Source organism: Thermobia domestica, chromosome 7, assembly GCF_964235325.1.
Source record: "Thermobia domestica chromosome 7, izTheDome1.hap1.1, whole genome shotgun sequence".
NCBI classification, from domain to species: Eukaryota; Metazoa; Arthropoda; class Insecta; order Zygentoma; family Lepismatidae; genus Thermobia; species Thermobia domestica.
In genome coordinates this window covers 6756452-7044809 of record NC_137460.1, presented here as the reverse complement: position 1 = coordinate 7044809, position 288358 = coordinate 6756452, and the positions used below count along the sequence as shown (strand labels likewise).

Below are 288358 nucleotides of genomic sequence, written 5' to 3'. Positions count from 1 at the left end.
TCCTCTTTTGCAGTGGTATAATTGAGTATGTAAAGAAAAAAACGCATTAGACCAGATTAGGAACAGGGGTTGGAAATTAGCTCTATTAAGTAATTTCTTAAAAGCAGCATTTAGAAATATGTATAATTATAGTCATGCTTACAACAACAATAAAAGTATATTATAGTAGCCTTCGCTTAGGTGGGATTTCGCTCCCAGACCCCCAATTTGTTCGGAATACGGATTCGCACAATATAGCAAATGCTTCTACGTGGTACTGTGACACAATATTTCGCGTTCTCCCTTTTGTGTCTTTCATATAGAATTGGATTGAGCTAAAACGCTGTCACGAAATTCAAACACCTCACAAACATTTTAGTGAACCCTCACCTCTGTTTTTGCCCTTCTACGTTAAGTGGCAAAAAATGCTCAAATCCATGTTTCATCATTTTAAATGAATAATCAAACTAGCAACTTTCATATATCTAGCCGTAAGTGATCCCGAGATATAGGCATCTTATAATAATAATAATAAGAAGAAGAATACAAAAACGCTGAAATATGTATTGAATTGTTTTAAGTGAGAACTCCGTATACCAAATTCTAATCTTCGAAGATTCTTAGATATTATAATTATTGCAATGTTAGTTGTGTAAATATCGTACCACAGAAACCAAACTCCTTTGTGTGGTGTACACGTGATACTGCTACTTGTTTTTGAACCATTTTCTTTACCTTATGGATAAACGTGTCCTCTATTTTTTAAACCATAAAATAAGTCAAACTCGATGTCATACGTAAACTAGTTGCTAGTAGAGCACAAATTATTTATTAGTCTGCCCATTCAGCACAGTTCAAGACTAAGCCAAACCGAGTAGGGCGTCTGAACAAGGGATTGTGAGTTATGGAAACTAATATATAAAATTATTTGCATGAAGTTAAATCTACTTTAGATGTGTAATAAGGGATAAGAAGGGGTTTGTAATAAGGGATTATTTGGTTAATACAATTACAGTTAAGAAATAGATAAGAGGCCTAAGATAGATTGGGTTAGAGCCAGGGACGTGTAGTGCATATTACCGCTGTTACCAGAGGTAACGGTAAAAATATGACAGTTTTTCCTTGTTTTCATATGTCTCTAAATTGCATCATATTTTCCTTTTTTTTTTTTTTTTTTTTTTTTTTTTTTTTTTTTTTTTTTTTTTTTTAAAGTTCGGACGACCTATGCCGCATTTACACTGCCAGCGCCAAATAGGAATATATTGTTATTGATACCATAGATTTCAGAGGTAACACGAACCTCGATAGCGGTCATTCACTTCAGAAGCACCTTTCAGCCTGCCAGCCAGGGCGAGAAGCATCCAGCGCGCTCGTATTTGGACGTTCGGAATGGCCCTTATGTTACCGTTCGGCTGAGTGGAACAGGAAAAAATAGGAACGTTCCCTGTCAAAACAAGGAGAATCTAGAATATCATCAGCATGTTTATTCTACTCGCTCTCCTCTCGCTATAGGGGATCGAGCTGGCAGTGTGATTCAACTATACTGTTTCGTTTGCTTCCTAATCCAAGTATGGAAACTTGGCTGTAATTTCCGTATTCGTAAAGTTATATCATTGTCTTGACAGTATACAACAGCGTTTCCCAACCTTTTTCAACTTGCGGCACACTACGGGTCTTACTTGGATTCTCGCGGCACAGGCATTATTATTTGTAAATATAAAACACAGTGGTATTTTTTCTGTGATTATTGATCTCCTTACATAGAAAAAAAAGCTATCAATTTTCAAGTTACGAAATAGTCTGCAACAATAAAGAAGCAATAATGGTCATTACAATTATAACAAATACTTTTTTCAACATTAGAAATGTACACTCATGTCCAAAATTATTGTCGCATATCTATAACTGTCTTCTTGTGAGAATATAATTTGATAATGATTTTGCAGGGAATTTTTAATACTGATACTATGTATAGAATCGGGAAATGTATATGTGTGGTAAATTTCATAGGAAAAGAATTATAAATACGAAAATTACAATGAATAAAATAAAATGTTGATAAATGGAAAAGAAAATTTTATTTTCGTTTTATTGTTCTTATTTACTTCTCTTTTGACTTGAAATTTGCCACATTCATGTCTTTACCGATTATACACATACTAACATTTTAAGAAATACCGGACGAATTCGTTATCAAATTATATTCCTAAAACAACATATTTATAGACATGCGACAATAATTTTGGACATGAGTGTACATAACAGTAACCCGGTATCAAACTTAAAGTTGTAGATTCATAGTGGAGGTTCATAGTAAAGTGAAATACAAATATACATTTTCCCCTAAGTTTTGCAATTTGATTGTTATAAAATTAATAATTTTGTTTTGATTCCTCGCGGCACCCCAGGGGCCCATTCACGGCACACCGGTTGGGAAACGCTGGTATACAATTTCATAGTAATGATAATTAGAGAGAAGTAGAGATGTTTCCCGGCGCTCCTTCTAATTCGTATATTCATTATTATTTAAGATTTATGCTCATTAAGTTGAAAATATTTTGTTTTTAATTTAGTATAGAATACCTACTTTCGATTCAGCAAATTTCCAGCCCTAGCCTCTAGCCTACTAGTTGAATTTGCACTTTGATGCAGTTTGATGTGTTGAAAAAGAACTGTGCAATCGTCTTCACTATACCGTAGTTTGACTGTCCCGCATTGTGTTTGACAGTCTGACTAGTTTTCAATACGGAAAACTTGTTGCTCAAACATACGATGGAGCTTCGGTAATGGTTGGTGAGGTAGGAAGCAGCAGCCTCTTGTTAAACAAAGATATACAGAAGTCTATTTTTTCATTGTCATGCACATAGGCTTCATTTAGTGTTAGGAAAGTCCGTTGACTGTACAAAACGGTGTAAGTTTTTTCTAAAAATATGTCGTGACTTGCTTCTTTATTCCCGAAGTCTTCAAAAAAAACAAATGCTTTGGACTCTGTAGACATAGGCCGGTATCCAGGGGGGTTTAGGGGGCCGGGTCCCCCTAAATTTTTGCTGCCGCCATAAGATTTTCACAGTAGGCTTGCAAATGAACTATAATATTGTGATGAAGTATAATAAGGTTGGATCGGGCCCCCTTAACTTCAGCCGCCCCCCTACATATTTGGGCTGGCTACCGGCCTGTGTAGTCAACAAAAGTATCCCAACAGCCTCAAACACAAGGTGGAACTATACAAGTAGAATGAATGATGTGCTGTATAGCTTTAAAGATGAACTGTTAGGACTCTTTAAATCCATGACGAAAATATCGACGAATGAGATTCTCAAACCAGAGTTCGTGCAGCAAAATTCTACCAAACCCTTCAAAGTTTTGACTTCATTTTTTTACTTGAACTGTTTTATGTTATAGGATCAAGATAAGAAATCTTGTTCACTATCTTACAGAAGGAAATTCATGATGTATGTTTTTGCAGAAAAAGATAAATGACTTTGAAGAATATCTAAGTTCATTGGGAGATGGTTTCGATTATATTTAGTAAAAATGGAAGAACCTGAAAAGCCACACTTTTCAAAAGATCAAGGTAAATGAAGTGAGATTTGACTCCCCCCTGAAAAATCGTTGCCAATGCCTATAGTTTAAAATGATTGATACGCTAAAAGGAAAAAAGGACTAGATTTTCTGATATTGAAAAACTAGAGATACTTGTAAAAACAACAACCGGTAACAACTGTGAAAGTGTCACGCAACGCCACTGGTTAGAGCTAAGTTAGGATAAAGCTAGTAGTATAAAACCTTCCATTATGCTATTCTATGACAACCAATTAGGTTACATAATCTTCAATAAAATTCGTAAGCGCTTACACATTTTTGTAATGAAAGTCTTGATTCTGAGCGAAAAGAGCTAATTGACCTTTGACCTCGAGTTGGACGGGTTTGCGGTTATTAATAAAATATTTATTTAACAAAGTTTTCTGGGTCGTGATTTTTAGAAAATCGAAACTTATTTCCAAGAGTAAACTACCCGTGGATTCTTTATAGGACAAATGAGTTACACTATACTGTCAGGTTACAAACAGAATGGCCTGGGTCTTTTTTTTTTTATCGTCAGAAAAGAACTCAGCCCAAGACTGAAATACTTCTTGTTTTTTTTTTTTTTTAACATAACAGTATAGGGTTGTAAATACAATATTGATGTACGAAACATAAACAAAATCCGTTGGAGACGTTTCCGAGAAAATCTCCTCTCCCCTAACTTTTACCCTTCAGGAAACTACTCTTATTTTTAGAGGTACAAGCAGTGGTTCTTTCAGAAAAAATGTTCCCGGGGGCGCTTTTGATACTATTTTATTTATTATTATATTATAGACGTATTATTTTGGTCTCGTCCGGGGGCACTCTCAGTCCTCCGGGGGGCAGTGAAACATATCTGGAAGAAACACTGGGTACAAGAACATGCAACTCCTTTCCTGGAGAATCCTGGAAAACTGACACACTTCCTATATCCACTAGAATCAAGGCTGAAAATAATCACTTATCCAACATTTCGCTCTCTAGTTATTTCTTTTTTATATCATTACAACCAACTTTCTGCGGATTATATCTTTGAAATAACGCATTTGTGCACCAAGATTGGTCTATAGGCTTTTTCACGTTTACGTGTGAGGATTCACTTCCCAAAATTATTTCGTAACACCATGTGTATATATTAGGCTTCTTTTACATCCGGCGATTTGCCGGATCCGTTTCCGACAGTTTGCCGGATGAAAAGTGTATCCTTTCATATTATCCGGCGCTTTGCCGTGGATGAAAAATATGCGAGCAGGGTTGCTGTGCAACTGAAGAAACAAAACCTTGTGACTCTTGTCGTATTGTGGTTGTTGCAATTGACATAGGCAAAAAGTGTCTTCTACTCGTCTTGTTAAGAACTACAGAAAAAAAAAGTCAGAGACACATATGGGTTCACCTTTTTTTTTTTTTTAGAAGTGGTAACTTGAAGGAGATTTTTCTATATTGTTTTCACAATCGATAGACTTGAGCAAAATAGCGGCCAGGTTCTTGATATTTAAAATACGATCCCGGTATTTGCCTGTTGTGACTGGGGAAACCAGGATAAAGTCCTTTCAGGAAAGTCGGTGGTTGAGATCTATCCCACTGGATTCTGAGATAGATCTGAGGGGGGGGGGGGCTACCAGATCCCAGACTATGAGAAATATATCATGAGTTTACTGTAAAGTTTCAAAAATATATAAATAATAGCTTAAATTATTTTCGTCACCCTGAAAACTGGTGGCAGCAGGCGAGTGCTTTCTCCTGAACTTGCCTTGTGAGGTACAGCCAGCCGTGCTTTTTTGATGGAACTTTCAAGAGCTGCTCGAAACAATTTACACAGCTGTACACAGTTCATGTTGACATAGGGAGTTCAAGTGAGAATACATAAATCGTACCAATTTTGTACACCGCTCCCTGACAAAACTGAAAGTACACTTATGTCCAAAATTATTGTCGCATATCTATAACTATCTTCTTGTAAGAATATAATTTGATAATTTTGCAGAATACTTTTAATACTTATATTATGTGTATAATCAGAAAATGTATATTTGAGATAAATTTCATAGGAAAAGAATTATAAATACGAAAATCATAATGAGTAAAATAAAATGTAACTAAATGAACAAGAAAATTTTATTTTCGTTTCATTGTTTTTATTTACTGCTCTTTTGAAATGAAATTTACCACATACTTGTCTTGGCCGATTATTATACACATACTAACATTATAAGAAATACCGGGCGAATTCGTTATCAAATTATATTACTAGAACAACATATTTATAATCATGTGACAATAATTTTGGTCATGAGTGTACATACAGAGACCTGTTTACCTTTGTTAGGTGTTGGTCTGAACAACACGATTCTAAGGATCATCTAGTTTCTTTCATGCTTCTTGGCGTCCGGTAATGTTACGTCTAGCAACTTTCTCTCAGGCTCGTGGCAGTCAGCACGCCATCGTGGCAGTCAGCACCTTGATATTGGCAATCAGCGCCAGTCGTGGCAATCAGCACCAATAATTGGCTGTGGCAGTCAGCACCCGTGGCAGTCAGCACCCCACCATACAGGACACGTAAGTTTTGCTCTCCACTGTACAACACGTGTTGCGGTTGCCGATTGTTTTTTTGCTTTCAATGTGTCATGTGCACCTTTCTCTTCCGTCAGCAGTAACCAGTTCACCTGTGAGTGTCGGTGTGAAAGTGGTGCGGTAAAATGGGAGACCTGACAGATTTCCAAAGAGGCATGATCGTTGGTGCCCGTCTGGTTGGGCTTCAGTGCCAACAGTGGCGAACATTGTGAGGGTGTCAAAAGGCACTGTGTCCAATGTCACGAGGGCATACAAAATTCATGGGCAAGCCACGTCTGCAAAGCAATACAATCCTGTCAAATAGGGACCGGAGGGCATTAAAATGGATTGTCAGCTGAAAAGACCACTCCAATGAAAATTACGTCTGAACTCAATTCCGGCCTACAGAACCCGGTTTCATCGAAAACAGTGAGACGGAAACTTCATAAAATGAAAATTTATTCCAGGGCCGCTATCGCCAAACGACTGGTCACAGCAGTAAATGCGAAGAGGCGTATCCAGTGGTGCAAGGACCACAAGGCGTGGACTCATGAGTAGTGAGGATGGGGATGGTTCTGTTACAGTATGGGCAGTGATATCGTGGTTTTCTGCAGGTCCCATCATAGCCCTGCATGGAATGATAAATGCTAAGGCGTATGAGGCCATTTTGGGGGACCAGGTTCTACCCATGGCTCAAATATTGTTCCCTGATGGTGATGGCATCTACCAAGATGATTTGGCACCCTGTCACGCTGCAAAAACGGTGAAATCATGGTTTGATGAGCATGACCAGGAGCTATCACACCTCCTCTGGGTCTCACAATCACCAAATCTAAACATCATTGAGCCATTGTGGTCTGAGTTAGAGAGGCGTGTTCGGTCTCATTACCCTCCACCAGCATCCCTTAAGGAACTGGAGCATGTTTTGGAGGAACAATGATACAAAATTCCATACACCACGATGCAGGAGCTGTATACGTCCATTCCACGCCGGATCCAAGCTGTTTTGGACGCAATACGAGGCCCTAGAGCATCCTAGGTATGATTTTCACATTTTTGCAAACTTTTTAGATGTTTTGTCCAACCGCGATATCTATCTATCTATCTATCTATCTATCTATATATATATATATATATATATATATATATATATATATATATATATATATATATATATATATATATATATATATATATATATATGTGTGTGTGTGTGTGTGTGTGTGTTTGTGTGTGTGTTTTGTGTATTTGTTGAATTATTTATTCTTGATTGTTAGAATAAATTGTTATTCAATAAAAAGGCAACTTTCTATCCATTTCCTGGTTGGTGCAATACGATTCTACTCATATCACCCAGTCTAACTACTATAACTCTCGTGCTGCATGTATTTATGAGAGTTCGTCTCAACACTCGTCAAACTGTCATGCTAATCTAACTCCTTGAACGTGTCTTGCAAATAAAACACAACTTCAAATCATGCATAGAATGAAGCTCTGTGAGGGAGCAAGTGTTAGGTCTCAACCTCTTTCACTGATTCTTGTTTACATAGTAGATGGGTAGAGAGTAACAAAGGGGTGAGATATGCAGATTCCCCTGAAACCAAATTATTATGAGAAATGAATGAAATGGTGGAATGAAGAAAAAATCAGGAATTCACAAAAATTCCAGAGTCCGATCCTCGATCGCAATTTGTCTGGAATTATGAAAACATGAAATTGATGTAGTTACGATTTTGCATTGGACATTAACATACTGCATACAAATACGGAATCCGAGAATATTTTTGAATTCTGGAATTTTTTTCCGGAAACCTGATTTTCTCTGAATTCCGAAATTTAGAAAACGCGAAGGAGAAATCAGATGATTCGGACCCAAAAGTTGAAGACCCCGGTATTCGGGGAAGGAGCTTTTATTTTTTTTTTTCGGAATTACAAATCAGTGAAGACTGGGGGTTACATTCGTAAGTCCTAAACGTAGTAAGATCTAAATATATAGGCACTAGACGTAAATGTTAGGTCTTGTGCCGTTTAGGACTTATAAATGTTGGACTAAGGGTAAAATGGAAACTGAAAAAAAAATAAATAAAAATAAAAGCTCATTCCTCCGGAATTACAAATCAGTGAAGACTGGGGGTTACATTCGTAAGTTCTAAACGTAGTAAGACCAGGGGTGTAGCCATGGGGGGCCCATCGGGGCCAGCCCCCCAAACGACTTCCCGGCCCCCTCAAATGACCAGGTTTTAGAACATAATCCTAAGATTACCTCGTTTCAGTCATTTAAAAATAACAAAGTTTACATATAATTAATAATTCACGGTAAAATAGTATAGAAATATAAAATTTTACCATATCGATCGAAAAATAGTATCATATTTCTACCTTATACTGATCGGAAAATAGCATGGAGTAGTAATTGCCCCACTTGGTCTCACTTTGGACTTTGACCCCGACTTTTATGACGTCATAGTTCAAAGGTCAATGACCTTGGCCCGGGGTCAATGACCGAGGGGTACCTAGGACCACCCCCTCTAAATTTTGGCAGGGGTACCTTGGCCCACCCCTTAAATTTTGGCAGGGGTACATAGGACCACCCCCCTTAAATTTTGGAAATTGCCAAATCTAAAAAATTTGGTATGGTAGCCTAGGACCATAGTATGCCTCTATCAGTATTGGGGGTCTATGTCGTTCCCTTTCATGGGTAAAAAATTGCCAAATATTCAAATTTCGGGGGTTTTTGACCTAATTTATACCCTTTGATGAGGTGTTATTACCCTATATGGTTATATGGACGTATACAGGGGTCCATTACCTTTCATAAGACATGGGTATATTAATGCACCCCTTGAAAAATTTGGGAGGAGTACCTTGGCCCACCACTTAAATTTTGAAAATTGACCAATTTAAACATTGGGTATTATAGTACAGGACCCTAATATGTATTATAATAAATTTGGGTGGTCCACCTCATTTCCTTCTAGGGGTATAAAATTGCCAAAAATATAAACATAAGCAATACGTTATACCACGTGTTTGGTTTTTGGTCGATTTTATCCCCTTTGATGAGGTGTTATTATCCTATATAGTTATATGGTCATGTATAGGGGTCCATTCCCTTTCATAAAATATGGGTATATTTGTGCACCCCGGGAGGGGTACCTTGGCCCACCCCCTTAAATTTTAGAAATTGCCCAATTTCAACATTTGGTATTATAGTGCTTGACCCTAACATGTATTATGATAAATTTGGGTGGTCCACCTCGTTCCCTTTTAGGGGTACAAAATTGCCAAAATTTTAGTACAACCACGTGTTTGGTATTTGGTACATTTTATCCCCCTTTGATGAGGTCCTATTACCTTATATGGTTATATGGTCATGTATAGGGGTCCATTATCTATCATAAGACATGGGTACATTGGTGCACCCCGGGAGGGGTACCTTGGCCCACCCCTTAAATTTTGGAAAATGTTCAATTTAAACATTTGGTATTATAGTACAAGACCTCAATATGTATCATTATAAATTTGGATGGTCCACATCGTTCCCTTTTAGGGGTACAAAATTGCCGAAATATAAACGTAAGAAATATGTTGTACCACGTGTTTGGTTTTTGGTCCATTTTATCCCCTTTGAGGAGATTCTATTACCTTATATGATTACAGGGGTCCATTTCCTATCATAAGACATGGGTATATTGTTGCACCCTTCTTAAATTTTGGTAATGGGGTCCCACTGAAATTGTCCAATTTAAGCATAGTACAGGACCTCAATATGTTTCGGTGGTCCTATTGTCAAAATTTTAAGTACAACCACGTGTTCGGTTACTGACTCAATTTATCCTATTTGATAAGGTTATAAGCAGAGCCCGGATGTTGTTGACCTAAAATTTTCTAAAAAGTGACCTATAAAATTACACTAAAATTCCTGTAAAATGACCCTAAAAGTCACAAAAATTGACCTTAAAACTTGCGTTTCCTTAAACGTTTATTTCGTTAAACATTTACATTTTTTAATATCCCTTGGATTTTTAATTAACATTTCTCACTCATATTCAAAAAGTATTGTTTCACTTAGTTGCAGTCCATTGATCAGTCCACTGTACGGCATTGTAAGTATTGAAAGCGTCAATTCACTCCCGAGTTGAAGCTAGGAAGCACTCTTAAAAGTTCGCAAGTGTAGACTACATGAAAATAATAGATAGAGACCTGTTTAAAATCCTTGTACGCCTTCTAATCCATTTTTAGTTATTCACGTAATCACATCCTTTGTGGTCAACAACTCAAAAAATATCTGTTTGGCCACCTACCAACCCCCACCTTTCGTTAACCCGCTACAGCTTAGTTTTCATTAGCTTGTTAAGAATACAGTTTTTCCACCCCAATAGTCAGGAAGCAAGAAAAGAGATTATTCAACTTCGTCTTTTCCACATTCGTAAACCGTGTTCATTTAAAGATTTCCTTATGTAGAAGAAAAAGAATAAAAAGACCATAAATGACCTAAAAGTTATCTTAATATATTAAAAAATGACCTGAAATTTCAAAACGGCAAAAAGTGACCAAAAGTTGACCCTAAAAAACTATATTTTTAGAACCTAGAGTTGATGAATAACGTTTTTATTTGAACTTGCCTTGTCCCATGCGTAATAGAAAAAAGTTGACTTGTCAACAAGATCCGGGCCCTGGTTATAAGGTATGGACGGGTATCCCCTTACAATTTGGTAGGACCCTTCGGGTGTAGTACAGTCACGTGATCGATGATTTGGTTTTGATGCGCGACGAGGTCCCTGGTCAATGTTCTCTAGGAATTAGGTGGAAACTTCGCCCAGGGTTCTCGTCTTATATCGCACAGTTCTTTAGGAGAATCTGATAACGTTGTATGTATCATATTGATGGAATGGACAATAAAAAGACATAAATAAGCATAAATTGTATTTTATTCATTTTTCTGGTTTCTTCTTTTTCTTTCTTATTGACAATGTTTGTATATTGAGCTGGGTTTCTTCATTAGACCGCCTCCTCTTCTTGATTGCGATGATTTGTTTCCATGTTTTGCAGCATAGCACCCGTTTGCAAAGCTTCGTATTGTGAATTCTGTAAAAAAGAACGAGGAAAAAGATGATTAGTATAGAAATAGATGATGATAAAACAAATACACTTACAATGATAAATATGATAAAATTACCTGGAAGGTATATTGCAGCAATCTACGATCATTAACCGTGGGTACTGTTGTGAACAAATATTGAATTTCACGCAGAGATGTTCCTTGGGCTTTACAGCACAAATAAAAATAAGCATAATAGCCACATACAGATGAACCAAGACTTTGCATTTGGCTATTATTATATTTGTAGTACATACAATGGAGTTTTAAGAATGCAACATGTTGTGGTACATAAGGAGGAAGGCCATAGCTGTCAAAATATTCTCCAACACCGCGATTATCAATATAAATTGCAATCCAATGGCTTCCTAGTTTTGTAGATGGATCTGTATTTACAATGATTGCCAGAGGAAGAGAAATCCGTGAGGGCAACTCATCGCTTGCAAATACCCCGGTAAAATGATTTCTGAACAATGAACTACCGTTTAAAGCACTAGCTAATTGTAATGTATTCAACATCGTGAATGGAAATGATACATAACGTATACGTACCTTGTAATTTAAAAGTCCAGGATAATGTTGCGCTGGTGGTCGATCTCTAGGAGTGAGGAAAACTCCCCATACACAATACAGTTTGCAGGTGCTGCTAATTTCTCTTGGAAATGAACTTCCAATCGGATGGCTCCATGTCGTTGTAAATTCCAATAGTGACAATCTCCAGCAGAAGAATCGGGAGTTAGGTCAAATACAAACAGTGTATATCCATTCTTGTAGTCGGCTCTTGAAATTGTATTTCCAGTATTGGTAAAATGTATGCCAGAGCCTGAGAACAATGTGTGGTACGATGAAATGTAGAGATTTTCTTCAAAGTTGGGTTGCAATGGTTTTGAAGGTACAGCTTTTCCATCCACGTACAATGTAAATAAATTAATGTTTAGATGTTGAAATTCAAATGGATTGGTGGTAATAGTTCCACTGGATGCTTCATTCGATGTAAATCCTACAATAATACGATTTGGCAATGTTCCCATAAACAGGTTATCAATAGTTTTGGATTGTATATCCTTCGGGATGGTAAATGATTTCATTTGAACCCTTGTCAGAGGATACTTTGCCGGTGTAGATTGTAAAATTTTATTGTGTGCTAATTTGACACTAGGGCTGATGCTGACTTTTTTCACCTGCAACGATGCATCTAGAATATTGATTTTTGCATTGACACCACTTTCACCGGCCATGAGACAAAAGTTTGGCTTTGCAGGAATAAGTTTCACACGTAATTCCACTCCATGAATTAAAAATTTATCTTGATTAAAAATGTCACAATGAAGATGTCCAATCATATCGAATTTCATACTTTGTTTTGTCAGTTCATAGCGTTGTTGAAATCCTTTGTTCTCCCTGGTGGTTGCGTTCATATGACCAGCCGTATCTTGAAACCACATTGCTGTTTGTAAATGTGTATTTTTAGCTCCATCACTATAATTGAGCAGTTTTTCCAGGTACGAACGATATGGATGATTATGTGACGGAAATGAAATCAGTTTATTGTTCAAGTAGATTTGTACTTCACTAAACATAGCATTTAGAAAATCATTGACAGGTGCAATTGCTTTATCCGTATTGATGAAGGGGGAACCATCTGGTTTCACAATTTGTGCTTGGATGTATAATAAGGTTTGTGGCAAATCAATATATTCATCACTGCTACCACTCACTACAAATTCTATTGGTGAATTTTCAGCTATTGAACTAATTGGTTTGTAGCCAATAATACGATTGTCCAGAACACTGGTTTGCGTGGGTAATGTTGAAAAAAATGTCCAATTCACTTTTTACACATTCACAGGATTGATGATGTAAGAAAGCCATCGTTGAATTAATCAAAAATATCTGGTGACGATGCCAATGATCTCTTCTTCTTCTTATGTGATAATTTACGTCCTTTATAGGATTGATGATGTTGTTGATCGTTGGAAGGTCAACCTCAAACTGAGAGCAGTCATCCCATTTTCGTTTATGATATCCCCTTCCCAGCATAGTTTTCAACTTATTTTTAGCTTTTTCTTGTAAATTTGTTTTTGCCTCTTGCATACGTTGATGAAACGATTCTTCCACCGGTTGATTCGAGATCACAACATCATTAATCATATTGGCACCTGATTTTAATAATTCTTTTCCCACAGTTTTAGCTCCTTGCTTCACAAGTGGTAACACTGAATGAAATAAGCCACCAAGGAAACTTCCAATGCCATGTCCTGCTTGATAGGGACTTCCCACATAGACGTTGCCGATACCGGATAACGCTTGTTTTTGGTAGTATTGCAAATACGGATCAGTCATGACGACGACGACGGAAATGTAGTTTTGTACACACCGTTCCAAACGTGAATGGCATACGATGACCTGTGCTATCCCTTATATCGATTTGTATTTGCTCAAAATTCATTTTTTCCACCGGAACATAATGTGCAGAATTAAAGATTTGTACTGCATGACTTCCAAAAGTATGATTCACAGGATCCATGTTGACAATTCGTAGCAAGGGTACCATTGTATCTCCAACAATGACAGATTCAATAATGTCACAATAGACGTACATTTGTGATGGTAAGCCTAATCGTACATCCGGTGTATATTGTCCCTTTTCCATATCTTTTAAATCACTTTTCGGTTCAAATCCAAGCATTAAACTAACACTTGGTGAGATTTGTACAGAAGTATGGATTTCCTTTCTAGGATGTCTTATGAGGCATATATTATTAGTTGCGTCATGAGATATAAATAAATTGGTTTCTTTATTATGTATATTAATTGCATGAATAAGATCCCGTATATTGTTATAATAGCGTACAGGGATCGTTACAACCTTCGACGGTTCTTGATCATTACTACTTGATGATTTGTAATATATTTTATTGTTTTTACTGTTAATGTTCAGCAAAGAATGTGGATAATGAATCTCTACAATTGCCACATCCCATTTCTGGCGAAACTCTACACGTCGTTGTAATTTCGTAATATATGAAGTCAATGTATTTTCTGGAAAATAATCCATGGAACTATTACTGGGAAGTGTAACGTAAAAATCTTGATCAGGTTCCATTCTTCTTTTTCTTCTTCTTCAATGAAGTTGCAGGGATCCACGAATTGAATGAGGAAGGATATCCTTTCCACTGGACGAGATACTCCTTTCTGCGACCTTTTGTTCTTGTACGTAATATTTTATCGATGAGGAACGTCGAAGGGAGCGGTACTGGTTGTAATTCTTCTCTGTAGAAAACACCATCGATGAGTTGATGATTTAAATCCTCTAGTCGATACACTGGTGGGTTTCTTGGTACAATGGCTTTTACTCTAAATATTTCCCAAGTCCAGTTCTCGAGGTAACCCTTGTCAAATATATGTTTTGTTTTACTTATACGAACAGTATCACCAACAGATAAATCCGTATCTTGTTTTGAACGTTGTAGCTTTTTGTCGTATAAGTTATGCCACACCTCCAGTAAATTGTCCTGAGAAACGTTTGCAGGTGCCATTTTAATACTGGAATGCCGACTTTCATTGTATTCTTTTACAAGTAAAGGCAATACTTTGATGTAATTGTATGTTTGATATTTGGTAAAGTATTTCCACATACGATGTTTCAATGTCTGATTAAATCTTTCTGCGATGCTGGCTTTAATATCTGGATCCTTTGTTGTAACATGTTGCACGTTGTGTTTCCTGAGAAACTTTTGTACTGTCTTGTTGATAAATTCAGTTCCTTGGTCACTACGTAGCACAATTGGTTTCCTCTCCTGGAAAATCATTTCAAATGCATTCACTATATCCTCGGCAATTTTTGATTTTAGTGGTACAGCCCACCCGTACCGACTAAACACATCAATCACTGTAAGAATATAGCGGTAATTGTCATTATAGTTTTGAAGTGATTGTAAATCATTTAAATCACATTCCCATTGATCATCAATATTGTTGACAAGATAAACATCTCTACGGAAACGACGACGTACAGGACGATGTAACGTGTAGGTAGGTTGTTTGTTTAACCAAAGTTTTATTTTGGCTAGAGGTATAGATTTTCCTGTGGCTTGCCATAATTTCTTTGCAGTAGAAAACGATGCAGGATGTGCTGGATTGTAATAAATGGATTTCAACTTTTTGTTCATGGTTTGTACGTTGACCATTGTGGAATGATACGTTTTCTTTTTGGTCGGACTTCTAAAACATCATCATTATCTTCTTCTTCTTCTTCTTCTTCTCCGGAAGAAAATAATTCAGGTGCCGGTTTTGGTGGTGCAGATCCTTCAGATGCTGTTGTACTATTATGCTTGACAATATAGTTTAATCTCCGTGGATTACCAATCAATTCTTGAGGTGTGTTTGACGATGCAAGGTAGTTGGAAAACAATTCCCAGCCTTGAGGATTAGAATGTTTCCTCGGTCGAGTCACATCGCACATTAAATCTACAATATTGGATCCATGTAGTTTATTATCGTTGATGTACACTGTTCCTTTATGATCCCACGTAATTGCGTCATCTTGTTTTAAACGACGGAATAGTAGTTCGGCTTTCTTACGATACATTTGTGGTATTGCGGCTAAAATTTCTTGTTTCGTGCTATCGTCAACATTCGGGACGTCACCATTAGGTTTCATTGATGTAATTGTAAGTGGTATTGGTTCTTCTTGTTTACGTATCACATAAAGATATTTCTGTAATATTCTATTGTACTGATTCCATTTTTCTTCATCACTTGGATACGATGTATTCAATATAGATTGCATTTCACGATCGAGATTAGATTCTCGATTTTCACTCACACGGGATGATGATGCATGCATTCGTTGAAGCATTTCTGGTGGCACTAAAACCATCTTCTTGCTATGTTCCATGATGTTTATTGTTTAAACAAAATACTGGATAACACACTTCCTACAATAGGTGCAAGTAATGCAGGTAAGAATCCTCCTTGTTGTACGGCTAAATGTTTCTTCTTTCTATCCAATGATTTTGTATTGTCTACGAGATAGCGGAGCGTGTTCTTATAACGCTTTAATTTTGACTTCTGCGCACTTGTCAGTGGAACATTGCCTTTTAAGACATTATAACAACATTCACAAATACTATGAATTAATGAAGCGTCTGCATTGGCAATAATAGCTTTACGCAATCTTGGTTTAGCTTTGTGCAGAGCACGTAGCAGATCAGCGTGTTTCACTGTAGGAGACATCGTGACAGACTAAGTCATTCTTTTCACATGCACAATAATTTAAACAGGTTTTGTTGGTACGTAAACATAATGATGCAAATCGTCGGGAAAAATATTTGTACGAAATCGCACTTCATCGGGTGTATCTTGTTTAAGATCCATCAGTAAATAACCATGTGGATTTCTTGTTGCGTCTGCATAACTTTCTTGTAGAAACAGTGGATGGTCAGGCATGATTTGATAACTCATATGCTTGATTTGTGACTTGTCACGTGGGTTTTTAAACAACACCAAATACGAACAATTTAAACTCATATTTCTATTTGCTTTACTTTGATGAAATACATTTTGTGTTATAAAAATCACACTAATATTTCGATGATGTGATCCTTTCGTGAACATATCAACAATATCACTATTCACTTCTCGCATATGGTCATCAATAATAATCAAATGTGGTCCATCTTGAGGCTGAAAATCTTTCATTCGTGGAAGTCCTTCGTGAAATTCTACTGGAACCGGCATTGTTGCGTACACGTCTTGCCATTCTGCATAATACCAATATATCTTACGAAATTTTGCATTGATCATGGTTGGAAGATGTGACAGTAATCGCTTCACAAAATACGTTTTTCCACACCCACTAGGCCCTGCGAGAATACAGGTAAATGGATGTTTCCACTGTGTATCCATGATGAACACCAACACCTTGTTTCAAAAATTATGTTTATTTAAAGCGAGTACAAAAGTTTTTTTTGTTTTAGTTTGTAAATTCTTGCACTCACTGTGAAAAGGAAAAAACCGTTCATCTGTTTATCGTATACTTGAAAACCGTTTATTTGTTAATCGAATAGTTGAAAACAGTTTATTTGTTAATGGAATAGTTAAAAACCGGATAAAGTTTAACGGTTAACCGTGAAAGCTGATCACTGTTTGATTTAAATTCTATTTGAAAAATTTTTCGTTTCAAATTTGTTTTGAAATTTTTGTGTAAAAAATTTTGTTTGAAATTTTTTTTCATTTTTTTTCAAATTTTTTTGTTTGAAATTTTTGTTTGTAAATTTATTGTTTCAAAATTTTTTGTTTCAAATTTTTTGTTGAAAATTTTTGGTTTCAAAATTTTTGAAATTTTTTCGTTTCAAAATTTTTCGTTTCAATTTTTTGTATTGAAAATTTTTTAGTTTCAAGATTTTTGTTTAAAATTTTTCGTTTCAATTTTTGGTTTGATTTTTTTTAGTTTGAAAGTTGAAAAAAGTTTTAAATGCCATGAATCTTGTTCAAAGTTTCCACCTAATTCCTAGAGAACATTGACCAGGGACCTCCTCGCGCATCAAAACAAAATCATCGATCACGTGACCGTACTACACCCGAAGGGTCCTACCAAATTGAAAGGGGATACCCGTTCATACCTTATAACCTTATCAAAGAGGATAAATTGAGTCAATAACCGAACACGTGGTTGTACTAAATAATTGGCAATAGGATCACCGGAATATATTGGGGTCCTGTGCTATGCTTAAATTGGACAATTTCAGTGGACCTCCTTGCCAAAATTTAAGAAGAGTGCAACAATATACCCATGTCTTATGATAGGAAATGGACCCCTGTAATCATATAAGGTAATAGAATCTCATCAAAGGGGATAAAATGGACCAAAAACCAAACACGTGGAACAACATATTTCTTACGTTTATATATTGGCAATTTTGTACCCCTAAAAGGGAACGAGGTGGACCACCCAAATTTATCATAATACATGTTAGGGTCAAGTACTATAATACCAAATGTTGAAATTGGGCAATTTCTAAAATTTAAGGGGATGGGCCAAGGTACCCCTCCCGGGGTACACAAATATACCCATATCTTATGAAAGGGAATGGAGCCCTATACATGACCATATAACTATATAGGATAATAACACCTCATCAAAGGGGATAAAATCGACCAAAAACCAAACACGTGGTATAACGTATTGCTTATGTTTATATTTTTGGCAATTTTATACCCCTAGAAGGAAATGAGGTGGACCACCCAAATTTATTATAATACATATTAGGGTCCTGTACTATAATACCCAATGTTTAAATTGGTCAATTTTCAAAATTTAAGTGGTGGGCCAAGGTACCCCTCCCAAATTTTTCAAGGGGTGCATTAATATACCCATGTCTTATGAAAGGTAATGGACCCCTGTATACGTCCATATAACCATATAGGGTAATAACACCTCATCAAAGGGTATAAATTAGGTCAAAAACCCCGAAATTTGAATATTTGGCAATTTTTTACCCATGAAAGGGAACGACATAGACCCCCAATGCTGATAGAGGTACATACTATGGTCCTAGGCTACCATACCAAATTTTTAGATTTGGCAATTTCCAAAATTTAAGGGGGGTGGTCCTATGTACCCCTGCCAAAATTTAAGGGGTGGGCCAAGGTACCCCTGCCAAAATTTAGAGGGGGTGGTCCTAGGTATCCCTCGGTCATTGACCCCGGGCCAAGGTCATTGACCTTTGAACTATGACGTCATAAAAGTCGGGGTCAAAGTCCAAAGTGAGACCAAGTGGGGCAATTACTACTCATGGTAGACTTTTTGTGACAGCAGATTACACAATTTACTGCGATTTATATTTGACAGTTTGAAGACAAAGAATGTACTATAAATAATAACATAAACAATGCTACTAAACTAATTTGTAAGTACATTACTTTTTTATATGCTGTAACGAGTGCTTTTTTTAACATTTTTATCAGATGGAAAAACTGATGAAAAACAACGTTCTTATTCAATTTTTCAGTTTGGATTTCTTTCGCTTTTTTCTACTTGGTGTAAAACAGGAAGTGAGATATAGCTGTTATTAAAATAATTGTTTTCTTAGTCACGAATAATTAATAGTTTTGTCATGAAATCTTAAAGAAATTAAGTGCAATTTCAAAGAAAATGAATCATGTAAATAGGTTGTGCACAAGGGCTTAAACTGAAATAGTTATGCACAAAGGTGTAACGTATGGTCCGGGACAGTAGTTCTGGGTTAACCCTCGAAATGACAAGCTTATTTCATAACAAGTAAGCTTGCGATATTTTACGGTATAATGACAAGGAGAGGCTATGAGGTTTGTATGTATTTTCATTTACTATGCACGCAGATACCCACAGGTAAATGTTTCTGTTTTATTATAATTGTGCGTACGTACTTGTTAATAACTCTATTCCTGATTACAACTGTTATAAATAGTGTTTACTCGTTTCTTTGATTAAACTTCACTTTTCATGGTAAATTATAAAAGTTAGCAATTCGTTACATAAAATAATGCATAATGTTTTGATAGTATACATGTTTTTGGTACATATAGTTTAGAAGAACCTAAAGTTAATCACTCACACAGAGCGGTTCACTTCTTCTGTCAACGTACACAAATTCTACTCATCTTGCTGAGCTGTTTACAGACATTTTTCTTAGATATATCGAATGTTTGTTGATGCATTCTTGATTTTTTTTCGGATCACACACATGACAGCTTCTATGCTTCCCTACCTCCGCTTGATTGTGACTTATCTGGGCACTCCTGTAAATTACCACAGAGTTCCATAGCCAATTTTGCATCATTATGTAAGCTAATGTACTACGTCAATTGATCTGTTTTATCAATATTTCTGCTACTGAAATCAAAAACAGACACCTTTAGTCGGTGGTAGTTACATTCAGTTTGGGTGGTTGTTAGTCCAAATCATGTATGCTGCCACTCCAAAAACATCCAGAAGATTCATAAAATAAGCAAAATGATATCTATACGTTTTCCCCCTGCATGTATAGTTGTGAACTATATAATTGAAGGAATCAACCAACCTTTTTGTTTCGTTGTAATATACAGGGTGTTTGAAAACAACACTAACAACGTTCAGGAAATGATTCCTGACACCAAGATAAGACGAAAAGTAAAGACCAACCTGGGTGCATAAATGCTTCCTTTCGGAGTTATTGGCTGCCGGAAACATGAAAAAAATGAACTTTAAAAGTTTATAGCTCCAATACTATTTGACCTACCGTAGTCGGGTCAAGATTTCATTTAGGAACTACTATGTGCCCTATCCAGATATCCATGTTTCAGAATCCTGCGTTATTTCCGCAGCAATTCTTGTAGAGGTAGTTGGTAAGTGCTTCAAATTATATGCCCGTAGCCAAACTGCCTCTATAAAAATTGTTGCGTGAGTACCTCAAGATTTTGAAACATGTATTTCTGGATATCACACATATTAATTCCTAAGTGAAGTCTTGACCCGACTACGGTAGGTCCCATAGTTTTGGAGTTATGAACCTTTAAACTTCTTCTTTTTTTTCATATTTTCGGCAACCTGTAACTCCGAAAGGAAGCACGCAGATTGGTCTGTGCTTTCTTCTTATCTTGGTGTCAGAAATCACCTCCCGAACCTTGTCGGTATTGCTTTGAAACACCGGGAAAAAAATTAAGAATAATAATATCTGGCTTATTATTCTTGTGTGGATGAAATTTATTGTCGTGACATTCTGGATAAAGGTACACTGAAGAGATTTCCTTCGAAGCACAAGATACAAGTGTGAAATTGTCTTTATTACACATCAGATTTTTATGCACTTAAATTCATGAAATATGCAAGCAGCTATGCTGCTATATACGTTGAAATATGCACACTTCTAGAATGTGCGATATATGTTCTTAAGCACTAATATATGCTCTAAGCTTTGAAATATGCATTTATATGCATTATAAAAGTTCAATTTCGAGCTGTATTATTGTTGTTAGAAAGTCCTACCAAGTTTAACAGAAATGCATATATGCAAACAAAATATGCATTTGCATAAAAATCCGAAGTCCAGTCATTATACACGAATAAAAATGTGTGAGGCTCTCTCCATTGCATAAAATATAGTCACAATCCCTTAGGCGAGAAAAAATATACTGAACAATAAACTAGTGAGGAATAACCTGAATTTCAAATAACCTGCACATAAAATATGCATTCACTGCAATAAGTTCATCTGCCAGTGCTACCATCTAGTGACCACTGAATATTGTAATAATGAAGAATTTAAAAGAAAAGTACTGACCTTTCATTTTAGCTTCAGAAGCTCACTTTGTCATGATTAAGTATGAAAAACAAAAATCTGAAACAAGTAATTAAAATATCATTCAAGCTGAATGAGGCAATCACGAATGAATATACAGAAGGTGCTGTGAGAATTCATAAAATATTAAAAATCTTTAACTTTCATTAAGCAGGTTTTTAATAAAAATGGTGGTCATGAGGCTGAAAGATCACCTTGTCATTTCTAGGGTTAAACATTTTAAAAACTATCTGGAATATAATTTATGGAGAAAAAGTAAAATAAATAAATAAATAAATAATAATAAGAAGAAAAGCTAAAAAACGGAAGGAACACAAAATTTTCATGGTTTTCAGACCTCAAAAACACTTTTAAGTTACTTTCCACATAGGGTCGTTTTCTTATTGCCCATACGTGCCATGTGTTTTTGGAAGGGAATAAATTTGTGTTTTGGGCAAACCTATTCAAAATTAGTAACCTTCAATAGGCAATGTTTAATTTTCCACTTTGCGCGGCGTTAAGCGGGAATTGTACAACAGTAAGGATTTAACAAATCTAACCTTTCGGTTGTTATACTATTAATACTACTACTAATAATAATAATACACTACTACTACTAATGCTGCAACTATTACTACTACTACTACTACTACTTATGTCGAGAACAGAATGCATCCAAACGCGCAAACCGAAATTAGGGCATCAGCAAATCCGCGAGAAATTCAAGATGCGAAAAAAATGTACATTGACTCCGAAGAATATCAAAAGTTATAAGCTGAAACGCATGCGAATATTTTATAATAAATTGTATGGTAAACATAGTGGTAGCAAACGCAAATGCAAGAAGAAATCCGTGAAACGCACTCAGAGGCATCACAAATCCGATCGTCGTAAACGAAGATGTGTAATTGCGTGGAAGTTTAGGAAATGCGCTGTAGAAAGGAGAAATATTCCGCGAATCAGGAGAAATAATTGGAAAAGTACACGTAAACGCGTCAAACAGCGAGCATACAAGTGTAGTCGTCACAGATGGAAAATTAAAATTTCAGCGCAACCGAAGTTAGAATTTCACCCGAACTTGGACTAAAGCCCGGAAGAGACGAGAAACTAAAAATACTGAATCTGACTTTTAGGCTTTTAATGAGAATGAAAAAGGGATCATTATTCATGTATTTGATCATTGCCCCCGAATTTCGAAAGTTAGGATTTTGCATTTCAGCTTTAAAGTGTGTGCACATCGCCACCAACGCGCCAGTCCGAAGGACCATCACTGTTCATTCATAAATCAGGTATGTCAATTTAAATTCCATGTTTTATGATTTCTTTGCAGCTTTTGGTGATGATAGTTGAATGTGGAAGGCTGAGGAAGGGCAGCATTGAAATTTTAAACAGGTAATTGATTTAGAACGCGAATTCGGACTTTGAAATTTTAATAATACCCCACCACTTTTGAAAAGTATAGCTATTCCGTTTTGGATATGGAATTTCCATATGGAATCCCTGTCACGATGTTTATATTTTGTATGATTTGCTTCTTTTCAGCTGTTTTTAGCTCCGAGGCAAGATTTCATAATAAAACTTTATTATTTAATCTCATTTTGAGTTTCATTCATTTTTCTTTATATATGTTTGAACATTTAGCTGTCCCCATACAATTATATATTTAAAGAAATATTAGACAATTAAAGATATTCATGAACTTAATTAGAGAAGTACTAGTAACTACTACAATTGATTACCGAACTTGAATTTTGGGTAATTTAAAAAAAATTGTGTTCCTCGGTTAATGAATTCTTTCATCTGATGTCATTAAATAACGGTAGAACATGCTAAATTTGTAATGTAAGATTAATTCCGCGTTGAAATATTGTAAAATTAAACATAATTTAGTATAATATTGAAAGTAATTGATAATTAATGTTCGGTTTAGCAAAGTTATTTGTGAATTTGTTTACACGTGGTGCCCACTATGAAAAGTCAACATAAATTCGTTCTGATCATAATGAGACTTGAAGTTTGATCGAGTTAAGAAATAATGATATTATAAGTTAAGAAGAGTTAAAAGCTAAAATATAATTCATCCCATAGGAACATCACTACTTTCTTTACTAAATTAAAGTGATGAAACCAGAGTAGCGTCTGGTTGGGTTCCAGCTAATGTGTAGATTCGGCAAGTAACTACACATTTCAAAATTCTGTTTCTATCTTTAATATTTGGCATATTTTAAGAAAAGTATGGTAACAAAATTAATGTTTGGAAGTACTTAAATTATTGTTAACTAATATATTATTAATCAAGTTTTTCGCATTGTAGGAACGAGAATGTTGAATAATTCTCGTTGTTTGTTTGTTTGAATCAGAAAACTATTTTAATCTAATGAAACGTTTTGGCAATCAACTTTCGTTCCAATGTCGCGAATAGTAAATTTAAATAGTAATATTACTAATTTGTTTAGGCTCCAAATAAAACACTGCTATATGTTTGTAGTTAACATTAACCTTGTTCAGTTTGATATGCTTTTGAAAAAAAAATTAGTTCATATAGTGGCAATAAAGAATTGAGATATGCAAGGCCAAAACCCAGTGGTAATTTAAGGGCTATGATTGTGCAAGAATGGATTGAAAGCGACTAGTAAGACTTACCTGTGTTATTGGGTAATGCCGGTGTCAAAAGGCTAATTGAAAAGTTGCACCGATGGTGAATTTCAGGGTTTCAGGGATATATACGCATACAGGGCGATCATAGCGTATAAGGCCCATAGAGAGGCAAACGCTTGTACTAAGACCCATGAATTATATATTGCGAAGCTTGCACGATGCAAAGGGCAATGGGAAGGCCGCATCTGTGTTACTTGAGGTTGATTTTTCCCTTATTGTTTTTAAGTTCCCAGCGAAGGGTGCTGGAGGAGGCAAGAAGCCTATATTTTTGTGTATTCATGCTATTAAGCAACAATGATCCATGCGGTCGATATGTTTATCCCTCATGTATGGAAAAAGGCAGTGAGATAACGCTCATGTTTCGAGGTGAGTTTATCCCTCTTTTACGTTGTGTAAACTGTCTTTTTAAAGACACCCTCAATATGAACCACTTTAGCCCAGTTTTATAAGCACCCGTAATCCAATTAATTGCCATTAAATGTCCATTACCAAAGTGTTGTTGACAAACTGCTGTAGTCATGTTGAAAGATAAATTTATAATGTTAAGTTGGAACGTTAATTAGGCAATACGTTGTAATGGCCAGAGTTTTATTGAATTAAAGTTATGTTTTGAGAATATATTAATTTCGCTATATATGGACAGGCCCCAAATTATTATTAATGTCCAATGAATACATTCGCTATTGTTTTGAATTTCATTAATGTTATATTGGTTTTGGTTTTGAAGGGAAGTAGACAAGTATTGTTTTTAAAGTATTGCTCACTTCGTGCCTGATTTGGGGATGTAAGATTGAATTGAGCTGAGCGCCTTCCACTCACCATCTAGAATGAGTGGGCAAGTTCTCAAGTTCATATGCGAGAGGTCTATAAGTTTTACACATACCAATTGGGGATTGAGTTCGAGTAATAAAACATTGAATTCAATGACTAGATAACAACTGTATTTCTATTTAGTAAAATGTGATGAATGTAGATGTTGTGAATTAGATTACGGATATTCGGAAACTTTTGCCAGACGAGTATCGCTTATCGAGCATTGAGCATTTGAATCCTGAATAGGAGAAACACATACCTTTCAGTTCTCTTCCAGATGACGTTCGCTGATGACCTCGGTGTTGACGAGTTGAATCCAGTATCGCCAAGTTGATACTTCTTATGGACAAGCGTTGTTGCTTAGCATTGAGTCTGGGCTCACTCCCAATGCTCTAGATGAATCGTAGAATCGTTAATAAAATACTGGAGCTTCTCGAAAAGCTGAAGCTTCCATCCGGATCGCAATGACTTCTCCTTCAATATAACTTTCTTTCAATAGACTCTCTATCGAACTCCCGGTTCTCTGTCTCGAACTCTTGGTACTCTGTCTCTCTGTCGAATCCTCGGTTCTCTGTCTCCCTCGAAGACCTTCTGTCTCTTGGTTTTGTTCAACTCCTTCGTTCTGGAATTCTCTGGCGTCGTCTGCTGTTCGGCACGTGTGACCTCCTTTCATTTGGAAAAACAAATTCTTTCCTCGTGTCAAGACTCAAAAACTGCAACACTCGACACACTCCGATTTCCCGATTCTAGGCAATTTCCTCATATCCGTGAATGTGTGAAATGTTCACAAACAGATTACAATTTCTTTTCGTGATTTACAGAATGTCGTTTATGTAGGAGTTAACGCATTACATACATTGTCTTCCTGCATTCGCAGACTCTCCATTGTGCATTTTTGTTTACTGAATCTTGCTGACAATTAAATAATACATTTGCATCAACTTGCGTTAATCTCGATTCTTAAGAGTTGTTTACCTTCACCTCATTATTTTATAAAACCCGATATCCATAAACTAACTAAAATTGATCAATAAAATAAAATTATTATACATGAAATTCTGATTAAATTCGGGTACTGCCACACTTTTGAAATAATAACTCTTCTTATGTAGAAAATGTATGTCAAATTTGTCAAAAGTGGAATTAATTAAGTGATGAATCCATTATACTCTGAATATGACTGGTATTCCCAAATGTGACACATACTCCCGGATGTGACTTTGTGTTGAAAACGATAAGTGCAATTGCTTGTTAAGCCGCACATACATTGGCCAGTGCCCTTTAGAAAGATTATAGTTGTAAACCTACTAATTTTGTAGGTGTAAGGCAGGCCTTAAATAATATTAATGATGATTGATGAATTGAAATGCGGGGCTGTAGCATTAAATCTCCTCCCAGGGTATATTTCTTATCGTCCTTTTCATAATATTTATTTTCTTAAAACGCCTCCTAAAGGCCTGAATATTGACAACCCAATTGGGGTTGGGAAATTTACTTGGATGTCTCATAGCTGGAATGCGTAAAGTATTCAGCTTGGGTGGTATATACAGGTTTTAGTGTAGAAGCGATTCATTTGAATCGTCAGGGAATTTAGCAACCCGGCACGCTTCAGCTGTAAACGAATGTAAGTCAGCGCCGGTTGGTCTTCGGGATCAATTCACTAACATATTTTCTTTATGAATGACCTACAAGCTGTGCTGTCAATTAGTGACACACAGAATGGCGCTTCGTAAATCTTAACCGCCGTTTAACTCATTTATATGTATTAATATGTTGAAATGTTTATAATGCAAGTATATAGATAGATACATTAATTATTTTGTGTGTAGTGATATGATATGTAGGAATGCTAAATAGTACCTACGTAGATTTTACTCAATTTTGAATTTTTCCAATTTCTTAATAAATTTTGCATATTTAGTGATGAAAATATAATTGGTATCTAAGTTTTGCTCGTACGTTATATATACATATACACATTTACATGTCATGTTATCTAAAACGAAGATAGTAATTTTAGTGCGGAAAGTATATTTTTAAAAAAGTTTCGTTTTCATAATTTTTCATGAGTTTATTGCTCAGCCACTCATACAAAGGAGAAAATACCTAATCTTGTTTCGTTTTGTTTTAAATATTCATATAGGTGGAAACATTTGGTAAATTCACTTTACTAAAGTTTTTATTCACTTCAATACAAATGAAGCAATAGTTGAAACTTTCGCTATATGATTCACATGAATAAAATAGTTGTAACTAACGAATTACTTTGGTGCTTAACTGATTGTTTTTATGTTCATTAGTTTAAAAGGGAAAAAATATTGTTTTAAACTAGCACTTGTCAATAAACTCATACAATAGCAATACTATGTAACGACATTTCAATTGAATTTGGGAATTTTCATATTTTAAAAAGAGAGGAAAAAGACGTATTTTTTTGATTCGTTGTGTAATCTAGTAACGGGTAGGTCCCATTGCTCACGGTACGTTGAGGGAATCAGGCATAAATTAATTAGGCTAGTGGAGATTGATAATGTTCATCAAACGAACAAAATGATTGCGTATAAAGTATTTTTGGACTGTATACTTCTGAGTGCAACCGAATTGCAATTTAGCATTATAAATGATTTAGGGCTATTTTTTAAGATGCCAAAAGGCTGTTGTAGAGCGGCATCCTTACATATATTTACTGTTATGATGCATGTGTATTTTAACGTGATGCCAAAGGCCATAAGAGGGCGGCTCACTTTCGGAGATAGTTACTCCATGTTACTTTTCGAATGCCTAGCTTGCGAATGCTAGATGAGTCGAAAGTGTTTATTGTAATTGTTTAATACTTTTAGAGGTGGATAGCATATCTCTCTTATGATGTATATTTGCGATTAATGCCCACGAATGTGTTAGTAAAGTTTTACTTTGCCGTTGCCAATGAGAAGTTTTATTGAAGATAAGTAAAGATTGTATCAGCCAAAGATCGTGTGTTCGCTAATATTGCAAAGATCCATACACTAGTGTTCATGCCTATGTACCTGTTTTAGTTGATATTGCCGATTTGGTAAGAATGTAAATTCATGTTTGTGAGTATCACTAATAATTTTTTTTAAAAAAAAGTTTCTGATATATTGGTAACAGCAAGTTGAGAGAGATTATTTTGAGAGTTGACATGTAATTCCACATTTATTTGAAATGCTTTCACGTATCTTTTATTTTGTCGTTTGAGCAATATGATCATTGATACTTTAGAGTATTTTTCTGATATTTTGCAAATTACAACGTAGTATTTCGAATAATCAATATATGATTAACGTAATTATTTTACGAAATGTTTGAAAATTGTTTTACTTTCATTTTGTGTGTGAACATATATATATGCTATTTTATATAGTTATTTTGTGTGTTCATTTAGATGTTTGTATTTAGTAGTCATCTATTAGTTAAATACTCTGTATATGAAAAAAGGGTTGTTTTATTGATTAAATTTTGTTGTAAAAAGTGCATACACACACACCACACCACATTAGATACACATATTAGGAATCTCGATTTTCTTATTTAAACCGTTGTTAGGCAGCACATTATTAGGCGATAATCCCGAAATTAACATATTTGGAATCATATTTTTTTACTAAATTTTGGAAATTGCCAAACCTAAAAATTGGGTATGGTAGATTAGGACCAGAGTATGTACCTCTAGTAGTATTGGGGGGTCCACCTCGTTCCCTTTCATGGGTAATAAATTGCCAAAAAGTCAAATTTCTCCCTTTGATGAGGTGTTATTACCTTATATAGTTATATGGGCGTATACAGGGGTCCATTCCCTTTTATAAGACATGGGTATATTGGTGCACCTCTTTAAAAATTTGGGAGGGGTACCTTGGCCCACCCCTTAAATTTTGGAAATTGCCCAATTCCAAAATATAAACGTAAGCAATACGTTGTACCACGGGTTTGGTTTTGACCTATTTTATCCCCTTGGATGAGGTTTAATTACGTTATAGGTTATATGGTCATGTATAGGGGTCCATTCCCTTGATGCATGACATAGGTACATTGATGCACCCCTTTAAATTTCGGGGGAGGGGTACCTTGACCCACCCATTTACTTTTGGAAATTCTCCAATTTAAGCATTTGGTATCATAGTACAGGACCTCAATATGTATCATGATAAATTTGGATGGTCCAACTCGTTCTCTTTCATAGGAACAAATTGCCAAATTTTAGTATCATGTGTAAAGAACTACCAAAAATCAAATTTCGGAGGTTATTGGTCCCCCCTTTGATTAGGTCTTATTACCTTATATGATTATATGGACATGTATAGGAGTCTGTTCTATTTTTTAAGATATAGATACATTAGTGCATCCGTTGAAAAAAATTGGAGTGCAATGGCTCGCCACCTTAAATTTTGGAGATTGCCAAATGTAAACATTTAATATAGTAGTATAGGACCCTAATATGTATTAGTATAAATTTGGGTGGTCCATTTAGTTCCCTTTTATGGATATAAAATGTTAAAAATTCAAATTTCGGAGGTTATTGACCCCCTTTGATGTGGTTTTATTACCTTATATGAATATATGAATGTGTTTAGGGGTCTATTTTCTTTTATAAGGCATGACAACATCAATGCTTCCATTTTAAAATTTGGCAGAGGTACATTGGCTCACCCTTAAAGTTAGGAAATTGTCCAATTTGGTATAATAATATAGGTCCTTATAAATCTGGTTTCCTTTCATGGGTAAAAAAATTGTCAAAAATGTAAATGAGCACTTTGATAAGGATGAATGAGTACAGAAGTTTATTACCTTTATATTTTTATATTCCCTTTTAAATTTTGTTGGGATACATAGAATCATTTCTTAAATTTGGGAATTATCAAATAACAAGTAGGTATCCCTCTTATGGACAAATATTCAAATTTTAAAGGTTATTGACCTATTTTATCATTCTTGATTCGGCTTTATTATTGAATGAGTACATGATTTATTACTTTTTTCATAAGACACAGATGTATTTGTGTAATAATCTTAAATTTTGGGAGGGTTACATTTCTTATTGTTAAATCAATAATTGGTAATTGTTCTTAAAATTGGATAATATCTCATTATTTGGGTAAATCATTGTCAAATATTAGTATGATCACGTGGTCAGTTATTGACCTATGATGGGATTAGGAGTCCAGGACATTGGTACATTGAAATTTTGTAGGATAATTTGAGAATTGTCAAAATAAAATTATGTCATTAGTTTTGATTATTCCCGTCAAGTATAAACGTAAGCAATATGATGTACCACGTGATTGACCTTGATGAGGTAGTGTACAGGGATTCATTTCCTTTGTTGAAGCTCCTCCGTGGCTAAGCGGTTAGCGTACGCGCCTATGGCGTGGGAGACCCGGGTTCGATTCCCGTCGGGAGCTCATGTGGTTCGGATTCCACGTTAATCAGTAGGCCCACGTCTCATATAGCCTCGCTGCTGAACGGGACGTTAAACTCAAAATCAACTCAACTCATTTCCTTTGTTGTTGGTACTTCTTAAGTTTGAGTACACACTTGTAGAAAACAGTTGGTTCTACTAAGGTAAACAATTGACGGACATTATTGACCTTATTGAACCTATAATGATATGGTTAATTTTAAGACAGGTATATCAAGAGAAGTATTCTTTAAATTTGGGAATTGTGATAAACAGAATTTTAACATAAGGCGCAAAATTTGAAACAATACTTTGAAATTTAATCACAGCTCATAGTCTAAGATGATTGGTGTTGGTTGATTTGACCTTGAGCTTTAGAAATCTGATGACTAACCTTATTGCACCTTATGACTCATAGTCTAAAGGCAATACATGCTACAATACTGAAATTTAGTCACAAGGTGATGTAATCTGACACTGGCAAAGTTATTGTTGATGCAATTTGATTGGATGATCACTATCTTTCGTGCAATCTGATTGGTTGATGCATTTCAAATCTTTGCTGTATTCAGTTTTAAGTTTTGTTTAACATTTAAAATTTTGGTTTCGTTCAACATTTTGCACTCATTGATAAATATGATCAAAACCGTTTATTTGTTAATCGAATAGTTAAAAACCAGATAAAGTTTTACGGTCAACCGTGAAACGTGAAATTATTTTAGTTGAAATTTTTGGTTTGAAAAATTGTTTGAAAATTGTTTGAAATTTTTTTGTAAATTTTTTTCAAATTTTTGTTTGAAATTTTTTGTTTGAATTTTTTTAAATTTTTGTTTGAAAATTTGGTTTGAAATTTTATCGTATGAAACTTTTTTTGAAAATTTTTTGCTTGAAAATTTTGTTTGAAATTTTTCGTTTCAAAAACTTTTTCAAAATTTTTTGTTTGAAATTTTTGTTTGTAAACTTTTTGTTTGAAATTTTCGTTTGGAAAATTTTGGTTTGACATTTTTTAAGTTTGTGCACTCATTAAGAACCGGAACTGTTTATAACAAACATCTGGCAGCACTCTGTATCATGATGCAATAGTACGTAAGAACATGGTAATGCAAATATATATATGTTTTGCATAATATATAAGTATCGTTCGAGTTAGTATTCATGATAACGTCATTATGGCTACTAGTCTGCAGTTTCTAAACTCACGTGATGTGATGAAATCATTTACCAAGATTACTGATTTTCAACAGAATGTACCTTATGGAATCTTAGCTAGCCAAATAATCCCTACAAAGTTTGGATTAAGAATCGTAGTGAAGCTTGAAAATGATAATCTAATTTTACCAGCAAGATATTAACACATGGAAGCATCAAAACAAGGAGAACTGTTACGTTTCTTAAATACTGGATCTGTATCTTTATGTTACAATGGATTCTTGGGTCGAAGTCATCAATTTGAATTTAGTGCACAGCCGGATCAGTGAGCTTGGTTTCGTCAGCAATTGTAATGAAATCATGAATTCAAACGTCAGGACATTCCTTTTCAATGATGTCAGCAATAACTATGTGAAATCAGCAAAAAAGTACATTCCTGAAAAAGTACTATTTTCAGAAATGTGTCATGCATATGGTACATGTATTTGGATATTGTGATGGTTGTCAATATCGTTCGTGGGTGCATACTTGTATTGATAAACAGTTTATATGTGATCAAATGGACATTCAGTTTCCACCAATTGACGTTGCAATAGAACTTAAAAGACTTCAGTTGGGATTAAAATTATACGCTAAAGACAAACTAGTGCAAGAAGTTCCAAATACATTGTATCGACAATATCCAGATCCTTTATCTGCTATGGATGTATGTGCAGTGTAATAAAATGATCCATTTCAATGATTTCTGTTCTTTCATTTCAAGTACAACCCTATATCCTGACGTGTACTATTGCATCATGATAAATAATGTTGCCAGATGTTTTAGTTCTAAACAGTTCCGGTTCTTTATCAATGAGTGCACGAACTTAAAAAATGTCAAACCAAAATTTTCCAAAGAAAAATTTCAAACAAAAAGTTTACAAACAAAAATTTCAAACAAAATTTTGAAACAAAATTTTGAAAAAAATTTTGAAACAAAATATTTGGAAACGAAAAATTTCAAAAAAAATTCAAACAAAAATTTTACAAAAAATTTCAAAAAATTTTCAAGCAAAATTTTGAAACGATAAAATTTTTCAAACAAAATTTTGAAAAAAATTTCAAAAAATTTTGAAAAAAAATTGAAAAAAATTTTAAACGAAAAATTTCAAACCAAATTTTCAAACAAAACTTTTCAAAAAATTTTTTCATACAAAAAATTTTAAACCAAATTTTTAAACAAAAATTTTCAAAAAAATTTCAAAACAATTTGAAAAAAGTACAAAAAATTTTCAAAAAATTTTTCAAACCAAAAATTTCAACTAAAATAATTTCACGTTTCACGGTTAACCATCAAACTTTATCCGGTTTTTAATTATTCGATTAACAAATAAACGGTTTTGATCATATTTATCAATGGGTGCAAAATGTTAAACAAAACTTAAAACTGAATGCAGCAAAGATTTGAAATTCATCAACCAACCAAATTTCAAAGTATTGTTTCAAATTTTGCCCCTTATGTTAAAATTCTGTTTATCACAATTCCCAAATTTACCTCTCGATATACCTGTCATAAAATTAACCATATCAATATATGTTTAATAAGGTCAATAATGTTTGTCAATTGTTTACCTTAGTAGAACCAACTGTTTTCTACAAGTGTGTACTCAAACTTAAGAAGTACCAACAACAAAGGAAATGAATCCCTGTACACTACCTCATCAAGGTCAATCACGTGGTACATCATATTGCTTACGTTTATATTTGACGGGAATAATCAAAACTAATGACGTAATTTTATTTTGACAATTCTCAAATTATCCTACAAAATTTCAATGTACCAATGTCCTGGACTCCTAATCCCATCATAGGTCAATAACTGACCACGTGATCATACTAATATTTGACAATGATTTACCCAAATAATGAGATATTATCCAATTTTAAGAACAATTACCAATTATTGATTTAACAATAAGAAATGTAACCCTCCCAAAATTTAAGATTATTACACAAATACATCTGTGTCTTATGAAAAAGGTAATAAATCATGTACTCATTCATTAATAAAGCCGAATCAAGAATGATAAAATAGGTCAATAACCTTTAAAATTTGAATATTTGTCCATAAGAGGGACACCTACTTGTTATTTGATAATTCCCAAATTTAAGAAATGATTCTATGTACCCCAACAAAATTTAAAAGGGAATATAAAAATATAGAGGTAATAAACCTCTGTACTCATTCATTCTTATCAAAGGGCTCATTTACATTTTTGACAATTTTTTACCCATGAAAGGAAACCAGATTTATAAGAACCTATATTATTATACCAAATTGGACAATTTCCTAACTTTAAGGGTGAGCCAATGTACCTCTGCCAAATTTTAAAATGGAAGCATCGATGTTGTCATGTCTTATAAAAGAAAATAGACCCCTGAACACATTCATATATTCATATAAGGTAATAAAACCACATCAAAGGGGGTCAATAACCTCCGAAATTTGAATTTTTAACATTTTATATCCATAAAAGGGAACAAAATGGACCACCCAAATTTATATTAATACATATTAGGGTCCTATACTACTATATTAAATGTTTACATTTGGCAATCTCCAAAATTTAAGGTGGCGGGCCATTGTACTCCTTCAATTTTTTTCAACGGATGCACCAATGTATCTATATCTTAAAAAATAGAATAGACTCCTTTACATGTCCATATAATCATATAAGGTAATAAGACCTAATCAAAGGGGGGCCAATAACCTCCGAAATTTGATTTTTGGTAGTTCTTTACACATGATACTAAAATTTGGCAATTTGTACCTATGAAAGGGAACGAGTTGGACCATCCAAATTTATCATGATACATATTGAGGTCCTGTACTATGATACCAAATGCTTAAATTGGAGAACTTTCAAAAGTAAATGGGTGGGTCAAGGTACCCCTCCTCGGAAATTTAAAGCGGTGCATCAATGTACCTATGTTATGTATCAAGGTAATGGACTCCTATACATGAGCATATAACCATATAAGGTAATAGGACCTCATCAAAGGGGATAAAATGGACGAAAAGCAAAACACGTGGTACAACGTATTGCTTACGTTTATATTTTTGCAATTTTGCACCTCTAAAAGGGAACGAGGTCGACCACCCAAATTTATCATGATACATATTAGGGTTCTATACTATAAATCCAAATGTTTAGATTGGGCAATTGCCAAAATTAAATGGGTGGGTCAAGGTACCCCTCCCCCGAAATTTAAAGGGGTGCATCAATGTACCTATGTCATGCATCAAGGGAATGGACCCCTATACATGACCATATAACCATATAACGTAATTAAACCTCATCCAAGGGCATAAATTAGGTCAAAAACCAAACACGTGGTACAACGTATTGCTTACGTTTATATTTTTGGCAATTTTGTACCCCTAAAAGGAAACGAGGTGGACCACCCAAATTTATAGTGATCTATATTAAGGTCCTATACTATGATACCAAGTGTTTAAATTGGGCAATTTCCAAAATTTAAGGGGTGGGCCAAGGTACCCCTCCCAACTTTTTGAAGAGGTGCACCAATATACCCTTGTCTTATAAAAGGGAATTGACCCCCGTATACGCCCATATAACTATATAAGGCAATAACATCTCATCAAAGCGGAGAAATTAGGTCAAAAAACCCGAAATTTGACTTTTTTGCAATTTTTTACCCATGAAAGGGAACGAGGTAGACCCCCCAATACTCCTAGAGGTACATATTCTGGTCCTAATCTACCATACCCAATTTTTAGATTTGGCAATTTCCAAAATTTAAGGGGGTGGTCCTATGTACCCCTGCCAAAATTTAGGGGGTGGGCCAAGGTACTCCTGCCAAAATCTAGAGGGGTGGTCCTAAGTACCCCTAGGTCATTGACCCCGATCCAAGAGCATTGACCTTTGACCTATGACGTCACTAAAATTTTTGCTGACTCGGCGCAATATAGAGCTACCACTACTACTCCTATGTATCAGGGTTTGAGTGGGACCAGATTGTGATGGCCAAACGGGTAGGAGCAAGCTGAGAGAAACAGCGCGGTATCTCAAGTGTTAAGGAGCTGTCGTGGCGAGTAAGAAAGATGGGTTAAAGACGATGAAACCAGCACAAAATAACAAAGCGCGCATTCATTAAAGATGTCGGACGTTGTACACTCTCCGGGTAAAACAGGTTAGGACGCATACTATAGCACAATTAATAATAGACTTTGACAGTGGACAAAACATAATTGCACATAGGTACATTGTTAGATAAGGTCTCCATGGCCGACGTCTCACACGACATCGTCGAATACGACTGGAGTAGACTTGTGTTCATAGTCATTGGACCTCCGAGGAATAGCACAGCGGTGTATGTCCAATGAATTAATAAATTGTCTTCAAAAACGGGTCTGTCAGAATCATTCATCCTCCAGGGAAACAGATGAACAGTATAGTACAGTAGAATCGGCAGGGCAATGGTGGCTTCATCATAATTGGGGGAACCTTCACATGGTCATTCATGGGTTCGATAGTGCATCTGAAGGGCACCATGACGACTTGCATGGTCATTGATGATCATGTACACCAATTTATATGGGCCATATTTCCAGCTGGTAATGGCATTCTTCAGCAGGACAGTGCTCCTTGTCAAAGGAACATCGTTGTGCTGCAGTACTTCGATAAGCATAGTAGAGCATTTCAATTCCTGTAATGGCTCCCAATTTCACCCGATCTTAATCCAATTCAACATCTTTCGGATATGATTGAATGTCAGATTCGAGCTCATGGACCTCTTCCGCGGAATTTACAGGAATTAAGTGACATTTATGCAGATAATAGCGCCCTGTGCCTCTAGTTACCTATCAAGGTCTCATTGCTTCCATGCTAAACCGCATTTTTGCCGTCATGTGAGCCAGATATTAGGTAGATGGCCAGAATGTTTTGGCTGGTAAGTGTAGATCTCATGACTAACTACCGAAGTGGAAAATGCCCAGAAAGTGACACCATGTTTTGCTATCCTCGTATCGATTTACTCTCAACCTCGTCCCCTAGCACACTTGGTAGATCCACATAGGCTAATCGTCATTGTTAATTGCAAGCATACTGGTCCAATGTTAATATGTATGTTGGCCAGCCAACAGTTTACTTCATTTATCCAATAATTCTGACCTCGTTCTCCCAGTCACAATTTATTTATTGATTTTGTTGAGGTGTTGACAATTGATTTAGGTTGGCAAAACAGTCAATTACAAAGTAGGCTCAACGTTGGCAATCGGCTAGCAAGGTTGACAAAGCAACCAATCTGAACGTTGGCAATCGGCTAGCCACGTTGGCAAAGCAGCCAATCTGAACGTTGGCAATCGGCTAGCCACGTTGGCAAAGCAGCCAATTACAACGTAGGGCTATGCAACGTTGGCAGTTGGTTAGCCTACCGTTTCCTACTGTTCAGTTATCATCTGTGGTGCTAAGGTCCAGGTTGCACATCATATTCCCCTCCCGTTTGGTACAAACTAGCTAAAAATAAAAATTCCCTTTCTTAAAATCTTTAAATTAAGATTTATTCCATAGTGCAGAAATATTAGTATTTATTTACATCACAACAGCATAGGAAATGACTCAAACAGTTAATATTGAAAAAGCAAAATATTTGTGAATATTATTTACATTGTCGTGACAAAATATCAAAAGAACATATTAATATGAGCATTAATAATACCCTTTACGCCTAACTGATATTTATTTGCCATAACTATATAAAAATATATATTTACAATATATATGTACACACAGACATGTTTTGAACCGCAGAATTCATGCTTTTATAAGTAACAGCATTGAATTGTCTAGTTGAAGCAATAATATGTAGGCCCACATGATTGTATTAACCAGAAGCGCTTACATCTAAGACATAAGCTTTATTGACATCGAGATAATTTGTAAGATTGTTAGAAGTTGCAGTACATTAATTATTTACTCTCCAGAATAATCGAAATTAGGAAATATTTCTTCCCCTTCTTCAATATTATGATGAAGGTATATCGTCATATGTATGATAAGAGAAGGTATACGAGACACACACATACATACTAGGTACATAGGCTGGTGTCTCAGAAGCTCATTTTTTTAAATATTAGATTTTATTTGGATAATATTAGTGCAGTTTTGCTTTTTCGTATAAGATCCGATAGCATGTTTTTCTGTTTGTTAGGTACTTTTGAGATCCGTATTTTGAGCACTGATTATTTTTACTATTATTTGAAAATATTTCCGATAATACGTTTGACATGACACGTACGTTTCACACACATTGCGTGAATAGTTGGTGTAAACTCAGTCGATCTCAATTTTCACTTAAAGCTTTACCCATGTTACGACTTATCCAATAGTCTCATGAAACAGGAGAAATATTGTGATGGTATCTTCTAAAGATATATTATTTTAGGAATTTTTTGAAGTTATTTCGTCAATGCGTAACTGTTTTTTTAAGCATTCGGTAGAAAAATCCACACATACGAATCCACAAATGAAATATCATTTTTTTAGTCTTGCTGCTTACATCTCTTCGTCATAAAGCACAATTTTGCTCAAATTTCTCTTCGTATTAAAATCGAGACCTCGCAAATTTCTCTTCGTATTATTTTTAAACATGTATTAATAAAACTGACCAAAGTGCTAAATATACTAACACTTGTGTAACAATTTTAACAATGTAACATTGAATTCATCAGACACTTTTTCAGATAAAGATGTTACATTGCTGGAACTACGAGTATAATATATTTAATTTTGTTTTACTGTATACGAGTATAATATATTTAATTTTGTTTTACTGTATCAATACATGTTGAATATTTCAAAAGCTACAGTCTTTTCACATATGTCCAAAACTATAGCAATATACAATTTTTGAAGAACGTTTTACATTGAAAAAGGAAAAGTAATTAAGAATACGAAATAGTCACTATTTAAACTTGAAATTTGACAAAGGACATAAGTTTACTTCTAAAATATTCCATCTTTAGAAAAAGACTGAATTTTCTGTTCTCTTGTGGATTGTAGTGCTCTCAATTCACCGTCGAAAGTATAAATTTACAGTAAGAAAAATGAACGGAGAAAAAATGTATGGATTTAAGAATGTCTTAGAGGAAATATTTTTTTAAAGTGAGTAGCTGAGTTAATGTTCTTGCTTATCTGGTTTCTTGTAATCAGTTTTTACTTTCTAAAACAATTTATTACATAAGATTCATTATTACCGTCAAAATAATGGATAATATATATTTTTTCCTCTTCAACAAAACAATACTTTTCTATATTTGGTTCTATATCTACAAACATATTCTTTACATCACACATCTTTAAATTCCTGGTGTTCAAACCGTACTTAAAAACAAAATGATGTTGCTATTTTACGTTTTTAAGTTAGAATGAAGTCGGAGAATTTATCACTTTAAACTAGATCATTGACGCTGGAACTAAGTATATCAGCACCTTAATATTTAACATTTAATTTTAATATGTATAGACAATATGTAACATATGGGAATTTGAGAGGTAGTTGCTTAGCAGATAAAAGCTAGAAAATATTTTTATTTTTATTCGGATAATAGCAACCCTGTTTCATGGACTTGAAGTTCGAGCGTTGTATTCTTTCAGTCTAATATAATAGTTACAAGGAAATCACACGACAAAATGTCTAATTTATATTTTCTTATTATTTTATTTTTAGTACTCTACTAACTAGAAAGATTTTTAACGTAGTAACACCAGATTTAAGGGACATCAAGTTTAATTGGAAACCGTATTTGGCTAGTTTGCCAACATAAAACTCACTAAAACGAGGTTCACAACGGTTTTCGTAGTTGTTATTGGTAAATACAATGCGTAATGTCAGCAACTTTTCTCAGTTCTGACAATATTGGTTGAGAGTTAGAATTTTTCAATCACACCGATTATATTTCTGTTGGAAATATGTTATTTGGTTCTATAGAAGCTACTTAATAAGGTTTCATCTAGGAAGTATATTGGGTATCAAATTACAACTGAAATACTTAAAACATTTTTCTATCATATCATCTTTGGGTTTTAACCCATTTTTCTTCTTGAAGTAGTATTTGTTACTCACGAAATAGAAGGGAAACTTTAAGTTTGAACTATTTACGTGTTTTGTCAATAGAATAGTGCCATCATATAGTCCAGCTGTGTTTTTCAGCTAGCAACTGCCCGCTCCCCTATGATAATAATTTACAGAAAGAAGTTTGTCCCTTTGTATCGACAAGTCATGACTTGGAAATGCAACTTAAGGTAAAGCGAGATACAAAAGTGATTGTACGCAGTAATTTCTTTTACTCTCGATTAGAGAAGCACATTTCAGTTTTATAGGTTTATGAAATGTTGCAATGTTATGATATCATTGCATTTAATAATTTACGGAATTATCAATTGCTAAAATAAAAATTTAAATTTCATTTTAGAAGTGCAACAAGGTAGTTCACTGACATACGTAGAGAAGTTTCTTAAATTTACAACTTGTGTAGAAATAACTAACTGCAATCAGAATATAAATAAATTACTTTCAATTCAAATGAATATTATTTTATCTTCCATAAGAAATCAATTGAGATGAATGCAAGAAATAAAGAAATAAATAAATGCTAAAGATGTTCCATTATTGAACTGAACCCATAAAAGATTTGGTATTGTACACCGTTAAATATAATAATTACTACTCTTTATTTCTTGTATATTTTTGGTACTCTAAAACCAAAATCAAATCAAATTTACGCACAAAAGTTATGATGTATCTGTAGACATGTTTTTTTAAATATACTAATTCAATTTAAATTCAAAGAGCGGTCGGGAAATATCACGATTTTAAATTTAATATTAGTGAGGATTTGAGTATTTCAATTATTCGATCAATCAAAGAAAGAAAAAATCAAGTACAAGGTAGCATTAGAATTTTCACAAGATTTCCTGTCAACTCCATCTCAATTTTTCTTTCATGTTCGATTTCATAAGAATTTCTATAAAACGACTTGACTGCTATATACTACATAAGCTTCCTGAGCGCCATATTTGTAATAAACGTAAAGAGGATATACGTATATAAAGATTAAGACATGCTTTATGTTTATGTGAATTGTGAAATGATTTAAAGATTTTCTTGAACACAATGCGTGCTCTCTTGTTAAATTACTTTCTAAAGACTTCAGTGAGAACGGAAATTATTTATATAATTATCATACATAATTGGAATTATTCAGATTACAAGCTTATCATCTTATATGTAAGGCTCAATTTTACAGATCTGTGCTTGCAGCATTTGGTTCGACAACATTTGAACAACTAACTTCAACAAATATCAGAATTCATGTTTACAGTACAAAACATATCAATAACATAAAAATAAAATGTTATTTGAGTGTAGAAACTTACTTAAGAACATTCGTTAACGACATTAAACTATTTTCAGGTTTCATATAAATAACAACGAAAATGTCCGTTTCAACATTTCAGAAGGTCACATAAATTATGAAGTTTGGGATTAAAGAAACATAATTATTTTTATTGCTAATATGAAATATTATATTTAATAACAATAAGCAAAAGCATCATGTCTCGATGCCCTACCAACGCAATTCTTAAAAGATATCTTAAAAATAAAATAGTACTATCAAAAAAATACTCTTCCAGTTATGATAGTATTTCATTAGTAATCCCCTGACCCTGTGTTTCATATTAGTAACTAATAGTAGCAATACATTTAGTAAATGTTTAGCAAACGGTGTCCAGAAGTACATGAAAAATTTACCAGAGAAATGGAAGATACATGTACTTAGATCCAACATAACCTAACCAAATCTAACCTAGACTGAACTAAACTAACTAACCTAAACTAACTTAATATTAATAGAAATTTGCGAAATTCTATTATTTTTTCAAAAATTATGCCGGACTCCTACACTAATAACCTAACCTAACCGAAACTAGCCTAGCCTAACCTAAACTAACCTGAACTAACCTAATGTAAACAGAAACTGCCGAAATTGTGATATTTTTTTTTAGAAAAAATAGCTGGACCTCTTCTGCTAAACATTGTCTATACATTATTACTCTTTTGATAGTTAATACTGATATGAAAAGCAAACTAACATGAAATACTAGAAAACGTATTTGAGAGTAACATATGACAGAAAGATAAAATGTTCTAAAGAATATTATTGCATGCACAATCATCAATCAAACAAAAATGACACATCTTTCATATTCAGACTTTATATAAAATACGATGTTTTCTTTTATGGTACACTGAACTGCTTAAACAATGTATAGCATATAATGATTTTGATCTAAAATACTTGTATACGGTTATAACATTTCAGTCATGTTTTAATTTCAGTTAGGTTTCTTGTGAACTCTACATCAATACAGAGGGCGTAACAAGTCATATTCAGTCTAACACCGGTAAATGTTTCTGTTATTTAAAATATTCGCCAACATTATTTACAACTAATTGTTACGGAAAATATTAAAATGTTGTATTTCATATTCCATTTTTAGTATTATATCCTGCTATTCTAAGTAATAACGAACAGTGTTAGATTTTTCTGATCATTGACAGTTATTCACAATTGATTGTTCATTTTGTATAAAATTATTTAGACCTCACAATGCCAGGAACCAGGGCACATAATGCGGAAAGTACCTGTACGGTTTCAAGAATTTACAACATAAAACTAGTCAAAACGAATCTACGTGTGAATAGTTGATGATATTGTGATCTTGATTAGCAAGAGTATAAATTGAGACATTTTTGTCTACCTATTTTACGTAACATGATTCATGCAATACAGTAGAATTGCAAGGAAACGATTATTTAACACAGAATTGAAGTTTTTTCCCTAATAATGAAACAAAGAATATTTTCCACCATATGTTACTTTGAAACATATGCGTTCAAAATGTCTATCAAATGTTCACTTGGAAGAAAATGGCGCAACGTCATAGCAGGAGTGTTTAATTGCGTGTTTAGTTTTTGAGTGTTTACAATTTTCTTCATGTTTACGAGTTTACCCAACGGAAAGTTTAACAATTTACAGTGCACTATCAAAAATGTATTAACATATTAATGTTACAATTTATGCACGAATATAGTGCAATACTGTATTATAATGTAACACAAATTAGTCAATGATTATTTAAAGATGTTAGTTTTACTGTTTATCATTAAACGAAGTTATATCAGTTCTAGAAAAAAACAATAATAAAAATACTGAACATAATTACACGATTTATAATAAAAGTGCAATAATTACTTAATACACTAAATGTTATAAACAATACATTGTTTACCATGGACTCGATTTATAAAGATTGTAAACCACAATTCTTCATGTTTTCAATGTTGTGTTTACAAGTTTGCATTGTGTTATGAACGACTTTAACAGACTATTTTACATATATCGTTAAATTCTTTGCTAAAATATGAATCGTAACTAAAACAATTATTTATCAATGGCAATACAAATGTAAATCTGCGCCATTTTAAAAATCTCATGTGACACATGTCTGGTAGTGATTATTTAATTAATGTACACACATATACTGCTTTCCTTAAAATTTGAAGAGCAATTTATGACATTTTAATAATTTAGTCATATTTCTAAAATTTAGAGGAAAACCGCTCATTATCACATTGTATGTCACTTAATGTAATATTTTACAAAAAATCTTTCGTTCATTGTTTATTAATAAGAACACAGTTGAACGCAGTTTTCTCCTCAAAGTAATGCTGGGTCATACAGCTATTAAGTACCGTCGCCATCATAGTTTCTCAGCCATTGGTTTTTATGAAAAGTATTCTTTTTTCTTACTTTGAAATGAACAATGATTTAATAATTTGGTTGCACTGATTTCTTCCTTAAGTACATCTAAATGTATCATTGGCGAATGTTTAGCAGCAGGGATCCAGCGTTTTTTCTAAAAAATGTTACAATTTCGGTAATTTCTGTTCACATTATGTTAGTTTAGTTTAGTTTAGGTTAGGTTAGTTTATGTTAAATTTTGTTAGTGTAGGGTCCATCATAGTTTTCGAAAAAAATGACAGAATTTCGCTAATTTCTATTGATTTGTTAGGTTAGTTTATCTTAATTCAGGTTAGTTAAGGTTAGGTTTGGATATGTTAGCTCTAAGCACAGTTGAATTTTCCATTTATCCTGTAAATTTTGTACCATATTTTTACGTACTTCTGGACCCCTTCTGCTAAGTATTCTCCATATCTTTCTTTGTAGAATATAATTTGTATCATATTGTTAGTATTTAAATTTGATTTTTAAAATTTTAAAATTATAATTATTTTACCAAAATGATAATTATTCGAGATAATATAATAATATCTTTCTTGATTTGTAAAAATTGAAATTTTCAGAAAGTAAGACAGTTATTTTAACAGGTTTCAAGAAGGAACCAGTACAGTGTATTACAATCACCGTCCATGGAAAAAAGTAAATATTTTCGCATGTAAATTAATGAGCTGAGAAACTAATATGGTGTAGATTAATGATTAACGAATAATATTAGTTATTCGAATAAATGTTCGATTAATTATTCAAAAGCTCCATGAAATCGAATCTATAAGTTGTAATAACACGATTACAAGCCCAGGAATAATTTAATGTAAATATCATATTATGTTATTTAAGAATTTTTAAATTTAGAGGGAGAAGCTAGTATTGAACATGTTGAATAAGGAGAGGTCTATCTTACGGTTTGATTGTCTAGCCATCAGATTTATGGCAAGAAAAATACATTTATTGCTGAATAAAGGTTCTATTTTATAAGAATTTACTCCAATTTTCAAATGTTGACTTCACCCCAAATACATTTTCACAAGAGATGAATAAGAGAAGAGAAACTTGGTATCAATAATCATAGAGAGCTGAGGTATATTTATACAATTCGGATTGAGAGATGATTGTCAACTTTCTTCGTATGTGATTGTGACCTTTATTGTTCTCTTGAGTCAAATACATGTGTGGGCAAGTAGATACATGTCTTTCAAATGTAAGGAACTGAAAATTTTCATTATAACTTTTCTATTTTCTGGATTGTACCTCACTTCAATGTCCATTTACAATAGTTGTATGCAGGAGCGGATTAAGGGCGGAGCCAATGGAGTCCAGGCTCCGGGTTCGCCAAGCTCAGAGGGCCCCTTAAAATCCCTGTCAACTTATTATATTATAGGCTTCAGACCCATGCTAAATTTTTTTCCGCTCGTTCCGCTCACGGTATCGCTAGATTTAAGTCTTTCCGTCACCAGCATTTAACTGTTAATAATGAATGTACCTAAACTAAGTATTGTAAACTTGGAGCACATTAAAATATTACAGCATAGTTCTCGGTGGTTCGATAAGCCTATGAAGCTGTGGAAGGTAGCAAAGAAAATTTACGCGCTGGAACTATTCGTAACATAGAGCCCCCCTTGAAATAGTCTGCTCCAGGGCCCCAAAAGCCTTAATCCGCCCCTGGCTGTATGTAGTCACTGGTTCTTTGAATCATAATGCAATAATTCATTCATCTTAACGAGTTTTAAATTTTCGAACGAATAATTGAATTATATAACCATTAAGTATATTTAATGAATAAAGCCACAATTAAATGTTTTATGTTATGAATCAGGTATGACAGTCTGATAGTCAAGCGAGCACAAACGACTGTTCATCTGGTAAACATCCATTTGATCTTAGGATGTTATTTATTAATAAAGCTTTCACATATACCCTGCAAGACCGTTTTAAATTACAATCAACAATAGTAACATTGTAAAGGGAAATACGCCAGAGCCTGTATTAACAGGAACCATCCCGGCATTCGCCAGGTCGAGCTGAGGAAACACCCTCACATGTCAGTCAAGTTGGCTGGCTACCTGATTCAAACCGAAATCTTCTTTGTGTAAGTCAAGAACTCTCAACACTAGTCTCTTGCATTTGAAAATTATTTAGGTTAGGGTCTAAGAGACAATATTCTTTTTACATTAGATTGAATATATGGTTGAATATTGTAGATTGCATCTCTTTAATTCTGCAGCTGAACAGCTCAGTTTATGCAGCAGACTTCTTCCAGGAAAACTTTATTATCATTATGTTGTGTATCCATTTGTTTACCACGTAGAAGAGAAAACTGTTGTGTACATTTTCTAACAACTGTACACAGGAAACATTTTCGTAATTACATTTTTTTTTTTTTTTTGTAAAATATCTTTGTGACTGACATAATTTTAGATTTATGGACATCTGGCCTTATTTGAAAGATATTTTAGTTTCTCGTATCCATCATTGCTTGATGTGTATTATTATTTGAATAGATATCTTTTTTTAAAAAAAAAACAGATAGACACCACTATAGTAATATAGCGGATGTGACTTCACAAATCTAATACAGTTGCTAATGTAGTTGCATTATATTACACAAAGATATCGATATTTCCATTGAGTAAAAAAAATTGAAACCAGAGTCTGGACAACAGAAAAACAAAAAATATAGTTAGCCTATAAACATTTAATAACACCTATAATAATAGCAAAAATATTTAGAAAGTGCTTCTTCAGAAGACTCCATTGATCTACATATACCTAGGTATATGAACTAGATCACTTTGCTATGTCTATAGATTTTATGCGCATCCCTATGTGATTGCGCGCCTGTAGATCCTTATAGAAATATGTGAGCAAGGATAAACTAAACACTTAACTCGATTGAGTCTTTTATGTTTTTCCTCCTTATGCAGGAACGAGGCCATGAAGGATGAGACATTTATTAATTAAAATGGCCTCTGAACCGCGATCAGGAATTGAATCTGGTCTCTGCATTTGACTGATGCACAGACTGACCTTCCTCACAAAATAGGCCGTTTCCGGCTTCACTATCTCGCCTCCAAGGTGGGTTACAGGACCATTCCACCACCCCACCTAATATAAGGTGTTTCCCAAAATATCCGAGAATTTTCTTTTTACTGGGCAAACCAATAGCAGTACGACATTCCGCCGTTAGATATCTCGAGGTGCATGTATTAGCTACTGCACCACAAAGTTGTGTTATCTTTGGCGCATTTACTTGTGAGTTGTAGTTCTGCGTGTCAGGGCGTGTTTCAGTGCTTCTGCGACGTTAAGGGGCAACGGATTTGCATCAAGTTCTGAGTCAAGTTGAAGAAAACTGCAGCCGAAACCCACTGCATGTTAAAAGAGGCATTTGGTGAGAGTCCACTGTGCCAAGCAAAAACATTTAAGTGGTTCAAGCGTTTCAAAGAAGGCTCCGAATCTGCGGAAGATGATAAACATTCTGGTCGACCGTCAACATATATAACACTGGAAATGATCATGAATGTGCATGATGTGATTCACGTAGACAGAAGGCAGACAATTCACGACGTTTGTAACAGGTTTTGCAGATACTGAGGTAAGATGTTAGGCGCAAACGGCCAGAGCTGTGGCAAAAGAAAGATCGATTGCTACATCATGACAACGCGCCCGCGCACACCTCGCTCGTTCTAAGGGAATTTCTGACCAAAAACAATATAGCAACGACCTCCCGCTCTCCCTACTCCCCTGACCTAGCCCCGTACGATTTCTACCTGTTCCCGAAGATGAAACTCGCTTTGAAAGGGCGACGTTTTGACTCCATTGAAGACACCCAAGCGGAATCGCAACGGGTCCTGAACACTTTTCACTCTGCGGACTTTCAAAAGTGGGAACAAAGCTCTGAGATCGTTGCATGCATGCCGGAGGGGACTACTTTGAAGATGACGGAGGACATTAGGGCGTAGATATAATTTTCAGATTTTTACAATGACATTCTCGGATATTTTGGGTAGCACCTCTTAATTCGTGATTAGATAAATTTCATAATTGAAATCTGAATAGCAGCAAATTTACTTATATATTATACACCTTTCATCTATAAATTTCCTGTTACTCATACATGAGCAAAACTTTTCCATTAATATTAATATTAATGCATAATAAAAAGCTCGTTGAGTCAGATATGTGTCAGAGAAGGAGATTCATGTTTTTTTTTTTTTTCCTTTACGACATTACACTGTGTTGCTGGAGAAAGCAAAAGTTAGTATATTTTTACCTTGACAGATATACACAAAGTATTAGCGATGGAATTTTCTAACTGATTAATTTGTTTATTACCTGGCGTGAGTGCAGCACATGATTACCTTTCCAACATTGCAACACTGTTAAGATCCTTGCACTATTCTCTGTACTTGACAAAACCGTAGAATACAATGAAATCATAGGCCTATACCTGTCACCACTTGCTACACAACAACCCATTATCTGCTCGATAATATTGACGATCACGTGATACCAACGTTACCACTATTTTCTATATCCGGTAAGTTCATTTCACTATTGATATTAATCTATTTCGTTAATTTTTAACGGAAGTAATGATTGCTTCGTTAAATGTTCAACAAAGAGAGTGGCGAAGAACATGAAAGTTCCTGGGGTTGAAGTGTTAATTGACAAGATTCATATGATAATAGCTATAGCACAGAATAGTTTTGTTTATAATCTGACAAAAGAATAACACAAATATACACAGATTTATCACAGCATAATTAAGCTACAATAGGATAACATCACAGGGCTTCTTCCAGAGAAATATGTTTTTGAATAGCGAATAGTAGAATTCAAGATTTGATAGAATCCTTGTATAGATGGATTATTGCAAAAGCAGATATATTATAATGATTAATGACTTTCAGGCATTTTGGTGGTGTGACGTGAAAAATATCTTCAATACCATACTCTAAATCAGTGGTCACCATCACCAAACATATGAAGCTTCTAAACTACTAGCAAATATCTAATATACACACGAAAAACATTCCCCACGCGTATCCAAGCAACTGTGAGATGAGGAAGACAAAGGCAGTTGCGCGGGAGAAACAAGCAGTTGTTGTTGTCAGCGCCCCCTGTCGTAGCGTCAGCTCAGTAGAAGAATCATGGTTAGTCAATCGCAGTGTTAATAACACGATCTACTGAAAATGTCCCCGCATGCTACTAGTAGCTCGCGAACGACAGGTTTGGCGATCAATGCTCTAAACTAATAATAAATAAAAATAAACCAGTAAATTGAAGTATCTTTTTTTTCCTACGTCAGTATAATGCAGTGACAACGCTAGAGAAGAAGGCAAGAGGGTTGAGCACCTTTACGGAGGTTACTTCTCGCCCCGACTGCTCCCTGATACAAGTTCTATTGTAATTGAAGTAATATAAAACTATTCTTTTTAATATACAATGGGGGGCCCGGTGGCTCAGTGGTAGAGCGTTCACTTCCGGTGCTTGGGGTCCCTGGTTCGATTCCAGCTCGCGCCGTGTGGACTTTGTGGTAGACAAACACCGTGTTCGTGGGTTTTCTCGGGGTTCTCCCGTTTCCTCCCACTTTCTTCATTCCACCATTTCATTCATTTCTCATTATCACCGTCTCCTTTAGCATAACCGGCATAACCGTGGGACGTAAAACAAAGATTTCATTTCATTTTTTTAATAATTGCCTTCCCCCCCCCCAAAAAAATCTCTGATCCTCTGTTTACACCTTCAAAAGATTAAAGTGACTTCGTCATTAGTATAGTGCCTTCCTAAATGATACTTTTGGGTGTAGAAAATGTCAGAATAAGAAATACAGATGAAGAAATAAAACAAAAATAAACACAATTATTATTTCTATATGTATACATTTTATCTTTCAGTTCTTTTTTTTTTATTTCTAATTCCTTCTCTTTCTTGTTGGTTTAAATTCTTTCTTTCCAACTCGTTTGCATTGTATCTTCATTTGTAGAAGTTTCGCACCGAAATTTCCGACTCCAGATGGTTGACAATACTTTCCAATAAAAGACGTGCCGTATTTTATGCAGTTCTTGAATAGTAGTTTTCTTAACATTGTTGAATATCTACGAAATCGACATCTTTTTAGTCCATTGATTTTTATTGGAAATAATAATTAGCGGCAATAGAAGGATTATGTTGTAATTATAAGAGAAGAATCAGTTGTATGTATCCTTCAGAAAACTGAAAAATTTCTACTCATCTGTCACTGTTCACTTTAAGAAACAGTTCTTCTATTCTGGGAGAACCCAGAGAAACCCACGCACACGGTGTTTATCAAGCACAAGGGTCACTTGGCGAACCACGGACCCCATGCACAAGAGGTAAACGTTCTACCACTGAGCCACCGCGGCACCCTCGGGTAAGATAATTCACCCGATGAGGTGAAATAAATAAATAAATAAATAAATAAAGATAGGTTACTAATTGTCTTTGTAATCAACCGTGCCTAAATCAGGGTACCTTCAGCTGCAAATTAATTAGTCACATGTGATTGACTTAGTCGACTACTATATGCTAATCAGGGATTCTGAATATTCTTCTGACAACCATGCGTTAGTCAAACCTTTAGTATGGCGCTAATATATACGTCAAAACTTTGCATAAGGCCCATAATATTATTAGATTTAAATTTGATTATTAAATATCAAAACGAAAATTTTATAACAACAAAATTTCATTTTCACCAAGAAAGGATCTTTTAAACAGATCTGAATAAGAAATCAGGTAAAATCAAATCATTAAAACCCCAGTTCACTTCGAAAAAAAAACATAAATAGAATTTTTTCATAGAAATCAACAGCGTTAAAACAAGGATGGAACAGGTGTTCAACATAAAAATTACTATTTCAAATAATGTAATTACTTTTTTCCCTTGTATTTATTGTAACCGTGAAGTTGTCTCGAAATCAAAGATATTTCTCACATCGACACAGAGCACCAAAATGTCTGATTGTCATTTGTTTGTTATTCTGGAGTTATTGCCACTGCCATCTGTTGGATTCTCCCATAAAAAAAATTACCTGAATTCTACGTTTCACCAATCAAACGTTGTATCTCTTCATTTTCTATGACAATTACATACACACTTTGGAAGAATATCAGCACAGTTTTTTATACATGGAAAGAGCGTTTTATAGCACCTATGAATTTTCTTTTGGCCATCCTTTATCCAAGTCTTTTCATAACATCTAAATAACACCAAAGCTGGACTATTTTTTTTCACATACATGATATACTGTATATACATATATTTACATAACATATGCATGTATATTTAGTAAGCACACACATGTTTGATAACAACATTGTGAAAATACTCATGGATGGAGGAAAAATGGTGTTAACGTTCTGGACCGAAATACTTGAGAAAAAATATTTCGTATTTATTATTACAAATTTCATTATTCACTTTCTGAGTCTTTGAAGTGATTACACAACATCCTTACGCCATTTTTAAATTCAAGGTTTTACGCTTTTTTTAATATGAAATATTGAGGACATTACTTCATACCATGTTACATAATACTGTTGTCTTTTTCCATTGTAATGTGGTGAGAATTAGTACGATACCCAAACCGATAAAGCTATATCTCATTCCAGTAGGTTTCCATAATAACAATTACGTGTTGTGTCCAATTCACATATGAGCAAAATATAAAATCCGCCAAGACCCTCAGCAACACAGTTGGTGGGCCCAACAGTCGGCACAGTTGGTAATTTGCAAGAATAAAGTTGAAAATGCATTGGCGCAATGAAGTTTAAAGTGTGTTGGCCTACCAACAGTTTGGTTTCAATCTTACTCAACCATAAGTTTATTTTTCGTACAGTTTACGTTAGTTGGCGAAATGGTTAACAAAGTAGCCAATTAAATTACAACACAGCCCAATGTTGGCAGTTCAAATGGTTGGCAAATGGTCGCAAAAGCGACTAACTATAATACAGGACCAACATTGGTAATTGAGTTCGTTATCAAATGATCGGCAAAAGCGACGAATTACAACGTAGGGCTAACGTTGGCAGTTGAGTTGGTTAGAAAATGGTAGGCAAAAGCGACTAATTATAATACAGGGCCAACATTGATAATTGAGTTCGTTGGCAAATGATCGACAAAAGCGACGAATTACAACGAAGGACCAATGTTACAGTTGAGTTGGTTGGCAAATGACCGGCCAAAGCGACCAATTACAACGTAGGATCAACGTTGATAGTTGAGTTGGTTGTGAAATGGTCGGCAAAAGCGACGAATTACAACGTAGGGCCAACGGTGGCAGTTGAGTTCGTTGACAAATGGTTGGCAAAAGCGACTAACTATAATACAGGACCAACATTGGTAACTGAGTTCGTTATCAAATGATCGGCAAAAGCGACTAACTATAATACAGGACCAACATTGGTAACTGAGTTCGTTATCAAATGATCGGCAAAAGCGACTAACTATAATACAGGACCAACATTGGTAACTGAGTTCGTTATCAAATGATCGGCAAAAGCGACGAATTATACGTAGGGCTAACGTTGGCAGTTGAGTTGGTTAGGAAATGGTAGGCAAAAGCGACTAATTATAATACAGGGTCAACGTTGATAATTGAGTTCGTTGGGAAATGATCGACAAAAGCGACGAATTACAACGTAGGGCTAACGTTTGTAATTGACGTGGTTGGGAAATTTTCGGGAAAAGCGACAAATTACAACGTAGAGCCAACGTTGGGAGTTGAGTTGATAAGCAAATGGTGGGCACGAGCGATAAATTACAACGTAGGACCAACGTTGACAGTTAAATTGGTTGGCAAATGGTCGGCAAAAGCAACCAATTACAACGTAGAGCCAAAGTTTGCAGTTGGCTAACCTACAATTTCCCATTGTTGGACCTACTGACTGTGCTGCTAAGATCAATATAATTCACTTTATAATTTGTATTTCTAATGTCTTAAACCTTAAGCAAACTTCAGTAGACTGTAGACTAACAGCTGTAAATAAATATAGTAAGTACATAAGTAAATAAATATTTCTTTAGTTTACTATCCATGATTATGCCTTATAGACTAATGCAATACAAGTGAGAATCAATCCTGAAAATGCGTATTCTCAGTGGCATACACAAAATGACATTTCTTAATTAATGTTTGTATGTTTTATGCATTATTACAACCGCAAAATGACAGTTAAGAATGCATAAAATTCTTATGTTACCTGCTTTAGCTTTGCAAATACAATGTAGTATTTCGTGGATAGGAAACGTAGGTGATTCATTATGGCATAATCTGCTCCGCAGTTCAATTTGAAACTGAAAGATGGTGTGCTAGTTCATTATCCATACTATATATTTTTTTATCACTGTTTTATCTATATCAACATTGTGGTGAAAGAAAATAAACCTTTTATTTTGTTAGAAATAACTTGCTTTTGTTAACGAATACTAAAATTTAGACAAAAATATTGAAAAGTATGTTATTATAATTGTTTCTCGCATAGTTTTTTTAAATGCTTTTCAAAACCATTGAAAAGAAACACCAACCAACGTTAGATAGTAGTAAATGACATAAACTTGGAAATTACAAATATTATATTTAATGTTTTTCAGAACTGTTAAATTTGCTAATTGTGTCTTATAGAATTAAAGTGGTTTAACTTCGGAAAGAAATTTGCTAATTGTGTCTTATAGAATTAGAGTGGTTTAACTTCGGAAAGAAATTTGCTAATTGTGTCTTATAGAATTAAAGTGGTTTAACTTCGGAAAGAAATTTGTTAATTGTTTCTTATAGAATTAAAGTGGTTTAACTTGGGAAAGAAATTTGTTAATTGTTTCTTATAGAATTAAAGTGGTTTAACTTGGGAAAGAAATTTGCTAATTGTGTCTTATAGAATTAAAGTGGTTTAACTTCGGAAAGAAATTTGCTAATTGTGTCTTATAGAATTAAAGTGGTTTAACTTCGGAAAGAAATTTGCTAATTGTGTCTTATAGAATTAAAGTGGTTTAACTTCGGAAAGAAATTTGCTAATTGTGTCTTATAGAATTAAAGTGGTTTAACTTCGGAAAGAACTTGTAACATTTTGGATTCAACTCATTTTCAACTTTGAAAAATTTTCCAAGCAAACTTATTTTTCTTCATAACACACATATCAAAACTAAACCTATAATGTTCCTATCCATAAAATAATTATAACATGTAATATAAATGTTTATTCAAAACAACTCAAGCGGCATTCTCAAGAAACAGCAAATTGGAGGTTTAAAAATGACAACTTCATTCTTTGCTTTAAGGACGTGGTATTCCTAGTAGATGGGTGAATAATTACTTCATTACAGCATCATATTGAAATGTCTGTTTTCATGTCATGTAACGATGATTTAAGATGCCAATTTTATGAAACACCCTTGTTTTCATGCTTTGTAACAAATGAATTGAGATGCCGATATAATTTGATGCTATTGCTTTGTATGATCTGTAACGAATAATTAAGATGTCAATTTTACGTTGGATTTCATGTTCTTCTTATTGTGATTTGTAACAACGGGTTAAAAGTGTTGATTTTATTGAATATCTTTGTTTTTGTATACTGTAATACTAAATTGAGATGTCAGTTTGAGGTATCTTTATTTCTGTGCTTTGTAATGATGAACGGAGGATATAAACTTTATTTAACTTCACTGTAATGTACTATCACGTACTAAGTATCTTCTGTGTGATGTTTTTAACATAACCGACTATGGTTACCAGTTATTCTGTAATATTTGTATTATCTTTAAAGTTTAATACCACCTGCAAATATTTACGCAGTCATAATCCGCTGCTTTAAAGTTATTTTTAATTATAGATTCTCGAAAAAAATACCGAATCTCTTGAAAGGTGTTAACATTTTCGGAGTCTTTTATTTTGCCTTAATTGTAGATCTGTTTGTCTATTCTTTGCATGTGTGTGCTCTATAACGATGAATAAAGATGGCAATTTTATTTAATATCTTTGTTTTCATGCCATGTAAGGATGCATTAAGATACAAATTTTATTTAATGTCTTTGTTTTCATGCCATGTAACGATGAATTAAGATACAGATTTTATTTAATGTCTTTGTTTTCATGCCATATAACGATGAATTAAGAAACAAATTTTATTTAATGTCTTTGTTTTCATGCCATGTAACGATAATTTAAGATGCCAACTTTATTTAATGTCTTTGTTTTCATGATCTGTAACGATACATTAAAATGCCAGCTTTATTTAATGGTTTAATTTTTATGCCCGATAACGAGAAATTAAAATGTTAATTTCACACAATGTTTTTGTTCTTGTACTCCGTAACGACGCGTTAAGGTATTGATTTTATTTAGTACCCTTGATTTTATGTTTTGTAACGATAAATTGAGATGTCAATTTTATGTAATATCTTTGTATTGGTGCTTTGTCATGATGAATTAAGATGTAAACTTTATTTAATATTACTGTTTCAGTGCCAATAGTCTTAATCTAATGGAACTGAAGAAATCGTAAATTTACGTTAAATTACTTGCATTATTATTATTTTTTTAAACAATACATTATACACACTTCTCAGTCTTACGTAAATTTGATGTTTTTACTAGGCCTCCATGAAATATTTTGGGTCACTTATTTGCTAACGATTTTTTTAAACAATATAAGTTAACAAAGCTTATTTACTGCAATCTCCTGGAATTTTTTTTTAACGTGGCAAACTAATAAAACCTATCGGACTTTACCATGTAAAGTTCATGATTGAAACTTAAGGCACTCCCCACGCAAAAAAAAAAAAAAGTGTTGAAGCTACAATATTGATATTGAAGGAAATTACAAACGGCTACATTTGTGGTTGGATGTCATCTGTACAACAATAGCAGTCAGAAAAGTGGACAATATATTTAGCGACCAATTAGTCGAAATTAAATACCAGACCACGCAATGTACTTAGCGGCGAGTCGATCAAATTCGAAAATCCCATTATGTGTAATATAATCCATAGACCAATGAATATCAGACTAAGATTGGTCATCAATGCTAAATAACAGGAAACTGTAATTAACTAGTTATTAGCTAGCAATACCCTGTGAAAACGACATTCAAATAAAACTAAATCTACTACTATTGTTATTAGTTGGTGTTCCTTTTATCACATATCTATTTATAAATCATTTATGATTTAAATACTAGGTTTAATAACTATCTATATTTTCTATGTTAAGAATTCTATTAATTAAAATATATTAGGCACAAATTAGGTTAGAATAGCTTTTGTGCATGAAGTAACAACATTATCTTAATTCTAAAGCAGTAGGCTATATTTTTTTTTAAAAAGTACATACACAAAAAAGGTTAAAATTATTTGAGCATATTATATATAAATGAGGTTATATATAAACCAATAATTATTAATATATTAATCATTCTTATATATTACTTTTCAATGTGATATTTTTAAGCAAACAAATCGTTAGAGTTAAATGTATGAATTGTATTACATATAGAGAGAAACGAGTAAAGAAATAAATTTGAATCTTATAATTAGTAATTAAATTATATTTGCAAAGAATTTCCAGTAAGTCTTTTTATCATGGATCTTATCATCATTATCATTAATGTTTTGAAATTTTCCAGTTTAACGTCCCACGATTATGCCTGTTAGGCTAATGGAGACGATTGTAAAAACAAGTGAATGATGATGGAAGAATTGGTGGAATGAGAAAGTCGGAGGAAACGGAAGTACCGCGAGAAAATCCACGAGCACGATGTTGTCCATCACAAACTTACTTGTCCGAGGATCGAATCTGGGACCCCATGCACCAGAGGCGACATAAATGTTTTTTCAGGTAACTTGCTACAAACTGCACAAACTGGGATTCCATTCACTTTGGTCCTTTCATAGTGTCTTCTTCTTGCTTTCCTTCATTTTCTTTCCATCGTGCTTTTTATCACTTTCCTCAGAACATAGTTCCTCTCAGAAAGTGTTCTAATCAATATGTTTTCTTGTTTTGATCATATCTAATATTTTCATTTTGTTCCTTACAATTCTTAACAATTTCTTATTGATTTTCCGTACCATTCAGCTTATTTTCTCTGTCGTTTTCCTTAACCACTAATTTTCGGATGCTTTCTGTTCGTTTTTCTCAGTAGTTCATACTGGACACTTTCTGCTTTCTATACCGGTGGTGCGTGAGGATATTTAGGCTGCCTTCACACTAGGATCTTGTGAGCCACTCATGTGAACCTGTACTGTGAACATGAAATATATGTACTTCTCTCCATTCCATTTGAGTTCACGTTCACGTGTGAAGGGCTCTCATAAGACTGCGTGTTATTTCCTTCCCCGCCAGCAGACAGCTCGAGCCAGCTACTGGCAGGGTGATCTTCATAGCAGCTCAGAGCCGCGGCTCACTTGCACCGAAGCACATGTGTGAAGGCGTACATTTAAGACAATGTAAAACTAGTAGCTCCAGCTCAGGCAAGCGGCTCGCAGGATCCTAGTGTGAAGGCTACCTTAAGATTTTAGACATTATACGAGGATATAGCTTTGTCATTTTATGACATATTATGCATATCTGTATCACATTACTCGTAAGTATTAATAACAAAATGTGGTGCAATAGAAGAAGTAAGGTAAAGAGAACTCAAACCTTGTAAAAACCGCTTTTCAATTGTTATAATCGTTTTTGCATTTAACCCATTTAAGTCCAATGTTATATTTATGAAATAGTAACAAATATTGCGAACTTACTACACTGAGCGAATAGTCTATACATGCTTGGTGAGACTTCCTGTTTCTTAAGCATGTAAAAAAGACAATAATTCTTACAGTTCAAATATCACTGGAGTAAATTTACAATTGCCTCTTTCTTACAAACAAAAAAAAAGTTAGTGTTAAGTTAACAAGGATTAAACGTTACATTTTTATGACTTTCTGGAAACTCTTTGTACTTTTTATATTAAAAACTATTTTAGTAACAAATTAGCTTATTTAATTTAAAAACAGTTAGAAGACAGTAATACAATAAAATCACAAAGTAGAATCGAAACAATAGATTAATAAAAAAGAATTAAAAATCGTAAAAATTGGAAGAACTTGCAGTAGAAAAAGAAATCGGAGATTCATGATTGAATAAAGTAACTTTTTGATTTGTACTTTAATTTCGTGAATTTGTTCGCGTTCACAGCCATTCCTTTGATCAACGTGCGTAAGGATGTGAGAAACTTGGTTGCCAGCGTATTCTATACTCCGTACTCAGTACTTCGTGAAGTCGATTCGCCACGAGAAGAGCCGCCCATGCTATCACTAACACTGTCACATCCACTAGTCATCTCTTCGTCTTCTCTTAAGCAGACAGGGGGTAGCACATTCTCCTGGAACATTCCTGTGATATTCCCAACTGGACGATAATTAGCTACAACCAGCACCTTTCCACCACGACTTCTGGCTTTCCCCACACCAAATTCTCGCGTGCCAATCCACACCATTTGAGTGAAATGCCCTGCAAAGACAAAGACATTAATTTGTGTGTACACTACAAGAAATTAGTATAATATAAGGTCTACAAAGATTAAAATCTTTCAGTTTTACGTCCCACGATTTATGCCGTGTAGGCTAAAGAAGACAGTGACTATGAAAATAAATGAAATGGTGGAATGAATAAAATGGGAGGAAACGTGAGAACTGCGAGAAAATCCACCTACGAAGTGTTTGTCCACCACAAAACCCACTTGTCCTAAGCTGGGATCGAACCAGGCAAGGGCATCATTTAGCAAGGGCAGGAGGGGGCAATTTCCTCCCCAAGGGTTTGAGAAATACATATTATTTAATAGATTCTCTATGAATACAAATATACTAGTACAAAACGTGACAATTTTATGTCAGTGGTGCTCTTGCCCCCCTCAAGCGAAGTACGAAATGACGCCCCTGGAATCAGGGACCTCATGCACCAGATTGCTCTACAAAAAGGTCTACAATATTACTCGTAAGTTCGTAAAAAAAAAAAAAAAAAAAAAAAACTTTTAAGTTTCGTTGCAACTTATAAAATTCAATTGTGAAGCTGGATTTACGCAATAATTTCGGTTTCAAGAGGGAAAAAAGGTCGGGTATATGGGCTACCTATTTTTGGTAGTTGAATTTATAAAAAAAAAAAAAAAAAAAAAAAAAAAAAAAACATTTCTTGCTATCTCACTTTCTTTAGTTATGAATTCTTGCTAGCAAGAACGCATGGCGCTAACTTGTAAGTGCTATCTAACGCACTTGTACTGTACAACAATGCTATGAAACATTTGTAGCTTGTACAATTCCTGTTGAAATTTCAGTTTTTCACTTGGGTCGTTTATGCTGATGATTAAATAATAATAATTAATACAAAAATAATGATCACTAGTAACAATGGCGTACACAAAGAAGTTTCCGGGTTTTTAACCTGTTTCTGCAAGATATGCATAAATAAAGTTTCTACCAAATTAAAATATGAATACAAGAATTCAAGGGCGCCAATGTTGTGGTTTCCAAGGGGGGTCAAGTACAAGCGACGTTTCAAATATAGTTTCAAATTCTGCTGTAACTAATGTAAAAATTCTATTGGGTTTTCGATATTCTCAAGTACAATTTCCTCTTAGGGGGAGCAAGCGCCCCACCTTGCCCCCGTTATGGGCGCCCTTGCAAGAATTCTGCGCGTCCTGAAACGATATGTACTTTTCTGTGTACGCCACTGACTGTTAATAATAATCAGTGCTCATTAGGATAATTCAAATCGGACTTATATGATTGTTCTATTAATATTTCCGTCTATCCGTTACTCCACTCGGTAAATTTTGAATGAAAGCAATTTTCTAAATTTCTAGAGCGATTATCTCGGCCGAGTTCGATAACGGAGTCAATCCACTAACATTTTAACGGGTAACGGTAGGTAGCTATATCCCGTATATGTAAGTTACGCGAGATCCTCTTTATTGTCTTTTGGAAAGTTTATTGTGATAATATTCTTATTTCTAGTTTTGCATATCGATGTAATTATACACCGATAAAGTAGCGAAGCGTTTGCCAATACTTTCTTCTAATTTTAGAGGAAATATGTAGTAAGCTATATAGTCGCTGTTTGAAGACGAAATTTAATTCTTGATTTCTCCATTTCCATAAAAGTGGAGATAATCCTCTGTGGTTCTCAGTTTTACAAATATAATTGCATTTTAATATTTATCGTTAAAAGGTATGAAATAATTTATACTTTTATGGAAAAAATAAAATGTGATTTCTTTCAAAGCGAGCTCTTGTGTTGCAAACTTTATCAAAATAAATTCTGTCTTGTTATTAAACTCACTACTTCTTATACCTTATTCGTAATTTATCGTGTTTCTTCTCTTACCTGCATTGACATTCGCATGAAGAACGTCAGGTTCCTTGAGATAGTTGTACTGTCTGACAGCACTGTACCAGTAAGATACTGCTTCTTGCCCTGGAAGACGAAATAAAAGAATTTTGTTTAGATATATAGGTAACACGAAAATATATGTTTCAACTCAAAATTGAGCAGTTTTCAGTATAATTAGAAGGTACGAATACTATATATTAGGTACGTAGCGTACGCAGGAATTTATTTCGGGAGGGGTCCAAACTCGATATGAGGGTTTTTATATTAAAATTCCTGAAATTGCCCCTACAATTCGGCTAAATTTACAAAAATAGTCGAATTTCCGGGGGTCCGGACCCCCAGGACCCACCCCCTGCGTACGTCTCTGATTAAGTAATAAGCCCAACTCAAGAATTTCTGCCGCGTCGCTGAAAGCATATTTTGCTTCATTGCACGGCCTTGTACAAACTTCTGTGTTCACGCATCCCTCTCATCGATCATTGGCATGCGACTTGGCTGGCATTCTAGAGAAACTTTAACCAGGCCGATAGCCAGCCCAAAAATGTAGGGGGGCGGTAGAAGTTAGGGGGGCCGATCCAACCATATTATAGTTCATCACCATATTATAGTTCATTTGCAAGCCTACCGTGAAACTTTTAAGGGGGGCAGTGAAAATTTAGGGGGGGCGGTCCACCATAGCCCCCCGTGGATACGGGCCTGACCTTAACTCTAACATCATAGGTGTAGCTTTGCTGAGCATTGTTTCCTTTCCTGGACGTGGCACCTTGGATGATGTACTGCTCTTCTATACAACAATGTATTCGGCAGCTATCACCTAGTGAGCACATTATTGAACTCGTTCTAGAGAAGCCTTAATTTAAACACCATAGATGTAGCTTTGCTGAACATCGTTCCCTCTTTTGCATATGGCATCCTTGGATAATGTACTGATCTTTCCTCCATACAACTTTGTTATTCGGTGGTTACCACTTACTGATGACAACACTAGCTAAAAGCACTATTTTAACTACAGAAAGATGAGAGAGAAACCCAGTTCACTGTTACTAGGCGTTTCACAATAACAATATTTAACGAAAGACAAGTTTTAAATTCCGAATGCCTCTAAATACTATACATTTGCATTGTAGTGTACTGTAGTGAGGTTTAATATATTCCATTGACAACACTTTCGGCCGCTCGTTCACATTTCGGCGCATAGATTCATGTGCAGAGCTCAGCAAATCATACTGACCTATTACACTGTTCAACAACGAAAATCTAAATTGAACAAAATCAGCTAATTCTTATTGATTTTGTGGTGCTGATCACAAATTTGAAAGTTATTTTCGAATATTAGCTCTACTTTTCGTTTTACAGGCATATCTCATAATAACGCTTTAAAAATAAATATATTCGCTTCGTTTGGGGTAAAATGTTACACTGATCCGGCAACACTGGAGAAACTATATGAACGCTTGGTTCCATTGTGTTCCTTATCTCAGTAGTGTTCTGCTATTGTTAGAAAAGACAGGCTTAGTGCAGTTATCAGCGTTTTGGGTGTGACGTTTGTGTAGTGCAGGACATAAAAATACAACTACAAGTACGCAAAAATACTGGTATTTCGAATGTATATTTTTAAATAGTTGTCGGAACTATTTCAAGTGACATTTTGAGGATTTCAATAAACAAAAATGCCGCGAAATTGTGTAAACAGTGCGGATAGCTTCTGCTACGTGTGTGGGGAAGTGACATTTTCCTCACAAAAGCAGACTATAACACCACTAATAAGAAAAGCCTATCAATATTACTTTGGTTGTAAAATTGGAGACCAAGATAAATCTTGGGCACCCCACATTGTGTGCAACACTTGTGCCAGCAATCTAAGAAATTGGATTAATGGGAAGGGGCGCTCAATGCCTTTTGCAGTGCCCATGATTTGGAGGGAGCCAAGCGACCACATCAGAGACTGTTATTTTTATATGGTTCCTTCCGTCAAGAAGGGAATTTCCACGAAGAAGAAGCGGGCCTTGATCTATCCTAACATTCCTTCTGCAATGCGCCCTGTTCCACATGGAGAAGAACTACCTGTTCCTGACTCACCTAAAGAATACGATCTTTTTTCTGATGATCAAGAAGTTGAAGCTCCTGAATCAAGTACTTCGAAGGATCCTACGTTTGTTGTAGAAGAACCTACATGTGAACCACATAGACTTACTCAAGAGGAACTAAGTGATCTAATCAGAGACTTGGACCTCTCGAAAAGCAAAGCCGAAATTTTAGCGTCACGCTTAAAGCAATGGAATTTATTGCAGGAAAAAGTAAATATTTCAGTGTATCGGAATAGGGAGAAGAGGTTCACTTCATTTTTTACTATGGAAGACACACTTGTGGCATGTGGCATGTGGCATGTAAATGGTCTCATGAGGGCACGTAAAATTAATTACGAACCTACGGAGTGGAGGCTCTTTATAGATTCGTCCAAGGTGAGTTTAAAGGCAGTGCTTTTACATATTGGAAATGAACTTCCTTCAATTCCTGTAGGTTACGCAGTTCATATGAAAGAATCTTATGAAAACTTGAAACGTTTACTTCAAGCCATTAAATATTACGATTTTCAGTGGCTCATTTGTGGTGACCTTAAAGTAATAGCACTGCTGCTAGGTATGCAGTTAGGGTATACAAAGTATTGTTGCTTTATATGTGAATGGGACAGTAGAGATCGTGGATCTCATTACCGCAAAAGTGATTGGAGTACCAGAGAAACTCTTCAGCCGGGAGTGAAAAATGTGCAGCATGAACCACTGTAGATCGTAACCGAATTTTGCTTCCCCCTCTACATATTAAAAGTCTTATGAAAAGTTTTGTTAAGAGCATGAACCAAAAAGATGAGGCCTATAAGTACCTAAGAGGACAATTCCCTCGATTAAGTGATGCCAAAGTTAAAGAGGGTGTTTTCATAGCGCCACAGATTAGGCAACTATTCAAAGATCACAAGTTCGACGAAATTCTCCAAGGTGAGGAGAAAGCTGCGTGGGAAAGCTTGAAGAGTGTTCACAGTTCTTGGGAAGACACCGAGCAACAAATTACAAACAACTGGTAGCAAAGTTGTTATTGTGCTGCGAAAATCTTGGTTGCAATATGTCTCTGAAACTCCACTTTCTTCATTCACATCTAGACTTCTTTCCCGAAGATTGTGGAGCAGTAAGTGTTTCCATCAAGATATTGCAGCCATGGAGAAGAGATATGAGGGAAAGTGGAGTTCTAACATATTGGCCGACTACTGTTGGACTATTGCAAGGGATGCTTCAGATGTAACCTACAAAAGGCAAGCCAAGCGAAGACGCTCAAAATAAAATAAACATAATCCTGTACAAGGGATCACTTGAAACTTTTGTCTACATTGCAGTATAGTTCTTGCACAAAAAGGTATTTGTACATATTTTTCATGTTTTGATGTTAATACTGATTTTTATTACGGAATTGTTAATGTTTAACTTGACCACGGTTACTTTATTTTCTGTATCGCTGTGAAACTGGTATTTGCGCAATTTTGAAAAAGGAAGTACAAGGGTATAGAAAGCTATAGGTTAGGGTACTTCTTAACTCCCCAGCCTATCACATCACAGTGAAATAGATAAAATAAAGTGAAATGTAGGTTTTTACAAGGATTTTGCTTAAATGTTCTATAAATATTAATACATTTGTATATATACAGCTACTGTTGTACGAGGGCGTTTTTTTTTTTCACAACCTGAGCTAAGAAAATTCTTCTATTATCATTTCCTTTCATATTATGCTTAAATGAATGTAAAAATCGCAATTTCAAAGACTTTACATACTTTCGATCAAAATTTGTTGAACAGTGTTACCTGAATGTGTTCATAGTTTATATACATAGTTCATAGTTTTTTCTATCCAAATTATAGAAGGTCTTGAAAAGAACCAGACAAAACTATCACGCATAGACTTACCTCTGTATGCCTTTATTGTGTTCAAAAGGTTAATCCGTCCATGTGTGCCCGATTTTAAGTCTTCACCCCTGCTCACAGAATAGACCAATCCGAATAATTCAAAAAGCAGGAATGAACCAAAGACATCTAGTATTGCGCCAAGTTCGCGTGCATATGATGTGTGTATCACGGCTCCCAAAGTGAACAGGTTTTGGAAAGGCTATGTCGTCACACTTTTCCACTCCAAGTTTTCACAGTGTAGAGAAAATAAATGTGTATTGGGATCAACGAACGTCAAAAACATAATTAATTGTCATGACGTTCCAGCACTTTATTCACCCTGTAAAGGGAGTAGATAGTGAGCACGTACTGTTGTGAATCCATCTGTAAATCAAAAGTTGCGCGGAGTGGCCTTGCAGGAAAACCTTCCTACACAACGTATGATGGCATGGCGATTGCACGTGATACAGTCAACTGTGAACCGCAACCTATGTGGCAAATTAAAGCTTCGGATGGTATTTAAAAGTCGTGGACATGTCCTTACTGTGGCCCATCGGAGGTAGGAAAAGGCCACTGCAGGCGCCTCTACGAACGCAATCTATCCGAGGAAAAGTGGAAGTTTGTTGCCATGGGGCATGGATGTACTTATCAGATTGTGGCAAAATTCGAGCCTTAAAGTACACTCCACGCAAAAAACCCATCCTGACTTCACCTGTCAGTGCAAAGCAAGTTTCTCGAAGTGATTTCTGGTTCTCGCGGGATACTACTATGAAAACAAGACTCGGCAGGAGCCTAAAAACTGCAAAATCAACTTTGCATCTTATCAGCAACATATCCTCACACCAATTTATACAGATAATCTGCCGCGTTTGTATGAAAATGCAATAAATCAAGACTGTGTATGAATATGGATAAGGCCTCATCACATACATCCCGTTCTTTATCGAGATTTCTGCAAAAAGCGGCGGCACATATCGGCCCCTTTCAGAACATATCAGTGGAGTCACCTGATGCCAGTCCCATGGATTTTGAGGGTTTAGCCTATTGATAAGAGCACTTGCATCACGCCATGTTATAACTGTTCGTGGCCTCTGGAAAGGGTGGCAGAAAGAGTGGCATAATATTTCTGCTCCTGTACTTCAACAGAGCCTCCTACAACGGAAGTTAACGTGTAGGGCTATTGCTAATACGCATAGTGTTCACATCGAAGGCAACCGATGGTGGTCCCATTTTTTCCTAAGGTAAGTGAGACATCAAAATCGGATACATAGAGAAGGATCAACCTTCTATACATCTTAACTATATATAAAACTACATAAACTGACATAAATTAAAGAGGTACTTTCGGTTAATGTGAAAGTTGAAATTTGACATGATTGTATCTTTCCAGGACTAATCTACAGGAAAATTGCCAAAAGTGAATATTTTTAATTTTTAAGGGGTCTAAAACGGATGATGAAATCCCCATGTTATTTAAATAGGTGTTTTCTTGGGATACAAAATCTTAACTTTTAGATAGTTGAAATAGGAAAAGAAATTTGAAATTCTGTAGAACTGTAGATTTAAGAGGTGCGAGATAAGCCGAGCAAAGGCGAGGGTGTGCGGGCAAAGCTTCCAGCTGGGTAAATTAAGAAAATATGAAGAACAAATGCACGAAATTTACTGTTGAAGTAAAGGCTGATACGTAAGAGATGCGAGGCCGTAGGCCGAGCAAAGACGGGGGCCGGGGAGCGGAGGCCCCAGCTAGCCAAGGGCTAGTTAGTTTATATAAGACCAGAACGAATTTGAGGACTATTAATTATTGTATTTTAGTAGAAAACTGGATCCGCTTGGTCAGCTACCATTTTTAACATTCTTCTAAGACGTCCAACATGTTATTTTTTATCACTTTTTCCAACCGAGGAGCTTTTTAAGTTTTGTCCTCTCCGACAATTTTAGAATTCTCTCATGTTTTAAAATGTTCTATTACGTGAGATTGAGATCTGCTGATCGTGCCAATTCCCCATTATCCTCTCTCTCTCAATTCCCCTTTATCCTATCTCTCCCAATTCCCCATTATCCTATCTCTCCCAATTCAACCGCAATGTCACCAAAACAAATTTTTGCAATTAGCTTCATATAAATCCTATACAAGTGAGCAACTCTAAATTTCTCTTATTTTATGGTCTTCAAGGTCTTGCTGACTGATTTTCAAACGTTTACCATTTTCGATTAAGGAAAGGTTAAATTCAACATTGGCATCTATTTCCATTTCTCGAATGAAAATCATTTGAATAACATAGGTTTTTTTTTGTTACTTTATCTATAACAGAGGTTTTGTCTCCAAGGATCTCGATTTAATTAAACTGTACAAAGAATGAAACTGTTTGAATACAAAAATATTTACAACATCCGGTGGACACAAGAAAATATTTTTCTTTCATTTCAAAGCAACATTGAGCGTCAACGAACATGCAACTCTTGTTACAACGGTATTGTGTTCTAATTACCACGAATTGTTTATGCAGGTTAATTACACAGGGGATGAAAAGTAGTGCTGCAAATATACTGGTGATCATGGAACACGATCAGAGATATGGCTCCGGGGGGAATATATACTAGTACCTCCAAGGCTACCCCTAAATTATCAATGCTAACAAATATGGCAATATCACATTAGCAGCTGGATGTATTTGACAGGGTTCAGGAGCAGAGAGTTGTAGAATATGATTATAAGGTATAGGGTCCAGTGGCGTAACTAAAGACTCGGGGACCCTCCCGCAGACACTGTGGAGTGGGGCTTCTTCTCTACGTCTCACTTCACGATTTGGAGGTCCCCTGATGACTTGGGGCCCGCCGCAATGCAGGGTCTGCGGGGCCCTTATTTACGCCCCTTATAGGATCTTGAAAGCTTCTGATATGCCTGTTAGGGATACGCACAAGGATCTTATAGAGGATATGCCCTTACAACAAAATCTTGAAGCCATACGTCACAGTTTTGCCACCCCTACTCTGCTCACTCCGTCCAATAGGACCGCAATGTTTTGAGCCAACAATCATGGCGGAAACGAGAGTAGCCAATCAGACGTGCCGATGCTCGGTTGTTTTTGGCTTCATCGGTTTAATAGGATGAAAATGCATATGGGCAGATCCTCTATTTATAACATCCTTGGCTACGCAGCACATTGACTATGTGTTGCTCGCTAGGCTGGACATAGTTCACCCGGTTGCTAGCAGATGGCGTTGGAGCGGCTCAGGCCCATAAGAACTTTCATGCCAGTCTGTGATTGGTTTAGTATTTAATTAGAAGGTATCTTAGGTTGTTAGTACTAAAATGGTAACGATGTTCAGTTTTGGCTTTGCGAACCTTCATCATTTGAATAAAACACCTAATATTTTCTAGATTACAACGGTTAGCCAACATGAACTTTACTAAGAGTCAACTTAGTATAAATCTTTAGTCCCTGCTACTTTCACTGTTCACTAAGTATCACTCAGCTTCTTCCTGTTTATTCAAATCACATTTATCATCAACGGAAAAAAAATGAAATGAAATCTTTGAGTTTTACGTCCCACGATTATGCCGGCTAGGCTAAAGGAGACGGTGATGATGAGTAATGAATGAAATGGTGGAATGAAGAAAGTGGGAGGAAACGGGAGAACCCCGAGAAAACCCACGCACACGGTGTTTGTCCACCACAAAGTTCACTTGGCGGGGGCTGGGATCGAACCCGGGACCCCAAGCACCAGAGGTGAACGCTCTACCATTGAGCCACTGCGGCCCTATCATCAACGGAATATCATAGGAATCTTATACAGTGTATCAGAAAGAACCTTTGAAAACAACTTCGAAAACTCATATTTATTTATTTATTTAGCTTACAGACATTGTTTTGGTGTTATTTTGTAGCAAAATAGATCAAGCTTTTTACCTTATACCTAAAGGGATTCAATGTATTTGCAATTGGTGATGCGGTACATATTACATCTGTAGTCGATTTCTTGAAAAACCCGCTGCAGCAAATCAGGTGTGTCTTTTAATTCTTGCATCATTTGTAATTTGTATGGTTTGAGATGCAACCGTTTTCTCAACACACGCCAAATTGTCATGAGTGGGACGACAAGCTGTCGAGAAGCACGCTGGATTGATTTTGTAGGTAGGTCTCTTCACAAAACATTATCTCACTTGCTCTACAACGTCTTCACACGTGGTACAGGGACGACCTGAAGATTTGTTCTGTCTTACCAACATTCGAACATCCAGTTTCAATAAAACACTTATGCCACTGGCAAATAGTACGAATACTGCGAGGATTTTTACCATACTTTGTACGAAATTTACGTTTCACAGTTGTCACAGACAAGGATTCTTCAAACCAAAACGCACAGCTAGCATGCTTGGGACACTAAAGGCAATCATCTTTGCTGCAACTGCTGCTAACGCTTGCGGTGACTTGTTTCTGAACTAGTGTACTACGTGAGTCAAAACTTGATGTATTTTACTACAAATTGACACCAAAACAACGGCTGTAAAATAAATGAAAAAATCAATATGGGTTTTCGAAGTTGTAAACTCCTTTTTGATTCTTTCCTATTAAGCTACATAACGTATATTTTGCCACTATCAAGCACCTACACAAACATCGACAACTTGAACTTACAACTTATATCACAACGTGGTTTATCTGTTGAAAATAACAACAACGAACACCATGTTCGACTAATTAAAGTATCTTAATTTTACAAAACATTATTCCTAAATATCCCAACAAGAATAATACGGATTGTCTCCTCTTTTCATCCGAAAATGATTGATTCATAAATAAGTTAACTTTACTTAAAAAAAATTATCTTAAATTCTTACCTGAAACATCAGTCTGTATGGAGTTTACAGGCCGGCAGAAAAGATTCTGTCCAACTTCCCTGTCATTCCGATAGTAGAAAGTATTGGTATGAGCTAAGTGGTTTGCCCAAGCTTGTGCATATGAACACAGCTGAAAAAATAAATAAATAAATAAGAAGAAAGTCAATTTATTGCATTGAAGGAAACAAGATTCAAATGAGTATTCACCTGGAAGCTCTGGAATCTTTCACTATAATTATCTACAACTAAGTATATAGAGTATTTCACCCTTTCTTAGTCTCTGATTTTTCACCTTGATAAAATCTAGTGGTTAGAATGCAGTAACATTTGACACGGATTTGACTCCGTGTATTAGAGATGAATAGTTATATAACAAGAATTTTAGGAATTATTCCAAAAAGTGGATCAAAAGATTGCGATCTTGGCCAAGAATTTAAGCAATGATCCAAAAAGAATGCATCAAGAGATTGTCATATTTGCCAACTAGATTGTCATGTTAGTTTTTGGATCAGAGGCCACAAAATTTTTGAACGGCCCCTAAAACGAGATTTCTTTTTCTTTTCTTTCTTTTCTCTTTTTTTATTTTTTCTTTTTGTTACGGAATAAGCACATCATACTGAGTTAAGTGATAGTTTGTGTTTGGCTGCACTATTTGAAGTTCTCCAGATATAAGGCGTACAAGAAAATTTTTGCCTAAAATATATTGGTTCTTTTGTCCAAAAAAATTATATAGGTGTTCGTTTTAACGAATAAATACCCTGGATATACAGTCAAGTATTACCCAAAATCAGTATTTTAGTAGATTTTTATGACTCTAACGATAATAATTATTTTTCTTTTCCATTGCAAGTATTCTTATTTGTAGCACCAGCATCCATTCACAACCACACACACACACACACACACACAATAAAAGTTTAAAAGTTCCGTGCACTGAAGCCCAGCGTATGTATTCGATGTATTTTGTTAGGCAGAATCCAAATTTCGAAACCCCAATACAATCAACCTTTTCAATTTTGTTTTATGGTCGAAAAACGCACCTACTGTCTTACGTATCAAAATTCGCTAAAGTTTTTTCACCCATAAAAAAAGAATTAGCGGCGCGGTTGATCGTTTTGGAGTTTTGAAATTTGGAATCTGTGTACCAAAATACATCAAACCCATACCCTGGGGTGTGGTTGTGCAATGAATAACTTACCACACAAAGATTTTTTTCATCACTAATTGTCACTTGCAAGTAGAAATTTAGGTTTTGAATTTCAAATCCAAAAATTTAGGCACTTTTCTAAACAAAAGGTAGAACTTCCTTTCAATGAAGATATAAGCCAAAAATTCAATCAGGTTGATTTACCAAGTGTAAAAAAAAAAAAAAAAAAATAACTCTTAATGCATTTGTTAGTATTATTAAATCTATTCACATGTTCAAATTACCTTGTATAAATAATTTCCCAGTTTAGATAAACTTTTAAAAAAAAGTTTTAAAAAGCGAAATCAAATTACATATCTCAACATGAAAACATTAAACGTCAGTCTCTGCAAGAAATCACTTCAAAGCAATTTTGTTTAACAAATCAAATACAGTAAGTAGGAGATTCACATAACTATTCTATCAGGCCTTGTTTCCATTTTGTACTAAAACACAACAATGCACTGAGCAAGGTTATGTGATAATATGTAACAAAACACACAATCACGTAACAGTTTCGACACAATAACTGTGTCTTCATCAGACTACCACTCCTTTTGGTTGTTTGGGAGTTGGTCACCCCTTATACTCTCTGGAGATCAACATTTAATTAGGCTCCGCCCCTTCATTACAAGCAACACTTGTGTGGTTTTCACTTTCACTTTTTAGCTGCACATGTGTCCAATTAAAATTTTACTTTTTTCCTCCCTGGATACATTCTGCCTTTAATTATCCATATTTTCTTATTAGTTTTTCTCTTTCTTTCTTCTTCCTTTTCATTTCTTTTTCTTTAAGCAGAATCTTCTCCCACTCTTTATTTATCGAGAATCCTGCATTCCAATTCATCACCTTGTCTCCTGCCTTAATAAACTCCCTGGCTTCTTTCCATTTTCTCACCAAAGTTCTCTTCTCTACTTCTATGACCTCCTTCCCATTCTATTCTCTGGTTTGTCTCTTTCTGATGTTCATATATAATCTCATTGTTATCCCTTTTCAATCTTACATCATCCTTGTGCTGTTTAAGCCTTTCTTCCATCTTCTTTGTTTCTCCTATGTAAATTTTGTTACACTCTGCGCATCCTACTGTATATATTACCCCCTGTTCGTCTTTGTCTGCTATTGCTTTATTCTTGGTTTTCCTGACCAGTTCAATTATTCTGCTTCCTCCTTTCCTTTACGTTCTTATTCCTGTTTTCCGAAGCATTCCCTTTATCTTCTCTGTTTCTTTGCCTAGGCTTTCTCTTCAAACCATTTTTTGTTCTTGTCTTCTTCCTCTTTCTCCCTCTCTCTTGCTATGTTTCTTATCATCCTATCCTCTTTGTTGTATCCACTTCTCCTTAGTTGTGTCCAGAACTTCTTTAAATCCCTTTTCCTCTGTTCTTCATTTGTGTTTAGGTCTCCTTTTCTTTCCTCCATGCTTTTTATGAAATTCTTCTTTGTACCCTCATCCACATCACTTCGTTTGTGGCAATACACTCCCGCTGCAGAATCTTTTTGGTACTAGGATGTAATAAACTCTGTCAAAAAAGGAGCAGTCTTTCTCCTCCTCTTTCTATCGTCACCTTCTCCCATCGATTCATTATTATATCTGACAGTACTGGACTCAAACAAGATTCTATATTAAGTCCTTCCTTCATTTTAACAACCCTATCTCTGATTATACAGTATCCATTCTCCCACAATACCTCTAATCCTTTTCTTACTTTCTTACTGTCCCAGTTTTCTATTCTCTTTTTTTACCCATTTCCTCTTCTATTATTCTCAAAATTTCTTTTCTCTTAAGGCTCGGGAACATACCCTTAACATCCGAGCTAAATAACAATGTAAGACGATAAAATTTACTATTCTGGTTCTTTATGATTATTATTGAGCCTTAAGAAAATGATAACTCCTCTGCTGCTATTCATCCATTTATTTACCTCATGATTCTGGTCGCCCCTTGACAACAGCATATCCAAAGTCATATTATTTAAAACATACACAAATAAACATATAAACATCTTTCTTTTTATCGATCTTATATAATTATATATAACATATTTCTTTTTCTTTTTCTTCTTCGAATGGCATAATCAGTCTAGTACATATAAAAAATACTCTACGCCCCAAAAATTTACAAGTAGTAAATATACAAAGTATACAACGTATCGTTGTAACTGTGCTCTCCTTTCTACTTCCTAATCTATCTATCACCCTCTTAGCCTCTTGCGTATTCTCTACTCTCCTACTTTCCTGTCCTTCTCTCACTGCCTCGGCTATTCTCTTAAGCTTTTTCTCCAACTAGTTCTAACATATTATTCCTGCAGTTAAGCACTGGCCTCAACTTCACTACTTCTTTGTGGATTTTTGGAAATCCCTTCATCCTAGGGAATTTTCCTTCTTCTCTCATTAACTTCTTGAACCCTTTCTTTTTGCAGTCCTCTATAATCTTTTTCTTTATCTCTTCTTCTTGTTCGTTATCCGTCACATCTTCGTATGTTTCGTCTTTTAGATCTCCAAACTTTTCTTCATACCATACTTTATCCACCACAACTATAGCACACCCTCTGTCTGCCTGTTTCACTATGTCCTTTTTCGTTCTCATCCTTTTCATTCCTATTTTCTCTTTGTCATTCAGATTGCCTCTTTGTCTTCTTGATTTGTTATTTACAATATTTACTAGTTTCCTCCGAATTCTGTTCCTATCTTCTTCATCTTTTACTTCCTGAAGTGCTTCTTCTATCCCATAAACCGCTTTTTCCTTATCCACTTCTTCCTTGGCTACCTGCCTTGCATTATGGGTTTTAAACCATACAGTACTAGTGACCTTTTCCGAGTTACTGTATCTCTTCCAAACTCAATTTCTCCCTTCTGATGATGACAACACTGTTCAGCGGATGCTTCTAGACTTAGAGTCAACGCACACAATTCTTGTCAATATCTGATTTAAGGTATACAAAACGTTAGTACCTCACTCCCTGAGTGCGCCAACACATACTACACGTTATTTCTCGAAAAGTTTGCAACACTGATTTGTCTTTACTATCTCTTTTATCTTTATTTTCATTGCTGCTTCCAATGATGATATTCAATTTAGGTCATTCCATTTCCAAAAACACAACTTTGTCTTCGGTTGGCAACACGGTTCATCCAGAGCATTTTGCCAATACACGAACAGATGTCCCCCTTTGTCTAGTTACATCGTGCAAAGTTTCGTTTTTCTGTCTCTTTTAGTTTCTCCGTTATCACGGTTGGAGATTCTAAATTATATTATAATGTGGAAACGCCATTTCATGACTTTGTCGTCAAGTCGGCACGGATTAACGTTCTCGTAGAGAGCTGTTATTTAACTAATGAACGTTTATGGTCACATAGAATTAGAGATGCGCACGAGTCGAGTCGAGTCGAGATTTAAGCCTGTCTCGACTCGTCTCGAGAAAATGCTGTCTCGACTCGAAAATATGTTTCTGTCTCGACTCGAGTCTCGACTCGACATGTTCTGTCTCGACTCGAATCCGAGTCGAGACGTCTCGAAATTCGAGTCGAGACAAAATATAGGAGTTAAAATATACGCATACATCAACCAGAACATTATGACTATCTACCTAATTGTCAGTATGTCCACTTTTGACAAGGATAACAAAGGCGACTCGTCTTGGCATGCACGCAATGATCCTTGGTAGGTCGCTGGAGAGAATTGGACCACATGTGCACACACAGGTCACCTAATTACCGTAAATTCCGGGGAGGGGATTATGCGCTCTAACGTCACGTTCAATCACATCCCAGATGCGTTCGATTTGGTTCAGATCGGGCGAGTTGGAGGGCCAGCACATCATTTGGAACTCGTCCCTATGTTCCTCGAATCACTCCACTACTCCTGGCCTTGTGACATGGTGCATTATCTTGTCAAAAAATTCCACTACCGTTGGGAAACATGGTCGTCATGAAGGGCTGTACGTAGTTTGCAAGCAGTGTGCGATACCCCTCGGCGTCATGGTGCCTTACTCAAACTCCACTAGACACATGGATGCTCACGTGAATGCTCCCCAGAGCTTAATTAATCCGCCGCCAGCTTGTCTCCGTCCCGCAGTACAGATGTCAAGGCGTTATTCTCTTGCAACACGACGGATTGGTACCCTCCCATCGTCATGATGAAGAAGGTATCGGGATTCATCAGACAATGCAGCGCTCTGCCACTGTGCCAAGATCCAGTGGCGATGGTGACATGTTCATTTCAGTCGTAGTTGCCGATGTCGTTTTGTGAACATTCGCACATAGATGGGTCGTCGGTTGCGGAGGCCCATCGTTGGGAGTGTTCGGTGCACCGTGTGTTCAGATACACTTGTACTTTGCCCAGCTTTAAAAAGTCTGATGTTTGTTCCGCCACAGTTCGCTGTCTGTCCTGTTTTACCAGTCTGCCCAGCCTACGACGTCCGACATCAGTAGAAAGGTGGACGGCGCCCAATGATATTTAATAGTACTTCTTTACCTGTAAAAAGTTTGAACGGCTCGGTAAGTTTGTGTAGGGTAATTAACAAGCACAGAGCAGTACACACCACACGTTTAGGGAAATTTTGATAAATAAAGCATTTCTACAGTCCATACAGGATATTTTGGTGCTTAAGAATGGTACTCTGATTTGAGAAGAGTTTCTTTAAGTTAACTGTCATGAAATAACAGACCAACTTTTCAGTCCGGAGTGAAGTCGCCTACTTAAGCCTTCATAAAACCACTTCTAACCGATTTTCTCTAACGCAGCTAAGTTGTGCTTTAATCATGAAAGAGCAGGACATGTGTTTTCTTACATCAACTCCCTCAACATCTTAAAGACAATTTCATTAATCAGAAAGCTGTCTGGCCTAAAGTCCTAAACATGGAATGGTCTATAAACAGACTTTCCATCAAAAAGGCTAATTTTGTTACTTATAGGATTGAGTTAGTTGAATATAAGAAAATTCCTCTCACCAGAGAAGTGAAGTGCCTTCAGCAGAATCTTCGTTTGAGGTTAAGTTTCTACAAAAACAGTCGTCAAGTTCTCGCACCAAAAACTGAGTCCAGTATTCTTTAAGTTCGCACTCAGTTGAATGCAGTCAGACTGCGGTTAAGAAAAAAGTATTTGAACCTCCTTGCTCAAGTTTCAAATAAGGCTCTCACTCTAAAATCCCTACGACTTCCTCCAATACTATGGAAACCAGGTATTGCTAGCAATCTTAAATAAACGTGGAAATGTCAATATCCATAAACAGACACTGTCACCCGTGAAAATGTTAGATGTACCCTGCTAAGAAACAGGGTGAATTGATTTTAATAAGTCTGATTTAAATCACAATTTAAATCAGTGTGATTTAAGTCACGATTTAAATCAGTGTGATTTAAATCAAGATTTAAATCACTTCATTTAAAAAAAAAAAAATCGTTGATTTAAATCGAATTACGAAATAAATTAATTTAAAGTGAAAATAAGTAAAATCCCGTTTCTGTTCTGTTATTTCGACTATGAAAGTTAATAATCATAATACAATGAGATTCAAATGTACAGTATTATATGAAAACAAGTGTTATGCAGAGGATGATTAGGGAAAATCCCGTTTTGAACAGGTAACGGAGCAATCAATCCTGCTTTATTCTTTTCGTAACATTGGGTTTGGGTTTTAAAATCGTTAACAATTCCAACGGGGAAATCACCATCGACATTTAAGACGAAAAATCTTTTTTGTGCGCATCTGTTTGTTTGTTCCCAGATAATAGGACGTATTTAGAGGGGTCCTATCCCCTTTCCAATTTTTATTTTATTTTATTTTATTTTTTGTTAATTTTATAACTTTAGGCGAAATTTATGTATTTCATGCCGCAAGCTAGTTCTGAGTTTTTAAAAATAGGCCCCTGCCAAATATCAGTAGCTATTGAGAAAGAGTGTCATTTTGATAAACGTTGTTGTACTTTTTCCTTAATGCTTAACCTTTTAAATTATATCACCTAGTTTTAGGTGATAGGGTAGAATCTTCATTATTCGATTTAAAAAAGTAAAAATAAGGCTTTTTACTTCGTTTTTTTAAAGACTGGAGGCATTTTAGAACAGGTTACATATGCTTTCACGCCTTTCTGCGTTGAGGCATAGTGTGTGATATAAATTTAAAAAGATATTTTTTATGCGTATTATTATTATTATTATTATTATTATTATTATTATTATTATTATTATTATTATTATTATTATTATTATTATTATTTAGCGGGCTACATTTTGCATTCAGAAGACTGAAATTTTGGACACTCGTTCAGTGCACCCCTTAATAATTTTCAGATGTATTCAGATCTGTGCGTGGAAACAGCGAGGTCCAGAGGGCAAAAATGTTTAAAAAAGAAAGATATTTTTAACAAAAATAGCTTTCTTCGTGATTTTCCCGCCTCAGATGGAGACATATGAATGGTACCGTTTGAAAGGCTGTTCCATTCTGAAGAAAATGATGTACATACTATGCTTCTAGGATAAATAGGGATGTCTCAGAAAACCGTTGCCTGAGATCCTGTTTTATACGAAAATCTGGGGTATTTGGGGAATATTGTTTTTCGCGGGCTTACTTTTGCACCTACAAGATTGAAATTTTGCACATTTATTCAGTGCACTCCTCAGTATTTTTCAGATTTGTTTCAGATCTCTGCCTTAAGACAGGGGGAGGGGTCCACAGAGGTAAAAATTTAAAAAAAAGGATATTTCTAACAGAAAATTCCTTTTCTTGTGATTTACCCGCCCCAGATACATGATGGAGACATGTGAAGGGTACCGTTTGAAAATTTGTTTTATTCTTATGAGAATAATGCACAAATCATGATCCTACAATAAATAGGGATGTCTGAGGAAATTTTTATATTACATCTGGGTCATCTGGGGTATTGTGGGAATGTTCTTAGCTCATTGTTAAATAGTTTCCTCACCCTTACTACTCAAGATAGAAGCTTGAAATTTCGTAAACACATTTAGTACACCCCTTAGTATTTCCCAGGTGATTTTGAGATCTGTGCATTAACACAGGGGAGTCCAGAGGGGATCAAAATTAAAAAAAAAAAAATTAAAAACTCCGATTACTCTCAAAATTTCCCGCTTCAGGGACATGATAGGGAAATGTGAATATTACCGTTTGAAAAACTATTCTATTCTAAAGAGAGTGATGTATGTACCATGATCCTAGGATAAATAGGGATGATGCTGTAGCTGCTTGACTGGAAGTCTATAATTTACCTTTAAAAAGAGCCATAATTTAAAAGGGTTAAAAACAGTGTATGGGATTGATATAGATTAACGATTGGGGATAATTCAAAATTCAACCCCAATACTTTCACTTAATGGCGTAATTAGCATTAAATACTAATTCCTAATGCTTTTTCTTCAGTTCGCGACTTGTATTATACAAGGAGAAAGATTTGATTTAAGTCAAAAAAATCGATTTAAATAAACATATCAACAAAAATGATTTTTTTTAAAAAATCATGATTTTTTTCCACCCTGCTAAGAAATAACATAAGAGTAATCTATTTCTCTATCTGGGGATTGATTTACCTAGCCTTAACTAGAAACAAGTCGAACTGGTTCAAAATAGTTCTTAATTCCAGTCATACACTCGAAATAACTTATTTCAACAGATATACTGTCATAGAGAATACTGTTCCAACTTGAGACTATATATCTGATATACAACAGAGAATCCATCTTTCTCGAAGCAAAACCTACTTCGGGGTTACTACATTTGAGACAATCAATGATACCAAACACGCGCCTGAATTACGATAGATTTTTCTAAATTATGCCAGATTCTTTACTTATCTTTCCACACTAATTTTAAAGACCAGCCACCACTTACTTTCATTAAGAGGAGCTAACTGTATTCATGTACTTGTATTAAAGAACATGACTCTTACACAAAGATAAAAATGAATTAGTAAATGGCACATCATATGTATACATTCAATTTTAGTTTAAAGATATTTGAATGTGACTTAAATTTATATTTGTAAGTTTTTAGTTTTATATCCGTATCAAACACCCAGTTTATGATGGATCTACTGCATAAAGTAGGATCCCAAAAAAGGTCATTGGAATTTGTACCATCCTTCAGTCGAACCAGGAACTGAAACATAAAGAGTGACATTTTCTTTTTAAAGATACTTTATTAAGCTGAGTATTGTGAAAATTTATGTTAGTACCTAGGTAGAACTACTAACATTATACAAGCGCAATTCCACAACTTTATGTACACAGTACCAAATATTGAACCCTCTTGTGTCCATATTGTTAGCGTACGCGTCTTTGTTGCGGGAGACCCAGTTTTGATTTCCGGTGGGAACTCCTGTGGTTCTGATCCCAGTTAATTTGTAAGTTCACATCTCATATAGCCTCGATGCTAAAACGTATACTAATCTCTAATCGAATACTAAATACAAGTATTTAAAGAAAAATTATGACGCACCAAGATGACGTAAATTTGGCTATCAAATTCATCTTGTGTTTTCAGTTATTTTCCAGTAGTATTTTTTTTTTCCTAGACATCCTTTCAGAAGACAATGATGCAAATTTCGTAACTGCAAATTCCTGTCCGAAGTTATGAAATTTTCCGATTAGACGCAAAATTTCCCACCCAATAAGATAGATACAGTAAATTTACAATATCTAGCAATAAATAAGTTTGAAAAATATCGCTTTAGAGGTGCTATGACGTACAGTTGAATTCATTCTCGGTGTATGAAAGGCATTATATATAATTATACATGATAAGATCACAAACAAAATTTAAAAATATTAGGTGTACTTTCTTTTAACAAACATTATGGTGTGGAAGGGGATATTAAGTTCGGCAAGAAGAAAAAATATTGGCCTTAACACGATTCTTGTGTTGCTGTGCACGCATGTTCCTTGCCACAGAAAAAATGCAGTACATTTTGCAATTCCTTTACATTAGCTTGATGTTTCAAGTCTTTTGTGTGTTTCTGAAGTTCACTTTTACCACAAAAGAGCTCAATGTTAACAGGTCTTACATAGATTTGGTTCGTTTCTCAACACGGACTGCAACTACACGTTAAATTGTAGATCCGAAAGCCACTCTTTGTTAAACCTCGCTTCGCTCATCTTAATAATATATATAAGTTCCAGGGGCGGATCCAGGACCGACTTCTAGGGGGAAGCGATGGGTTGTCATACTGCTACTTTTAAGGGCTCCAAACTTTGGGATGGGTTTTATTTATATATACAAAATAAGAAAGTTTCCTCTTCTGGGGGGGGGGCGATTGCCACGATCGCCCCCCCCTGGATCCGCCCCTGATAAGTTCACCGAGAAGCAAATGTTGCATTTCTCCCTTTCATCCTAGCACGAAACAAAACTAAACACAGCTGTGACACGAAGGAGCTACTTAAAAAATAAGTAATCTATACTTATGTGTAAAACAACTTCATAGAGATGTGCACCAAATGATATGAAGTATTGTTACCACGCGGTACCACGCGGTACCACGCGGAAAATTTGGTCTATTATAATATTTGCCTTCCTCTGTTCGCTCTTTCGTATCATGTGTATCGGATGGTTTTGATATTTCTTCTGATCATTAAAACATAACGATAATGCCTGTGTGCGGGGAAAATACCCAAAAGCACCAGATAACTGTCTTTCCATTTGTTTTGGAAACAACAAACCCATTTCACGTGTGCGAGAGAAAATGAGCAGAGCGAGATCAGGTGTTTAGTCACGGTCAGTTCGCAGCAGGAGTCCATGGTTAAACATTTGGCTCGCTATCTTTTCATATCGATGTGAAAACACTGCACTTCAAAGAAAATTTTAAGACACAGATAGTTCAATTTTCCCTTAGCATCTTTCTTCAGCAAAAGAGTCGGTTCACTGTATTCGAATAAGGGAAGGGGAGAAAGGGTGATGCTTCCGACACTGTATTGAAGCATTTCTTTCAGCGGTATATCACTAGATCTATCTTGACCCTCATCCCACCTCAAGTTGTAAAGTAAAAAGGGACAGAAATATCCAAGATAACTGCGCACTTGAGTTTTAGTTCACAATAATAAAACTAGTGGGCAAGTAAACAGTCTTTTGTAAGCTAAAGAAAACGGTGATGTTGAGAATGAATGAAATGGTGGAATGAAGTAAGTGGAAGGGAACTAAAGAACCACAAGAAAGTCCACGCACACGGTGTTTCTATGCCACAAAGCCCACTTGGTACCAGCTGGGATCGAATCAGAGTCTTCACACACCAAGGGTGAAATCTGTGCCACTGAGTCACAGCGGCCCCGGGGCTAGGTCGAGTCATCTTTACCTTTATAATTTCTTAGTATTTAAAGTAATGAATGTTACGATTATGAAATAGATTTTCCTTAATGAGCTGCATAAAAACAAGAGCCATTGAAATGCATTAAACAATTAGCGCGATTTGATTGTGAACTTAATAGTTTCTGTAAATTTAAAACTGATTACAAAATGAACCCGTAATTAGGTGAATATAAAATATACTCCCAGCACCAAACAAAACTATATGGAACTGTCATGAAAAGAAAGAAAGGAAAAGCAAATAGCGTTGCAAAAAGATTAGTAAGTAAGTGAAATACATTTCGGACGTGAATTTTGGAAAATAAAAATTACTAAACCCATTTCTCCTTCAGCAGTGCGCAGAATCAATGTCTAGCGAATGAACACCTCCATGGTAACAGAGAGAAGTCGGTGTTAAGTCAATAACAAAAGAAAGCTAAATAAATTCATATTAAAAGTTATATCAGTGTGTAAATACAGAGACGCACCAAAGCTCGAAAACTTAATACACTATTACTCCTATGTATCAAGCAATCGCTCAGCTGTCATTTGAGAGGATGGAAATCCCAGGCTCCTGAACAATTATGTTACTAGAGTAAAGTAAGGAGTGTATTTTCTTACAGTGAACTGCTTTGATGCCAAGTGGCCTAACTCCAAAATTGAAATTTTCCAGGAGTGAAAGTTGAAGTTCAATATCTCATGGACAATCCAAGTTTCTTTTATGTTGAGAACCAAAACCGTAACTACTGTATGTAGTTTATTGTTTTATGATTTAGTGTTTACAAAATCCTTTGAAAAAATACCTATCTATAGAAGTGAAAGGTGCCTATCTCTACTAGTTCTTGGCATCCATCCATTTATTGTAATATACCATGTAAAATAGTCTCGTATCATAATATGTGATGTACAACAAATGTTACATTATATATTATGGACATTACGGAAGTCAGAGAAGAAATATTTGGAGAGCTTCGAAATGTGGTGTTGGAGGAAGATGGAGAAGATAAAATAGACAGAGAGAGCAACAAACGGAGACGTTTTAAAACGGATAGGAGAGAAAAGGACACTTCTAGCCACCATTCTTCCTAGAAAGGCCAATTGGATTGGACACATCTTGCGAAGAAATTGTCTTCTTAACACCGCCATAGAAGGAAAGATGGAAAGGAAGCGAGGAATAGGAAGAAGAAGAATACAGCTGATCCAAGATTTGAAAGATAGGAGAAAATATTGAGAGTTAAAAGAGAAAGCTCACGATCGAGAAAAGTGGAAGAAACATTTCCAGTTCAAAATCTAAAATTGAGTTAAAAAAAAATCCTTATTAGTCCCAGGACCTGCCGAAAGGCAGAATACCTAATAATAATAATAATAATAATAATAATAATAATAATAATAATAATAATAATAATAATAATAATAATAATAATAATAATAATAATAATGCGTTCTATAATTTCCTAAAGTAATAAATGCTGCAGTTGGTTTCAAGGCTGTTTCTGAGTGAATACTTTCTTCAAAATAATATTAAAAATTATAGGAAGATTTTCGAGACATTCGAGTCGAGTCGAGATTTTCACGAGCAGTCTCGACTCGACTCGAAAAATCGAGTCGAGAAATACGTTTGTCTCGACTCGTCTCGAATTTTAAACGTGTGTCTCGACTCGAATCTCGACTCGAATTCGAGTCGAGTCGAGTCGAGATTCGAGACATGTCTCGACTCGAGCGCATCCCTACATAGAATACATTTGGGGTGTGTGCGTCGCAACACGAAATTACCCAAAATAAGGGACACCCTAATATATATATATATATATATATTTGGTCTAGGAATTAATTCGTGCGGGTGGACAAGAGATGGCGCAACGAACAGAGCGTCCCACAGTTCCGTGTATCCACACATGTGTTGCAAACCCCTGTCATCGCGTATCGTTCGTAGTATAGGGCAGTGGATTAAAGCGTCAACAACACCAGTTTGTAGTAAGTGAACATGGCGCAATTTGTGCCTGATAAAGTGTTTTTTGCGGGGTGTCCTGCTGCATTACTTTAACATGCAGAAAAGTGCGACTGAAAGTCATCGTATTTTGGTGGAAGTGTATGGTGACCATGCTCTAGCTGAGCGAACGTGTCAGAAGTGGTTTGCACGGTTTAGAAGTGGTGATTTCGGCTTGGCATGGCAAGAGCGAGCTGGACAGCCAAAAACATTTCAAGACGAAGAATTGATAGCATTGCTTGAGCAGGATTCGTGTCAAACGCAGGAACAACTTGCAGCAGCATTAGGCGTTGATCAAACAACAGTCTCCAAACGCTTGAAAGCCATGGGAATGATTCAAAAGATGTCACATATGAATTGAAAGACAGAGACGTTGAAAGACGAAAAACCATTTGCGAATTGCTGCTTCAACGACAGAGCAGAAAGGGGTTTCTGCATCGAATTATTACGGGTGATGAGAAGTGGATCCATTGCGAGAACCCTAAACGAAAAAAGGCCTGGGTGAAACCAGGTGACCCAGGTCCATCACAACCAAAACGAGATATTCACTGTGCAAAGGTTATGCTGTGCATATGGTGGGATATGAAAGGTGTGGTGTACTATGAGCTGCTGCAACCGGGTGAAACTATGAATGCAGAACGTTATCGACGACAATTAATGCGTTTGAAGCAAGCTCTGGCCAGAACACAACCAGAATGGGAGAACAGACATGATAAACTTATTGTTCAACATGATAACGCTCGCCCACATGTAGCAAACCGGTCAAAACCTATTTAGAAAATGTCGGATGGGAAGTTTTACCCCACCCGCCGTATTCACCAGACGTTGCTCCTTCGGACTACTACTTGTTCGATTGCATGAACAACGATTTGATTGGACAGCGGTTTACTTCTTCAGAAGATATCGAAACATGGGTCTCTGACTGGATCGCTTCCAAGGATGAGAACTTCTTTCGCCACGGAATCCGAACATTGCCTGACAGATGGGCGAAAGTGGTGGCTAGCGATGGACAATATTTTTCTTAAGGTATTTATGTATTTTGTGTTTGTACTACAGCTTCAATGTGTGCGTACCAACCGCACGAATTAATTCCTAGACCAAATATATATATATATATATATATATATATATATATATATATATATATATATATATATATATATATATATATCCCCCTCCCCTAGGTTCTACCATCAAGGTGAAATTCTAAAATCTTTCCAGTCTCGAACCTCATCTATGTTGAAAATTTGACCGAGATGGGTCTGGTGTTTCAAAAGTTATTAAGTTTTTATTTTTTATTTTTTCTCTCCCTCTCTTCCTCCTCCCTTATGTTCTACCGTCAAAGTGAATAGCTAAAACCACTCCCAGGCCAGAACCGCATCTACGTGAAAAATTTGATCGAGATCCTTTGGGCGGTTCAAGAGATTAAGAGTCACAAATATAGTCACTTTCAATTTTACAATATAGATTACACAAATGTAAAAATATGTCTAAGATGAAAAAAAGTTTAAAAAAAAAAAGTTTTATGTTTTAGTGTTTGAAAAAAGTCCTTTGATAGAGGATTGCTTCTCCTTTGGCAAAGACGTTTTTATGAAAGGATTAAAAGTAGAGCAGATCGTTCAAAAAATATTTTCAATTTATTACGGAAATTTATTTGTTTTTTGGAATTAAGTCAGATGATTGTGAATCGTATAGTCGAAAGTTTATTCTTCTTGCAAACAATATAATTTGTTTACACACTAAAAAGAAAAGAAAAGAAAGAAAGAGAAAAACGAAAAACAGCAGACTCTTCCTAAGTTTATAGGTCACTTTGGTTTGAACATTGATAAAACTTGAAAATAGCATCAACTTAATACATGGCACAAGCACACAACTTAAAGTACACTATACCATCTGTTCGTTTCGTATTGCACAGTTGGTTAACAAAAACTGCATGTAGAGGTTTGAGCTTAAGAGCATGACATTAAAAGTAATACAAAATTTACAGTGTTTCTTTTGCTAGTTTTTCATAAGTGAAAGGAGATAATGAAATGCAACTTCCCACAATCATAGACAATGTAATTCTACAATAGAAAATATGAATCTGAAGAATTTTGAGTGTTGCCATTCATAGAAATTACAGTGTTGCTAGAGTAACAATTCCCTCAAAATCTAAGTTAAAGCAGCAACTAGAGGGATGAACTCAACTGCATTTGATTACGTATGCATATTTTCGAAATACACTCAGCCCTAGCCAGAAGGCATTAGGTTTGGCAACATCGCACGGAAACGAATGCTCAATTGCATTCTAACCAGTTCCTACTACTATTATTATTATTATTATTATTATTATTATTATTATTATTATTATTATTATTACTACTACTATTATTATTACTACTACTACTACTACTTTTACTATGGATCTGTATAAGTACAAGGGCAAACTTATTTTAAGGAAAGAAGTTTAATGAAAATTTTAAAAAATAATCGTTAAATCACTTTTTCAATATTATTTTAATCTTATTTTAACGAAAGAAGTATTATAAAAAAATTTTTAAAGTAGTAAAAAAAACTTTCCTAAAGCAGGACTTGAATCCACGCCAACAACGATTTTTCTCACTAGTATGTTGCACTAACCCACTGAATATTTATTGTACTCTGTCACTAATATTACATAGCAAAATTACATGGAGACAATATAGGCGTAATCTAGGACCGACCACTGGGAAGAGAGTCCAAGATGTGGATCTGAGCAAACTTACTCCGCTGTACGATGATAATGGTTATGCATAACAAGGAAAATGTCCACAACCACAATTCATGGCCTCCCGGTCTTTCCCGACAGGTGGAACAGAGCTGCTTGCAAAAAACCACTGAAAGATTGTCTTTCGAGATCGACTGAAAAATATTTGCGGCGTTCCCGTTGTAGAAAGTCGAAATATAAGCATTCATCATTCCACGGCATGGAATGATGAACATATAACAATGTGGTACCAACTAACCAGAGTACCCACTCGGCTACCAGGACCGACACCAGCTGGCGTTTACTTTGTGGTATATGTAGGTCATGACTCGTGATCGCGATATAAACGTCATTCATTTTTCCTACATTGTTGCCAAGCGTAACCCCGTTCACAATGCCTTCTGGCTAGAGTTCAGTGTATTTCGAAAATATGCGAGGAGCGAACACAACTGTATTTGATAACGTATCATGTTGGCTTGGTACCCTGTGAACTACTTTTTATATAACATTATTCAGTGTGCGAATTGAAAATTTTTCCCAGGGGGGGGATGAATTTCACCCATATGCGCACCCAGTCCTCCACACACACACACACACACACACACACACACACACACACACACACACACACACACACATATATATATATATATATATATATATATATATATATATATATATATATATATATATATATATAAATTTTCATAAATTTTCACTCAAGTAATATTTAGGTTAGCTACGCAAAGTAAGAATTGTTCCCTTTTTCTATCTTATCTTTATGTCCATTTAAAAATACTCCAGAGGGGGAAAAGTTATCCCTGCCAGGGATAAAATTTTTCTTCTCCAGGGTGGGAAAGATTTTTGTCAGGGGAGGAAATCCCTGGCATCCCCCCCGCCAATTCGCACCCTGACATTATTATTTAATTTTAATAACTGTATATGAAAGCTATTTGGTTTCTTACAAACTAAATGGAGCTAGTATTTAAAAAGTATTTCAAATCACGTAATCAAATACAGTTGTGTTCGCTCCTCTAGTCGCTGCCTTAAATTATATTTTGGGGAAAATGTTATTCTGGCAACACTGAAAATTCTTCAGATTAATATTTTCTGCATAGAATAACATTATTTATGATTGTGGTAAGTTATATTGCATTATTTCCTTTCACTTATGAAAAACAAGCAAAAGAAAATGGTAAATTTTTGTATTATTTTTAGCATGTCAGGATCTTAATTGGTCTTATGTCCGCCATCACGGTGACACAAGGGAGCAACTTCCTCGCTTTGGATTTTCAAAGGTGGTTCAAGTTCTTCGAAATAATGTTAAAATATATTAAATATGCTTACTCACACACTATAGAATATATATCTTAAATAGTATACTGTAGTAATTTACTACAATTAATAAGGTTATGTAATATGTGTAAATAAAAAATGTTTTATATAAACGTGTGCATCAAGGTACAAGTGTATATGCGACTGTGCTTTTGTAGGTTTTTGTCCCCCTCCATTGTTAAAAAAATATGTAGGCATACTTGGTTGATCCTGATACCAACGTAAGAATCAATGTATCATTATAATGTTGGCACGACACTTTCATTTCGTTAAAACTACTGATATTGTACAATTTTACCATAATCGGTAATTAGTATTCATGCTCTTAAAGCTATTTGTCACTATTTAAAACATGCGATTACTTTTCAACTTTCGCTTTCAAATTGAGTTGAGATTCAATGAAAACTATATACAGGGTGTCCATAAAGTTCGTTGCCACTCCGTATATCTGCGAAACGACAGGCGAATATGAGAAAACGCAAAAACACGTTCGTCATTATTGTGACAGGCTTGAATTTTGAGCACTCCAATATAGCGGTACGTAGGATCAACTTGAAAATTTCAAATGGGAAAGGGGATCGAGTAATATATCGTTAGAAAGGTCTTAACAAGAGAAATATTTTGCCGAAAGTTTCAAGTCGCTATGTTGACCCCATCCAAAATGGCGGGGGTTTACATTTCGTGTCTATAAAATCCGTTGCCATCTCCTGTATCTTCGAAACGACTGCGAATGTGAGAAAACACAAAAACACATCTCTCGTTACTTTAAGGGGTGCAATTGTGTGCTATAAAAGTTCCACCCCAGACTCCCAAACAGGGGTACGGGTGTAAACTTCTCTACACTCTGGTAGTACTGAACCCTTTTTCTGATGTCGATATTTTCACAACTCTTTATTCCCACTTTTGACATAGCTAACAGTTTCGTAAAACCTTACTCTCATGGCAGTACAGTATAACAGCAAAATGGGCTCCCGTTACCCAAACTAAGGGCAACATGCACAGAAACAAAGTCTCCACACAATAACTCATCATTTTCTCGTTTTAAAAACGTATTTGCGGTACCTACACCCTGCCTACAAATCACAAACGTGTATAAGGGCCACGTTCACAAGCCATAGATATCTAAAAGTCATCAAAGGCCTTCATTCTGAAATTTGATTTCAACGCCAAATTAGATGTCGGCAACCTAGCAAATTTAGAACTTACACCAAAAGGTCTTAAGATGAGCCTGTTCAAATTATTCGACCTCCTTTCCTATTTGAATGTTCAAGTTTACCCCGTACCCGTATTTGAGGGAGGGGTCTGGGATGGAACTTTTACAACACACAATTGCAACCCTTTAAAACAATGACAGACGTGTTTTTGCGTTTTCTCATATTCACAGTCGTGCCGCACATACACAGGGTGGCAACGGACTTCATGGGCACGAAATATGAACCCTCGTCATTTTGGATGGGGTCAACATAGGGACTTGAAACTTTCGGCAAAATATTTCTCTTGTGAACAGCTTTCCAACGACATATTACTCGACTCCCTTTTGCCATTTGAAATTTTCAAGTTGACCTCTCCTGCCCCTATATGGGGGTGTCTGGGATGGATCTTTTATAGCCCAAAATTCAAGCCCCTCACAATAATGACGTACGTGTTTTTGCGTTTTCTCATATTTGCAGTCGTTTTGAAGATGCACGGGGTGCCAACGGACTTTATGAACATGCTGTGTAGGTATATCGCATATACCATGGTTCTTATTATATATAACCTGCGTAGGTTAAGTTAGTTTAATGAATATGTAGATATGCTAAAGTAATACGGAATAATGAAATGAATTGTGGACATATAAGTAGTGAGAATTAATGGAGTTTTATATATGTATCGTACTACAGAAGTTTATCACGGGGGATTCAAACTTCCAATATTTTCAAATGTTTCTATACATATTAATATCGTAAATATTTAATTTTACATATCTTGCTCAACGAGGTGGTTAAGTAAGCTCCATTGTGGCTAAGCAGGTAGCGTAAGTACTTCCTTTGTTAAGACCTGAGTTCGATTCCCAGCAGGAGCACATGTGCTTGGGATCTTACATTAAGCTCCACGTTTAATATAGCCTCTCTGTTGAAATCGAAATCAAATTAATAGGGGTTAAATCATGAAAACTCTTTGCGTGTGCCACTGATTATATGATGTAATTGTCAATGTGCATTTCCATATGTAATAGCTTTGATGCACGCATCGATCAACACAGAATTTGATTCTGAACTGAGGCAAGTAATCATTCTTCAGTATTCAAATTAGGCTGACATGTGTTCAATACATATGCAATAATTACACCTTAACAGTGAGGAAAATAAATTAACATTTATATGGAAAGGATGATCCTTAGATATAAAATCTACTTTGAAGAGTATGACCTTGGACATTTATATACTTTGATGTAAGAGAGTTTAGAAGTAGGAAATACTATATTTATTATATATTTACAATTAATGAATGACATTGTAATGACATGCTGAGACATCTAGTAGCAAAAGATCTAAGCATGGTAATATCCGCTGATTGAATTATGACCAAATTATTTCTGTTTTCTTGTGATCAGAAAGTCTTTAATAAAACATACTACAACACTATCTATCTGTTCTTATTTCATTATTAAATTGATACTAAAGTGTTATTACTGAGCTTTATTTTTACCTATTATTTTTAAATCGTTCGAACTAGAAGACGCTAGTGGAGCAGGCCCGTATCCAGGGGGGTCTAGGGGGGGCCTAAATTTTCGCTGCCCCCCCCCTAAAATTTTTACGGTAGGCTTGAAATGAACTATAATACGACGATAAACTATAGTATGGTTGGATCGGGCCCCTCTAACTTCAGCCGGCCCCCCCCTACATTTTTGGGCTGGCTACCGGCCTGTAGTGGAGATCTGTAAGAAAGTAACTAATCTTGTATTTAATAAGATCCTTGGAGGTAGCTTACGTTCACGTATTAGCTTTTCTCAACGAAAAATGAAATAAAAATTGTAGCTTTACATCACACAGTTGTGCCCTTTAAGCTAACGTGGACAGATGATTAATAAAAGTTTGAAATTATAAAAGAATTTATGAATTCATAAATAAAGCCCCAGAAAAGATTTAACTTTCATCTTCGGATGGGAATGAAAATGCACTTTTTAAAAAAGGAGGGGGGATTGATAATGTTGAGGGAAACGGGAAAAAACCTACCAATACGATATGGTTCGAACTTGCTTCACATGAGCGTTCTACAACTTTCTTTTTTGGGGAAAAAAATGTGTTTTCGACTCTTATTTTCTGTCTGGTATATTTTTCATGTCTACCAGACTTGAACCCGAGCACACAAACACTGTTTACACTTAAGATTGTCCATTCTCATCAGAGTAACTAGAACCACCAATGGGTTTTGAACTGACGATCATCAACTTAACGTCTCAACTAGCTCGACTATAGAATAGACGTTTATCAATGGACTACTGTGTCCCCAACTCGCCAGCTGTTTTACTTCAAACAACAAGTTGTATTCTGCACCTTTAAGAAATTCATTCGATGTTTATTTGCCCTTATTTCTAGTTTGCTCAGACAGAGCGACAGAAAACTGTTTCACTCCAGGGAGAGGCCTTTTCTATATTACGCATGATCTGGCTTGAATGTGCGGCACAAGGCTTGATTCCATTGTTTACAATTTCCTGCTTCTCGGCTTGAGTAGGCTATCCTGCTTCCAATGGGCGGCAGACTTTATGAAACGACTATGTCCGTCTTAGGCCAGTCAATGAAGGGTCGAATAAGGAAAAAAATGGTGGAAAGCTGGAACAAATTTTATTTTCTTTATATAAGTGTCCGTAACAACATACTAATTTTGCACCACTCTACCACCCCGGATTTGGCCGCCATCTTAGAAAAATGGCGCCAAAAATTAGTTTTTTTTTTGTAAATATCTCGCATGGGAAGCATTTTAGAGCAAAACATGTTATTACAAAAAACAATCTACATTAAATTCTCTACAAGAAATGATCTCTTCATTTTTTCTCTAGGATGCACCGTTTAGATGTTATAGGCGTGGCAAATTACGCATTTTTCTTTCAGCATCGCTTTTTAGCAGAACCTTAACGAAAATTTTCTGATACTATTTTGTTTTAATGATTTTTCCTATATAAAATATAAATTAATATATTTTTCATTCATTGCAGGTGTGACTAAGGATAATTAATCAGGTCTATTACATCATCTATGTTCAAGATGTCAGCTGAAAAATATTTTATCTGGAGAAACTTCTCGGTGATGGTGTAACATGTATAATAAGAGAAAAGGGACTGACAACATTAGTAAACTGCAGTATTAAAGTGAAAAATGGAAACGAATGTCAACTTAACAGACTGACAAGTGTTAACACTTCATGAAAAATGTAAAAAAAGTTTTCACAAAAACAAAAGGTAGCAAAGCGTTGCTATCACAACGTACTTTATCACCTACGCAGATAACCCTTAGTTCAGAAGTACTAAGATTTAATTTTCAAGAAGCCTGTCTATTTTGTAGACATTGTACACTCATGTCCAAAATTATTGTCGCATGTCTATAACTGTCTTCTTGTAAGAATATAATTTGATAATTCTTATGCAGGATACTTTTAGTACTGATACTATGTGTATAATCGGGAAATGTATATTTGTGGTAAATTTCATAGGAAAAGAATTATAAATACGAAAATTAGAATGAGTAAAACAAAATGTTGCTAAGTGGACAAGAAAGTTTTATTTTCGTTTTATTGTTCGTATTTACTGCTCTTTTGACATGAAATTTGCCACATATATATCTTTGCCGATTGTATACATACTAACATTGTAAGAAATACTGGGCGAATTCGTTATCAAATTATATTCCTACAACAACATATTTATAGATATGCGACAATAATTTTGGACATGAGTGTACATCAGATGAATTTTTAAAGAGACGGAGTAAAAAACTTGTGAGCGAGCGTGAGTGTGTACATCGCGTCGAAACCATTCAAGTTAAAGATGCTATTATGGAAGCAACCGACAGAAGAAATTACGACTGGAGCAAAGAAGTTAGTATTAGGATTGTAAATGTTCATGATGAAGCCAGATACCATTCTTCACGAATGAAAAAGTTCTACAAGATTTCTTCTGGAATGAAACGTGGTCGTCCAAAAAATAATGTTGTTTCAGATGCCATGGGTTTTGCTTTCAACTACCTTCAAGCTAACAAGGAAGAGTGACAATTTTCATTCAGTGAAATTTTTCAAGATTAAAATGATACAGGGCTGTGCCGTGGGGGGAGGCGATCGGGGCGACGGTCCCGGGCGCCGAAGTAAGGGGCCGAAAAATTCGGGAGAAAAAAGAAAAAAAAGATAGGAAAAATTGCTTGGAATATATGTATGGGGGCGTATCGTATACTCTCGCCCCGGGCGCTGATTTTCCACGGCACGGCCCTGCACACACACACACACACACACACACACACACACATACAAACATACAAACTGTTACTATTGTATTGGCTTATTTATAAAGAATAAAGAAAAAATCAAGCATTTACATTGGTCAGTCACTCAGCGTGAGAATTTCCCTAAATTTCCACGTTTTATCAAATAATCCCCTTTTTCCCTTTTCCCAAAATTTACCTATGAAATTTCAGTAGTATAGGGAAATTTCCCTTAAACCATGAACACTGATTACTTATTGCTATTATTAGTAGCATTATACTTGTTTCCAAGGGCGCCCATCAGGGGGGCAAGGTGGGGCGCTCGACCCTCCTTTAGAGGAAATTGTGCTTCGGAAGATCGAAAGATTTTAGAATAGTTACCGCAAAATTTGAGACTCCATTTGAAATACCGCTTATACTTGCCCCCCCTTGGAAACCACAACATGGGCGCCCTTGCTTGTTTTTACAATTATTACTTGCATAATGAATATATCATAAAGACGAAAATCAATAATTTTATTCTCTTAGGTTGGCAACTCTGCATGGTGACTCACAAGGAATGTAAAGAATAGTTTCGGCTTGTGTTGTAGCCTAATACAAGAGTCACAGAAGTTGGAGGCGTGAAATTGAGCACACAAACTCTCCATAAATATGACCAAATAAGTGCAAAGTTTTACAATTTAAATTTTACCAACGGAATTTGAAAGAGAGCCTGAATTGGTCTTTCCATAACAGAAAGAAAGAATTAAACGCCAACATAGTTCTGCGGCTTTGCCTGATGTTAGTATTAAATTTGTCAATTTACCTGTGGCGACATTGTTAAAGGCGGTGCTCCATGTCGTTGGCGATAGATGTTGTGCCAATTGAGGCACTCGGTGATAAACTCACTGTCATGCCAATCAGTCACACATTCGTTGCTTCTCGACACTATTGTTAGAGGCCGGTTAGACATAAGCTGAAAAGAAAGAGAGAAAAAATAAATACTTTATCTTTCACAATGCAAAAATTTATATACATACTCCGAATTTCACTAAAATGATTTTTTTAATGTTTAATATTTAAGCAGACTACATAGTCTCGAAAAAAATACATAGGTTACCTCCACCTTATATTCTTTAGTCACTAGAGCACAATTCATAGATTTTTTCCGAGACCCAGGTAAACGGAAATGAATTAAACTGTTTTACTAGCGAAATGCTATAATAATACTTCTAACGAAATAAGTTCTCTCGCTTTTTCACCCACCACCTTCGAACATCAATACGTCACCTAAGACGTATCTGGAATATTAAAAATAGTCCCCATCAGCATCGACAACCTTCTGTCAACGTTCTGAAAGGCCATGGATTCCATTGCGGTAGACCTTGGTGGGCCGTGAAGCGAAGAAGGTATCAAGTGCATTTTGCACTTCTACTAGGGATTTGGATTGGCGTCCTCTAAGGTGATTGTCCGCGGAAGGAAACAGGTGATAATCGGATGGTGCAATGTCCGGGGAGTATAGTAAATGCAATAGTGTTTCCCATGCAAGGCGCAGAGTGGTGTCCCAGGTCATCTTAGCCAGTGGGGCTTAGCGTTGTCCTGTGACAGGAGGACTAATTTGCGGTTCAGAAGTGCTGGCTCCAGAGTTTTGAGTTTTTCTTGAACACAGTTCAACCGCTGACAGTAGACAGTTGCGTTGATGGTATGACCAGCTGGTAGCATTTCCCGTTGCATGATGCCGCAAGTAGTCCATCAAACACACAGGAGGACCTTCTTCTGGTGCAGTGCTGGCTTCGGCTGTTTTGGAACCGGTTCATGGATGTTAATCAATGATGATGGCGCCGTGAAGCTTCGTACAAAACCCGCTTCTCATCATACGTCAACACCCTGTCCAGAAATGACTCCTTCCTCAGACGAGGCAGCAAAGAAACACAGGTGTCTACTTGTGTTGCCTTCTAGCCCGGAGTCAAATCATGTGGGAACCATCGACCCAACTTGTACTGCTTCCCAAGTTGATGGTGGTGCTGCCGAATGGTTCCTCCACTCACACTGAATTGTAGTTCTAGTTTTTCACCTCACATGTCTGGCCATTGTTCGCCTCAGTTGCTGCCTGAAGATCTTCATTTTGTACATGTGTTGGTTTTTCGGCACGTGGTGCGTCTTCGAGTGTTTTGTCACCGTCCTTAAACTTGTTAAACCACCGCTGCATTGTCCGCGTAGGCACGACACCCTCACCAAAGGCCTGTCATATCTTCCACTCCGCTCAGCGACGTTTGACTCCAGTTTGAACTCGTACAGCATACACGTCCTTATGACGCTCTGTAGATGTCTCATGTTCACTTTGTCTTTACGCAAGTTACACCAACAACTGACCTTCGCCTTACTTCCACTCGCATTCAACTCACTGTGCGAGGTTCAATGGAACACAGACTTCCACAAAAAGCGACAGAACTTTCTTGGCTACCTTTATATAATGTATGGTAGATAAGCGGTAGAGCGAGCGGTTTTCTTTTCTACCCTTTTATTATGAAAGTTTCTATACAAGTTTACGTACACTGTACTACAAATAAGTAGATATATTTTAATAATTCTTTCTCTGTAAGCTTCGGCCTGCTGCCCAGACCATCGTTGGTGGTTAGGAATCTCCTTCGCAGAGCAGTGCGGAGTTTGGAAAGGAACTTCTTGCCCGTAGCAGCGTAGAGGTTGGAAATGAACCTCTTGGCCATAGCAGCGCATAGGCGGGTAATATCTCCTGCCCAGTGCAGCGCGGGGATAGAAAAGGTTGGGGAGTCTCTCCCGCCCAGAGCAGCTTGGAGAGAAAGGTAGGAAGTGATCAGCTGGAACTGAAGTCTTCTGCCTCCTGACGTGCTCTTTTATAGCCGATTTTAGAGGCGAGCCTGTGGTGGAGTTGTAGGGGTATCTTCGTGATTCTTCGTGTCCTTCGTATTTCTTCGGAAACGGTATCTGTCGGCTTCTTAGTGATTCTTGGCTGAAACACATGACATTGTTTGTAAATACGACGAGATATTCCAATATAAAAAGAATCAGTACAGCAGTCAGTTCCAACTGGCGAACCTAGGACGTAGAAGTGTTGGCAGTGTACGCATAGTGATTGATTCACGAATTGTATGTCTGCTAAAACCACGGACTAAGCTAACTTCTTTGTCAGCCTTGGTCTTTTTCAGCCCATTTTACCTTCTCATCTCCGTGTGGTTTGCTGAGAATGATTGCAGGGTACTGTGACACCACGGAATATTCAGATGCAAATAACTGCGCTAGAGCATTATGCAAAATGTAAATGTGTACTGCTTAAAGACTATTTAAATAATAATAATAAAGATCTGAGGACTTAAGAAGTTATTTTTCGTTTTCTGTTCTCAGGATTGAGTATATATATATATATATATATATATATATATATATATATATATATATATATATATATATATATATATATATATATATATATATATATATATATATATGTGTGTGTGTGTGTGTGTGTGTGTGTTGAAACACTCCTGGCAGTGAACTGTTTTGCTTCTTCCTCTCCCTTCTGTGATTGACACAATATTTTTAGTTGGCATTGGCAACACTAGGTAGTAGCGACAAAATGACAACGCTTTATGAAATTCATTCAAGGTTGCCATCTGCAGTTCAGTAGAGAGAGAGAGGGAGAGAGGAACTGATGCATAGCAATGGCAAGGAAGTGAATGATCACTATCGGTAAAGGTCGAGGTAAGAATAACGTGAAAGTAGAAATTATTATTATTATTATTATTATTATTATTATTATTATTATTATTATTATTATTATTATTATTATTATTATTATTATTATTATTATTATTATTATTATTTAGACGGCTGCGCGATAAGGCAGAATGTAGTTTCATTGTCGCAGCCGAGATTCTTGTGTTAAGCCATAATTTCGAATACAATTGAACTTTTATATGTGTTTCTTTCAAGCAGAGGGAGAGAGAGAGATCGTAATTCGATATGCGGTACTGTCAAAGTATTCACATTTCTATTACGGACGTTCATATACAGGGTTATCCATAGACATATTTTACGGCTCAGGTTGTACCCATAAGAATATTTGAGGAGAGACAATTTTTCTTTGAAAATGATACAATCAAACTGGAAAATGGTAAATTTGGGGAACTCGCGTCCAAGCGCTTGGGGGTAATGGTGATCCCTCTTCGAATGAATGCTTCCACGGAAATGTGAGGAGGCGTCTTTGACCAGAACACTATTATATATTTTATTTCGAACAGACTACGGCAATGAGGTTGCTATTATATAGTCTGAAACTCAATATATCAATAAACTCTTAAATAAGGAATTATTTGACATGCACAAAGTAGCCAACTATTCTGAAATAATTGTAATAAAAAAACTTATTAAAACACAGAAATGAACAACTCAGAATGTCGTACAATAGTAGTGGAGTAGAGATAACCTGACAAGTCACTGCCTTGGTTTCGTAAGAGTTATTAAACTGAAACATTTGATTTTATTTTATTTCAATTTACAGTTTTTAAACTATGAATTATGTAACATTAAAACCAGGAGGTAAAAGTGAAGCGGAACGCGGCAGGACGTTGTCCTCCCACTTCCAAAAAAAAAATCTATGGCGTCCCCTCACTTCCTAACAATTATAATGGGTAAAGATAGGCACGGGGACGGCGTTACGTCATGCGTCCCCCTACCTTTTCAGAGCCAGTTTTGCCCCTGATTAAGACAGTGTTTGAGACCTACGATTTGGATCAACAAGTCCTCCCCACAAGATTGATGTAATCTCTCGTCTAGTTTTACAGACTAGACGAAAGTTGTTATGTTTTCGTCTCTTTCCAAATTTAAAAATATATTTCTCGCAGTGGCGTATTTAGGGGGTGGCTTCCGGGCTTAAGCCCCCCCCCCCGAAATCTTACTTAGTATAGTAAAGTAAATGATATATCTTGCAGAATTTTCACATTTCCAGGCAAAGCCCCCCTCCGAAAGTTAGCAAAGCCCCTCCCGAAAGAAAATCGTAAATACGCCACTGATTTCTCGTTTTGTCCCTCATCTTCTTTTCAACTTGATTTTGAGTTTAACGTTCTTTTCAGTAACGAGACTATATGAAACATGAACTTACAGTTTAGTATGAGATCCGAATAACACGAGCTTCCGGCGGGAATCAAACTCGGATCTCCCACACCAAAAGGCGCGTACGCTAACAGCTTAGCCGTGAGTGAGCTCAGATTGTTTTTCAAAATAAGACGAGAAATATCTCATTTGCTGGGCAACATTATCCATCGTTACATGTACACTGACAACAATTTTCTACCACCTGCGCCTCCTCCTCCTTTGCTCAAGTGTTTTTTACAGTGATTTCTCTCGATTGTAAAAACGCGATCTTACGTCATCCCTCGGCCAGTTGGAGATAACTGTTCCAAACACTAGTGCCATCTGTACCTCAATTCTATTAACTACTTTAATCATTGTCCAAATAAAACTTGTAGATCTGGGGTTATCTGTGCTGGAAGCCATTTTGTCTCTATCTTCAATTCCTTTTGTCCAGCAAGTGTATCGTTCACTTCCATCACACTTAGCGAGCATTGTATTTGACGGTTGAAAAGCAAAAATAAGGCTTTAGTTATGATTGCTATAAATCTGCTGTGACATTTCATCACGGAGTATTTTCTAGCGTGAAGAGCGAAGCTAGAGCATCAGCAAAAGTTTGGACGACACGCGAGATGGAGTAATTTCACGCTGGATACACAGCATCCACTCAATTTTTGATTGGCTTACAGTTCAAAGTCGTCTCATGTGTGAGCCTTTCATGTGTGATACGTATACACTTTCATTCACAGAAAGTGTATTTGTGTGTATATCTACAGAGTCAACTTATGAATAAATGCATGTATCTCATAGTGGTAATTGCTTACTAGGTGCTTTTTCCTTCTTTCATTTAAACTGACTTAAAAAAAAAAAAAAAAAAAAAAAAAAGACGAGGAGTTTGTTAATTCGACTCATGTACAGTACGTACACTAGAAAATGCCCCTGCCTGTTACTGTGGGCAACATTATGCTTTTTCCTTGTGCATCTTTCATATAGCATTCGTCCAAGGGCGTACCCACGAGGGGTCAACCAAGTCCAGACCCCCTTCCAACGTTTCGAACTCACCATACATTTTAACACTTTCTCAATAAAATTATATTTGTTTAACAGGGAACTGATTTATACAGCATGAAAATTTGATCTTCCACTACATCTGTACTCTTTCTCTTATAAAAACAATTTAATTCTGTCATTTTCCTTGAAAATATAGGTGGAAGTATTTTGCAATTACTTATTGGGTAGAGAATGATGGCCGTTCAATTCTACAAAGACGTAATGGCTTTTAGTATTGGAATATCCCTCCCCCCAAGCTTCAACCCCTCCCAACAAAAAATTATGGATGTGCGCCTGAATTCGTTTGAACTCGGAAGTATCGCGCAAAATTTGAACCTTTCGTATGGCCATGTTACAAAGGCCCCCCACACGCCTTTTTCTTCCATGTTATAGGTCTTTTTTTTTTAATAGAAACTATTAAACACGTATATAATTATTTTAAATGAACGGTTCAAAAAAAAGTTTCATATCGATAATTTAACGGGTATTCCCTTACTAGTTATAATTTAGACTTTAGAGCACTGGTTCATAAACTTTTCAAGCCTAGCGCCCCTTGAGTGAATGCGATTGTTTTGAGTATCCCCGGCCATCTTAACCCAATCTATCCATGCACAAAGCTGAATGAAAGACTTGGATGAGGCAGTCAGTGTTGCCAGATCTGAAGGTTAGAATGTAACGAGATTATGCTCCAAAAATAGCGGATTTGAACTATTTGTAGTCCAAAACATAAAAATGAATTGTTTGGCAACAATACGCTTTTACTAATGATATATGTATACACGAATTCTTATCGATTTAATAGAAGCATGTGGATTTTAAAATACGTGAGATTCTAGTGTACAACGGTCAGGTGGCGACCGCAGCTCCGAGTTGTTAGCGGGAGTGCTAGGTCACAATCCGCACTACGTAAGAGGAAGAACAACAGAGCGCAGTGAACTGTGCAGACCGCGACAGTATAAAGGAGCAACTTTTCTGATTCCCAAATAAATATATGTTTGTCTAAGTCAATTTTGTGGGGTTTTGTTCTCTTTACAAATTTTTCTTCACTGTTACTTTTCACTTCGTCAATTTATTTGCTACATTCTTTGTCTGCAAGTCACGAATTTTGGGAGATTTTATTATACTTTACTCATTATGTTAATATGGGTAATGCAGTAACAATTAAATTTGCAATGTTCATATTCATTCAGCTCCGTTCAACTACTAGGCCTTGGGACAGCAATATGGTCAGTGATGCTGCAACCAGTGTTTCTTTCAGAAACAATATTCCGGGAGGGCACACTTAGCATTCCGGAAGGGGGGGGGCACTGCTCATACTATTCTATTTATTATTATATTAAGGCGGTATTATTTTGGTGTCCTCCGGGGGACATTCTCAGATCTCCGTGGGGCAGTGCCCTCCCAAAATAAAACATGTCTAGAAGAAATACTGGCTCCAACAGCGCAAATTCAACAATTGTCTAGTGTTGTTAGATCTTAAGATTAAAAGGCACTAAAATAAGAATTGAACTAGTATGGAAATGTTAGTTTTAATAAAATTATCTTTCATTGCGAATTTAGTATTCAACAAACAAAATATTTTATTGTATTGTATAAAACAAATAACGTTTTGTGAGTTTATATGTGAAAATAAAAAAAAAAGTTTCGCATTCTTAAGAGTTATAGGTTTTTGGATAATTAGAGTAGCCCCCCAAAAAGTAGCTCAATTTGAAATTTTGGTAGCTAAGGCATTAAAACTACTCCAAATCCGCTACTTGTAGCCCAATCTGACAACACTGGAAGTAGTCTAAGAACCAATAAAATCAGCCTTGAAAAATATTATTTCTATATACATATCCTTTCTCATTTATTTATTTTACCATGTTGGTCTCTTATTTTCCAAAAGAAAGACAGAAACCAGAGTTTATTTGAAATACAATCTAAATGCGAAATATAATCAACCTATTAGTTTATTATTATTATTATTATTATTATTATTATTATTATTTCATTAAAAGATCCTGAACATTTGAATAATTTGTAAAATACATAATGACTTTCGTCCAATAATAACAAAATGGTCTAATAGCTCTGAAATCTCAAATGCGCTGTAGATATTCCAATGCTCCCAACTGCTTCTTTTTGTTTTAGCGCCCCTTTTAGAAACTAGAACGCTCACGTTAAGAAGTAATGGTTTAGAGTTCTTAGATCACCACCTTACCTTAACTCAACTTCTACATTATCTGAGGTTCTCAAGTTATGCATCCAAAATAGACAACATACAAACGGTTAAACACATACACACAGTTATTACAGTTACAACACAAATTTACAAGTCGTCCCCTGTTTTTTTTTTAATTACTTAAGGTATTCCAAGATATAAATACCTTATTAAGTACAATTGCAGGCCCTATGCTTTTTCTTCTTATCTCTTCTCTTCCCTTATATGGCTGAAGGGTAATTAGGGTATTTACAAAGGGTGATCAGAAATTAAGGTTGCAAAGCCTTCATTGAAATGTGTAAATACAACCAGTACAGGAGCGGATCCAGGACGGACCTCTGGGGAGGCAGTGGGTTGTAATATTGATACTTTGAGTTACTTTAAAGAGCTCCGAACTCTGGGATGGGTTTTATTTACATATAAATTAAGAAAGTTTCCTCTTCTGGGGCCAAACGCCCCGATCGCCCCCCCCCCTGGATCCACCTCTGAACCAGTACAGCCAACAGATAGTACATATATTAGGTTATTTATCGACATAGTCTCCATATAGGCTAAGGTACTTGTCACATCGTGGGATGAGTTTGAAGATTTCCCCCTGGTAAAAATCCTGTCAGTGCGTGTTCAGCCACGTTGTCACGAAGTGTTTCACCTCCTCGTCTGAAGAGAAGCGACGGCCTCCTAGTCTCCATATCGGTTGAGGCACTTTTTACATCGTGGGATGAGCTTGAAGATTTCCCCCTGGTAAAAATCCTGTCTTTGCGTGTTCATCCACGTTGTCACGAAGTGTTTCACCTCCTCGTCTGAAGAGAAGCGACGGCCTCCTAGTCTCCATATCGGTTGAGGCACTTTTTACATCGTGGGATGAGTTTGAAGATTTCCCCCTGGTAAAAATCCTGTCAGTGCGTGTTCAGCCACGTTGTCACGAAGTGTTTCACCTCCTCGTCTGAAGAGAAGCGACGGCCTCCTAGTCTCCATATCGGTTGAGGCACTTTTTACATCGTGGGATGAGCTTGAAGATTTCCCCCTGGTAAAAATCCTGTCTTTGCGTGTTCATCCACGTTGTCACGAAGTGTTTCACCTCCTCGTCTGAAGAGAAGCGACGGCCTCCTAGTCTCCATATCGGTTGAGGCACTTTTTACATCGTGGGATGAGTTTGAAGATTTCCCCCTGGTAAAAATCCTGTCAGTGCGTGTTCAGCCACGTTGTCACGAAGTGTTTCACCTCCTCGTCTGAAGAGAAGCGACGGCCTCCTAGTCTCCATATCGGTTGAGGCACTTTTTACATCGTGGGATGAGTTTGAAGATTTCCCCCTGGTAAAAATCCTGTCAGTGCGTGTTCAGCCACGTTGTCACGAAGTGTTTCACCTCCTCGTCTGAAGAGAAGCGACGGCCTCCTAGTCTCCATATCGGTTGAGGCACTTTTTACATCGTGGGATGAGCTTGAAGATTTCCCCCTGGTAAAAATCCTGTCTTTGCGTGTTCATCCACGTTGTCACGAAGTGTTTCACCTCCTCGTCTGAAGAGAAGCGACGGCCTCCTAGTCTCCATATCGGTTGAGGCACTTTTTACATCGTGGGATGAGTTTGAAGATTTCCCCCTGGTAAAAATCCTGTCAGTGCGTGTTCAGCCACGTTGTCACGAAGTGTTTCACCTCCTCGTCTGAAGAGAAGCGACGGCCTCCTAGTCTCCATATCGGTTGAGGCACTTTTTACATCGTGGGATGAGCTTGAAGATTTCCCCCTGGTAAAAATCCTGTCTTTGCGTGTTCAGCCACGTTGTCACGAAGTGTTTCACCTCCTCGTCTGAAGAGAAGCGACGGCCTCCTAGTCTCCATATCGGTTGAGGCACTTTTTACATCGTGGGATGAGCTTGAAGATTTCCCCCTGGTAAAAATCCTGTCTTTGCGTGTTCAGCCACGTTGTCACGAAGTGTTTTACCTCCTCGTCTGAAGAGAAGCGACGGCCTCCTAGTCTCCATATCGGTTGAGGCACTTTTTACATCGTGGGATGAGCTTGAAGATTTCCCCCTGGTAAAAATCCTGTCTTTGCGTGTTCATCCACGTTGTCACGAAGTGTTTCACCTCCTCGTCTGAAGAGAAGCGACGGCCTCCTAGTCTCCATATCGGTTGAGGCACTTTTTACATCGTGGGATGAGTTTGAAGATTTCCCCTGGTAAAAATCCTGTCAGTGCGTGTTCAGCCACGTTGTCACGAAGTGTTTCACCTCCTCGTCTGAAGAGAAGCGACGGCCTCCTAGTCTCCATATCGGTTGAGGCACTTTTTACATCGTGGGATGAGTTTGAAGATTTCCCCCTGGTAAAAATCCTGTCAGTGCGTGTTCAGCCACGTTGTCACGAAGTGTTTCACCTCCTCGTCTGAAGAGAAGCGACGGCCTCCTAGTCTCCATATCGGTTGAGGCACTTTTTACATCGTGGGATGAGTTTGAAGATTTCCCCCTGGTAAAAATCCTGTCAGTGCGTGTTCAGCCACGTTGTCACGAAGTGTTTCACCTCCTCGTCTGAAGAGAAGCGACGGCCTCCTAGTCTCCATATCGGTTGAGGCACTTTTTACATCGTGGGATGAGTTTGAAGATTTCCCCTGGTAAAAATTCTGTCAGTGCGTGTTCAGCCACGTTGTCACGAAGTGTTTTACCTCCTCGTCTGAAGAGAAGCGACGGCCTCCTAGTCTCCATATCGGTTGAGGCACTTTTTACATCGTGGGATGAGTTTGAAGATTTCCCCCTGGTAAAAATCCTGTCAGTGCGTGTTCAGCCACGTTGTCACGAAGTGTTTCACCTCCTCGTCTGAAGAGAAGCGACGGCCTCCTAGTCTCCATATCGGTTGAGGCACTTTTTACATCGTGGGATGAGTTTGAAGATTTCCCCTGGTAAAAATTCTGTCAGTGCGTGTTCAGCCACGTTGTCACGAAGTGTTTTACCTCCTCGTCTGAAGAGAAGCGACGGCCTCCTAGTCTCCATATCGGTTGAGGCACTTTTTACATCGTGGGATGAGTTTGAAGATTTCCCCCTGGTAAAAATCCTGTCAGTGCGTGTTCAGCCACGTTGTCACGAAGTGTTTCACCTCCTCGTCTGAAGAGAAGCGACGGCCTCCTAGTCTCCATATCGGTTGAGGCACTTTTTACATCGTGGGATGAGTTTGAAGATTTCCCCCTGGTAAAAATCCTGTCAGTGCGTGTTCAGCCACGTTGTCACGAAGTGTTTCACCTCCTCGTCTGAAGAGAAGCGACGGCCTCCTAGTCTCCATATCGGTTGAGGCACTTTTTACATCGTGGGATGAGTTTGAAGATTTCCCCTGGTAAAAATCCTGTCAGTGCGTGTTCAGCCACGTTGTCACGAAGTGTTTCTACCTCCTCGTCTGAAGAGAAGCGACGGCCTCCTAGTCTCCATATCGGTTGAGGCACTTTTTACATCGTGGGATGAGTTTGAAGATTTCCCCCTGGTAAAAATCCTGTCAGTGCGTGTTCAGCCACGTTGTCACGAAGTGTTTCACCTCCTCGTCTGAAGAGAAGCGACGGCCTCCTAGTCTCCATATCGGTTGAGGCACTTTTTACATCGTGGGATGAGTTTGAAGATTTCCCCTGGTAAAAATTCTGTCAGTGCGTGTTCAGCCACGTTGTCACGAAGTGTTTTACCTCCTCGTCTGAAGAGAAGCGACGGCCTCCTAGTCTCCATATCGGTTGAGGCACTTTTTACATCGTGGGATGAGTTTGAAGATTTCCCCCTGGTAAAAATCCTGTCAGTGCGTGTTCAGCCACGTTGTCACGAAGTGTTTCACCTCCTCGTCTGAAGAGAAGCGACGGCCTCCTAGTCTCCATATCGGTTGAGGCACTTTTTACATCGTGGGATGAGTTTGAAGATTTCCCCTGGTAAAAATTCTGTCAGTGCGTGTTCAGCCACGTTGTCACGAAGTGTTTACCTCCTCGTCTGAAGAGAAGCGACGGCCTCCTAGTCTCCATATCGGTTGAGGCACTTTTTACATCGTGGGATGAGTTTGAAGATTTCCCCCTGGTAAAAATCCTGTCAGTGCGTGTTCAGCCACGTTGTCACGAAGTGTTTCACCTCCTCGTCTGAAGAGAAGCGACGGCCTCCTAGTCTCCATATCGGTTGAGGCACTTTTTACATCGTGGGATGAGTTTGAAGATTTCCCCCTGGTAAAAATCCTGTCAGTGCGTGTTCAGCCACGTTGTCACGAAGTGTTTCACCTCCTCGTCTGAAGAGAAGCGACGGCCTCCTAGTCTCCATATCGGTTGAGGCACTTTTTACATCGTGGGATGAGTTTGAAGATTTCCCCTGGTAAAAATTCTGTCAGTGCGTGTTCAGCCACGTTGTCACGAAGTGTTTTACCTCCTCGTCTGAAGAGAAGCGACGGCCTCCTAGTCTCCATATCGGTTGAGGCACTTTTTACATCGTGGGATGAGTTTGAAGATTTCCCCCTGGTAAAAATCCTGTCAGTGCGTGTTCAGCCACGTTGTCACGAAGTGTTTCACCTCCTCGTCTGAAGAGAAGCGACGGCCTCCTAGTCTCCATATCGGTTGAGGCACTTTTTACATCGTGGGATGAGTTTGAAGATTTCCCCCTGGTAAAAATCCTGTCAGTGCGTGTTCAGCCACGTTGTCACGAAGTGTTTCACCTCCTCGTCTGAAGAGAAGCGACGGCCTCCTAGTCTCCATATCGGTTGAGGCACTTTTTACATCGTGGGATGAGTTTGAAGATTTCCCCTGGTAAAAATTCTGTCAGTGCGTGTTCAGCCACGTTGTCACGAAGTGTTTTACCTCCTCGTCTGAAGAGAAGCGACGGCCTCCTAGTCTCCATATCGGTTGAGGCACTTTTTACATCGTGGGATGAGTTTGAAGATTTCCCCCTGGTAAAAATCCTGTCAGTGCGTGTTCAGCCACGTTGTCACGAAGTGTTTCACCTCCTCGTCTGAAGAGAAGCGACGGCCTCCTAGTCTCCATATCGGTTGAGGCACTTTTTACATCGTGGGATGAGTTTGAAGATTTCCCCTGGTAAAAATTCTGTCAGTGCGTGTTCAGCCACGTTGTCACGAAGTGTTTCACCTCCTCGTCTGAAGAGAAGCGACGGCCTCCTAGTCTCCATATCGGTTGAGGCACTTTTTACATCGTGGGATGAGTTTGAAGATTTCCCCTGGTAAAAATCCTGTCAGTGCGTGTTCAGCCACGTTGTCACGAAGTGTTTTCACCTCCTCGTCTGAAGAGAAGCGACGGCCTCCTAGTCTCCATATCGGTTGAGGCACTTTTTACATCGTGGGATGAGTTTGAAGATTTCCCCCTGGTAAAAATCCTGTCAGTGCGTGTTCAGCCACGTTGTCACGAAGTGTTTCACCTCCTCGTCTGAAGAGAAGCGACGGCCTCCTAGTCTCCATATCGGTTGAGGCACTTTTTACATCGTGGGATGAGTTTGAAGATTTCCCCCTGGTAAAAATTCTGTCAGTGCGTGTTCAGCCACGTTGTCACGAAGTGTTTTACCTCCTCGTCTGAAGAGAAGCGACGGCCTCCTAGTCTCCATATCGGTTGAGGCACTTTTTACATCGTGGGATGAGTTTGAAGATTTCCCCCTGGTAAAAATTCTGTCAGTGCGTGTTCAGCCACGTTGTCACGAAGTGTTTTCACCTCCTCGTCTGAAGAGAAGCGACGGCCTCCTAGTCTCCATATCGGTTGAGGCACTTTTTACATCGTGGGATGAGTTTGAAGATTTCCCCCTGGTAAAAATCCTGTCAGTGCGTGTTCAGCCACGTTGTCACGAAGTGTTTCACCTCCTCGTCTGAAGAGAAGCGACGGGCCTCCTAGTCTCCATATCGGTTGAGGCACTTTTTACATCGTGGGATGAGTTTGAAGATTTCCCTGGTAAAAATTCTGTCAGTGCGTGTTCAGCCACGTTGTCACGAAGTGTTTTACCTCCTCGTCTGAAGAGAAGCGACGGCCTCCTAGTCTCCATATCGGTTGAGGCACTTTTTACATCGTGGGATGAGTTTGAAGATTTCCCCCTGGTAAAAATCCTGTCAGTGCGTGTTCAGCCACGTTGTCACGAAGTGTTTCACCTCCTCGTCTGAAGAGAAGCGACGGCCTCCTAGTCTCCATATCGGTTGAGGCACTTTTTACATCGTGGGATGAGTTTGAAGATTTCCCCTGGTAAAAATCCTGTCAGTGCGTGTTCAGCCACGTTGTCACGAAGTGTTTCACCTCCTCGTCTGAAGAGAAGCGACGGCCTCCTAGTCTCCATATCGGTTGAGGCACTTTTTACATCGTGGGATGAGTTTGAAGATTTCCCCCTGGTAAAAATCCTGTCAGTGCGTGTTCAGCCACGTTGTCACGAAGTGTTTCACCTCCTCGTCTGAAGAGAAGCGACGGCCTCCTAGTCTCCATATCGGTTGAGGCACTTTTTACATCGTGGGATGAGTTTGAAGATTTCCCCCTGGTAAAAATCCTGTCAGTGCGTGTTCAGCCACGTTGTCACGAAGTGTTTCACCTCCTCGTCTGAAGAGAAGCGACGGCCTCCTAGTCTCCATATCGGTTGAGGCACTTTTTACATCGTGGGATGAGTTTGAAGATTTCCCCCTGGTAAAAATCCTGTCAGTGCGTGTTCAGCCACGTTGTCACGAAGTGTTTCACCTCCTCGTCTGAAGAGAAGCGACGGCCTCCTAGTCTCCATATCGGTTGAGGCACTTTTTACATCGTGGGATGAGTTTGAAGATTTCCCCCTGGTAAAAATCCTGTCAGTGCGTGTTCAGCCACGTTGTCACGAAGTGTTTCACCTCCTCGTCTGAAGAGAAGCGACGGCCTCCTAGTCTCCATATCGGTTGAGGCACTTTTTACATCGTGGGATGAGTTTGAAGATTTCCCCCTGGTAAAAATCCTGTCAGTGCGTGTTCAGCCACGTTGTCACGAAGTGTTTCACCTCCTCGTCTGAAGAGAAGCGACGGCCTCCTAGTCTCCATATCGGTTGAGGCACTTTTTACATCGTGGGATGAGTTTGAAGATTTCCCCCTGGTAAAAATCCTGTCAGTGCGTGTTCAGCCACGTTGTCACGAAGTGTTTCACCTCCTCGTCTGAAGAGAAGCGACGGCCTCCTAGTCTCCATATCGGTTGAGGCACTTTTTACATCGTGGGATGAGTTTGAAGATTTCCCCTGGTAAAAATCCTGTCAGTGCGTGTTCAGCCACGTTGTCACGAAGTGTTTCACCTCCTCGTCTGAAGAGAAGCGACGGCCTCCTAGTCTCCATATCGGTTGAGGCACTTTTTACATCGTGGGATGAGTTTGAAGATTTCCCCCTGGTAAAAATCCTGTCAGTGCGTGTTCAGCCACGTTGTCACGAAGTGTTTCACCTCCTCGTCTGAAGAGAAGCGACGGCCTCCTAGTCTCCATATCGGTTGAGGCACTTTTTACATCGTGGGATGAGTTTGAAGATTTCCCCTGGTAAAAATTCTGTCAGTGCGTGTTCAGCCACGTTGTCACGAAGTGTTTCACCTCCTCGTCTGAAGAGAAGCGACGGCCTCCTAGTCTCCATATCGGTTGAGGCACTTTTTACATCGTGGGATGAGTTTGAAGATTTCCCCCTGGTAAAAATCCTGTCAGTGCGTGTTCAGCCACGTTGTCACGAAGTGTTTCACCTCCTCGTCTGAAGAGAAGCGACGGCCTCCTAGTCTCCATATCGGTTGAGGCACTTTTTACATCGTGGGATGAGTTTGAAGATTTCCCCCTGGTAAAAATCCTGTCAGTGCGTGTTCAGCCACGTTGTCACGAAGTGTTTCACCTCCTCGTCTGAAGAGAAGCGACGGCCTCCTAGTCTCCATATCGGTTGAGGCACTTTTTACATCGTGGGATGAGTTTGAAGATTTCCCCCTGGTAAAAATTCTGTCAGTGCGTGTTCAGCCACGTTGTCACGAAGTGTTTTACCTCCTCGTCTGAAGAGAAGCGACGGCCTCCTAGTCTCCATATCGGTTGAGGCACTTTTTACATCGTGGGATGAGTTTGAAGATTTCCCCCTGGTAAAAATCCTGTCAGTGCGTGTTCAGCCACGTTGTCACGAAGTGTTTCACCTCCTCGTCTGAAGAGAAGCGACGGCCTCCTAGTCTCCATATCGGTTGAGGCACTTTTTACATCGTGGGATGAGTTTGAAGATTTCCCCTGGTAAAAATTCTGTCAGTGCGTGTTCAGCCACGTTGTCACGAAGTGTTTCACCTCCTCGTCTGAAGAGAAGCGACGGCCTCCTAGTCTCCATATCGGTTGAGGCACTTTTTACATCGTGGGATGAGTTTGAAGATTTCCCCTGGTAAAAATCCTGTCAGTGCGTGTTCAGCCACGTTGTCACGAAGTGTTTCACCTCCTCGTCTGAAGAGAAGCGACGGCCTCCTAGTCTCCATATCGGTTGAGGCACTTTTTACATCGTGGGATGAGTTTGAAGATTTCCCCCTGGTAAAAATCCTGTCAGTGCGTGTTCAGCCACGTTGTCACGAAGTGTTTCACCTCCTCGTCTGAAGAGAAGCGACGGCCTCCTAGTCTCCATATCGGTTGAGGCACTTTTTACATCGTGGGATGAGTTTGAAGATTTCCCCTGGTAAAAATTCTGTCAGTGCGTGTTCAGCCACGTTGTCACGAAGTGTTTTACCTCCTCGTCTGAAGAGAAGCGACGGCCTCCTAGTCTCCATATCGGTTGAGGCACTTTTTACATCGTGGGATGAGTTTGAAGATTTCCCCTGGTAAAAATCCTGTCAGTGCGTGTTCAGCCACGTTGTCACGAAGTGTTTCACCTCCTCGTCTGAAGAGAAGCGACGGCCTCCTAGTCTCCATATCGGTTGAGGCACTTTTTACATCGTGGGATGAGTTTGAAGATTTCCCCCTGGTAAAAATCCTGTCAGTGCGTGTTCAGCCACGTTGTCACGAAGTGTTTCACCTCCTCGTCTGAAGAGAAGCGACGGCCTCCTAGTCTCCATATCGGTTGAGGCACTTTTTACATCGTGGGATGAGTTTGAAGATTTCCCCTGGTAAAAATTCTGTCAGTGCGTGTTCAGCCACGTTGTCACGAAGTGTTTTACCTCCTCGTCTGAAGAGAAGCGACGGCCTCCTAGTCTCCATATCGGTTGAGGCACTTTTTACATCGTGGGATGAGTTTGAAGATTTCCCCCTGGTAAAAATCCTGTCAGTGCGTGTTCAGCCACGTTGTCACGAAGTGTTTCACCTCCTCGTCTGAAGAGAAGCGACGGCCTCCTAGTCTCCATATCGGTTGAGGCACTTTTTACATCGTGGGATGAGTTCTGGTAAAAATCTCTGGTCAGTGCGTGTTCAGCCACGTTGTCACGAAGTGTTTCACCTCCTCGGTCTGAAGAGAAGACGCAGAGCGGGCCTCCTAGTCTCCATATCGGTTGAGGCACTTTTTACATCGTGGGATGAGTTTGAAGATTTCCCCCTGGTAAAAATCCTGTCAGTGCGTGTTCAGCACACGTTGTCACGAAGTGTTTTTACCTCCTCGTCTGAAGAGAAGCGACGGCCTCCTAGTCTCCATATCGTTGAGGCACTTTTTACATCGTGGGATGAGTTTGAAGATTTCCCCTGGTAAAAATCCTGTCAGTGCGTGTTCAGCCACGTTGTCACGAAGTGTTTTCACCTCCTCGTCTGAAGAGAAGCGACGGCCTCCTAGTCTCCATATCGGTTGAGGCACTTTTTACATCGTGGGATGAGTTTGAAGATTTCCCCCTGGTAAAAATCCTGTCAGTGCGTGTTCAGCCACGTTGTCACGAAGTGTTTTCACCTCCTCGTCTGAAGAGAAGCGACGGCCTCCTAGTCTCCATATCGGTTTGAGGCACTTTTTACATCGTGGGATGAGTTTGAAGATTTCCCCCTGGTAAAAATCCTGTCAGTGCGTGTTCAGCCACGTTGTCACGAAGTGTTTCACCTCCTCGTCTGAAGAGAAGCGACGGCCTCCTAGTCTCCATATCGGTTGAGGCACTTTTTACATCGTGGGATGAGTTTGAAGATTTCCCCCTGGTAAAAATCCTGTCAGTGCGTGTTCAGCCACGTTGTCACGAAGTGTTTCACCTCCTCGTCTGAAGAGAAGCGACGGCCTCCTAGTCTCCATATCGGTTGAGGCACTTTTTTACATCGTGGGATGAGTTTGAAGATTTCCCCTGGTAAATATTCTGTCAGTGCGTGTTCAGCCACGTTGTCACGAAGTGTTTTACCTCCTCGTCTGAAGAGAAGCGACGGCCTCCTAGTCTCCATATCGGTTGAGGCACTTTTTACATCGTGGGATGAGTTTGAAGATTTCCCCCTGGTAAAAATCCTGTCAGTGCGTGTTCAGCCACGTTGTCACGAAGTGTTTCACCTCCTCGTCTGAAGAGAAGCGACGGCCTCCTAGTCTCCATATCGGTTGAGGCACTTTTTACATCGTGGGATGAGTTTGAAGATTTCCCCCTGGTAAAAATCCTGTCAGTGCGTGTTCAGCCACGTTGTCACGAAGTGTTTCACCTCCTCGTCTGAAGAGAAGCGACGGCCTCCTAGTCTCCATATCGGTTGAGGCACTTTTTACATCTTGGGATGAGTTTGAAGATTTCCCCTGGTAAAAATCCTGTCAGTGCGTGTTCAGCCACGTTGTCACGAAGTGTTTCACCTCCTCGTCTGAAGAGAAGCGACGGCCTCCTAGTCTCCATATCGGTTGAGGCACTTTTTACATCGTGGGATGAGTTTGAAGATTTCCCCCTGGTAAAAATCCTGTCAGTGCGTGTTCAGCCACGTTGTCACGAAGTGTTTCACCTCCTCGTCTGAAGAGAAGCGACGGCCTCCTAGTCTCCATATCGGTTGAGGCACTTTTTACATCGTGGGATGAGTTTGAAGATTTCCCCCTGGTAAAAATCCTGTCAGTGCGTGTTCAGCCACGTTGTCACGAAGTGTTTCACCTCCTCGTCTGAAGAGAAGCGACGGCCTCCTAGTCTCCATATCGGTTGAGGCACTTTTTACATCGTGGGATGAGTTTGAAGATTTCCCCCTGGTAAAAATCCTGTCAGTGCGTGTTCAGCCACGTTGTCACGAAGTGTTTCACCTCCTCGTCTGAAGAGAAGCGACGGCCTCCTAGTCTCCATATCGGTTGAGGCACTTTTTACATCGTGGGATGAGTTTGAAGATTTCCCCTGGTAAAAATTCTGTCAGTGCGTGTTCAGCCACGTTGTCACGAAGTGTTTTACCTCCTCGTCTGAAGAGAAGCGACGGCCTCCTAGTCTCCATATCGGTTGAGGCACTTTTTACATCGTGGGATGAGTTTGAAGATTTCCCCCTGGTAAAAATCCTGTCAGTGCGTGTTCAGCCACGTTGTCACGAAGTGTTTCACCTCCTCGTCTGAAGAGAAGCGACGGCCTCCTAGTCTCCATATCGGTTGAGGCACTTTTTACATCGTGGGATGAGTTTGAAGATTTCCCCCTGGTAAAAATCCTGTCAGTGCGTGTTCAGCCACGTTGTCACGAAGTGTTTCACCTCCTCGTCTGAAGAGAAGCGACGGCCTCCTAGTCTCCATATCGGTTGAGGCACTTTTTACATCGTGGGATGAGTTTGAAGATTTCCCCCTGGTAAAAATCCTGTCAGTGCGTGTTCAGCCACGTTGTCACGAAGTGTTTTACCTCCTCGTCTGAAGAGAAGCGACGGCCTCCTAGTCTCCATATCGGTTGAGGCACTTTTTACATCGTGGGATGAGTTTGAAGATTTCCCCCTGGTAAAAATCCTGTCAGTGCGTGTTCAGCCACGTTGTCACGAAGTGTTTCACCTCCTCGTCTGAAGAGAAGCGACGGCCTCCTAGTCTCCATATCGGTTGAGGCACTTTTTACATCGTGGGATGAGTTTGAAGATTTCCCCTGGTAAAAATTCTGTCAGTGCGTGTTCAGCCACGTTGTCACGAAGTGTTTTACCTCCTCGTCTGAAGAGAAGCGACGGCCTCCTAGTCTCCATATCGGTTGAGGCACTTTTTACATCGTGGGATGAGTTTGAAGATTTCCCCCTGGTAAAAATCCTGTCAGTGCGTGTTCAGCCACGTTGTCACGAAGTGTTTCACCTCCTCGTCTGAAGAGAAGCGACGGCCTCCTAGTCTCCATATCGGTTGAGGCACTTTTTACATCGTGGGATGAGTTTGAAGATTTCCCCCTGGTAAAAATCCTGTCAGTGCGTGTTCAGCCACGTTGTCACGAAGTGTTTCACCTCCTCGTCTGAAGAGAAGCGACGGCCTCCTAGTCTCCATATCGGTTGAGGCACTTTTTACATCGTGGGATGAGTTTGAAGATTTCCCCTGGTAAATATTCTGTCAGTGCGTGTTCAGCCACGTTGTCACGAAGTGTTTTACCTCCTCGTCTGAAGAGAAGCGACGGCCTCCTAGTCTCCATATCGGTTGAGGCACTTTTTACATCGTGGGATGAGTTTGAAGATTTCCCCCTGGTAAAAATCCTGTCAGTGCGTGTTCAGCCACGTTGTCACGAAGTGTTTCACCTCCTCGTCTGAAGAGAAGCGACGGCCTCCTAGTCTCCATATCGGTTGAGGCACTTTTTACATCGTGGGATGAGTTTGAAGATTTCCCCCTGGTAAAAATCCTGTCAGTGCGTGTTCAGCCACGTTGTCACGAAGTGTTTCACCTCCTCGTCTGAAGAGAAGCGACGGCCTCCTAGTCTCCATATCGGTTGAGGCACTTTTTACATCTTGGGATGAGTTTGAAGATTTCCCCTGGTAAAAATCCTGTCAGTGCGTGTTCAGCCACGTTGTCACGAAGTGTTTCACCTCCTCGTCTGAAGAGAAGCGACGGCCTCCTAGTCTCCATATCGGTTGAGGCACTTTTTACATCGTGGGATGAGTTTGAAGATTTCCCCCTGGTAAAAATCCTGTCAGTGCGTGTTCAGCCACGTTGTCACGAAGTGTTTCACCTCCTCGTCTGAAGAGAAGCGACGGCCTCCTAGTCTCCATATCGGTTGAGGCACTTTTTACATCGTGGGATGAGTTTGAAGATTTCCCCTGGTAAAAATCCTGTCAGTGCGTGTTCAGCCACGTTGTCACGAAGTGTTTCACCTCCTCGTCTGAAGAGAAGCGACGGCCTCCTAGTCTCCATATCGGTTGAGGCACTTTTTACATCGTGGGATGAGTTTGAAGATTTCCCCCTGGTAAAAATCCTGTCAGTGCGTGTTCAGCCACGTTGTCACGAAGTGTTTCACCTCCTCATCTGAATAGAAGCGACGGCCTCCTAGTCTCCATATCGGTTGAGGCACTTTTTACATCGTGGGATGAGTTTGAAGATTTCCCCCTGGTAAAAATCCTGTCAGTGCGTGTTCAGCCACGTTGTCACGAAGTGTTTTACCTCCTCGTCTGAAGAGAAGCGACGGCCTCCTAGTCTCCATATCGGTTGAGGCACTTTTTACATCGTGGGATGAGTTTGAAGATTTCCCCCTGGTAAAAATCCTGTCAGTGCGTGTTCAGCCACGTTGTCACGAAGTGTTTCACCTCCTCGTCTGAAGAGAAGCGACGGCCTCCTAGTCTCCATATCGGTTGAGGCACTTTTTACATCGTGGGATGAGTTTGAAGATTTCCCCCTGGTAAAAATCCTGTCAGTGCGTGTTCAGCCACGTTGTCACGAAGTGTTTCACCTCCTCGTCTGAAGAGAAGCGACGGCCTCCTAGTCTCCATATCGGTTGAGGCACTTTTTACATCGTGGGATGAGTTTGAAGATTTCCCCCTGGTAAAAATCCTGTCAGTGCGTGTTCAGCCACGTTGTCACGAAGTGTTTCACCTCCTCGTCTGAAGAGAAGCGACGGCCTCCTAGTCTCCATATCGGTTGAGGCACTTTTTACATCGTGGGATGAGTTTGAAGATTTCCCCCTGGTAAAAATCCTGTCAGTGCGTGTTCAGCCACGTTGTCACGAAGTGTTTCACCTCCTCGTCTGAAGAGAAGCGACGGCCTCCTAGTCTCCATATCGGTTGAGGCACTTTTTACATCGTGGGATGAGTTTGAAGATTTCCCCTGGTAAAAATCCTATCAGTGCGTGTTCAGCCACGTTGTCACAAAGCGTTTCACCTCCTCGTCTGAAGCGAAGAGATGGCCCCCTAGGTGCTCCTTCAAGTGCAGGAACAGGTAAAAGTCGCATAGAGCAAGGTCCGGGCTGTAGGGAATGTGGTCGATAATGATGTCCCAGCGAAGCCATGCTGTTAATCTGTTGATGTCATGGTGGGTTGGCCACTGCACTCCTCGTCGGTGACGTTTTCTCTCCCAGTCGCAAACTTTCGACAACATTCTACGACATACTGGCAAGACATAACAGTCTCTCCGCAAAACCTCTACCAGCTGTCTGTGAATTTCAGCCGCAGTTACATGTTTCGCCCACAGAAATCAAATAACCGAGCGGACTTCTTCACAAGACCAGTTTTCCAAGCTAATCGCCATTTGTGTTTACCTACAACTAGCGCCGTAGGTGGCGGGTGGCTGAAGGTCTGCACAGTTACCAACTCCATGTATTAAAATTACCGCACACTCCTCATTCCTCTATAACAGACGGAACTCCAAAAATATCGGCCTTGTAACCTTAGTTTTTGATCCTCCCTCGTAATTATTTTAAATAAATAGAAGTCTGAATACCAAACTTCATGACTCTAACCTTAAATTATTCCGAAATATGGCTAATTTTTTATAATAATCGTAATTCCACTGCCTTTTTCACATACTCACCTCATTTTCTTTCCTTTTACGTCAAATATCAAAAAGCGCTGAAATAAATACATTATTATTTTAAATAAGAAGTTCAAATAGCATATTTTGTCTCTAACTCTAAAGTCAGGCGCAAAATTTGAACGTCTTGTATGGACATTTTACTGAAGCATTCCATCCGTTTTACTATTATCCTAGATCAAACATCTAAAAACGCACATGTTTAATTTTGGTATACGATATTTGGACAAATTTACAGGTATAATTCAATAATTTGCATGAAAAGATATATTTACAAAGAACAAATTTTTGCACGCAATAGAATTATATACAAAGTAATACACTTGCATTTTAGGTTTACAAGTGTAGTGTTATAAGTGTAAAATCACTGTGAGTGCTTGACGACAGATAAAATAAGTGAGTGCATATGAAAAATGACTGTATTAGACACTATTTTCCAGCAGTGATGTATTTCTGCACAGCTTACAGAAGTTGTATTTTATGTCTACAAATGGAGCGCTACTAGTATGAAACCATGACGAGTGCTGTTCAAGACCCAGTTGTTTTCACTACCCTGCTTACGTGTATACTCACTGTCGCTGATGCTCCTGCTCCCTTCGGAAGCGCTCCCTTGCTATGGTTCGGTTTCACCCTGCCCCCGACTAGTTTAAATAGCATTCGTGCTTTTTAGTAGCCACCTAGCACAGGTTGGTATGCGTTTCTTTGCACTGTAGTTTTTATACCATACGTCCGGACACCGTATTTATACGCAAATCGTAAAAGAAATGTAGTTTTTGAACAATTACTTCCAATGGCTCCAGTGAATTTTATCTATACCGAGTGAGATATTTTCATGTCGAACGCGCAAATCATTTAAGGGACAATAAGAACAAAATTAGTGACAGAATTATAATTTTTCAATAATACGTTTCGAGTGTGTAAAAAGTAAACCTGCACGGTTAATTATTTCAGATAAGTCCAAACACTAAATTTCATATCTCTAATCCAGTGCCGTGCCGTGGAAAATCAGCGTCGAGGGCGAGAGTATAGAACGGCGCCCTCTCAGGGGCGGATCCAGAACCGACTTCTGGGGTGGGCGGTGGGTTGTCATACTGCTACTTTTAAGAGCTCCAAACTTTGGGATGGGTTTTATTTATAGGCCTATATATAAAATAAGAAAGTTTCCTCTTCTGGGGGGGCGATCGCCCCTATCTCCCCCTGGATCCGCCCCTGCGCCCTCGTACATATGAATAAGGTCGATAGATGACCTGTGAAGCGCATCCGGTGCAGTTTTACTATACGGATCCACAGATTGTACAAGGCCCAAAAAATTTAGGGAAGTCTTTTCTAACCCGTTTCTACTCCTACTGCTACCCCTACTTCTACTACTACTTATATTATGGATGCATGTAGTAAAACTGCAAGGCGCCACCATGCTTGGCGCAAAGTGTAAGAAAATTTTCAGAAATAAACCCTGCTTTTCCTTGATTTTGAGAACTTATTATTAGTTTTTCCCTTCCGTGCACATGCACATCCTCCCAAATTATGCGCCCCTTACTTCGGCTCCCGGGACCGTCGCCTCCCATACGGCATGGTACTGCCCTAGTCTTAATAAATTACTTACGTTAGATTAAAACTTTATTTCAAATTCAAACGTGTTTAAGGATCCAAAGTATTATGTTAAAAGGAATTTAACAAATTTTGTTGACAGACGCGCTACCTATATTTCCTCACTTGACACCGATCACAAATAAAAATCAGTTAGTAATTAAAACCCAAAATGGCAGCAAAGATTATTTTAAGTTGCAAACTCTTATACAAAAACTAGTTTAAGTTTACTTCCGCGACCACGTTTAATAATGAGCACAACTGATTAACTAAACCCGATACGAAACTGAATCTCAATTCATTTAAAAATGAGCGAATTGCATGAACTTCCTTTTAACGACAGGAACAACTAAACGATAAATCCATCTAGAAGTTCTCTTAAGATTGCTCTACTTTGTGGTTTCTCGCACGAACACTTTAGCTTTCTGTGTTTTTTATATTTCAATTTTCTAATTACAGTTTCATATGGAAGGGAAATTAGTTAGAAGGGAGTTAGCTAGAACGAAACAGTATCGATTTTTTACAGAAAGTAAAAGGGAAGGAGACTTAAATTACTTACTTGACCTGTCACATACGTTAACCTCATAACGCACAGAGAAACCACAATAAGATGTGTAGATACATATAAAATACATTAAATTTACAAATAAATTGTCGTGCCACTAGGGGAAAGTTGGTTCGATAAGCTTAGGTCAACAAACATGTGACGTTTTAATAAAGATTACTTTTGTTCCAAGAATTTAAATATGTTAAGATCTATTTTGTGAATGATTTATAGAGTTTTGTGTTCCTCGAGTTGTGTTAAATTTTGACACAAGTCTTGGAGTAAAGTGTTAAAATTACAGTCGATAAATCAATTACCTGAAATGATGAGGAGTCATTTTAGTAATAGATCATTCGTGTTGTTTCATGTATACTTTTCAAACAACTACTTTTACAAAAACATTTTTTTTGTATTAAACGGACATGATACTTATGAGGAATAAGAAAGTGTGGTATAAATTGTTTATAAGTTGTACGAGGAACGAACAACAGATAGCAGCATTTCGACTCGTGTAAATGTTGTCAGAAAATGCATATGTTCACAGAACTATTTTCGTGGGAGATTACAGGAAATGTAATGCTTTGTTCATTACTTGATATAAATGTCAGATATACCGCATAAACCTTTGCTCATAACAGAAAATAAAAACGAATACAAACTCTGAATGACGAATTGTTAGATATATATATAGTATCCTTAAAAGGTAATGTGCAGGTTTAAAATTAACGTATAAGTGTATCTATCTGCTACACAGGGTTTTGAGGTGATTGTTATACATTTACTAACTTACTGTTCTTAGCAAATGAATGGTTTCTCTGACCACTTACGGATAATACTGTTATTAATATAGGCTAGTATATTAATAGCCTCCGTTCTACGTTGTTGCTAAGAATGCATGGTGTATTTATAGAAACATCACAGTGGAGCTTTTCTTATTTCCAGGTTCCTTCGATCAAACACCTACTTCTGTAACACTGCCGCGGTGTTATTGCAACATCACTCAACACTGTTCTTATGTCAAATCGTTAACATGAGACTTCTGTTAACAGCAACACCGTTCCCTTGGTGTTTAAATATCATTCTAAAGTAGTAGTCATGCTGGAATCACTGGCTTGTGTTAACCATAGCACTAGACCATTGATGTTGAAATAACACTGTAAAGTGGTAGTTATTCTGGGACGTCTGGCTTGTGTTAATCATAACACTGGACCTTTCATTGTGAAATAACACTCTAAAACGGCAGTTATTCTTTATGATTGACTTGTGTTAACCATAACACAACCTTTGATGTTGAAATAACACCCTAAAGTGGTAATCATGCTGGGTCGATTGGCTTGTATTAACTACAACACTGGACCTTTGATGTTGTAATAACATTCTAAAGTGGTAGTTATTCTGGGACGATTGGTTTGTGTTAACCATAGCACTGAACCTTTGATGTTGAAATAACACCTAAAGTGGTAATCCCGCTGGGACGATTGACTTGTGTTAACCATTACATTGGAATGTTGAAATAACACTCTAAAGTGTTAGCTATGTTGGGACCACTGGCCTGTGTTAACCATAACAATGGACCTTTAATGATGAAATAACACACTACAATGGTAGTCATTCTGTAACGCCTGGCCTGTGTTAACTACAACACCTAAATGTTCGATGTTAAAATACCACGCGAAAGAGACAGTCACGCTGGAACGACTTTCCTGTGTTGAAATTAAATTGTTGTTAACACCACCATATTTGTATTTGCTCCTCTTTTCTGGACGTTTCAAGGCCTTTGTGGTCACTAGACCACTATATAGCACCCAGTGATCCATTTCTACAGAAGAAATAGTATTAATAATTTTACCATTCTTGTACTTGACAGATTATAATCCTAAGCAATTGGAATAATAGGGAAGCTCTATAGGAAGTATGCACCATAATTTTCTACGAAAGTTGTAGAGGAGAAGTATTTTGTTATTATGCCTGTACATGTGCAAACTTTCAACATGGAATTATTTTCTTTACTCTCTTCTTCTTGACAGACGGACTTCACTTTTGGTGCATGAGGGTCCTTGATTCGACCCCAGCTGCACAAAGTGAGCTTTGTGGTGGACAAACACCGTGTACGTGGGTTTTCTCGAGATTTTCCTGTTTTCTCCCACTTTCTTTATTCCACAATTTCCTTCATTTCTCATAATCACCGTCTCCTTTAGCCTGGCCGGCATTTAAAGTTTTCATTTCATTTTTGACAGACGGACAGGTGGATACACATTTTGAGCTGAATGGAAGAAGTTCGCTTGAATTTGCTTTAATAACCCACCTTAGTATTTTTAAAAAATCAAGAAATAATGTGAAATCTTTCAGTTAAGATCCCAAGTTAAAAGAGACCGGTGATTACTGAAAGTAAAGGATGAGGAGAAGCAGTTGGTGGCATAAGAGTGTAACAAGAAAACCAACGGACAAAGGGTTACAACCCGAACACGTCCACTATTTCGGGCCCTCAAACAATTGCAGCTAACGAAGGCCTCTGACAGGTGGGTACACGTGTTGTAAACGAAACGAAAGGGAAGGTGATTCGCCAATAACTGCAATGTTCTCTCACATTGTTTCTAGGCAACCAGGGTCACTGACCGCGCTGTTGCCGTTAATTGAGGGTTGAACCTTCTGTCAAGTAGCTTTCTCTGTTATAATACAGTTGTGTTTTGTCGTAATAGTTATTTTAGTATGTCCTTTTTTAAGTGTTCTTTCTGAATTACTTATAATTGTTGATTGTGAATAGTTTCAGTAGATATAACTACTGAAAATACTGGAACAACGAATAAGACAAGTGATAGACAAGTCTGTCACAGGAACATAGACAAGTCTGTCACAGGAAATTATATATGACGTACCCTTACGGTATTATTTCCAAGACGAAAAAGGAAATAAAAGCTTCCTTTTTTCCCGTAAAACAGGTGATCGCACTTCGAATGTTTAAAAAGTCAGAGGGCAGGGGGGACTTGCCTCTCTGGCTCATGAAAATGTATACGTAATATAGCAAACCACGTATATTAAATGCCTGAAATACCAGATGTAATATAGCAACCATGGAGATGGGTCCCCCTAGAAAATTTTCTTCAGGCGCCCCTGGCTGGTAAAAAAAAGTCAGGAGCAAGTCCAAAATCAACCGTAGATGACTTCACGAAGGATGCAATTCGATGCTATATTTATATATATACTACAAACAAAAGAAGTATCCAATTTCAAATAATCTTTTCGATTCGATATGGAGAGATACTGTCGATTATTTACGGGTACAAATTCAAACTGTCCCGAAGATACTTCAACAGTTAGATTGAGTTTCGATATTAGAAATGATGAAGAATGAAGATTTGATAAGAGAGGGAGGACATCACTTTTTTTGGGGGGGGGGGGGGACATGGTAAATATCGAACCTGAGAGAATAGGATGGTTTGACGAAACATGGGTAAAAGTTAAAATTCCAACAGCAAATGATAGAATGCTGAAAGTCCAATTGACAAAAGACAGAGATTTTTATTACGTTCAGTCAGGGAAGGGTTTGATATCGAACTGTTTCCGTGTGTTTTATATCATATAAAATGAGAAAAACTCCAAATTTTATGTAAAGCAATGCAAAACCAATTTAATTCATCTATTTTTTTAATACTTATCCTGTAGGAACGCATTCTATAGGTTCCATCAATTTACTACAAACACTCCTAAAATAAACATAAAAATAATACATAACTGTTAAATTCTGACTCCATTTTAGAATACATTTTCCTTTCAAGCAAATGGAAATTCATAGTCGTAATTTTTTTCGCCTATTGTCATTCCATGTACGAATATTGCTGCACTTAATTTATATCCATTTGGACTTCATTTTCAGACGCTATCTCTTTCACCATTGTCACTTTTTATCATTCGCTTTTTTGTTTCTTTTTCTAACTGAATTACTGATCTGCGAGATTGGCCATTACGCGAATTGTATGATCATTGATCGCTTGGTCTCGCCGTGTTATAAACTAAGTTCTCAGGTTTTTCATTCAGTAGTCACGTCAGGATGTAAGATAAGAGTTTTAGTTTTTATGATCATCCACTATCAGCAATATCGTCCTTTATATTTGTGGTCTTTTAGTGGTTGGGAGGCTTTCTTTTCGCTTAGTATTTTTTTTTTTTTATTCTCTAGAGCTGGTAGCTTGAAAGATAAGGGTCCGAGTTAATTTTTATACTTTTTACTTATAGAAAAAGAAAAGGAAGTATTATTACGTTCTATCAGTGGAAATAAAGAATTAACTAAGTAGGTCCAAAGTATCACAAAGTAACGATGTCATGAAAACATCTAAAATGGGTCAGAATAAACAGTTACAGCCATTTATGCGCTCTATTTCATCATACATAATTTTTAAAAATCAATTTTCACATTAAAATTACCACATTACAACAATTATTTATTTAAAAAATACTCAGTGATGTAATTGATTGGGTCCTAGATCTACACCTGAAGATATATAACCTCAATTGAGATGTAGAAAGAACTCTTTGGCAAATAGTGGAATGGGTTACACAATTTCGTTTGGTACTGTTAACCGCTGGCATATTTACAGATCCCAAACGTTTCGATGTCTTCCCACTTGCGACAGTCCTATTAACGACAGGAACTGTTAACTGTCCTATGAGCGACCGATTCGATCTGTTAACTGCTCTGTGAGTCACCGATTCGTTCATACTAAGATAATGGAAGAAGATTAAGGTTTTCTCTTCTTTAACTTGTTTCATGCTAATGTGATTTAGAAACTAACAAAATGTACTATGAAAAATTTCGCTCTACCTGAATTTAATAAGTGAGAATGCTTTCATTACATTAACAATCTTTTATACGTTTTTCCTAATATTATATTTTTGAATTAATTTCTATTAATACATTGACTATATCAAGGGGAAAACTAACTAAATACTTAGAGTAGCTCCGCCTTTGTCTATGATTCTAATATAATTAAAAATTTCATGTTAAAATTATACGGAGCATAAGTTTAGATTGAATATGTTTATGGCATAAGAAAGAAATCAGAAAGAGGTAGGGGCGCCCGAAGAAAATTTTCTAGGGAAGGCATCTCCATGATTGCTGTATCACGTCTTGTATATCTGATATTTAATATATGTGGTTTGGTATATTACGTATACATTTCTGTGAGCCAGGGGGCAACCCCTGCCTTCCCATCGGGCGCCCTTGGAAAGAGGGTGTTCATCACTTGAGGATATCAAAGAAATTTAAAAACACGGTGTATTCGAAGAAATTATTACACAAGTTACAAATCTCTCGTAGAACTTAACAGTTCGTCTAGTTATAAGGTACTATTTCAGATTGCTACACGACAAGCTTTTATGTATAAGTCAAAACAAGGAAGGAAGACAAATTAAGCAATTAGTTTACGTTTTAGTAGCTTACAATAGGGAAAAAGGTAGTTTAAAGAGTTTGTTTACCTTTTGGATTGTTTAGAGTGAACTGCATTGTAATTGGTGGGATTGGTTGAGAATAGCCAATCAGATGTAAGAGATCTCAAAAGCTGTCTTTTGTCACTGATTTTTTTTTTATTTTATTCACGGCAAAACTGTTACACGTTTAAGTTTTTCAAAATAAAATATATTACTGGGCTTAGTGAGTAATTAGATTTGAATCAAATAAAGTACAGAAAACAGAGCTTTTGAAGAAAGGGGATATTACAACTGGATTTTCAATAATTACATAGAAATATCCCTGCTGTCTTGTTAAGTTATTTGATATGTTTTATGTCAAATCTAACTCAAAATTAAAATAAGTTTTATTTGCACTCACAGTAGAGGAAAAATATATTTGACGAACAATATCACTGGCAAGTACATATTTCATACCAAGGTTGTTCGGGCGCTAATGACGCCAGAGGCAAACATAGTTTACGAGATGGAATCATATCATCATCCATCATCTCAATGTAAATGAACCGGTCGCTCATAGGACAGATAACAGTTCCTGTCGCTAATAAGACTGTCACTTCTGGGACTAATTCAACGTTTCAGGTATCTTCTGATCTTATTGGCAGATACAGATAGGACACGAAGAACCATGACATAGACTACATATAGCAGAAAGTAAAAACCAAATGCTGCCGGCCCTCTTAGCCGAGCATGCTAGTGGGGGTGCGGTGGCTCAGGACAATCACCGTGCTCGTGGGTTTTCTCGGGATTCTCCCGTTTCCTCCCACTTTTTCATTCCACCATTTCATTCATTACTCATCAGCACCGTCTCCTTTAGTCTAACCGGCATAATCGTGGGACGTAAAACTTAAACATTTCATTTCATTTCTGAGCATGCTAGTGATCAGGTTAGTGATAAAAATCGTTTTTGACGTGGGTTCAAACCCAGCCCAATGCTTTTTATTTTTTTAAATTTTCATAACACTTTTTTCATTAAAATAAGCGTGCAGTTTTACTATACAGATCCATAATAAAAGTAGAAGTAGTAGTAAAAGTAGTAGTAGTAGTAAGAACGGGTTAGAAACCCCGCAGGGGTTGGTTGAGTTCTGTTCTCGACATCAAATGGGCGAATTAGACTTGCCCAAATTATTTTGTACACTACATGACAAATGTAAAACAGCTGGCTAGGGTAGCGCGCGAAAATAATACAGGGTAGCGCGCGAATACTAAAAGGTTTGGGATCGGCAAAAATGCCAACCGCTGGAGGGTATTTGTTGTCATCTAGCGGCGAGATGAGTACCTTCTATTATCTTTGATTTAATAGATAAAAAACACCGTTAGTCGCAAAGGTGTTAACGGATTAATTCTATTAATAAATTCGGTCAAGAAAATCGCTTTAGATATTTATTGTAAAAACAGAATTCAGAGAGGATCCGTACAAAAAGCATTGCATTTCCTCGTCTGTCCGATTTGGGTGATTTTTGGATATGTTGTTACTGAGGAACCCCGGGCAATTGTTGATATGGGCCCAATTCCCTATGGCGAACCCCGTGACCTCCAGGGTTATCAAAAGTCATACCCTTACTTGGACTATCCTCATTTGCCGTAGCCCACTATAAAACACAACTATTTTTTTTTGTACGCCAAGTTCTACTATCATCCGTTGTGTGATTTTTGTGGACCCCTGGAGGGCACAGGGTTGGTCATAGAGAGTTGACCCCACCTATAAACAATTTCCTGGGAAATCCTCAGTTACAACATATCCAAAAATCATTCAAATCGGACAGACGAGGAAATGCAATGCTTTTGTAGTGTGATCTTTGGTGACCTCTGGAGGTCACAGGGTTGATCATAGGAAGTTGGCCGCATATAAACAATTGACCAGGGGGTCCTCAGCTACAACATATCAAAAAATCACCAAAATGGGACAGACGAGGAAATGCAATGATTTTTGTACGGTGTCCTTTACTCTTGTTCAAGAGTTATCGCAAGGTTCAAGAGTTATCGTTTGGAATAACAGACGAATGTGAGTCTCCGTTACACGTCAAGATATTAATCATAACAGACTAACGCCGTTAAACGAATTCGGACGGGAAAATTGCTCTAACTATCTATAGCAAATAATAATAATAAATAAATAAAATCTCTCCTCCGTTCTAGCGTTATCTTGTGTACGGACGATCGTACTAACATTACGTATTACGAGTCCCACTTATATAATCTTAATAAAAAAGCAAAAACTTTTCAAAAAAATCTTTCAGGAAAAATTCACTTATTTTACGATTTCAACTGCTATATTGGAAATTCGGTCTTGTGCGAGTCCCATTAACTGTGTATTTTAAACTCGTGTGTCATTTTATAACAATCTTAGTTATATACCGTATTTTACGGACTATATGAGGCACTTTTTTTCTTCGAAAAATTGCATCCAAAATACAGGTGCTTCTTGTACTCGAAATTAATAATCTTTCAGGAACTGCGGCATAAGTAACGCTCTCGATGACATTGAAGACCAAGAGCGCCGATTTATCTGTAAATTTGAGGGGGCCCATTAAGATGCAGAAGGTATACATATGAGAATTTGAAGACAAATTGCATTCAAATTACGCCAAATATTGTATATTCATAAACACAATAGGGGGCCCACATCAGCTTTGGGGGGCGCCCCTTCCCCGAGGATCGGCGCCCTTGGTGAAGACAATCTTATTATATATAAGAGGATAACAATGACGACGAAGAGAAAGAAGAAGAAGAAGAAACTTCAGATGACAATTTTCAGGGCTTTTAAAGGTCAGTTCGGTTTTATAAAGTAAGAATTGTTTTAGTCTGGCTTTGCGATCTAATAAAAAAATGGTGAAAATGTTATTTTAAAAAAATGCTTAAAAATTAAGGCGCGTCTTAAGGTCCGTAAAATACGGTATTTGATTTAACCATTGTTCGTACTTTATAGCTATATAATGCTGTGAGGCAGGGCGTAACTAGAAGACAATCTTGTGATTTTTACAATTAATAATTTATTTATTTATTTATTTATTTATTTATTTATTTATTTAACAATCACCAGATACAGCTCAGAGGCCATTTTATACTGTATATCTAACAACAACAATAACAATGGAAAGGATTTGGGATGGTATCGGCCAGGTCCTGTTTTAGTAGGTACGATCCCGACATTTTCCTGGTAGGACTGAGGGAATCCCTGGAACACCCCAGTCAGGATGATCGGCAGTGGGGAATCTACCCGCGACCTCCCGAATGCGAAGCCAACACTTTACCACTTGAGCTACTTTGCTCGGTAATTGACATCCTTATAATTTTTTTAATGACTCCATGTCCAACTCTAAATGTAATTTATGTGCAAATATATTCAATTTATTTTTATTTCAAGGTTTTATAGCCTAAATGTAGCCACGCTCCCTCGTGGCTAGGAGAGTAGCGTACGCGCCTTTTGGTGCGAGAATTCCAGGTGGTAGCTCATGTGGTTCGGATCCCACGTTCAGCTATACGCCCATGTCTCATATAGCTTCGCTGGTGAAAGAGATGCTAAACTCAAAATCAAATCAAATCAACTGTAGCACATCTATAATATATTTTGTGCCTTAGCATTCCCTCCTTCTTGTTTTGACTTCGACAAAGAGTCTTATTACTTCTTCGAAGTTCAGCTTCCTAACCAAGCATTGTTTAAAAGGGTTAATTATTTCAATTTTTTTTTGACTCACGATGTTCCTCAAATAATAATAGCAACTATTATTTTAAATTTGGAAAACCAATGCTTCGCACTCGCAGTTGTAACAGGAAAGATCACAAACAATATCAAAGTTATACCGACTTCAGGAGAACTGGATGAAAGGAAGTGATTTTTTGATCAAAAGATCCAAAACATTTCAGGCAAACATTTTCTTGTAGGTCTTATATCTGCAGAACTACATATAGTGAAGCCAAACGCAAACTATCACTTAACTCAATATGATGTGCTTATTCCGCAGAAAATAAGAAAACTCGATTTAGGGGCCGTTCAAAAATGTTGTGGGCCCTGATCCAAAAGCTAACTATTGGCCAAGATCGCAATCTTTTGATGCATTTTTTGATCACTCCTAAAATTTTTGGCGCAGATCGCAATTTTGGATGCATTTTTCGGGGGATCATTCTTAAAAATTTTCTTAACCGACTTTAAAAAAGATAGATTATCAGTTTGACCTGTACGTAGTAGGTAGGTAGATTGGTAAGTAGGTATGTACGTGGTTATATTGAGAAATATGAGTTATATTTCGATGCGGTTTTCACTAACGGAATAAGCTATTTCCAAGCAACGTTCTTATGCATTGAAAAAATCAAATAATTTCTACAATTCCGAATAAATTTGACAACGGCAGATGAAACATTTTATCCTAAAATAAGCGACAACCAGTTAATGAACAAAGTAAAGTGGGTTGCATATTACCGAGGGGTTAAAACTTTTCGTGGTCGTATTTCTCCAAATGGTTAAACATTGGTGACGGATGTTTAGGTGATTTGATATATATATATTGAGCAATTGATCGCGTACTGAGATGAGAGAAGTATCTTTGGCTTCAAAAGTGGGAAAAATTAACAAACTTAAAGAGAAAAATTATCGACTTCAAAAACGCACTAAAAAGCAAATATCACAAAATTGCAAAAACTAGAAAATTTGCCACCAGAAAACTGCCAACAGAAAACACAAATTTGTATCGACGCAAATTAATATGCAATAAGTCAATTTATTACACAGTTCGTTAATTGCAATTAATTCACATATAAAGAGCAAGCGTGAAGTCTGTACACAGGAAACAATAATTAACACAAAACTAATAAGAACATTAATTTTCTAAATAGCTTTGAAAGTGAAAAAGAAAAAAAAAAAACAAGAAATGTTTTAGTTTAACGTTTCATGCCCTTTAGGCTAAAGGAGACGGATGGTGAAAGAAAGTGAATGATTATATAATTTGACCTCTTCGTGCTTTCTGTCCAGGAAATCGAACCCGGGATTACGTGCACCGAAGACACAAGTGCTAGTCATAAGTGTTGCCTACGAGATGAGACGAGATTAGAAATAATGTTTTTCTCGTTTCGCTCTCGAAATTTTTTTACAGGCCTCGTCTCGATTCACAAAGAATTCATTGTCAATTCTCGCCTCGTTTTGAAACCTCATGTACATAATTTATGATTTGATTTTCTTCTAAATTTCACCTGGAAGTTGTCAAAATCCTTCTGCATAACGACAAATCCACGAAGAATGTGATATAACAAGATTTAAAACATATTTGTTCTAATGTCTTGCATATCTCTTAAATGTTGATTTCTTTCTACCATTTCCGGTTTTGACAGAGAGGTAAAGGTGGAGAAGAAACCTGTTCTTTTGCACGGTGACCTACAGGGTGCGTTCACAAAATTTCAAGACTGGTCTCAGATACACATTTTTGTACAGCGAACTAAAATTCTTCGAAATATGACCCTTGAGCATCAACACACCGCTACCAGCGTGTTTTCCATTGTTCATAGACTCCCTGAAAGTCCTTGCGCGCAAGGCTTAAAGAGACATCATCAAAGCCGCCTGGACCGCTTGAATCGTGTGAAATCGCTTCCCCTTCAGGTTTTTCTTGATTCGGAGGAACAAAACAAAGTCACTAGGAGCGAGGTCAGGGCTATAGGGTGGATGCGACAGTGTTGCCAAGACCTAAAAGGGAAGTGATTCGACACGATTCCAGCTGTCCAGGCGGCTTCGACGAGGTCTCTTCACAGTCTTGCGCGCAAAGACTTTTAATGAGCCTATGAACAATGGAAAACACGCAGGCAGCGGTGTGTTGATGCCCAAGGGTCATATTTCGAAGACTTTCAGTTTGCTGTACAAAAATGTGATACCAATCTTGAATAAAAAATGTAAATGCTGTATAAAAATGTAATACATTTGTTATTCTGATACCAATCTTGAAACTTTGTGAACGCGCCCAGTATTTATTTCCGTTTTTTTTTTTCTATTTCCTGATCAACATTGAATCCGGCAGCGGTTCACCACTACCTGTCGAAACAGAGGTATAAGAACTGAATTGTAACCTAATTTTCGGACTCTGAATCAATATTAGGAAACCATTTTTCAGTAGCTTGTATTGCTTTTGCCCTGTTGGCAGACAGACCGACAGACAAATATAACCGTTCTGTAAGACTTCCCATACTTATGCAGGGCAGAGTTTGTAACCTAAGAGTTACAAGCAAATTTTAAGTAGGTAGTTTACTCTTCTCTGTACGTATATAATATATAGGCATATATGAGGTCTTTTCAAGTTATAACATCTCCAATACTTTTTCAGGATTGGTAACAGATAGAAACAGCTGTTTGTTTTAAAATACACGAGGACTCGTTGTCAATGTGTGTAACACCGTATGGCACACATAACTCTAGCGGCAATGGTGAAAGTCATGACTGTTTTTGATATGATACTCGTAAAGTGGTGACGTTTTCATTACAAGCGTGTTTTCATTCGTTTTCTCCATTTGCGTGAAAGTTCCATTTATGCCGTCATCACGCTTCAACATTGCCTGACAAAATGCCACGCACGCAACTTTGTGGTCGTCCGTCCGTCAGCGTTCGACGCATCCACCTGAAGGACACTTTTCATATTTTCATGTCCTTATGCAGCATTGTGTGCACAGACCCCCACGGAAATGCCAATTTTTTTTGGAGGTGATGTGTTCCACTTCATTCGGAGATTCTCCAAAACAGCTTTCTCCACTCGTTCAATCATGTCGTCAGAACAATTTGTGCGAGGCCGAGATTGTCTTGGTTTGTTATCACACGACGTTCTGCCTTCTTTGATCTGTCGCACTCACGAACGCACATTAGACACATCCATGACATCATCATCACACGTCTCATTCAACTGGCGATGAATTTCAAGCTGTCACACCACGCAAATGAAAAAAGAATGATTAAACCAAGGATGTTATAAATAGAGGATCTGCCCATATGTATTTCAAATCCTATTAAATAGATGAACCCAAAAAACAACGGAGCATCGGCACGTCTGATTGGCTAATCTCGTTTATACCATCGTCTGATTGGCTATTTTCGTTTCCGCCATGATTGTTGGCTCAAAACATTGCGATCCTATTGGGCGGAGTGGACAGAGTAGGGGTAGCAAAACTGTGACGTATGGCTTCAAGATTTTGTTGTAAGGGCAGATCCTCTATTTTATAAGATCCTTGGATTAAAGGCTGTTCTCTGTCGCATTTTACGAGTATCGTGTCAAAAATAGTCATCACTCTCACCGATGCCGCCAGAGTTTTGTGTGCCGTACGGTGCTGCCATTTCTGTCACGCATTAACAGCAAGTGCTCGCCAATTTTAAAATAAACAACACGTCTCTATTTCTTAACCTGCCCTGAGAAAAAAAATGGAAATGTTATAAGTTGAATGCACCTCGTATATAGATTTATATCATTTCTTGATTTAATCCATGTTCCTATGTTTATGTCGCCATATAATACGGTTTTAGCGTTATATGCACTGTGTACTAAACTCCAGAGGGAGATAAACAGGAAAATTAATTCCCATCATTCACTTTGCATTGTGATAAAAATTAAAAAAAAACTTGATGTGTCGCTGTTTACGTGCTGAACAACGTACTATCTGGTCGGTTATTGTCTTTGCAGCCATTGGCAATTCAGTGTTACTGATGTTTATAGAAGTATTTTATGGTGCCATTATCACGTCGTGCAAACTGTGTTAACGAGCTCTATAGAGTACGATTCGTGTCTGCTCAACCAGTTACGGCTTGTTATAAGACCAGTTATTTGTTTAGAGTGCACTTTATTTATTTATTTATTTTTAATTTATTGCCGTATAAAACTTATCAAAACAAAATAATGATTGTTATCTGTTTTCAGATTTAGTACATGTTAATGCAGGGAGTTCTCTCTGAAGGAAACTGCATTTCATTTAAGCATCTTTTCCGTTTAAAAAAATCTGGTTAGTATTTTTTTATAACTTAACTTCTCTTAGTTCCTTTTCAGTAAAAAAAAGAAACAGTAATGAGTACAGTTAATAGATTCTTATTTGAAAAAGTAACTTCATTCCGTTAGTATAGACTTTATATATAAAAAAATACATGTTCCACTAATTCCTATCTTTAAAACAAAGCTTCATTCAGGTTGTCTCTTTCACGTTTCGTTTCGTTAGTATCTATATATTAAAATGCTACGTTTTTATGTTTGTGGTCAAGAAAAGTGTATATGTTTGTGGCAAACTCTTTTAATAATGATATCTCGGAAACTACAAGCTCTAGAAAGATGTTTTCACTGATCGATTCCAAATTTTGTGTAGAGTGTTCAGTTCTAATTGAATATTTTTTTAAAAATGGCTGTTATTTCTTTATTACATTTTATATTCTTTATTACATTTCTTTATTATACTAGAAGTATTGAAATTTTAAAAAAAGCATAGCATCATATCCTACGAGTTATACAGTCTAACCTAGCGTTTGTTTCATGGCCAAATGATAATGAAAACGAAGGATAACCATTTCTCCAGTCTATTATTTGGAATGTTTTGTCCGATGAACACCATATACCACTGACATTATAATTAACTGTGTATGTAACGTATTTGCTTATTACATACTGCATGCAAGAAGAAAGAAAACATTCACCATACATGAATTAGAAACTCCAACCGGAAGTAGCTGAAATCTTGCAAACGTTGCGAGATATTGAAAGAATAATTGAAAAAATTATCCCTTTGTGATACTTCTTGCCGATTTTTATCAAGATGTCTTTCACTTGTGTCTGTAAAGGGACATGTACAGACGTTGTGAGGAATGACATAGAAATTCATGCTCATATGTGAATGATGCGCTGTGTAGAGAGCTTAGATTCAGTTAGTTTTCTTTAAAAAGACACTTGATTGTTTGTCATTTTCATGAAAAAGATCGTGTTCTATCAATTATTACTTTCTTTAGAAAAAAGTGATTCTATTTACATTTCTTTCACGTTCTGTATCATTTCTGTTCTGTTAGCAGTTCTTTTTTTCTTCTTAAATGTCTCTCTTCCTTTTCGGTAAAAAAAAAAGTAATGCATTCCATTAGCAGATTCTTATTTGTAGAAGTAACCTATAAACCTATAACCTATATAAATTACATGTTCCGCTAATTTCATTCTTTAAAACGAAGCTTCGTTCAGCTTGTGTTTCTTTCACGTTTCGTTTCGTTACATTACTAGTTTATTTTCTTTAATAAAAAAATTCATTTTCATTTTCTATGAAAAGAAACGTGTTCCTTCAATAATTTCTTTCTTATGAAAGAAATTTTTAATTTTGTTTGTGTTGTTTTCCTGTTCTGTATCATCCCTCTTTCTTAGTTCCTTAAAAAAATAGAAAACTGCTTTCGTTTCTTTTCGATAAAGAGTAATGCGTAACGTCATCAGATTCTTATGTGAATCCATTTCATTTACTTAGCCGTTCTAGAAAAATTGCATGATCCGTTAATTCCGTTCTCTAAAACGAAGTTTCGTTCAGGTTATATTTCTTCCACGTTTCGTTAGTAATTCCTTTTTCTATATAAATAAGATTTGTTGCTTTTCATTTCCATTAAAAAAAAAAACGTGTTTCATCAACAATTTATTTCTCTACATAAGATATTTAAATCTACTTACGTTCTTTTCATGTCCTGTATCAATTTCCTTTCCGTTAATACAAGGTTATTTCCAAAAAGTTTCCTCTTTGACATTAAAATATTGCGCCACTGGTAATATGGCGTTCATGACATATAGTGCCCTCTATGAAAGAAATAATGCATTCGTTTCAACTATCTAGATGTATTGCTTTGCTGAAGGTAGGCATTTTGCCCACAATTCAATATTGTATTCCAAACCACAATATCCTAGAGTGGGTTAGGAAATTTTGAGAAACAGCGTAAGCCTTAAAGAAGAAACCTTCAGGAACCGCGCATCGTGTAGTTCTGTTCTTCAAAGTCCATGGTTGTTTGCGATAATATATGATAGTGTCCTTGGAATTTCTGACTGCTCCGTACGCAGAATATTTTTATTTGGACCTTAACTTCCATCCATTCAAATTTTGTCCTGGGGCGCGGTGGCTCAGTGGTAGAGCGTTCACCTCTGGTGCTTGGGGTCCCTGTTTCGATCCCAGCTCACGCCCTGTGGACTTTGTGGTAGACAAACACCGTGCTCGTGGGTTTTCTCGGGGTTCTCCCGTTTCCTCCCACTTTCTTCATTCCACCATTTCACTCATCTCTCCTCATCACCGTCTCCTTTAGCCTAACCGGCATAATCGTGGGACGTAAAACTTAAAGATTTCATTTCATTTTCATTTCAAATTTTGTACTAAAATTGAGCAACGAGGATAAAAGACATTCAACATTCTTCGTTGCAACGACATTTAAAATATTGTTACTAGGGAAGTCTTTTGAAAAATGCAATTTTCAAAGCCTAGGGCCTGAATGTTGTGAGAAAAGCACTTTGAGCGGTATTCAGAAAAAAATCGTTAATCAAGAGTTAATCATGCGATTAGTTAGTATCATATTAGTCCTGCACTAAACAGGATATAATTTCTGGTATTCAGAATCTGCTTGGAGTTCAGCTAATAAATTGTTTTGGTTATGATTAACTAATATGACCCCAATACCTCGAGTGAGAAAAATTAATGTGGCAACTACGGGAATCTAAACGTGCGCATGAGTGGTCTTTAAAAAATGAAAATATATGAAATACGAAATGTTTTCTTTGTGGTTTGACATCACAACAACTTATAAATAGTTACGAAATCGTAATATAATTAACGTATTCATTTCTGAGGGATGTATTAAGGAAGGAATAAGTAAAGTCAATTAATATTAACGATAATAGAAGGATAATTTATCGATCAATTGTTTGTATCTCTCAGAAAAAAATGGAAATTTTCTACTCATCTCTCATTATTCACTTCAAGAAACAGTGCTGCTGTTGTAGAGGACTTGACTAGATGGCTGCTTCATAGTTAATTCACCCGATGATGTGAAAATTAAGAAAGAATGAAAGACAGTAATGACCTGCATTTGTATTCTCATAATGTAAGTTTATTGTGGATAAACCAGAGTACCATCTGCTCTAAATTAATTAGTCACATTTGATTAATTTAGTCAATTACTGCGTGGTAATCAGAGATTCTGAATACACTTAGGATAACCACGTGTTAATCAAACTCTTAGTATGATGCTAATCATACGTCAAAACGACTCTGCCTAAGGCCCTTTGAATTATAGTTTAATTCGGAAATAAAATATCATTTGTGAAATAATCTATCTAGTCACAATTTTAATTTGAAAACTGCCAGCTTTTCCTACGGGAGTCTGTATACATAGGCGCCGACTTGAAGAAAATATTGAGGGGGCCCAAACAATGAATAAATATATTATCATATTCAGCTGTTTTCTATCAACTGCTTGATGAAGGCCCCCCTTTCCACCCCCATATCTCGGTCCACTGCTCCATTGCATCCGCTCCGCTGCGAAATTCACGACCTAAATCAAATTCGCTTAAAGACATTAAAACAAATTCAAGTTCAAAATTTGGGAACTTCGCTGCAACTTTGCGCACCACATTGATCTTTACTTTTCATTACGGTGCTACCAGAGTTTTGGTTGAAGCTTCAGTGCTCTATTAAAAACACCATTTTGAAAACGGCATTTTCTATCGAATAAGAAGGGTTGAAATAAAGATTACGAAGAAATTATTACTCCTCTTTGTTAATTCTTCCTCGGCTGGATTATATTGGGGGGGGGGAGGCGAGAATCCCACCTTTAAATATTAAGGGACCAGAAGTGTCCTGCCTCCCCAAAGTCGGCGCCTATGTCTGTATAACAAAGATGAAATTTACTGATATATCGAACAGGGCTCAAAACTATTCAACTATCATATTGTACGAGTACGTTGGTAGTTCTAAAAGTTTATAACAGTTTCAACTTCTAAAACTATGCGTTCAAAGTTAGTATTTGAGAAGACATACAAAGAAAAAAATATTTTGTTATTACCTTTCGGATACCCAAGAGGAGGAGACACAAATGTACCCCATGTATATGTTTTACTGTATATTTTAAGTCAGAAATACCCGTTCATTAGTGTTCTTTACATTGTGGGCCGGACTGTAAGGAAACTTATTTCCTCAATAACAATCATGTTGTAAGCTGATCTGCTTACGTATGTGGCTAACTAAAACTGCACTGGCGTATATTTATACTCCCTAGGGTATCTATGTTACCATATTTGTTTCAATAACTTTATTGTTGTATTTTATTATTGTAAAGAGCAAAATAAAAAGCAGGTAATATTAGAGCCTATTGCAATATATCGTTGCAATATTGCATTCGTATTGCAATATTGCAACCTTTCCTGACACAAAAATATTACGAAATTAATACAGTTCTATTACTTATGAACAAATTTTCATTTCACTAACCTAACCTACCTGAACTAACCTACACAACGAAAACCAACATAACGTAACAAAGCACAACCAAACATAAACTAACATGCAAATATTCTCGATGCCACAAATAAGGATGTTTCTAATTGCAAAAATTTGTATTGGGGTACACCTGTACCCCTGTTGGGAATTCGGAGTTAAAAAATATCATGGGTATTCGAGAGTTACAAAATACAGACAAAAGGAAAAGAAAGATAGAAAAGAAAAGAAAAAAAACATCGTCGTTACGTTAAGTTACAGAAGCAGGAAGTAACGATACATCTCTGGTATATGAAGAAAGCTATGAATAATGTATGAATCTTGTATTTTTATTATTCAAACGCAATTTTGTTGTGATTCTATCTTTTCCTTTAGGCACAATGTAGTCGCTACCTGAAAGAAGAAGAAGAGAAAAGGATTTTAAAAAATAATAAAGGTACCAAGGTAAAGTGTGTGTGTGTGTGTGTGTGTGTGTGTATGAGAAAATGGCAGACTTTGCAATCGACAAAAGAAAATTATTTTCCGGGAGTTACGGAACTTCTAGAGTTGTATGAAAGAAGGAAAAAAGAGACAGGAGCAATTTCTTGCTTTATTATAGCTAATTTATCAAAGTTTCTCTCTCTGGGAGACAACTGAAAAAGGGAAGAAGGATATGAGAATCTTAAAGAAGAAATGAAAAAAAGTCTATCTTTCGTTTTAAAAATTTCAATTTCTTTTTTTGTTCTTTGCTCAGGATTGTAGCCAGCAAGTCTCTCATAGCGTATGGGGAGGGGGATAACTTTTATCATTTAATTGTGACGTTTAATATATATATATATATATATATATATATATATATATATATATATATATATATATATATATATATATATATATATATATAACAAAAGCTTGGGATAAAGCATTGTGATCTGAAATCTATATATTAAAATGCTAGGTTTATATATTTGTCTCCAAAGAAAAGTTTATATACTTGTCTCCAATCCTTTCGATAATGAGATCATCGAAAACCGCAAGTGCTAGAAACGTGCCCTTTTTACTTATAGATTACAAATTTTCTGTAGATTGTCCAGTTCTAATCGAATATTTAAAAACAAAAAACATGGACATTATTTCTTTATTACATTTTTAGAGGTACATTGGAAGTGTTGAAATTTTAAAAAAGTAAATCATCATATCCTACGAGTTATACATTTTAACACCACATAGTTGTATATAGGAGTTGTACATCTTTCGGCGTTTGCTTCATGGCCAAATAATGAAAAACGAAGGATTTCTTCAGTTTAACTAGTAACATAAATCTTTATTGTTTGGAATGTTTTGACCAATGAACACCATATATCACTGACATTATAATTAATTATATGTGTAATGTATTTGCTTATTATATTCTGCATGTAAGAAGAAAGAAAACACTGATCATACATGAATTAGTAACTCCAACCGGAAGTAGGCTCAAATCTTGCAAACTCTCCGAGATATCCCTTGCCAATTTTTATCAACACGTCTTTCTCTTGTGTCTGTAAAGGGACACGTACAGACATGGGCGCCCGAAGGTGGGAGCAGGGTCTGGCTCGGGCCCCCCTCTAGCTCACGAAAACAACTTAAATGTCTTAAAATTTTCCTCATACAAATAAGAAATACCAAATGTAATATAGCAATCAGGGAGATGGGCCCCTCCCTAAAAAAATTTCTTCGGGCGCCCATGTGTATAGATGTTGTGAGGAATGACAAGAGATTCATGCTCATATGTAAATGATGCACTGTCTAGAGAGCGCAGGTTCAGCGAGTTTATTTATTATTAATCCGACATGTTTCACTTTTTAAACAAGGTTTGAAAATGCAATTACAAATTGTTTCTTAATAATATATGTTTACATTTTTTAAAACTATTAATTAGATTAGACTGAGAGTATTTTAGAACAAGATCCTGAGACGAATATTCGCACCCAAGAGGAACAGGAATAGGGAATGGCAGAAACTTATAACGAGGAACTACATAATTTATACGGTTTACCAAACATTGTTAGGGTCATCAAGTCTAGGAGGCTCAGGTGAGCAGGTCATGTAGCTAGGATAGAATTAAGTAGGAACACTCTCGAAGTTTTAACTGGAAGTCCAATCGGAAAACGACCATTAGGAAGACCTAAGCGTAGGTGGGAAGATAATATTAAGATGGATCTAGTAGAAATAGGAATAAAAAATAGAAACTGGATCTAGTTGGCTAAGAATAGAAGTCAGTGGAGAGGTTTTGTGAACTCGGCATTGAACCTCCGGGTCCCATAGGCCATTGAGTTAGTTATTTATTAATTAGGTATTTTAACTTGTGGTTTATTTTCCTTGGTTCTTTGGCATAAGTTTCATTTGTATATCTTTTGATTGATTATTGTTTATTGACTGAGTTCGGCTTGTCTTGTGATTGATTTTGGTTTTCCTCCTGATTTATTGATCATTTGATTGATTTTGGTTTCTTTCTTGATTGAATTTGGTTTCTTCTTGATTAATTTTGATTTCTGTTTTGACTATTTTGACTTCTCTCTTGAATGATTTTGGTTGCTCTCTTCATTGAAGATTTAATCCGGTTGGTGCGGGATTTGTACTTTCTCACCACTTGTATTTTTTAAGAATCTTTTGTAATGTATTTAATTGCTTTTTAACTTTATTTCTATTTATACATCGTTATTTGATTCTCACAAGCAGTGCCGTGCCATGGGGGGCGAGCGGAGCGACGACCCCGGGCGCCGAAGTAAGGAGGCGCAAAATTCGGGAGGAAATATAAAAGAAAAAGATAAAGAGAGAGGGAAAATTACTTAGAATGTTTTAGATCAACAGCAGTATTTTTGAATCTAATGTTTAATTTGACCGGGATCAGAATTATACTAGGAAAATGCTTGTGCACATATATAAAATGGAAGGGAAAAGTAACAAAAAGTACTCAAAATCAAGGAAAAGCAGGGTTTATTTTTGAAATAGCTTCGCGCTAACCGTGATGGCGCTTCGCGGCTGGTCTGTCGACTTCAGTCATATGTACTGGGTCGTCGTCGTCAAGGATGTTATAAAATAGAGGATCTACCAATACGTATCTTCATCCTATGAACTCAATGAAGCCAAAAAACAACTGAGCATGGTGTGAGTTGGCACGTCTGATTGGCTACTCTCGTTTTCGCCATGTTTGTTGGCTCGAAATATTGCGATCCTAGTGGCGCGGAGTGGGCAGAGTAGGTGTGGCGAAGCTGTGACGTATGGCTTCACGATTTTGTTCTATGGGCAGATCCTCTATTTTATAACATTCTTGGTTGTCGTATACTCTCGCCCCAGGAGCAGATTTTCCACGGCACGGCACTGCTCACAAGTATATAATGAGGAGAGAACACTATACTTTTTTAACTTTTTTTTAAGAAAAAAAGTTACTCACTTTAAATGTCCAATTACATTCACTAATAATCATGTAAATTTTAACATACATATACCTATATTATTATGTTTTTTTTAAAACGAATCATCATCTTCATGAACTCACACTTCTAGTCATTTCTACTTCCAAACATACACTAGTAGTTCAAACCCATATATTTGAGATTTCCGGAAACGCCTCAGAATGCGGACCTACAGCATTCCAAAGCTTGGGGACCACTCTCATACACTTATCACTTTCACTCTTTTTAATCCATTCCGTCATCCATCCTTTTGTTGCATGTTGATTGGTTGTTAATATGGAAATAACTGAGAGCAGTCGTTCTTTCAGAAAAAAAAATGTTCCGGGGGGAGGCACACTTAGTATTCCGGGGTGCACTGCTGGTACTATTCTATTTATTAATATATTGTAGACGTATTATTTTGCTCTCCTCCGGGGGGCACTCTCAGAGCTCCGGGGGGCAACGCCCCCCCTAAAACAGGTCTGGAAGAAACGCTGACTGGGAGGAGAGCAGACTTTAGTTCTTTCGTTATTTGTGAAAGTATGCTACTCAGAATCTGGAGTCTTTCATAAAATAATAGGGATTAATATCACAAGAATGTTGTAAAATATATAGTTAATAAATTATATTGGCCACCCTAAAGTTTCTCTTCTTCCTTTGGCTCCTAGGAATGCGCGCGAGACAAGATTTGTGGCTGTCTCGTCTCGAAAATGTGCTGTAAAAGTGATGTCTCGACTCTATAACGACTCACCAAGGGTAGTCGTCAACCTGGTCCGTCTAAGTAAGATATACAAATATTGAGTGGTAGTATTAATTTGCATGTAAAAATTATCTTTAATAATTATATAGCATTATTCTCACCTTTTCTATTAGAATGATAACGTCGATGAACGTTGCTAAAATGATTTATTAGCTGATATACTTTATAATATATTTTCCTTCAAACTGTCAAGCACACAAACTTGCTGACTAGGTATCCATAAAACATTTACATAGCAACAACTATCCCATAATAATAATTTACATATATCTTGAAAAACATTCTTCTTTTGTTAATATGAAATTAACATTCTATTAAGTATAGTGCACATGTATGAGCACTTTTTGCCCAAGGTACAGGTAATTATTAATCTATCCAAAGTATTTTGTTATATAAAATGTCGCCCGACAATTGGACTGAATATAAAAGTCATGAACAAGTTTGGCTTTTATCTTCAAGAACCACTGGTCCGTTTACAATAGTGCTCTTACATTACATATGTTCTTTATATTTTGATCACACCTCGTATATATCTTTATTACATTTCATATATATATATATATATATATATATATATATATATATATATTTATAACAAATCGTACACTTCAATAATACTTATTTTTGACAATAAAGTTTCAACACAAATTGATATAATGAAAACAATTTTTGTGCTTAATCAATCATGAATTAAATTATAATCCTTCACGTTAATAAGAAAGAATTCAAATGATTGAAAACTTATCGTTGATTAATGAAAATCAAAGAAAATCTAATTGAACAAAAATCAAAAAAATTAAACAGAACCTACGTTTGAATAACCAAAAAGGAAGAAAATAAGTCTATTTTTACATAAACAGAAAACACCCTTCTGGTATTATATATATATTTTTTTTCAGTCTTCTTCATTCCTATTTATTTGAGCAAGAATGTCAGGCGCAACTAACTCTTTCACTAGATGCATCCATTTTTCCTTTGTATATTGAGTAGGTTTCCACACCTTTAACTCATCTATATTACGAAGTCCAATTGACGTACCCGTTTTAGCGTTCAACAATTCGAAAACTTCAGGATTTATTTCCTTAAAACATAAATAAGGACCTGAGAAAATGTCACAAAATTTATAAATCTTCTTTAACAACATATTACTTTGTGGATGTTGTTTAACAAAAACTAAGTCATTGACCTTGATCCGATATTTTCCTTTTTGCAAAGACTCTACTTGTGAATTACGTTTCAAAAATTTGTTATGTCTTCGGATTTTTACCATATTCACTAAACTGGAAGAATCCATAATTGTCGAATCTTCTAATTTGACATCAAAATGTTGTTCCACAGGGAAAACCAAATCAGAACCATTATGCACATTAGCAGGAGACACACCTAAAGTGTCTGATATAGAATGATTCAAAAGGTACGTAATTTGGTTGACATGCTTAATCCATTCAGCATGTTTATCTTTACAAAAGTGTCGAAACAACATACCAAAATTGCGATGTACATTTTCTACAACAGAGCTACTGGGATGGTACGGAGTTACAAAATGAATTTTAATGTTAGCCTTGTTCATGGCTTTGAGGAACACATCACTTTTGAATTGTGAACCGTTATCGCATAATATATGTTCGATAGGGCCACAATGTGGAATATATACATTCAGAATTTTATTTACGATAGCAGCGGAAGTTGCTCTACGCAAGGGATAGGCTACTACATATCGTGAAAAGATATCCATGGTTGTTAACAAATAAGTTTCTCCAGTAGCTGCTCTTGGTAAAGGTCCATATAAATCGATCGACAGAAATGAATGTGGTCTCTCAGGCGTTATTGAGAGCATTGGTTTTTGTATAGCTTGGTAATTGTGTTTAATTCGCATACACTCAATGCAGTCATTGATATAATTTTTGATTTGAGCTCTCATTCCCTTCCAGTAAAAGGATTTATTAACCAAGGCACATACCTTTACATACCCAAAATGTCCGAAATCATCATGGTAGGCCTTTAATATGCGTGCTGTTAACGTAGGTGGAACGCAAATTTTGTTCCTAGATTTGAATTTAAAATCTTTAATAAGTAAAATTCCATTAGATAATTTAAATCTGAGATTCCATTGTTTGGGACAATTACATCCTTCACCGCATGAAGATAAATGTTCCATGATTTGTTTATATTCATGATACTTCATTTGATGTTCTCGTAAATCTTCTATTGAAATGGTAGCTATTTCATCCTGTAAGATCTTAAATTCGTTAATGGACAAAATATGTTGTTCTTCTCCAGGAAACAGACGTGATAATGTATCTACGGGTCCATTATCTACCCCTTTAATGTGTTGTACTTCGAAATCATAAGCTTGAAGATCTAACGACCAGCGAAGTAATCTGTTATTATATCCCTGTACGCTGTTAAGGTATCGCAATGAATTATGGTCGGTAAGTACTATGAAATGACATCCACTAAGATATGGAGCAAATTTTTGTATTGCAAAACGTACAGCCAAAAGTTCGATCTCTGTTGTGGTGTACCCCTTTTCCGCTTTCTTTAAAGTACGGCTAGCGCAATAAATAACAGCCGGTTCCTGAATAGTTGGGTTAGGTTGCCAGAGTACTGCAGAGATTCCAAGTTGAGAACCGTCACACTGAACATAGAAAGGAACGTCGTATCTGGGGTGGTTCAAATGGATATTTTGCTTCACGCATTCCTTCAACTTATTGAAACTGTGTTCTTGGATCGGACCCCATTGCCATGGTACTCCTTTCTTTATGATCATAAATAAAGGCTGGGCTATCTCAGCGAATCGCGGGATGGCTTTGCGAAACCAATTGAAGAGCCCTAATATTTGTCGTGTCTGTTTCACATTTACTGGAGCAGGCAGATCTTCTATGGCTTGTACTTTAGATTGACTGAATTGTAAACCAGAGGCATCAATTTGGTACCCAAGAAATTCTATAGAATTCTGCAGAAATTTGGATTTCTGTAGATTGATAGTAAGGCCCGAACTTTCCAATCTGTCTAAAACTATATCTAAGTACTTCAAGTATTCATGTGGATTTTTTCCCATGATTAAGATGTCATCAGCATAAGTTATCACGTTGCTACGTAAGTCTTGACCTAGAACTTTGTTCAAGCAGGATGCTAAAGCCGCACTACCATTGATAAGCCCAAAGACTACACGATTGTACTCGTATAAGTGACCTTCAAAACTAAATGCGGTGTACGGTTTCGAATCTTCATGTAATTCGACCTGATTATATGCCATCACTAGATCTAAATTTCCGAATACAGTGTTCCCTTGTAAAGAAGCTAGTATTTCTTCCACTGGAGGATACCTCACTTGTTCCAGATCAATGTGACTATTCGTGCGTCTCAAATCTAATACCACACGTAGAGAACCATTTTTCTTTGGAACAACATGTAATGGATTAAGATGGACGCTTCGTGAAGGCCTAATGATCCCATATCTTAACATATCTGTAATTTGCTGACGTACATTCTCCCTGTATCTATATGGAATTATATAGGGCTTGGTTACTATGGGTTTGTCTGTTTTAACTTTAAAAGAATAAACAAAATCCTTGCAACGCCCAGGACGTTCTGAAAAGACATTTCTATGTTTATATAAGATATCCTTAAAGTTAGCTTTTACTGTATGATCAGTAAAGTCAAGGCTGCTTTCGAGTGATTTAACACGCTCAGAAAACAATACATCGTCCTTTATATCCACCACATTTCGTGTGTCTTCCATTCGTTGATCATTTAATTTACCACTTTCAGCACTAACAGAAGCATTATTCACTACAGGAGAAATATCATTATATTGACAAGCAAGATTATCTAATTTTGGAAGCAGTTTCTGCACGATTTCCTGAGGTATACCCGGTATAGTCAACGTTTGATTTTTAAAATCAAGCATGACACGTAATTGAGATAATAAATCTAAACCCATAATTAATTTCTCGTTAAGTTCCTTTATTACCAGAATAGGAATTGATATTTTAAAATCTTGAATAGTTATTGTCACACGAGTGATTCCAGCTACTCTCTTTTTATGTTTACCGGTAAAATCAACTATAATAAGGTTCTCAGCCTTTTGTAATTTAGGATTCGAATAATTACTAGTAATTGCTTTCCACAATGAATACGATAATAGAGAGGCATTTGCTCCTGTATCTAGTAAAGCTTCGGTGCTTAACCCATTGACTTTAATAGGTATTTTAGCTGTACTATAAGATTTTAAAAATACAAAATTTTCTTCAATATTAAAACCATCATTGACAGTATCATCCTCGAACCAACAACGATTTACAACAGGTATAAATTGGTACTGACATCTATTAATTGCTATTTCTGAATAATTATTTACAGAGACGTCATGTGAAAGATCATTTTCATCATTAACATGAACATATAAATTGGAAGATAAATGTTCATAAGAATTATTGCTTAAATTTTTAGATAAATGTTCAAGAGAATCTACAGCTGATATGGGTTTAACCCCTACCACATCAGCCGTAATTAGTTTAAATTCATACTGGTGTATGGTTCTAATAAAGTACATTGCACAGCACAATCGTGATTATGTCCCGTATTATTGTTCTGTACAGAAATTACTTCAATACCTGGATCTTGATGCGAAGTGCCATCTCTTGTCCTCCCATTACGTCTATCCACGTAGTTCGCTGTATTCCTGGAATTTCTCCATACATTTCGTCTATTTTTAAACCTATTTTGATTATATGGTCTAACATATGGATTGCTACGATTAATTAGGTTAGGCGGATTCCCTACATAACTTTGCCTACTTTGCTCATTTTGTTTGCTAGAGTATACTCGGCTTAGGTTATGTTCCGTATTATTCACACTTCGGATATTTAAATTCCGAACAGGCACCAAATGATCTGAATTATTCTTATTTTTACCCATTCCTGCTTGTTGATTCATAGCATGGTATTGAGTTTCATAGCATTGGACAAGCATTAATAAATGGTTGAAACTCATACACTGTGTGGAAAATAAGATCTGTTGCAATTTAAATGGAAGCAAATTTCGAATCGATGCTATTATTCTCGATTCCGATTGCAATGGATTAACGACCTTTAATTCGTTGTATGTATTTACAACAAACTCTACAATAGATTTATGCAATCGAGGATTGAAGTGTTGATTTCTAATGGTGGCATCTCTATTCGCAAGCAAAAAATCATTTTCATAATTTGCGATCAGTGCCGCTTTGAATTCATCATATGTATTGATGTGATCACGTACTGCTTTAAACCATAATGAACAAGGTGGGAGTAATACATGAGGAATTAATTTCATATATTGTGATCTATCTATACACATAATATTGCATTCGTCCTGGAATTTCTCTAAGAAAGAAGTAGCATTCTCGTTACACTTACTACTGAATTTGCTCATAGCTCGAATTTCACTCATCTTAACACTTAATTTTACCTTCCTTTTATCATTCCGTGTACTTATTGGGTGATAGTTCCTATCCATGACGTGATGTGTCGTTACACCATCTATGTTTCGCCCATCTGTACTCTTCGGATGTATTTCTTCCAATATAATATCATCATCAGACACCGGCGAAGGCGAGTTCATCTCTGGTGAGTGGGGAAACTCCAAGCGATCACTACACATGTTATTACGGTATGTGTTGTCCTTAACCTGTAGCATTCTAATTTCTTCCTGTAACGTAGCTATCGACCGCGTATTTGCTTGTATGTTGTTAGCATTATTGATGACCTGGATCTTTTGTTGTTGAACAGAAGATTCGGTTACTTTTAAATCCTTTTTTATATCACTGATTTCTTGGCTCAGGTGGTTGTGATTACCCTGGCATTCCTCCGATATTCCTTTTAACTTTTCCTCGAATTGCGAGGTAATATCGCTCATCGTCTGAATAATTAATTGTTTCGTTTCATCCGACTTCTGTTCCATCTTCTGTTCTATCGTCTGCTTCAATTCTTCGTATTGCTTGTTAGATTCATCAGACTTCTGTTCTATTCGTCTACTTAATTCTTCAGAATTATGCTTCATCGTCTGCTTTAATTCGGTAGACATCTGACTCAATTGCCGCTGTAAGACTAGCAAGATTCGGTCTTTCGATGTCATTCTTGATGTTACACTAGGTTCACCGTTGTCACTATTGGTGGATTCATTCTCCATTATTTCAGTGTCCATTTTCCTTATGATTATTCTACCACTTCTCAATATGGTCAAATTTGTATTTATTAACTTAATTGTAAAAGTAAATTCACCCTTACTTTGCTTCGGGGTATAGAATTTATGAAAAGTCCCGGGTGAGGTAAACCAAAATTTTTATAACGACTCACCAAGGGTAGTCGTCAACCTGGTCCGTCTAAGTAAGATATACAAATATTGAGTGGTAATATTAATTTGCATGTAAAAATTATCTTTAATAATTATATAGCATTATTCTCACCTTTTCTATTAGAATGATAACGTCGATGAACGTTGCTAAAATGATTTATTAGCTGATATACTTTATAATATATTTTCCTTCAAACTGTCAAGCACACAAACTTGCTGACTAGGTATCCATAAAACATTTACATAGCAACAACTATCCCATAATAATAATTTACATATATCTTGAAAAACATTCTTCTTTTGTTAATATGAAATTAACATTCTATTAAGTATAGTGCACATGTATGAGCACTTTTTGCCCAAGGTACAGGTAATTATTAATCTATCCAAAGTATTTTGTTATAACTCGAAAACTGTATATTTCTCTATTGGAAGAGCCGTGTCTCCACTCGAATTTTGTCAGGAAAATCCTGTCTTGACTCGTCTCGTGCGCATCCCTATTGGCCCCTCTTCTAAAGAAAAAAAAAGTTTGCCTATAGACTATAATGCAAATAATAACTAATGTTTATTGAATTTTCCAAAATAGTTTGTTGTTGTAATTTTGTTGTCTTTAATACTTACATAAAGATAAACGTAGCAGGCTGACAGAAAGAGTAACTCCTTTCTTCTTAGCTTCTGTTTGAGAAAAAGAAAAAGAAATTCTTCGCTTTGTGATGATATTCTGTGTACTTGGTAGTGCCGAGCACGTCTGCAGCGTCACCATTTTCATCATAACATCGGCATCGCTAAATCTGGAAGAATTTTCCTGTTTTCTTTCTTTCTTTTTATTTCTTTTCTAGAGTTTGTACTAAAGGCTCTGTTCTCCGAGAAGAAGAAGAAAAGGGAAGAAGACAGAAATTGATTCGTAAGCACATCATGTGTCTTCTACTTCGGTTGTTTTTGGTTTCTTTTAAAAAAAAAAAAAGTCCTGCTATAAAAATCCGTTGATTCCATTAGAATTTTACAGCAACTTAGATCCATTAGGATCATCTATGTCTATATACGTTTAAAGAAAAAACAAAAGAATTAAAGAAACTAAAGGGGCTCGTCTTTTGTTCCAGTTTTTTTCGTTTTCTTTTATTCTCTTGCCCTTAATTTCTGTCTTTGTTCAAATATAAAGAATTTTGATGATTTCATTTCAAACAGAAATGGTTTAAAATGCAAGAACATAGCATACACAGAAAATCTGAAGGCAAGTCAACAAAGAATGAGAATTGTTCGTTATGAAGTGGTTTAAAAGAGCTATATGAATGGATCGTAATGGAGTACTTAAAACGGGATGTTACATGCATTTGGCAACATTGAACGATTGACTCTGCACCAGCAGAATTATCAATGTAACGATCCTTGCACCAAATCTGGTGGGTTTTGTTATAAAATAAAAATGAAACATTTTCTTTAAGAGTCTTCATCCTGGCGAAATTAAAATACCGCTAATTTTACAGTAATTATGTGATATCTTCAAGTAGATAAAAGATAATTGAAATATGGAACAAGAGCGCCCTAGACAATATTATTTTGCGTGAGGTACCGTTATCACAAGTCACCTAGCGGCTTTCCGTTTTCAGCTGTTTAGAAACGCGAAAATAAATGCTGATTTTCAAAATGGCTCGAAATCGAAAGCAGATAAGTGAGTCGTGATAACGGTTTCTCATGTAAAATAATATTGTCTACGGCGCTCTTGTTCCACATTTCGATGATCTTTTATCTATTTGAAGATATCACATAATTACTGTAAAATTAGCGGTATTTTAATCTCGCCGGGATGAAGACTCTTAACGCCGCACTGCAAGGCCAGCTCTGAATTTGTGTACCGGACAAACAAACAAATACAGTAGACTCCCGAGTAACCAGTCTACTGTGGTGGAAGGGCAGGCCAGATAACAAAAAAGCCGGATAGGCCAGAATTCTGTGAATAGTCTCCTTCATAGTCACTATAACGTTTTTCGTTTATCTCACATTTTCAAATCTTCATTGTAGTACACTTGAAAAATGAACTAAGCGTACCCCAAGAACAATTTACGAATACATTACTGTACGTACTGTACAGTTATAATCAGAAATAGCGGTAATCGTACTGTATTGCGGTCCGTTACACATTGACAAACAGTGTTGTCAACAACCTCTGAAGAAAATAGGGTAGATGGCTTTCAGAAATAAGCTTTTTTACTCAAAAATAGCTAGATTTTGAACTGCTCAACTATAACCCATATTGTATATTTTAAACCCCTTTTTTGTGTGTAGGATTATAAATGAGTTACAGTAAAATTTGAAATGTTGAATTTTATTCGCTGAAGACTAACAAGCAACATACACGACTTTACAATAAAATCTATGAACAACTCATTTTATCAAGTCAACAGCCATATTATCAGCAGCGTTGCCAGTTTGGGGGAAAAGTCGCTAAATCTAGGGGATTCGCCTTCCAGGATAGCGACAAAAAATCATTTTTCCGATTAGCGACTTTTTTGGTGATTTTGGAATGACGATTTGGCGACTTACTTACAAATCTAGCGACTTTTGCGCTGCGAACAACTTGTCCTAAAATAAGGACTATTAACTCGAATCAGTTCAGATATACAGATCTTTTGCTTATTTGAATCAGCGCAGATGTTGATGAGCTGGGAAAGTACGTAATATTTATCTCTATATTCCCGCTTTGATTGTTGTTATCTCATTCCTTCTAATGGGGACGAACTCCGCTTTTAAGTCCTTTAGTTTACAGAGCTTCCGTTTAGAGGCACAAATAATACATTACCGATAGCAAACAGATTATCTGTAGAAGCGTTAGTAGATCTTTTAGACCAAGATTTTTTTCTAGACCTTTAATTTTGCTCGTTTTTCTAAATTCATTTTTGATTTTGTTGAAGCAAAATTAATCATAAAGTTAAAAATATATGAAAGTGAATTTATTGTTAGTTTTATATGTGTTTGAATATTTCACATACGTTCTTGTAGCGTAGATAGTACTATGGCTTGGATTTATCACGTATCTTACACACACACACACACACACACACACACACACACACACACACACATTTTTTTTAGCGACTTTTTCACCCAAAATTGGAGTCATTTCATCTGCAATTAGCGACTTTTCGTATAAACTTTTTGGCAACACTGATTATGAGTTCAATTGAAATAAGTCATCATCGATGACGTAGCAACTAGCCGAGGCGCTGGAACTGGATGCATCATCATTGGATTGTGGATTGGTTGTGTTTATGAAGACTGTTATTGTCCCAATTTTCAGTAGTACTTCTTTTGGCAGGTCATAGTCCTTGCAAACACTTCTTACTTCTCCGTACATTCACATGAATCATCATGATTGCATTGAGAGTTCTCAAGCGAATTAGATATCCTATTGGTTTCCTTTAATAAACAAAAACATATGTGGCTTGAAGAACCGAACAGTTTGCTAAATTTGTATTAGAAAACTTTCATTCTTGCAATGAAAAGCGAAAACTAAAATAATTAATAAAAATAGCAAACGTGGCCGTTACGGAAGCGGCATTAAAATTCTTTCTAAGTTGATAAGTATTGTTAAATAGTGTAAATCTGTGGGTGGAGAGAGAGAAGAATGAAAAACAAACGTTTGTTGTGTAATAAAACATCCTCTGTCTAGAGAAATCAATTAATACAATAATATATAATGACAAATAAGCTAATTTTTAAAAATTACACTTTATTTTCAAAGAAAAAAGTATTTTTAGAATTAATTTAACGGCTAATAAAAAAGCAAAAATGGCCAAAGAGTTTCATAAAATAAGCTATATTTAAGGCTATAATTATTTCGTAGATTTGTATGGCTAAATCCCTTTCCAAATAGGCTAGATTTAGCCAAAAATAGGCTAATTTCGCATCACTACTGACGAAACAATGAACAAAGAGCAGAACGCTGCTCTTTTCCTGTCACAACTTGTATTTTGCACACGACACGTAGAAGGATATTAGCAGACACTCGCTTTCAATGCCCTCGCAATGCTGTCAATGCAACGCCTTACTTTTCTAATTTAATTACGATAAAAGAAAACTAGGCCGGATACTCGAGAGTCTACTGTATACAAACATTCATATTTATTCAATCAAACATTCATTACTGTTCTAGAGGATACTCATTAGCCGATGTGAGTATGATTCGAGGTAAACTAATCATAGCACAAATACCTGTTTCTAGAACTGAAAACTAAGAGATGCATTAAATACGATAGAAAGTTCGTAAAATAAGTTCCGTTTCGATTTTTCTCCGCGGTAGCGCTACGATCGCAGTTCCGCTCATGCGCACTAGTTACTCTGATCTAAGCAGAACGAAATGACGCCATTTTGAGATCGCTCTGTGTTGTTTGTCGTTCATAGAGATTGTTTATGATGGCAACGTTGATCAAAAATCCCACCGCTTGTGAAATTAGATCTATGATTCGTTTTCTGAATGCGAAGAACCTAAAAACCAAATGACATTCACCGACAAATCTGCAAGAATTACGGAGAAAATGCAATGAGTGATTCAATGGTAAGAAGATAAGTCCGACAATTTAAGGAAGGGCGTGATCAAGTGCACGACGAAGAACGATATGGGTGTCCATCTGTGGTTTCTGATGAACTGGTGAGTGCAATCGAAGAAAGGATTAAGAACAACCATAGGTTTACGATTAATATTCTTAGTCTTCAATTTCCACAACTTTCACGAACAGTACTTTACGAAATTGTTACAGAAAAACTAGGTTTTCATAAACTTGACGCACGTTGGGTATCTAAACTTTTTACTGAAGAACACAAGAAACAACGGATGAGCAGCGCACTTGATTTTCTGACACGTTATCATGATGATGCAGAGAACTGTTTATCGCAGATAGACACGGGGGATGAAACTTGGGATGCTTATCATACCCCTGAAACAAAACAGCAATCCATGGAATTGAGGCATACTTTGTCCTCATACAAAGGTTAAACCAAAGCAATTTTTGACACACCGAAAAGTCATGTGCACAGTGTTTTGAGACAGATAAGGCATTTTACTGATTGAATTTGTTACCACGAGGTGCAACAATGAATAAAGGTGTTCATTGCGAGACGCTTAAGAAACTGCGCCGTGCAATACAGAAGAAGCGCAGAGGAATACTCTCCAAAGTTATGGTTTTCATTCACGACAACGCCCGACTACACACTGCAAATGTGACCAAACAACTCCTTGAAAGCTTTGCTTGGGACGTTTTTGATCATCCTCCGTTCAGTCCCGACCTCACTCCTAGCGATTTCCATCTCTTTCTGCATCTGAAGTCTTTCCTTGGTTGTAAGTGCTTCAACAACGTAGAAGATAAAATAACATGTTACCACATGGTTGGCAACATTCTATGACGCAGAAATACATAAACTTATACCATGCTATGAAAAATGTTTGGAAAATTACGGGAGCAATGTGGAAAAGTAGAGTAAGTGTTATTGATTTTTGTGCAATACGTTCCTTTCTTTGTCTGTACAGCTCACAGATGACGAGAAGAACCCTAAAACAGGGGTAACAGGGAAAGGTCAACGACACGGTCAAGTCCATTTTCGGTTTTTGACGTATGATCTATACTTAGATGTCGTCTGCTACTCCGGGTAGTTATATGTGTGCTATTCCGTGGTGTCATTTGAAACACCCGTGCAAAAAGTGGACGAGCCCATAGCTACGTCACACTACGTCTGCTAGGGTTCTTCTCGACATCTGTGAGCTGTACTTGATTTCTTTTTTTTTTTTTTTTTTTTTAATTAGCGAACGGAACTTGCTTTCAGAACGAACTTCGTGTATACGCCCTTGCATTGTCCTTAGAAGCATAACAATGTTTACCTTGCAAGTGTTATCACTTTAAGTAAAATCTTTCTGTAATAAATCCATCATTTTTCCACGTTGACACGAGATTACAATCCGATCTTTATAAAATGACGTTGGCACACTTTAGAACGCGACTTGTAGCTACTGCGCCGTAACTTTTGAGTGATTACGTGTCATGAGATAAATGATTTGCATATATTCATAAAATGTCTGCTTCACGAAGGTGACAAGTGATTCGTATATATAGATATACTGCTGTGTGCGATGTTATTTGAACACTAAAATAGCACTGGAAAGTTCAGGCATTTTTAATAGTTAACAAAATGCTACATCACTTATTTTGTGTGATTCTTTATTTTTAGTTTGTATTCTTTCTGAACTGTTTCCTCCAACGTGGTTTGAGCGGCATTTACTCAATTTTGTAGGAATATACTACCAGTCGTTGTGTACATTGATTTTTTAACCCCTACACTCCGGATTTAATATGTGATGTTGAATATACGAGGGCTGTCTGAAAATGAATGAATAAATGATTATGACTTGATGGGAGCGTCAGCAGTGAGGCTATTTGTTCCCGTCACAAAAAGCCACCGAGGCTGTCTCTAAAATGTCATAGTCTTGAAGAAACAATATTCTCCCCCTTCAAAGCATTTCTCTCCTTTGTCCACACACTTTGTTCAGCGATCCTTCCACTGCTTGAAAGAGGCCTGGAATCAAGGATGTTATAAAATAGAGGACAACAAAATCTTGAAGCCATACGTCACAGTTTCGCCACCCCTACTCTGCGCACTCCGTCCAATAAGATCACAATGTTTTGAGCCAACAATCATGGCAGAAACGAAACTAGCCAATCAGACAATGGCAGAAACGAGAGTAGCCAATCAGACGTGCCGATGCTCGTTGTTTTTTTGGCTTCATTAATTTAATAGGATGAAGATACATATGGGCAGATCCTCTATTTTATAACATCCTTGCTTGGAATATCTCCTCTGGAAATGCTGTTAGGCCAGCGATCTCGTTGTGCTTGATATCTACATGGGTGTGAAAGCGCGTTCCTGTAAGATGCCATTTAATCTACGGATACAGCCAAAAATTACCGAGACGTGAAGTAGAAGACTTAAGAACGTATTGTGCTTAAAACAAAGGAAAAAAATAAAATTTGACATGAGTCATAAGTTGATCCGATTGCAGGTCTGCGAGTTCCAAAAATCATCTGATCTTTCTAGACGAACATCGTCACGTAGACGACGGAGAACATCCAGAATTGTATTTTTGTTTCTGGTCGTATACGTACACTCCCATTTCATCGTCTGTAGCGCGTGTCCCAGGAAACGAAAATCTGTGTTCGCAGTACCAAGCATGTGGAATTCAATTTCAGTTTAACGTCCAACGATTAAGCCCTTAAGACTAAGAGAGATGGATGCTTACGGCAAGCGAATGATAATGGAATAATTGATGGAATGAAATTGTGGAAGGAAACGGAAGTAGCCAAGAAAACCCACGGACATGCTGCTGCTGTCCACCACAAACTTGGTCGGACATCGAACCAGGGACCCCTCGTAAAAGCTCTACCACTGAGCTACCGCGTGCCCCCTAACCAGAATACTTATATTGCTTAATGTTGGTGATTACTAGAAATCGAACCCGAGACCACAGACAAGAAAGACACACATATTAACCATTCAAACCACGAAACCACAAAGACTTCATTTAACTAGAAGAATATGACAAAAATTCAAATCTACGTTTCTTGCTCTCTTTCTTTCTCTCTTTCTAAAGATAAATTAAGATGAAATCAAAGATACCGCCAATTACAATTAGTAAGTTAAAAACAAAATTATACGTTTCTTTGGTAAATTAATGAACAGTAGTAGAACAAAGAATAGAAAAGTTAGGGTAAAGATTTATTGGTTGGTATGCTTTCTCCACAACGAGGTCGTATTTTTTTATTGTACGCTGATGCATTGCGGATTCCATTACGGGGAGTCATGGTTAGATCTCTTCAAGTGATAACGAAGCCTTTTTACCTATAGACTCGCCGCCTAACTGCTTCAATGGAGGGGGAAAAAATCTTAACACGAGATACTTCATGGCCTGTCGTAGCATTTAATCGCGAGATAACGAAACCGGAGGAAGCATGAACGATTAATCGAGTCTTCACAATGTACAACACTCACGCAATCATCAGATTCATCACATCACATCGTCTTGCTCACACATTTCGGAAGCATGGATTTCGCTCTCAGCAGGGCTCGTAAATTTCAAAAAAACATGTATACAGTGTAATACATATATATTCTTAATACGTACTAGCAAGGCTTCTGTATCCGAATTCAGCCATGTTTTCAATAACACCCCAGTGGTGCCAACCAGTATTGTTAGATTTTCTGAGACAGTTTCCCAACAACAACATAAAATTGTCCCTTTTTTAAGTTAAGTCTCCTCTAGTTCGTACATGGTGGTCTTTCTCCTGATTTGTTAAATGATAAGGATTGGAGAAAATGCAATGGCTCATAAAATTAAAATAAACAGGTCATCTATGCAATATTTCTTTCAGAAAAAAATGTTACGGGGGGCACACTTAGTATTTGGAGAGGCACATATTGTTTTCACACGATACTATACTATTTATTATTATATTAGAATAATAAATAAAATAAACTTATTATTTTAGTCTTCGACGGGCATTGCCCTCCCGAAAGAAACACTGATCTCATGGCCGTCTGTAAGGAGGAAACATATTAGATTTGCTTAATATCGTACTATAGCATTTCATATATTTAAAGAAAGTATTAGAGTAGTATAGTATATTTGCAATGTCCCTAATAATTATTCTTTCATATGATATAATATATTACGCGCACGCGTCCATCAAGTTGTGTGTTTATTCGTAACTGTTAATGCCCGTCGGTCTTTTTTCTCTCTTGGAAAAAACATTACGGCAGTCCCTAGACATACTTTACAATATAATTTCATGCATATTGCAATAAAATAATACTAAGGTTCTTACTTAACCTTTCCTCAGCGCATGATGAATATATTGCAAGGATCTGTACACCCACATGTACTATAAACCATTTTTTCTTTACTATAAACACGCGTTTTCGCAGTTTGTAAATAAGTAATGCCAGACGAAAGAAGAAAACTACACTTTCAGGAAGAGGCGAAGAGGACACGAAGAATCGCGAAGAAATCCGACAACCCCTCCACAGGTTCTCCTTCCAAAGGGCGGTTATAAAAGAGGACCTCGGGACTAAGAATTCATCAATACCTTTTACTTGTCATCCATCTACAATACCTACTACCGTAAAGGAAACTACACTTTCAGGAAGAGACTAAGAGAACACGGAGAACCACGAAGAAATCCGACAACCCCTCCACAGGCTCTCCTTCCAAAGGGCGGTTATAAAAGAGGACCTCGGGACTAAGAATTCATCAATACCTTGTACTTGTCATCCATCTACAATACCTACTACCGTAAAGGAAACTACACTTTCAGGAAGAGACTAAGAGGACACGGAGAACCACGAAGAAATCCGACAACCCCTCCACAGGTTCTCCTTCCAAAGGGCGGTTATAAAAGAGGACCTCGGGACTAAGAATTCATCAATACCTTGTACTTGTCATCCATCTACAATACCTACTACCGTAAGGGAAACTACACTTTCAGGAAGAGACTAAGAGGACACGGAGAACCAGGAAGAAATCCGACAACCCCTCCACAGGTTCTCCTTCCAAAGGGCGGTTATAAAAGAGGACCTCGGGACTAAGAATTCATCAATACCTTGTACTTGTCATCCATCTACAATACCTACTACCGTAAAGGAAACTACACTTTCAGGAAGAGACTAAGAGGACACGGAGAACCACGAAGAAATCCGACAACCCCTCCACAGGTTCTCCTTCCAAAGGGCGGTTATAAAAGAGGACCTCGGGACTAAGAATTCATCAATACCTTGTACTTGTCATCCATCTACAATACCTACTACCGTAAAGGAAACTACACTTTCAGGAAGAGACTAAGAGGACACGGAGAACCACGAAGAAATCCGACAACCCCTCCACAGGCTCTCCTTCCAAAGGGCGGTTATAAAAGAGGACCTCGGGACTAAGAATTCATCAATACCTTGTACTTGTCATCCATCTACAATACCTACTACCGTAAAGGAAACTACACTTTCAGGAAGAGACTAAGAGGACACGGAGAACCACGAAGAAATCCGACAACCCCTCCACAGGTTCTCCTTCCAAAGGGCGGTTATAAAAGAGGACCTCGGGACTAAGAATTCATCAATACCTTGTACTTGTCATCCATCTACAATACCTACTACCGTAAAGGAAACTACACTTTCAGGAAGAGACTAAGAGGACACGGAGAACCACGAAGAAATCCGACAACCCCTCCATAGGTTCTCCTTCCAAAGGGCGGTTATAAAAGAGGACCTCGGGACTAAGAATTCATCAATACCTTGTACTTGTCATCCATCTACAATACCTACTACCGTAAAGGAAACTACACTTTCAGGAAGAGACTAAGAGGACACGGAGAACCACGAAGAAATCCGACAACCCCTCCACAGGTTCTCCTTCCAAAGGGCGGTTATAAAAGAGGACCTCGGGACTAAGAATTCATCAATACCTTGTACTTGTCATCCATCTACAATACCTACTACCGTAAAGGAAACTACACTTTCAGGAAGAGACTAAAGGACACGGAGAACCACGAAGAAATCCGACAACCCCTCCACAGGTTCTCCTTCCAAAGGGCGGATATAAAAGAGGACCTCGGGACTAAGAATTCATCAATACCTTGTACTTGTCATCCATCTACAATACCTACTACCGTAAAGGAAACTACACTTTCAGGAAGAGACTAAGAGGACACGGAGAACCACGAAGAAATCCGACAACCCCTCCACAGGTTCTCTTTCCAAAGGGCGGTTATAAAAGAGGACCTCGGGACTAAGAAATCATCAGTGCCTTGTACTGGTCATCCATTTACAATGCCCACTCCTGCAAAGGAAACTTCACTTTCAGGAAGAGACGAAGAGGACACGGGGAACCACGAAGAAATCCGACAACCCCTCCACAGGTTCTCCCTCCAAAGGACGGCTATAAAAGAGGACCTCGGGATTAAGAAATCATCAATGGCTTGTACTGATCATTAACATACAATATGTTTTCCCGAGCTATGGTCTATGGGTTATGGGCTATGGAGACACCTATCCCGTCTGAGGCTGCTTTGCACTAAGACAACATTCTATCTACCCGAGGAAACATCGTATGCCAAATGGAATCATTTATATCGTACACTGAAAACACTTAGTTAGAATGTTTATAAACTTACGAAAAGACTTGTAGGAACTTTCCATTGTATGTATATACAACATTTTAATAATACAAGATTTTTATAATAAAATGACAAGCCAATGTCACACGTTCAAATAATACCAATATTTTAATTATCGTAAAACATTATTTATTTGACTCCGAGGTAGGATGTTGAACAGATAACCGAGGCGTCATGGGCAATACAGAATATTCTTCTAATTTGAATCTTGACCAGGAGATGTTTTTATGTCCTTTTATCTTGTAATTCAGGATAGAGGGGGTTATGAGAAGGAAAGAGAGAAGGAACAACTTATTATATTGGCAATTATTGACAAACTAGTAACAAAACTTGTAATCTGTTAGTGTTAAGAGAGAGCGACTACTATAAAACTTATCACCTGTTGCATAAACTTATTTTTTTTTTCAAACTAGTAACAAAGGTTTTGTAGAACAAGATACACAAACGAATTCTTGTTATCTGGAACAAGGAGGAGTTGTCACAAGTGTGGAAAGATCCGATCACTGTCCAATTCACAAGAAGGGCGACAAATCTGATAATAATAATATTATTATCGAGGCATTTCTCTTCTGTTAACATCCTATCAAATCCTTTCAAACATTTTATTAGCAAGATTGGCCCCATACGCACACGAAATTATTGGAGATTATCAGTGCGGATTTAGACGAAATCGATCAACTATCGATCAGATATTTACCATTCAACAAATACTTAAAAAGAAGTGGGAATACAATACCGCGGTTTGGTTTTAGAAAGTCTTTCGACTCGGTTAGGAGAGAAATATCATACAACATTTGACAGAATCTGGAATACCAATAATGATAATTAGATAAATACGTTTAAATGAATCTCAAAGTAAAATCTGGGTACGAAAATTATTGTCTACGAGCTTTCACGTCGAGAATGGCCTGAAAGAAGGAGGTGCGTTATCACCATTATTACTCAACTTTGTCCAGGAGTACGCTATAAGAAAAATCAAAGATAGCACCAGGGTCTACAGCTAAATGGTATTCATCAGGTTATAGCGTATGGCGATTATGTAAATTTAATAGGGGATGATAGGAGAACAATAGAAAGAAAATCAGAGATCTTATTAAACGCTTGCAGGGACATGGGTTTAGAAGTAAATGCAGAGAAAACTAAATACATGGAAGTGCGTCGGAATAGTAATACGGCAAATTATGGATGCGTTGAAATATCAAATACTATTTTGATAAAGTGAATACTCTCAAATATGAGGATCAATATTAACAGATGAAAATCATATTCACGAAAAAATTAATGTCAACTAAAACTAGGGAATTCGTGTTATTATTCCGTTCAAAATCTCTTGTCGCGAATTCTGTTGGTGAATTTGAAGCTTAAAATACATAAAACGATAATCATGCCTGTTGTTCTGTATGGCTGCAAAACATGGTCGCTTACTCTAAGGGAAGAACATAGACTGAGAGTATTTGAGAACAAGATCCTGAGACGAATATTCGGACCCAAGAGGAACGGGAATGAGGAATGGCGGAAACTTCATAACGAGGAACTGCATAAGTTATACATTTACCAAACATTGTTATGGTCATTAAATCTAGGAGGCTTTGGTGGCCAGATTATGAAGGAACACTTTCAAGGTTTTAACTGTAAGTCCAATCGGAGAACGACCATTAGGAAGATCTCGGTGCACTCAGGAAGACAATATTAAGATGGATCTCGCAGAAACAGGAATACAAAGTAGAAACTGGATCCAGTTGGCTAAGGATAGAAGTCAGTGGAGAGCTTTTGTGAACGCGGCATTGAACGTCCGGGTTCCATGAGAGCGGCTACTATAAGCTGAAACTTGCCTCGAAGCAGAATACTCAAAGATATATACATGCCCTAACAGAGACAAAATTTTAACGAAGCAGACACTCCTATTCATCCGATGCATATCAAAATTACACATGAATACGCAATGAACCTGATTACATGTCATATTCCATTTTTATACCTGACAGACGCTTGTCAGTCCCTGTTTTTAAATTTGTAAATGCATTTTTTTTTTTTCAAAAATATGTTTTTGCTTTCACTGAAATTTAATTAATGTAACGTGGAGATCTCATAGCTATTGTTCAAGATACAAAGGCTCACATTCCTATATGCATAGATACTCTTTCACTCAACAAACAACGATGATGAAACAATATTTAATTACGATAATGGACGGGGCTTCTCCCTCCCACTCACCTACCCCTCTTTGTTTGTCAGTGATACCACCTCTTCAATTTTTTTTTTACACATTCATCTACGTTACGGTATATATAAATGTAACCAAGCCGTCATTTCTCGGAACTGTCAACCTTGTAACATATTTAAAACCAGGTCGGTTGTGATTCAGTTTAGATTGTTAGGACAACGAAAATGGATCAATGTGCATTTTGTTAATCAATTGAAACGTTTTAGCTAAATGAAAAACCTAGATGAATGATATAGAAAAAAACGAAAAATGACAGAGAGACATAGTCGTTTGTATGTCTGAATGATAGCGCCACTGTCATCATTGACTATGCTACAGTATATTGTGGTAAATTTATACATAAATGTAAGATATTATGTAGTTCAGTGTCCATCACCAGTTCTGTCGGCGAAATGGTTTCTCGAATTGGACTTTAGCATCCCTTTCAGCAGCGACACTATATGGGACATCAACCTACAGTTTTTTACAGTGGTTGATCTATCCTGGGGCCGGGGGGCGTAGACCCCTCAGTTTTTGAGCAACAAAAATAATTTAAGATATTATTTACATATATTTGAAAGTTTGTAGTATCATGATATACTCATCATATATGGGTTCTGAATGTCGCCCAGTTTTTACCTTTTAGATGCGTCACTGAGTTTTTAACGTCGAATCTGAACTACGCAGAGGTGCCTTAGAGGGAGTAATAGCACTTTATCACTACTAGTCACAGAAACGAAGCCTAAAATATATCCTAATTGTGGCCATAAAACGTATGGTAATTCCCGTAGATTGTGGCATTAAAATTTCTTAAGACTGTGGCATTAAGAGCCTTCGGGGGGCGCGGTGGCTCAGTGGTAGAGCGTTCACCTCCGGTGCTTGGGGTCTCTAGTTCGATCCCAGCTCGCGTCGTGTGGACTTTGTGGTGGACAAACACCGTGCTTGTGGGTTTTCTCGGGGTTCTCCCGTTTCCTCCCACTGTCTTCATTCCAAGATTTCACTCACCTCTCGTAATCACCGTCTTCTTAAAGCCTAACCGGCATAAGCGTGGGACGTAAAACTTAAAGTTATCATTTCATTTTCATTTCTCAAGAGCCTTCACTACAACCACATGAGCTCCCACCAGGAATCGAACCCACATTTCCTGCTGCAAAGGCACGTACACTAACCATATAGGCATGTGGCAATAAAGCTTAGCTTCGAAAGGAGACAAATTATAAATGCACGCAGCAGCGAGTCGGGCAATATTTCCCTGTAGGTACAGTAAGAGACAAAAGTTCTTTCAGTTTCATAAAATTTATTTTGGAAATAACGGTGGTATGGATAGAACGAACGGAAATTTGCATTCTTTTTAATTTACTAAACTATTTACGAAAACTAATTTCATCAAACGGAAAGAACTTTAGTCGCTGACTGTCCAGCGCTAGTATAGCTGGAACGTATAGAAAATTACATTCTTTTTAATTTACTGAAAACTGTATTCAAATTGTCCTTCCATTCTGAAGTTATTAACGAAACTAATTTCATCAAACGGAAAGAACTTTAGTCGCTGACTGTACAGCGCTAGTATAGCTGGAACGTAGAGAAAATTCTATTCTTTTTAATTTACTGAAAACTGTACTCAAATTGTCCTTCCATTCTGAAGTTATTTACGAAACTAATTTCATCAAACGGAAAGAGCTTTCGTCGTTTACTGTACAAACACCCAACGCCGCTGCAGCGGGGCGGAAGACAACGCGTGGAGACAATTGTGTTTCTTTGCTGTCTCGTCTGAGGAGAGAGCCATTTCTGAACAGGGTGTTGACATGTGATGACAAGTGGGTTCATTACGAAGCTCCAAGGCGCAATCATCATTGGCTAGTATCCATGAACCGGTTCCAAAACAGCCGAAACAGCACTGCATCAGATGGTCTTCCTGTATGTTTGGTGGATTGCTCACGGCATCGTGCATCGGGAACTGCTACCAGCTTGTCAGAGCAACAATGCAATTGTGTACTGTCAGCAGTTGAGCCGTGTTCAAGAAATACTAAAACCTCTGGAACAGGAACTTCTGAACCGCAAAGGGGTCCTCCAGTTACAAGACAACGCTAATTCCCACGTGGCTAAGCCCTGGACACCATTCTACGCCTTGGATGAGAAACACTATTGCATCCGCCATACTCCCTGGATACTGTACCGTCCGATTATCACCTGTTCCATTCCTTGGACAGTAACGTTAGGGAACGCTCGTTCAAATCCCTTGTAGAAGTGCAAAATGCATTTGATACCTTCTTCGTTCACGGCCCACCAAGTTCAACCGCGATGGAATCCATGGCCTTCCAGAATCTTGTCAGAAGGTCGTCAATGATAATGAGGACTATTTTTGATCTTCCAGGTATGTCTTAGGTGACATATCCATGTTCGAAGGTGGTGGGTGAAAAAGTGACAGAACTGTCTTGGTTAGCTTTATAGAAACTGGGTCCAGGTGGCTAAGGACAGAAGTAAATACAGGGCTTTCGCAAACGCGGCTTTAAATCTCTGGGTTGCATAGGCCATAGAGTTAGTCATTATTATTATTATTATTATTATTATTATTATTATTATTATTATTATTATTATTATTATTATTATTATTATTATTATTATTATTATTATGAAAACTTGAGAATTCGAAAAGGTCAGACCAACGAGTTGGAAAAAGAGGGGAAGTGTTACATATGCAGGGTTCATGAAGTGAACTACGACATAAACAAGATTGGAATCCACTAGGCCAAATGAACCCAGTAATGGTTTCAGAAGATTTCCGTGGAAGAATTTCGATATATTGTGTGCGAAAAGTAGTTCTTTGAAAAATACTGAAAATTCAGATTGAAGAGAACAGGAAATATAGCTCCGGAAGGGAGGAAAGAATTTCGTTGCTCCGAAAATCATTACTGAACGGATCTTCATTTTTAATCTAACACGTTTATCTTTTACCTTATATATAAACTAATTAATAGAATCGAAAAATGCTAGGCAATGATCACCTATTTTACACATGCATATTAATTTATTCCAATGAACACGGATTCGATTGTTGCAGACCCGCACCCAAAAATGTTTGGTGGAAGGGTCCGAAGTATTTTGGTGAGAGGACTCCAACATGCCAATGCAATATTGAACCTGTTTTATTCTCAGCGGGAAAATAGATAAGTAATTGTTAAATACTCTCACCTATATTTTTTTAGAAAAAAATGTAGAACTAGATTATTTTTATAAGAAAAGAAAGAGTCCGTGCTACATGAATCATCTTTCTGTTAAACAAGTAGAGTTCTATTAAGAAAGTCTACAAATCTTAGTCCATTTACGATACTTGGAAGGGGAGGGAGTCCGGACTCAGTGAATCCCTTTCCATGAGTGGGCCCCTGGATTATTGTGATATTTTTCATGGTATTGAATGAATTCTCCTTGTAGCCATATGGTTAGCAATTATATGTGAAACTGACCAGAGCTGTTTCGTGGCTAAGCGGTTAGCATGCTTGCCTTTGGCGTGGAAGGCCCAGGTTCGATCCCGGCTGGAGCTCATGTGGTTCGGATTCCACGTTAATCAGTAGGTCCATGTCTCATATAGCCCCGCTGCTGAACGGGACGTTAAACACAACACAACCCAACTCAACTCAAGATAAGGACCATTTACGTATATGTGAAACTGAGGTTTGTATGCCAATGGGAGCTCCCTCACAAGGATAAGCAAATTCTCAATATTTTTCTTACTCAGGTCCTGCGCCCAGAGCTGCAGCTAGAGATTTCAGCGCCCGGGGCGAAGTAGAATTCAATGTCCCCTACACTCATCACCAGGAGTAAAAGTGGATCTGAAAAGGTAGGGGGACGGATGACGTCACGGCCTCCCCATGCTTATTTTTCTCATTGTAATTTTTAGAAAGGGGGACCCAGATATTTTCTAGAAGTTGGGGACGACGTCCCCACGCGTTCCCCTTCTTTTACCCCTGCGTATCACTACAAACTTTTCCTGGAGTATGTCTTTTTCTAACATAGGGGTGTACGAGAAAGCAACTTTTGCTGTTATGCTACGCTGAATTTTTATCAACCTGCTTGCACAGACCATTGTAACAACTAAAAGCGATCATTATGTATTCTTCTACAAATGAAGGCTGTTTCCAAGAGACTTATTTTGGATTTTTTGGTTAAACTTAACAAAACTACTTTTGGTTGGTAAACAGATTCATTGGAGAACAATTATGAAAATTCTTTTAAAGTCTTCGAAATGAGTGACAGCTATTCCAGTAATAATTGTAAACTTTTGTAATTCTATTATGTATGTGACCACACAAATTGCACTTTAATTTACGGTAAAAAATGTTTTGCGAAATGAAAAAAAATTACTGGTAGTTATCAGTCCTTGAAAAAGACGAAATTCGTTGGGTTAAGTTGTGGCCCCTTAAGCTCCTATTCTACAACTGCTTCAAGTTCGAGAATGTTATTACTCTTCTTTTCTACCTTCATGTTTAATATTCCTGTGCATACAGCAGATTCCATTTTCTCTTCACTACTCTCATTTTCATACCTTCATTCTCACCATCGTGGTTAATCCGATTAGGTAGAAAAACTTGATTAACTAAGCAAACTCATCACCATCACAAACGCCGAACAAATATTTCAGACTGACCGTTTCTGATTTTCAAAACGCTCCTGTGTACACTATAAGTTATTACTCGGCAGTTTGTATATCACATCGTCATTAACAAATCGTATATAATAACTTTTTTAAGTAATAAGTGAAAACTTGTTGTGACTCTTACTGAAACGTTTGAGTTGGGAACGGGGCGATAAAGAAAATTTTAAACAAATCTATTTCTTTGCAAACCAACAACAATATTGATTTAATAGGGCGCCAATACTTTTACAGGGCACACTTTTCCAACATTTTTCCTTTCTTCGTGCACATTCAGCGCCCTCTTACTATCAGCGCCCTCTTACTATCAGCGCCCGAGGAGACGGCACCGCTCTTCCCGACCCCGTAGCTACGGTTCTGTCTACGACACACTTGTGCTTTCGACGGTGAAGTATAATTTAGAATTAGCTTGATCGAACCAAACTCTATTATTGAATATTTATCATACGAAGAGGTACATAATAGGAAAGAAGATGAAACGCTATTTTCCTAATAGTCTAACAAGAAAATGAGTTGAAATATTGATCGACCTTCGGAAGCTGAGATGTGCTAATAAATAACATTTACAATAAGGGCGGAGCGTGCTCTTTGGATACCAGACATTCATTACTGTCGAGAGAAACCTTCAACACCACTTCCCCTAATGACAAGGACCGCTTCAATACATCCAATAATTGCGAATCACATCAATCTCTTTTTTATTTTTTTTTCTCGGTTGATTGAAAACCGCAAAGCTTCTGATATCTTCTACGCGTAAAATTACTCCAACATACCCTTCACACGTTGTAATATATTACACGGTGTATGAGAATGTTCGAGGGAGGGGTTTAATTACAAGAAGGATTGGAAAAGAGGTGGGGGAGGAAGTTTTCACGATAAAAATTGACATAGAGTGATTTTAGATAAGGAATGTCCTCCCCAAATTGATTTCATATACAGTGCAACCGCAAACTACGAATATTTCTCTTGTAAATAAACCAAGTTAAAGGGGAAATAATGTTTGAAATATTATAACTTACGAGAGAGTATTCGAGAAATGAGCACGATAAAATTTATGTGATGATCTTAATTTTGAGTCTGTATGTTTGTGTTTATGTGTGTGTGTCTGCATTTTTTACAACGAAAAGTTTATTTTTTCTCATGTACAGTCAGTGACAAAAGTTCTTTTCGTTTGGTAGAACTTATTTTGGGAATAACAGTAGTATGGCTAGAACGTTCTGAAAATAAGATTTTTTTTAATTTACTGAAAACTATACTCAAATTCTTCTCCCATTCTGAAGTCACTTACGAAAATAATTTCATCAAACGGAAAAAACTTGTATCACTGACTGTACATTATTAGCTTACTTTTTTCTTCTTCTCTTTCTACTACTGCCTCACAAATACTTTTAACCCGCAACGGTGTAAACACAATTTCTTTCTTTTAAAGCAAGTCACAGCATCACGTGTACACCACGTGAAGAAGTTTAGTTTGTATGGAGTAACATTTTCTCAAAATAATAATGAAATCGGAAGTACTAGTTAATCTATTTCTACCATTTCCGGTTTTAGTAGAGAGATTAGAGTGAAGATAGAATATACACTTTGGACGCTGATAGCAGGAAGCCATTTCTCCGTATCTACTATCATTTTACTTTATACCCATTAATAGTGTAACCGCGAGACGAGACGGGACGAGGCTTCAGGTTGTCTCGTCTCGTGCAAAGCATGTTTTGTCTCGTGTCTCGTCTCGAATGGTCCTGTCTCGTCTCGTTTACGTGGCAACACTAGAACGGCTGATGCCCACAAAAAAGAGCTGTTTTGCCAAGTGGTTGAAATTACAACTTTTAACAAAGTTTGGTTTGGTTAACAGAGCACAACATACAGCACGACTACAATCTTCCAACAACGACAGTTTAGTTTCGATTGAACTAGTAATTAATTCCTACGACAAGAATATTTATTAATACCGTAGGTACAGTGGAAAGACAAGCCTTCCCCACTCATTCTGAAATCCTTTTATCAGAACCTCTGGCGTCACTTCAACAAATAAAGAGGCCTACGTGACTTCTGGATTTCAATACTGGCTTGGGTTCGAATAACATCATAAAACAATAAAAATCTCCATTTTATTGTCAAACCAGAATCCTTTCAGAACTCAGTACCGAAAAAGGTTGACATGTTTCTGTCTTTGTTCTGAACGAGAAAGACCATGATACAATGGTTAGCTACTGATAAACTTTCCAGTAAGAGAACTGGTACTTCCATAATAGGATTTTTACATATAGATATTTTCACCAGCTACGGATTGAAATCACAAACACTGATCTCGATGAATGCTTTAACATTGTACTTGATTCTGGAACACTGTCACAAAATAATTAAACTTGAATCGATTGAAAAATGGAAATGAAAGCTGTTTGTAAAAATCATTTAAAAAATAACTTTAGGTATTTCCTGTTCTTTGTAGAGTCCTCATTTGAAATAATAAACGATAGTGTACATTTCGAAGGCAAATAATTTATTCCGAGTTGATAAATTTTTAAAGAAATTCAAAAACTGTGTTTGCATTTTCGAGACACGAGACGGGACAGGCAGTCTGTCTCGTCTCGTGTCTCGCCTCAAAGGGTTCTGTCTCGTCTCGTGGCAACACTAGCCATTGAGGTTAAAACAAGAAATAGTTGATTTCTGCTACTTTCTGTTTGAAATTTTTCTCTCAGTTTAACGTCCCACGATTATGTCCTTTAGGCTAACGGAAATGATAATGAATAACAATGGAAGAATTGGTGGAATAACAATGTAGGAGGAAACGGTAGCACTCCGAGAAAACCCACTGACACGATGTTGTCCACCACAAACTTACATGGCCGTTGATCGAACCAGGAACCTCACGTACCAGAGTTAAGTGCTCTACCATTGAATCACCATGCCTCCCTACTTTCAGTTTGAATGGACGGTTAAGGATGAATATAAATTGTATTCTTCGGGACGCTTAATTGACAACAGAAAATCGCTTCTCGCTATCTATTACCGTTTTGCTCCATAGTGATCAACGTTAAAACCGGAAATGGTTGATTTACACCGCTTTTGGTTTCAACATCACCTACATAAACGAATTCGATTCTTAATTTTTTTTTACCTTCTACATCGTGTTGAAAGTTCATAATGATCCATCAAGTAAATTCTTCAGGTTTTTTTTTTTTTTTTTTTTTTTTTTGGTCTCCCAGACCGGACGGACACACGAACAATCAGGATAAATATATAAACATGTTTTGATTGGTATATCAAACTCATTTTAAGAAATGACAACATGCATTGAATGGTCAAAGACTACATTTCATTTTGTGTTTCATTCACATGTTTATTATTATTATTATTATTATTATTATTATTATTATTATTATTATTATTATTATTATTATTATTATTATTATTATTATTATACTCAAGTATCATTGTTATTTGCAAGGAAAAATCACATTGTATGGGCACAACAATATTCAGTTGGACATTTCATTTTCTCACGATTTCAAAAGCTGCCTTTTTTAAAGCTACTCACTGCCAAATGTGGGGGAGGGAGAGTACGGTAGCTCAGTAGTAGAGGTTTACCTTTGGTGCGTGGGGTCCTGGATTCGATTTCTGTCCAAGTAAGTTTCTTGTGGACAACATCGTTTCCGTGGGTTTTCTCGGGGTACTCCCGTTTTCTCCCGCATCCTCATCCCACCAATAATGCATCATTATTTACTTACCTAAATCGTCCGTCTCCCATAGTCATGGGCATAATCATGGGCATAATAATGGGCATAATCATGGGACGTTAAACTGACAGATTTCATTTTTTCTTATAGATAAGCTAATATGTCAATGTTCTAAGTGTACAAAATAATAATTACAGCCCGGATTTATATGCAAAATGCATGTTTATACTAACATGTAGAAAAGTATGGAAAGTATACTTCCAACGGACTTGTAAGGATTCGTTTGAGACACATATGATAGCACATGTAATTGCATATTTTGAGTGAATTTCGTTGTGCATGCATATTTCTTAAACTTTGCAGAATATTAGCATATTTCCGAATTTTGTTCTTGCATACTAGTATACAGGATGGCCCAAAAGTAGGTATACAGCCCTACAAAGTATGACATTTTAGTTTATTAACATAATTAGTTTATTTGCTCCTGTCTGTTCTAAGCTTAAGGTATGAGTGAAAAGAGATTAAGAACAAATAATAAAGAAACTAAGTCGCTACCTGAGTGGATAAAAATAAGAAAATTTTATAAAATGTCATGAGCTGGTCAGTACGGGACTATATACCTATTTTTGGGCCACCCTGTATTTGAGAATATATCACAAGAAAGTAGGTTGTATTTAAAGTAAACTGTATCTCTTTATAAACGTAAATGTAATATAAAATGTTGTATAGAATAAAGTGTTATATCCTAAATTAGTCCACCTGTCTTGTCTTGCACACGCTCTTCATCGAATAGCAGAAACAATCAGATATCAATATCCCGCAGTAGATGCGCTTGAATCAAATGTAAAGAAAGTATTTGTGAAAGCTCCATCACGCGTACCTATCTTTCGCGAAGTTGCAAAAAATGTTTTGCTACATCCGCTACCAGTTTTAACTGAATGGGGCTCGTGGGTAGAAACTGTCATATCATACAAATAACTTAAATCAAGGGAAGATAGTTGTACATTCACTAAATCCTGATGATACAACTCTTATTTATGTGCCGCAAAAATGTTTCTCTACAAGTGGCAATACAATCACTTCTCGAGAATACCTGAAATTACCAAGCAGTTGGAATCACGTAACAATGTTTTGCAGCATTCACTCTACTTGTTGGGCGAATTATCGCAGATTTTGTCCAGTGAAACTCACGATGTTGCGAAAATAGCGTCAGATAAACTTTGTCAAATATTGAGCAAAAATCTCGCATAGAAAACAATCTGTGACATTGAAAATATACTTAATCTTGAAAAGGAGGAATTGGAACAGGATTTTACACACGAAGATATATTTTGTTTTTCACGTGACGTCTTTGCTGTAGAAAGGAACTTTTCGATCTTCAAAACGTTTCTTACTGGTAAACGCAGAGGCTTTAGAGAAGAAAACGTAAGAAAGGTTCATTGCAACATATGTCATTAAGGTAAGATAATTTTATACGAAATTGAGATTTTATTTTCTTCGTGTACATTTCAGAGCATAGGCCTATATTAAATTTTTACTGCATATTTTAGTGCAAGTTTTTGATATATTTTGCGCATATTTGCATGGATATCTCGGGGTTGGTTTGTGCATGGAAATCCGAGCTGTAATAATAATCATTGTTAATGGTTCTTCTTGAGAAGACTATGATCGAGCACTCAGTTCTGGTGCGAAGGGTTCCTGTCTCGCTCGCAGACGATCTGAGTCAGTGGTGGACAACACCGTGTCCATGGGTTTTCTCGGGGTGTTTCCTTTTCTCTCAATACTCTTATTCCATCGATTCTTTCACAATCACTGATTTCCATTACTTAACTCTCTCGATTAGCTTACTGGACGTTAATTGAAGTTTTCTATTTTTTTATTTTTTGTTAATCTAAGCTTTGAGTGTCTTCCTGCAGACAGTTCTCTGCGATATGACGCCTTATCAAGTACTAGTTAAACAGATCTTTCCTTGTACTCACTTTTCCGAGAGAAACTTTTTTTTTTTTTTTTGAAAAAAAGAAAAGAATCGAAAGCGAGGGCCTTTTTTTTTTTTAAAGTGATTTTTTTGTTAATTGTGCTTTGATAGAAATCCGTTGTCTCTGCTCTACCGTGATAAATCGATTTTCATCGAGAAGGTGACAAAAAGAGGATTCTTGGAGACTCAAGATCCGGAAATGAGTTATTCTCTGCGCCAACATTATCGGTCCACCACGGCGTTCTTCAGATGCATTACGTGTCATATTTCTTTTTCATCCTCTTCTCTAAAGAAAGAAAAAAAAAACAAGAACTCTGTGACAAAATGAAAAGAGAGAGAAATGATTCGTTCGTTCGAATCGCGGAACTAGTGTTCCTAAAGATTCACTATTATCCTAATTAGTCTTTATATCGCGCTATCCTTGAGTGTTATACAACCCATTTTAACATATGTAATGCTGGTTGTAGAAATACAAGGGGCACAATGAGAATTCTTTGTAATAAACACACATATCTCTGCTCTTCACACTAATTGCTATTGCTAATAATAAATTAATGCTAATAGATGTCACTACGTGCACTATAACTTGTCTGCCTGACGTCTAATAGGTGTCGCTACCTGCTTGATGGTTGTGTATAATGACGTCCATGAATAATTTCATTAAAAAAAATATCGTATGGAGTTGTGAGTAGTTGATGTGAAAACAAAAAGAAGGAAATTCTAATTAACCTCGATTTTAACCTATAGCGTACCAGCTCGCCTAAGGCTTAGACACAATAAATAGTCTTTATTCATAGAATGAGCTGACGCATTTTTAATGATATTTAAAACAATGTGAGGTCCTATTTAGTTTAATGCGTCTTTGAGAGTTTTTGCGAACAGTTTAAGCCACTTAATTTGTTCTCTTTTTCAATAGATTAAGTCAACGTTCCTCAAACTGTGATCCGCGGACCAAAAGTGGTTTTCAAGATTTATCCTTGTGGTCCACTTAGCTTGAGCGTTAATCCAAAAGTATTAGTAAATAAATCAATCAAATTCAAGTGATTGTGTATCATACACAATAGTTGAGAATCACAAACAGGCACAAATTATGCAAATGACAAGCTGCACAATATCATCATCATCATCATAGCTACTGTGCCATTATTGGCAGGTCACATGCCGCAACTGAGAAGCCTCCAGGATATTCCGCTAATCTCTTCGTCTTCACGTATGACTTTTCTGTTTCGATATATCCCATTAATTGTAGTCTTCCCCTCCCTCTTTTCCTGTCACCATACCCTCCAGCAAGTCTTTCATCATACGGTTTCTTCTTAGCCAATGTCCCAATCAACGCAACCCTTACTCATGTTCATGGAAAATTTGGCTCTGTTCATGTGTTCTGTCTTGGCTTTTTCTAGCATTCACTTACCATCACAGAAGAGTCTTTTAAAAGTCTGGCCTTAGATATAAAATCATACTCTTACCACAACTGAAAAACCTTTAATTTCCTACTTCCTTGCGGAACACAACGGTCGGAATGACGAGGAAACATGGCGAAACTATTTGCGGGCGTATTGAAAGCGTGGTTTTTTCGATCTGGCATTTTTTTGAAGGCACATTAGGTTATTTTTGACTGTTCTGCTGTAATGTGAACAATAATTTACCGTTTGTCAGTGATGCAGGTTGTCTATGTAACTGGCGAAAAAAGTCGACATTTTCAAAATCAGGTTTACAAATACAATCTTGGGTCGTTATGAAAAAAAAAACTTAGAACGTGTGGTAACGTTATTCTTAGATCTATAAAATTGCAGAGAGGATCTTATTATAAACAAGATAAATATGTGTTGAACAGTAACGAAAAACTACATATAAAGAACAATGAAGTTCACCAAAAGTCAGTCTGTGTAAGAAATAGATACAGAAAAGAAACTATCTCGCAACACACATATTTGAAAACAAAACAGTGAGTGCTGTCCAATAAAGTATAATAAAATCACAAAATTCGATTGTGAAATTAATCACTAAACATGAGATTGGCGATGGGTATTTAAAAGTTGTAGCATTTCGTTCAGCATATTGTTATGATTTGTGGCATACTGAGTCTAAGAGATGAAATTATCGGGTCAGACGATGACCAAAAATGTATAGCTAGTCTAGGTTTGTATCTTTCCTAGAGTTTTTCCGACATAATTTCTCGCGATACCTGCTGAAGTCTCGAGACTTCCGAGCTTCCTCATTTAGCATCTCTATTGGGATAGGAGCTACGGATATAGTAAATCCTTCAGGGATTTACCATGTACGCAAAGACTTGTCTGTCTACGTGGCAAGACGACACGACACAATGGGACTAGCAGTCGTCTCTGTCAGCATTGAGTGCGCGCCCAGACCCATTGAAGCTCGCTTCGTTTGCAGGTAATAGCAACTAATTCTAACAAAAAATATTAATTGAGAGACCACAGAAAATATTAAAATGAAAATGAAACCTTGGACTTGCTAAGGAAATTTTAAAAGTCTATAAATACATAGCAAAGCATTGCTTTTGAATATAGTGTTGTAAAAATTCTTCCAGTGCGCATACGAAGTGCTTCAGGGGCCTGTCATTGGCCTTAAAGGATTGCTATTATTCTGGTCAACAATACCAATATTTAACATCTCAAAACTATCAACATACTTAAGAGTAACAGTTCCGTTATACTACCACACACGAAAAGCATTTTTACAAGGACTGTCAATTATTCACTTTCGATAGTTTTTTTTTTTTTTTTTTAATGAACGAATGATGCCAGGATGAAAACCAGATCTGTTCTATATAAACTGTACATTCCCCTACTAAAAGACTATAGACGTTCGTTCCAGTGACAGAGTTCATTTTTGGGGTTTTGTCCAGCTTTTTCGCTATTTCGACCATTGTGCGGCAGGAATCATAATAGAGCCTCTAAGCTATGTTCTGACGCACGCTACACAGGAGAAAGGTGCAATGATTTGTTCTGCTGAATCATGCTGTTTCAAGAGCGAAAGAACTCTGCAGTAGAATCTCGAAATATTATATTTGCTTCAAGATGCTTATAGAAAGTAGAAATTGTTGCGAATCAAAAATTAAATACTTTTTTTTATTCACTTTACAGTTCCGAATTCAATAACAACTGATGTTTATTTAACTATTACAAGCATTTAGGGATCAAACGAGTTCTCTTGATTTACATTTTAAGTTAATTTCAATCTCAAATATTACTCTAAAAGCATATTTCCAAAACGACTGATATCTAAGAGTTACACTTGTCATTGAACAACTAACGTTATCTGGTTCATGTTACACTGCCTTTGTTTAGTAACTTCATAAAATAAATGAAATTTAAAATCTCTGAACAAAGCAAGTTTTAATTTAAAAAGATAATTCTAAAACAGTTTCGCAAACTAAACTTCTTGGCTTCACCAGGTACAATACAATTCTTGGCTTCGTTAGATTGCGTTGTCTCTGATGAAGCCAAGAAAACTTTAGTTAGTTAGCGAAACTGTTATTTTTAATTAAAACTTGCTTTGTTCAGAGATTTTTAATTTTTTTTTTTTTTGTCATTGAAATAAATAATTAAGTAGAGAATAACAAATATGTCGAAGAATAAAATTTCAAAATTTACAAAGAAATGTATAAACATGAATTTTCATTGCTTTTACAAGTGTAAAGGTCAAAGTTATCGTTGATTTGAATCGAGTCATTGAGGGTAGGTTCAAGAGGGGGAGGATAATTAGGGCCAGTTCATTTCAGGCTTTGGAAAGGAATAGAAGACTACCTGTGTCCGTGAAGGGAGAGGGTTCTGTTTCGTAACAATATATGTATTTTTGCCGGAACATACTGAGCAAAGAAAAAAGTATGTGGGGTAGGTAAAAACATAGGTTACATTTGCAAATCCTATAGATTTTGGACTTAACGTACAGCAAACGTATAACTGAAGAAGTATAGTTTATATATACTTTTCGTGTAAATGTTCCGAATAAAACGTACTTTCTTTCCGTACGAACGAAAGAACTGTATATAAGCAGTCAGTATCACACATACAGATGGAAGTAACATATAGCTAACGTACGTAAGAGACGCATACAATGTAATATACGAAAGATTTTTAGATGTTAGATATCCTGCAACGGCATGATGTAATATCTAAGTAGGAAAAAGGGCAGTGCATGTGTAGCATATGGAAAACGTATGCTTCGTACTGATGTCTGTAGTTAATATAAGGATTCCGTATATTTGTACAGTATAACGCTGTCCGGATAATGGATTTTTTCTCAATGGAAAAAATCAGAGGATACGATTAGGATTAGATGTTAGATTTCTGAGCTTTCGCTATCTAGGACTAAGTTAGCCTGTCACGTATTGAGTTAGGACATCCCTTGTCGATCCCACCATCCGAAGAAAGGAATGGGAAAGGAAGGAAGAAACCTGGGACTTTATGTTACGTACCATCTCGGCATTTGTCAGGTGTAAATAAGGAAAAGCCCAGGAAAATCTCATTCAGGATGGCTAACCTAAAAAATAGCTTTTACACTTTTTCCACCGAGTGTTTCCACCAGTATCCAGCCTCGGACTAAAGGGTATAGGGCGTTGGCAGGAACCTCACTTGGAGGGCCTCATCTTTCCTTATTATTATTATTATTATTATTATTATTATTATTATTATTATTATTATTAATAATAATAATAATAATAATAATAATAATAATAATAATAATAATAATAATAATAATAATAATAATAATAATAATAATAATATAAGTTGAACAGAGTCTTGTAAAACCTTTGCGATGGGGAGTGGCTTTTCTTCATAAAGCTGTCAGTTTCATTTAGACTCTACCCGTAGTAATGGGGTCCCAGGGTGGGGACCTGGTCTGTTTCTCTATGGTGTTGCAAAACTTGTCAAACAAATAACAGAGGGTTCCAGCAGGATTTTATAAAAGTCGGTCTCATTTCAGCATTCATGGGTCCCCAGTACACATTTACACAATATGATGCTGGGGCCCTATTTTTCATATTGTTGAAATATATTCTTACTAGGTTCCAAATAAAGGGCCCCAAACAAGACTTTATAATATTGTTAGTTTCATTCCAATAATATGACCCCAAAACTACTTTCAATGTTGGGGGTCACCAAACTCTGGGAACAGAACAAACTACAATATATATTTAGAGAGGGGCCCCGGCAGGGATTTCTGCCCTCCTGTCCTGACCTGTCCAAGCCTGCCAGTATCCGTATAAGAGAGGTGTCTGTTAACGGAAATAATAAAATGAAATCTTAATTTAATATCCCGCGATTAGGCCCTTTAGGCTAAAAGAGACGGATGATTAAGGTAAGTGTCTTCTTATGAATGGTTTGGTGCAGAGATGGCGTGGGTGGATGAAAATTTGACCCATACACACTGACTCACGATCTACTGGACCCACCAAAATCCATCGTCATCAACTCTGACTCATGATCTATGTCGTTCTCTCAATTGAATAAAGAGTTATTACTTGTAATAAAACAAGACTGTGAAACAGTGTTGTCAGATGGCGGGAAATTTCCCGCCAAACGGGAAATTCTTAGCATTGGCGGGAATGCGGGAAATTCTAGTTGAAAATGGGAAATTTTGCCAACTTTTATTCCTTTCCATGTCTCTTTTTACGTGGAATAATACAAGGATTAAAAGCGTTTTTGAAGGTCAAAAAAACCAGTACAGCAAATGAGGTTTACAAACCGACCCAAATGGAATTGATTGTTAATCGCGCCAATATCCATTTTCTACGAGAAGAAAGAAGGGATTGAAGGCTTATGGCCTTTACTTACTATATTTTTTATGGTCAATCGTTCACGGAATTTTAGGGTGAAGTGAAGAGGAGAATATATTTGGAAGTAGCATACATACACAAGCACACAAATATGTATATTTATCTCTATACCAAATAAATACAGATAGAAAATAGAAGGATTGTCCTATAATTGATTTCTCCTCCCGCATGAAAAGATATACTGCTGATTGATTGTTCATAGTTATTTGATTTTAATTTGAAGTTATTAATATAATGATTAATTAATCATTAATGATTAATTAATTAATTAATGAGTTATATTCTTTCTTGACGGGAAATTTTGCAACCGATCGGAAAATTTCAGGGCTTTGAGCGGGAAGTCTGTTATTCTGAATCTGACAACACTGCTGTGAAATTATCACTAATCGGAGTTTGAATTTCTACGGTCAATCACTCAATCAGCACGGCTTTGTTACAATACCGATGGATTTGACCTTTACGATATAAAATAGTAAAGTGTTTGTCATGGGCCAGATTACGATGAATTGCAATTTAATTATCATATATAAATATTTCCTTGTTGAATTACACATACTTTTCAGTGGAAAATAGGATGAAATTTGAGTCTCGAATAAAGTAGACCAACGTAAGGAAAAAAGGTGTAAAAATCTATTGTTTGTCGAAAGCCAAGTAGTAAGTAATATTGCTATTATTACAATTACAAATATCAATAACCAAAAGTGCGTGAAGTTCTTTTTTCACTTACATGTACTCATCTCAGGTAAATAAATAGAAACAAATGAAAAAGGGAGAAAAATGCAGGCCTTGAAAGTAAAACGTAGACAAATTCACCAGTGTTCAGAAGGTGCTGTCTACAGAGCACTGAGCAGAATGGGTCATCGTGGGTGGTGGGTCGCAATGATTCACGTCCTGTTGACCCAGGACCCACACACAAATCTTGACCCACTTCACCCACTGACCCACTCCACCTCTGGTTTGATAAAATGAGAATGCGGGTGAAATCGGGGAACCCCGTCAAATCTTAGAAGCACGATTTTTTTCTACCACAAACACACATTGCCAGGGATCGAACAAGAGGACCCTATGCACCACATGTGATTTCTCTACCACGTATAACTGTAGTAGGTAATAGAAGTAGTGTTAATTCGTGTTAATTCATTACCTTCCATTTTGTTCATGAAAAAGATGACGACAAAACTAAGGTTTTAGAAAATATTTACAGTAATTTTAGCTAAGATATCACTAATGGTCATATTTAGCTTTAAAGAAGATATTTAGGGATGCTTAAACCACGAATCCACATAGAGAACAATATATGCAAAATATCTTTTTGTAATCTGAGCGAGTTGTGCTAGGAGAATCCGCTAGGAATCCCCAATATTTTTACGGGTAAGAACTAGAAACAAGAGCGTGGCGGTCGATCGATAGAAGAGATGCTCTGCTTTAGGAGTTGGAGGATCCATCTGCTACCTGGGCACGCTTCCTACTCCATGATATTCTCACTGAACACGTGAGCGAAGAGGAGACGTCGGTCGGAGAGAAATTAGCATCGTTAGAACTTCCGAAGGATTATGTTTTCTGCTATTTCATTCAATTGTTCTCAATAGAAGCCAGGTGACTCTTGATTTAAATTCACTACGCAAATGGTAGAATTTCATTAGTAACTTAGTTCGTCCAAGTTAAGGAAGATGATACAGCTGCAGAAAGGATATTATTATTATTATTATTATTATTATTATTATTATTATTATTATTATTATTATTATTATTATTATTATTATTATTATTATTATTATTATTATTATTATTATTAGGTGTGTCACTGTTAGGAAAATGAATCAATAGAAAGAAATCCACTACTTAACAGTATATATTTTTATACGAGGGCTATCCAGAAATTAACAAAAGTTTTAAAATAAAAAAAGAAACAGAATGAAGAAATTAAATTGTATTGTATACATTTGAAAGGTACACTCTTAAGCTATTTTTCCACACAATCGCCATGCAAATTAAATCACGTATTATACCGTGACACAATTTTTTCAAGACAGTCGCAGTAGAAATCTGCCTCCTGCGATTTCAATCACTGGCTTACACTGGCATGCAATTCGGCGTCAGTATCAAAGTGTTGTGCAGCGAGCCATGTCTTCACAGCTGGCAAGAGGTGGTAGTCACTCGGTGCCAAATCCGGGGTGTACGGTGGATGGTCGAATACTTCCCATCTAAAACCATCTAAGAGCTCTCGGATACGCTTGGCAGTGTGTGAACATGCGTTGTCGTGACAGAACAACACCTTCACACGGTGGCGATTGATTTCAAACGGCTTGTGTTTTTCTGCCACCAAAATCTAATCAAAGAACGCACTTCACAAGAAGCGGCATTTTCTATTGCAGCGTACATTGTAACACGTCACAGAAAGAACAGTAAGAGCCTCACAGTCCTCACACAACCACAGCTGGATGCGTACTGAGTGTGATAAAGTTCTGACACCAAGATCGATCGCGACTCTAGCCTATCCACTGCAGCGATAGGCCAAAACGTCTGGGACTTTCTGAAGAACTCTGGTATAAAGTACCTATATAGGTTATCTATTCCACTAAAATAAAAGAAAACTATCAAAACGGTATGGGATAGCCAACGAATGACACATTATTTAACATCATAAAAATTAATTTTTCTTGATTTTTCAGAAACTACGCACCAGAATGCACTCTCAAGCATATAAGTCTGTTCAATTCGATGTTATTTATCAATTCACAAATGTCTTGTCGTTTACACAATATTGTAGTTAACACTTTCGCCCCTGATCTTTGGCTTGCTTACTGATTTTTATTTTTAGTTTTTGGGAGAGGTTCGGTGGCTCAGTGGTAGAGTGCTTACTTCTGATATGTAAGGTCCCTGATTCGATCCCCGGCCAAGCAAGTTTGTGGTGGACAACATCGTGTCCGTGGGTTTTCTCGGGGTATACTTCCGTTTCCTCCCACATTCTTAGTCCACCAATTTTTTCCCATCATTATTCACTTGTCTTGATCATCCGTCTCCCTTAGCCTAAAGAACACAATCGTGGGACGTTAAACTGAAAGAATTTATCTCATTTTTATTTTGCACTATCTCATCTGCATAAAAGCTCGTGTCACCTACCTGACGAGTTCGTCCTTTTGTTCTGTGTATTCGCTAGCTGTTGTTTTGTTTATATGCTGTCATTGTTTGAAAGAAAAAAATGAAATGAAATCTTTAGTTTTACGTCCCACGGTTATGCCGGTTAGGCTAAAGGAGACGGTGATGACGAGTAATGAATGAAATGAAGAAAGTGGGAGGAAACGGGAGAACCCCGAGAAAACCCACGCACACGGTGTTTGTCCACCACAAAGTTCACTTGGCGTGAGCAGGGTTTGAACCCGAGGCCCCTAGCACCAGAGGTGAACGCTCTACCACTGAGCCACCGCGGCCCCTCATTGTTTGAAAGAGTTGCCGAGTGGAGAAGTATGAGTGGTTTTCTGCATTATTTTACAACATGGCCAGAACACGAGAACACTAAAAGTCAATATACACTTCATTTCTTGGTTTGTTCTGTTATAATATTTGCTCAAGTGATTGTTGTGATTTGAAGTGGAAAACGGAGATAAAAAAAAAAAAAGGCAAACAAACTAATGCATTCCAAATGGACTCATATTGCATTAAAAAAATAGACTGAAACAGCTTTTTGTACGGTAGACAGAAGTCTAAGAACTGTTATTAAAATTGGTATATATTATTCAACCATACTGTGTAAAGTATATAAGCATAAACCCACACTGTAGACTAGTGGCCTAGACAAGGAGCAGAAGCACTCAAGCCCACCGTTCTTAGTATAGTGATATCAAAATTTCATTTTGGTAATGTACAGTATATTAAATTTGTAATCCCAGATATCGTAATATGATTTTCCTTTTTTTTTATCGCAAGTATTGTACAGTCATATCAGAAAACTACGACTTTTGTTATAATTTTTCACAAGTATTGTACAGCCATGACAAAAAAACTTACTTCTCGTGTGATCTTGCGTAATAATTACAGAAAATGAATGTTTATAACAGAAAATTAAAGAAATCTTTTTTTAAAAAAACTAGCTGAACCTGCGGTCTCTACACAGTGTACCATTCATATATGAGCATGAATCTCTTTGTCATTCCTCACAATATCTGTACATGTCTTTAGTGAAGGACGTCTTGATAAAAAATCGGCAAGGAGTATTATAAAAGGGAGATTTTATCGATTACTTTTTCAATATCTCGCACCGTTTGTAAGATTTGAGACTACTTCCAGTTGGAGTTTTTAATTCATGCATGATCAGTGTTTTCTTTCTTCTTGCATGCAGCATTAATAAGTAAATACATTACACACACAATTAATTATAATGTCAGCGATATATGGTGTTCATTGGGCAAAACACTCCGAACAATAAATTATATTATGTGAAGATTATATTATGTGAAGATGTAAAGCAACTTAAAACAATAACGGGTGCTGCTTCTAGTGGTGAACGATTCAATTAAGTGAAGTAAGCAATATAAAATCTTAATAAAAACTTTTTATTATGACACTGTTTCCAACATGAAATCTGTAATACTATAATTTTTAGAGAATATTAAATATACCATGTTATTTTTCCTTCATCCAATATAATAGAAGTTAACATTTGCTTTGCACATCTGGGATTTTTTAAAATAAGCCATTATGAGGTAAATCGCAGCTTCGGTTTAACTTTGGTTTCTGGAAACTTGCCTATTTTGAGAAGAAAAGTCTTTTTCACTCCATTGAAGAGAAGCTAAAGGGAAGGGAATGGTTTTCACGTGTTTAAATTTCTATGCTGAACTCAAGTAGTTTGAGAAAATGTCATGAATAAGGTGTCCATAACTTTGCTATATTTTCGAGCAGGAATGTACGCAGAAATTTATTTCGGGATGGGTCCAAAGTTTTCGGGGGCGGTCCAAACTCAATATGAGAATAAATTATAGGGTAAAATTTGTAAAATCACCCCTAAAATTATATGAAATTTAGAGAAAAGTCCGGTTTTTCTGGAAGGGTCGGGACACCCAGGACCCATCCCCTGCGTACGTCCCTGTTATTGAGAGTAACTCTGAGTATAATGACGTCACATAAAATTCAATATGGAAGGTGTTTAACAGTGCATCCTCATAATGTTATTTCCCACATTGAATTTAATTGACAACAAAATTCGATAAATGATATGTTTACAGATTCGCCATAGTTTCGGAGTTGACACTGGAAATATGACGTCAAATTAGAGTTCATATGGTAAGCGCTATAATGTTAAAATGCAACAATCAATTGTCAGTTAAAACCTTTTTGAGGTATATCACACAAAGTATATCCAGTTTATTGCAGTTTTTAGGGTCCATTTCAGCATCGAGCCTATATGAGATATGGACCGACAGGTTAACGTTGGATCTGAACCACACGAACTAGCAACAGGAATCGAACTCATGAGGCGTGTACGCTAACCATTACAGATACGAGGAAATCTGATACGTGTCTGAGTTCATGACAGAATTAGTTAAATAAAACACACCCTCAAATAACAAATACTATATACTTTGGAATCGTCTCGGAATGTATGAGTATTTTCGTTGTTTTGCAACAAAAGGAATATATGCACTAGTAGCAGAATGTCTGTTCTTAGAATACGTCATTTTGGACATATATGGCACCAAAACTGTCACTAAGCAACTTAGGGACCCCAAAAACTATGAATTCGACAATAATATCGATCACTTTTTTATCATTCATATATCTATATCTATATATATATATATTCCCCTCCCCAAGTTGCGGGGCTATTTGGATTTAAACGGCATCGAAAATGTCACTATTCATCTCAGCCACCACGAAACATATGGATTTGACATTAGTATCGATCATTTTTATATATATCTCCCCCTTCCCCACCCGTAACTTGCACTGTGAAAGTGAAATAATAAAAACCATCCCACGCCCAAACCTCATCTATGTTGAAAATTTGATGGAGATCGGTTGGGTGGTTCAAGAGAGCTCAAGTCTCAAACATAGCCACTTTCATTTTTATTTAAACAGATTCCTTCTTTGATAAATTACATTGATTATATATATATATAGTATGTAACAAGGGTCTCATTTAGGAACGGCAGGGAAAATTATCCACCTGTGTTTGAGAAACACATAGCTTGTAATAAATTAATATATTTCGTCTAGGAATTAATTCGTGCGGGTGGACAAGAGATGGCGCAACGAACGGAGCGTCACACAGTTCCGTGTATCCACACATGTGTTGCAAACCCCTGTCATCGCGTATCGTTCGTAGTATAGGGCAGTGGATTAAAGCGTCAACAACACCAGTTTGTAGTTAAGTGAACATGGCGCAATTTGTGCCTGATAAAGTGTTTTTGCGGGGTGTCCTGCTGCATTACTTTAACATGCAGAAAAGTGCGACTGAAAGTCATCGTATTTTGGTGGAAGTGTATGGTGACCATGTTCTAGCTGAGCGAACGTGTCAGAAGTGGTTTGCACGGTTTAGAAGTGGTGATTTCGGCTTGGCAGACCAAGAGCGAGCTGGACAGCCAAAAAAATTTCAAGACGAAGAATTGACAGCATTGCTCGAGCAGGATTCGTGTCAAACGCAGGAACAACTTGCAGCAGCATTAGGCGTTGATCAAACAACAGTCTCCAAACGCTTGAAAGCCATGGGAATGATTCAAAAGATGTCACATTGGGTTCCACATGAATTGAAAGACAGAGACGTTGAAATACGAAAAACCATTTGCGAATTGCTGCTTCAACGACAGAGCAGAGAGGGGTTTCTGCATCGAATTATTACGGGTGATGAGAAGTGGATCCATTACGAGAACCCTAAACGAAAAAAGGCCTGGGTGAAACCAGGTGAACCAGGTCCATCACAACCAAAACGAGATATTCACTGTGCAAAGGTTATGCTGTGCATATGGTGTGATATGAAATGTGTGGTGTACTATGAGCTGCTGCAACCGGGTGAAACTATGAATGGAGAACGTTATCGACGACAATTAATGCGTTTGGAGCAAGCTATGACCAGAACACGACCAGAATGGGAGAACAGACATGATAAACTTATTGTTCAACATGATAACGCTCGCCCACATGTCGCAAAACCGGTCAAAACCTATTTAGAAAATGTCGGATGGGAAGTTTTACCCCACCCGCCGTATTCACCAGACGTTGCTCCTTCGGACTACTACTTGTTCGATTGCATGAACAACGATTTGATTGGACAGCGGTTTACTTCTTCAGAAGATATCGAAACATGGGTCTCTGACTAGATCGCTTCCAAGGATGAGGACTTCTTTCGCCACGGAATCCGTACATTGCCTGACAGATGGGCGAAAGTGGTGGCTAGCGATGGACAATATTTTTCTTAAGGTATTTATGTATTTTGTGTTTGTACTACAGCTTCAATGTGTGCGTACCAACCGCACGAATTAATTCCTAGACCAAATACTAATAAACAAGAATTTTAGGAATGATATTTTAAAAAATGGATCAAATGATTGCGATCTTAGCAAATACTTAGTTTTTGGATCACGGTCCACAAAATTTTTGAACGGCCCCTAAATCGAATTTTCGTAATTTTTTTTACTGAATAAGCACATCATACTGAGTTACCGTAAGTGATAGTTTGGGTTTGGCTACACTGTATGTAGTTCTCCAGATATAAGGCGTACAAGAAAATTTTTGCCTGAAATATATTGGGTCTTTTGTTCCAAAAACTAGAAATTTTTAGGTAGGTGGACATTCTTGCTCCTCACCCCGTGGTAAAACCTGAAACGATACTACTCACACATAAATATTAACTCGGAAACGATTACATTTATTAGCAACGATAACAGAGTTCATTATCTAATAAACAAGAATTTTGATTATCAAGTTTCTAGATATAAAAGTAATAGTAGGGGGTTGGTAATCTAGAAGAGAGGTGAGCATTTTTTTTAGGCCCAAAGAGAAAAGAAAAAATACTTTAGACGGGCCGATATAATTTGTTAAAGACAACAGTGGTACATTTTATGAAATGTTTGCAATATTAATTCCTATTGATAATTGAAATATCTCGAAATCTCTGAACTGGGGTTCTCTGATTGAAGTTAAAAGTTCAGCTCTCGATCTTTTTCTAACACAAGTCTTCCGAAGTAATCCTATCCTTACTTTCATTCGTCGGATTAGGAATTATATCGTGGGCCGAGCAGAACCTTTTAGAGGGGCCACATCTGGATCGTGGGCCATAATTTGTCTATCAGGGCTCTAAAGGTTGAGTTGAGTTGATTTTGAGTTTATCGTCCCTTTCAGCAGCGGGGCTATATGAGACGGGACCTACTGATTAACGTGGAATCCGAACCACATGGGCTTCCACTGGGAATTTGAACCCAGGTCTCTTACGCAAAAGGCACGTACGCTAACCGCTTAGCCACGAAGGAGCTCAGGAGTCTAAAGGAATATTACAATATCAATAGTTATCAATGTTACAATATCAAAAGTATGTGAGCAAAACGCAAGCAACCACAAAGTCAATGAATATTACTTAAATATTTAGAAAATATGGGCTTCCTTCTCCATTCGTATACTTATTGCTTTAGGTATTCGCTTTTTATTGTTGATTTAATATGTATTTTCTATTTACTTTTAAAGATAATAAATTGATAATTTAAAAAAAAAACATTTAAATGCAAAATATCAATGAAAACATTAGTAAAAGACAATTTAAATAAAATATAGCATATATACTGTAAAGCATAAAGAATATTGTAATAATTATTATGTTATACATTATTTATGGATTTACAAACAAATGACACTCTCAATTCAATAATTCTCCACATACACTCATTTTCAATTCTTTGCAGCCAATCATGTATCCTTTCCTTTTCGGAAGCGTGTTAGTCAACCACTGTCCTTATTTTCCAAGTTATTATGGCTCACCCCCAGTGTTGCTAAGCAGAGGAATTTCCTACCATGATAGTTAGTAGATTGATGGTTGTTATGGGGATGCAACTAGAGATAGGTAGATATAAATGTGAAATAGAAACGTCCCTCCGTATACCTAATGTTAGCATGTCGAGCTGCGGCACTCGTGGCAACGCAGTTAGCATGGAGGCAATCAGACTTTGATAGATGGCTGTAGGCATGCCACATCATATCTGAACACAGTTAATTGAAGTCAGTTAATTTCTATAAATTACGCGGAAGCGGTGACATCGGGTCTGACGTTCAATAACATGACAAAGGTGTTCAATTGGATTAAGATCGGGTGAGAGTGGTGGCCACTGTAGCAGTTGCAATTAATCGCTGTGCTCCTCGAACGGTGGGCTTGTGACAAGGAGCTTTGTCAGGATGAACGATGTCAGTGTCAATTCGAAACATGTTCGACATGAATGGGTGTACATGATTAGTAATTACCTGCCGATAGGTAGGAGCTGTCAGAGTGCTCTCAACATGCATTACTTGGTCCATGGACGACCTTATGAAGTTTCCACAAATCATAATGAAGCCACCACCGACCTATCATCATAGTACTATGCATACCTCCAGCAGCTGTTTCACTAGAAGATAACGAATTCTGACCCGCCCATGGATGCGATGAAGATAGTATCGTAGTTCATCGGACCATGCGACGTTGTGCCATTTTTCGATGGTTTAATGACGATGAACATGCGCACATTACAGTTGTAATCCATGACGCCGTGCGGTTAACATTAATACACATGTGGAACACTGACTGCGGAGGCCATAGCTAACAGTGATTGGTGAACCATGTGCTCAGACACACTCGTGCTTTGTTCACTGTTAAAGAGGCTGTTAATTGTATCATAGTTTGCGCCATGCACTGTTTCATCAACCTCGATAATCTAAGATGTCCGACATATTAATGAGGTGTGATAAGGTAACGAGGTGTCTTGTTGTTTGATGCTAGTTACACCGTCCTTTACCGATCTTTGGAAGATACTAACCACAGCAACTTCCGAACATCCAAAAAGTAGCTTTGTTTCTAAGATGCTTGCTCCCAGTCTTCTGCCATCACAATCTGGGCCACATCAAACTCTGGCATATTTTCAGCCATTCACATTCTATACACAAGCATCATACTGACATCAAATCAGATCCCTGCCACCGTTTGGCGAGCTGTTCTGCTGTACCTCGTGATTCTTATGTCAGCGAAACAAATTCGTTCAGAAAGTATCGGTGATCATAACGATTTGGCTAGTGAGAGTAAAAGAAGTAGTCCTGACTGACTGAACAGTGATTAGACCACTAAGCCTAAGCTAGTAACCCGAAATTTTGGGAAGTACATAGTATTTTTGACGTAAGGTACCACTAAGGAGGGATTTTGGGGAATTCGCTGTGAAAGAAAAAAGGTAAGGATTGAAATCATTATAAGAGAGCGTTCATATTTCAGAATCCTTTACGATTAGAGACATTAAATTTAATATTTAGACTTTCTACTTAAAACAATTAGGCTCGTTTAACCAGAACGGAAGAAAAAGGAGTTATGCTGGTTTACTAAGATGTAACTATTACAATATCGATTACGAAAATACATCTGTTGTATAATTTTCAATAAAAAAAAATTATATCTTTAATATTTCACCAATTTATTTTAAGCAGAAGGCACGGTGGATCAGTGGCAGAGCGCTTACCTCTGGTGTGTGGTGTCGTTGGTTCGATCTCCGGACAAGTAAGTTTGTGGTAGACATCATTGTGTCCTTGGGTTTTCACGGGGTACTCCCGCTTCCTTCCACATTCTCATTCCACCAATTCTTCCATCATCATTCACTTGCCTTAATCATCGTCTATCTTATCCTGTGGAGCATAATTACAGGACGTTAAAGGGAAAGATTTCATTTTCATTCAAGCAGTTGGTATTTCAATAATGAAAAATAGAAAACGCTAGGAGCACTTGTCAGTATCCATCAAAAAGAGGACATTTCACAATTTTTCTAAAAACCCGTTAAGACAATTTTTATGGGAGGAAAAATGTACATGTCTGGATAAAAGTTGACGTCTGGTAGTTCTACCCCTGCGGAAATCTAAAATCAGCACTGGTAGTAAAATATACGAATACGGTACTATTATTGAAGCTCAAAATGAGTTTGAAATCTGTAGAAAAACTGTTTTACGCTATCTCTGACTGTTTTTGCTATGACACCTGTCAAGAGACGGATACACGTACACTCATGTCCAAAATTATTATCGCATGTCTATAAATATGTTGATGTAGGAATATAATTTGATAACGAATTCGCTCTATATTTCTTATAATGTTAGTATGTGTATAATTAGCAAAGACATGTATGTGGCAAATGTCACGTCAAAAGAACAGTAAATAAGAATAATAAAACTTTCTTGTCCATTTAGCAACATTTTGTTTTACTCATTCTAATTTTCGTTGAGTTGAGTTGATTTTGAGTTTAACGTCCCGTTCAGCAGCGAGGCTATATGAGACGTGAACTTACTGATTAACGTGGAATTCGAACCACATGAGCTCCCGAGGGAATCGAACCCGGGCCTCCCATGCCAAAGGAGCGTGCTCTAACCGCTTAGCCACGAAGAAGCTCTCTAATTTTCGTATTTATAATTATTTTCCTATGAAATTTACCATAAATATACATTTCCCGATTATACACATAGTATCAGTATTAAAAGTGCCCTGCAAAATCATTTTCAAATTATATTTTTACAAGAAGACAGTTATAGATATGCGACAATCATTAGAACATGAGTGTACAGAGCTGCTCTATAAGAATCCCTTTCCTTATGCTCAACATACTTCGGAAATCTAAAGAGAAAGGGAAAAAAGCAAAAATGGAAATAAATTAGTGGAGAGAATACTGTAACGAATAGTAGAGAATGGTCCTTTCCCTCACCTTTTATTATAAAAAGTTTTATACAAGTTTATTTACACAGTACTACAAACAAGTAGATTCCTCCAGTAATAATCCCTAGTCCGTGGGTTCAGACTTCCTGCACAGAGCAGCACGGAGGTTTATATGGTTACCCAGAACAGCGCGCAGATGGAAAGGTTCCTACCCGTAGCACCACAGAGGTGGGTTGATGTCTCCTGCCCAGTGCAGTACGGAGATTGGTAAGATCAGGGAGTTTCTTCCGCCCCAGCAGCTTGGAGAGAAAGGTAGGAATTGATAAGTTGGAACTGATCTTTCCTACTTCTTGACGTGCTCTTTTATAGCCAAATTCGGAGGCGGAGCCTGTGGAGTGGTTGTAGGAGTCTCTTCGGGACTCTTCGTATCCTCCTCGTATTTCTTCGGAAACGGCATCCGTAGACTGTTTGATAATCCTTGTGGAGAAGCACATGATATTGTTTATAAATATGAGGGTATATTGCAACCCCCCCCCCCAAGTGGTGAAAAATAATCTGAAAAATTATTTTTAGATTAAGAATATTCATTAAAAGTACTGATTGTAATGTACTGGTAACACTAGTTGTAAGGCATTAGATTATAAGACGATACTCTTTAAAAGAGTTTCATAATGATAATTCCTGTCGGAACGATTAGGGTAAATATACATACAAGAGAAAGCAAATGTATTGTTTAGAAATTGGAGAGAACTTTACTGTAGTATTGTGAGGATATTTTTTTCATTGTTGCGAACATTGGTAACAGCAGTGAGAAGTTATTTTGAGAGAGCTTGATAATAAAGGAAATGATGCAGATCCAAATTTGCTTCCTTGCCTCCTTTCCCTCATTCATGGTTTCCACTTCATATCTGATTCACCCTTCCTTTCGCACAGACATACAAAAGAGCTTCTTTTCATTGTGGTGGCTCCAACACTTTGTACTTAAAAGTGTCTAGTGACTTCCCCTTTTCTTCCTTGTGCGGAAGAAAAAAAAATTACAATGTAATGAATTTGCCAAAAGAAACTTGGCGCGGAGAAATTCTCCTTCCGCTCGGAATATCTCAAAAAGCATCTTTTGTTGAGCACTGCTCTCTGCATCAAAGACAATGTGGTTCCTATTTGAATTCATTCAGGCTGTACAAATAGATTAGTAATAAGCGCCCATTTTCAGCTGCCAAATTAAAATTACGTTTTGACTTGAGTTCCTTTTTAGTAGCGATCCATTAGTTCGGAATAGTCAAACATGAATTGAGTATTATTTTCTGTGTTCTGTTGGCCCTTTTATCAAGAACTTTCGAACAAATTGGGCATTTACTGAACCTTTCTTGTCTAACTCCGTCGAACCTTTTGGGTTTATTAACACAGAAACAATGTTTTTCACAAGACAATTGACATCGTGCTTTACAGTGATGAAACGGGTCACGAAGGTCGTGATTCATGATCCAGAATCACGCGGTGTTTTGCATCTCTTTCAGCACCGAGTCTACAGTTTAAGATAGAATCCGAACCACCGTAATACGTGAATTTTTCAAGGTTCTTCCATCGTGAATTGAACCCAGACTCTGTGCACCAAAGGCGAGCTCACTAGAAACTACATCTATTGACAGGGTTTCTCGAACTAAAGCTCTGATATGGTATTAATTTATAAGATTCGTGTTCACCAGGGCTCGCATCTTTTATCGCGCTGGAAGCCAATTGAGACCTAAAACCTGGCTCGCGAGTTTGGAGCATAGAGGCAGGAGGGAGCTCAAGAGCTGTTCGGAAAGAACCTTAATAGTGGACCCAGAAGCAAAAGGATAATATAAAGAAGAATTACAAGAAAGTGAGAAGAATCTGACTTGATTTGTTCTAGCACAGTTTCCAACGTCCAGTCTTTACTTCTGTGGCGATAAACCGTTGTTTCTCTTAGACTGTAGAACTAGATTCGTTTTATGACTGTAACTTTACGTTGTTAGAATAAAATTGGTTGATATTAAAAAGTGTAGGAGCACGATTGGAGATTCTAACCAGGTGAGTATGTGGGCTGTCCTTTGCTGTGGAATTTCAAGTACCTCCAGGAGAACGATACCAATTTCTCCTTCTGATGGAAGAGTCAGCAGGGAGGTGAGAGAACATTTGGCTCCGTTCCCAAGCGATCAACACCGTAAAAGACGGAAGAGACGTGATACTCAACACTCCGATGGAATAAGGAACGGACAGAGACAGAGAAACAGAAAATACTATCTTAGGTTACCTTCTCTATCCTCTCTCCGTGTTAAGCAAAATCTTTACATTTCGTTCCGATATCTTTTATCCGCTAAGGCTTACCTTTGAACACGTTCTTTCAATACATACATATAAAACTTTCTTCAAGGATTCCGAAAGAAACCAATAGCAATGTATTCAATTGTTACTGTATACTTAAGGATTCGTAGTTCTCTTTGAGTTAAAATACACAATGAGGCTATAATACAAGATAGCTCCCGTAAATGTCAATATATATTCCTCTGGTTTAGTTTCATGTAGCAATATCTTCGGTATGAGCTGCGAGATCTGTTATTTTTTCCTTTCAGTCTCTTATTCTTAACTATGTGATGTATGACGTAGAGCAGTGCTTTCAGAATCAGAGAAATAGCAGAGAGAAACACTAGAGCAAAGGAGGGGACGGGCAAGAGGAAGACAAATGGAAAAAATGAAAATAAAACCTTTAAGTTTTACGTCCCACGCTTATGCCTGTTAGGCTAAAGGAGACGGTGATTATGATAAATGAATGAAATGGTGGAATGAAGAAAGTGGGAGGAAACGGGAGAACCCCGAGAAAACCTATGAGCACGGAAGACAAAAGGAGTAATGAAGTATCCCCTTCTCACTATCACTACCAATGAAGTCGGGAAAAAACATAATGCTTTATGCATCACAACAAAACGAGGAAGTGTATAAGTTTATGTCGAGGCACAAAGTTTTTTTTTACGGGGGGGGGGGGTCCGGACCTGTTAGACCCTCTGCGTACAACGATAATATTGTATACTTTTTATTTCGATTTGATCAGGGCAACCGTGCTCAAGCACTGTCTATAGAAGACGAAGAAAAAAATATTTATAAGGTTGATATAGATATTTTGCTTGTACGTTGCTATGGTGATGTTAGTAGTTGTCAAGGAGATGTTTATAAAATACAATTTTAGTGTCGCCATACTTGTCAGATGCATAATTCTGAATAGTGCGTTATAATACGTTAATATCGTCAAATATAAATTTATGTGCATTCTAAACTGGTTTATATTTATTGAAGTTATCTTTAACTTACGAAATAACTAAAAAAAATAAATAAGAACTTTGGGCAACATATAAGATAACGTTATATATTTATGGTGGTTTCCACTCCAGAACCTTGATTTAATCTGAAGGATAGTATGGTTATCCAAAAAATAGTTTTCATGTTATTATGTAATCAGCGAGTGATTAATAAAAATCAAAGAATGGAAAATATTGGAAGAAGTGAAGTGATTTCAAAAACACCAACTTCTGAATTTCAGCAGCTTAGGCAACAAATTAAAGAACTAATCGCAAGCAAATTGGAATTCCAAAGTAGTCAACTTGAGAATCAATTGTCAAGTCAATTAGAACCAATGACCAGTAAATTGGAACAATTAGAGCAAACACAAAACAAAATATCTATGTCAACCGCATATTTTTAAATCACGCTCGAGCCTAGTCATAGTAGCTAAATACGCTGTACTGATTGGTTAAAGTTATCCGCTTCTCGCCACGTGGTATACATATAGCAGAAATCAAACGTTTGCTGCTGTCGGTCCTCGTGGGCGAGCGTGCTGCCCTTCCCGCTGGTCTAGTGGCTAGCATGTGTGTTTTCGGTGTACGAGGTCCCGGGTTCGATTCCTGATGGGAGAGCATTTGGAATTTTAACTGTCCTCGATGTTTCTCTGTTCGTGTCCCTGTCGTTGGTAGGTTTCTAGTTAAAGCGAGTTAAAGAAGTAAAAATTTTGTAGTAGTAGTAGTAGTAGTAGTAGTAGTAGTAGTAGTAGTAGTAGTAGTAGTAGTAGTAGTAGTAGTAGTAGTAGTAGTAGTAGTAGTAGTAGTAGTTGTTGTTGTTGTTGTAGTAGGAACGAGTTAGAAGGTCCGCAGGGCTCGTTTTGTTCCACCCTGAACCCCATGATATAAATTTAACCTCAGCTGCTTCTTCGATTTCAAGAAAGTAACAAGTTTCTTGTCTTACTATAATACACAATACATCCACTAGAAGGTTTGGACAATCGCAAACTGCAACTAATCAGAAAGGTGTATTTTGTTCCTATGGCTAGGGTCAGGCGTGAAAAAATATGCGTATCAACCTACTAAATATTTTCTTGTTCTTCTTCTATAGATATTGCTTGAGCACGGGTGCCCTGATTAGGGTTTCCAACTATGGAAAGTAGAAAAACCGGAACCCCCCCCGCAAAAAAATTCCCTATAATATAGGTCTAAGTGTGAAGTATCTTTGTTCGGACCCCCCCCCCCCATGGGAAGGAAAATACTATTGTGAACAAAAGTGCATTAGCACCTGTATTCTGCATATCCTTAGTGCATTCACTAATAGGCTTAATAGACACATTGTGCTATAAATGAGGCTCTGAAGTCGGTATTGATAATTTTATTGTATTTACCAGTAACCGAGTTTTTTTTAAAAAAATTATCGAAACAGATGAGCAAAAGTATATTAATCTTTACGTGACATTTTTGGATTTGGAAAATGAAATTTATTCTTTAAACTTATAATTCAATTACAGGAAATTACTTCAAGAAGAATGTATAAAGTTCCTTACAAGTAAACTTCAAATTTTCCGTGATACAGTCCCTGTCATCTCTTTAAAATTATCTAAACAGATGAAGAAAATATATTAATCGTTGATAAATGGTGAAAGGTGACAGTTTTGAATTTACAGAATGAAAGTTACTTTCTAAATCTATACTTCGAGCTAGATATAAGTTTAAAAAAAAAAAAGTCATAAATAGGCTGGTAAGAAGTTTGCACCGGTCACCGGCTTTAATCAAAATAACAGCAATATGTCCGGCCAGGCTGGTGAAAAACCGGCCAGTTTGCAATCCTAGCTCTGATCACAATCGAAATAAACAATATTGAATGTTATCATTTTACGCATTGATGTGCCCCTGTGTGATACCATGGAATTCACCGCAGATGTCCTGAAATACACTACCACAATATACATAGTTTGTCCTTGAGTATATATGCGAACCGTGAATGGACGTTTGACAGTGGTTTTGTTAAAATGTATTCGATATTCGAATTCAGTTCAAAGAGTTTGTTTCAGTTTTCCACGAAGTCACAAGCACTCTATTTACCCTTGGAGGTAATATATGGTATTTTGGTGGCCAAAGCTTTTAGAAAGAAATACCATTTTCTAACGTTCAAGGACCAAAAAAAAAAAAAAATCAAATTGCCATCTACATTAACAAAATGAAACTGAGTACTCGAACTGTGCGGAGAAGGGAGAATTGAAAGACACAGAAATGATCAATTTGTTCTAATATTATTATTATTATTATTATTATTATTATTATTATTATTATTATTATTATTATTATTATTATTATTATTATTATCATTATTATTATTATTATTATTATTATTTATATTATTATTATTATTATTATTATCGTTATTATCATTATTATTATCATTATTATTATTATTATTATTATTATTATTATCATTATTATTATTATTATTATTATTATTATTATTATTATTATTATCATTATTATTATTATTATCATTATTATTATTATTATTATCATTATTATTATTATTATTATTATTATTATCATTATTATTATTATTATTATTATTATTATCATTATTATTATTATTACCATTATTATTGTTATCATTATTATTATTAAAGTTAAATAATAATAATGATAACAATAAAACTCGGCCTGAGTTTAAAAATGCAAATACATATGTCTATCTATTTAAGGTACTTGTAAGACCCAGATTAGAATTTGGTGCAATTATATGGAATAATATATCCACAACATTATGTAGCAAAATTGAATCGGTTCAAAAATGTTTCATTAGACTATTGTGTAGAAATAAGAAAAAAGATTACTACTCTCATAGTTATGATTACTGGAACGAATACTGGGGGTTGCAAGAATTACATGTAAGAAGAAAAATGATAGAGAAAAACTTTATTCAGAAAATTTTAGATAATAGATATAGTAGTGAATACTGCCTACATAATATAGGTATAAGGGTACCAACATATAACCTTAGAAAGGCATCGGAAATGATTCCCATGAATAAAAATTCTATAATTTTAAGAAAATTGACAAGTTCTTTTAATATATTATCGGGATAATTGTATTTATTGAACTGACGTATAGATTTTAATAGTATGTATGTTTTATATAGTATATCTGTATGTTTGACGGCATCCTTATTTTAAGGACAATTTTAAGAAAATTGACTAACTATTTTAATGAATAATGAATTAATTATGTTTATGTAGACAAGATAGAAATAATAAAATTATGTGTATATTATAAGATAGACAATGACCTCCTGTCGTCGAAACAAATGTATTGTTAATATTAAAAGGAATATAAAATGTGTGTTATAACCCTTAGTTCTATGACTAAGTGCTGTATTTTTGCTATCTGGCTGTTCATGGCACTAAAATAAATATATTATATTATTATTATATTATATTATATTATTATTATTACCATTATTATTGTTATCATTATTATTATTATTATTATTATCATTATTATTATTATTATTATTATTATTATCATTATTATTATTATTATTATTATCATTATTATTATTATTATTATTATTATCATTATTATTATTATTATTATTATCATTATTATTATTATTATTATTATTATTATTATCATTATTATTATTATTATTATTATTATTATCATCATTATTATTATTATTATTATTATCATCATCATTATTATCATTATTATTATTATTATTATCATTATTATTATCATCATTATTATTATTATTATTATTATTATTATTATTATTATTATCATTATTATTATTATTATTATTATTATTATTATCATTATTATTATTATCATTATTATTATTATCATTATTATTATTATTATTATCATTATTATCATTATTATTATTATTATTATTATTATTATTATTATTATCATTATTATTATTATTATTATTATTATTATTATTATTATTATTATTATTATTATTATTATTATTATTATTATTATTATTATTATTATTATTATAGGTTACTTGACTCGTTAGAATTACTTTGTTCTCTTCTCCATGACGTCAGGGACAACCAGAAAAAACCGTAAAAAAAGTTTTGAATGAAAATGTAATATTTTAAAATCCCTTTAACCTATTTCAGGAACAAGTGTGCTTCTTCACATCTGATCTTATGTTCTCTCTCTCTCTCGTTTTCCCCTCTTCCTATTCTTTTTCTGTTCCTCCGTTTTATTGATCAAACTCGTAGCAAGGAAAACGCTGACTTCGTATTAATTTCGTTAAAAGACCAAAAGATACTTTACTTGTGTGCTTTGCAGAACACGTATAGATTATATCTTTCACATATACCCTTTACACGTGCTGTGTCTTTTAGAGATATCCTCCATATCTTTTACAAATATCCTTTACATGTATATCTCATACATATATATATAAGGTATGATCAAAAAGTACAGTGAATGTAGTTACACAGTGCCATCTATCGATTTTTTTATCAATTTCAACTAGTAAACAAGGTAACCTAAACCTTTGATACAGTCAGTGTCGAGTTTGAACGAGTTGTGACATGTTAGTTGGCTTCCAGAGGCAGAAGAGTGAGGACGTGATAAGAGTGTCTTTCGCGCGCCAACGTCTTGTTCTAACCTGTAAAAAAAAGTGTCAAATAAGCTCACTAAATGTCAAAATCAGTGTTTCGGGGATGAAGCGGTAGCACTGAAGACTGTTTACAAGTGATATGAGCGGTTCAAAAGCAGCAAGGAGTCGATTGAAAATGAAAAACGATCGAGAATTCCTTCAAAGGGAGGTTTAGGTCTCACAGAGCCTCAGTGTTGAAATTTCAACCAACCACTTGTTTATAAAAGGAATGTCGCAGACTATTGGCTGAATCTGTCAGATGGATGCTACTGCACAGTGTAAACTTTTATAGCAAGTAGATATTGCCAATTTTATTCTTAAATTATTAAAATACCGTATTGAATATAAATATGTCATATGATTCATTGCAAAGTAGAAAGAACTATGTGTAACGTACAAAGAGCTTACGTGAAGTTTATTAGATTAAATCAGTGGTTCTGTGTCAATAAGAAAATTTGTTTGTTAGATGTTCTTACCTTAACATGTATCCTTTCAGTGCTGCAACACGCCAAACCCTGCATAAATGTCAAGAAACCTCGAATAATCCGACGGCTAATAAATTATTGACTACGTTGTGTGAGGAAACCTCTAATTATTCATTGATTCATTGGCCGATAAGGTTGTCAGTTCAAGAATGACGAAGTCAGCAGCACAATGTAGCGTGGGTGAGATTGTGAATAGTAGGGGGAAACAATAGGGAAATACACAAACAAGATAATCTTAGTAGAGGTGATTATCGGCATTAAAGTTCTGGTTGCAGTTATTTGACTTTTAATGTATATAAATAAATTTATTTAAATGTAATACTTTACAAGACAATTTTACACATCGAAAATCTTTTAGAACACATCTTCTTATATTTTGCACGAGTTGCACTGGCTTAGCGTGACTTTAAGTTCGGTGACACCGTTTTAAAAATAACTTAGGCCTATCAATAAAGATTTTGGGCCCCATTCTGTAATGGTTTGCGTTAACACAACGCAAAATGTGTGCTTTCCCTTGCAATAATAGGCATAGTAGTTGAAACTAGAGATGCAAAAAAGCCGGCTTTTTTGAATCGATAGTTTTTTTCACATAAAAAGCCGGCTTTTTTTGAAAAAAACCGAGAATTTTGGAAATTTTGGCTTTTTTCATTTTCATGATTTTTCTATCCAAATAGCTTTCTTATAGTATATTCTATAGTTAGATAAGATTTCCACGACCTGAATGCCATATTTAGCTCTGTAATTCACCATCAAGATGGATGGAGCACATATTTTACGAATTAAAGCTAACATGAAGAATGTAGTATTTGAGGGCAATTTTACAGGTTATTTAACTTTATTTTAACTTTTGAGTTATCGACATTTTTTTCCTTCTCTAGATCATTTTAGTTTGTCGTCCGTGTTTCATTTCTAAGAGCTTAGTACTCCAGTTTCTAGCACGAAAGTTAAACTTACGTTTTTCTATATATCCGTCAAAGCATACGTTTTTCAATATGTCCGTCAAACCATATTTCCACATTTCTGTTATACTGTAGTTGTGCAATGATTTAGCAATAATTTTCCAGATACAACCTTGAATACTAATTTATACAAATAATCAATAGCGGATTTAGAAAAGTACTTTGGGAGGGGTTTCTCTGATTGTTTCGTTTTCTAAAAAGTCCTAATTTTATTTGGGAGCAGCTTGAAGTTTATGAGTACAGGCATAACTAATATTTCGTTTCGTTTATATGTTTAGCAATAATCTTCCGGATACAACCTTGAAGATCATTTTATACTGAGAATCAGTGGCGAATTTAAAAAAGTGTTTTGGGAGGGGTTTTCTTACTACTAATGTTTAGTTTTTCTAAACATTCGTAATTTTTATTTGACGGGAGCTTAAAGTTTATGAGTAAAGGCATAACTAATAGATATTTCGTTCGTTTCAGACATTCCACAACTTTGGAGAACAGGCTTCAGTCCGAAAGACCGATCCTCTAACCTTCGCAAAACCGTCACTGTTGGTAATTAGTAATAATAACGATTTAAAAACAATAAGAAAGGAAGTCGGCCAACTCCTACACTCCTAGTCGGCCAGTACACGCACTATTTCTACATTCTCAGATGGAATGAAGGAAGGCTTTGTCAGAATGGTCGAAAGCTGGGTTGAATCCCGGACTTCCCGATAGAAACGCAAAAGCCAACCACTCAGTCACGTTTGTTGTGCAGTTGTATTTAGCTTAACTTAAATATATTCCGTAATTTTTTTTTTTTTTTGTTCCGTAATGATATGTTGAATCCCTCTTGTTAAATACTCAGAAAACTTGAGGACTAGGTAAACCGTGATGGTGGTCAAGGGCGCCCATGTTGTGGTTTCCAAGGAGGGGCAAGTATAAGCGACGTTTCAAAAATAGTTTCAAATTTTGCTGTAACTAATGTAAAAATCCTATTGGATTTTCAATATTCTGAAGTACATTTTTCTCTAGGGGGGGCAAGCGCCCCCTTAACCCCCCTGATGGGCGCCCTTGATGGTGTTATAAAAAACTTGACTGTAGAATTTCAAGAATATACAGAACCATGTGCAGCCTTTAATTGTATCATACAAATCTAAGTATTTCTCTTATGTTTTATTTTAATTTTATTTTGTTTCAAAAGGAGGGTATGGAATATTTTGAAGTAAAAATACTACATACAATTTTGCTAGTTATTTGTGTATTTTTTGAAAGAAGTTTTTACTCTTAGGGTTGGCTCGTTTACACCAGCTGTTTTTTTTAAATAACTGGTTTAAACTAAAAAAATTAAAAGAACAAAAATGCGAATCGTGTGAACTTCATGGTGACGTTTCACATGTCAAACCATCTGCATTAGTCTTATTTCCTTTTCACCTTTTAATCAAGGTGTCCCATGTTCAATTCTCGGTCGAACCACAACCCTTTTTTCATGTGTAAACCAAGTTCTCTTTCGGATGTCACTTTAAGCGAAAGTCTTCTCCTTGATAACCTCGGTATTACGTAAGGATGTTAAGCCTAAACATAGAAAACGAAACAAAATTATATATTTCTGCATGCCTGTTGTTTTATAAAGAAGCGAAGGTTGCTTAAATATATTGATTAAAATTGGTAAAATTTATCGATTGCCTACTTAGCTTCCAACATTAGCTTGGATTGGACTTTCAATGATACCTACATACTAAATTTGTAATTTAATACCTCAGTTTTAGAAAAATAAACACACTGCTGAACAAGACTGCACTTATTTAATATAAAAACACATTTACACGTGACGTTTCGATCTTCTATCCAAGATCCTCATCAGACGTACACTCACGTCTGATGAGGATCTTGGATAGAAGATCGAAACGTCACGTGTAAATGTGTTTTTATATTAAATAAGTGCAGTCTTGTTCAGTAGTGTGTTTATTTTTCTGATTTTATTCGTAAGACGTTGACTATGATTGTGTGTCACTCAGTTTTAGCGTACTGATTATAATACGTTGACCTTTAAATTTTACATGCAAATTAAATTTTACAGGATTTTCCCGTTATTGTTTTACATTTAAAAGAATGACGGGATTTTCCCGATGGCTAGGGCGGGAGTTTCTCAATTTAAGAAATTTACTGACCGGACTTCTTTAAGCTTATGGGACCTCTTCCAGCATAACCCCGTTGTTGAATAATAACACCAAGACGAAACAAACTTATTTCTGTGAATATGTAATATAAATACATAAAGCAAAATATCTAAATCAAAAAACCTGGTTTAAACCCCAAAAAAAGCCTGGTTTAAACTGCCCCCCAAAACGGGTTTTTGGCATTTTCAGAAACAACCATGGTTCTTGCCAACTCTGCTTACTTTTGTATATAGGAGGTTAAAATGTGTTTATTATATACATTGGTTAATCCTTTGGAATTCATAATGTAAAAATGTTGAAGTAAAATTTTTTAAAATATCTTTTCGAAATTCATGGTTTACTTTCGAGGTTTTATATTATTATCGGCATCAACCACTAATTAAATGACTTTCTGTGTTATAGAGAAGCGAAACAAAGTCTGCTTTATCGATTTAAAGCAGAATTTTGAAAAAAGCCCAAAATTTCCCAAGCAAAAAAGCAAAGCAGTAAAAACCGAGTTTTTTTTTCCAAAAAAGCCGGTTTTTTTCCGAGCCCTTGCATCTCTAGTTGAAACTGATTTTTTTTTTTTTTTTTTTTTTTTTTTTTTTTTTTTTTTTTAGCAATTTTTGCGAAAGCTGGTTCGAAATAAGGCCATCGGTCTCAATTTTAGAAAAGAATTGGTCACTTCCTGAGCGAATATTCTGAAACGAATATTCGGACCCAAGAGGAACGGGAAAGGGGAATGGCGGAAACTTCATAACAAGGAACTACATAATTTATACCGTTTTCCAAACATTGTTGGAAAACGGTATAAATTAGAGTCATCAAATCTAGGAGGCTCAAGTAGGCAGGTTATCTAACCAGAATGGAAGAAAGTACGAATGCTTTCAAAGTTTTGACTGAAAATCCAATCGGAAAACGACCATTAGGAAGACCTAGGTGCAGATGGTAGGACAATATTAAGATGGGTCTCGCAGAAATAGGAATACAAAGTAGAAACTGGATCCAGTTGTTAAGAATAGAAGTCAGTGAAGAGCATTTGCGATCACGGTATTCAACCTTCGTGTCCATAGGCCATACAGTTAGTTAGTTAGTTAGACATCATATTCATGCCCAATCCCCATTCGCACAACCAATGCTACTCTCTTACTTACCACGGCGTAAGTATCAAAGTGGCTCAGTAATAAAAAGTATATGCTATTATTGTGGAAACCTTTAAGTTTTATATTAATATTGAATTAAATTAAAGCATGTAACTGTATAATTCTATAATGTATTTCTAAGAATATAAATGTTGGTCTTTGCTCGCAGTAAAAGAAAAGGTAAGAGTTTTCGAAAATAAGATTTTGGCAAAATATATTATATTTCGATGCAAAACACATAACTATAAAGAAAGTTATCCAATGAGGAACTAAAGGAAACATATGAGTCACCAAATACCATGTAGATCCAGCTTTGTCTGGGCCATCGGTTCAGATCGAAACTGAGAAATAAGTACCCACTTTAACTGGACACAAACTGTGGGACAACTGACCGATGTGATCTGCGACTGTGCTTTCACTAGCTCCAGGGACAATGAAGTACTGTCCTGGCAGAATCAATGTAGTTCCTTTCTACAGAAACAGTGTTTATTTTTGAACTTTCTCGTTGGTTTCGATTACCCTTCGCTGCTGGTACAGTCTTAATTAAAAGTGTTATTTTTCTGTGAACCAAATAATTTTTTATACAAAAATATTTTATTTTGGCGCAGGCCCGTAGCCACGGAGGGTCTAGGGGGTCCGGTCCTCCCTAAATTTTTGCTGGCCTCCTAAAATTTTCACGGAAGGCTTTGCAAATGAACTATAACATGAAGATAAACTATAACATGGTTGTATCGTCCCCTAACTCCTACCAGGCCCCCCTAAATTTTTGGGCTGGCTACCGTCGTTCCTAAAATTTCAATGATGTATATTATACCACGACACCTTTGGTGGATACCTCTGCGTATAGTCCGATTAACTGAGTAAAGATGAGTAAAAATTGCATAAATACAATTAATAGAAGACTATGGTGGCTCAGTGGTAGAGGGTTTGTCTTTATCACATGGCGCTCCTAGCCTAATTCTAATCCTAATCATTTATTTTGTGAAACACGTTATTAAATAGTGTTTGGTTGAGATGGAATAAAGCTTCATAAATTTTCAACAACTTTGAAAATTTCAGATGAATTTGACACACACATTCTCTTTTATTACTCCATTACTTACCTTGTCTTTATCATCATCAAATAGTTTATGTTTTTTATGTCACTCTTTGCTATGGCTGCTTCTGGATAACTGAAAACCAGAAATAAACTGCAATCTTCTCTTTGCAATCTGTTCAACACTAAAAATTATTGTATTGTAATTACTTTGCATTATTGAAACAGGAGATTCAAATGTTCGGTTTACCACCAATATTTTTTATTGTTTTCAATACAGCTTTCAAGGGGAATAAACTTCTGTTCGAGTTATCCAATATCTGGAGTTCTTCGATATCTCCAATTATCTAATACCTCGAATTATCCGATATATCGAATTATATAATATTTCTAATTATCCTATATATCGCGGTATTGAATACCCCGAACTATCCAATATATCGAATTACCCAACATCTCGAATTATGTAGTATCCCAAATTACCAATTATCACGAATTATCCGATAGTTCGAATTGTTCATATCTCGAATTATCCTATATATCGAATTATGCAATATTCCAAATTATCCAATATCTCGAATTATGTAATGTCCCAAAATTATCCAATATCTCGAATTATTCAATACCTCGGAATTATCCCATATCTCGAATTATGCGAGTTCAAATTAACGAGAATCTGCTGAAAATCAGTTTGAAATGTACCAACTCAAGCCCCAATTACTCTAGAAACATAAAACAAGATGTAGGATATTCAAAATAATACAAAGGTTCAGAAAAATGTATGCCTTACCCACATTCAGTGAACTGTCGTTTCAAGGGAAAAGGAAGGAAAATGACTCCAATTTTTGTATTATCCTCGCCTGCAGTGCACAAGACATTGGTCATGTTATAGATCATATAAAATTGTCTGAAGAGTAATCGTATTTTTGTACTAGAAATTATATTTAATACTAGTTGAATATGCCAATGCTTCGCATGGGGGCTGTATTTGGAAGTCAACGCCTGTGGGAGTATCACCATCGACCGCGAAAACTATGAATTCAACATTAATATCGGCCGCACAAAGACAGACAGACAAACAAACACACAAACAAACTCTTTATTTTATTTATATTAAAGTAGATTAGATTAGATAGATTATTATGAGATCCACAATTTATTTTCTTTGCATTTTTGAAATTTCTTTTTTGTACAGAAAAACAAACCAAATCATGAATTTGTGAACTTGATAGTTGTAAAGATCTAATGGGAGTTATATCTTCTCTTCACAAATTTATTTTTAGTTTCTGACAATAGAACTACTGTCTTTTTTTCTCTCCCCTCCTCTGGGGATTAAGAAAGAAAAAACAAAGAAATCTCGTAATTTAAGACATTGCGCAAAAAAAGTCTCAGTGACACACTATAGCAGTTCTCTTTCCACTTTTTCCTCCCCAAGAGACTATCTCGTTGGCTCGTTGCTTTTCTCCAGGGCTTACTGCTGTTTGAGAAGGATAAACTCTGTCGGAGACAAGGATTCTCTCAGTTTTCACAGAAAGAATAATCCTTCTCGAACTGTCTCACTCAGTAATCAAGTTGTTCTTGGAGAAATTCATCTCTGGACATTGTTTTGTATTTTTTTGTTCTGTTGAGAATAAAAAATGAAATCTTTCACTTTTACGTCCCACGGTTATGCCGGCTAGGCTAAAGGAGACAGTGGTAATGGGAAATGAATGAAATGGTGGAAGGAAGAAAGTGGGAGGAAACAGGAGAACCCCGTGAAAACCCACCCACACGGTGTTTGTCCACCACAAAATCTCACTTGACGTGAGCTAGGATCGAACCAAGGATCTCATGTACCAGAGGTGAACGCTTTACCACTGATAATAAAATCTACATATATTGTATTAATATTATATGAGGAAGAATACAAACGACTGGATCAATTATTTTTATAATATATACATATATGATTTATTTTATCAGAACAAAGAAAAATTCTAGAGTGTTATACGCGTATAACGAAAATAAGTACCTGTGTCAAGTGTACACCACATGAAAGAGTTTGGTTTGTATGGTGTAATTTTTTTCCCAATTAGAATAATTGAAATCGAACGTGGTAATAGATTTTAACCACTTCCGAATTTAGTAGAAATATTAGAATGGAAATGGAAAATATTTTTGGGATATTTAATTGACTGGTAAAAATCGCTTCTCGCTATATATTACCGTTTTTACTTCATGGTGATCAAAGTTTAAACTGGAAGTTGCTGATTTCTGTCACTTCCTATTTGAATATAATCTTAAGAAAGACGACGAAACGTATACTTGGAATGCTAAATCGATTCAAAACAACCCCTTTCCCCTAGCTCTTAACGTGCTTGGACTATAAAAATCAATACTGAAACCGGAAGTTGTAGTGGTTTACTATCATCAGTAACTCCGGTTTCAGCATTGAGTTAAAGACAGACAGGAAATATATTCTTGGGATGTTTAATAGCAGAAAACGACTTCTATCTATGTATTACAATTGTTTTTCTGTATAGTGATATATGTTAAAACCGGAAATGGTTGATTTCTAGTATTTCTGGTTTTAATATCACCTGCATGAATTACTAAACCTATATATAACGTCCTTGTCTATGCGGAGTCAATATTAAGATAACCGGAAGTACTTAATTTACTACTTCCGCTTTCAGGGAGAAATGAGAGCAAAGATAGAACCTATTTTTGAGGTGCTTTGTGTACGAGAAGAAAACAATTATCGTCTCATCTAGAAAACGAGACGAGACTCTAGACGTCTAGTAAATCGAGGGCTTGCGTTTATAACGAGTTCTGAATATCTAAATATTGTCGCCTATATGTTTGTGTAACCCGTGACTCTTAAATGTTTTAAGGGTTGCATATTAGCGGTATGTGAAACGGAAGCTTACATTTATGAATGAATGTTGATATGCATAGTTACCGTTAAAAGTCGGTGTTACCCGTTAAAATGTTAACGGATTGACTTCATTAACGAACTCAGCTGGGATATTTACTGCAATAAGAAAATCTACATACCCTTTTATTATAGGCAACCAACATTTATTCCCTACTTTGCAGGTTCCATAGAAGCTAAGAAATATTTTAGATTCTAAACGTGATTTGAATATTTATTGTTAAAGTCAAGTTACCCGTGAAAATATTAACGGATTGACTCTATTAACCCCAAACTCAGCCGAGATAGTTGTACTAAGGAAAGCTATATATTCTTTTATTATATGCAACCAACATATATTTGATACTTTGCAGGTTGCATAGAAGCTAGGGATATTTTTAGATTGTAAACGCGATAAGGATAACCTCCGTTACCCGTAAAGATGTTAACGGATTGATTCCATGAAAGAACTTAGCCGTGATAGTTATAGTAAAGAAAGCTGTATTATAGGCAATCAACATTTCTTTGCTATCCTGCAGGTTGCATAGAAGCTAGGGAATGTTTTAGATTCTAAACGGACTGTCCATATCCATTGTTAAAGTCGAAAATGCTAACGGATTTACTCGAACAACGAACTCAACTGAGATAGTTTCTCTAGTTGTATACTGCAACACACGATTCAAAAACTCATTTTGGTCAGTGAGGACAGACGGACGTATTAAAATTACAATATTTACAATGCTCACTATAGTAATCCTAACAAAGTTATAGTAAGTTATATATATATATATATATATATATATATATATATATATATATATATATATATATATATATATATATATATATATATATATACATCTATCACAAGCTATAGTTGAAAAATCTCAGATGTACAATTTAATTAACCAAAGATTATAGAAATTTTAATAACAGATTATTATAAAATATTCTTCATAGTATTCAATTGTTAATATATATAGATTAAACAACTTAGGAAGTGAGTTTCGTTTCACAGTGTGAAAGTATGGTAAATTTTCAACCTATGCAAATTTAGTACTCAAAGTTGCAGTAGTATAACTTCTGATTGCAATAGAGGAATAAGATGAAAGGTATAACCTGTTCCTCGGACACTGAATCCATGTTAAAAAGCCATCAGGCCTACTCGCTATATCTTATTGTTTTTGTTCTATGGCCATAAATGTTAAAACCGTAAATGGTTGACGGTTAAGGGCGGATATATTGTTGCGACGCTATATCAATAGCACAAACCGCTTCTCGAGATCTGTTACATTTTATTCTCTATGAAAATCCCCTTTGAAGTCACAAGTACTAGTAAATTTCAACCAGTTCTTATTTCGGTAGAGTGTTGCGGGCTGCGACGATATATAATTTTGAGATATACTGTATCAGTTGGAGAGAATCGTTTGGGTTGCTATCTATTGCCATTTTTGTTTTATTACGATAAATGTTGAAACTGGAAATGATTTATTTCAAACACTTCCGGTTTGTATAGACGATTAATGCAGAGGATGAACCTATTCTTGGGAATTAGAATCGATTGCAAAGAAAAAAATCTCGATATAATACCGGTTTTGTTCTATTGAAATTAGAACTAGTACGGTACTAAATTTCTGGTTTTCGTAGAGTGTTGTGCTTTGTGATATTATATTCTCTTGAGACGCTGAATTGATTGCAGAAAGCCATTTGTCGGTGTCTGTTACCATTTCTGTTCTATGACTGTATATTGAAAGCGGAAATGGTTAATTTGAACAGGTTCCGGTTTGAATAAAGAGTGTAACCGAGAAGAAAGATTCTTTTCTTAGGGCGCTGAATTGATTCCAGGAAACTTCTTGTTGATATCTATTACCGTTTCTGCTCTGAACGGGGGACGCGGTGGCTCAGTGGTAGAGCGTTCACCTCTGGTGCTTGGTGTCCCAGGTTCGATCCCAGGCCCCGCCAAGTGAACTTTGTGGTGAACAAATACAGTGTGCATGGGTTTTCTCGGGGTCCTCCCACTTTCTTCATTCCACCATTTCATTCATTACTCATCATCACCGTCTCCTTTAGCCTAACCGGCATAACCGTGGGACGTAAAACTCAAAGATTTCATTTCATTTTCATGAAACGTGTGATATAACAAGATTTCAACTATTTTTCGTTACTGAAATAGATCGTATAATGAGTTGTGTATCTTTAAACATTGATACATGCTCTTCATTGTGTTTGTGTTTGTACTTCATTTTATCTGTTTATAGTTTTTTTAATACTATGAATTATGTAAGATTAAAATAGTGTTTGAAACCTAAGATTTAGGAGAACTAACATTATACAGGAGACTCGTCAATGTCTCGTCTCGAAAATGAGACGAGAATTGTCATTTTTCTTGCTTCCTCTCAAATTTTGAAAAGAGGTATGGTAGCTCATTGGTAGAGCGTTTACCTCCGATTCGTGGGGTCCCTGATTCGATCCCCGGATAACTAAGTTTGTGGTGAACATCTACTCGTTGGTTTTCTCGGTGTATTCTCAATTCCTTCTACTTTCTCATTCCATCAATTCTTTCAGCATTCACCTGCTTTAATCATCTTCTCCCTTACCCTAACCGGCAAAGATTTCATTTCATTTCATATTTTCATTTAAAAAATCCGTCTCATTTTCGAGCAGTATTTCTTTCAGAAATAATGTTTCCGGTTTGCACACTTAGTATTCCGGGGGGGGGGAACTATTCTATTGATTATTATATTATAAACGTATTATTTTAATCTGCTCCGTGGGGAGCAGTGCCCCCCCAAAAAACAGTTTCGAGGCGAGACGTGAGAAGTCTGAGCAGCGCTGTTTTAGACTATGAATTCCTTTCCGAAATACTTTTACACGTTCCTTTGCATGATTATAATTTTGTATAGCTTCAAACGTTGTGTGCGTGCAAAATCTGAAAGTTAAAAGATCTTAACAGTTAAATTAACCGATTGGGTAATGATACATATTAAATTAGCCTTGATTTGCAATTCTATTTCACTCTGTACACTTTAAATACCATAAAAATTCACAATAATGATCATACAACTGTTTGGCTCGGTACCAAACACGGAACGTTTTCGTCGTTCCACACATACACCTCTCCCGTTTCACAAGGATTGGGTGTGATCCTTAGTGAATACGAGACATTTTCGAGACGTTAACATTTCTTTCAAAGTTAGCCAAACTTACGAATCTCATTTTCCCAGCTCGTATTCTCATATGCATGTAGCCTATAGAGAGACCTAGTGCCTCGCCGAGAAAAGCGTTTCTCCTTGAATATTTAAATAGATGCACGCCCCAGCAGTTAAACAGACTATAAACTTTGTTTTCTTCTTCCACGGCTCTTGCAAGCGTCTTGACAGGTATGATACATGCAAGCTGGCTCTATTCTGAGTAATAAAAAAATCCCTGCTCCTAGTTCTGTTTTTTTTTCTTTTTTTGCGTTTTCATATAATACTTCTTAAAACATACATTTTACAAACGAATTGCTTTCCTTTTCTTCTTCTTCTTCTTTTTTTTAAAGTTATAGCCACTTGAGTTGAGTTTATTTGTTTATGCTCATATAAAACATTATAGTGCGTCGGACGATATTTTACACATAGGTGCATATCAAATGACGCATTTTTCTGGATCACAGTTCATTGTTCATTTCCGTGGATTCTATACTTCGTTTATTTTAAAATTAGTTTCGGTCAATACTCTCTTTGCTGGGATCAGTGCAATGAAATAAGCTGCTTCTAAGATGAAATTTAATCAATTTGGCGAAACCAAATGAATTATAAATAATAAGGCAACAGCAGAAAAATAATGATAATGAGCAGAGTGGGTGACGCAATAATTATGTCATATACAGTTGGTGCAAATTGTATGGAAAATGAAATTCCTTCATTTTCTTAGTGACCAGCAGCAACAATGGGAAATTAGCTGCATTGTAAAACTAATGGATACTTCAATGATCAATTATCTGAACTTATGGATACTTGACATAAAATTATGAAAACCCATCTAAATCCAATTCCTTTCAATCGATACACGGCATTCTATCGTGGAAAGCCGATCTTCAAAATAGTTCCTGATTAGGGAATCCACACATACCTTCCTGCAAGGGTTCAACTCGCCGATTTTTAAGGGTCCCACTCCTTCTCCTGCACCGGAGTCCCGAAGAGATTTGTTACGGTAGTGCTTCCGAAGGATACATTACAGGAAAGGTAACGTCGGTTCCCCATTAGGGACGGACTGAATCGGTCTACGTGCAACGTGGCGCTAAGGACCCACATTTTCTTGACTCCAGCACATGTAAGAAATGATATAGACGATTTGATCTCCACATTTTCCCAGGTACATTTCTTAGGACTCGGTAAACTCCTGATCCGCTTTCGAACACAGGTAGAACTAGTAGTAAATCCCACTGTGATCAGATTTGGAATGCAGGTACAGCGAGAAATAGATCCCACTAAGATCAACTTCGGAATGCAGGTAGAGCTAGAAATATCTCTCATCATGATCCACTCTGAAACATGGGTAGAACGAGAAATAAATCCCACTGTGATTTATTTTGAAACACATGTAGAGTGAAAAATAAATCCCACCGCGATCCGTTTTGGAACGCAGATAGCGCGAAAAATAAATCCTACCGTGATCTGTTTTGGAACGTGGAAAGATCGAGAAGTAAATCCTACCGTGATCCTCTTTGGAATGCAAGTAAAACGAGAAATAAATTCCACCTCACTACTGAGGATTCAAACGACCAACCAACTGCAATAATCGTACTGAAAACGGTTTTCTTCATTCAAAAATCGATTTTGAGAAAAAATGAAACTTCATGAAAATAATGTTTGCCTTTCCAATTCGTTTTTGCTGTTTTATCTACTGATTTTTTGTTTCAAAAATAGCAATGCAATCGTAAGTTGAATATTATATTTACTCTTTATTTAATAGTTTTCATTAGCTAAGACTACGGTATTTAATCTAGGGCACACGATGACCTCTTAGAGAGCTCGTAATTGATTTGATTTTTTTTTGAGTTTAACATCTCGTTCAACAGCGAGGCTATAGGAGACGTAGATCTACTATTGAACGTGGAATCCGATGGGCTCCCGCCGTGAATCGAACCCGGATCTCCCACGCCAAAGGCGGTGTACGCTAACTGCTTAGCCACAAAGGAGCTCGGTAAGAAATATTAATTAAAAAGGGAGTAATAAAAAGCAGCTTCGCCCTTTTCCATTGTTTTGCAGTGGTGTGTTTACGGGTGTACAAGAACGAACATGTTTCGTGATTTCTTTAAATATCGTAGCATACGCTTGTAGTATTTACTTTCATTTTCTAAAAGTAATAACATACATTTAATAGGATATGTGGAACTAAAAATTAAGTTGTTCATCAATCCCCAGTTTCAATATAACTTCTTCAGAATAAGCCTCATTATTCATTACTATGATTAATATTATCTTTTGTATTTATTTGTTTTGCAATTTGTTATTAAATAATCTGATCACACAATCTTCCAGACAACTTTAAGATGTTCATGAGCAAGGAATCAAATCTTACATCTTCGTTTAAGAATATAAAGGGCTAGTACCTACTAGTGTTGCTCTTATCAATTTACTTCATAGTAATTTGAAATACGATATACGGTATTTTAATTGAAAAAGATATTATCCTATTAGTTATACAACCTTTCGTCAAACAAAACGTTAGAAGCAACCAGGGAAACTAACATTAATATACAAATATTCAGATCATGTCTTGTCCCCCCCACACTTTTAACGTCCAATCGCCGCCACTGAACGTAGTTGTATTAAATTTATAGCATGATTCCTATGTTTAAAGTAAAATTGGATTGTTTAAGTAATTAGTAATAAATTCTATAATTTATTATTGTTATAGTTACCTATAATTTAAATTAAGGATAGTTTGAATTGATAGGGGTCATTTTTGTCTGCTTAAATAAGTTATTGTGAAATATACTGCAAAATAGTGCACTTTATTTGAGTGTTTACATTTTACTTCTTTCTTCTAGACTGTGTCGAATACGTTTGCATTGGCCATCCAGCACTACTTTTAATGTAGCAAATCATGACTTAACTTCGAGAAAGAACAGTATCAATAGCTTTTTTCATAGACATGCATAACAGGGATTCACAATCAATAATGTACACAAAATGTTATTGAAGCACCCTGTGATATACATTCAAACTTATGTATAGCCTAGTATAACGATCTTACCAAAGGTAATCGTTAACCTGGTTCGGCTAATAATATAAGTAGATTTCGAGTGGTAGTAATTATTCACACCTCAAAATATCTTCTGTGAGTACATTTACTTGTATTCTCACCTTTTATACTGAAATTACAGAACGGTGATACCTATTAAACAGTTTTATTCGTTGATTCTTTATGAATGAATATGCACATAAACTGCTTTTCAATCGTACATGTTTGTTAGATAACTATCAACAACTACATAGCAACGAATTGTACAATAATGTATATTTCTTACATATATTAAAAACATTCTTCTTTTGTTATATTTAAATTAACACTATATCAGGTATGGTGCTTGTGTATGAGCACTTTCTGCCCAAGGTACAGGTAATTATTAAACGATACAAATTATCTCGTTATATAAAATGTCGCCCGACGATGGGACTGAATATAAAAGTTACAAGCGAGCTTGACTTTTATATTTAAGAACCACTGGTCCGTTTACAATAATGGTATTACACTACTTATGTTCTCTACATTTTGATTGCCCCTCGTATGTATTTTCATTAAATTTCATATATATAGATACATTTATAATAAAATCCTTCATTCCATTAATATTCATCTTTGACAACAAAGTTTCAATACAGATCAATATAATGTAAATAACCTTTGTGTTTAATCAATTATGAATCAAATTATAATTCTTCACATTAACAAGACAGAATTAAAATCATTTGAAAATTATCATTAGTTAATGAGAATTAAAGAAAATTAAATTAAGTAAAATCAAAAATTAAACGTAATCTACGTTCGAACAAGCAAAAGGAAGAAAATAAATCTATTTTTACACAAACAGAAAACACCCTTTTATATATATATATATATATATATATATATATATATATATATATATATATATATATATATATATATATATATATATATATATATATATATATTAGTCTCCTTCATTCTTATTAATTTGAGCAAGAATGTCAGGTGCAACTAGTCTCTTCACTAAACGCATCCATTTTTCTCTTGTATACTGGGTAGGCCTCCAAACCTTCAATTCATCTATATTACGAAGTCCAATTGACGTACCCGTTTTGGCGTTCAACAATTCGAAAACTTTAGGGTTTATTTCCTTGAAACATAAATAAGGACCTGAGAAAATGTCACAAAATTTGTAAATCTTCTTTAACAACACATTACTTTGTGGATGTTGTTTAACAAAAACTAAGTCGTTGACCTTGATCCGATATTTTCCTTCTTGCAAAGACTCTACTTGAGAATTACGTTTCAAAAATTTGTTATGTCTTCGGATTTTTATCATATTCGCTAAATTGGAAGAATCTAAGATTGTTGAATCTTCTAATTGGACATTAAAATGTCGTTCCACAGGAAAAATCAAATCAGAACCGTTATGTACATTAGCAGGAGACACGCCTAAAGTGTCTGATATAGAATGATTCAAAAGGTACGTGATTTGACTGACATGCTTGATCCATTCGGCATGTTTATCTTTACAAAAGTGTCGAAACAACATACCAAAATTGCGATGCACATTTTCTACAACAGAGCTACAAGGATGGTACGGAGTTACAAAATGAATTTTAATGTTAGCCTTGTTCATAGCCTTGATAAACACATCACTTTTGAACTGTGAACCATTATCACATAATATGTGCTCGATAGGGCCACAATGTGGAATATATACGTTCAAGATTTTATTTATGATGGCAGCGGAAGTTGCTCTACGCAGAGGATAAGCTACTACGTAACGTGAAAAGATATCCATGGTTGTAAGTAAATAAGTTTCTCCAGTAGCTGCTCGTGGTAAAGGCCCATATAGATCAATAGACAGAAACGAATGTGGTCTCTCTGGCGTTATTGAGAGCATAGGTTTTTGTACAGCCTGGTAGTTATGTTTAATTCGCATGCACTCAATACAGTCCTTGATATGATTTTTGATTTGAGCTCTCATTCCTCTCCAATGAAAGAATTTATTAATCAAAGCACATACCTTTACATAACCGAAATGACTGAAATCGTCATGATAGGCCTTTAATATGCGTGTTGTCAGCGTAGGTGGAATGCAAATTTTGTTTCTAGATTTGAATTTAAAATCTTTAATAAGTAGAATTCCGTTGGATAATTTAAATCTGGAATTCCATTGTTTGGGACAATTACATCCTTCACTGCATGAAGATAAATGATCCATGATTTGTTTATATTCATGATACTTCATTTGATGTTCTCGTAGATCTTCCATTGAAATGGTAGCTATTTCATCCTGTAAGACTTTAAATTCGTTGATGGACAAGATATGTTGTTCTTCTCCTGGAAACAGACGTGATAATGTATCTACGGGTCCATTATCTACCCCTTTGATGTGTTGTACTTCAAAATCATAAGCTTGAAGCTCTAACGACCAACGAAGCAGTCTGTTATTATATCCCTGTATGCTGTTAAGGTATCGCAATGAATTATGATCGGTAAGTACTATGAAATGGCATCCGCTGAGATATGGAGCAAATTTTTGTATCGCAAAACGTACAGCCAAAAGTTCGATTTCTGTCGTGGTGTATCCTTTCTCAGCTTTCTTTAAAGTTCGGCTAGCGCAATGAATAACGGCCAGTTCCTGAATGGTTGGATTAGGTTGCCAGAGTACTGCAGAGATTCCAAGTTGAGAACCGTCACACTGAACGTAGAAAGGGACGTCATATCGAGGGTGATTCAAATGGATGTTTTGCTTCACACATTCCTTCAACTTATTAAAACTGTGTTCTTGGATCGGACCCCATTGCCATGGTACTCCTTTCTTTATAATCGTAAATAAAGGCTGGGCTATCTCAGCAAATCGCGGGATGGCCTTGCGAAACCAATTGAAGAGACCTAATACTTGCCGTGTCTGTTTCACATTTAATGGTGCAGGCAGATCTTCTATGGCTTGTACTTTAGATTGACTGAATTGTAAACCAGAGGCATCAATTTGGTATCCAAGAAATTCTATAGAATTCTGCAGAAATTTTGATTTCTGTAGGTTGATAGTAAGGCCCGAACTTTCCAGTCTGTCTAAAACTATATCTAAGTATTTCAAATATTCATGTGGATTCTTTCCCATAATCAAGATGTCATCAGCATAGGTTATCACATTGCTGCGTAAGTCTTGACCCAAGACTTTATTTAAGCAAGATGCTAATGCCGCACTACCATTGATAAGCCCAAAGACTACGCGGTTGTATTCATATAAGTGACCTTCAAAACTAAATGCTGTGTACGGTTTCGAATCTTCATGCAGTTCGACCTGATTATATGCCATTACTAGATCTAAATTTCCGAAGACTGCATTCCCTTGTAAAGAGGCTAATATTTCTTCCACAGGAGGATACCTCACTTGTTCCAGATCAATATGACAATTCGTGCGTCTCAAATCTAAGACCACACGTAGAGAACCATTTTTCTTAGGAACTACATGTAATGGATTAAGGTGAATGCTTCGTGAAGGCCTAATGATCCCATCTCTTAACATATCGGTAATTTGCTGACGTACATTTTCCCTGTATCGATATGGAATTATATAGGGCTTGGTCACAATGGGTTTGTCTGTTTTAACCTTAAAAGAATAAACAAAATCCTTACAACGTCCAGGACGTTCCGAAAAGACATTCTTATGTTTATATAGGATATCCTTAAAGTGAGATTTTACTGTATTATCTGTAAAATCAAGACTACTTTCGAGTGACTTAACACACTCAGAAAACAATACATCGTCATCTGAATCCATCAAATTTGATGTGTCTTTCGTTAGTTGATCATTTAATTTACCACTTTCTGAACTTACAAAAACATTATTCAATACATTAAGAACATTATTATATTGACAAGCAATCTCTTCGGATTTAGGAAGCAGTTTCTGAACAATTTCCTGAGGTATGCCAGGTATAGTCAACGTTTGGTTTCTAAAGTCAAGCATGACACGCAATTGAGATAATAAATCTAAACCCATAATTAATTTTTCATTCAGTTCCTTTATTACAAGAATAGGGATTGATATTTCAAAATCTTGAATAGCTATTGTCACACGAGTAATTCCAGCCACTCTCTTTTTATGTTTACCGGTAAAATCAACTATAATAAGATTCTCAGCCTTTTGTAACTTAGGATTCGAATAATTACTAGTAATTGCTTTCCATAACGAATACGATAATAAAGAGGCGTTTGCTCCTGTATCAAGTAAAGCTTCTGTGCTTAACCCATTAATTTTGACAGGTATTTTAGCTGTACTGTATGATTTTAAAAATACAAAATTTTCTTCAACATCAAAACCATCATTGACAGTATCATCTTTGGACCAACAACGATTTACTACAGGCATAAATTGGTACTGACATCTATTAACTGCTATTTCCGAATAATTATTTACAGATACGTCATGTAAAAGGTCGTTTTCATCATTAACATGAACATGTAATTTGGAAGATAAATGTTCATAAGAGTCAATAGTTGACGTGAGTTTGACATTATCGCATAAATTTGAAGATAGATGTTTATGGGAATCTATAGCTGATATGGGTTCAACCCCTACCACATCAGCTGCAATTAGTTTAAATTCCTGCTCGTGTATGGTTCTAATAAAGTACATTGTATAGCACAATCATGATTATGCTCCGTATTACTGTTCTGTACAGGAGTTGCATCAATATCTGTATTTTGATGCGAAGCGCCATCTCTTGATCTCCAATTACGTCTATCCACGTAGTTTGCTGTATTCCTGGAATTTCGCCATGTATTTCGTCTATTTTTAAACCTATTTTGAGTATATGGTCTTACATAAGGATTGCCACGACTAATTAGGTTAGGCGGATTCCCTACATAGCTTTGCCTATTTTGTTCGTTCTGGTTGCTTGAATTTACTCGGTTTATGTTGTGCTCCCTATCGTTCACACTACGGATATTTAGATTCCGAACAGGTACAAAATGATCTGAATTATTTTTACTTTTACCTACTCCTGCTTGTTGATTCAGAGCATGGTATTGAGTTTCATAACATTGAACAAGCATTAGTAAGTGGTTGAAACTCATACACTGTGTAGAAAACAGGATCTGTTGTAACTTGAACGGTAACAAATTTCGAATTGATGCTATGATTCTAGATTCTGATTGCAATGGATTTACGACTTTTAATTCATTGTATGTATTTACAACAAACTCGACAACGGATTTGTGCAAACGAGGATTGAAATGTTGGTTTCTAATCGTGGCATCTCTATTTGCAAGCAAAAAGTCATTTTCATAATTTGCGATTAACGCTGCTTTAAACTCCTCATACGTACTAACGTGATCTCGTACTGCTTTAAACCATAAAGAACATGGTGGGAGTAATAAATGAGGGATTAATTTCATATATTGTGATCTATCTATACACATTATATTACACTCATCCTGGAATTTTTCTAGGAAAGAAGTAGCATTCTCATTACACTTACCACTGAACTTACTCATTGCACGTATTTCACTCATTTTTACGCTTAACTTTACCTTCCTTTTATCATTCCGTGTTCTTCTTGAGTGACAATTACTACCTATGTCGTGATGTGTAGTTACACCGTCTCTTTTCCGCCCATCTGAACTCCTCGGATGATTTTCTTCCAAAATAATGTCCTCATCAGATACGGGTGAAGGCGAGGTCATCTCTGGCGAACAAGGGAATTCCACACGATCATCAATCGTGTTATTGGGGTACGTGTTGTCCTTGATCTGTAGTGTCCTAATTTCCTCTTGTAAGATAGCTATCAACTGCGTGTTTGCACGTATCTGATTGGAGTTATCCGTGATCTGGATTTTTTGTTGATGTACAGAAGATTCTATTGCTTCTAAATCCCTTTTCACACCACTGACTTCTTGGATTAGATGGCTGTGACTATCTTGACAATCCTCAGATATTCTTTTTAACTTTTCGTCAAGCTGCGAGGTGATGTCATTCATCGCCTGAAGAATAAATTGTTTCCTCTCATCTGACTTCTGCTCCATCGTCTGCTTTATGGCTTCCATATCTTCTTTTCGGCTTTGTTCTTGCCGTTCTAAGAGTAGTAATATTCGATCTTCTAGTGTCGTTCCTGGTGCTGTACTTTGTTCACCATTATCACTGTCACTGATTTCTTTTTCCATTGTTTCCCCGTTCATTTTTCTTGAGATTATTCTACCACTCCTCAGTCTTGTCAAGTTCGTAGTCATTAATTTTTTTGCAGAAGTAAATTCACCCTTACTTAACTTCGGGAATTGAATTTACAAGATCCCGGGTGAGGTAAACCAAAATTTTTTATAACGATCTTACCAAAGGTAATCGTTAACCTGGTTCGGCTAATAATATAAGTAGATTTCGAGTGGTAGTAATTATTCACACCTCAAAATATCTTCTGTGAGTACATTTACTTGTATTCTCACCTTTTATACTGAAATTACAGAACGGTGATACCTATTAAACAGTTTTATTCGTTGATTCTTTATGAATGAATATGCACATAAACTGCTTTTCAATCGTACATGTTTGTTAGATAACTATCAACAACTACATAGCAACGAATTGTACAATAATGTATATTTCTTACATATATTAAAAACATTCTTCTTTTGTTATATTTAAATTAACACTATATCAGGTATGGTGCTTGTGTATGAGCACTTTCTGCCCAAGGTACAGGTAATTATTAAACGATACAAATTATCTCGTTATAATAGCCCTATTAAATTTTATAACTGTGTTATATTTGTTGTAAATGTATTATTTTGTATTTAAAGAAAAAAATATAGCCAAGCTTACTTCCTAGAAAGCTTAAAATCCGAAAATAAGAAACAGGCCTGTAGCCAGCCCAAAAATTTAGGGGGGAGGCCCGGTAGAAATTTGGGGGGGCCCGACCCAATTATATTATACTTCATCACCATATTATAGTTCATTTGCAAGCCTACCATGAAACTTTTAGGGGGCCAGCCAAAGTTTAGGGGGACCCGGCCCCCCTAGCCCCCCGTGGATGCGGGCCTGATAAGAAACAAGAGTGAAAGTATTGATATGGGAAATGAAAATTGGAAGACAAACAGGTGAAAACCTAAACCAAAGAGTATATAAACTTGTCTTCGACATAAACAAAGGGGTCACTTTGGTCTAGGTTGGTACGTCAGAAGGACTTACAGGCTTGAAGTGAGCATAATATTTATCAGTTGTCAGAGATCAGCATCCTTTATTCTGTAGGTGTTACTCTTTTATATTGTTACGTTTAAAAAAACTAAAACAAGCACCAACAAGTTCTATCTACCACTAACAGATTTGCACTCTTTGTTTAATTCCAATTCTATAGTTACATGTTTTTCCCTCTGTCTTTCATGTTCAATTGAATATTATTATTTTAATGGTATAAATCAAAATCGTGTAAGTATATTTGTTCTCTTTGTACTCATCACCTTACGAAAAGGATCTGATTTCATTAAAATTGTCTATACTTTAGAAACAATAGCTTGTATTTTTGCTTAATTAAAGATCAATCAAAAAGTCATTCATTTATGTTTATACCAAGAACATCTCCATTTTCTTTGATTTACCGAAACACCCAAGTTCAAATAAGAATATCAGCATTTAAATGTGTATTATTATGGATATACCTTGTATAGGTAATAGGGTTACCATCTTTTGCTATTCCCAAAGATCACTCTTAAGTGCGACACTCATTTTCAGCCTTTCATCGATAGAAAATAACCTAACCAGAAAAAAAAAAAGCTACCTTGATTTCTTTCCTGTTGGAGTTATAAATAACGATTCACCTTTTTCTGTGATCCACCCACATCGCAGTATCCTATAATTTTATCTTTGGCATTACATAGTACTTTTATTTTAACAGCTACATAAAAATAATCTAAGTTTGTTGTAGGTTTATTGTAGAATGTTGGTAGAACACTCCACGTCACTTCAAATATTGGTAGGAGACACGGTGGCTCAGTGGTAGGGCGTTTACCTCCGATGCTTGGGGTCCCTGGTTCGATCCCAGCTCGCGCCGTGTGGACTTTGTGGTGGACAAACACCGCGCTCGTGGGTTTTCTCGGGGTTCTCCCGTTTCATCTCACTTTCTTCATTCCACCATTTCACTCATCTCTCATCATCACCGTGTCCTTTAGCCTAACCGGCATAACCGTGGGACGTAAAACTTAAAGATTTCTTTTTTTTTCAAATATGGGATCTAACAAGAAAAGTAATTATTTGGATTTAACACATACTTTGCAATTTAATGAAGCATTCGTCATATATTGCATTGGCAGTACTCGCTTGAAAGCATAATTTAAATATCAGCAATGCGTTTAGCATGTATAATTACTGCTGCAGTCACATCTCGTGAGCGTTCAGAAGTACGTAATGATCTTTATAAACAAAGTCCAATACGAAGATGTCTGTTTGATAGTAAAGCAATGCTTCGCGTATTTCGGGACCCTTTACATAATTTCAAAGGTATCATTGACATCATGTGACGTTCAGCACTGATATTACAAAATCTGGCATGAACAAATTTGCTTTTCTTAATTACGCGTTTTATAGTCTTTTACGTTGCTCTGAGAATTATATTGCCGGCCCTCGTTTGCATTGCAGTTACAATATCAGCATTGCGATAAGCTTCTACAATGACCATTACAGTTGACATCTAGTGAACGTTTGCGGACTCTTACATGGAAACAACACTAACCAGCACATTCAGAGATACGTAATGATCTTTGTAAATAAAGTTTAATAATGTATGTTCGAACCCAAATACTTTCCTTGTTAGATCCAAAGATCATTTTTGAAGTATATGCCTTGATATGGGGCGCTTTACAAACATTCAAACGGCCCACTATGTAATACCAATTTTTATTTATTTATTTATTTTTTTTAGAATATTGAAATTAGGATAAGGCATACAAACAGGTGAAGAAATTGTCAGGATTGAAACCGAGACAAAATATAAATCGACAGGACACCACGATAAGAGCTCTCAAACCGTAACTGGCACGGTCAAAACAGGACGTATGGTCGGGTCTACCCTATGCACCTGGTATAATGTATCTACATATGACCATCTTACATACTTGGATGTATAAACATGATGTGCTTTTCCGTAATTGAACCGTTTATTTCAGTAACCCGTCAGCCGACATTTTTTCACAAAATGATTTTTGTACGGAAAAAGTTACACATACACTAGACACACATTTTAGTACAGAAACCAGTCACCTGCCAAGGAGTCAAATGAGTTATTATTAAAACGGAACATGGCGTTTAGTGCAGAAACCTGTCAAGTGATATCACATTACGTGTTTCTGCAGTAAAGCTAATGTTTACCTCTCTTGACAACACTGCACTGTTAGCGACACTCCTTGCGCTTTTGTTTCAGTACACTTCCTCCGTTCACATTTTTCAACAGTCATTATTGAGAAGTGTTGTGTACTGGTTAGTGTAGTACCACCCCTACTCTGCCCACTCCGGCCAATAAGATATCAATGTTTTGAGCCAACAATCATGGTAGAAACGAAAGAAGCCAATCAGAAGATGGCGGAAACGAAAGTAGCCAATCAGACGTGCCGATGCTCCGTTGTTTTTTTGGCTTCATTGTTTTAATAGGATGAAGTTACATATGGGCAGATCCTCTATTTTATAACATCCTTGATAATATCCGTAGCACAGATTTTTCCTGTTTTTTTAATACAATGTCTAGTAAGAGTTATAACGATGAACCTCCAGCAAAAAGAGAACGTGGTGTCACCAATGAAGACAAATACCAACGAAATTATGCAAAAAGCAAGAATCAAGGCGGAAGAATACAAGAACTATAAAGGTAATATGGTGCCAAGGAGTTCTATTTCAGATGAAATTTTGTACCATTGTCCAGGTAAATGCTTGACTGGAAGACCAATCGGAAAACGACCATTAGGAAGACCTAGGCGCAGATGGGAGGACAATATTAAGATGGATCTCGCAGAGATTGGAATACAAAGTAGAAACTGGATGCAGTTAGCTAAGGATAGAAGTCAGTGGAGAGCTTTTGTGAACGCGGCATTGAACCTCCGGGTTCCATAGGCCATAGAGTTAGTTAGTTAGTCCAGGTAAATGCTGTTTATCCATTGATGATGAAACAAAACATAAAATTTGGAATTATTGCTATGGATTAGATAGAAAAAAAACATGCAAGTTACACATTTGCAAACATTGATAGAAGTAAAATAAGTAAAACGTAGGGTGAAAAACAGAGGCGTATTTAAGGGGGGCTTCCGGGCTTAAGCTCCCCCGAAATCTTACTTCCTACAATAAAGTAAATGAAATATCTTGCATAATTTTCACATTTCCAGGAAAATCCCCCCCGAAAGTTAGCAATGTCTCCCCCGAAACAAATCGTAAATACGCCACTGGTAAAAAACAAAGATGATGCTGGTGCCAGTGAAACGTCACGCTCATATAAAAGAAGCAAAGCTTTTAAGAATAAGATAAGAATCAACGGAGTTCTTACTCCAGTTTGCAAAAAAATGTGTTGGTACAAATCCATGGAGTTTCTCGGGATTGAGTTGTAAGGCTGACTAACCTAGTTCAGAATAAGCTTACCTTTCTGGAAAGGTACCTATCAATACGAAAAAAAATATGACGAACTGGTTAAGCCGAGTATCTATACTATAGGTTATGATGATTTCTACGACATCCTTCAGTGGCCAACTACAGAAGCCATGTGTAACGTAGTAAGGGAATATAAAGATGAGTAGTTCAAGATAGATATACGAAGTGGTTTAGAAGGGAATCCAAAGATATACATAGTATTGTCTTTTGTAGAACACTGATACCGTGATTAACGTTGTTACTTTTCTATTCTAATCATGTTCCGACTTTTCATTTGATATCCAAATGCCTAGGAATAGTTAATAACTTTGTGTTTTTCTTTTTAAAACAGAATACAGCAACAAATGTTGTTATTTCGCTTGCAAACTTTTATGTTTTCTTCCGACACAACTAGTTTTATTGCAGAAACCCGTTAACTGAAATTTTATAAGAACTTTTGTTAATTACATAATAACTACTATAATCTAGTTACAGGCAACATCCAATTCGTGAACAAATTAACTAATACTCCAAATTTTGTGAAAGACTCAAATTTGTTATTATCAGAGTTAAAACGTTTTTTTTTCGTTTTCCCTAAAGTTTCAAAAAAGTGCATTTAGCGGGTTTCTAAAATAAACGATTCAATTTCATGTGAATTACAAAAATTATTTCCATTACATAAAATATCGGATGTAAAAAATTGGAGTAACGCACTGAATTACGTTACCAAATGATTCAGTCATATCTGAGGCATGCGATCAGGGCTGGTAAAGTATGTATGGGTTGAAAGGTTAGCTTTAATCCCTTGACGGCCACAGACAGAAATGCCCGTTCGTCTTGTCCTGTCCCTGTTTAATCTTCTTAGAATTAAACTAATTGACAGTAATGCAATAGAAGTTACGATACAAACATATTTACATTACTAAAATCGTATTCAGCTCGTTAAAAAATCATGCTCTCATATTTCAGTTTAAGCATTGAAGATTTTAAAGGTTTTTGCACTCAGGGCCTTGTGTGCTCATATGGTAAGCCTAGGAACCTCAAGCAGGACTTCTAGTTTTTGTTTAAAAAAGAAATAATACCATTTTATCAGTCGTTCTTTACTAGTTATTTGTTAGTTACGATTACTTAGACAATTTTCTGTAGTGATATGAAAAATTAGTTCATAAGTAGCTTAGAAAATAGAGTAGTGGAACCTACGAACCCCCTTCCTTGGGGTTACCTGAAACGATTTTAATTTGAATATCCGAATATCATAACTCGTAACTAACTCTATGGACTATGGAACCCGAAGGTTCGATGCCGCGTTCACAAAACCTCTCCATTGACTTCTGTCCTTAGCCAACTGGATCCAGTTTCTACTTTGTATTCTTACACCGTATTTCTGTGGGATCCATCTTAATATTGTTCTCCCATTTGCGCTTAGGTCTTCCTAATGGTCGTTTTCCAATTAGGTTTCCAGTTAAAATTTTAGAAGCGTTTTTACTTTCGTTCATTCTGGCTACAGAAACTGCCCACCTAAGCCTCCTAGATTTGATGACGCTAACGATGTTCAGTAAACGGTATACATTATGCAGTTCCTCGTTATGAAATTTCCGCTATTCCTAATTCCCGTTCCTCTTGGGTATGAATATTCGTCTCAGGATTTTATTCTCAAATAGTTTCGGTCTGCGTCACACAATATATTAACAAATGACACAAAGTTTTATAAACAATGTTAAGGTATTGATTTGTAATGAAGAATGTACTCCGGGCAATTGTATAATTTATGAAGATTGTATAATTTATGAAGATTGTATAATTTATGAAGATTGTACAATTTATGAAGATTGTACAATTTATGAAGATTGTATAATTTATGAACATTATACAATTTATGAAGATTGTATAATTTATGAAGATTATACAATTTATGAAGATTGTATAATTTATGAAGATTGTACAATTTATGAAGATTGTATAATTTATGAAGATTGTATAATTTATGAAGATTGTATAATTCATGAACATTGTACAATTTATGAACATTGTACAATTTATGAAGATTTTATAATTTATGAACATTGTACAATTTATGAAGATTGTACAATTTATGAAGATTGTATAATTTATGAAGATTGTACAATTTATGAAGATTGTACAATTTATGAAGATTGTACAATTTATGAAGATTGTATAATTTATGAAGATTGTATAATTTATGAAGATTGTACAATTTATGAAGATTGTACAATTTATGAAGATTGTATAATTTATGAAGATTGTACAATTTATGAAGATTGTATAATTTATGAAGATTGCATCATTTATGAAGATTGTATAATTTATGAAGATTGTACAATTTATGAAGATTGTACAATTTATGAAGATTGTATAATTTATTAAGATTGTACAATTTATGAAGATTGTATAATTTATGAAAATTATATAATTTATGAAGATTGTATAATTTATGAAGATTGTATAATTTATTAAGATTGTACAATTTATTAAGATTGTACAATTTATGAAGATTGTACAATTTATGAAGATTGTATAATTTATGAAGATTGTATAATTTATGAAGATTGTATAACACTAAATAAATATGAAACGAAAATGACGTCATTATTTTTAGTTTAACGTCCCACATTTATTCTCTTTAAGCTAAAGGAGACGGATGATCAATAGAAGTGAAGGATTGTGAAACTATTTTCTTGTGCTCTCCCATTAGGAATCGAACACAAGACCACGTACACCAAAAGCGGACGCGTTACCCACTAGACCAGAAGGGAAGACGCTAAATAAATCTGTAGTGATATGCAGGTAAAGTTACGGATAGTACTCTTCTTATACTTTCTTCGGATAGCACAGTATGTGCTAGAAAAAATGTACAGGATTTTGTTTGAGAATACTTCAATTACTTGTTTATCATAATTACTCAGTGGATACAAAAGATTAAGAAAAAAGCAATAGTAATAAAATTAATTAATAACATTTTGAAAAAAAAAGAAAGTTTAAAATTTAGTGAAATTTGGAACATGTTGTTACAATAAAAAAAAGACTGAAGAAAGGAAAATATGAATACTTATTACATAATATGAATTAATGTTGTAACAATATTTGATACGGCGAAAATAAAATTGAGTAACGTAACAATTAAAATTGTAGCACAAGAATTCACAAGAATATTGTAAATTACGTATTACAACTTTGATTAGGCAATAAGTCTTCTTTTCAAATAAAATATAACATCAAAAGTAGAACATCAGAAGTTTAATTTACGTAATTATAGATGTAACCGTAAAAAATTATGTAAACTGTGTTTTTCATTCTTAATACGTTGACTGCCAGAGCGAAATCGGGTAAGGTGGATCGTGAGGCCATTTTTATTGGAGGAATATGTGTATCAAAATGATCATATAATCTGGCCCGTAGCCAGCCCTAAATGTAGGGGGACCGGCAAAAGTTTAGAGGGGGCCAGCAAATATTTAGGGGGGCCGGCTTCCCCTAGACCCCCCTGGATACGGGCCTGCATATAATATCTGTGGGGGGAACTATCAGAAGCCGGAAACCAAGGATGCCAAACATTTTTCTGAGGCCGGAAAATTTATTTCGCCCTTTAAAACTTATGTGCTTGTGCATCACCAGTGATTCAAACGGCTTCAAAAACAAGAATTCAAAGCCTGTGAATCACATATGATGCGCATGGCTTCGCAAAGTATACCCGCTGTGAATCACCGGTGATGCACATGGCGGTCAACGTGTATCATTTGTAAGTGGTGATAGGATATAGAATTTTAGAACGAAGGACCAAACAACAAAAGAACTTCAAAGCAATAATAACTCCGAACAATGTATTGAAAACTATTTGACAAGGTATTGTAAAGGAACCACTAACAAAATGTAGATATTATTACTCGATCATGGAGCGATGCGAAACAGAAAATTAGACGGAATAGTATTAACTGTTGACCTGGATGGCAAGGTAGTCTAACCTACATCCACATCTCTACATCCATAACCTAAATGAAAAACAAAATGCAAAATAAGTCGTAACTTCTACTAATTCAAATCTACAGTACAGCTTGCAAGTTAGCAATTTCATTGTAGCTACTAGCTAGCAAATATAAGCTCTGTAATATATTATAAATTTCAGTACAAAATGGAAAACGTGTTTCTACAAATTTTTTATATTATTGTCTATTATTGCACCCAGGTCCAAAAATTTCAAATCAATTGTGATTCATTTCGCCGTAGTTTTACAATGGTAAAATAACAACATATTTGACAGTGATAATTTAACTGAAGTACTTTACAATGCGTAGTCTGAAGTCTTCCTTTGTCTCTCTCTCTCTCTCTCTTTTTTTTTTTTTTTTTTTTTGAATTCTACATTTTCAAAAATATATAAAATTACAATAATCACTCAGGTATAATAGCAATAATTTCTGTTAAACTTTTATCAGTAAATTATTATTATTTCTTGGGATAAATTAATTTTTTAAAAACTTTTTTCAGTGTTTCATTTCGTCAGTGGTTCTTTATTATCTAATATATCAACTTCAATTTTTTTTGTTGCGTTACGATATTTTACCATTGACTCGTTGTTACATGACTAAGCAACTTCGATCTTTTGTCAGTAACTCGTCATTATCTAACATAACCTCAAACATCTGCCAGTGATTTGTTATTATCTAACGTATCAAGCTCGAACATTTGTTGGTGATTAGTTATTATCTAACACATCAATTTCGATCTTTTGTCAGTTATAACGATATTGTGTAATTTTTAATATCATTACTTGTATTTTTAACATCTTTACTTGTATTTCCGGGCAATACGTGCTAGTAAAATATGCACAAGCTGGCTAGAAGAAGAAGAAGAAAATATACGAAAGAACTACAATTAATTTTCTTTACTGATATTATGATTGATGTTCTATCGACGTAGTAATTGGATGAAATGTGTTATTGGTCGTCATAGCAACGAGAGATATATATTATAACAAAGGATCCATCTTATATAATCTACATGAATGTTATTTAAAAGGTGTAAAAGTTTCCTTCTTTACGTATTATAATAAAAGGTAATATCAAGATGCAGTGTTTAAGTGTATTTTGGTAAAATAGTAGACTAGATTTTAGACATATTCGAACTGTGGACGTTACATATAATTTTGGTGTTTTCCATCTCAGGATTTCTGGAGATTTGTGAAAAGATAAGTAAACAATCCCCTAAATAACTAACTTTAGATTGATTTTAAGATTACGTAACAGTCTTATCAAACCCATCAACACGGAATATATTTTGTTAGGGAGTAGAAGGAAAATTTACAGAAATATTAAAATGAGTGTTACTGGGAGTGAAAATACACATGAAGCAAGTGGTAATATAGAAATGAATACATTCTCAGACCTAGCTGACTTGATCAAACAACACATGGAAAATAATAATCATCATATGACACAACAGATAGAGTAATTGAGTATTAAATGGGATACCCGGATTGAGCAGACAAATCAGCAATTAATACAACGAATTGAACAGACGGATCAACAGTTATCACAAGATTTGTCACAACACATTGCACAGACAAACCAACAGTTATCACAAGATTTGTCACAACAGATTGCACAGACAAATCAACAGTTATCACAAGATTTGTCACAACAGATTGTACAGACAAATCAACAGTTATCACAAGATTTGTCACAACAGATTGCACAGACAAATCAAGATCTGTCACAACGGATTGAACTGAATGATCACAAAATGGAGCAGATTTTGCGTAGGTTCACCGAAATACAAAATTCTGTTGAAGTGTGGAAACTGTAATTAATGAACATACTAATCAAATAAGTGAACACAGTAATCAAATCAGGAAATTACAGGAGGAAGTAAACTCCATCAAAGAAAGACTTGTTTCTGCCAATGGTGTTCATGTCAATGCCCGTGCGAGTGGTGACAGAGTTCTTATTGAAAATAGGGAGCCGACACCGTATCAACACCGAATGAATGTGGAAGAGAGTGAATCATCTGGATATTCGATAAAGAGTGATAATAAAGTTAGTGTGGGTAGACACCGGAGAACAAATCGTTCATCTCACCGTGGAAGAAACAATCCTGTCAATCCCCGACATATGAAGAATATTAACAGAGGTAAATTTTTTCGTGTTAGTAAAATCAAATCTCTTACAAAATTTAGCGAAAGATCTGATGATATACCTGCCAGTACATTTATAGAAAACTTCGAAGATGAATGTGACCTAATGGGGGTGGATGAATGCAAATTATTTAAAAAATTATGGCAAGTTTAATTGCCTCCCTGTTTCACTTGGTTTAATGCTATCAAAGTCAATTTGCGTAATTATTTTGATTTTAAGAATGCGTTATTATCCAATTTTGAGAATGACTTCATGTTAGCTAATAGGGATGCATTAATTCCGAATAGGCATTATCATCCTACATTAGACCGGAGTATCACTGAGTTTGTAATATCGGCATACAATGAGTTGAAATCAATCAATTCTTTACAACCAGAATCAAGGCTAATAGCGTCCATTCGTATTTTGTTACCCTTTAAACTACAACAAATATTAATTTCAGCTCAGTGTGTCAACTTTAACCATCTTATTATGGTAGTTCAAAATTTTGAAAGTCAATCTATGATGCGAAACTATAATCGAGGTCAAATTAATCCTAATCGTAGCCAAGTTAATTATGCATCTGACCGTAATATCAACATTAATGAAGAAGGTGAATCAAATATGCGAAATAATAATATATTTCTTTACAATAGCAGAAAAAATGAATAAAATTTTACCGGTATCCGAACCGAATCTAATTACAGGAATAACAACAGAAATAATAATCGTAGCACGTTTAGGAATCAAACAAATAATGGGTTTAATTTTCCACGAAATGGATTTACTAATAGATTCCTAATAGGTGACAGGAATTTGCAAGATAGAAATCGGAATACTGATGAAGTACGTAATAGACCAGACTTACACAAAATTGCGCTACCCAATGTAACTTAACTCAATCCTCTATGGTAATATAACGTAATCTAATGTTGTGGCGTCCGAAAGAATATATTCAATTGATTCTTGCTTTATTTCACTGTACATACCGTTATGATTTTGTTTGTTATTTATACTTATTTAAATTCTATGAAGATAATATAAATAGATGTCACTGATAAGAATTTCATAATATATAACAAAAGATCTAGAATATGAATATTGCTTATCAAAGTTCTGATAACTATATTAATTCTTAATATGGTACAAATCTAGTGTATAAAACCATATTTATGTATCAAACAAATTAATCCTAAAGTTTTCGAGCTAATGGATGTAAAAACTGGTAAACTTTTGAGTTTACGCAATATTGATGAACTTAAGTTAGGGCGTCCCTCAAAATATACTATAAGTAAATGAATGCAATTAGTTAAGACATTGATTCCTTCTTAAGTTGTATCCAAAGTTAACCTGAATGACATTTAATCTTTGAATTAATTCTTAATATAATGATTTCTTTATTTATGATGTTGATTATCTTGTTTTGTTCTAAACATTGTCGATATTTCGTTTGTAATTTGAATGTTGTTTGAATATATAATGTATTTGATCCTGTCTCGTTCCAAAAGAATAATTATATGAACGTCATAATAATATCTTTTTCAAAATCTTCTTAGTTATGCCCGAGAAAATAATATAGATTTTGTTAATTTCTAACTTATGACAAGTATTAATGTCCTCTAAAAGGACTTAAAAATAAATAACTTTTATACCGTATTTTTGAATGTACCTTCACTTTGCGTCGATGAATTGTATGAATATTTAAAATAAAATTAATTATGAGAATTAGAATAAATAAGAAAATGATATTAATATAAAGAAATATGACATATAATTATATGAAATGTAATTTTTATATATACGAGGGTCATTCAAAAACTTACGGTATGTAATTAATATGTAATATCTAACGGTCCAGGATTCTTTTTTTATTTATTGTAAACAAAAAAGTTCTATTGTTCGGGCGGCATTATATAACGATATTGTGAATTTTTAATATCATTACTGGTATTTGAACATCTTTACTTGTATTTACGGGCACTACGTGCTATTAAAATATGCACAACTTAGCTAGAAGAAGAAGAAGAAAATATAAGAAAGAACTAGAATTAATTTTTTTTCTGATATTATGATTGATGTTCCGTCGACATAGTAATTGGATGAAATGTGTTATTGGTGGTCATAGCAACGAGAGATATATAATATAACAAAGGATGCATTTATATAATCTATATGTATGTGATTTAAAAGGTGTAAAAGTTTCCTTCTTTACGTATTATAATAAGAGGTAATATCAAGATGCAGTGTTTAAGTGTATTTTGGTAAAATAGTAGACTAGATTATAGACATATTCGAACTGTGGACGTCACACAGTCATTTCTTATTATCTAACGTATCAACTTGGAACATTTGTAAGCAATTAGTTGCTATCTAACACATCAATTTTGATCTTTTGTAAATGATTCGTTCAGTCGTTCTTTGAGAAAAAATGTTTCGGGAGGTACACTTAGTATACCGGGGAGGGGGCACTGCTGGTGCTATTCTATTTATTATTATATTTTAGACGTATTATTTATTATTATATTATAGACGTATTATTTATTATTATATTATAGACGTATTTGATCTCCTCCGGCGGGCACTCTCAGAGCTCCGCGGGGCAGTGACCCCCCAAAAAAATCTCTGGAAGAAACACTGTTCGTTATTATCTAATTTATCAACTTGGAACATTTGTAAGCGATTAGTTATTATCTAACACACCAATTTCGATCTTTTGTGTGTGATTCTTTATTATCTAACATATAACTTGGAACATTTATAAGCGATTAGTTATTATCTAACACATCAATTTCTATCTTTTGTGTATGATTCTTTATTATGTAACATATCAACTTGGAACATTTGTAAGCAATTAGTTATTATCTAACACATCAATTTCTATCTTTTGTGTGTGATTCTTTATTATGTAACATATCAACTTGGAACATTTGTAAGCAATTAGTTATTATCTAACACATCAATTTCGATCTTTTGTGTGTGATTCTTTGTTATCTAACATATCAACTTGGAACATTTGTAAGCGATTAGTTATTATCTAACACAACAATTTCGATCTTTTGTGTGTGATTCTTTATTATCTAACATATCAACTTGAAACATTTCTAAGCGATTAGTTATTATCTAACACATCAATTTCGATCTTTTGTGTGTGATTCTTTATTATCTAGCATATCAACTTGGAACACTTGTAAGCGATGAGTTATTACCTAACACACCAATTTTGAAATTTTGTCCGTGATCCGTTATTATCTATATTTCGAATTTTTGTAATTGTATTATTATGATCTTTAACACATCAACTTAAGAGTATAACTCTTTGTCTATTATCCTATGAAATCAACATTTTTTTTCACAAAAATTAATTGACGAAATAAGGAATGTCCATAAATAAACAGATTGTTGTAAGAATGCACTAATGGTGATTTCAGAGTTTTCCCTGTGACGGGGTATTTTGAACACTCGACCGGTACTTTGAACACACAAGGGGTGAAAACTAGTGCACTATGAGAATACTCGGAAACCTCATTTACCATGAATGGAAATATACGCTGCAGAGAGGAATTTTGGAGCTTCAGGAGGTAATTCTCCCCGAATTACTCCCTTAAATCATAATTGGACTGTACTGTTTGATTTTTTAAAAATAAAGGTGCAAAAATCTAAGTGTATATTGATTTATGAGATTTGTAAAGAAAAGCGTATAGGTATCTTCCAATATGTTAAGAATAAGAATATGCTGGCAGAATCGCAGTGCTTTAATATCAAAAGTATCGTATAAGCAGATAGTGCACGTTGAACTGGCCTGATACGTGGTCATCACAGCTGCACCCACTACATTAATTCTGGTTACCTAGATCGGAGTTCCCTGCTTCTTAATTCAATTTAGCTCCCTCATTTCTATAAGATACTAAGTAGACACATAAGAATTATCTGCCCTACTCTGAAATCCAACCAAACACCAGACGTACGTGCTCTAATCTTTTGGTTCCATGGCAGTATCAATAATTAACAATAATAGACTAATAATAAATGATTCGATTTCCGGCAGGACCTCAAGTGGTTCGGAGTCCACGTTAATCAGTAGGTCCACGTCTCATATAGCCTTGCTGCTGAACGGGACGTTAAAATCAACTTCAACTAATAATAAATGAAATAGAATCTTTAATCTAACATCTCCTGTTATCATTTTAGACTAAAGAAGACAGTTGATTGGTGGAAGTGAATGAGTATGAAAAAATTGGTGAAATGAGAATGTGGGTGAGAACAGACCTGAGATCAAACGAGAGGTGAATTAATAATAATAATAATAATAATAATAATAATAATAATAATAATAATAATAATAATAATAATAATAATAATAATCATAATAATTACAATAAGGATGTATGATATTGAATTATCTAAAATTAGTATAGATGTCATGAAAGCCGGATCCAGGATTGTCTGAGGGGGAGTGCACAATAATTACCAAAATAACCAATCACACTGAAACTCTTCAAAGTGACATGTGACAATATTCTTTGCCCCTGACAACACTGATGCATAGAACGGAGGAAAGTATTTTAAACAGGGCAGTAAGAATTATGCAGGAAAAAAAATGTTCTCTCCTCCTGGCTTGTCTTTTTTTTCCCCTACTTGACAAGTACTGTATTGTTTTCCTTGGTGAATCCTTTTCTTTCAACCTTCTGAAAATCGACTTAAATCCATTGCTTTTTGCAAAGCCCAAAGCTCTGCTTTCTTTTAAGCCCGAAACGGAAATCTGATGGTAAAAAGTTTCGGAAAGTATTGATATTTTCACTGCTAGCTTCTCATTTTAGATACTGTATATTTACAACGAAGGGGGGTGGGGTGCACGTGCACCTTTGCACCCCCCCTGAATTCGGTTCTGGATGTCATCAGGTATGTGTTTGTTTGTTTGTTTGTGTGTACGGCGAATTCTTTCATCTTCATTTGATTGTTTTAACCATTGTGTCCCTTATCTTAAAGGGCATAAACACGAGAAGTTAAACCCAAAGGTTTTTGTGTGTATAGAAATTGTTTTGTTTTGTTTGTTTGTTTTTCTCTCTTTTTACAAATTTCGTTTCATATTCCTGAACATAACAAACAACAAGTAAGACTTCATTAGCCTCAAGTACAAGTAAGACTCTTGTAATTGACGCTAACAATTCCGGTTCAATAACCTTTATGAATTGTAAGTACAATGACAGAGAGATGTCAATCGGCAAATATGGATGATCAAGCAATTTGTATTCTATTCTAAGCAAGCACATTTTTGCCTGATAATTTTCTGTCATATCAGATAAATTCTGAGATGAAACTTCAAATACTGTGATTTTGACTAGTTTTCACGAACGATATTCTTTCCGACAATTCTTACTTGTGGGTCTGAGTTTGATTTCCAGTGAAAGCAAAGCTTTCAAAATTTATTTTCTAAAAAATGTTAGTCCCCCTCTCCCCCCAAAAAATATAACAAATACTAATTATTACAGTTATAAATTCTGATATTATAGTTCTAAATACCGAAGTCTAATGTGTAAACAAAAACATGTGAAAGAGTTTGAAACTGAAAAATAATCAAAAGGAATAAGGTAATAGTACTTACCTTTTTAAATAGCTGAGGTCTGTTGTCAAATTGTTGTTGATCAGGATTTGTGCTGCTGGAAGAAGTGCTGGGTTGCTGATCCGTACCGTTATTCTCTGCAGCCGCCGGTGGGGATCGAAGTCCAGCCCTAAAGGCACGACTCACGGCAATTCTTCTTTGTAAGTTGAGCAAGGCTTGGGCTTCTTCCCGCTTTCTACTAGGCCACCGGGTCCCGGGCCCGGGACCTACGGGTCCTGTTTCTGTTCCAGAATTTCCTCGTAACAACCTCCGATTCATCATCGGGGTTGCAACCCCATCGTCGTCTTGCAACCCCTTGTCCCGAGGAGTCACTATATCGGTTTCCCATTGCAACTTCTTCTCCCGGTATTTCCGGAAGGCGCTATTCCAGTTATCCTCGTGGTCCAGGCTTGGAAGCTGGAAAGGTAAGCTGGTGCTTCTGTCACTGAGTGACATAGCAACACTACAATCGGCGGCCCTCATTTTTAGCTAAAAATTACTTGACCTTTTCCCCCGTACCTCACGTCTCGTCCTTTCAGTTTACACCCGTCCGAACTCCCAAAATCAACAAGCGCAAATCAACATTTGGGCTGGAGAAGGTGAAGGCGCACGCGCACAACGATCGATGCGCCGCCAGCGGGGTCTGCAGAATTGCATCTCGTTTTCCCTCACATACACACACACACACACATGGGAGTGAACGGGCTCGTTCTGTGTGTCAATGAGTCCCTAGCATCTCTCTTCCCTGACAAGCTCACTACTCTCTCTATCCAATCCACGAATTTACTACGCGCTCTTTCACGTAAGGAAGCAATACAACACCGTGTGTGCCGAAGACTTAAGAGAACGACTTACTTTTATACACCGTAGTAGGCTATGCAGCTGTGAATTTGGTGTTTTCTTGAGTTTTCATGCGTTTCGTTTTAAGGTGTCTATGAACTTTCTTCACATATAATCACATTCAAAGCACTATCCTATGTAGGATAAAATGCACGTTGCTATTTTCAAAATAAATATAGCGTGAATCTTTACATTAACATGATAAGTTTATATGTTTGTGGTCAAGAAAAAGTTTATATGTTTGTGGCCAATCCTTTCGTCCGGGAGTTTTCGAGAATCATAGGTTCTAGAAAGATGCCGTTTTCACTGATCGATTGCAAATTGTGTGTAGACTGTTCTATTCTAATTGAATATTTAAAAACATTGCCGTGATTTCTATATTACATTTTAGGGGCACACTTGTGTTTAATTTAAAAACAACAACATCGTATCCTACGAGTTATACATTCCAACACCAAACATTTGTATACAGGGTCAGTATATCTCTCCGGCGTTTGTTTCATGGCCAAACGATCATGAAAAACAAAGGATAATCATTTTTCCAGTCTAAGATGAATCTATTGTTTGGAGTGTCTTGCCTATGAACACTATATATCACTGAACCTATAATTAATTGTGTGTGTAATGTATTTGCTTATTACATACTGCATGCAAGAAGAAAGAAAATACTTATCATACATGAATTATTAACTCCAACCGGAAGTAGGGTCAAATGTTGCAAACGGTGTGAGATATTGAAAAAATAATCGAAAGAATCTCCCCTTTATGGTACCCGTTGCCGATTTTTATCAAGATGTCTTTCACTTGTGTCTGTAAAGAGTCATGTACAGATGTTGTGAGGAATATGTGAATGATGCACTGTGTAGAGAGCGCAGTTTTAGCTAGTGTTTATATTGAGAAATTAGTGGACATAGCCCCCAGAACATAAAAGCACTTACTGTGACTGAAAGTAGAGTGGAAAGAATCACCTGTTTTGCAGACGCTTATGGTATCTACTTTTTCGGAGGATTTTTTTTTCTTATTTTACATTTTATTTACATTTTGATAACCTATATGACTTTTAAATCCTTTAATGGGAAGCACATATTCAAACGCGCTTCTGCGACTATCGTGAATTGGGAACTGCATTTGCAGAGTGTCTCATGAAATGAAATGAAATCTTTAAGTTTTACGTCCCACGGTTATACCGGTTAGGCTAAAGGAGACGGTGAAGATGAGAAATGAATGAAATGGTGGAATGAAGAAAGTGGGAGGAAACGGGAGAACCCCGAGAAAACCCACGAGCACGATGTTTGTCCATCACGAAGTCCACACGGCGCGAGCTGGGATCGAACCAGGGACCCCAAGCACCGGAGGTGAACGCTCTACCACTGAGCCACCGTGCCCCCCTAGAGAGTCTCATATAAAGAATTTTTTCATGGAATGCGTCTATAGACATAGTTCCAGTCTTCTCCACGGTTCTGCCGATTTTTAAAACTCTGTGTTCACAGAGGAAGAAGTACGGGCATGCTACACTTGAGGGAAACATTATGATAATTTCAAGATCAAAGAATCCCTAATGGCATGGTAGCCGGCTGAGGAACAAGGAAGGACAGTTTCCAGCCCACTAGATTTTCGAAAGAGTGCATGCCAAAACATACTATTTTCCCCCTCATATAGTACTATACTATTGTCCTATATAATATATATCCCTCATATACTATATACTATACTATAGTACTATAATGTATTTATATCAAATACTATAGCACTATAGCGTTTATTCACTACAGTCAATAATAATAATCATCATCATAGGTATTCTGCCTTCATTGGCAGGTCACTTGCCGCAGCTGAGAAGCTTCCATGCTCCACGGTCCTCCGCTAACTTCTTCGTCTTTGAGTATGATCTTTCTGTTTTTATATCATCCATTAATTGTAGTCTCCTTCGCCCCCTCCCTCTCTTTCCCGACACCATAACCTTAGGACGTCCCTCATGATACAATCTCTTCTTAGGCAATGTCCCAACCAGTTTCTCTTCCTCTTCCTAATAATATCTAAAAGTGTTCTTTTCTCGCCCACTATTTCTAACACTCTCTCATTCGTTTTGCGCTCGACTCAACTAATTCTTTCCATTCTTCTCCACACCCACATTTCGAAGGTTTCCAGTCGATTTTCGTCACCTTTACGTAATGTCCACGTTTCCGCCCCATACAGTACAACACTCCACACGAAGCATTTTATGAGTCTTTTTCTCAACTCACAGTCAATAATGATATAGGTAAATAATTGTTATTTTTTGATGTGTTATGTGCACTATTAAATAGTATTTGTGAAAGGCTACATTGTATATTAAACATTTTGGATATCACATAACTACTTCAGTTCTTAAAGCAAGTTGATTGATTTAAGCTTTGCGTCCCTTTCAGCGCCGAGCCTATATGAGACCTGAACGTACAGCTTATAACTTAGGATCTGAAACCACATGAGCTTCTATCGGGAATCAAACCAGGCTCTCCCATGCAAAAAAAATACTCTTAAGGGAATGAGATTGGATGTCTCAATCAGAGCCGTAGTTAAGGGGGGGCGAGCGGGGCGCCCGCCCCGGGCGCTAATAGCAAGGGGGCGCCGAACGAGCAAGGAGAGGGAAAAAGTGCTGGAAATGAGTAAATGACGCGTCGTCCCCAGAAAGTATTAGCGCCCTATTGGAACAATATTGTTGTCGGTTTTCAATTAAATACGTAGATTTGTTAAAAAATTTCTTGCTCGCTTCGCTCGCAATCCAAGAGTTTAAATAAGAGTCATAACAAATTGTTTACTTATTACTTAATGGACATTATTATAATATAAAATTTCCTGACGTTGTAATATCGTCTCCAGAGAACCAGAGGAACGTAACTCCATTTTCATAGGTTTACAGGAGAGAGGAAAATAAGTGATTTTAAAAGAAATATTTAAAAAAAATAATAAGATGGTAAAAATATTATTGAATAGTAATCAAGGCATTACAAAATGGGTTTCAATACTTCACAAATGACAGGATAGGTAACTAAAATAGTAATTCAGTTTTGTGCTACACACTATTGAAATGAGATACGTTCCTCTGACTCTGAGGAGATTGTTTTAAAGGAATTGTTCTTGTGAACATACGTTTAGCAAATTATAATAGCCTTCAGTTTTCTTATTACGAGCTCTAACTAGAAACACTAAACATTGACATCTAAATGTTAGAATAGCACCACTAAACACTAAAATACCATTTAATCACTATCACCATCATCATCACTACTACAGCGGTGCACGCGCTGCAAAAAATGGAACGATCTACTGACCCACCACTCATCAGACTCACGACCCACTTGACCTACTTTGACTCATCATGACCCACTCTGGCCTACCACCAACCATGATTCATATGACCCACCACCCACCGAAACCCATAGTCATCAATTCTGACCCATGATCCACACCCTCCTCTCCACTGACTAAAGAGTTTACATCTGTAATTAAAAAAAGGCTGTGAAATTATTACTAATCGCGGTTTGAATTTCTACGGTCAATCGCTCAAGCATCGCTCTGTTACAATACCGGTGGACCTGACCTTTATGATATAAAATGATAAAGTGTTTGTCATGGGTCAAATTACCATGAATTTCAACTTAATTAGCATATATAATTACTTCCTTGTTGAATTACAGATACCTTTCAGTGGAAAATAGGTTGAAATTTGAAAGTCTCAAAAATCAAAGTAGGCCAACGTAAAGTCAAAAAACTGTAAAATTTTCCATATAATTAAGCAAACCGTACACACTTAAAATTTCCATGTAACCTTACAATATAAATTGTATGTCTATTTTTCTCACAACTCTATGGCTCGATTGCCTCGTGCTCTGAACGCTCCATGTAATAAACACAAGCTTCAGCAATTGTTATAATAGAAAGCAGTTAAAATACAAACCATTGTAGTTTTTGCTTCTCAATTCTATTTCAAATGTGGCTGACCTGGACCACTAAACTTAGTTATCCATTTAATTTGTAAATGATATTTCAGATCAGCATACGAAACTGAAGTATTCATCAATAAATTCTTAGAATTCTGACCAATATTTTAAAAATGATACAAATTTTTCCAGAGTTCAATTCAGGATGTTTATTGCTAAACATTAAGGATAACTAAGAATAGTAATAAAATAAATTAGTTATTAGATAAAAATACTAACTTCCTACCATAAGTACTAGATAATTTTGAAAAATATTTCTGCATTTCGATCACATTAATTTTGGAAAACATTTCAAAGCCATATGTTTCCCATAAAGAAAATGCATTTCAGTTACAGAAATCTTGTTTTGTGTGAGTTGCGTCTTAAAACTTTGTGAAAATTCAATCACGTTGACCACGATGGATCTATTTACTTTATACATTCTTAATCTAATTTCAATGGGTATTAGGACATGATCCAATCACCTTTCTGTACTTCAAATATCCTTAAGTATTACTAACTTTCAAACTAGGAGGAAAATAATTAAAAGTTTCAAGAAAATAGGCAAATGGATTATAAGACTCAGAAGATAGGATTATCAATAGTTTCCATATACCCTACGCTTAATAGAAACTAATTTAGGTGTTCAACTGATTACACTTTCTAATCTATTCCATTCCTTATTCATGGTGTGAACAAAGTGTGCGTGAAAGGTGATTCTACGTATAAAAACATCCAGAAAACGTTCCTATTCAGAGATAAAGAATTACTGAAATTATTGGAATCATTGCTGACATTTTTCGGATAAATTGCCTCATCAGTTCCCTGAGTCGTTGTTTTGGTAATAAAGTGCTTCAAACTAGAAGCCCTGTTCTGGATTTTGTTACATGAGCTTTCCTGTTTCCTTTCATGCGTAGAAATACTTAATACAGCCACGTACTCTATCTACACTTTTACAAACAAACAATCTTCAAGAATTTCAATAACAAAGTCATTTTTGTAACACTTTTTAAATGACAGCAGTCAGACACGCACCCAGAAATTCATTTCGAGGAAGGTTCAAGGTTTTTGCGGATGCCCAAATTCAGAATGAGTGTAAATTTCACACGTGTCGACAATTTTGCGTAAAATTGTAGTACCGGTAAGGCTATATTTAAAAAAAAATATCGGAATTTCAAAGAGGGGTTTGACAGCAATTATGATTAACCTAGTTTCGTAATTTCTCTTACCTGTTCCTCCTGGTATTGTCACCTTTAGATTAGCTGCCCTTCTTTTCAACAAACAAGTTTTGAGACAGAAGAACTTAGTGGCTGGTACGCTCCTCTGGCTCTAAGATCAATTCGTAAATGAGAGAACGTTCCTGACTTTTAATGGTAAGGGGAAGAGATGGAGTTACGTCAATTTGTCACCAAGTGGACCTTTCAAAATTATATAGATATATAAAGAAAAACGAAAATGCGTTTTTTGGAGTTACGTCCTTCTGGTTCTCACGTAATGTGCCAAGTAATGACTTCTAGTTTACACAGGAATATTTTCAAAATCAGAAACGGTCAAAGTCTAAAATTAGGGTCCGGCGCTTTGATGGTGATGAGCTTGCTTAGTTAATCACGCTTTTCTACACAATCGGATTAATCACGACGGTAAGAATGAAGGTATGAGAAGAGTGAAGAGACACACGCAAGCCACTGCTTGGGCGGGAATATTAAAAATCAAAGTAGACAAGGGGAATAATAAAAATCAAAGTAAACAAGGGGAATAATACAAATCAAAATAGACGAGGGGAATAATAAAAATCAAAATAGACAATGGGAATAATAAAAATCCAAGTAGACAAGGGGAATATTAAAAATCAAAGTAGACAAGGGGAATAATAAAAAAAATCAAAGTAGACAAAGGGAATAATAAAAATCAAAGTAGACAAGGGGAATATTAAAAATCAAAGTAGACGAAGGGAATAATAAAAATCAAAGTAGACAAGGGGAATAATAAAAATCAAAGTAGACAAGGGGAATATTAAAAATCAAAGTAGACAAGGGGAATAATAAAAATCAAAATAAACAATGGGAATAATAAAAATCAAAATAGACAATGAGAATAATAAAAATCAAAGTAGATAAGGGGAATATTAAAAATCAAAGTAGACAAGGGGAATAAAAATCAAAGTAGACAAGGGGAATAATAAAAATCAAAGTAGACGAGGGGAATAATAAAAATCAAAGTAGAAAAGGGAAATATTAAAAAGCAAAATAGACAATGGGAATAATAAAAATCAAAGTAGACAATGGGAATAATAAAAATCAAAGTAGACAAGGGGAATATTAAAAATCAAAGTAGACAAGGGGAATAATAAAAATCAAAGTAGACAAGGGGAATAATAACATTTTCCAACTTGAAGCAGTTGTAGAATAGGGTCTTAAGGGGTTAGAGCTTAACCCAATGAATTTCGACTTTTTAAAACACTGATCACTATCAATGATTTATTTTTAAATTCAATTGACATAGGAAATGCTTCCAATTTGAAGAAATTTATTGGGATCATTCTTTCATCAACTTTTTGTATTGCCAGGATATTTTTTGTGCATAAGTATCTAGTTGTGCGATATTTTTATCTATCTGCATACCGTACAAACAATATACGGTACGCACATTCTTTATATACATGCGTGTTAATGTATTTTAATATGTTAATTAATAATAAGTACCTTAAATTCAGAACTTTCATTCGTTAAGAAACTAAGTAATTGCTATAATTTCAAACATATATTGTAGCCCAAACTATATTTTGACTTTTAAGTACAAACATTAAACATATTCTTCATCTCCATTGATCAGTATTGAGAAAATCGCAAGGTAGGCTCCTTCCGAAATTCCGCCACATTTCACAAAATATTTTTTACCGTGAAAAACCCGAAATTAAAATGCTATTGATGTGGTTACATACAGAATAAAATTACAAAAGTTTACAATTTATCACTGGAAATTAATGCTGTCACCCATTTTGAACAATTTAAAAGCACATAGTTTCTAATGTATTGAAATTTCTTTCCTTATCGATAGTATGAAACGTTGTAAATAGTAGTAAATTTCCATAACTCTTCTCCAAGTTGATTTGTATACAACCAAAGGTAGTTTTGTCAAGTTTAACAGAAGTCCAAAATAAGACTTTTGAAAACAGCTCTTATTTGTAAAAGAATACATACTGATCGTTTTTGGTTATTGCAATGGTCTTTCCAAGCAGATTAATAAACATTCAACGTAGCATAACAACAAAAGCTGTCTTTTTTAATAAGATGATTGTAGGGGGCGCTGAATTCTACTTTTCCCCGGGCGCCGAAATCTCTAGCTACGGCTGTGGTCTCGATTAAGAAAAGGTTGACATGTTTGTTTTCTTGTAGACATGTCATTTAAAACATGATAAAATTTGCTCATACAAGAGAGTGTATTTTTTTTTTTTTTTTTTAGCTGATTAGATTACTATAGCACCACTTGATAAAATTCAAAACATTAAAAATTAACAACACTAATTTTAAATCTGACTGACTATTTCATTGGAGGGGACAACGTGTTCTAATGGTAAGAGCATTGAATTCATGTCTGCGTGGTCCCGGGTTCAATTCCCAGTCGGTGCTTCTAGAATTTTTCGGCATTCACCCAGCGTCGTGAAGCAAAACTGGGGAGTCACGTGAATAAAAGACGTGAACGTAGTGGCTCCTGATTCGCTGGTTAGCAACAGGGTGACGCGGCGCTATAACCACGCGTTTCTCGCTAGGTTGGACCATTTCCACCATGGGTTGGACGTAGTTCCGTTTTGGCGTGAAGCGTCTCAGACCCACAAATCGGGCCGTTACTCCAAGTGGTTTTGGCTTTGGATTATCTCACTGGACTCTTAGTATAATTGAATAGTGATTGAACCTCCAATCCATAAAGTAATGATATAGACCTAGTGTAAGAGGTTTCAGCTGCTCTTCCGGCTGAAACTGTGGAGACTGTGGCGCCACCACTCAAAGAAATTGGGTAGTACAAACTACTAAAAACAAGAACGAATCAAATCATTTAGAGCGCGTCAGTCCAGTGTTGCCAGAGCTACTGATTTTGCAAGAGATCTGCTTTTTCTACGTTCTACTGATCTACTGCGAAAGAAAATGAAAAGTGAACAATCTCCTGCTTTTTCTCTACTTCGAGAAGTTAAAGAAACATATTATTATTAATATTGAATTTTCATGTTTTTCCTTACATAAAAAAGGAAATTTATCTGTATGCATACACAAAACTTCGTAGAGCATATACTTCTAGAGGTTTGCTGTATATAATATGAATACAAGGATACAACTGTAGGTCATCTTCTATGTGCATGATGGTTGGCGATCTTTATGACTTACTGTAAGATTTACGAGTATGTGTTGTTTTGGATTGGGACTTGGGTTGGAAGATAGCTTACATCACCTCTCCACGATCGTCAGCGAAAAATCGTCTTACGTCACGATCAGCTGCGAGTGTATCATATAGCTATACTATCGCTAGGTGCATGATAAGACATTTTCCCGTCTTACTTCACACACGTATGTATCAAACATTATTAATGTAAAGAGGGCATGAGGGTCTTTCTACCTCCAAAAGATTACCTAATCGTCGTATAAAATTTTCTTTATGAAACTTATCTTGAAGTAATTAAAATTAAAATTTATGTTTAGTATGTATTGTTTTATTTTGAAACGAAAGTAATAATAACTTTTGGACTGCTTGATTGTCCACAGTCTAATTAAGAATGGCAAATGTTTTTGTTCCCCCCTGGATTTGCACTCAAATTCCGCCACTTTATGTGTCTACTGCTTTCTCCTGTTTTTTTTTTTTTTTTTTTTTTTTTTTATCTTCGAGTCTTCTGCTTTTCTAACTGATCGGTCTGGCAACAGTGCGTCAGTGTGATATAATTAGCCAATGATACGCTTAGCTACTGCCAGTAGCAGACGATACAATTAGTTACAACTCTGGCCGGTAGTATCGCAGAGTCACTTTTGTTGCATTCTGGGAACGATTTGGATTTCCATTAGGAATATAGGGAGAGTTCATCCAGGGTAATCAGTGCCCCAATCTATGTTAGAATGCCTGCATTTTGTCAAGAATGATGAATTATGATAATGAGCGGAAACCGTCACTAACTCATACAGCATTTTAATTTGTTCATAGTATTTTATTTATATATTTCACTGTTGTGTAAGAACATTTCTATTATATAACCTCTTCGTACTCTTCTTCACAGGGGCATTGTAAATTACTCACTGTACAAGAGTTCTTCTGAAACCATTGGACTTAGCGATGACAGTCCACTAATCTGCTCTTATTATTTTATTCAGTTCTTTGGTACTATACTGCTATGTTTTAAACGAAAGATAACAATAACTTAAAATTTGTAACTTTCAAAGGCAGCACTATCTCTTATACGTTGTTTTAACTAATAGATTAACGCTCTTCAAGCTAACATTGTATTCTAATTTCCATTTTATTACTTTAACATTACGTTAACATGTTTTCGTATTGTGATAAATAAGCATTACTCGAGCAGACGCTTCTACCAAATTTTGACATATTTCTTACATTTTCAGGTTAGGTTAGACAGGCATGCAGCCAAGGGGGATCCGGGGGTTCCCGGATCCCCCTTCGAAACCAGAAATGAAAAAAAAATAAAGAAGGATGAAACAAAAAGAAACGAGAAAAAGAAGAATCAGCGTTAAAAATAAAAAGCAACAGCAAGCTCTTTGGTTACTCTTTCTTATGAGGAGATTTTTATTACTTGCAATACATGGTGGCGAATGAACGGGATATCCTGGAAAAGTCAAGGAATTTGAAATTTCTACAGAAGTTACGGAATTCTCAGAATTTCTGCTACTAGTCATTGAAATTTCAAGCTTTCGAAAACATAGTGCGGGTCTGTAATAGTCGACAATTTTATCATAATTTTTCGTCATCACTTCTCTGCAGTATCAAACATGTTATCTCAGACACAGTTTTCTACTGCTCCTTTAACCTGTCTTTTGGAACAGACAGTAGTTGACGGAATAATAAAAACAAAAAGTTATGTGGAAAGAAAGTTCTGTGAACATTTGATTCAACAGAGAAAGGAAATCAGATATCGAAAATTATTTTAGAAGACATTATTGGATATATACTCTTTTATAATAGTGTATATGTACTTTTTATAATAGTTGCGGTCATACTGAAAGGAAAATTGTTATATTTGAACGAACAAAGAAAGGAACGTAAATATTGTAAAAAAAATCTTTTTTAATACTTTTTGGGTATGTCCATGGTAACTCACGTTACGTAATGACGTATATTTTGAAGAATACTAACCACAAATAAGCTTAAAAGCTCCGCTTTCTCTTAAAAAAAGGAAAGCCGTCATATTTGTACACATAATTACCAAATATCGTCATTTTATATGATACAGCAAACCAAGGAGAAAAGAAAATACTATAGTAACTCACGTTACAAATTTTTTCCCTACATTCAGAACCTGTGATTTTTCAGTACATTTTCTTTTGTCCCGGCATAGTTATGTGCATGAAATTACTATGTAAGATAGGGACACACAATTTAATTATGACAAAAATATTAAATTTTTATTTACATTTTATGACTACTTATTTTAGTGGAATATGCACAGAGTCGGGTAACTCACGTTACATTTATCAACGGTCTTTTATTATTAAGTATAAGCAACATACATTTATAATAACTTGAAATAAGCACAGTTTAATTAAGTTAAACATTGAACTTTACATTAAGAAAAGGTTTCATCAATTATATGAAATTTTATTTGGGACACCGACAGAAAAAAAATAAGACCTATGTAATAATAAATAAAGCTAGTATAGCATAATCAACATTAAAACTTAGTAGATTAAAGGTAACCTACGGACGAAATAAGAAAATAGTAATTCTCTGAAAAAAAATTAATGATGCCAGCTACATACAATTATATTTTTTATCAAAAGAACAACTTGACAAAATTATAACTATATTTCTTTCATGAATTTTTGTCCCTATTTCCGTGGACATGCCCTTTTTTAAATTCGTTTACTCGAGATTTCTTCACAGTTTGTTATTAAAATACTTACTAACATATCCTCATTCTATTGTCCTAACAAACCAATATATGTTCCCAGTAAAATAGCTTAGATTGGTCGAGCTCCTGGTGTGATAACCACAGTATTTCAGTCACTCCCCCCTTCCATTACGAAATCCTGACTAAACGAACCAATATAGTATGTTGTTAGTATAATAGTTTAGAATGATCGAGCCCCTGGTGTGATGGCCACAGTATTTCATGTCACGTACCCCCTTCCCCTTTACGAAATCCTGGCTACGTGCGTGGCTTGGACATTTTTTTAAATTTCTTTTAGCAGAGCAGGCACTAAATAAGGAGCTCCATTACTACTTGCAGACAGATTTCAGGAGGGCTCAGTATAAATATAGTGTGGATCTATGGCATAAAAACTAGTGCATAAAACACTATCCAACTTGTCCTAGGTGGTCACTAAAAATCACGAATGCTATCTAACCGAGTCAGAGCAGAAGCACACCATGGGCCCCGAGCGAAAGCGATGGGGTGCGTCAGAGACGGAACGTATAAGCATAAACGGAGATAGTCTAAGAGCACACTTACATATACAATACTTTCACTATCACTCAAAATTCGTTTCAATATGCTGTGCACTGACAGTAATTACTTATATTCACACTCTCATTGTTTCACAAAAATTTTTCACATCATATTTTACCTTAAATTTTATATTTTGTAGAACCGTCTGCTCGAGTGAACCCGATAAACAACTATCGAAAATATGTATAAATTTATAATACATATCTAATAGTACATGTTAGAAAATACACGCTAAACTTTAGTTGAGTTTAGAATTGACCATAGGAGAAAATAACCTCGAAGCCACGGGGATAGGCATCCCCAAGAGCCAACTGATAACTTCCAATTTTATTTAGTAGATGAAAATAATGTAATAAGTTTACCTCAATTTACGCAAAACCGTTTTAGTGGCATTTGCATTCGTTATATTTAATAGTGACAACTTCGTCCACCAATCGATTTTTTAAATATTGTAAAAAGAATTTCCCTTTGAAGGTGTAGGTAGAGGTAGATCGAGTAAATCAGAGTCCGGAATCGACTCCCACTACCAATTTATTATTAAAAAATCCTTTAATATAATACAACACTCTTTACAGAAATACTACAATATAACTTTCCGTAATGCGAGGTAGAAAAAGAAGTAGCCTAAGACCGCAGCCTTGAAGCAGGATCTCTACAGAGCTCCGGTCAAGCTAAGCAGAGTGATGTAGGAAACCCCAGTGCTCCGAAGCAAGCAGTGAGAGGTTTAAGAGTCACAGAGCCTTAAAGCAGACTAAGCAATTGAGGGTGGGTTCCCGACAGAACTCCGAGCAAGCTAAGCCAGATGGAAGGGAAGCCTAGAGTTCGCAACAAACTAGAGGGTTTCTCCTAGTGCTCCAGGCAAGCTAGAGGAGGAGTGACCACTCGCAGATTGGTGCCTGTCCGTTGAATCGTGTTCATTATATAGGGGCTCCGGTCGGCAGTGGCTCTGTTGCTCTCATGTCGTCATGTAATTTCTAGATGTTGCTGGTGGTCCGTAGTCTGCTTCTGTAGTAATCCAACGTGAGGTGCAGTACTCGAAAGTAAATACATATCATTGATGTTTCACAATAGGAGCACGTGTCATGGTTTATAAACACAGGCACGCGATACATTACAATATAGTCATTCTGTCTGGATGAAACAAAAGTAGCTGAACCACTGTGATAGTGGGGAGAATAACGGAGTAGCGCTACACACGCTTTTCATGTGAATAACTTCATCAATATTCAGCATTTTTGTATTGTTTCAAGAAATTAACGTTCTTAACGAGATACACTTTGTTATTGTTTATATATATATATATATATATATATATATATATATATATATATATATATATATATATATATATATATATATATATATATATATATATATATATATATATATATATATATGGCTCGAAGTAGAACAATAAATAATTTCTTTAGGTCTTCGCTAAACTTAGCATAACTTTTTTGAATTTTAATGAGAAGCTAAAAAAATGTAGAATGTGAGCTAGACAGTTTCTACAAAAGCTATTAAATAAACTAATTATTGTTCTCAAGATCTTTCGTCTGTTGCATAAATTTTTAAAAAATGAAATGAAATCTTTAAGTTTAACGTCCCACGGTTATGCCGGTTAGGCTAAAGGAGACGGTGATAATGAGAAATGAGTAAAATGGTGGAATGAAGGAAGTGGGAGGAAACGTGAGAACCCCGAGAAAACCCACGAGCACGGTGTTTGTCCACCACAAAGTCCACACGGCTGAGATCGAACCAGAGACCCCAAGCACCAGAGGTGAACGCTCTACCACTGAGCCACCGCGCTTGCTGCATAAATTTGAGTGTCCAACTAGATTATTATGACGTTGCCAAATTTCTGGTCTGTAAACAAAAGTTTAGAAACAGTTATTACATTATTCAATAGCGTTTCGTGGATATTACTTATTATATTTTTGACATTCTTCATTGTTTCTGATTTGTTTTACAAAAATTCCAAACTGTGGAGTTGAGCTAGCGAAAAAAAAAATGAGCTGGCTATCTTAACGAAATGTTTTCTGTATGTGATAACCAAGGTTTTGTCTAAGCATTTCACATTGGTCGTATATTTTTAACGGAATATGTAACCCATGGGCACGTCGGTTTCTATCTTGGAAGACATTGCAGTTTGAAACTTACACAGTACGTGCCCTTCATGAAATAAAAATGTATTAATAATTTAGTAGCCTGGCTATTAACAAAGCTAGCACGTAGGTAGCTCTTTCCCATAATGTAGCCACATAACATAGATAGCTCCCTTAACACTATAAGACGTACACAGTTGCACGTTCTACCTACATTGAAATTTTCGATACGAATTTTGTATGCCGCATATAACCAACAAGACTTACAGCGCTGCTAAATTCTGTAGGCAAAGGAACGATTTCCTGAGGTAGCTGTAAACAGGCAAGGCATGCTGCAACCTTGGGTGACCCTTGCTTCTTCTGATGAGATCATAAAAGCGACCCTACGAACAGGTCAGTGTTCATTGATTCTCTTCGCTTGTTTCCTTGCTCAACTTAATATAAACTCCTTGGCAGGAGTTTGCTTGTTGCTTTGCGTGACACACGAATACCCGCCGAGAAAATCACTTTTGCATAATTCGGGGAACGAAGAAATAGAATATTGTAGCGCATACAAGGGAAGGCGTAGAATAATCTACAGGTCTCTTGTGGCTATCGATAGAAATAGAGATATTGTGGTAACTGGGCGTCGAACACGAGAACATATTGTTCATTTTCTGTAAGAAATAGGCAACCAATGTTTTTGCCTATGTTTCAGTGTTCTGAAGTTTTAGTCCATTTACCATAACACTGAGATGTCCAAACTCTCGAAAATATGTGTAAGAATGAGAGGGGGTCCCAAGGAGGTTATTCAGCACGATTCAAATGAGGTAAATGAGCGAGGGTGAGAATCTTCCATGCTCTACTGTCTTCGGTTAACCTCTTCGTCTTCACGTACAATTTTCCTGTTTTAATATCATCCATTAATTGTACTCTCCTTCGCCCCCTTCCCTTTCTTTCCTGCCACCATACTCTCTACCACGTCCCCCATGATACAGCTTCTTCTTAGCCAATATCCCAACAAGTTTATCTTCCTCTTCTTAATAATATCTAAAATTGTTCTTTTCTCCCCTAACCATTTCTAATATCCTCACATTCGGTTTCCTCTCGTCCCAACAAGTTCGCTCCATTCTTTTCCACATCCACATTTTGAAAGCTTCCAGACATTTTTCATAAGTTTTGCGTAATGTCTATGTTTTTACCCTACACAGCACAATACTCCACACAAAGCATTTTATAAGTCTTTTTCCCAACTCTATTCAAGGTCCCACAAAATAGTATTTTCTTCATCGTAAAGGCTTCTTTCGCCATTCCTATCCTTGCTTCTATTTCACTTTCACATTTCATATCATTACTAATAATACTACCCAGGTGTCGAAAATTAGTAACCTGTTCTATTTTCTCCCCTCCTACTTCTATATTTGACACCGTCCGCTTTGTTCTAATCACCATGGCTTTTGTCTTACTAACATTTATTTTCATTCTATATTCTTCACAGTCCTTCCTCACGTTTTCTAATATCTTACTGATTTTCTTTTCAGATTCTGCAACAGGCGCCATATCATCTTCAAACCGTATACACCTAATCATTCTATCTTCTACTGAAATGCCGTCGTCATTTTGCAAGTTCTTTTTCACTATCTCTTCGAGATAGATATTAAATAATGTGGGCGAGAGTCAACATTCCTGTCGACCTCTCCTTGCAATTCTACTCTCCTTCGTCATCTTATCTCCTATTCTAACACTTACTTGTTGGTTCATATATAAGTTTCTTATGAGTCTTCGAATCTTCCATTCCAACATAATCTTCCTTAGAATTTTCAACAATGATTTCGAATTCACGTGTTCAAAAGCCTTCTCTAGATCAATAAATACCACATACATCTCTTTCCCTTTTTTCTATAAACCTTTTGGCGATCACCCTTAATAATCCAATTGCATCTCTTGTGCTCTTACCTCTCCTCCAATAATAAATATGGTTTAAATGTTGTGATATAACACCCTTCTTGAATCTCACATAGTCCCGAGGATAGTGCTAATTCTAGATGAAATAAAGAAAAAGCAGGGCATAAATTTCGTATAAAACGAAACTAGAAACATTTCTAGACGAGACTGTGATATGCCACCTTTTACGACATTGCGCACTCGGGATACCTCAGAAAAAAAATTACTGAAAAATGACAGTCATTTTATTAGCAAGATTTTAATTTTATTAATAATTCATTACCACTTTATTTACTGTTGCAAGAGCACACTCGTGGCTAAGCTGTTAGCGTACGCGCCTTTAGCGTGGGAGACCCGGGTTTCGATTTCCGGCAGAAGCTCATGTGCTCTGGATCCCACGTTAAGCTCGTCTCATATAGCCTCACTGCTGAAAGAAATACTAAAGCTAAACTCTCAAAATCAAATGAAATCAAATTTACTCTTGCTTATAATATTTTTTTTTTATCGTTAACTGTTCTGATTTTCCAAACTGGGCAGAATGTGCTTTGAGTAATAGTCACTAGCCGTATCTGAAAGATAATGGAAAATAAAGCTACGGGTTTGTATATATAAAATTAGATTCTCGATTAATAAACAGGTCATGAATGTTACAAAAGTAAGTACCGGTATGCAATAGATGTTAAATACTATTAATAAATAATTAACAATTACTATGGGGGCACGGTGGCTCAGTGGTAAAGTATTTACCTTTGAAGCATGGGAGATCTGGTTCGACCCCCGGACAAGTAAGTATGCGGTGGACAACATCGTGTCCGTGGCTTTTTTCGGAGTACTCCCGTTTCCTCCCAAGTTATCATTCCACCAATTCTTCCATTATCATTCACTTGCTTTGATTATCGTCTCCCTTAGCCTAACGGGCATAAAGGTGGGACGTTAAACTAAAAGATTGCATGTGAACAGGTGATCTCGGGCTAGCAGCCAGGTAAATACTGTTATATCTTGCGACGTTTCGAGGGCTGACATCGTCCTCATCTTCAGGCGAGTATGATGGTGCACTAGAGTGTATGGAATATATATATATATACTCATGTATGTATGATTGGACCCTTCTGATTGGTGGTTGCAATGGCGGCTTCTGATTGGTGCTTGAAATGGCGGGATATGATTGGTGTCCATGTTTTACTCAGTTGGAATCCTGTGTCTCTGTTAAGGTTCGTTTTTTCTTGTGTGATATGCAACGGCTTCTTTTATCCTCCTCAATCAAGCTTCAATAGATACTTTAAAAGATTGCATTTTATTTCAATTAATAATTACGCTTTGGAAGAGTGTACAGCGTTCTGTTCCGTAAGAAATAGTTGTAAGCTTACTTGAAATAACAATTGTACAGTCGAGAGAAGTTATCTTCAGTTGGATTTCTGACTTCTTTAGCAAATATTTTACTCTGGATAAATTGATATTAATAATTGTTTGCTTTAATTCGGAGTTGTAATATATTCTATCACGATGCATTAATTTAATTATGAGCCCAGGAAAGAAGTTAACTTTTCTAGGTTACCATAACTCGATCCCCCTACATGGAATTTCAATAAACAAATCATAATAAACATAGCCAAATATCGACATTCATAAGCAAAAAATGAACTGAAATCTCTAAGTTTTACGTCCCACGGTTATGCCGGTTAGGATGACTAAAGGAGACGGTGATGATGAGAGATGAGGGAAAATGGTGGAATGAAGAAAGTGGGAGGAAACGGGAGAACCCCGAGAAAACCCACGAGCACGGTGTTTGTCCACCACAAAGTCCACGCGGCGCGAGCTGGGATCGAACCAGGGAGCCCAAGCACCGGAGGTGAACGCTCTACCACTGAGCCACCGCGTCCCCGACGTTCATAAGCCATTACTAACTACGTACTTAGATATATATTGAAATAATGTTGTGTGGGCTATGTACCTTGATGGAGTTATAGTTCACACATGCAAAGCACATACGTTGGAGTTGTTCCATACTTATGGGATCATGTAATAAATAATTTAAGTTGTTAGTAGGAAGGAACACATTTAGGAATTCATTATCAAAACAACGAAATATTGAAGTAAACATAATAAATTTGCATAAAATAAATGTACCCAGACGCATTTAAGTACCGGTAATATAAATATAAAGTAGTTCAATTAATCCTATGGTAATTTCATTACAAGAGTAATGAAATTAGTATATGCTGAGTAAGCTAGGCATATTGTCGGAGCGACAATATGAAAATGAAATATTTCAGTTTGGCGTTCCACGATTACGCCCTTAAGACTAAGGGAGACGATGATTAAAACAAAGGAGTGATGACGGTAGAATCGGTGGAATGAGAAAGTGGGAGGAAACAGGAGCACACCCTAGAAAATCCACGGACACGATGTTGTTCACTACGAACTAAATTGGCCGGGAGTCGAACCAGAGACTGCAAGTATCAGAGGTAAGCGCTCTAGCATTGAGTAACCGTACCCTCTCTGAGGGACAACAGTAGCATCGTCTATTATTCGGCTATTAAAGCCTTCCTATTCCACACACTCGTTTATCAAACAATCATTTTATATATATAGTTCTGAAAGAGTACGCAGTACTGTATACATATACGTAACGTCACGGAATGAAGCTACAACATATAGTTACATGCATACAACGAATCAGGCACGTACGCACAAATTTATTTCGGGGAGGCGGTTCATCCAAAGTTGTTGAAACGACAAATTCAAAATGAGGATAAATCACTATAAAATGTGTCAAATCACCCTTACAATGAGACAAAATTTACAGAAAAGTGAGTTCTTTTGGGGTAGGGTTACTTCTTGCTACGAATAATAATTTATATCTACAGTTATATTAAATACATCCTAACTATATAGAGGCCCAAAAGTAGCTATACAGACCAGCATCGATCAAGTATGGCATTGTAATTTATTAAGATAACGAATTTATTTGCTTCGGTTTGCTCCGAGCTTAAGGTATAAGTGAAAAGAAATTAAGAACAGATAAGGAAGAAATTAAGTCAATACCTGTGTGGATAACAATAAGTAAATGATATAAAATGTCATGACCGATCAGTACGGGACTGTATACCTACTTTTGGGCCATTCTGTATACAAAACCACATGAACTCACTCACAAAATAACGGGTACTTCCGGTTGACGTGAAAATTTAAAATTTAGCATGAGTATAGCTTTTCGGGACTAACCTATAGGAAAATTGCCAAAAGTGAATATTTTTAGTTTTTAGTGGTCTAAAGGGGGTGCAGAAATCTTCCATGTTATTTAAATAGACGTTTCCTTGGGATACAAAATGTTATCTTTTAGGTAGTTAAAATAGGAAAAGAAACATGAAATTCGGTAGAATTATGGGTTTAGGAGATGCGAGGCCGTAGGCCAAGTAAACGTGGGGTTTAGAGATGACGTTCCCAGCTGGTCAAATTCAGGAAATATTAAGAGCAAATGCACGAAATTCTTTCTTCATGCAACGGCTGATACATAAGAGATGCGAGGTCGTAGGCTGAGCGAATGCGGGTATCTAGGGACGGGGTCACCAGCTGGTCGATTAAGAACAGATAAGGAAGAAACGCTTGTTCTAGATGTATAGCTACATTCTACAGCTACAGTGTACTCTAGCTCTACAGTCTATAACTATCCCTACAGCTTGTTCTAGATGTATAGCTACATTCTACAGCTACAGTGTACTCTAGCTCTACAGTCTATAACTATCACTGCAGCTTGTTCTAGATGTATAGCTACATTCTACAGCTACAGTGTACTCTAGCTCTACAGTCTATAACTATCACTACAGCCTACATCTAAGATCTAGAATCTACCGCTACAACTAAAGCAAATTCTACAGTTACATGTAAATTTACATTTGCAACTATATAGGAATAGCAAAGACAACACATATCACAGTTCGCTGCAATATCTCTTTTGAAGTATAAATTATTCGGCGTGTAGTTTTTGTTTAACGTCCCACGACTATGTTGCGAGACTAAGGGAGGCGGTGATAATGAGAACGAAGAAAGTGGAAGTTAACGGGAGAACCACGAAAAAATCCACACGTACAGTTTTCGTTCACCACAAAGCCCACTCGGAGCAAAGTGGGATCGAACCAGGGTCCCTGCGCATCAGAGGTGAGTACTTTAATTCTGAGGCACCCTGCCCCAAAGTACAGTAGTTTGGCTTGCAATCCTAATGTCACCGACTTCAACCAGGAATTGAACCCGGATGTTTCATGGGGGCACTGTGGCTCAGTGGTAGAGCACTTACGTCTGGTGTATGGGGTCCCTGGTTCGATACCCGGCCAGGTAAGTTTGTGGCTTACAACATCGTGCTCATGGGTTTTCTCGAGATACTCCCGTCTCCCCACTTTTCACTCCACCAATTCTTCCATCATCATTAACTGGCTTTAATCATCATTGTTTCTCTCTCAGCCTAACAGACATATTCGTGGGTCATTAAACTGAAATATTTTATTTCTGGGTATTGCATGCAAGTCTTGAACATTAAAAATACTGAACTTGCTTTATAATAAAATACTTACAATATTTTACAAATAAAACATAAAATAATAAAATATCAACCATTTTATTTGCACTAAGTTTCTTCAGTTTTGTTTGTGTTTTATGTGCGAGAGTGAGAAAATGTGGACGATGTAGTTAACTCTTTTTTTTAACGTTGCTTTTACTATTTCGTAGAAACTCCCAACAGAAATAGATATGAATTGTTTAATTCCTCTTCATAATCTGTTATTTAAAACTTGTTTTGACATTCTAGTGCAGCGTACAATCGTGGAAATGGTTCAATTACTCGCAACATCAAAACTAACACAATGTTATAAAAAGCAGGAAAACAACATGAAAATCATATTTAGACAGAGAGTGCGAGGAAGGAAATATCTCGAGGGAATCTAAAAGTTAACATGTTCAGAAGCTAAATAATTCTAACTTTCCCTGTGAGAAGTTTGTTAGATAAAATGTTCATCTGTGGATTTCTAACACAAATTGCTACATTTCCCTTTATTAGGATGACGCTAGAGGGCCTTAAAAGATTGTGATGTTAATATATCTGTGCGTCCGTTACTCCACGAATAACTCTTGAACGAAATCGAATTATTATTATTATTATTATTATTATTATTATTATTATTATTATTATTATTATTATTATTATTATTATTATTATTATTATTATTATTATTATTATTCCAATATAGTGATGTGAGGTGGAAAATTTTCCGTTCTAAACAAATATCAGTGATCAAATAAGAATTCCTCATTAACCATTAAGTTGATTGAATTTATGTATAGAAATATTTTTTTTTCAAAAAAGTGAAAAATCATTTTAAAAATCTGAAAAATTTTCATGGATCGGAAAATTTTCAGTGCTATGTAGAAATAAGTGAAACAATTTTTCATGAATCGAAAAATTTTTTGTTGTGTATGGAAAACTTGAAAAACTTTTTATGAGTCGGAAAATTTTCATCACTTTGAAGCAAAAAGTAAAACATTTTTTTATGAATCGGAAATTCTTATTGTTCTGTAGAAACAAGTAAAAGGAATTCTCATGGATCGGAAATTTTTTCATTATATTTAACTGCACATTGAGATATAAAATTGAATTCTTGTAGAGAAAAGTTAGTAACCAACAAATAATAATTTTCCAATTAGCATTCGGGAACTGGAAAATTTTCTAATATTTCGAGTTGGTAAGTAAAAATTTATATAGTGTTTCTCTCTCTCTCTCTCTCTCTCAATCTATGTGTGTGTGTGTGTGTGTGCGTGTGTGTGTAAAGTGCAGAGAACATAAATCGAGATTTTAGAGTACAAATAACCTATCCCATTGTTTAAAATGTAACGAAAGCGAAAATAAACCTTTGTAAATTTATCAAAAACAGGAACAGAAAATGTCACTATTCTTCTACATATAGGCCTGCCTATGTAAAGAAATAACTACATAAAATTTCCTTATGAAGATAATTTTTGTAACAGAAAATAAAAAGAAATACTTTGATTTTATTGTGTTTGAAGCTACGAGAAAACTTCGTCTTAAACGTATTAAACTGACGAAATATGATTTTGTAAGATCAAAAGTGAAATGAAATGAAATGAAATTTTTGAGTTTTACGTCCTACGGTTATGCCGGCTAGGCTAAAGGAGACGGTGATAATGAGAAATGAATGAAATGGTGGAATGAAGAAAGTGGGAGGAAACGGGAGAACCCCGAGGAAACCCACGCACACGGTGTTTGTTCACCACAAAGTTCACTTGACGGGGGCTGGGATCGAACTCGGGGAGATCAAAACTGAGTTCTGAGTGAAGAATACATTGAAGTTTTTGAAACATTTTTTGCAGAAATGAAGAATCGTTAGATGTTCACTTCATGAAACTTTTTTCAGACAATATTTATTACAAATAAATTTTACGGCTAAACAATGATGTAGGAATAAGTGGAGTATGCTATTATGAATCGGCAAAGTTTTTCGGAAAATTTTCCGTTTCAAAATTTTCCGGAACATTTTTATCACTGTTGCAATAGGCAGGTAGAACGATTATCTCCACCAAATTCGTTGATTTAATTAATTCATTAAAGTCTTTATGGGTAACGATGGCTATCCATATCCCATGTCTCATACGTGAAAATATGTACTGAGGTTAGAATAGGATTGCCAACTCTGGACAATAAAAAAGCCGGCACATGCTCAAAATTCCCTATGATATAGGTCTAAGTGTGAAGTATCTCTGTTCGGACCCATCCATCGGAAGGAAATGTACTATCGTGAACAAAAGTGCATTAGCATCTGTATTCTGCATATCCTTAGTACATTCATTAATAGGCTTAATAGACACATTGTGCTATAAATGAGACTCTGAAGTCGGTATTGATAATTTGATTGTATTTACCAGTAACTGCATTTCTTTAAAATTATCGAAATAGGTGAACAAAAGTATATTAATCTTTACGTCACAATTTTGCATATGGAAAATGATATTTATTCTTTCAAGTTAAACTTCATCTACAGAAAATTGCTTTAAGAAGTTCTTTTTCACTCTTAATAAATATATAACCTTTCTTTAATTTTGCCTGATAAATTTCAAATTTTCTCTGATATAATCCCTGTCATCTCTTTTAAAATATCTAAACAGATGAACAAATTATATTAATCGTTGATAGATGGTGAAAGGTGTAAGTTTTAGATTTACAGAATGTAAGTTGCTTTTTAAATCTACACTTCGATCTAGATGAAATTGCTTCGAACTACATAGATACAAATTTTAAAAATCCAGTCATAAAGGGGCTGGTAAGAAGTTTGTACCGGTCACCGGCTTTAATCAAAATAACAGCAATATTTCCGGTCAGGCAGGTGAGAAACCGGCCAGTTGGCAACCCTAGATTAGAATCTTTGTCTTTAGTAGGGGTTCGGCTCTTGGGTCTAGCCTAGAAGGAGTTGAGCGATTGGAACGAAACTTGAAGGATTCATAGATCTTCAACCTACGACAAAAAATGCGAATAAATTCCATTTGCACATACAAAGAGGGATGGGTGGCAGGACCCTAAAAGTTGCCCAAATCGGATAATCTCACAGTGAGAAAAAAAATTGTAGGTGGCGTACTTAAAAAGATAGGTTACATGCGTAATTCCTGTAGTTTTTGGACTTAACGTACAGCAGACGTATAACGGAAAACGCATGTTTTATAATACTTATCGCTTCAGTGTTCCATCTATACTTACTTTCCATATGAAACAATATAGACGGTCAGGATCTCACATACAAATTGTCGTATATAACATATAGCTAACGAATGTAACATAAGTATATGCATGTGATATACGGAAAACTGTTAGATGTCAGACATCCTGCAACGGCATGATATAACATCTAAGGGCAGTGCCTATGTAGCATACGGATAACGTATGCTCCATACTGATTTCTGTAGTAAGCAAGAGGATACCGTATATTGCTACAATATACCGGTATCCGGAGAACGGATTTTTCTTTGTGCACAAATTTTAATGTGTAACATTTTGAGAATAAAAATAATTTTATTTTTTATTCCTATTTCGAAGGAGCACCGTGCCATGTGGGGGGCGAGCGGAGCGATGGCCCCGTGCGCCGAAGTAAGAAAATAAAGGAAATCGGGAAAATAAAGGAAAAAAGAAAGGAAAAGTTACTTGGAATATATGTACGGGGACGCCGTCGCATACTCTTGCCCCGGGCCATGATTTTAAACGGCACATCACTGAGGAGCATATTCTCCCCAAAAAAAAAAAAAAAAATCCTACGGAGGAATATGCCCTATTTCCTTAAAATTTTAATAGAAAAAAAATAAAAAAATTTTCTGTTCTCAGGGCGTTACCCAGATTAAAATTTGTAAATTTTATCCCATTTGGACATTTCTTTAGGGTCATGTCCCTGTCCCCCCTTTGTATGTGCAAATGGAGAACTTTTTTTTTTCTTCTCATTTTTATCTCAGGTTGAAGGTCTCTCAATCTTCCAAGTTTCGTTCCAATTGCTCAACCCCTTCTAGGCTAGACCCAAGAGCTGAATCCTTACGAAATCTTTTGAGTTTCTAAGCTAAAAACATTATTGAGCTTTAAAGTGTTTTAAGGTATGTGACGGTAGATAATACTGACCGGTTTTGCTCCCAGAACAGATTCATTTATATTTGCGTAAGCTTCTATACTATCGTTATCAAAGTACATCTTCCACCTTTAAAACACTGGTAATCACGTTTAGTATAAAAATCTAAACTTAATGAGCAAAGTACAAACATACAAATATTTCTCAGATAACAAAATATGTTCACAGGAATCCTGTTGAATGTCCTGAAGGTCCTTATCTGCTCCGAGATATTTAATCTCTCAGCAAAAGCTTAAAGCATAAGCAAAATATTCAAGAAATTTAGAAAAAAATTAATGGAATGTAAATAGTAGAAATTAAAGAAAACACAACAAATAGGAAGCATTAAAGGAGTTGTGGATAATAAATCCCACAATGCACATGACAACTACGTGACATCCTTTGGGCTCCTATAGAAAACACCGAAACATTAAGGCTTTCAGTAGTAACTTTTTAGATAATGGAAATATCGACGGGATTTCCATTGAATTTCAATGGAATGTACCTGTCAAGGGCACCGATTTCTCTGTAAATTTGGGGGGGGGGGGAATTCTGATGCAGAAGGTATATATATGTGAAGATTTTAAGGCAAATTGCACTCAAATTATGTCAAATATTGCATATTCATAAATACAATAGGGGGCGCACATGAGCTATAGAGGTGGGGCGGGCCCCCTCGGACCCCGCAGGATCGGCGCCTGTTATGGGGCATTCAGGCTCTCAGTAGAAACTTAAAGGATATTGACAAAATCCCAAAGATTTCCTTTGGATTTGAATGGAATGTGGTTGTCACAGCCAGTGCTGGATTTAGGTTTTATGGGGCTCTAAGCTATTGACAGGGTCCCTTTATACATCAAGCTTTCTTTTTCATCGACAAAATGGCGCTGCTTTTAGGTTTTAATATATCCTATATGCTAATTTATGGACCTGATGGATATCTAAATGGGAACAAGGGCCTATTAGAAGGATGTGTGGGAAACGGGGGCTCCATTATAAGCGGGTCTGGATAACAGGGGCATCATTAGAAGTGGGGGGTGAGAAATAGAGCTCTATTACATTCATCATAAAAGCCTAGTACATAACAATACAAAACACCACTGTTGTATGTGTGGTTTATCTTATTTGCTTTTTCTTGTTATTTGGAAATTACATCACAATCTTTCTTCTTTAAATCTTTTGGACCCCCAAGCGAGTGGGGCCATAAGCTTTAGCTTGTTTTAGCTTATACGTAAATCCGGTGCTGGTCATGGCACAGTATTTGGTTGTTCAAAATCACTCCCTGTATACTCTAGAGCCTCATAAATATCCTGGGACATCCAGGCTTTCAATACAAACTTAGTAGATAATGGAAATATCCATTTGGTTTTCTATGAATTTAATTGGGATGTGCTTAGCACAGTAGAAAATTTAAGGGTAATAGAAATATCGGGTCTACAAGGGATTCCCGTCGGATTTCAATAAGAAGAGCCTGTCACGGGACGATATTTGAATGTTCAAAAGACACCCTTTACACTCTTCATAAGTCTCATATTACGTCTGTGAAGTGGTCTCGCCCACCTAACGAATTTTTCTTTTTCTTATCTACATCGTTAGTTTATCGTTAGTTTACGTTAGTTTTGCTTAAATTATCGTTAGTTTCGAAAAAATAAAATTTTTATTCAAATAATAAATGGGCAGGCCAACTTCACCGTTCCCACCCACAAACGAATTTCGAAATTTTTTTACATCACATCGTTAGTTTATCGTTACTTTACGTTAGTTTTGTTAAAATTACCGTTTGTTTTGCAAAAACAACGATTTTATTCTAGAAATAAAGGTTCCCGCCAAATGTAAAGTTAGCCCGCCCATAAAGAATTATAATAAATTTCCATCTCACATCGTTAGTTTACGTTAGTTTTACTAAAACTATCGTTAATTACGCAAAAATAACGATTTTATCCGAGAAATAAATGGGCAGGACAACTCCACGGTTTCCCCCCCACAAATGAATTTTTCAAAACTTTTTTTCTATCACATTGTTACTTTATCGTTAGTTTACGTTAGTTTTGCTGAAACTATTGTTAGTTTCGAAAAATAACGATTTTATTCTAGAAATAAAGTTTCCCATCAACTGTGAATTAGAGCGCCGATATTGAATTCTCATAAAATTCCAACTCATATCGTTAATTTATCGTTATTTTACGTTAGTTTTGCAAAAAGAATGATTTTATTCGAGAAATAAATGGGCAGGACAACTTCACGGTTCCCCGCCACACATGAATTTCAAAACTTTTTTCTATTACATTGTTAGTTTATCGTTAACTTACGTTAGTTTTGCTAAAACTATCGTAAGTTTCGCAAAAATAACGATTTTATTCGAGAAATAAATGGGCAGGACAACTCCACGGTTTCCCCCCACAAATGAATTTTTCAAAACTTTTTTTCTATCACATTGTTACTTTATCGTTAGTTTACGTTAGTTTTGCTGAAACTATTGTTAGTTTCGAAAAATAACGATTTTATTCTAGAAATAAAGTTTCCCATCAACTGTGAATTAGAGCGCCGATATTGAATTCTCATAAAATTCCAACTCATATCGTTAATTTATCGTTATTTTACGTTAGTTTTGCAAAAAGAATGATTTTATTCGAGAAATAAATGGGCAGGACAACTTCACGGTTCCCCGCCACACATGAATTTCAAAACTTTTTTCTATTACATTGTTAGTTTATCGTTAACTTACGTTAGTTTTGCTAAAACTATCGTAAGTTTCGCAAAAATAACGATTTTATTCGAGAAATAAATGGGCAGGACAACTCCACGGTTTCCCCCCACAATTGAATTTTTCAAAACTTTTTTTCTATCACATTGTTACTTTATCGTTAGTTTACGTTAGTTTTGCTGAAACTATTGTTAGTTTCGAAAAATAACGATTTTATTCTAGAAATAAAGTTTCCCATCAACTGTGAATTAGAGCGCCGATATTGAATTCTCATAAAATTCCAACTCATATCGTTAATTTACCGTTATTTTATGTTAGTTTTGCAAAAACAACGATTTTATTCGAGAAACAAAGATTTCCGCCAAATGTAAAGTTAGCCGCCCCTAAAGAATCTTCATAAACTTCCACTTCATATGGGCGGGCTAATTCACGGTTTGCGGGAAACTTTATTTCTATACTAAAATCATTATTTTTGCGAAACTAACGATAGTTTTAGCAAAACTAACGTAAACTAACGATAAACTATCGATGTGATGCAAAAAAGCTTTGGAATTCAATTGTGGGTGGAGAACCATGAAGTTGGCCTGCCCATTTATTTCTTGAATAAAATCGTTATGTTTGCGTAATTAATGATAGCTTTAGTAAAACTAATGTAAACTAACGATAAACTATCGATGTGATGGAATTTTTTTTTTTAATTCAATTGCGGTTGGAGAACCGTGAAGTTGTCCTGCCCATTTATTTCTCGAATAAAATCGTTATGTTTGCGTAATTAACGATAGCTTTAGTAAAACTAATGTAAACTAACGATGTGAGATGAAAGTCTATGATAATTCTTTATGGGCGGGCTAACTTTACATTTGGCGGGAACCTTTATTTCTCCAATAAAATCGTTATTTTTTCAAAACAAACGTTAATTTTAGCAAAACTAACGTAAACTAACGATAAACTAACGATATGAGTTGGAAGTTTATGAGAATTCAATATGGGCGGGCTAATTCACAGTTGGCGGGAAACTTTATTTCTAGAATAAAATCGTTTTTTTTTCGAAACTAACAATAGTTTTAGCAAAACTAACGTAAACTAACGATAAACTATCGATGTGATGGAAAAATTTTTTTAAATTCAATTGCGGTTGGAGAACCGTGAAGTTGTCCTGCCCATTTATTTCTCGAATAAAATCGTTATGTTTGCGTAATTAACGATAGTTTTAGTAAAACTAATGTAAACTAACGATGTGAGATGAAAATCTATGATAATCCTTTATGGACGGGCTAACTTTACATTTGGCGGGAACCTTTATTTCAAGAATAAATTCGTTGTTTTTGCAAAACTTACGATAGTTTTAGCAAAACTAACGTAAGTTAACGATAAACTAACAATGTAGTAGAAAAAAGTTTTGAAATTCATGTGTGGCGGGGAACCGTGAAGTTGTCCTGCCAATTTATTTCTCGAATAAAATCGTTCTTTTTGCAAAACTAACTTAAAATAACGATAAATTAACGATATGAGTTGGAATTTTATGAGAATTTAATATCGGCGCTCTAATTCACAGTTGACGGGAAACTTTATTTTTAGAATAAAATCGTTATTTTTCGAAAGTAACGATAGTTTTAGCAAACCTAACGTAAACTAAGGATAAAGTAACAATATGATAGAAAAAAAGTTTTGAAAAATTCATTTGTGGGGGGAAACCGTGGAGTTGTCCTGCCCATTTATTTCTCGAATAAAATCGTTATTTTTCAAAGCAAACGTTAATTTTAGCAAAACTAACGTAAACTAACGATAAACTAACGATATGAGTTGGAAGTTTATGAGAATTCATTATGGGCGGGCTAATTCACAGTTTGCGGGGAACTTCATTTCTAAAATGAAATTGTTATTTTTGCGAAACTAACGATAGTTTTAGCAAAACTAACGTAAACTAACGATGTGATGTGAAAAAAATTTGAAATTCGTTTGTGGGTGGGGAACCGTGAAGTTGACCTGCCCATTTATTTTTTGAATAAAAATTTTATTTTTTCGAAACTAACGATAATTTAAGCACAAGTAACATAAACTAACGATAAACTAACGACGTAGATAACAAAAAAGGAAAATTCGTTTGGTGGGCGAGACAACTTCACAGACGTGTCTCATGTCTGTCCCGGAACATTCAGGCTCTCAGTACAAGCTTTAAGGATAACGGAATTTGCTTGAAGTTTAATGGGAAGTGGCTGTCACGGGAATTATTTGGATATCGAAAATTTTTTCTGCTATATCCTGCCAAGAATCCAAAGAAAATTCTAAAGAAATCTCGCACGAGACCACATTTTCGGGACTCATCGAAACATCTGGATTTTCCTAGAATATCCCTCGCACGTCCCTGTCAGAATTGGGATGTCCCAGACACTTTACGATGTCTCTTGTTCTTTTGAGGGTACTCAATGTAAATCGGACTATCCCTGTCAAGTTTGATTAGGAAAAATTAAAATGTGTTCAATCTGATAAATATTAAATGTATGAGTAATTTTTTGACAAGCGTTCCTCAAGAGCGTGCCCAGTAATCATCTTATAATCATCTTATTTCAAGATCATTTACCTGTTCATTTGTCACTGGTCAGAGTTTTCCGAGTCAAATCAAATCTCTCAAATTAATCTAAGCAGAAAAGATTGGCAATGTGTTTAATACTGAGTGAATAAAATAGTTCTTTTTTTGTACAACTTGTCAAAGTAAAGCATCCGTCACGACAATCTTGCTTTACAACCACCTACATTATTACTATAATTAATCGAAGTATGAAGTTTACCTAACCTACCTTAAAGAGCATTGAAGTAATCAATATTTATGGCACAGCTGTCCAGTCTTTATTGTTCAAATATTCGATCAAAATCATTGAATTTATGGCACAGCTGTCAATATTTATGGCACAGCTGTCCAGTGTTTATTGTTCAAATGATCGATCAAAATCATTGAATTTATGGCACAGCTGTCAATATTTATGGCACAGCTGTCCAGTGTTTATTGTTCAAATAATCGATCAAAATCGTTGAATTTATGGCACAGTTGTCAATATTTATGGTACAACTGTCCAGTCTTTATTGTTCAAATGATCGATCAAAATCGTTGAATTTATGGCACACCTGTCAATATTTATGGCACAGCTGTACAGTCTTTATTGTTCAAATGATCGATCGAAATCATTGAATTTATGGCACAGCTGTCAATATTTATGGCACAGCTGTCCAGTGTTTATTGTTCAAATGATCGATCAAAATCATTGAATTTATGGCAGAGCTGTCAATATTTATGGCACAGCTGTCCAGTGTTTATTGTTCAAATGATCGATCAAAATCGTTGAATTTATGGCACAGCTGTCAATATTTATGGCACAGCTGTACAGTCTTTATTGTTCAAATGATCGATCGAAATCATTGAATTTATGGCACAGCTGTCCAGTGTTTATTGTTCAAATGATCGATCAAAATCGTTGAATTTATGGCACAGCTGTCAATATTTATGGCACAGCTGTCCAGTGTTTATTGTTCAAATGATCGATCAAAATCGTTGAATTTATGGCACAGCTGTCAATATTTATGGCACAGCTGTCCAGTGTTTATTGTTCAAATGATCGATCGAAATCATTGAATTTATGGCACAGCTGTCAATATTTATGGCACAGCTGTCCAGTGTTTATTGTTCAAATGATCGATCAAAATCGTTGAATTTATGGCACAGCTGTCAATATTTATGGCACAGCTGTCCAGTGTTTATTGTTCAAATGATCAATCAAAATCGTTGAATTTATGGCACAGCTGTCAATATTTATGGCACAGCTGTCCAGTGTTTATTGTTTAAATGATCGATCAAAATCGTTGAATTTATGGCACAGTTGTCAATATTTATTGTACAACTGTCCAGTCTTTATTGTTCAAATGATCGATCAAAATCATTGAATTTATGGCACAGCTGTCAATATTTATGGCACAGCTGTCCAGTGTTTATTGTTCAAATGATCGATCAAAATCATTGAATTTATGGCACAGCTGTCAATATTTATGGCACAGCTGTCAATATTTATGGCACAGCTGTCCAGTGTTTATTGTTCAAATGATCGATCAAAATCATTGAATTTATGGCACAGCTGTCCAGTGTTTATTGTTCAAATGATCGATCAAAATCGTTGAATTTATGGCACAGCTGTCAATATTTATGGCACAGCTGTCCAGTCTTTATTGTTCAAATGATCGATCAAAATCATTGAATTTTAAAAGCATCTACGATGATAAATTTAAACGTGTAACTTTAATTTATAAGTGTAATCTATTTACTGCTAGCTTTTATTAGAATAGAAGGGTAGCTAGTCCTAACAAATTAAGCAGATATTTTACTATCTCAACTATTACTTCGGATTCATCTGCACTATGATCCCTATTATTGTTCGAAAATTAATTATTCTACTTACAAGGAACGGACATGAACCTGTCATTCGGACATCCGAATCAAACCTACTCTATTTGATAAACATAACGAAACTATGTCCATGCACAAAAACTTAGGTCCCATGGACAGCAGAGTAACTTCCTAGGGCCCATTAACCCTGTTAGTGTAAAGAAAATCGTACACTTGCACTGAAATAGCTATTGCATCAAGGCTGTTCATTGGAAATTCATGGTTTATAGTTCGTTTCTTTTGCGCATGAAACAAGCTTTCTAGAGGTACTACGTATTGGGGTCATAACGTACTTGAACAGGGAAAATTGGGAGAATATCGGAAACAATCCCTCCAGAAATCCCTCCCATCAACTTTCGCCCTCTTTGGAGTGGCCCCGGATAAAATCACACAAGCTAAATGCATCTCGAAAAATATTATAGGGAATAAGAAATATGTGTACCAAGTTTTGTATTTATAAATAGAATAAATATGAGGGAAAAGCTTGTACAAAAAACGGGGCAAGTATGGGCAGTTGATGTTTCACAATAAACAGGAAACGTGTTTTGCTATACAATCACGCCAAAGTTGAGGCAAAGAATGCAGGACAGGTTTTGTAGCGCATATGTAAGTTTTATGATACGAACAGATTGCAATCACAGACAATAATTATTTTACTACCAACTCCCTCCCCTGCCCCCGAGGAGATACGCGGGGATCAGCATTTGTTTTATATCGTTGAAAAGCTTCATCGACTATACTTGATCTCGTATGAATGGGGCCTGTAGGGTTACGTTGCGATTATTTGCAGATACCATCTGAAGATCTGAACAAAAGTGCGCGTTTAAAACATCGTTATGCTTCTATAACTGTCTTTTCCGGTTTCACATTATGCCGTGTACACTTACAAGTAAGTGTTCAAAATGGCCACTCTATCGAGACGAAATCGAGAAGGAGCCCAGGCTCGTCACGATACACATACTGTACTTTTGCACCTTTTGTCCACCATATTGGATGCGTCATATTGCATTTTGCACTTTCAATATTAAATTCGTACTTCATAATCACGAAAACCTCTACCCACCCGCTTTCAGTTGCATAGCAGTATTTTGCATATTGTTCGCCATATTGGATCCGCCATTTTGAATTTTACATTTTGGTATCCGATTCATACATAACGACGTCGAGTGTCCATATATCCAATTACAGATCCATAGCTTGTTTCTTGTAATTTGTGTCCGCCCTGTTGTATCGGCCAATTTGATTTCTAAACATTTCCTATCAGATTCGTATTCAGCTACCTTCCAAATATATATATCACCTCTCAAAACAATTACATCATAGCTTTCTATTTTGACCACGTTTTGTTGTGTTTCGGAGCGTGCCTTGTTCTGATCTTCAAATGGTCGCCACGCCTCCTACAGACCCTATTCAAGCGAGATATTTCACAGGTGAGATATAATTGGTGTGACCTTTTCAACGATATATAGCACATGCAGGTCCCCGCGTACCACTTCATGTACTTCCCTAGTTAGTTTACTTGGAACTCTGTGGGATTCCTAATCTCAGCAACCCAGCTTGCGTGGAGCTTCGTAGACTTGTAACCTCTCTCTGTTAGCGTGAAGCATTGAAGATCCTAAACCCACTCCGCTTAATTCACTTGCAGAAATCTCTGTGGGAATCCTCCCTTGGCTGCTTGGATCTTAGGACACCTTTCTTTTACTTAGTTATTAAAGAGTGTTTTTACAGTATAGTGATTTTGTAATTTATACTATTTATAAAAGGAAGATTTTGTGATAAAACTTGGTAGTGGGAGAAAACTATTCCCGGGTATAATTTGCTCCACCTTTGACCTGCATAAGTAGACCTTTACAATATAGAAAAAGGGTTTTTGTCAAATACCTAAGCGGTATTTTTGTATACCCCACAAAAGAGCCTTTTTCAAATGAATTTTTCCAGAGTCAAAGCACCTCCGTTGTACAAGTTTGTTGTGTAGTTTCGAGGCCGAAGTTAATTTTATTTGCAACTAACTCTCTTAAGATTTCGCATATGCTGTGTGCAAAGATACAGTAAGAAACCAACATTATATTAACCTACAATGAGACAAACCGTACTTCGTCTCTTTATACGGAAATCCTAATCGATCCAGACTTCATTTATGTCCAAAATAGTTTGGACAAATCTGGGAAATATTTATAAAATTCAAGATCAAATATTATATTTTATTCAAGATCCTTCTATCTATCTAGCCTCATTCGTCAACAATTATAAGCAACTCTTATTCCTAAGCCGAAACAGGAAGACAGAACATTAATATTCAACTAGCTGAACCTGCGCTCTCTACACAGCGCATCAGTCTAATATGAACAAAAACCTACTTCCCATTTCCTCACTACATTTGTGCGTGTCCCTTTCCAGACATAAGTGAAGGACTCTTAAAAAGATAGATTTGCTGTAAATAAATATAACGTACCATTTTAATATATACATGCTGAAGTGTTTAATATATTCATATCACTTGGACAAATGATAGTTGAAGGCAAATGGAAATATTTTTTCTTCCTATAAATTGACGTCCGAATACTCCTCATTGCGGCTCTACAGGCCTTGGAAGTTGCCATTTTGCCACAGATACCCAACCAGATTCAAGCAAAGCGCCTGAAATGTCTATCAACCCGCTACACATAGCTCATCTACTGGTTGCCTAACACAAGGATATCAACCTCAATAACGCCCTAGCTACACGTGAAAATGTTAAACGGCTCAAACGAACCCTAAAACGTTAAATAGAACAATAACTACAAATTGCTTGAAGATTCCAATAAGAAGGAGCAAATCTACACAAGATTTGGAATCCACCAACGAAAACAAGATGTTTCTAGAGTTTGGGGTTTCCGACATCTCATTGTCGGAAGAAATTCGCCACAACACAAACATAAATTTTCTTGACCACAAACATAAAAGCTTTTCTTGACCACAAACATATAAACCTTTCGTAGCATTTTAATATATAGAAGATTATTCAAATTCTCATCCCTTCTTAAGCAAGTGATTTCTCTGACACTGACAAACTAGAAAGAGACTTTGTAAACATCCTTCAACAACGGCAGAAGAATATATTTTGATCTTAAAAATAAAAATGTCTTGAGCTTTTAAGGGAATATTCATACAATGGCATACGCTTTCGTTCCATAGTATTAAAACGAAAAAAAAAATAAGAACTTACATATTCCATTTGTGACGAGCAGTCACTTATACTTTGCAAAACATTTCATATCAAATGTTTTTAGTTAGAGAATTGGCAGACTTCCGATATATGGGTTCCAGTCAGACTGACTTCTCAGTGAACAGTGGCGCCAGATGAACATTTTTGTATCCCTCTGTCCCCCGCGTGTACCCCTTTTAACTCATGTCAAACGTAGATTTTTGTATAATGGTTCCTTCTCTCAATATTTTTTTACCCGAATTCACCCTCCCCGGGGGAATCCATTTGTTCCTTCTTCTATTTTCTGTATTTCCTGTTTGAGTACTGATTTTCTATCTTTTTCTTTCTTAGCTTTTCTGTCCTTCCCCTCACTTTTTGTTATCCATAGAATCCTCCTATCCCTGAAGGGTTGCCAGAAAAGTATAAAAGAGAACACCCAACTTAACTTGAAACACAAAAGTTCGCAAACAGAAAAGTGTCGTAGATTTTAAGTTTCCCCGCTTCTGGAACCAACTAACTTTCAGTCCAATAGGCGCCGCCGTCCATCAAGATCACTTTACTTCTGGGGGGAAAATGTGCCTCTTTCTCCTCCACTCGCTGTATTAAACAAAGACCAACCGAAGTTTTCTTTTGCTCTTAAATGCTATTGTGCATGGCTGACTGAAAGAAAATTCTGTGGTTAGTCTTATGACTAGGAAGTATGAAACGATTTTACCACTTTTTTTTTTAAACATTTGTAATATCAACAAAATGAAACATCATATTGTGCAGAATGACTGAAACCCTTCATACATGTAAGTTCGATGGGTTGCATACATAGCAGAGTACAAACAGCCTTCCAAAAAATACTGCTATCAAACTGGATGGAACCCGTTCCTCGCGTGCTTTTGTACTCGGTTACGCTGTTGTGTCTTCTGGATATAATGATTCAAGGATACTTCATCCCTCTTGAATTCTTCAGTTAATGTTTGTTTATTGGAGTTCAGTAGATTCAGCAGCGGGACTATATGAGACTCGTAGTGTAGACCAGGAGACGAGAAATTACTCTTCTAGTCTCGAAAACGAGATGAGAGTCGATGGGAGAACTTTTGAAAATTCTAGACGAAACGAGAAACATTACTTTTTCGTCTCATGTTTCGAGACGAGACGAGACATTTCACTAGTTCACACAAGTCGTACGTCTCAAACACTCTTTTAGTGTTGCCCTTCGGTGCGAGCGGTCCCGGGTTCGATTCCCAATGTGGGCACTCGATCGAAAAAGTGTAATAACGCTTTTTCAGGCCAGCCTGGGTTTCCCTCATTCACACCAGGCAAATGCCGGGGTGATACCTGACTTCCAGGCCCCTTCCTTCCTTCCCTTTCCCCGGATTGTGTTCTCGCCAAGTGACGTCGTCCCTCGAAACGTGAAGGGCTAAATGGCCTCAGATGCCGAAGGCCCAGAAATCTAAAATCCTAAATTCCTAAACTCTTTTAGTGTTGCATAATTTATATTATAGAAATTATAAACTGATAAAAATGAAATGAAATGAAATCTTTGAGTTTTACGTCCCACGATTATGCCGGCTAGGCTAAAGGAGACGATGATGATGAGAGATGAATGAAATGGTGGAATGAAGAAAGTGGGAGGAAACAGGAGAACCCCGAGAAAACCCACGCACACGGTGTTTGTCCACCACAAAGTTCACTTGACGGGAGCAGGGTTTAAACCCTGGACCCCATATAAACTGATAAATTGATTGGACGAACACAATGAAGAGCATTTATCAACGTTTAATGATAAGCAAGTAATTATACAATATATTAAAATAATAAATATTGTTTATCACGCTCGCCGTGGACCTCTCGTGACGTAGAAGGATTCTAATTAACTTCTAGATGCAATTTTAAGTAAAATCAAAGCTTAAATTTTGTACATAAATTTACAAAGGAAAACGAGATAGAAAAGCCTTCTCGAGAATTGTGAGAAGATGCGAAAACCTCAATTCTCGTTTCGAGGGAACACTGACACGTAAACCTACAGTCTAAGGTGGAATCAAAACTATTGTAATACTGTCTTCCTTCAGGAAACGACTCCGGGTCCACAGGCACCAAAGGCGCGCATAGTATCTACTAGATCAGCAGAGTGGGCTGTTCTAGCTGAATTGCAATGGTTGAGCCTGATCAATTTCTGTTTGATATTATAGTAAATTTTAATTCAAGTGTTTCATTCAAAGAATGCTAAACATTAGCTGAGCTAAATATAAAGTAAACAATCATGTAAAACTTACATTTATGAATGATTGGGTCTGCGTTTACGATAAAGGTTAGGAATATCTAAATATTTTCGCTGAGATGTTTATGCAACTCACAACTGTTAACGGGTTTGAGGTTTGGGTAACTAGCGTTACGGAAAACGTACATTTATGAACGAATAGGATCAGAAAAAAACTACAATTAAAGCCTCCGTTACCCGTGAGCATATTAACGGATTGGGCCCACTAACGAATTCACTCGAGATAATTGCTCTAACAATCTATTGCAGAAAACAGAATTCAAATATTTGTTATCGTTCAAGAATTATTGTGTAGAGTAACGGACGGACGTCCTAACGTTACAATTTTATGAGACTCGCAAGCGTTATCCCAATAAAAATGAAATTTGTTTCTATGTAAAGTTAGAAATCAGCTACGGACTGCTACTGAGAAGAAATCGCAAAAAGAGTTGCTTCAGAATGTAATCATAGGAGAATAGCATTGCAAATGGAGCAAAATAGAGCAGCTCTAATTCCAGCAATTTTCCGAAGATCCAGTACTCAGTATTTTTAAATGAAATGAAATATATCAGCTTAACGTCCCACGTTTACCCTTTTTCGGCTAAGGGAGACGGATGATTTAGGTAAGTGAATAATAGTGCAAAAATTAGTGGATTGATTATGTGGGAGGAAACGGAAGTACCCCGAGGAAACTCACGGAGACGATGTTGTCCAGCTTTAACTTACTTCGTCGGGGATAGAACCAAGGACCCCATAAACCAGAGTAGCACTGAGCCATCCTGCTCTTATAATATTTTAAAGTAAGTTATGTAGTTAAAAAGCAATAGAAACGTAACACTGTGTTATGTATAGGTATAAACAGTCGTGACGAAGACAGCTGACCCCCCTTTACCGTGCCATAATCTATCATTTAAAGGTACAAATAGTAATAGGAACTATTCCTCGCGTTCTTCGCATGGGGGGAACAAGTTATGAAAAGTATCTTACCCCTCTTTCCCGCTGCTAGCCCGAGAAGATCTGTTTACAATACACTACGTCGCCAGGAAAGCTTTACTAGATTCTCTATCTCTTTTCTCTTTCCCGCTTAGCTACAGATTTCAATGAAATTGTTGTGATAGTGATCCAGTTGTCCTCTTGTTCAGTTTCAGTTTAAGCCACACAAACTTATTTCTGTTCTCTTTCATTTCTGGATATGAAGTTACCTATCTAATGACTCGATATACCTATTCTTTATACAATTATCTTCTTGTTATTTGCCTACATTTTCTAATCACTCAAGATTAGAATTCACAATCTTTCAATTAAACATAACGTCTTGCATTTAGACACAATCAAAATTCTTGAAGTGCTTACAGACCTGGGAACAAGGTGCAACATCTTCATAGTGACGAAAACAAAGTTTTTTTTTTTTTTTTTTTTTTTTTTTTTTTTTTTTTACATTTTCCGCTCGAACTCCCAACCATTATTGCTTTCTTAGCCTTATAATCTTCTAGTTGCATATTTAAAGGAGAATCCTGATAGGAGTCCTGTATAATGTAATCAGTTGCCTTAAATTCCTAGAAAGTAGTAAAATGATCTCGCGTCTTATCTTAAGTTATCTGACACCAAAATTCTTCTCTTTGCTGACAACTGCAAATTATTTCTGGAAATTAGAACAGCTCAAGATGTGATTGAACTGCAAAAAAACCTCTCAAATCTTCTGGACTCATGTAGCATGTGGAATCTAAAAGTAAATCCCTTAAAATCTTCTACTATTACATTTTCATTAAAGAAAAACAAAATCCCTTCTACCTACTTCATTGGAGATGATCCTATTGCTAAGGTCTCATCTCAGAAGGATCTCGGGGTTGTGTTTGACGAAAGACTTCTGTTTACTGATCACATTGGTGCCATGACTAAGAGTGCTATGCGATTGTTAGGTCTCCTGTACAGGTTTACAGAGATTAAGGATATTACAGCCTTAAGTATATTCTATAAAACGTTTATTTCTACCAAAATAGAGTACTGTTCCAACATTTGGAGTATGGCTAGCGTATCAAATCTCTCTCGCATTGACTCAGTTCTAAATTTCTTTCTTGCCATTGTCAGGAAAAGAATACTTTCTGTTCGCTGTTTAAGTAAACCTGAATTGTTGACTGTTCTTGGCATCCGTACACCTTCATCTCGTCGCATGCTATTTGACATGATGTTTCTTCATAGAATTCTAAATGGGAAACTTAGAACTGAAGAACTAATCTCTAATTTTAATATTCGGGTACCTGCAAGAAGAACTAGAAATAGTGAACTACTTCATTGCAACACGCTTCGATTATCAATTATTCAACGTTCTTTGTTCCATAAACTGGCTTCTGAATTTAACTCCATTGCTTCTGACGTGGATATTTTTAAATCTGAGAATGTATTCCGACGGGAAATTATTTCTACACTTATAGAACCTTAGTATTATTTCAATTTGTTATTTCTATACTTATGGACCTTCATATAGCTTTTTGTTTACACTTGTTATTATTAATTTTATATTCTATGTTATATAGTTTCAGTGTAAAATGGCTGCCTTGCTGTATTTGGAACTTTGGCAAATAAATAAATAAATAAATAAATTTAAATGTGTTTGAAAAGAAAACAAATTGCTATGAAAGTAAAAGAAAGAAAGAATATGAGCCCATTGTTGTTGTTAAATTTTACCCGATATGTTAACATGGAATGCCGTTGTCACATGTTTTCTCCCTCTAAGAAAGCCTGGGGCCGTTGTGGCTCAGTGGTATAGCGTTCAGCGCTGGTGCATGAGGTCCCTGGTTCGATCCCAGTTCGCCCCAAGTGGACTCAGTGATGGACAAACACCGTATGGGTGGGTTTTCTTGGAATTCCCCCGTTTCCTCCCACAGGTATTGTCGGACTATTCCAACTCAAATTGTTGCGTTTATCTCTACATGCTGTTCTAGTTACTAGCGCCCGTTTCTTTAGTGCACACGGACCTCTTTTCAATTCCTAATAGCAGAGTCTTGAAATTTTAACGCATTACAGTGGTTCAGATTGTACATTAAACTGTAGGTCCACGTCTCAGATAGCTTCAGTGCTGAAAAGAGACATTAAATTCCAATGAACCAACCAAATCGAATTACTGAGGTTCTACTGTATTTCTAACATTACTTCCACTTACTTTTAAGTTAAACAGTTTGCATATACCGCAGTATGAGCAAGGATTTGCATGTGTATAAATCCATTGAAATCTAATGTCCAGTGCCGGAATTAGGTATAAGCTAAACAAGCTATAGCTTAGAGCCCCACTCTCTTAGAGGCCCCAAAAATTAAAGGAAAAAAACTTGATGTGCATTTCCAAAATACAAGAAAAAACATAAATAATATAAAATCTACATATAGCAACAGTGCTCGGTGTTGTATAGGCTCCTATAATGTACGTAATGGAGCCCCTTACGCTAGCTTGCTTCCTAAAACATCACTAGCGTCTTCATTTCTGTATATGGGGTGCCAATGTTCATATGGAAACGTAAAGAGCCCCATTACCTTTAATAGCTTAGGGCCCCACCATACCTCAATCCGGCTTTGCTAATGTCACATCTTTGCCTGACTAGTAGTACTGTTTTTTGTCCTGGTAGTAACAACATCCTTAGTAGCAAAAACTTAAAACAAAGATACTTGGTTATATATTTATTATTTATAACCTTCCAGATACAGGCAGGAAGCCAATATACACTGGAATATTGAACGATATTTTTTAGTGTAACGTCTCACGATTACACGCCGAGGTAAAGAAGACGGTGATAATAGTGAAGGAAATTATGGAATAAAGAAAATGGGGAAGAAATAGGAGAACCTCGGAAAAAACCCGCACACGTTTTTGTCTACCACAACCCAGTAAGCGCGAATTAGGATTTAGTTATCACCAAACAACAAAAACACTAATGTTAAATGAAGTTAAAGGAAATCAGCCAGGGTATATATTTAAAGATGTCATTCCGGTGGTAACTAACAAAACATCCTGGGAAAACTCAATCGAAATGACCAATTACTTGTTTCAAACCTGGGATATCCCGATTGCGAAATAAGAACGCTAATCACTAGCCCACGACAGATAAAAGAACTAGAAAGCATTTTGTAATTGTGGTCCAGTCCCTTCATTGCTCTATTTACTTTTATCCTCTTCTCTTGTAGCCCGATCTTTGCCAAAAATTGAAAAATTGAAATGAAATGAAATATTTGAGTTTTACGTCCCACGGTTATGCCGGTTAGGCTAAAGGAGACGGTGATGATGAGTAATGAATGAAATGGTGGAATGAAGAAAGTGGAAGGAAACTGGAGAACCCCGAGGAAACCCACGCACGCGGTGTTTGTCCACTACAAAGTTCACTTGGGGGTGGGATCGAACCCAGGACCCCAAGCACCAGAGGTGAACGCTCTACCACTGAGCCACCGCGGCCCCTGCCAAAAATTGAAGTCGAACCTGAGACTTTGATATGGTTCAAGAGCGACCTGTATTTTAACCTTTTCAGGAGCTGAGCTCTAACGAGAATTTGGTTTAGTATTCCGCCCGAAGTAGGTTTTAGCCCTGTTGTCCTAATGTAGCTAGGCGAGGTCACTACACTAGCTAGGCCAGTTTCTTTGCGCTGTAATTTAAAAAGTGACATGGAATACCGGAAATTAAGATCTGGAGAAGAGGAATTGGTAGAAAATTATGATTACAAATCTAGGTCATTATGAGCGGAGTCATTACGAATTCATTACATAGATATTCACCTGTACACATCAATTGATGTTACTCTCAAATAGTGTCATACCCAAGGGGGATACCGTGACATGGGGATACTTTAAATCAGGGTGATACTTTGATCAAAACTTCCAAAATGAATAAAAAATCACCCAACGGTAAAAATACAAAATATAACGTAGTTATTTCTGCGAATGTGGAAGCCCTGAGAATCACGTTACGTACTAATGACACAATTGTCGACCAGTTCGCACGTGTTTCTATGAGGATGTTCTTTATCTGCAGTGAAAATACCTGTAAATTTGTAAGCGTAACTAACGTCTGCAGAACTTCCCACCTACAAGAGTAATGTAAAATATATAACTGAGATTGAACTGAGTATAACTTGTGTTTGGTAGCTCTGGGAGTATAGGAGAAAACATGAATGCAAAATGTATGTGCTTATGTATGTTGTAGAAAAGATTAAAATTGAAGCGGTAACTTTGATCACACCATAGGGACAACGTTGATCAAGCGATGGGATGGATGGATGGAGCTACATTCTATGACTGGTTTAAAACCTTCTTTCTATCATACGCGAAACGTTTAGAAGGTCGAAAGGTGGTAATCGGTGACAATTTGTGGTCGCATTTGGATATTGAAGTGTTGTCATTGTGCATTGAAAATATCATTGATTTTCTTTGCTTGGTTCCTAGCTCCACACATCTTTCCCAGCCACTCGGTGTTGCGTTTTTCAGACCCATGAAGAAAGCCTGGCGCTCATGTCTCACTGATTTCAAAGTACAAAATCCAAGATTAAGCACAGTTCTAAAAAGCATGTTCTCTACTGACGAAAACTCTAAAGAAGATGGACGCAGTAGTAGCACGTGCCAAAACAAACTCACGATCACAACTCCAACATGGCATCAGCAATCAACAGAAATTTGATCAATGGATTCCAAACATGTGGAATATATCCCACTGATCGTGAAAAAGTGTTTAACGGATTGCCCACAGAACAAGCTGCAGAACAACCCATCCATGATGTGGAAGGTGTTTTAGCCACTCTGTTCAAAGATCAGCGATTCAGTACCGGCACGTCAAGCAAACTACCCAGAAAGAAGAGAAGACTGAATGTTGCACTAGTAGTATATCTACGGCTGTAACTACACCTAAAGGAGACACTAACAGCGACGACCCTACTGCTTTGCCTGGAAGAGCGTCCATCATCCGGAGATGCCACACACACAACACTTGTCTCCCAGCAGCCAACAACAGCCACAGATTTACGAAGTTGGTCAGTATATTGTGGCAAAGTTTGCTTTCCAATGAGAGAAAAAAAAGAATTACAAATATTTGTGTCAAATAACAGACACTGAACCAGAAATAATCATCGTACGCCTCAAAAGAATTGGGCCAAATAAAAGAGAGTTTAAGCTCTTTGCTGATGATGTCTGCATCATCCAACCAGACGACATAGTTGAGATCCTTTCGAACCCCTCTCCTGATGTAGACTGCGATGGGAACATATATTATGTCTTTCCTATGGATGTTCAAGTGATTGAAGTTTTTTTTTATTCACTTTTCTCACGTTTTCTTCTTTTGTCTGCCATTTTTGTGTTATGTGCTTTGAGTGAGGAGCCAAATCAGTAGATGGAACTACAAGCTGTGTGAACACCTCATCAGTTTTTTTTCCTCACATGTTTCACTGTTTAGTATCGTTATATGTTTCTAGTCTCGAATCATCCAATGTGCCATATTGTAACTACGTTCTCCCTATAAACAGTTCATACGTATTTGCAATGTCATTTACTTTGATTATTTACTACCTCTATCTCCTACACATGAATCTACGATATACTAACGCACATTTCCTTTCCTTTTTTTAGCTTTTAGGATGGGTTTTCTTTAATATTGCATGACAAAATTAGGAATGATGAAAGTATCCCCACACCAAGTATAACTTTGATCACACACATTTCCTTTCCTTTTCCGGCAAGTAGAAAACAATTTGACTTTACAGTTACAGAATATGTAGATACAGCAAGACTGACTTGCCATGTTTTTTTTATTATTAATTATTTTCTGTGTAGAAAGATACGGAGATATTGATTCTTACAGATGAAATTTGATCAAAGTATTCCCATGTCACGGACTTGATTTTACCTCTTTCCCCCTTTTTGTAAGATTTAGCAAGTTTAACGTTTATCATATTAAAATGTGTATAGGAACACCTGAAATTATATTGTAAGAATCTACACTTTTTAGTGCGCATTATTTCATCGAGCACATGTTATATCTATAAAACATGTGCTATTGTTTATAACTATCAATTCAAGCAGACAACACATGAAGTAAACAGGAAGACACGAAACCAGCACGAAGGAACCCGATGAGGAACGAGCCGCCCAGAAATCACCTATAAAAGGGGACCAGAAGTGGACCGCATTATCAGTTAACCACTGATCGCATAATTTAAACCTGCTCATGAGGTCGACCTGAATGAAGAAAGGAGTATTGCCTTACCTAAAATCCCTGGAGGCTGCTATGAGCTAAGGGAATTCCTAACTACAACCTGAAGCTCTGGAGACTGCCAATAATACCAATAATACCATATCCTAAAGTCGCTATAGACACCCTACATGCTGCTATGAGTTAAAGTGCTTCCGTGCAAAAGTATTTCCTTCCTTCACCTTTTTTACTTAAGATAAGGAAAATACTTTATTATCTTTGTACTTTCAGAGAAGTTTTGTAATATTTTGTAAATACATTTGCTGAAGGATTAAATCCCGGACTATTATTGACTCTACCAAAGATATTACATGTTGGACATCGATCCATTCTGTCAGAGATGTTGGGCATCGATACAAGTAACTTGGGAGGCTTAAATATCCCTCTGACGAAGTTCTGCGTACGTCACTATTCTAACTCTCCCTTTCTATAGTATCAAGGAGCAGAATATTCACAGAGGATTAACGTGAATTTCAGAAGCTAAATTTTGAATATCTTTAAGAAAAATTTATCGATTGCATCGTTCATTTAGTGACCTAAAGAGACAAATTATAAAGCCACCTACATTTAAAGAATACTCTTAAGAGTTTTCTCTTTATTATTAATTGCAAGTAATATGGACGCCACTCTTTGGGCTCTGTCTGTCACCGTCAGAAGAAATCAAACAAAAGCCACAATTTGGTACAACCCGTTTGATTTATCTGTGGTGCGGCGAAGTTGCGAACTAATTTCCATGTTTACAAGTGACGTCAGCTACATAGCAGGGTTACCAGACATATTGTTTTAATTGAGATTTCTTTTATAGATTTTTTTAAAAGAAAATCAAAAGGATATGGTGAACCAAATCAAATGTAATGGAAGCATTTGTTGTGCGTTGAATAAGTAAAACTATTTAGCATGGGATCAAATACTAAAACAGGTAGATGGTTGCAAACTTAATTGCTCTAATAGAACATCAAATAGCATATAATAAGGATATCAAATAAAGTATGGGTATTTAACAAAAAAAAAATTAATATATTCAGTAGTTGCAGGCCCAGAAAAAATATCATGGACCGTCAAAGAAGCGAAGACAAGCGTCAAAGATGATCTTTCTTTTCAACTTGAGGCATTATATTTCTACTTTGAAAAAATGGATTAGTCTAAGCAAATCCACAAATATTTCCGTATCACATTACTAATAACGTAGCTATTTTTTGGAGTATTTCACAGCACTGGCATCATCACTGACGTCTGACAAAAAAATCTTGAAAATGAACGGCACGAATTAATGAATCAACCATCACCTATCATTCATAGAGACCTAATTAACTAAGTTTATTTGTATATACAGGGTGCTTCAAAACAACACCGACAACGTTTGGGAGGTGATTCCTGACACCAAGATTAAGACAAAAAATATAGACCAACCAGGGTGCACAAAAGGTTTCTTTCGTAGTTATAGGCTGCCGAAAACATGAAAAAATGAACTTTAAAGGTCCGTAGCTCCGAAACTACGAAATTTACCGCAATCGGGCCAAGACTTCACTTAGGAACTAATATGTACGCTATCCAAAAACGCATGTTTCAGAATCCCAACATTTTTTTTATAGAGGAAGTTTGGCTACAGGCATATAATTTAAAGTACTCACCAACTGCCTCTATAAAAATTGTTGCGAAAGTACCGGAGGATTCCAAAACTTGGGTATTTGGATACGGTACACACTAGTTGCTAAGTGACGTAGTGACCCGACTACGATAAGCCCCATACTATTGAAGCTACGGACCTTTAAACTTTATTTTTGTCATGTTTTCGGCAGTCTCTAATTCCGAAAGGAACCATTTGTGCACCCTAGTTGGTCTATACTTTTTGTCTTATCTTGGTGTCAGGAATCACCTCCCAAACGTTGTCGTTGTTGTTTTGAAACACCCTGTATAAATGTAATGGCTTTGTTCCTTTGCAGAATATTTAATGCCTATTTGATGTTTATGTTCTTAGAAAAACATTGGTAGAGCCAAGCTTAACCGTCTTCCCGCTAAAGCCCTCTCTGGCTATAATCCATACAATATACTGAAAACATGTATCCTATCGTAGCGGTTATCTTAAAGAAATAGGGAAAAAATAAAACAATACGTTCAAATTTTACTCCTCTAGCAAGCAGTTTACTTATATATATCTTAATTGAACTTGTGGTATTTTAGCGCATCATGCTGTAGCTGTATTATTTTCATTGTCAAGTGTCAAGAAACACATATTTATGTACAAATATTTATGAATTACTATTATTATTTCTTAGGGTGCTCACCTCTGATACGAACGGAAACTTGGTGTGATTCCATGTCATGCGAACTTGTGGTGAACAGCTTTTTGTTCGTGGGTTTTCTTCAGGTTTTTCAGTTTCTTCCCACATTACCATTCCACACATTGTTCTATAATCGTTCACTTTCATTAATTATCCGTTTGCTGTAGCCGAAAAGATAGGATTGCTCACGAGATTAAACGAGACAATGCTCTTCCAATAGAAAGATATACACCCTCCGAGTCGTGACATCACGTTACCTTTCCGAGACGAGACAGAGATCTCTCAGTAGAAACTTATACACTTTCCGAGACGAGATATTATTTTAATATTGCCTTTATGAGACGAGACAATCTCAGCTCTTATCTCGCAGTCAATACTGTACATATGAGTAGAGACAGAGACCTTCCAATAGAAACAGATACACTTTCCAAGAGAAAATAGAGATCTCTCAGTAGAAACATACATTTTCCGAGACGAGATATCACTTTTTGTTACTTTTACGAGACTAGATAGTTTCAGCTCTTATTTCGCAGATACTACTGTACACATGAATGGAGACAGAGATCTTCCAATAGAAATAGGTACATTTTCCCAGACAAGACAGAGATCTCTCAGTAGAAACCTATACACTTTCCGAGACGAGATATTACTTTCATATTGCCTTTATGAGACGATACAATCTCAGCTCTTATCTCTCAAGCAATACTGTACACATGAGTGGGGACAGAGCTCTTCCAACAGAAACATATACTTTTCGAGGCGAGACATCACTTTCCCTACACATTTTTAGAGACGAAATAATTTCAACTCTTATTTCGCAGCAACCCTAATTCACATGAGTGAAAACAAAGATCTTCCAATAGAAACATATATATTTTCCGAGACGAGACAAATCTCTCAGTAGAAATATATACACTTTCCGACACGAGACAGAGATCTCTCAGTGGAAACTTATATTTTTTAAAATGAGACATAACTTTCATATTACTTTTTCGAAACAAGATCACTTCAGCTGTTATCTAGCAGGAAACCTTAGTACACATGAATAGAAACAGAGCTTTTACAATAGAAACAGATATAACGACATAACGTCATAACGACATAACTACGTTTTCTGAGACGAGACATAACTTTACGATACTTTTTGGAGACGAAATAATCTCAACTATTATCTCGGAGGCAACGCTAGTACAGTCAGCGACTGTAAAAAGTGGAGGTTGGATACATAAGAAATGATAGCTTTTTCCAGTAGCAGAAAAGTTTCACTGTATGCCTGATAGTTGGACAACCAACATGACAGCAAATACATGCCCGAATATATAACATGCCAGGATATTCCTCCATTTGGAGGAAAAAGTATTACTATCTGAGAGCATCACTTAGAGAAACAATCACGAGATAAATCTGCAAAAAATCCATTCACTTTAAGATCAAATAGATAGGAATTAATGCAAAGGAAACGAAAAGAATAATACGCATCATGTAGAGACCGAAAAAGTATGTAAAGCTAAACAAAATGAGAAAAGAAGGAAAGGAAAGAGCAAAAGACATGGGAATAAATTAAATTTTAACACTTAAGGATAAACCGTCTCCGTCTTTCCCCCTGCCCCCTGTATTGTCTTGGTTTTTCTCCCTTCATAGCATAAATCTCTTTCAGTATCAAACGCGAACATCAGTTATAGTTTTTAATTCCTTGAAAAAAAATGTAACTCAGTCTAGGCTCAGACTCGAACACAGAATCCTTAGAACGACAGTCACACACGCTACCCACTTATCTACACAGGCTCTATCAACTGCGTTTATAAATAACCCATTACACGCGCTGTTATCAAATGTGTTAAATCAGCCATTGTCGGTGAGTTACCCCAGTTACACTTGAAGTTTGAATTTTATTTACGGCCTTTAGCTATCTACAGCAACAGCCCCCATTTTTTCATTAAAAGCGTTTGTTCTTTTAGATTAAATCAAGAATAAATTAACCTATTATGAATTAATCTCTTGGGTGGACTAACACACACACAAACAACCCACAACAGACACATACACACACACATAATTACATTATATATATACATGGGCGGTGATTAGAGGGTGCAAAGGGGGCAGTTGCCCCCCACTTTTTTGAAGCAACCCATTAATGTATATATCGTAGTTTTATTTGGAAATATAAAGTTCTTGTATGCATTACTGTTTCATAGAAAAATGGTGCTATATAATATTTGCCGGTGCATGAGTACGTATTGGTTGTTTTCCCGTGAAGTTAAGAAAGGTAGAGGAAATTCGTTTTAAGTGCGACGGAAAACAATCCAAAAATTCTAGCATATTTTCAATCCAGAGATATAGAAGCCAAATCTGTTAAATTCATTTTCAGTTTTGTCAGGAAAAGAAAGAAGTGATGCCCTTATGTTTCAGAATTGTTGAACAATTTTCTAGTTTAGTGGTCCCTACTTAATACAAATTAATGAAATCAACCACTAAACAAAAAAAGCTGTTCAACAATTGAAAACATGAGGCATCACTTTTTCTTCGTTATCAGACAAAATTCAAAACTGGATTTAGCAGGTTTTGCTTCTATATCCCCTTCTTATAAGGGCTCGATATGTTAGTCAGCGGCTTTGAAACTAATTGAGAGAACATTTCGCAAAAACAAAAGTATTTCACAAGTTATTCTTTAATTGAACAAAAATTACAATTCTTAAAATGGCTTCTCTTCTTTCTAAAGTAAGGAATATTGATTAAAAAGAGCGTAATAAGAAACAACAACTACCTTTTTCATTATTTTGTAATGTAATATACGAGTGAAGTGGTGTGTGTTTAGGGGTGAAAGTGTATATACAATTAACTTTAGTGAATTCAACATAATTCTAGGTTTTAGGATTATTTTGTATAGCAGGAGTGTGAAGTGATTCTAAGTATTGTGTTTTGATGTGTTCCAAGAAAGTTGAAACTGCACCTAATGGCAACGAACATGTTTCGGGAAGCTGCAAAAGCAAATACTGCTTTAAATGTCGTAGCATATGGTTGTAGTATTTACTGTCTTTCATTTTTTAAGAGTAATAACATACGTTTAATAGCATGTCTGGAATTAAAAATTAAGTTGTTCAATTACCGCTAGTTTCAGTATAACATCTACAAAACAAGACTCGTTATTCATTACTATGATTAATATTATCCTTTCTATTTATTTGATTTGCAAATTTGTAATTAAATAATCTGATTACACAATTTTCAAGACAGAATTTTAAGATGTTCATGAGCAAGGAATCAAATCTCTTCTTACATTTTCGTTATTTAAGAGTACAAAGGTCTAGTACCTATTTGCGCTAGCCTTGTCAATTTACTTAATAAAATATGAAATACGATATATCGTGCTTTAACTGAAAAAATATAGTATCCTATTAGTTATACAACCTTTCGTCAAAATGTTAGAAACAACCAGGGAAACTAAGATTGATATAGAAATATTCAGATCATGTCTTGCCCCCCACTTTTAACGTCCAATTGCCGCCACTGTATATATATATATACATATATATATATATATATATATATATATATATATATATATATATATATATATATATATATATATATATTATTGATTAAGGATTAAATGAGTTATTTCGTAAATTTTTGAAACGGGTCTTGAAGAAAGTCGTCGCAACAGTAATGACATCTCGTAGCATTGTTACGTAACACACGCAATATAAATAAAGCTTCAAAAGCAGAAGTCACAGGTTGAGGCGTGGATAATTCGGTAAGGTGTCTGCTTCTGGAGTGGGCAGCGCGGATTCGAGTCTCGAGTAGACCGATAACTTTTTTTCTTTCAAAATACATTTCTATATTTTTATATATGTTATTAATAATTGGTTTCTTGCATTTTTTGTAAATTATCTTAAACTAGAGGAGTTTAAATAAAGTCAGGAAGGTTAAGACACATATATATGATTGCTTTATCCGTATATGCAGTCCAGAGATGGAGTGGGTCAGTGGGCCACGGGTCAACAGAACGTGACCCACGGCGAACCACCGGGACCTACTCTGGCCCACCGATCCATTCTGACTTAACAACGCATTACAACCCACCGACCCATTCTGCTCAGTGCATTGTAGACAGCTTCTGAACACTGGTGAATTTGTCTACGTTTTACTCTCAAGGCATCCTTTTTCTTCTTTTTTTCATTTGTTTCTATTGAAAAAAGAACTTCAGGCAATCTTAGATATTGATATTTGCAATTATAATAATAGCAATAGGACTTATTAGTTAGCTTTGAGACGCAGCCTGTGACTTTTTAGAGGAGCTAACTACTGAATAAAAAAATGTTTGAACCGTACCATACCGAATGTATATACCGTACTTTGCACATCAGGGGTTACTTTGCACAAAATATGAAAAGAGTTTCACAGTCCTCTGTCGGCAAAACCATGAACAGAAAAGAGGAAGTTTCAACTGGCACCGTAAGATAGAACATCTAACTGTATTTTGGCTATAATGTTGGCGGTTAACATCAGTTCTAATTACCGAGAGGGTTCATTGTTGTAGAGGTATGGAAAGCACTCACTGTAAAGGCCGCCAAAATTTGAAAGATATCACGTACAAGATTTTCCGTCAAAGTTAAGTCAGTTTCGTAGAATACTACTGTGGATAATGGAACTTCGATGCAATCAGGGACGTACGCAGGAATTTATTTCGGGAGGGGTCCAAACCTTTCCGGGGGAGATCCAAACACAATTTCAGGCTAAATTATATTAAAAATTGAAAAATTGCCCCTAAAATTAGACTAAATTTACAAAAAGTAAGGATTTCGGGGGTCCGGACCCCCAGGACCCACCCTCTGTGTACGTCCCTGGATGCAATAGTTGAAATTGAAATGTGAAACGTTTTAAAGTCATAAAAAAGTAAAACTGGGAGAAGGCAGTTTCAGTCTCTACTCGGGGTTCCTTTGCACCGGTCCAAAAATACCGCTTAGATAGGAAATAATTACTACTAGAACCTACTGCATTCTAAATTTAGGTAAATTTCCTATTTAGGAAGATGTTGGAATGAATTTCTTGTTGATAAATAAATTATGAACAGTGGCGGATTCAGAAAAGTAGTTTGAGAGAGTCTTCAGCCACAAATACTTCTTTTTTTTATATATAGAAATGACTAGACTTTTTTGGGGGCGGGGGCTTCCGCTTATACGCATAGGAATGACTAACATTAGATTTTGAAAAGGAAATCATGCAATTTGGGTATTTTCATCCTGAAAGTCCCAAATCCCGTAAATGTCCCACTAATTACGGTTGGGGTGATATTCTTGGACATAAGGAACAACCAAGGAAAATCAGTTCACGGGGATTTTTTTCTGTCCCTGAGTTGGCATTTTTGTGGGACATATGCTAAACTATTACAATACGATTCCTGTGCCGGTAGCAGAAAATACATAATTTTCTTTACAAATATCGATAATTCAAACTAAGTACTAATACCAGTAGCATCATTCTAATATCAATATTTGTAGACTGCATGCAGTTTTGTGTAGAAAGTAAAATGTATAAATGTTGAAGGGAAAACATTGCACGGAAACGTTATGTTCGTATGTCGAACATACTTTTTTGCACGTTGTGCAAAGTAACCCCAGCTATGGGGTTACTTTGCACCAAAGTTTATATTTCAATAGCTATGGTTATACTGAATGTTTACTAATGAACTTGCACTAATGTTTTCCTTATATATCTAGCTATTATATGTTTAAAATACAGTGTTCTAAATAATTACGTTTGTAACTTAAATGCAATTTTCTTTAAAATGGCTTAAATCTTGTGCAAAGTACACAAAGTCTTACGGTACTAAGTTTCATCTCACTAACGCGAAGTACTTTGTTATGTATTTTTAACCCTCTCTCCTCTATTAGGATACGCACTTTAATAAATATGACGTGACAACAACCCAGTTTGAGGTAGGTGTTAACTATGTTAAAAACTTCACACCGAACGGTTCAACCATTTCCTTTACGTTAAACAATGTGTTTTCATTTGTATAATACAGACGTACCCTCATGAAAAAAAAAATGCGCGTATACTGTAACAAACGATTTTTCGCAATTATTCCATTTTCCTTACGTTTATGGGTAAAATTCAGTTATTAGTTAGTGGAGATAATAGAAAGCAATCCATCCAAGAAGATATTTCCAAAAAAGATAATAAAATAATAAAAATATAACAAAAAACAAAATTATGCTCGGTTTTGTGTATACTGGCAATAATGCTTTCGAGAGAATTTTGCAGCAGCAGAGCACGACTGCAGAGCGAATTTCACGATTGATAGTATCGTAGTATCCAGAAGTTGAATCAAGGAAATAGAAAGTGGAGTAAAATGTTGCATTTATTGGTTTTAAACCTAGAGTGTAAATTGTCTACCAAATATAAATTTGCTTCTGTAACCAAGATGTTGAACGGAAATATAGAAACAAATAGGAAAACTGTTTTCTTAAATTTGGAAGTGACATGCTCTATAGCCATGAGATTTATTTGTTAAAAGACAGGCAAAAAACGTAGTATCTGTGGTCAAGTGGATAGAGTGGTTCTTATACTGTTTTGACACCAGATCGAATCCCATCCCATGCCATCCATTTTACTTTTTTTTACAAAACATTATAGAAAGTGTATAATTTTTATGTTAATAGGAACAAAAAGAATATAATAAGGAAATAACTTTGTTTCCTCTAATGGCATATTTATTCAGAATTAGGGTACTGTTAGTAATAGCTATTGTTTTCAGTTTATGGTATGGTATGCCTGTTCCTACCCTCTCCGTTTTTGCATAGCAGAAGAAACTTCAACTCACTTCGAGTCAGGAACAGAAAAAAAATACCCGACCTGCAGCCTGACAGTCACAGCGAAAGAAGAACAATAGCTCATTGTCATAAAAAAAAGCTGATGTTAAATTATTGTTCTAGTGTTTGTGTGTGTGTGTTTCTTTTTAGAGTATTGACTCTCTTTATCTCTCCTTTTTTTCATATCCACAAGTGCAAGAAATGCAATCATAAGTCTGTGTAAGGAATAAAGAATGCTTTCTTTAAACAAAACTAAATTATACAGCTCTATTTGTGAGGAATACGAATGCTTCCAAAATATGCCATGGATATTAACTATAATCATAACGTTCTTCTGAATTATACAGTAGCGTGAAAAACTGATAATAAAATGATGTAACAGGCATAAGTTTTTTTTTCTAGCGTGACAGCACATTAAACATAACAAATTAAATTTTGCGGGTTAAAATTATCACTTTGCGTGTCGGTGTAGGCCTATTCGTTTTCACATTTGAGCGACGAAAGAAGAAAGTGTGGTGATAGTTATAAAAATCGAATACGAGATTTCAATGGATTCAAGTTACATGGCCCCTACATATCGAAAAAAATATTTTTCCATGTCTGCCCATCTATTTGTTTGTCGGTTCGTCACGGTTTTACATGCACTGAATTAGAGGCCATACTGTTCAATGTATCTGGAACGAATTCTAGATATAACGTTTTAATAACATACTATCGTTTCGAATTTTATATCCTTCGACACCTAAAAGTAAGGATAGTTTACTGAAGGATGAACATTTAAAATAATTCAGTTTTCTCAAAAAAAAAAAAAAAAAAAAAAAACCAGCTGTGACGATTATATTTATTTTTATAACTATATATTTTATTAGCAACTCTCCACCGTAGTATCAATCATTTTTCTGAAAAAATACATATGGTGTAATTTATTGTGTAGTATGCGATCTTTTTGCACAATTTTCTCAACCAAATTTCATAAATAAACGTATCATTAATAACCTAACAATATGACAACTCGTTCGTCATGTAAACATTCAAAAGGAGTAGCTTTCTCCTGATGATTTTACCATTGACGCCTCAGGCAATTGTGTTCATATTTCGTAAAGAAATGTTTCATTAATAAACTAACATACAGCATAAATCATGTATCCCGATAACATACAGAAGGAGACGTTTTCTCAAGAATTGACTTCTTTTTTTTTTTACAATTTTCTCAGTAATAACTGAGACAAATTTGTTGTAATTTCAGTTAAAATATATTCTGTAATAATCTCACAGTATGGTATAACTCACTTGTCCCGAAAAGAAAAATCGAAAAGAGATAGTTTACTTTGACAGTGAAATTTTTCCTGACGATTTGCTTAAAAATTACTCAATATACTTGGTCCAGATTATAAATAATTTACAATATGGCATAAATAGTTTATCATCAAAATTACAGATAGAAAAGTTTACATTTGACGGTAAGTTCTTCCCGATGACCTTCCCAAAAAATACTCAGGAGATGTTTGTTGTTCATATTTCATAAATAAATGTTACATAAATAACCTAGCTATATGGTATTATTCCCTCATCCTGAAAATCTAGAGGTGGTATATTACTTTTGACATTAAGTTTTACCCTGCGATTTTCTCAAGGACGACTCACGCGATTGTGTTCGTATTTCATAAATAAATGTTTTATGAAAACACTAACAATATAGCATAGCTCGTTTGTCCTGAAAAGATCCACAAGGGACATTTATTCTTGGGGTGACGTTTTCCATGATTTTCTCAGAAATTACTCAGACGCTTTTACTTATAGTCCACATACAATTATATCCTTAATAATTGTAATATATGGCTTAAGTTATTTCTAACGGAAATATGACCAATGGGTACTTTACTTTTGGGCCTAAAGTTTCTTCTAACAAGTTTTCCAAAACACGTTATTTTATTGGCAATTTCCCAAATAAATGTTTCAATAATAGCTGCAGCCTAATATGAGTCAGTGTAAGAAATTCGAGCGAGAAAGTACAGTGCGTTTGCTCCGTACCATTTCTTGAATATATTTTTAAATGTTTCCTAATCACAATTTTCGAAACAAAATCGAAAATTCCTTTTAAATGTACCTTGTTGTGGTCAAATGGTTCAAGTGCATTGATTCTGGATTTGATTTCCAGTGAGAGCTAGTGTATTTTTGTCCAAGAGATGTGACACGTCGGCGCAGAGAAAAAAGTGTTTAAATAAGCCTGACCAAACTAATCAATAATACAAAGTAATAATACAATGTTACGAAATTATCGAAGAAACGTTGATAATATTAGGTAGGTGCAACTGAAATGTCCAAACGATTATTGTCAATTTCAAAGGTAAAAAAGTGAAACATTCAATGCCAGGTTAATCAATGGCCACTCACTATCCTACGAAGAAGTGATTGAGATATCAAAAATGTTGTAATCGCTAGGAAACGTGTTAAAATAACACAGAGGGCGAGAGAGAGTTTAATACTGCAAATCATGGATAGTGTGCACCTTCGTTTGAGGGCGAGTATTGAAGTCCGTAGGCCTACATAGGTTAACATTGAAATGAACATTGCAACACAATACCTGTTTAATATTGATCGGGGCTTGCTGACATGTTTGCAGGGTATTTGACGGAGTTTGATATTCTAAAGAAAACGATCCTTGTAAACGACTGTGCCTTCCCCACTGTACACTGTAAGTTAAATTCGTGCTTAATTAAAACTATAT

The 288358-nt window shown here is 36.2% G+C and overlaps 1 protein-coding gene across 1 annotated transcript; it reads right to left on the bottom strand.

Moving 5' to 3' along the window:
• Positions 1-55957: 55957 nt before the first annotated feature.
• On the bottom strand, positions 55958-232159 carry LOC145688824 (uncharacterized). The gene is made up of 5 exons (XM_081762995.1): positions 231618-232159; positions 92326-92475; positions 68552-68681; positions 59774-59863; positions 55958-57904 (listed from the first exon to the last, which is right to left on the bottom strand). The coding sequence occupies exons 1-5, from the start codon at positions 232095-232097 to the stop codon at positions 57645-57647; spliced, it is 1110 nt and encodes a 369-aa protein (XP_081619121.1). The 5' UTR covers positions 232098-232159; the 3' UTR covers positions 55958-57644.
• Positions 232160-288358: the final 56199 nt, after the last annotated feature.

Excerpts from the sequence above, each read along its gene's own strand:
- LOC145688824 (XM_081762995.1), bottom strand. The coding sequence starts at position 232,097 with ATGAGGGCCGCCGATTGTAGTGTTGCTATGTCACTCAGTGACAGAAGC. Across the intron at positions 68,682-92,325 it reads CTTTAACAATGTCGCCACAG|CTGTGTTCATATGCACAAGC; the intron begins GTAAATTGACAA and ends TTATTTTTTCAG. Across the intron at positions 59,864-68,551 it reads CATACAGACTGATGTTTCAG|GGCAAGAAGCAGTATCTTAC; the intron begins GTAAGAATTTAA and ends TTCGTCTTCCAG.